The 288,358-nt window shown below is 43.2% G+C and overlaps 1 protein-coding gene across 1 annotated transcript; it reads right to left on the reverse strand.

The window, feature by feature from the left end:
* Nucleotides 1-89,146: 89,146 nt before the first annotated feature.
* On the reverse strand, nucleotides 89,147-216,472 carry FSHR (follicle stimulating hormone receptor). The gene is made up of 10 exons (XM_075925453.1): nucleotides 215,969-216,472; nucleotides 168,019-168,090; nucleotides 135,278-135,352; nucleotides 134,107-134,181; nucleotides 119,803-119,874; nucleotides 116,597-116,674; nucleotides 108,926-108,994; nucleotides 108,744-108,818; nucleotides 103,337-103,522; nucleotides 89,147-92,594 (listed from the first exon to the last, which is right to left on the reverse strand). The coding sequence occupies exons 1-10, from the start codon at nucleotides 216,151-216,153 to the stop codon at nucleotides 91,361-91,363; spliced, it is 2,121 nt and encodes a 706-aa protein (XP_075781568.1). The 5' UTR covers nucleotides 216,154-216,472; the 3' UTR covers nucleotides 89,147-91,360.
* Between the last annotated feature and the right edge of the window lie 71,886 nt (nucleotides 216,473-288,358).

Below are 288,358 nucleotides of genomic sequence, written 5' to 3' on the forward strand. Positions count from 1 at the left end.
TTCACTGAGGGGGAAAACGTTAATTTATGCGTAAGCAAATGAGCCCATGAGCAAATGAGCTAAAGATTAGAGATTAGCAAATGTGGTTATTTGGTGATACTATCTTATTACTACCAGGAATGATATTTGTAAATAGTGTGGTGTACCTGTAATTATTGATGCTTTGCTTAAGGAAATAAATTTAATAGTACTAGGTCATTCTGATCTTCTGTAATGAAAAAAGAAATTATATTTGGTATTTTTATAGCTCCTTATAAATTCTTTTCTCCTGGGGTGATAGAAGCACTCCTATAGTGAAGAGTCATGCTCTCCTTATTTTGTTACCACAAGAAAGATTTATAATATACTATAGCAAATCACACAATCAATCTTCAAGCTAATCATTCTCTGTTGGAAACTATTGACTACTAAAAGCTTTCACAGTTGCTGCAGAGAACAAAAGGCACAACCAAAAAAAGGGGTAATTTTTTTTAAGTTCTGAGTATTTCAGATGAAAAGTATAATGACAGGCAAAGGGTCAATAAGAGATTTCCTTTTTCACCACTGTGGCCCTAGTTTACTACTCAGTAAGCCAGAGCTCATGCTACTGAAGTCAATGGGTCAGATTCTTAGTTGGTGTAAATCAGCAGTGAAAATAACTTAAAATTTCTTATGGGTACTATCCTATTGCAACCTGGGCCCCTGCCAGCTCTTCAAAAAGCTCCCTGCTGCCTTTTGCCACAGCTCAACTAGCTCTTGCCAAAGCTGCGCACCAGCGTACACCCGCTTACTTTCACCTGTGATGCTAATTAAATTAAATTCCATTTAAATTGATGAAAGTGTGGTAATGTATATAGCTGAGGATCTGGATCAGTGACTCAGTTTTGATTTATATCTGGGGAAGAGGATAATCAGGCCCATATTCTACAGATGTAGAGTGAAATTCATCCTTGCACGGAGGGTCAGAACAAGGCCTTGTCTCCCAAAATAGTGCTTAAACAGCACACAAATCTGGGGCTTGCCATCTACACAGGGGTGAATTGTCCCATATTGTGTTATATAAATACTATGGCAAAGAGACAGATACACTGACACTTCTAAAGTCTTCTTTGCCCTAGAAACAAAAATGATACAACATATTTTAATGTTGTATGGGCTTTATATTAAATAATCATATTTTGATTTCTTACATAAAGCTAAATTGAAAAAAGCAGTGCTTGATTTGATAGTGGACATACAACTTACCACTGGGTTTTATTATACAATAGTCCTCCTGCAAATGATACCTGCATGAAAGGAAGACAACTTCCATTTAACTAATAATATGATTATTTTCATTTCTCATCCTTGTCTATCTGAGAATTCTGCAACACATATAATATGAATAAAAGTTCAAGAATCCTTTTTGATAACCATTGATAGGTAAACTGTGCTGCAGACATGCTTAGCCAACCAATATTAAGGTGAAACATAAGTCTTATAGCATAAAACCACTTATGACTTGGACACGTGTTCACATGTTCCCAAGTGTTATCATGAAGCAACCAAGGGAACGGAGTATTTCAGGGTATGTCTACACTACCCCGCTAGTTCGAACTAGCGGGGTAATGTAGGCATACCGCACTTGCAAATGAAGCCCGGGATTTGAATTTCCCGGGCTTCATTTGCATAAGCGGGGAGCCGCCATTTTTAAATCCCCGCTGGTTCGAACCCCGTGTAGCGCGGCTACACGGGGCTCGAACTAGGTAGTGCGGACTAGGATTCCTATTCTGAACTACCGGTACACCTCGTGGTGTACCGGTACACCTCGTGGTGTACCGGTACACCTCGTGGTGTACCGGTACACCACGAGGTGTACCGGTAGTTCGGAATAGGAATCCTAGTCCGAACTACCTAGTTCGAGCCCCGTGTAGCCGCGCTACACGGGGTTCGAACCAGCGGGGATTTAAAAATGGCGGCTCCCCGCTTATGCAAATGAAGCCCGGGAAATTCAAATCCCGGGCTTCATTTGCAAGTGCGGTATGCCTACATTACCCTCCTAGTTCGAACTAGGAGGGTAGTGTAGACATACCCTTACAGATTTACCCTTGTCCCCAAGATTTGTGGAAAGCACACTTTGGCTGCTAAAATTCTAAGGGCTTCATCCAGGACAAATTGTTTCCATGGAGATTCTGTATGCTCCCTTTGAACCCAAAGACTATGTCTACATTGCGCTCTCTTGTGCAAGAACATATGTAAATGAGGCACGGCAATGAATATCGCTGTTCTACACTGCTCCTTCTTGCGCAAAACCCCCCTCTTGCACAAGAGCCGTTCTGCCTGAAAATAAGCAAAAGCCTTGCGCAAAATGGTGGCTCATTAAGTGTGCAAATGAAGCATGGCGATATTAATTGACGTGCCTCATTTGCATATGTTCTTGTACAAGAGAGTGCAATGTAGACATAGCCTAATGTTGTGTATACTTGAATTTGGGAAAAATTTGGATCTGTAACTGTACTTTGCAGTGTACCATGCCATCTTGAATATGTTTATAGTTTACAAGGGCTTTTGTATTGAAAGTGCCATCATTTTTGCTCTGGCATGATAGTGCTCTTGTATTGTACATTAGAATTTGCAGTAGGCCATTTCAGCTGGGAGGACAACACAAGTAAAAAGGATTGGGTTGCATGGGTTGCTTTTGCTTTATGATAAGTGAGATCTCCGGCTTTCTCCATCCTATAAATTTCATTTGCCTACAAAAATGTATCAGCTTAAGGTTCTGCTTAACTCCCATTAAATTAAATTGACGATTCCAATCACTTCAATTGGAGGTGGATTGGGCCCTTACTTGGTAGAAAAATATTGCTTCCAGTTGAGATTGTTAACACAAAGTGAAAGTGTGGAACTAATCATGTAGTGAAAAGAGTTGTGAGAAATGGGAAATCATTGAAGCCCAATTTAGAGCGGACGAGTAGTGCTGATTAAAGAAAGATGACTGGAGAAAAGGAAAAGCAATGTCCTTAATAAGCAGTCTATTTAGGGACTCTTTTGTAATATTAAAATGATGCTATTTCTTTTGAGGGTATTTTGTAGTTTGTCTTGTACAATAATCAAAGAAAATTGCAAAAATAGGAGGTATTATAACCTATTTCTGCATTAACTTCAAAACAGTAATTACAAAAGAAGAGTGCAGTGTTTGGAGAAGCGTTGGTTTCAGAATATCTATCCACAAAGTGTGGTCTGTTCACCGAAAGAGATGATGATGAATTCTCAATAGTATTTTAAGAACACAAGAATGGCCATACTGGGTCAGACCAAAGGTCCATCTAGACCAGTATCCTGTCTTCCAAAACTGTGACCAATGCCCCAGAGGGAGTGAAGAGACCTGGTCATCGTCAAGTGATTCCTCTCCTGTCATCCTTTTCCAGCCTCTGAGAAACAAAGGCTAGGGACACCATTCCTACCCATCCTAGCTAGTCAATGCTTAGAAAATTGACCTAATGTGGATGGCTGTGTCTACACTGGGCCACTTATTCCAGAAAATCAGCCGCTTTTCCGGAATAAGCTGCGAGCTGTCTACACTGGCCCTTGAATTTCCGGAAAAGCAACGACGCTCTACTGTACAAAATCAGCTGCTATTCTGGAAAAGCTACGCTGCTCCCGCTTGGGCATAAGTCCTTATTCCGGAACACTGTTCCGGAAAAGGGCCAGTGTAGACAGTCCAGTAGTCTTTTCCGGAAAAAAGCCCCGATCGTGAAAATGGCGATCAGGGCTCTTTTCCGGAAAAGCGCGTCTACATTGGCCACAGACGCTTTTCCGGAAAAAGGGCTTTTCCGGAAAAGCAGCCTGCCAATGTAGACGCTCCTTTTCCGGAAAAACTGAAAACGGAGTAGTATTGCGTTTTAAGCATTTCCGGAAATTCATGCCAGTGTAGACACAGCCGATGTGTTTGACCTAAATGTATAGTGTAGACCAGGCCTCAGTTCAGCATCCAGCCAGTAGAAGGCTCCACAATACCAAGAGAACAGAATAAGAAGGGAACAGCAGGGATCAGGCTGAGGAAAGCCCCCCAGGCTGCATATGAGTAGACAGTCAGACTAAGAAGTGGTGTTTTGCTAGCAAGGAGCTGACAGGAGCATCAACAGCAGACAAAGTATATATATAGTCCAGGAGCTTGCAAATAGGGCCTGGGACGACCACACAGGAAGAAGATAGCATAGATAGGCTATAACAAGGCTAAATACTATGGAACTGAACACTGGCCAGGTTCCTGTACCAGACTGGTGCACCATTGACTTTTAGAGAGGCATTTTCTGGATAGCACAAAGGCTGTGAATCTCATGAATAAGTTACTTACTCTTGGGCTGGGTTAGGATCTGTTGTGTTTATCTTTTATGAAGTAATTGTCTATGTACTCCCTATTTACACTCTTTTAAAAATCCTCTGTTGTCCATGAAAAATATGTAAGTATTAATGCAGATGTGGGGAGTGCTAGAGCCTGTAGAATAGATTCTTGGGCTTATAGCACCTCGGCACTTGCCTGTAAACAGAGTGTACCATCAGACATCTAGATGAACCTGACATGCCAACATCTCTTTCAGTGTCATCCTGCAGTAGAGTGGATTACAATGGTATGGTAGTAGAATATAAGCATTTCCAGTGATGTGAAGAAGACATTAGCTGGCTGGTGGTAGTAGGGGTACAAGTGGCCCATGCGTGAGAGATTTGGTATAGATAAGGTGCCAGAAAGCTATGGAGTTACCCTGATGATCAAAGTGTTCCTTTGAGCCCTGAAGAGGAAGAAGTCTTTGGGAAGCGGTCACGGGATATGTGGAAGTTGCTGCTTTGCAGTGCTTATTAGGATCCACTGGAGGAGGGAGGGATAAAACATATGGAGTCTAGTAGCAGAGGCATCTTTAAAAGCTTATCCTTGATTTGTGTTACACTGTATAATTTCCAAGCAGTTTATTAGGAAAAAGGCTGGTGATCACAGCACTCCAGCAACAGCACAGGGGGTGAGAAAGACAGCTAGATAAATAGATAGAACATTTCTAACTAAGCAAACACAAAAATTCCCAAATCCTGTTTGTTTGTGACATGAAATATTTTTCAGATAAAAAAGTACGGTCACTACATCTCTATAGAAGCATAAACATGAGAGAGGAGATCCATTCATATTAATAAGAGGAAAAAATATGGTATTTTAATATTTTAAGTAGCCATTTTCTAATCTCAAAACACTTTAAACTACACAGTGGTGCTGATTGATGTACACCACAGGTGTGCTGGAGGCACCGGGTTATTACATCCACAATGTGCACATTAATCAGCAATGCTGCATGGCGAGTCGTGTCTTATTGCTTAATTATTGTGAGGTCCCCTGGGGTTTAGCATGTCATGGAGCCATAAATATTCCATCAGCCCATGCTGTTCCCATTGAAATCAATGGAAATTTTGCCATTGAATTGAATGGGAACAATGCTGTTGCAAAAGTAAAATGAGCTGATGTGAATGTGACAGATTAACTATAAACTGTAATATCCTAAATAAACTTTGTGGAATTACAGCAAACTTTTATTAAATTAAGCTAACCTTACTGCATTAGGGTTAATATCTTCAGGGTATGTTGTATTAAAATGAAGTTGCATACATGGTATAGTGGCTCTGTATGTAACTTTACTAAAAGGGACAGGGAATGCTAATCAACTTTCTCCATTATCAGTCTTTGAAGATACCATCTTGGGATGATGCCCGAGATGAACAGACAAAATACTTTTGGATAAAAGCCCAAGTTTCAAACTGACTCAGAACTTCTTCCTGATTCAGCAGAGGGACAGGACTCATGTTCACACGAGACCGCAATCTTCAGGTGAGGCTTAGAAAGACTTGGCCTACTGAGTGCTTGTACTGAGTTGAAGCTCTGCTGAACTTGTAACCATAAAGAAACTCCTATAGTGAGGTGATGTCTGACAAAGTCATTAGCATCTGTATGTAGGCACCAACTTTCAAAAGTGCCAAAGGGTGCCTTCCCCCGATGCCCCACCATGCCTTTTCCCCCCAGGAAGCCTGGGAAGGAAGGATGAGGTGCTGATCTGCAGGGCCTGTTGACAAGCAGGAAGCATTGGGGGTAGTGGTGAAGGGGATCTGATAGGGGGCTGCTGGTGGTTTCTCGGCACCTATCAATTTCCCCCCGTGGGTAGTCCAGCCCCGGAGTACTTGTGAAATTGGTGCCTAAGTATGTGGAGCTTCTTTTATTGTTTTCAGTATGCTTTTTACCATAAAAATAAAGTAGGCTTGCTTAGAAAGGACCGTGTGGAACCTGTAATCAGTCTTTGAAGAGAAAGAAAGCATGTGTATTTAGGTGGATTGCCTTTGTAGGCAAATAAAGAGTAAAGGCAAGGAACTACGCAGCCTGAGAATATTTTGGTCAGAAGGAGAGACACTTGGCTCTTTTCCCAGAATAGTAATAGCTGGGGCAGCTGAAGAGGAGAGTGGATACCTTTGTTGAACCACGGAGGCTGTGTGGGCAGCAACCATGCAGGGTACTAAGTTGCTCTAGTGCAGTCGAGGGAGGGTGGCAATGGTGGCACAGGGTGGTAAGTTGCTGTGTATTACAGTGGGATGGCGGAGGGTGAGTGGTGGTGCAGGAAGTTGCTTTTGCAGCCGGGAAAGAGGGGTGGACTGAGTCCATGTTTGCACCTTAATCTCCAGCAGGGATATGTCAGGCAGAGTAGTGGCAGCCTGTGTAGGATTATTACAAATTGTTTCCATGTACACCTATTGCGCAAGCGCAGACAGCACTTTCTTGGAGAACCATGCATACCTCTCCTTCCTCTACTTTCCCACCACCTTTAAAACTTACCATGATCAGTGTTTGGAGAGATCTATGTTTGCCTCTAGGGTAACAAGTGACCACTTTTGTTGAGAGATGTGCATGTTAGTGACACATTACAAACGTTATTAGGAAAAGTACAGTGACTCTGTTGTTAATGGTTATTTTTCCAAATTAGTCTAATTCTGCTTGTCTAAAATGTAAGGTTCAAGTACAGTAGAATAAAGAAGGATGCAGTAGATCCAAAATAGGAAAATTATATAATTCAAACAGTATGGAACCCTGAACTTACTCCATAAATTATTTTGTAGTAGACAATGAATAGTAAAAACAGTGCTCTTTTTAATGCTCTCTAATAAATACTGAGAAACCATGCGCACATTTGAGAGGTCTGTAAAGAATCTTTATTGGTTGTCCTGGGTACATAATAACCCCCAAACTTAAAAAATAATCTATATATGATAAAGACAGAACAAATTGTCCCAAAATGTATAGAATAATATGGAAAGTGTCAAATATTAAATTGAAAAACATATAAACTAATGCTAGTTTTAATTTGATCAAAACTGACAAATAACCTCTGTTCCACATAATCAAATGTAAACAAGTGAGCAGGCAACAATGATATGTTTAAAGCGAATAGTTAACAGTTGCTTGAAGGACAATGTAAAAAAATAAATAAAAGAAGGAAAAATTCAAACTGCACAGAATCGATTAGCTAGGGGGAAAAAAGAAATGTGGTACTGTAAACGGGAGTTTGTCCCTGCTCTTTACCTGCTTTAATGTCTTTCCAGCAAAATAGCTTAAAACAATATAATAATATCATCTCATTTTTACATGTGTTAAAGAATCATAGAAACCTAGGGCTGGAAGAGACTTCAGGAGGCCATCGAGTCCAGCACCCTGCCCAAAGCAGGACCAACCCCAACTCAATCATCCCAGCCAGGGCTTTGTCAACCCAGGACTTAAAAACCTCTAGGGATGGAGATTCCACCCCCTCCCTAAGTAACGCATTTCAGTACTTTACCACCCTCCTAGTGAAATAGTATTTCCTAATATCCAACCTAGACCTCCCCCACTGTAACTTGAGACCATTTCTCCTTGTTCCACCATCTGTCACCATCTGTCTGAGAACAGCCTCTCTCCATCCTCTTCGGAATCCCCCTTCAGGTAGTTAAAGGCTGCTATCAAATCCCCCCTCACTCTTCTATTCTACAGACTAAATAAGCCCAAATCCCTCAGCCTCTCCTCATGGGTTATATGCTGCAGCCCCCTAATCATTTGGCTACCGTCTGCTGGACCCTCTCCAATGCATCCACATCCTTTCTAAAGTGGGGGGCCCAGAACTGGATGCAATACTCCAAGGCTGTGTCTACACTGGGCCACTTATTCCGGAAAAGCAGCTGCTTTTCCGGAATAAGCTGCGAGCTGTCTACACTGGCCCCTTGAATTTCTGGAAAAGCACTGACGATCTACTGTGAGAAATCAGCTGCTTTTCCGGAAAAACTATGCTGCTCCCGCTCGGGCGAAAGTCCTTTTTCCGGAAAACTGTTCCGGAAAAGGGCCAGTGTAGACAGCACAGTAGTGTTTTCCGCAAAAAAGCCCCGATCGTGAAAATGACGATCGGGGCTTTTTTGTGGAAAAGCGCGTCTACATTGGCCACGGACGCTTTTCCGGGAAAAGGGCTTTTCCGGAAAAGCATCCTGCCAATGTATACGCTCTTTTTCCAGAAATACTTATAACGGAAAACTGTTCCGTTTTAAGCATTTCTGGAAATTCATGTCAGTGTAGACGTAGCCCAAATGTGGCAGGGGTCTCAAACTAAATTTACCTCAGGGCCAGTGCCAGTCCTCAAATCCTCCTAGTGGAAGGGGCAGAGGTCTCTGTGAGTTCTCCCAACCCCATCTGCTGGTTCACATACTCCCCCCCATGCATTCACTGGCCCCTTCTGCTACCCCATGGCAATTAAAAACCCTCTAGGGGTCCCTGCCACCACTCAGCAGGGCTAGAGTGGCTTCTGGCTGTTAGCTCCGTGCTGCTGCTGGTATGTCCCTATGGCCCAGGGAAGGAGTGTGCAGAGACATCCCATCCATAGGACACTATGGCACAGCTGACTGGATCCCTGCACTTCAGGGGCCTCTACGGTGGCCACTCTAACTGCCCCCATACTCAGGTTAGCCCATGCAACCAAAGGTAACCTGGGGCTGGCAGCAGGTGGCGTTCCCCTCCCCCGCCACTTCCACACTCACTGCAGCAACAGGAGCCACTGCCATCTCCACTGCTTCCTGCTGCTGCTGTGCAGCAGAGTGACTGGGCTGGCTGAGAGATGCTAACAAAGCAGGTCAGAGGCTTCTGTATTGCTCTGCTTCCCTGCAGCTCCCACCACTGCTGCCATCCTGCGTCAGGCCCCCCAGTAACCCCCAAGGCTGTGTCCCTTGGGGGAGGGGGCTTGAGGGAAAGTGTACAATGGGCTGGGGAGAGGGCAGAGCAGGGGCGGGAAGAGGCAGAGGATGGACTTAGTGGAAGGGTATGGGCACCCCCCCCTGCCCCAACAGGGCCATAAGCACTCACATGCCATCAGCCAAGTGTGGGCTGGATTGTGGATCTGCTCAGGTCGCAGATAGCCCATGGGCTGTAAGTTTAAGACCCCTGCATAAAAGTAATATTAAAAGTTTGTTACCATCCAACTCTATTTCAGACAAGCCATATCTGAAATATTATAGCCCAGTCCTGTAACATGCCATGTGTCTAATTTAAAGGGCCTGAGAACCTTCAGCTCCCATTCAGATCAGTGGACTGAAGTCTTAATGAAAAAGCTAATAAGCATCTTGCAAGATTGGCTCGTTAGTGTACTAAAACATGACAGGATCTGCTGTATGGTGAATTACAGAAAAGGCTTTATAAAGAGACAGTATACTGGTGTAACACCAGCATTAATTTTTAATGTCATTGGGAAGAGGCAGAGATAAGGATGAAAGGATGGTTCAGCTCACATTTGAAACAAGCTAGAGAAATTCTAAGTTAGTGATCTGGAAGGGTGTTCAGTGGGCTTTGTTTTCAGATGAGAAGAGAATTGGATCAAAAACATAGTGAAAGAACTATCCATGCCTAGAAGTACTTACAATCCGAGGAGACAAGACAGATGCAAGGACTACTCTCCCTATCTTACACATGGGCTACGTCTAGACTGGCATGATTTTCCGGAAATGCTTTTAACGGAAAAGTTTTCCATTAAAAGCATTTTCAGAACAGAGCGTCTAGATTGGCATGGACACTTTTCCGCAAAAGCAAAGCGTCTGTGGCCAATCTAGACGCGCTTTTCCGCAAAAAAGCCTCAATCGCGATCGGGGCTTTTTTGCGGAAAACAAATCTGAGCTGTCTACACTGGCCCTTTTGCACAAAAGTTTTGCGCAAAAGGGACTTTTGCCCGAACAGGAGAAGCATAGTATTTCCGCTGTAGCCAGACAGCCCGCCCCCATCACGTCCATCTTATTTGCCTCTCTGAGGTTCCTGAAGCATACAGGACAGAGAAGGAGCAATAATATCACCATAGTCTATGCTGGCTCATCTGATCCTGAGGAGCTGAAAAAACAGATATGTGGAGAGAGAGCAATTAAGTCAATAAGCTGGCCTCGAGGCTGCGAGAACGGCCCCGGCTGGCACCCATGTTGATTCGAACACACACACAGTCCCTGGAAGAGGAATTTCCCACTGAGAAAAGAATGCCCAGTAATTCCAATTTAGTTATCTCTCTTACAAGTGTAAATTAAGTTCACAACTCCCTTGTAAGAACTGGTCTCACAAAAGACAGACCAGCCCCATTTGGCATGACAGACAAGAAAGAGAAATACGTGACCCCATGAGTATAAAAATAGGTCCAGCAACACACTCACTTTGAGTGTCATTCTACCCTCTACCTGCTGGTTGGGTTAGGTGTTTGACCTCCCGAGGTTCTATGGGGACGCCCACCTCGTATTTTCGTCTTTCCTAGGAATTGAGGGACCGGCCCTGGCCTGACATGCTGGAGTCGAGAGGCACAGAAGGGGGTAAAAATTGTACCTGGATGTGGTCCTCTGTCTTAAGTGTACACATAGAAGGAGTAAGCTGTTCCTTGGTACCATTATTTCTATTTTTCTATCTTTATCTTCTTGGTAACCATTTTTAAGATCTATATTTTGCTAGCAGTTAAGAAATAGAACAATAGCCATTGCAACCATATGATTTATAAGCTTCCTCAATAAACCTGTAACTGTTTAAGCTTTAACCTGACTCCTTCAGTTGCTGTAACAGAACCAAGCACAATTTAAAAGAACTTCAGCCGGTCATTAGGGACAGGTATAGGGAGAGCTTGGGTGTTTGGATTTGTGTCACACCCAGGTGGCACAATCCACTGGGGCACCTTTCAGTCTTTCCCTAAGGCTGCCCGCTGCGAAGGAATTACGAATTCTAGCAGCTGAAATCTAAGGTGTAATAAGCTCTTCCTATATAACGGGGCATCTGTTGGCCTGCTGGCCACCCTCTGCGATGGGACCCCGGTCCTAGCAGTAAAGACACGGACGTTAAACCTTTTCTCGGAAACATACACACACACACTGCCCTGACCGTCGGCTGACATCCGCAAAAAGCACTGATTTCTTACAGTATGAAGTCAGTGCTTTTGCGAAAATTCAAGCGGCCAGTGTAGACAGCTGGCAAGTTTTTCCGGAAAAGTGGCTGATTTTCTGGAAAAACTGGCCAGTCTAGACACAGCCACGGGGAACTGAGGCACAGCTCAGAGTGGTTAAGTGAACTGATTAGGATCACAGACAACATACATGGCTGAGCTGTGAATTGAAATCAAGTGGTCTGGTTCTCAGTCCAATGCCTAAACCACAAGACTAACTGCTATTTGAATGGCCCTTTCACATAGCAACAAGGTGTGGAGGGGTTTCAAAATGATTCTAAATTTATAAAAAGTGACAGAGGGCTCAGGAGCAAGTGTAGTATTTAAAATTACTTTTACCAAAGTTTGAAATTGATGATCTTTTATGATCTTTTTAGAAGACTGTTCTCTTTTTAAAAAACGGATTGACTGCAGATTCTCTGGTGGGTTCATTTACAGTGTTTTAACAAATACAGGAATTACTACTGGTATTTATGGGTAACAATTCATATCAGAAAATAATTAAAGCTAGTTTGAATAGTACTAAATAAAGATGTAAGTCAGAGAAAAGGATAATATTCTACTTGCATTAAGAAGACAGTTTAATCTGAATTTTCATATATAAGTAGATGTGCTCTAAATATTATCAGCACATGTGTGTAAACATTTTTTCTTTTTTAGCTGTGCCATACATAATAGGCTACATTTTTACTCGTCAGTGTATTTCTTATGACCAAGTTCTAAACTCCTCAAAATAGTGCTTTTTACTGTAAAAACTGATTGACCTTTTTAAAATTACATTTTCTTTAATATTAATGTGTTTGTAGGCAAGCTATAGAATTCATATTGGTTCACATCCTAATACATTCTGTTGTAAAAGCCCAACACATATAAAGATACAAATGGGAGAAATGGTTAATATTCTCCTTGCATTAAAAAGACAGTTTAACTGAGATTGTTTAGGACAGTATATCATACTAGGAGATTACATCTAGTGGATACCTTGCATAGTGTCTAGTACTCATTAAATACCATTCTAATACAGCCTCCACAAACACACCAGGAAACAAAGTGCAAAGCACGAGTAGTAGAAGAATGGATGTTTGTGGTTTTCATTACCTTTTAGGGGCTTGTAGTATATAGGAATTGAGTAATATCCTTTTAATAGTTTGGGAGGCCTTTAGTGGGCCTGTCTTATTTTGAAGAAGCCATCAGAACAAAGCTAGAGAAGCAGATTACATGGATTGTTATTCCTTATATATCTGTACTTAGTTAATAAACATGGTTATTTGGAATCCAGCGATACAGTGTGGTTTCCCCACATCTCTGATATTTTTTGAAAGAGAACAAGGACACAATAGAGCAGATAAGGGCAAATTTAGGACTGGGAGTATAATTGTGAGGCTATGGAAGGCCTATCTACCTCAATCCTTCAATTCTATTTTAAAAAAATAAATAAATAAACACAGGATGAACAATTGCATTGTTGTACATGGAAAGACTGAAGTTACTCATGGATTATTTAAAGATATTAGAGAGGCTCTGCAGTTTGACACAGTGAATTAGAGTAGGAATGGTAGAAACTTCACAATCCTGTTTTTGTTTCAGGGCCGATTGGAAATTGCCCCAAAGAGGACATCTTTTTAACCCTGGATTATCTCACTGTCCCATTTTTTTCATCCTTAGTGGTGGTCTAAGTTAGAATCAAGAGACACTTGCAGGATAATGTGTGTGTATCTTGAGTGGGGGTATGTATAGCTTATATTGTTTTATCTGCATAGTACCTAACTTATGACTAACTAGAGCACTTCAGTTCCCAGGATTCTCAGTCCAACACCTTTCCCCAACACTACAGTTGACACACATATGTGCAATGAAAAAACTAAAGGACCATTCCTGAGAAAAAATCACATTCTTGAATTTGCAAATAATTTACATATTAGTACTTAAACAGAATGAGTTGCATGTGAGGTTGATCCTACAGGATCTACAAAATCTGTATCACTATGTTGTATGCCTGCACAGTGACATGACAGCTCAACTTGACAATGGCGTGTTGCTCACCATGCCTCAGAGCAATCTTGCCATGAGAGCCTCACAAAAAGATAATGATGTAGCACTGACCCCTAAAATCGTGTCTATCCTGGGAAATGTACCAACTGATCCCTGTTTAACCCTGGTTTTTGAAAAGGTGCTGAACTTGATTTAATCCTGCTTCTTCATGAAGCTAAACCATTTTTGGAACCCATTTCGGGCTTATGTTGACATCAATAGATAAATTTCCTAGTTTAGACACAGTTATAGTGAATGTACTCCTTTTGATATCCTGCAAGCTTACTTTATAGATTATGGGACAGATACATGAAAATCCAGGATGCCCTACAGCAGGGATGGGAAATAATTTTTTGTGGGGGACCACTCCAAGATTTTGGAAAGTGGTCAAGGGCTGCACTTTTCTGTGGAGGATGTGCAGGGTCTAGGATGGAGGTTGGGCACAGAAGGGTGCACAGAGTAAGGAACTGGGATGGTGTGAGGTCTGAGAGGAAGTTTGGGCAAAGGAGGGGGTTGTGACCTGGGTGGGATATAGGGGTGTAGGATCAGGGAGGGGATATGGGTGCAGGAGGAGATTCTGGCCTGAGAGAGGGGCACTAGCAGGGGGTTCAAAGTCTGGGAGGGAGCTGTGACCTGGGAAAAGGGGGTGCAGACTACAGAGGGTGTGGGTGGTGACTTGGGGTAGGGGAATTGGGTGCAGGGTCTGGGAGGGTGTTTGGGTGCAAGACAGAATTCTGGCCAGGGAGAAAGTGTAGGAGGGGCTACAGGGTCTGGGGGGGGGGGGGGAATTGTGACCCAGTGCAAGGGGTTGCAGAGGGTTTGGATGGTGACCTGGAAGGGAGTTGGGGTGTAGGAGGGGCTAGGGTGCCAGAAGCAGGCTCTGTCCAGGAGGCACTTACCTAAGCCAGCAGCCCTGCAGCACCCCCAAGGCAGGCTGGGCTCCGTGCCTGCTGCAGCCCCAAATCACATAAAACTGCAAGCTACAAACCCCATGGGACTCAGCTCTGGGAGGGGGAAGACTCTTGCACTGCTGCCTTCCTCCAGGCCAGTCTCTCAGCTCTAATTGGCTGGTTGTTTCCCAGAACACACGGCTGCAGCCCCCCCTACCCTCCTGAAATGGTGCCCTTGATTCAGGGCCAGATTGCAATATCCTGCATGTGTTGAGTAGAACCCTACTCTCTGAGTACTCCTGTTGACTACAGTGGAACAATTTGTGGAGCAAAGCACTGTTCAGTGTTTCTGAATCTGGCCAGAAATGTACACAGTCTTAGTGGTACAGCCTTAATGTATGTGAAGTTACATATTAGTTTGTAACTTTAAAAATAACAAGTCATCCTGTGGCATCTTAGGGCATGTCTACGCTACAGCGTTATTTCAAAATAAAAATAACAAGGTGAGTGTCTATACAGCAGCCCATTATTTCAAAATAATTTCAATATAAAGGACTTCTTATTCTGGAACAATAAACCTTCAGTTCACATGAAATAACGCCACAGGGGAAACAGTTTGTGGCATGATGCAAGTCCTGTTAGCACCATGCCACACAGCAGCGCCCAGCTCTGCCTTCCCTGCTACTAGGGAAGACCCCAGTGCTCCCACCGAGCCCACCATGGCTGTGAGTGAGCTGGCAGCCAGCTTTGAAGCCCCTGCCGGGGGTGGAATAGGAGGGCCCCATCCTGGTCTGGTGCGGAGATCCTGGACCCTGTGAGAGCCGCCACTACAGATGACCCCAGGAAGATTTGCAGCAAGAACACGTTGCCTACCTGAGGGTATGTCTACACTACAGCACTAATTTGAACTAACTTACACGGACACGGAGCTCCGCCGCACCCTCTGGCAGGAGCTGTCCCGGGAGACCCGGAGCATGTGTGCGGCATACACTGCCACAGCTGATTGCCTGGGGGCCACCATTGAATGGTCCAGCATTGAATGGCCACCATTGAATGGTCCAGCACTCCTTCTGCCACTTCTGCTTCTGCTCCTACATCTGCTCCCACTCAAGTGCCAGCCCCCACCCCTCTGGGTTCTCCTCCTAGCTTCACCATTGCCACAGAGGGCTTTGCACGTGGGGTGGTGGGACCACCTGAACAAGGCACCAGTCCCAGCCCCATCCCTGAGCCTCTCCTCCCACCATCCTCCTTCCCCCTCTCAAGTTCTTTACCTAGTCCCTCCCCTGTTATGTTTACCCCAAATAAAAAACACCAGTTTATTCTTTCAAAACAAAAAGTCTGGTTTATTATGTCTGCAGGGGGGTGGGGGAGAAAAGGCACAGAGGCACAATGCAGAGGCCCCTTGTGGGGAGACTCTGGAGAGCGTGTCTCATGTGTCCTTGTCTGAAACTCTCCCTTAGGGCCTCCCAGATGTGCACAGCCCACTGGATGGCAGTGGTATGTAGCTGTTCAAAGACCCTTGAGAGTTGCTCGACCTCGGCTCCCCCCACCCCGGCAGGAATGCTAGGCACAGTAGGCCAACACCACCTGGGGCACATTCCATTTGTCGAGGTCTAGGTGGGTGAGGAGACAGCAGAACCTCCTCTTCAGATGCCTAGAGGTGCCCTCCACGATGATGCGGGCTCTGCGGAGCCTGCCATTGAAACGTTCCTTGGTGGGGTCCAGGTGTCCCATGAAGGGCTTCATTAACCCATGTAGGGTAGGCTGTGTCCCCATGATGCACATTGGCATGTCCATGTCGCTGATCCTGATGGTGCGGTCAGGAAGAAAGGTGTGGGCATGCATCCTCTGGAACAGTTCCTGAAAGCGTGGGTGTCAAGCGCCTTCCCTGACCACCTGATGTAGATGTCAGTGAACCGGCCTCAGTAGTCCATGAGGGCCTGCAGTATGATTGAAAAGTACCCTTCTGGTTGATGTTATTGGAGGTCCAATGGATGGGGATGTGGGAGCCATCAATGCCCCCCCCCACACTTAGGGAACCCCATGGTGGCAAAGCTGGTGACAATGGGGTCTTCGTTGCCCAGTATGATGACCCTGCACAGCAGGATGGCATTGATGGTCCTCACCACCTGTGAGAGGATACAAACAGAGAATCACTGGGTTGCCAGAGCCCTCAGGAGTTCCCTAAGTCCAACTCCCTTCCCACAGCAGGAGCAACCCCAACATACCCCATCTCCGGCAGGGCTTTGTGAAGGTGGGACTGCAAAACCTCCAGGAAGGGAGAGTCCACCAATCCCTTCTCTAGGGAACTCCATTCCAGTGGTTCACCACCCCCCTGGGACAATAGCACAAGAACACCAAACCCGCATGAGTACGGCCCCGACATTCAATCTCTTCACACTGAGCTGGCTCCTGACAGAGTGGTAGCTGTCCGACATGGCGAGCTTCCAAAGTGCAATGGCAACCCACTTCTGAAGGGGGATGGCAGGTGGCATGTGGGTGCCTCATTGCCTCAGGGCAGGAGCAAGCCACTCGCAGAGCTCCAGAAAGGTGTTCTTCCACATGCAAAAGTTCTGGAGCCACTGGCAGTCGTCCCACCGCTCCATGATGATCCAGTCCCACCAGTCAGAACTGGTTTCCTGTCACTAGAAGCGGCAGTGCATGGTGTGCAGAGAAGGCTGGGAGGTATTGTTTGGCTGAGGCTATCTCTAGACTATGGAGTTTTTCTGGGATACCAGAGGTATCCTGGAAAACCTCCTCCGTATCCAGGGAACGCATCTGCTCTTCTGACATTTTTGCAGAAGAGCAGACGCGCTCTTTTGGAAGCCCTGACTTCCTTGTTTCATGAGGAAGAAGGGCTCTTCCGAAAGAGGAGGCCTCTTTCAAAATTTGGCCCAGTGTAGATAGGCCAAATTTCAGAAAAGCCTCTTCCAAAAAAACAATTGGAAAAAGGTACACAAATTGCAGAGCACAATTTGTGTACCTTTTTCCAAAACCCCTCCTACAGTCTAGACATAGCCTAAGTGTGGACAGAGCAGCCAGCAGGGTACCCTGGGAAGAGCTGGAGGCCCCTTATTTCGAAATAACAACTGCTGCCTTGTCTATACAGCCCTTATTCAAAAATAACTATAGTGGAATAGGCGTTATTCTTCATAGAATGAGGTTTACGGAAGTTGGAATAAGCTGTTAGTTATTTTGAAATGATTTCAAAATAACAGAATTGTTGTGTAGATGCTCACATAGTTATTTCGGAATAACGGCTGTTATTCCAAAATAACTTAGCTGTGTAAATGCACCCATAGAGACTTACAAAAATAGATATAGTATTATTAGCTTTCGTGGGCAAAACCCACTTCATCAGATGTGTTTGAAGTGTCATTTTAATTCTCCAATAATATATCTCTTCACCATGAAAGAGAATATATTAGATCACAGTAGATCATTTATCTTTTTTAAAAAAAAGCCATTTTGGCAAAGACCTGGTTACAGTTCCAAGAGTGCTTTTGTATTGCCGTTACATCTCTTTCATAAATAAAAGCACTGACATCACATCTTTGTTAGGGTAATTTACTCCCTGCAGTAATTTTGACTTACTTTGTTCTACATGGAATGATATTTTAATCATACTTCTGAAGCGTTTATTGATGAGGGCACTCTGCAAAATATGTGAAAATTACTTTAAAATTACCCCCCCCTTGGATTTAAAGCAATAATAGGAAAATGAATACATCCTAAAAGAAACCAAAAATGTAACAGATTTAATAAAAGAGCAGCTATGATTTTCTTGAATATACAAAATGACAGTAACACTAAAAGTGACAGGAATGTACATTCTGTCAGCAAACTACTATTCACTGGAAATTAAATGGGCCCAGGTCTTTTTTCCCTTGTGACATTCAAGGCATATGGATAACTTATTTGCATTTTACCTCATATTAAAGCATACTAAGCTGCTGCACGATCTCAGGCATGACAAATAAATAATACCTCACTCTGGGACCACCAGCTGAGATCAGCTTTGCACTTCCCCTACAAAATCCAATGCATGGTGCACATATGTTGATAACACTGTTTTTTAAAACAATCCTGGATCAGAGGTTCTTTGCCAAGCAAGAGGAAATATGGTAACTTTCCTTCTAGATTGATTATCCTTCATAACATTGGTGATACCCATTTCCAGAGTAAGGCGTTCTCACAAAAAAGTTCGAGGGTGTCCTGTAAAAAAAATTACTTTTGTGGGCACAGCCCATGTCTTCAGATAACCGCTAGCATTCACCTAAAGCTAAGTGGCAATCACCCATACCCATAACTTTACAGCTGAAAAGTGCTATGATAGCTAAGCTATCTCACTGACTGGTAGATTGCATGCTTTCAAGATGTCCCCACTCAATTAGAAGCCTGCCAGTGATGTGCTAAAATGACAGAGGCAAGTTTTGCTAGTCATTCCCAAACACTGAAGAAAATCAATTCTATAGAAAAATGCTCGGGATAAATGCTTTTCAGAGTGTTCATTTAATCAAAAATTTATTATCTAACAGATTTGTTTCCTTTACTTTAATCAAATTTTACTTCATCTCATATCTGAGTTAATTCTGCAACCTTGCCATGATATACCGGGCTCTTGTAAGGTCTTGTAAGAGAAGAATGGCAGGGCCTGCTGAGTATTTGGATGGAAGACTTCCAAGATAAGCCTGGGGTGAGCAGTAAGCGATATTGGTCATTCTTTCCTTTCAGTCAGAAGTGAACCAACGCTCCGACGTGTTCCTGAGAGGGCAGCAGTGGTTTTGCTGTCCTGTGGGGGTGAGGAATATAATAGAGGTTGTAAGTACCAGCTTCACAAGGTCACTGTGAAACTTAATTAATTAATGCTCGTAAAGTGCTTTGAGATTCTTGCCTGGAAAGTGCTATAGAAAAGCAAATATTAATCTTATAGTTGATACAAGTATCATCTCATGGAAGTGATAAGAACACTGGTCTGCAAATTGAAATAAAGTTTCAGTTGTTTTGATAAAAATTGGTGACTTTACATAATTTTGCTAAGCTGATTTAAAAAATGGCATCCATTTTGTTCTATCACATAAGGATTTTTCACAAATCAAAAAGAAAAAAATCAGCATTTTTCATGCTTTTTATTCCACCATATGCATTAAAAACTTTGTAAATAGTAAGTTATAGTTCTTTTAGAAAGTCTGTGGTAAGTCCTTGTTTAAAGAACAAAGTAGCAAAGTGTGAAATTTAACAACTGAGTAATTTTAAATGATTAGTGTGACTGAATTGATGCTTTTTTGACAACTTTTTATGCATTTCACAATCAGTCTCTCTTTTCAGGGACCAGCGGTAATCAGCCATCATGTTGATATCCCAGCATCCTTGATATCTCTTTTCCATCGTCTTGATATCCTGATGAAATCTTTCCCCTTGCTTCTCACGGATACTTCAAAGATTTTCAGGAAAATAATCCAGATGGAAGTACAAAAAATTAACTTTCGAGTTCATGTTGCATCCAAGTCTTTCAAATTTATTTAGCATGTTGCCTACAATGTTTTTATAATCGGGATCTTTGTTATTCCCTAAGAAGTTTTGTATGACATTTCTGAAGGCCACCGAAGCATCTTTCTCTATGTCATTCATGGTTTCTTCAAAGTTAGTGTCAAGAGTCAGTTTCCTGATCTGAGGACCCACACAGACACCCTCCTTAACTTTTTGGTAACTCAAAGCTGGGAACTTGTTGCAAATGTACTTGAAACAGTCACCGTTCTTATTTAATGCTTTCACAAATTGTTTAATCAAACCTAGCTTGATGTGGAGTGAAGGTAGCAGTACCTTGTGGGGCTCAATAAGTTTTTCATGAATTACATTCATGGAGCCAGGAGTCAGACTCTCCCTTGGTGGCCACTATTTCCTTACCCAATGAAGTGCTCTTGCTCTGCTATCCCATTCACATAAAAATGGCATTTTTGTGTAACCAGCCTGCTGACCAAGCAGCATACACAGCACCTTCAGATCTCCACATACAGTCCATTCATGCTCTGGATAACACACCTTTTCAAGAAGAAGCTCAAGATTTTCATAGGTTTCTCGTAAGTGGACAGAATGGGGAATAGGCACAGAGACATATTGATTGCCATTATGAAGTAGAACACCTTTTAGGCTTTCTTTGAAGAGTCAATAAACAGTCTCCAGTCACCTAAGCTTTCTATTTATCTGGCAATGTTATTGCAGTATACCAACAGAACATCCATAGAAAAATATGGAACAAACTCTTTCTTGCGGTTCCTATACCAAGCAAAACTTGTCCCAGGGGAAAGCAAATTCTTCTCTTGAAGTCTGGATCCCAAAACCTCAGCAGAATCTTTAGGCAGATCCAGGTTTCTCACCAAGTCATTCAATTCACTTTGGGTGAAAAGTTGTGGCTCATTACTGGCATATTCTGGTCGATACTCAGTATTGCCTCCAACATTATCAGCATCAGTGTACATTAAATTAAACTAGATGGCATTCATTTTGATGAATTCAATCAATCTGAGGTATTTTTTCATTCAAGTTCTTGAAAATAAGTCTCTGTGTACAGTTTTAAGTTCTTGAAAATAAGTCACAGCATATAATGTATAACACATTATAATAGCATTTTTTGAAAAAGTAAACTCCAGTTTTCAGAAATTCTGTTCATCATGGGCAAAAATGGATATAATTTTTTAACTCAGCACCCCAAAATTAGTTAAGAACAGTTATTTGTTCTCAAACAATGGAACCCATGCATAAGGGTGGAATAATCACTGAAGAATCAAAATCCATTTCAGTTAATTGATAGTAGGTAATCATGATGATTGTTGGATGACTGAGCAATGTTAAATACTAATGTGCCTGAGTGTTTGTCACTTTGGAGCCATCATCTAAATCTTTCACCTCTTTTCAAAACTCCAAACTTTTCCTTACATCAGGTCTCTTATAATCAACATATAAAAGGAAAACATTTACCAGATATTCACAAAATGTATTCTGAAGACTACTTGAATGTAATTATTTCTTCTCCAATGCTTTGAGCATAAAGGGTGTAAAGTATACTTCTAGAGAAATCATAAGCAGAAAGAATCCTGCTTCCTTATTTGCATAAATTATTGGGAGTGGATGTTGGTATACATATGTTGACTGCAATAAAAAAAATCATTATCCAGCGAATGCATATTATATAGATAGAAGAGGTATATCTGGTTCTGCTGCATTAATGCATGAATGGCCCCAGGGCTTAATCTTGGAACTTTCATTTCTTCACTCTATATTCAACTGCTGTTAACTTTAAAAAGCTTTTTTGGAAGGATTATATGTGGCACCGGTACCTTATTCCTCAATTCAGTTTCCTGATTGGATAAAACTCAGCAATTTTTACTAGTTTGTTAAAGCATTAACAATCATAGAATCATAGAATACTAGGACTGGAAGGGACCTCGAGAGGTCATCGAGTCCAGTCCCCTGCCCTCACGGCAGGACCAAATACTGTCTAGACCATCCCTGATAGACATTTATCTAACCTACTCTTAAATATCTCCACAGATGGAGATTCCACAACGATCCTAGGGAATTTATTCCAGGGTTTAACCACCCTGACAATTAGGAACTTTTTCCTAACGTCCAACCTAAACCTCCTTTGCTGCAGTTTAAGCCCATTGCTTCTTGTTCTATCCTCAGAGGCCATCAAGAACAAGTTTTCTCCCTCCTCCTTGTGACACCCTTTTAGATACCTGAAAACCTCTATCATGTCCCCTCTCAATCTTCTCTTTTCCAAACTAAACAAGCCCAATTCTTTCAGTCTTCTTTCATAGGTCATGTTCTCTAGACCTTTAATGCTCTTCTCTGGACCTTCTCCATTTTCTCCACATCTTTCTTGAAATGTGGCGCCCAGAACTGGACACAATACTCCGACTGAGTCCTAATCAGTGCAGAGTAGAGCGGAAGAATGACTTCTTGTGCCTTGCTCACAACACACCTGTTAATACATCCTAGAATCATGTTGGCTTTTTTTGCAACAGCGTCACACTGTTGACTCAGTGTGGAGTCAACACTTTAGCTTGTGGTCCACTATAACCCCTAGATCCCTTTCTGCCGTACTCCTTCCTAGACAGTCGCTTCCCATTCTGTATGTGTGAAACTGATTGTTCCTTCCTAAGTGGAGAACTTAGGAATTTGTCCTTATTAAGCATTTGTCCTTATTAAACTTCAATCAATGTCAGGGGATAAATGATCTGAAAGGAAAATCCAGCAGATGGTCTTTAAGTCAATCTCATTCTGAGGCTGTTGCAGAGAGAGAATAGTTTCAGCAACAGACCGGAGAGTTTTATTTATACCACCACATTATTTAACAGAGATTGGTGAACCAGGTTAGTTAAAATAGTAATCTTCCTAGAACTTTTTCTCCTCCCATGAAATGAGCATAAAGTGTTGGGAAGTTCAGTTATCTTACTGATCATTGGTTGTGTTGGTAGGCCCACTCCCACCACTGCTGCTCATGTTTCAGGTTTCCCCAGGAGTGATGATATCTTAAAAGGCACTACTTGTGGTAGCCTTAAATCTCTCACAGTCTCAGTCACTGTATAGACCCTAAGTGCAGCATGCAGGTGCCTAGAACCAGTACCTACACTTAGGTCTTTGTGTCTCCCATCTTAAAATGGATGTAATAGTTAATTACAATTTATTGATGGCTTTGATCACCAGAGAGTTAGAACATGGGTATATATTAGGCTCATTTGACTTAATGTCAACTGAACTATATGCTGAAGCCTAGATTTTGCTGCCCTTATATGTGAAAGTGGGGAGGGAGGGTTGAGGGCAGATGAGAGGATGCAGAGATATTCTTTCCCCCATGTACCTAAGCAGATCAGGTAGGATGGGGCTGGAGGCCATTGAACATAATAAGGATTTAGGTTTGGATAGCATGATCCTCAGCACCCCAAATAGGATCTGACCTATTAGGAGTGGATATTGAATATAAATGACCAACTGACCACATCAGTTTTCCAACAAGATGGAAAATTCTAACATATATTCACACAGATGTAAAACTTTGGCACAAGGATAAGAAGCAAAGGCAAGTTTCCTAGAACAGAATAGGAGGTAAGATCATGAGCGACTTATTCAAAGATGAGTATTCCAGCATTGTTTTCAATGGGCCTTTTTCATCTTTTCAGAAGTAGATGGAATGCAGCCCTAAGGGCTGATCTTATAAAGTACTGAACTACCTACATTTTTTTCCTAGTCTTCTTTGATAGTCTGAAAAGAAAAGTGGGTCTGTGACTGAAAGGAAGGTAATAAGGACTTCAAGGAACTAGAGAATTCAGTATCTCATTTGTAGTGCATCACGTTACAAAATGAATGATTTTTTCCTGCAATTGTATTATTAATTATTATTATTATTAATTACAGTAACAGCTAGAGGCCTTTGCTATGGGTGGGGCTCCATTGTGGAATGCTTTGTACAAACCTCTACTAAGAGACATTCCCTGACCCAAATTGACAGATTTTTAAAGGCACTGAGGTATTGCTGTGTTCAGGTTTGCAATACCTAACTGATGTAGGGGCTTATTTCTTATTTTCAAAATGAATTTAAGCATTAAGATCCCTTGGACTATCAATGGGATTTTAGCTCTTAAGCCTAAATGCCTTTTGAAAATGAGATCTAGGCTCCTAAATCAGTTAGTCAACGCTGAGCACTGCAACACTTAAATACCTTTAAAATCTGAGCTAAAGATCTTATATTCTAAATAGACAAGGCAACCAAAGGGTGGGAAGTGGGAGTGACTTGTCCATGGTAATACAGCAGATCAGAGGTAGAGCCAAGAAATGGAACACAAGTGTCCTGACTCCCAAGTGAGTGCCTTCTCTATGGGTATGTCTACACTACCACCCTAGTTCGAACTAGGGTGGTTAATGTAGTCAATCAAAGTTGCAAATGAAGCCCGGGATTTAAATATCCTGGGCTTCATTTGCATCTTGCCGGGCGCCGCCATTTTTAATCCCCGGTAGTTCAGACTCCGTGCCCACGGCTACACGCGGCACGGAGTAGGTAGTTCGAATTAGGCTTTCTAATTCGAACTACCCTTACTCCTCGTGGAACAAGGTGTAAAGGTAATTCGATTAGAAAGCCTAATTCGAACTACCTACTCCGTGCCGCGTGTAGCCACGGGCACGGAGTCCGAACTACCGGGGATTTAAAAATGGCAGCGCCCAGCAAGATGCAAATGAAGCCCAGGATACTTAAATCCCGGGCTTCATTTGCAACTTCGATTGACTACATTAATCACCCTAGTTTGAACTAGGGTGGTAGTGTAGACATACCCTATTAGACCACTCTATATCCCAAGTTGTTTCAAAACAAATACAAATAAATCTACACAAAAATATACAAGAAGAAACAAAAAAAACTTTAAAAAGAATTATACTACAAACAAGAGGCCAATCAAACTCTCTTTATTCATGTAAATCGTAGGGCATGTCTACACAGCGGGGCAAAAATCAAATTAAGATATGTAACTTCAGCTATGTCAATTGCATAACTGAAGTTGAAATAGCTTAATTGGAGTTTGGCGCTGTCTACACAGCAGGAAGTTGAAGGAAGAACACTTTTCCTTTGACTTCCCTTACTCCTCGTGAAATGAGGGTTACAGTATTCAGAGTAAGAAGTCCTCCATCTTGACATTATTTTGAAATAATGGCTTGCTGTGTAGACATTTACTATTTTATTTTGAAATAAAGTCAGTTATTTTGAAATAATGCTGCAATGTAGATGTGTCCTTAGTGCTAGAATGAGTAAAGATAGCAGAATTCAGTCTGAACCACTTGGGCAATATAACAGTATGAAAAAGTTGGGTTTATCTTGTTTCTGGGTATTTGAATATGGCCAACATGACCTCCTATGCCCACCCAGCATTCCGAGTAAACGATAAAAGATACAATTTTATTTGTTAAGGTCTTTTATAAGCAAAACTTCTCTCCCAAAAGACTTGAATGTAAAATGCAAGGCCCTAACTCATATCCATATGGATAGACCCTGTCACTTGCACGGAACCACATTGATTTTTTTAGGGCTCCATTGGGGAATAAAATTCCACTCATATGGGTCCAATTGCATGTTCAAAGTACTAGTTTGTAACTGAGGGAGAGGGAAAACGAATGCTTTAAATTCTTCTGATCTTTGTTTTAATGGTGTACTTGGTTCAATTATTGCTGGTCTTACTCATGTGATTGCCCCCGTGTATTTCAACTCTTCTGATGATGCATCAGGAATAAATGCACCAAAGATGGCAGATTATCCTTCCATATGGAGTCCTTCAAACATAAGCATTTAACTTTGTCATATGATTAAATTATATTGATATGAGCATTTAATTTTTTGTGTAGCAGATAAGTTTTGACCTAGACTTAAATAACCCTAGAACCTCTTATAATAATTTCTTTGTCTAAGTGACGAAAGCAAAAGATTTCTCCATTGTAATGAACTGGTTTTGCCACAGGTACTGTAGCACAGGTGAACTTTTGAAAAAGGCTCTTGTATTGGGAGATCCTTAAGTGCCATGGAATATTTTAAAATCCATCAGTCTTAGTTTTATTTTCCTTGCCATTGTGCTAGTGATGCCTAAAACATTTGACTTCTGATTGTGACATAAAATCTTCCTTTGATGGCCTGAAGTGCTGAGCACTTCTCAGCTCCTTCCGCTCAATTTCAAAAGGTTGTGAGGGTGCTCTGCCTCTGAAGAATGGGATCCTTAATTCAGCCTTCCAACCTGTCATGTGAGACTGATAAAATAACATGGGTGTGATCATTTCAATCACAAGAAATAAACTTTAGAGACTACATGGAATGTTGACTCTGCCATTTGCATGTACTTGGCAACTTGAGATGACTTTTGAAATATTAAACTGAGACAGCTTTGAACCAGTATAGACCTTTGGTCCTGTTCTTCTCCTCTCCTGTTTTGCAAATGCTCAAATGTGAGAATCACACTGGGTGGCATGCCCTGAAGAGAAACAAAATAGGATGAGGTCTGCTGTCAGGCACCTGTGCCCCCACACCTTGGCAGGTAGAGGATCTGGGGCTCCCCACAGCTGCCTGGGTTCCCTGGGTAGCTTTTACCTTAGGGCATGTCTACACTACAGAGTTTTGTCGGAAAAACAGCCATTTTTCTGACAAAACTTGAGGAACGTCCACACTGCAATTGCGTTCTTCCACAAGAAAATCAAAAGAACAGAGGGGGTTTTCCGGCATTCTATGAGGAAGAAGCCTTTTTGTGAAAGAGCTCTTTTGGAAAAAAGGCATGTGTGGACAGGGAAGAGGGAGTTCTTTCAGAAGAAGAGGAAAGAGAAAAAAGCACAGGTGCTCTGGTGGCCATTCCTCCATTATGATCACAGCTTACATGAGAGAGAGCATCCATTCAGATTGCTTTTCAATGCACTTTTGCAGTGTGGACGCTCTCTTTCAGAAGAAGGTTTTTCAGAAGATCTCTTTTGAAAAAAAGCTTCTTCGGAAAGAAGCCTGTAATCTAGATGTAGCCTTAGTCTGGCTCTGGCTTCCAGCCTGGCCAGGGGGTGTGGTCTGGGGGGAAGAGGAGGACCAGGGAATGGGGGGAAAGAGAAGGAGGAGCAGAGTAGGCCACAATTCAAGTACTGATGGCCCTCCCCACTTCTACACAGATTCTGCAACACCAAATTAGTTGAGGCCCATGGGCCTGTGAGTTAATCTGCCATTATATGGCAATGCTGAGAATTAAACCCAGATACCCATGCCGTTAACTGGAAGGCTACATTTTCTTTTCCTTGGGCTTCAACTATAGCTCAGCTAATTCCCTAGTACTTTAGAATGTATGTGTTATATATCTTTTTAAACTTTTTTAAAAATAGCATTGGTATGAATTACAGTATTAGTCATTTTGAAAATGATTGCTGAGAAATATGCAAAGAAGCCAAGAATCAATTATTCTATGTATAAGGATATGAATGTTTAGGTATGGAATAGTGTTAGTTTTCAAAAGAGTAATTGGAACCCTGCAACTTTGAGAGTGAATTCTGATTTTTCAAGAATGGGTTATCTGATCTTGCACCAGCTCCAAGCAGGAAGTTTTAAGTATTTTGTGCATGAGAAACATTGCAAAATTGTTTCCCTGTGTGGTTTTAAGAGAGTTTTAAACACGGTAAGCCATGTGGTGGTGCTAAATTACAAAAGATGAATGTTTTCACCAACATGCTTCCCAGATGTGCAAAATGTGGCCTGATGAGATGATAACTGGTACAAATTATAGCACTGACAAACTCATAAACATGGAAATCTGCGTAAATCAGACATTTCAAATTTATTTGCCAGACAATGTTTATCCTCTTGCAAAATTTCAGACTCTCCATAAGAAGCACTTCCCTTCAGTCTCAGCAGGACTCTTGTTGGTTAGAGTTACAGATCTAGGTTTTTGACAAGCAGCTTCTTTGCAGATAATATGGCTAATCTTTCAGCCTAAGAAAAATAAGCATGGAGTGGCATCAGAAGCTTTTTGATGAATACCTAGATCCCAATTTGAAATTGTAGGGTGAGAAAAAATGGAAGACAAGGAGCAAGCAGACTAATGTACCTCTAGTTTGACAATGAGAAGGGTAACCAGTGGGAGTTTTGTTTTTCTGCATAATTTTCTACAATCTATTCAGATATCTTCTTATTTTGTACTGTCCTGGAGAGATGCTGGGCCATATTTTTCTTTGAAACCACTCTGTCGCTAGACAGCTACAGATTTGAACCTGCACCCCAGACCATTGAGGATATTGTGTTACTCCAGTGCAACACCGCTGATTTCAGGAAATTTACTCTGGACGACAAGAGCAGAATTTGTCCCACAATACTTTCTATCGATACCCAGCCTTGTCCATCCATATTCCTTAAGTTGTAAAAGTGTTTTATGTGATATGGGCTGGATTAATTGCATGACAAATGGAGCAATATACATTTCTTACAGGAATCTGCATTTAAAATAGGCATATACTTTTAAAGTTTCGTATGTATTCTTTTTCAGTTGAGTTTTGGGCAATGACAGAGAGAATTTGTTTTGTGAGATGGTCACAGCCTTGCTCTGTAGAAGACTCATATGAGTCCAGTTAGCTTTATAAAGTATATTTCAGTGACTTGTGCTGAATAACTGAGTTCTAGCTTCATGTTTAACAGGTACAGTAGAGTCCCTATCATCCGACCTAAACGGGACTGACACATGGTCGGATTACCAAATATGTCGGATGATACGGACTCTACTGTAGAGAGCAACGGAAGAGCTGATGCCGCTCCTGCCAGGACGAAGCATCCCCAGCAGAGCAGCATCAGCTGTTCTGTTGCTCTCTAGGAGAAGCTGCTGCTGCTCCTGCTGGGGCCGCTTTATCCCTGGCCGCTCCTAGAAAGTGACGGGGCAGCAAGCAGGGCCATTCTCCTGGCCTGCGCTGTATCCAACCCTGCAGCTTCCGGGGACAAAGCTCCCCGGAAGCTGCAGGGTTGGATAAAGTGGAATGTCGGATTACCGGGTGTCGGTTAATCCGGACTCCACTGTATTGCATTTACATACCCACCTCTAGGCATTTGAATATGGCATCCCTTTACTGTTAGATTCTAACATGGAAGAACAATGCCGTTCTTCCTGAAAAGTAATAGGTGTAACGGCATTGCGCAAGAGGGTTTTTCTTGCGCAAGAAGGGGCAGTATAGATGCTCCTTCTTGCGCAAGAACCTCTTCTGAAAAAAATGGGGGCTCATTAGGTATGCAAATGAGGCTCGGCGATATTCCACGTTTAGCCTCATTTGCATATTACTCGCACAAGAAGCCACGAGAGTAGACATAGCCCAGTACTCCTGGTGCTCATGAAGAATAAAAGAAATTAAGAGCATTTGCTCCCATCAACCTCCCTTCAGCGGACCACTGATTGTATGTGTTGTACTTATGAGGAGCCCCAGTGGTCCACTGATTGTATGTGTTGTACCTATCAATGTTTCCAGTTTGTCAACCTCACGGAGCCCCTGGAGAGGTCTCACAGAGCCCTGGTGTAGACTCTATTCCTGTTTCTATTGAGAAACACTGATGTAGACTCTATACCTGTTTCTGCCACAGACTTCCTATGTAACTTTGGGTCAGTCACTTAATTGGAGAGAACTAAAAGGAAGAGAAAGAGATTTAGGCAGGTTGGGGTGTGTGGGAGGTGCAGAAGTGTTATGGCAGGGCACTGGGGATGTGGAGGTACAGGAGTCTGGGGATATGGGGTGCAGTAGTTTGGGGATGTAGGGCAGGGGTTTTAGGTGTATGATGGGCTCAAGGCACAGGGTAGAGTGTTATGACAAGAGACTGGGAATGGTGGGGTGCAGGAGTTTGGAGGTGTAAGGGCATCAGGGGCTCAGGTGTATGATGGGCTCAGGGTTGGGTGTGGGGGAGTGCAGGAGTGTTATGATGCTGTAGCCAGATGGGGGCTGGGCCCCAACTGGGGGCTATGTGGCCCCCAAGGTGGGGAGAGCAGCAGGGAAGACTGAGGTTCAAGGCCTCAGACCAAATTTACTCTTCTGGGGTTCCAGGGTTAGTATATTTGGGGGCCCCCTAGGCTCTGCAGTAGGACCAAAAATGGGGGGTTATGTGTGTGAGATAGGGCTGCCAATGAGAGGGACAGGGATGGGAGTGCAGGATCTGGGCAGGGGGTGGGATACAGGAGGGGGTGAAGTTACAAGGCCTGGGTGGGAGGTAGGGTGCAGGAGCAGGATAGGAGTAGGGTGTCTGGCTGAGGGGAGGGGGCAGGAGCAAGGGAGAAGGTGCAGGAGCAGGCTGGGGGTGCAGAATCTCAGCAGGGCAGTGAGTGAGGGGTGCTGGAGTTGTGGGGTCTCAGCGGGGAGGGAGGTGAGTGCACCATTCTTGCCAATTGGAGCAAAGGGGAAAGTCTCCAGGCAGCGTGTCCCTGCGAGGCTGTTCCCCCAGACAGGGAAAAGGAAGTGGCTGCACGCGCAGCTGTTTCTGGCTTCACTTCCCTGTGAGCCGGATCTGGCCTTAGGGCTTTCTCCCCCTTCCCGCCACAGGAAGCTGGTTCTCCAACCAGTGCAGGCTCCCTGCTGTGGGGGATGAAGGGGAGGCTGAGCTGGAGCTGCAAAAGGGCTGACAACCCATAGGCTGCTGATTCCTGGGAGTCACTTAGGTGCTTACCTGCCACCAAGGTACTTAAAATCCGACATTTAGACATCACTGACACTCACACAGTCTCTACTCACCTGTCAACTGTAGATACCTGAGACCTCTAGCAACTGAGGCCACCACATATAGCTGTCTCACTTCTGACGCAGCTCATCGGCTCCCAGCTAGGGACTGGCCTATACTACTGTGGGTCATCGACCTAAGTTATGCAACTTCAGCTACATGAATAACGCAGCTGAAGTTGACATACTCATCTCTGTTTACTGCAGCATCTTCCCAGATAGGTTGACAGCTGACACGCTCTTGTCGACTCTGCTTATTCTTCTCATTTCGGTGGAGCACCAGAGTCAAGGGGAGAGTGCTCAGAAATCAATTTCTCACCCCTCTAGTATACACGATAAATTGACTTCACGGGATCGATTGCTGCCCATTGATCCAACCTGCAGTGAAGATGTGCCCTCAGTCCAAGTGGGATTTACAAGCTAGGCATTCCCCAACTAGCTTGCTTTTCAGGCCCAGTCTGGTGCCATGAGTTCAGAATATTTGCAGAAAGTACTCCTTTAAGAAGCATACCAAAAATAATCAGCAACTTTACTCCTAGCTTCATAAAATAGTTTGGCCACATGGATAGGAGTCAGTCTTAAAGCTGTTATGCCAAACACCCGATAGAGAGGGCACCTAACTCCGTCCCCTTTTTTATATCAGTATTTCCATTAATATATATTGGCAGCAACATTGTCTATTCAGTTCCCTCTGGGCTTGTACAAGTGCCCCAGGTCAACACTGGGGTCTTTAAAAAAGACATTGCAGAAGTATATTAAATTCTATATAGTAACACACCGACCACAAGCTTGACAAGAAACATACGGCATTGCAAAGGAAAATATTGTAATTTTTAAAATATGCGGTTGTGTTGACTGTCTCAGTAACTGGCTAGGTGTGGGGTCATCTCTGGGCTCTTACCACAGAATCCAGGCCCTATAATGTAACAGGGAGACATAGTTTCCACTCCTGTGGTCAGAATGATACACAGCAGGAAATTCAGTTTTGCAGTGCCCCCTTGCTTTCCAGCGGGGAGGGAGGCCACTCTGCTACATTGTCTCAGAGGGTTTTGCTCTTGGCTGGGGGTCACAACTATGGGGCCACAATGCCTGTAGCCAATAGTGCTAAGCCCATCTAGCAGAGGCACTCACATGAATTGTTTGGAACCTGGATCCCCACCCCTGGGCGGGCAAGGCCCTGAGGATATTCTAGTTTGCAGCCTCACAATAGGGCTGACAAAAAATTGCAGGCTGCCAAGTAGCTCTCGTCCCATGGCCAGGGTCAAGCAGGGAGCAAGCTTTAGCCTGGGATTCTGGGCTCAGGCAGCCAGCTAACAAATACATTCTATAGGAGCAGATAAGGAGGAGAAGCACTCTTGCAGTCTAGGGACTCAAACAAGGATTTGTGCACTCAGCAAGCAGTCTAGGATGCTAGCTAGGGGGGCGGAGTACAGGCCTCCTAGCAAAGGGTGGGGAGTCAACCACCCCAGGGCAGCAATGGCAGGGGGCTGCGAGCCCACCCTATCCACCCTACCTCACCACATCTCAGTCCAGAGCCCTAACTGTGGCAGGGTGGCCTGCTACTGGGTGGGTGGGGATCCAGCTGCAAAACATCAACTGAGACACCAACAGCTCTTCAGCTGGCCAGTTATCTGCTCCTGGGCTCCTTCCTGCCTCCCCAGGGTTGTGTACCTCTGGTACCCACTGGTCCTCAGTAGGGATGCTTATCGGTGCATATGCTTATCGGCTAGTTGAGTAATGACTTGACTAGTTCCCCGCCCCACCCTTGCTGCTGCTATCAGAGTGTGGCAGCAACAGGGCCAGGGGGAGCAGTAGCCAGTGCTAGGGGGATCTGTCTTAAAAGCTGGTTCCCCCAGCACCATCTGGGGGTACAGGGGAAGTAGAGGCACAGTGGGGAAATGGTGGGAGTGGGTGCTGAAACAGTCTTTGCCTGTGACAGTCCAACTGCTGTGCCTCTCCCTTTGAAATGTAGCAAAAGCCCCTGGAGGCTCTTGCTCTATTTCAGAGAGGCAGAATCCCAGGAGAGCAGGGACTGCTTCTTGAATCCTTGCTGCTCTTCTGCCTTTTAAATGTAGTAAGAGCCGCCCACTACCTCTAAAAGGCAGAGGTGCAGTGGGGATAGGGAGCTACCCACCCCTTATTGACTAATCAAGTAGTTGATGGATCTTAATCTTTTTATGTTAGCAATCAAATTAAATGTTTCCTTTTACATTTACTATACAAGTAGGCAAGTATCAGAGGGGTAGCCGTGTTAGTAAGAATCTGCATGCATCTGACGAAGTGGGTCTTTGCCCATGAAAGCTTATGCTCCTACACTTCAGTTAGTCTATAAGGGTATGTCTACACTACAGCGCTAATTCGAACTAACTTAGTTCGAATTAGTTAATTCAAACTAAGCTAACTCGAACTAACGCATCTAGAACTAAAAACTAGTTCGAATTAGAGTTTTGCTAATTCGAATTAGTGCGTCCACATTAAGTGGACCCTGAACCGGGCTTAAGGATGGCCGGAAGCAGTGCCGGCAGGGCATCAGAGGAGGACTTAGAGCGTGCAGATGCTGTCTCAGGCTAACCGAGGGCTGCGCTTAAAGGGACCCGACCCCCACCCCGGACAGACAGTTCTAAGGGGTGCCCCGCTTGAAAACCAGTCCTGTCCTGGAGTGCCCGGAGTGCCCACACTGGGCACATCACAGCACTCGGCCATCAGCCCGGCTGCACTTGCCGCAGGCTGCCATCTGGGGAGAGGGGGCAATTGGGGGGCTGCAGGAGAGCTTCCACCCCCAGAAGCCCGCAGAGCCATCCCAGTGCTCCTCATCGGGTGCTCGTACCCCATTCCCCCCTCACCTCCTTCCACTTACGCTTCCCTAGCCCCTTTTCTTGATGTACAAAATAAAGGACAATTGTGGTCAAAAATGGAATCTGTCTTTATTGAACAAAACTGGGGGAGACTGGGAAAAGGAGGTGGGAGAGGGGAAGAGAAAGGCTGGGAGAGAGGAGGGCAACTAACATGATCAGGGGTTGGGAACAGGTCCCAGATGAAGAGAGGCTAAAGAGACTGGGACTTTTCAGCTTAGAAAAGAGGAGACGGAGGAGGGACAGGATAGAGGTCTCTAAAAGCAGGAGTGGGGTGGAGAGGGTGCATACAGAAAAGTTCTCCATTAGTTCCCATAAAGAAGGACTAGAGGACACCAAAGGAAAGGAATGGGTAGCAGGCTTCAAAGTAGTAACAGAAAGTTGTTCTTCACAAAGCAAAGAGTCAACCTGTGGAACTCCTTGCTGCAGGAGGCTGTGAAGGCTAGAACTGGAACAGAGTTTAAAGGGAAGTGAGATCAAGTCATGGAGGTTGGGTCCATGGAGTGGTATTAGCCAGGGGGTAGGAGTGGTGTCCCTGCCCAAGGTCTGTGGAAGGCTGGAGAGGGATGGCACGAGACAAATGGCTTGGTCACTGTCTTCGGTCCATCCTCTCCAGGGTCCCTAGGGTTAGCCGCTGTCGGCAGACAGGCTACTGGGCTAGATGGACCTTTGGTCTGACCCAGGATGGCCACTGTAAGCTCAGGGCTCAGGGTCGGGGGTCTCAGTGGACCCCCTTGATTCTCTTGCACACCTGCTCCTGGGTGGCCAGGCTGGCAGCTATCCTGCCCAAGCCGGCCACTTTCCTGTGCCTAGTGCGGAGATCGTGGACGAGGTCCACGATGTCCGCACTAGCCCAGGCGGGTGCCCGCCTCTTGCGGTCCCGGGCAAGCTCCCGGGAGCTGCCAGCCTGGTCCCGGGAAGAGGGGGAGGGCTGGGGGGCATCGGGTGGGTGGCTTGATCCGTGCCAGGTACAGGGTCTGCTGGCAGGCTTGCACCTGGCATGGGCACCGTAGCCAGCCCGTGCCCCTTTAAGGAGTCCGGGGCTGGGAGGGGGGCAGTAGAGTTTCCCTGGTGTTGGCCAGAGTGGCCACCAGGGAAATCTGGGGAGGGCTAGCCTCCCACTAATTTGAATTAAGGGGCTACACACCCCTTAATTCGAACTAGCTAGTTCGAACTAGGCTTAATCCTCGTGGAATGAGGATTACCTAGTTCGAACTAAGCGCTCCGTTAGTTCGAATTAAATTCGAACTAACGGAGCGCTAGTGTAGTGCCTATGAAAGTTAGTTCGAACTAACGTCCGTTAGTTCGAACTAACTTTGTAGTGTAGACATACCCTAAGGTGCCACAGGACTCCTCGCCGCTTATACAAGTAGGAATATCATTGATAACAATGAGAAGCCAGTATTATGTATTTGTATGTGTGTTTCAAGAAGTTGACTTTGAAAGGTGATGGTATGGACAAAAGAAATCAAGATTTTTGTTGCTTCAGATTGTAATGGTTTTTGCTGCCTTATGAGGCACTGTGATTGCCTGTCACAATTCTCCTAGTGGGTTGTGACCCACCAGTTGAACACTAGCTTAGTTCATCTCAAGAGAAGGTTTTGAAAGGGATTCTTGTAACAAGCAGAGAAAGCATGGTCACTACTTACTGTTTGCAGAAAAAGGGTTTTTATCAATTAGACAGGAAGTTCAATAAAACAAGATTTCCATGAGAATCAATTTGTGAAAGATCCAACATAACATTATAAAGTGTACCCAGTGTATCCTGGTGGAGTCATGTCACTTCTGGATTCCTGGGAACAGCCAGTTCACATATACACCATGGTTAAATTATGAGTGTTAATGGGTCTTGCAAGTGTGCATCCAAAGGGAAATATATTGTTATTCTGATAATTTATCTCATGATGGCAATGTCTTGTGTTTGACTAGCAAAAGTTTGTTTTTATCTGGGATGAGCAAAACCGTATTTGCAATGCACCGGTTTTTAATTACAGATGGCACAGTGATTTTTAAAAAGGGATGCTCCATAACTGTCTGACTCTCCTCTGATCAACAGGATTTCTACTGGTTATCTCAGGATTGCTCCCCTAAGAAAAGAAATGTATATAAATATTGAAGAAGAGATTTAATTACAGAAAATGCATCAGAGCTACCATATATCTCTGTGATGAAAGCCCTCCCTGGAGACAGAAGTATTTGACAGAAAAATAAGCCTCTAATTAGTAAAGAACTATATTTACGCATAATAGTCATTTCATACAGGCAGAAAAATATTGTTATTCATACAACAAAAACTATGCTCAGACCCTAAAGCAGGGGTGGGGAACCTAAGGCCTGGGGGCTGGATGTGGCCCCTGGCTTGCCTGGATCCAGTCCCTGAAGCTTGGGACTCCTCCCCCAGCTTGGGGAGCCCAGACTGGCATTCCAGACCCCCCATGCTGTCCCCCTGTGCAGCCCCTGACTGATTTTTCTGTGGGTTGATGGCCCCCGACCCAAAAAATGTTCCCCCCCCCTGCTCTATGACATGAGTGAAAGCTAGCTGGCTGGTAGCTAAGAACAGACTCATTATTCACTTTGTAAGTGGTTTCTGTGCCACTAGGTGGGATAGTGCACCATGCCCAGTAGGTGTGTGGGTTACTCAATCACCGATTTCCTTGTCAGGATTCCTTGTGGAGCCCACTGTTTCCATTCCATAGCCCAAGGAGCTGCTGTTGGGGAATGTGAGAAACTCCCACTCTTTGAACTGAAGAGGTTCCCTTTACAGCCCTACTCATCTGTGGGTCTTGATCATCCTCATAGTTACATCATGGTGGGAGGGAATTCACTGCTGAAGAAACTGTAAGTGCAAAGTAAGAGCAGTATCTGACCCTCTGCAACATAGCAGTACAGTCATTAGCACTATGACCAGCACTAACAGTTATTTTGTAAGATGTGCAGGGAACACAGTGTTAGGATAAAATTTTTAAAATTGCCTTAAGTTCAACTGATTTTTTTCAAGGACTATTTCCCCCCAAAGTTTAATTAGGCATTTTATAATGGCATTACATTTTGTAATTGCTAATTACATACTCTAATTACCTAATTACACATTGTAAATATGTCATTACATAGATTTTCACCAAATTCATAATTATATTTAATTATACTAATTGCATCAATCTAAACTAATCAACTATAAAAATACAACTATAAAATATGACAAGGAAATGTCATATGAATTAAAGCTACAGAGGAAAAAATTGCGAGGATGATTCAATATTGCTAATGGACCCAAATCTCTCAAAAAATCAAAAGGAATTCTGGGTGCACAAGACATGCTGGACTGGGCCTCAAGCTGGTGAGAAATACTCACAAAAGCAACATACCAGACTGGTTTTGTTGGCAGCTGCCAATGAATCATGCCTTAACAGAGGCTCATATTAAACTCCAGAGGGCCCAGGTTTGCTTCTGCCTGCCGGAGTTACACTTGCAGTCTGAAGGGCTCTCTATACACTAGTCTGATTCTGACCTCACTCATGCCACTGCAAATCAGGACTACATCCACTGATGCCAGTGATGTAAATGTGTTCAGAATTTTGAACCATGTCTGAAAACTAGGGGGAAGATTCTCAACTGATTTCAGTGGAACTACATCGAATTAGATCAATGCAGTTAGGCCAAATGAGGTTCTGGCTCTAAAGGGGAATGGTTTTAAATTCAATTACAGCTAAGCTGGCTTCCAGCATGATTAGGTTGACAAAGTAAATAAGAATCATAGAATATTAGAACTGGAAGGAGACTCAAGAAGTCATCAAGTCCAGTCCCCTGCACTCGTGGCAGGGCCAAGCACTATATCATCCCTGACAGGTATTTATTGTAGGGACATGTAAGGGTTAAATAACAACCTAGGCAACCATAACCATGGTACTGGGGAAGAAAGGAAGAGGAATGTAATGGATACCCTACCTGTGAAAGTAGTGTTCTCTCCCCTTTCCTTTCCTTTTTCCAGCTACACACATAAATACGCGCCAGGTCATGATTCCTCTTCCGCACCATCTCCTCCGGTAAATTGCTGATGAAAGGAATTTGTGACTACAATTGCTACAGACCACTTGCGTGGTAAGCTTAATGTTGTAAACAGTAAATGGGGCAGGTATAATTACATTCATTAAATGCCTATTAGAATCCATTATATGGGCGTTCATACTATTAAATAAGGGTTTGGGGGGAGTTGTAAAAGATGTGTATTTACACATTCACTAAATAAAAGAGTGTGATGTAGTTAACTCAAGATTCACTTGAATGTTGGGGTTGAGGGGAACGAATATGCAATTAAGAAGCCTATTTACTCAATCCACCTCTGGTCTCTCTGCTCATTTTTCTTTCCAACATTTACCTATAGAATCATAGAGGCAAAGCTGCTTTCTGATCGGTATCAAAGATTGTCTTTGTTGACACAGCCAGTTCAAACATGATTTTTCAAAACTATTTTAAAACAGTTTGAACCAAACAAACCACACTGGAAACTGTGGAAAGAGTGTTTAAACACATTTCAGAGTTTTCTGACATTGTTTTCTGACACAGGGCCATAGATGGATTGTGAGAACCAGTGAAGACTGGGTGGGGAGAGGAAGAGGGGGAGAAAATCAGACTTTACTGGGCGGTTCTTGTAATGCTGCAGAGAACTTCTTAGGAAAAGTGACTAAATCTCCCATTAATAAACCACCAACAATCCTGTGGGCAAATTCCATGAATGTTTGTGAGAGCTAAATGTAATTATTATGGATTGACGCCTTAGAGATTGATGCCTATTGTCACCTGTTGGTGAAATGGGAGAGGCGTGTCCAGAGATACTTGACTGCAGAGGGTCAGGGTGGTGACGTTACGTAGATGACAGTGCTATTTCCTGGTGAGCAAAAAGTGAGTTGATTGATTGGGTCATGCATAATTTTCATTTCCATTATGTGATGGTATGGGGGCATTCTGGTTAAAATTCAGTTAAATTTTGAGTTAAGAGCAATAAAATGCAGCTGACCTTGTTAGGAACTATAGGGATAAGACATTGACTGAAAGTGCCTGGAGTTGGCCTGACCAAGGCTGTTGTCAGTCATAGTTGAGTAAGGGAGCAGGAACAGATCTAGGGTAAGGACCTAGGGAATAGGAAAGAACAGAGGAAAAAATCCTGCTTCTGGGAATACCTGGAAGATGGATGAAGTTTCTATTGGCATGTCTACAATAGGAAACAATTTCAAAATAAGTAAAATGGAAATAATAACTCATGAAATAACAAAATTGAAATAGTGTGGCCCCACTATGGGGGGGGGGGAAGCATTGAAATTCGTCAGAATTATTTTGAAATAGTGTGTTCGCACTGATTGGAGCATGCTTCGGATTTAGAGCCCTCAGAAGCACTCTGGGGAGGGTCACTAGGAGGGCAGATACTTCCTGTGGCTGCTTGATCAGGCAAGCTGTGACATGTGCTTTTAGGGGCTCCTTTCTACGGCCGCATCTCACATGCCACTCCTCCACTGCCTCCTCCCTCGTGGGACACCAAATGGATACAGTGTGCTCTGGTTGCCCTTGCAGCTGTCACAGAACTGACGCTATGGAACCAGAGCTGCTGCAAAGCAATGCCAGGCTCATGGGCCTTGTGCTGTGCCTCATGGTACGGTTCATCCAGACTGCCCACATGCTGCTCTAGCAGGACAACAACCAGAGGCCCTCTTCACTCAGATTCTGTCGCTCCTGCGAATGCCCCTCAATCCCCTCAACACTGCTGATCGCTGCATTTGGTGGAGGGAGACCAGTTCCAAGTGGTGGGACTGCATCGTCCTGCAGCGATGGGATGACCAGCAGTGATTCCAGAACTTCCATGTGGAAGGCCACCTTGCTGGAGCTCTATGAGTGGCTTGCCCCTCCCTTCAGTGACAGGACACCCGACTGAGACCTGCCATCCCCCTGCAAAAGCGCGTCACTACCGCCCTGTGGAAGCTCACTAAGCTGGATAGCTATTGCTCCATTGGAAACCAGTTCGGTGTGGGGGAAATCCACAGTCAGGGCCGTGCTCCTGCAACTAGCCAAGACCATAAACCACATGCTGCCACGGCGGGTCGTCACTCTGGGCAAGGTCAAGAGCATCGTCGATGGCTTTGCTGCCATGGGCTTCCCCAACTGCAGAGGGGCCTTAGATGGCATGCATATCCCCATCCTGGCCCCCAACCCCTTTGCCTAGGACTACATAAACAGGAAGGTGTATTTCTCCATGGTGCTGCAGGTCCACGTGGACTACAAGGGATGCTTCACTGACAACAATGTTGGCTGATCAGGGAAGGTGCACGATGCCCACATCTTCCAGAACTCCTGCCTGTTCCAAAAGATGCCCAGTGGTGCATTTTCCCCCGACTGCACCATCAGAGTCAGAGACATGGATGTGCCCATCTGCATCCTGGGCAATGCAGCCAGCCCCTTGCATCCTTGGCCTATGAAGCCCTACACGGGCAGTCTGGACCCCACCAAGGACCACTTCAATGCCAGGCCGAGCAGGTGCCGCATGGTAGGGAGTGTACGTTTGGCCATTTAAAGGGGAGGTTCTGGAGTCTCCCCACTTGCCCAGAGCTCAGTGAGTGAAACATCCCCTTCATGGTGGCAGCCTGCTGTGTGCTCCACAACCTTGGTGAGAACAAGGGGAAGACTTTCCTGCTATGGTTGGGGGCAGAGGCTGAATGTCGGGGCAGGGCTTATGAGCAGCCAGACCAGTGCCATTTGACAAGCACATCAAGGGCTATGCTCATCAGAAAAGTCTTAAGGGAGAGTTTCAGTCAAGACCAGCTGTGAAGAAAAGTTATAAGGGCAGTCATCCCAGGAGGCACTGTGTGTGAAGCCTGATCTCTGAGCTGACCCTGAAGGTCTCTGTTCAAACAAAGGTGACGTGCTATGAGCAAGGCCATATGTTGCCTAGACAGCAGGCGCTGTCCAGCAGGGGCACAGACATCCCATGGGACCATCGCGACATCCACATCCCAGGAACAAGCAGGCATGGGAAGGTGCTAGCCAGGCCAGGACCCTGCAGGCAGTAGGGGGGAGGAGAGGGTGGCTCAGCTTCCTTTCATATCCCGCACACGCTGGGCCCAGCAATGACAGCATCCCACAGAGAGAGAAATTCTATCCCTGCCTGTTGGAGGAGGGGGTGGGGAAAATTATAGAACTCACCTGAGGTGCCTCCCCTAGGTTCATCCAATGCCTGGGAGACATCCTGAGAGGGGAGGACCGGCTCTAGGGTGAAGAGCAGGTCCTGGCTCGCGGGCATGGTCATCTTGCTGGCCTCCTCCTCCTCGTCCTCTGCAAACCCACCCTTGTGGAGTCTGACACTAGGCATGTCCTGGCTGGATTCAATGACGATGGGGATGTCATTGAGCTGTTCATAGCAGCAACAGCTGTGTGGTGCCATCCCACAGCATCCGCTTTGCTCTCTGGCCTTGTTGTAGGCCTCCAGAACTCTTTTATTTCATCTGGACCTGGTGGAGGGTCTGGGTGTGGCATTTGTCAGCCAGGCAGGTGGCCAATACACGTCAGCATTGAAGTTTCTGGTGTGGAGATCCTGGAGGTTGGTCTCCTTGCTCCAGACCAGGGGTCTCCAAACTACGGCCCGCGGGCCAGATGCGGCCCGCGAGGCCCTCTCATCCGGCCCGTGGAGACCTTTTTGTCTACGGAAAAAACTTTTGCATCAAGGTACCTTTCAATCTTTGGAACAACATACCTGTGTGAACAAACATTTTCAAGAATGAAATACGTGAAGAACAATTTGAGAACAAACTTGTCCGATGATAATCTCAGGTCACTGTTGATGTTAGGGACAACAAATCTAAAGCCAGAAATGTCTGCTATTTTGGCATCCAGGAAACAATTTCACCATTCACACTAATACAGGTGTTCATGTGTAGTGTATCAATGTGTTATTAAATAATAACTGAATAAAATAATATTAAATAAATAATTAAAAACAACATCCATGTTTTGATTGTTTTTTATTTGGACCTCAAGTGTGTAGTCAGCCCCCGAACTGCTGTTTGATAGTTAATGTGGCCCTCGGGCTGAAAAGTTTGGAGACCCCTGCTCCAGACCTTGATGAGGTCCAGGATCTCCACACCAGGCCAGGCTAGTGCTCTCCTACATCCCTGGTCAGTGGCAACCGAGGAGTGCTGGCAGCTGTGGGAGGCTCAGATTGGGTCTGCCATGGCTGCATTGGCTGCTGCTGTATGGCATGAGGCTTGCCAAGCTGGCCACATGCCACGAGGCCTTTTCCAGCAGCCTGCTGTTTTAAGCACCGCAGGAGAAGGGCAGCAGTCTAGCTGGAAAGTGTGACCAGAGCAGCCACATGTGCAGTTGTGAGAGGCCTTTGGAGGCCAATTATTTTGAATTAGCAGCACTGGGTCATCCACACTAACACTATTTCTAAGTCTTTCAAAATAAGCCTTATTCCCTGAGGGTATGTCTACACTACAATGTTAGTTCGAACTAACGGACGTTAGTTCGAACTAACATTCATAGGCGCTACACTAGCGCTCCGCTAGTTCGAATTTAAATCGAACTAGCGGAGCGCATAGTTCGAACTAGGAAAACCTCATTTTACGAGGATTAAGCCTAGTTCGAACTAGCTAGTTCGAATTAAGGGGTGTGTAGCCCCTTAATTCGAACTAGTGGGAGGCTAGCCCTCCCCAGGTTTCCCTGGTGGCCACTCTGGCCAACACCAGGGAAACTCTACTGCCCCCCTCCCGGCCCCGGCCCCCTTAAAGGGGCACGGGCTGGCTACGGTGCCCGTGCCAGGTGCAAGCCTGCCAGCACCCAGCCAGCAGACCCTGCACCTGGCACGGCACAGAGCCACCCACCCGATGTCCCCCAGCCCACCCCCTCTTCCCGGGACCAGGCTGGTGGCTCCCGGGAGCTTGCCCGGGACCGCAAGAGGCGGGCACCTTCCTGAGCTAGTGCGGACATCGTGGACCTCGTCCACGATCTCCGCACTAGGCACAGGAAAGTGGCCGTCTAGGGCAGGAGAGCTGCCAGCCTGGCCACCCAGGAACAGGTGTGCATGAAAATCAAGGGGGTCCACTGAGACCCCCGACCCTGAGCCCTGAGCTTACAATGGCCGTCCTGGGTCAGACCAAAGGTCCATCTAGCCCAGTAGCCTGTCTGCCAACAGTGGCTAACCCTAGGAACCCTGGAGGGGATGGACCGAAGACAGTGACCAAGCCATTTGTCTCGTGCCATCCCTCTCCAGCCTTCCACAATCCTTGGGCAGGGACACCACTCCTACCCCCTGGCTAATACCACTCATGGACCCAACCTCCATGACTTGATCTCACTTCCCTTTAAACTCTGTTCTAGTTGTAGCCTTCACAGCCTCCTGCAGCAAGGAGTTCCACAGGTTAACTATTTGCTTTGTGAAGAACAACTTTCTCTTTCCAGTGTGGGTACTCCGGGCACTCCAAGCCAGGACTGGTTTTCAAGCGGGGCACCCCTGAGAACTGTCTGTCCGGGGTGGGGGTCGGGTCCCTTTAAGCGCAGCCCTCGGTTAGCCTGAGACAGCATCTGCACGCTCTAAGTCCTCCTCTGATGCCCTGCCGGCACTGCTTCCGGCCATCCTTAAGCCCTGTTCAGGGTCCACTCAATGTGGACATGCTAGTTCGAATTAGCAAAATGCTAATTCGAACTAGTTTTTAGTTCTAGACGCGTTAGTTCGAATTAGCTTAGTTCGAATTAGCTAATTCGAACTAAGTTAGTTCGAATTAGCGCTGTAGTGTAAACGTACCCTGAGGAAAGCAATGTGCAGATTTCCGTATAACTAGCCCATTATTTTGAAATAACAGGCTGGGTAGTGTGGCTGCTCCACTTATTATTTCAAAATAAGGGGGGTTATTCTGAAATAACTCCCTAGTGTAGACCAGGGCTATCCAGAGACCTATATGTTACTTCTCCCTCCCTAAGGGTATGTCTACACTACCCTCCTATTTCAAAGTAGGAGGGTAATGTAGGCATACCGCACTTGCAAATGAAGCCCGGGATTTGAATTTCCCGGGCTTCATTTGCATAACTCGGGTGCCGCCATTTTTAAATCCTGGCTAGTTCGAACCCCGTGCCGCGCGACTACACGCAGCACGGAGTAGCTAGTTCGGATTAGGCTTCCTACTACTCATTCCACAAGGAGTACAGCTAGTTCGGATTAGGAAGCCTAATCCGAACTAGCTACTCCGTGCTGCGTGTAGTCGCACGGCACGGGGTTCGAACTAGCCAGGATTTAAAAATGGCGGCACCCGGGTTATGCAAATGAAGCCCGGGAAATTCAAATCCCGGGCTTCATTTGCAAGTGCGGTGTGCCTACATTACCCTCCTACTTTGAAATAGGAGGGTAGTGTAGACATACCCTAAGAGAGTGCTGAACAGTGAACAGTATAGAGTATTGACAGCTCAAGGCAGATTTAGCACAGAGGTCAGTTTCTAAGCCTGGGATAGAACTTGGGGTTTGACTTTTTGATAGTCATATTTTATACTAATATGTGTAAACAATGGACAAAGACACTGATGTTGCTGCTGCTGAGTCAGATGGGTTTGTTAATACAATGGGAACAGAAAAAGAGTTGAAGTGTTACTCAGGAGCACACTTTCCTATTATCTGAACCCCTATCTCAAGACAAAGTTGAGCAACACATTGGGAGGGGCACACAAGCGTGGTGGGGGCATAAAACACTGGAATGCCACAGATGTGTTCCTGATTGTAACACAACTTGACTTCTTACCCCACGCATTGGGTACAGAAGAGGTGGGATGAAGACCCTAGTCTGAAAATGGAACATGATCCTAAGCTGTAAGGCAGGGGAGGGGAATCTTTTTTGGGTCAGGGGGCCACTGACCCACAGAATAATCAGCTGGGAGCTGCACACAAAGGAGAAAAAATAAACAAAAAAACCCCTCTCACTGACGTGGCCCCTGACTGAGAAGGAGAAAGACATTCCCCACATTCCCCTCCCACACGAGAGCCTCGCGGGCCCAGGCAAGTAGATTTTCTGTGCTCCAGTGGAGCGGTGGGGGGTGCTGGAGCACCAGGGAGGGCTTCCCAATGATGGAGGGGCTGCATGCGGCCCCTGGGCCTGAGTTTCCCCCACCCCTGTTGTAAGGGATTGGACTGTGGCATGCTGTTCTGAGGCAAGGAGGCTGAGACACTAGGAAACAAGGCTCTGCAGTGTCAGAGCTATGGGATGCACATTTGCTGGAAACTAACCCCCATAAACATTCACATTATCTGCACTTCAGACTTCTGCTTCCTGTCTGCATGACAAGAACCAGGGGAGAGAATGAAGGGGAAGCCCTCTCGCAGACAGTAGTGGCAGTTTGGTGGCAACAGATGGCAGGAGCATCAAAGTGGTAGGCAGTGGCTGCAGCAACTCTTCTGAGGCCACTGATGGCTCAGAGTAGCGATGACACCTTGGAAGGGATGGGCAGCACAGCAGTTTTCACAAACTGGTGTGCAGAACTGCTCCTCTAAAAAGAAATCTGCTTTCTCTGGCTGTGAAGCAAGTCAAATCACAGTGTGGCAATCAAAAGGAGACAGCTAAAGCCAGAAAGGCTTGGGATGCCAGGGGAGGATTTATCAGAATAGAAACAAATACAAGTAATTGAAATGGGGGAGGAGGACCAGCAAACTTTCTGACAGAAGAAATACATGCTAAGTAAGGGTGATATGGGAACTACCAAAAATCAAATTTGCATTTACAAGAGAAATAAAAGTCCTTCAAAATTCTGAAGCAGAAATAAGGTTATCAAGATGTTTTGGTCATTATATAAAAAAAGGGAATTTTAAAAGGACTCACTTCAGTCTAAATAAAGAAGAAGAATTCAAGTAAACTGGCATAGAGTTTATCCATCGGTGAGTTTGCAGCAATAAAGGCAGTGAGGGAATAAACAGTGTGATTTACAGGCAGGAAGCTTCTGCAAAATTTACAAACTGTTGTTATAAAATGTCACCTTTTTATGATGCATTCTACCCAGGCTGCATATATAAATGGCACTGCAATGGAAAGAGTACCAAAGACACAGCACTATTCTGTTCTAAATGGCTACCTTTGGTTTTCACTTAGAATAGTAGCTGGGATTGATCATAAGATGATCCTGTTGCTAGATTGCTGCCATTATATTTTCTGTTTTGGTGTGTGCATTTGGTTTTTGGGATATTACCAGAAAAAATGTAAACTTTCTTAAGTTTCACATGTTCACTCCATGGCTATTTTGATTGAGCTTCTACACATGGTGGATAGTTGGGTTCATATTTTTGTTTAAAATTTGTTTATAACCATGACTAAAAATGAATTTGTCCAAGAGTAATATCTTACCAGTGAGCTATCCTTTCCTATTCTTGCTTGGCCTAAATCTATTCAAAGTTTGGAGGACTTGCAGGGCCAGGTCCAAATTATAAACCTTTATATGGGGATTTTAGCCCTCTGAGCTTATTTCTTGTAGGTTCCTCTGGACTTTTGTAGCACACCCCAGAAACTCACCTGGTGTCAATATTATTATAAATGTGGGCTGGTATGACATGGTGCAACTCACCACTGTGGCAATTCCTGCTGGTCACTCTGGGAATTAGCTCTGCTCAACGCTGGGGTGTCCTTTTCAAGCTGGTGTCTCCCTTGCTGTTACTTGTTAATGGCTCTGTCACCTGGGCTACGTCTACACTGGCCCCTATTCCGTAATAGGGATGCAAATGTAGCACTTGGGAATAGGCAAATCCGTGGGGGATTTAAATATCCCCCGCGGCATTTGCATTTTCATGGCTGCCGCTTTTTTCCGGCTTGTAGATAAGCCGGAGAAAAGCGCCAGACTGGACACGATCCTCCGGAAAATAAGCTCTTTTCCGGAGGATCTCTTATTCCTACTTGAAAGTACTTATCTACAAGCCGGAAAAAAGCGGCAGCCATGAAAATGCAAATATTTAAATCCCCCGCGGATTTGCCTATTCCCAAGTGCTACATTTGCATCCCTATTACGGAATAGGGGCCAGTGTAGACATAGCCCTGGTGTTAGGACCCACGTCCCTTCCAGACTGCAGTGCCCTTCCCTCTGGGTACTGCCCCACAGCAGCACCCCCACGCTTTGGAGTCCTCCCTCACAGGGAACGTCCACAATCACCTATATCCACTGCCAGTGATCTACTGCCAGTTGTCATCTAGCCCCTTACCTCAGGGGCAAACTGCAGTCTGACATGGTCACTCATCATAGGCAAGGGGGTGTGGACCTGCTGCCTTTGCCTATCCTGGCTGCCTCCCTGCAGCCCTAGTATCCCTCAAGCCCCTGCCGCTGGGCCTCAGGATGGGACTACTCAGGCTGGAGCTCTCCTGGCTCACCCTGTCAATCAGGTCAACAGCGTATTAGACTTGGTGCCTTAAACCCAGTTGACTTGGGCAATGGAAATAATTCTAGTTTCTTGACTCTTATGAGTCCGACTTGAATTATGAAGTAGTGATATTTCTATGTCCGAAAGTTCATTAGAATAGGGGGATGACCGGCATCCGTTATGCACCACTATCTAAAATCTGGGGAGATACTAGAGGTAGTTCAGCTTACATCTTCACAACTCACTGTCTCCTGAATGCTGCACCAAAACCAGATGTGAGTTTGAAGAAATCAGTGTTCAGCTAGCCATGCTCTCAGGCTACATCTAGATTACACAGTTTTTCCGGGATACCTCTGGTATCAGGGAACGCGGCAACGCATTTGCTCTTCCACTTTTTTTGCCGAAGAGCAAACCCGCTATTTTGGAAACCCCTGTATTCCTCATTCCATGAGGAATAAGGGGGCTTCTGAAAGACGGTTTTTTCCTGACATTTGGCTCAGTCTAGATGGGCCAAATGTCGGAAAAGCTTCTTCTGACAAAAGAATTGGAAAAAGCTATGCAAAACATGGAGCACATTTTGCATAGCTTTTTCTGAAAAAAAGCAGCAATGTAGACCAAGTCTCAGGCTACACCAATGGTTCTCCACCAGGATTACACATACTTTTGGGGGAGTGCAGAGGTCTTTCGGAGGCTACATTGACTCATCAACATATTTGCCTAGTTTTACAATCTGCTACATGAAAAAAGGACTAGAGAAGACAGTACAAACTAAAATTGCATACAGTGACTTATTTATTCTGCCATATGTATTATACTGTACTAAGTACAATATTTATATTCCAATTGATTTATTTTATAATTATATGGTAAAAATTGAAAGTAAGCAGTTTTCATAACAGTGCGCCATGATACTTTATGTCTGTTTTTGTAAGCAAGGAGCTTTTAGGTGAGGTGAAACTTGGGGTATGCAAGACAAGTCATACTCCTGGTCCAGACACATGTCAGTTAGTTTGCGAAGTCTGATAGAATCATAGCACAACATGGTATGGCCACAGGCTAATTTCTGCAACTGAATAAGCCTAGCATAGACTCCAAGGTCACCTTACGGGAAGCTTTGAAGGCCATGCACAGAAGATGTATTAAATGTGCCTCAGAGAAGGAAAGGCAAAAGACTGCATTATGCTAAGAGCAACAACAACAACAACAACAACAAAATCACAAACAAATATCTAGGCCTGACAATTCCAACCTGAGTGAGAGGGATGGGTTAATTTTAATGTAGATGATCAATTAAAAAACATCAATGTAAAGACACTCTTGCTTCTCAGACAAGGAGAATTTTTGCTGGTTAAAAAACAAAAATAACAAAAACCAAACCACCGATCTAAACAGCAATATTTTTTAAGAACAGGCATAACAAGCAAATTGCTTACTAAGGAGATTAAAAACTCCACAGTTTTTGTGACCTTCCTTTTTTTTTTACAGATCTTTAGAAAACTGATTATTGGCTTGGAAGATGTTTTGAAAAACTCAATTTCAGATATCTATTCAAGATTTATTCGTTTTTTTCAGAATTGGGCTTTTTGTAAGCTTTAGTATAACATATGGAAAGAATGGATACTCATTGTATTGACGGAGAAGTTAGTCAAATGATCAGGGAACTGTCTGCTGTTGTTTGTTGGGCTTATCTTGAAGAATCTGATGCCTGGGTACTTGTCTGGCTCTGTCAATCTGTTTTTTCACTTCTCCGGGTGGGTATTTAAGTTTTAAGAATGCCTGATAGAGATCCTGTAGGTGTTTGTCTCTGCTTGTGGTACTGGAGCAAATCCGGTTGTATCTCAGGGCCTGGCTGTAAACAGTTGATTGGATAATGTCTTCTGGATGGAAGCTAGAGGCATGTAAGTAAGTATGATGGTCAGTAGGTTTTCAGTATAAGGAAAAGTGGCTATCATTTAATTGTACTGTAGTGTCAAGGAATTGAATCTCTTGTGTGGACTGGTCCAGGCTAAGGTTGATGGTGGGGTGTAAATTGTTGAAATCCTTGTGGAATTCTTCAAGGGTCTCCTTTCTGTGGGTGCATATGATGAAGAGATTGTCAATGTAGCATAAGTAGAGCCAGGATACTAGGGGTTGAGAGCTGAGGAAACGTAGTTTGAAGTCAGCCATAAAGATGGTGGCATACTGTGGGGCCATGTGAGTGCCCATAGCTGTGCCGCTGACTTGAAGATATAAATTGTCCCCAAATTGGAAATAGTCGTGGGTAAAAATAAAATACAAAGCTCAGCCACCAAGTGTGCAGTAACATCATCAGGGACAGTGTTCCTGACAGCCAACAATCCATCATTGTGTGGGATCTTGGTGTAAAGAGCTTCTACATTCATGGCAACCAGCAGTATTCTTGCTAAGATTTTCCATCCATGAACGGAGTTAATTTTGCCTTGTGCACCAACAATGAGATCATGTTTTCTTGTTTGGATGTGTGCCACTGCGGCACCCCCCAGTGCTATGAAAATTGGTGTTTTTACCACAGAGTAACTAACATGCATTTGCTATCCCATTGTAAAAACATAGTGAGACAGGACACTGTACTTTCATAGATGAAGGAAATGTGGTGCTCCCCTCTCAAAAGTGCAAAGGAGTGATGGAATAATTCATTTTAAAAATGTCTTTGATTTTGTCAGCACAAAACAGTAAACTTATTGGGAAAAAGATCTCCACTGAAATGTACCATATAAATATGTACCATACAACAGAATATAAAATTAAAAGGAAAAAAGATGTATGCAACAAATGAAGTAAAAAAGTATGTGTTTCAGTGTTTGCGGGATGAGGAATTACTTGCACAAACAAGAATTCATAACAAATTTTCAATTGATGGGGGTGGAAGGCATGTTACTAGAAGTCCAAAACAGTATTAAATATTATAGAAATGTACTTGTATATGGATTCTCTGAGAGAGGAAACTGTACATCCATGTAGCTAGTGCACCCTAAAGACTCAGAAAAAAAGCAAGCATCACCCAAATCTTTTTTATTTATTGTATCTACATGACTTTAAGGTGCATAACACATTATCTTTTAATTCTTGTGGTTGTCTGTCTTGGCTGTGTATTTATGTTTAGTAAAAATTATAGTAGAAATTCGCCTTTGCAAAGGATTCCATTGAAGATAGAATATTATCCTTAGGCCAGATTTTTAAAGGTATTTAGGTAACTAGTGGGATTTTCAAAAGCATCTAGGTGCTTTCAACCTGGTCTTTAGTGAACAGTTATATACGCAAGTGGTGACATGTGAAAAAGCACTAAAGTGCTGTCCAGAGAATCAAAATAAATTCACAAAGGGCATCTTATTGTCAGATCAAAGAAAACGGAAGTAAATTTTGACACCAATCCAGAAAGTCCATCAGCCTTTAAATCAAATAATCCTAAGGAATACATTTCTGCTACAGAAAAACAAAAATGTAGACTCAAAAGTTATCGTCACAATAAAAACCAGAAGAGTTTATATTAGGAATTTATTTTAGATGATTATTTGCTTTTAAAATCTAAGTTAAATAGCAGTCCGTCCTCTATCTGCACCATGTTTACAAATGTAAATGATGAAGGGCAAAGACTAATAAGAGCATTCTTTGAAGAAGTAAATTAAGGAGACCCTAGTGGGACTTGTCATCAGAAAAACAGCAGACCCAAGTCTGTCAATTGCCATGAGGCTTTAGGCAGCCCTGTCCGTGGAGGATGGATTGTTTTTAACACTACAACAAATGAGGCTCACCAACTGCCGGGCTGGGGGATCAGTACAATATTTACCCAACCCAGTCCCCTTGCAGCTCAGTGCAGAACTGCAGCTGGAGCGGAGCTGCCCTAACCCAGCTGCCTAGAGCCTTCAGCCCGGCTGAGTAGTGCCCCAAGCCCCTCGGCTTCGCCTCGCCCTCTTCTCCTGCAACTGGCTTGCCTTCTGGCCTGGGCTGGGTTGCCACTGGGACCCTCCTTGAACCAGTCCCAGGGGTGGGCTATCTCTGCCCGGCTGGGATTCACTGGAGGACATCCCGTTCTGGTCCAGCCTGTAGCAGAACTCAATGAGTGGCAGAAAGTCAACCCCAGTGTGAGGGGAGAAGGCCATGCAGCCACTCAAGTGTCTGTGGCTGGCTCCTCATCCTACCTAGTAATGGGGCTCATCCCGTCCCTGCTCAGCTCGGGGCACCTGGCACCATGCTGCTACCCAGGCCAGCACCCTTCACCCTCAGCTGGGGCTGCCAGAGCAGTCACAAGCCACCTGCCACATGGCCATCAGAGCAGCTGCAGGCCGCCTGTCACACAGCCCTGGCTCTGGTCCCAGCTGGGGCCACCGGAACAGCCACAGGCCACCCTCCATGTGGCCCCAGCTCTGGCACTGGCTGGGGCCACCCGAGTAACCATGGACCGCTCATCATATGGCTGCTGGAGCCACTGTGGGCCACCTGCCATGTGGCTCCAGGTCTGGGGCCGCTGGAGCAGTTGTGGGCCACCTGCCATGTGGCTCCAACTCTGGCCCCAGCTAGGGCCACCAGAGAAGCTGCCCCTTGGTCCACAGCTGCAGCTCTGGGAAAGAGCCACGTGGCCCTGCCCTGGAACAGCTGAGCAGCCACCGTGCAGCTCTGCTGAGGAGGTGGGAGGGCCTCCAATTCTTGGTGCGTGCCCACGTAAGCGTGCACCTAAAAGGGAACACTTGTGGCCAGGATGGTGTTTTCAGGAAAATTACTGATGTTCTGGAGTTTCCTTAGGAAGTCAGTGGTGTCTCAAAGGTAGCTAGGAATGCTGGTAGCATCGGGTCTGAGGAGAGAGTCAACACAAGCAGATAATCCGGCTGTAAGTGTGCCAATGCTTGAGATGATGGGATGTCTGGGATTTCCAGTTCTGTGGATCTTGAGTAGCAGATAGAAAACTCCTGGTTGGGAATTTGGAGGTCTGTTAGTATAGATTTAGCCCCGAGTAGTAGTAGGGAGTTTCATGAGCAGATGATCTACTTATTTTTGGTATTCTTTAGTGGGATCAGAGGGAAGAAGCCTGAAAAATCTGGTGTCGGTGAGTTGTCTGGCAGCCTCCTGTTCATAATCTGTTTATTTATAATGACTATTGCGCCCCCTTGTCAGCCTGACAGACAACTCACCAACACCAGATTCTATTGGCTTCTTTCCTGTGAGCCCACTAAGGAATACCACCCCCACGCCACCAAAACAAAAACAAAAACAAAAACTAGAGTATCTGCTCATGAAACTCCTGCTACTACTTGGGACTAAAACACACTGAGCTGCTCAAGTAAGGCTATCATTCCTCATAAATCTCTCCTGATTCATTTCCTACCCAACTCTCTGTGCCTCTCTAGTTTTGGGCTCTCAGTCTCCCCCCCTTGGCTGTGTCCTAGACTGGCAAGTCTGCACTGATCTCCCCCAGATGGTGTTGACATCCTGGTGCTCAGGCAGTCCCTCTTCTGTCAGTGGTCAGCCCAGACTGAGCTGCTCTGCAGGTCTTTATACCAGATCACCAGCTGGAGCATGCCAGCAAAGTTGAGGGGGCTGGGCCTCCTTTGCTAAGTGATCAGGGTTAACTCTTGCAGTACCAGTGCAGGGTCAATATGCCCTGTCACAAGAAGAAAACCAGAAGGTTGATTAATGGGTGAGATAAAAAGTTGAAGGATTTCTAATGTTCCCTGATCTTAGAACTTCCATTAGCAGCCCTGATTGAATTGACTTCAACAAAGGCACCAAATAGAAGGCAGAAATAAATGACTTGAATCCAACCCACTCCACTGCAGTCTGCAACATAATATATTGTTAAAAAAAAAAATAGAAAGAGGAACTGAGGCATCCCTTCTTCCTTCGAAAAATGGTCACATAACAGGGATTTTAAATGCCTTGCTGATGTTACTTGTCTTCTTCTCCAACTTCTGACTCTTTTCACATATTGCTTTATTCCCTAATAGCATCTAAGAACATTAAAAATCAGGACCTTTAGACCGCCTGCTAGTATAATAAGATTTGTTTCCTGTTCGCACAAGTGTTTCTGTGCTTGTAGAGTGAGGGGTGGGGACAGGGTGAAGTATTCGTTCTAGCTAGGTGGCTGCTAAGAACGCAGAATATCATTTGATTCTAAAACCTTGAGATGTCTTTCAGATGTACTCTTCATTTCCTAAGGATTTCTTTTAGGGTCACAAGTAAGGACCATATTTAACATCATTTGGCAACTCTGGCTGGTTGACTTGTGAGGAAAATCTACATCAAAGAAAAAGAACTAATATACTTGTTACTCTCAGGAACCTCTGAAATTTTGGAGACTGAGATAAAATAGGGTATGGGGCAGAATCATTACTCAATGACTACATCAGATCTTACAAAAATACATGCTTATAGCCACTTATTACAGTAACTACAGTTTATTAAAAAAGGGAGAGTATTGGTTAAAAGAGTATAGGTTACACTTATAGATATGAATAATTCTTTTAGGCCAGTTTCATAATAGAGATTGTGAACCTCAGAGCTGCAAAAAGTTCTTTCAGAATTAGTTTCATAGGTAGAGTTAAGGGTTCAATTAATCATGGAGCTGCTCTCAGCTATTCAAAGAGGGCCGTGCAGCAGGCATTTTTCTCAGTGGCCTGTGGGGAGCAGGCAGACAACCTGCTTAAGACTCCCCGCTGCGTACATGGACTGGAGCCGGTGGCATGACTGGCCAGATCTGATCTCTGGGCCATATTCTGCCCAGGGCTGCTGTAAATGAACATTTCCTGATATGCTAACACTTGAGTTCAGGCAAGGGGTATTCCATGTTTTGGAAGGGCCCACATTGTAGTATCCTGAATTTGCCTTAAGGTTGTTTTATTAGTGAATTATAGTCAAATTATAGCTCAGTATCTCCAGAGCCTAATGGTGTTTCCATTCTAGCAATAAGACAAATACTGGATGAATGAAAAGTGGGCTTGGAAGGACCATAATGACAATCTCATTTTAGAATTCCCCAGTCATCAATTTATCTATCCCAACGGTGACAGACAGATAAAACATAAGTTGACAGTAGGGCTGTATTTTAGTTGTCTGAGAGGATTCACTTGCCATCTACAGAAATTCCCAATAAATCTATATTTAGTTTCCTTCAAATTCCATCACTTGGTGGAATTGCTTCTATACAGTAAAGTTAAACAGTGAGGTATGAAGAACATTAATCATTACATTATGAACAAAGGAAGAGCTACAGTAATAGGACATAATTTTCAGGACTATAATTGGAGAATAATCAAACACAAGATTTTTTATTCTCATTTCATTTATATCATTTTACAGTGCTGTATCTCCATTGATTTTAATAGAACCACTTCTTATTTTTACATAATTGAAAGGAGACTCAAACTCAAGAAATCTATGGGTGCAAATTTAAAGGCAGAAGCTATGTTAATATGCTAAGAAAAATGATCTTGTTGCCAGCATGCTGGAAAAGACATCATACTTCACTCACAAAAGCACTCCTTTTCATAGACTAACATTTCTCTATCTCATTTCCCAGTTCCCTTTTTGAATGATAAAAGTAACAACAGTGGCTCATTTTGGGGTAGGCGTTCCTACTATTATTCTGTTTCTGCTTCATTTTTTAAAAATATGCGGGGAAAAGTGTTCTGAGTTACTGATAGTTAAGTTTCTGTGACTTCTTGAGAGTTATCTAGTCCTATGATATGGTTGGGGTCCACTTTTTATTTATATTTTTTAGCAGGGGAACTAATATTTGCTTGAGGGTTTTAGTACAAAGCTACTGATTGGTATTTCAGGAATCTCTTTTTGATTGTATTTTATTCATGGTATCTTTGGAATTTGAGTTAGAAAGACCCCCGTACAAGCACTTTTAGCATCTTAGTTAAAAATACTGCTTTCTTATCAGTTGAATAAGACTAAAATCCAGTTGGAGCTCTCCTTTGTGCTACTTTTAATTTATGGTATCCTTACCATTTGTTTTAGAACAACAAACCCGTTACAAGTCTTTCAAGATACTAATCTAGTAAGCACTCTTAGTAGGCCAAGCTTGGAATCCAATCTGAGGTCTTAAATTCCAGCCTCATAGAAAGTATTCTAGCTATAACCAGAATTGTGTTGCAAGTTGTAAGGTCCTGTTTCCAGTCTGTGTTCAAGTGGGAGTCTTGGAATGGAATGAGAATTGGATCTGAATTAATTTTCTCTTTCAAAGGGGTTTGCTTCTCAAGGTATGCAGTATTATTACGTATGTTCAATGAGGGGAAAATTTGACTGGCCATCTTGAATTATTGGGGTATCTGATATAATCAAATGGTTCAGGAAATGTTGGCCAAATTTTTCTTGTAAAAACCAACACTTATTGGGCTTTTGAAATTAAAACTTCTAACGTGGTATTCCTGTTTCACAACAACATTTAAAAACATTTTATTGGAAAGCTCTAGAAAAAGAAAAATATATTACTGATTGTACTTCTATAAGAGCTGGCTTACATATACATTTACTGGAGTTGATGGAGCTATAACTATACCATCTGAGGATCTGTCTGGCTAATCCTGATATGCTTAAAATGGATGAGCGGTGAGGAGTCCTGTGGCACCTTATAGACTAACTGAAGTGTAGGAGCATAAGCTTTCGTGGGCAAAGACCCACTTCATCAGATGCATCTGACGAAGTGGGCCTTTGCCCACAAAAGCTTATGCTCCTACACTTCAGTTAGTCTATAAGGTGCCACAGGACTCCTCGCCGCTTTTGCAGATTCAGACTAACATGGCTACCCTTCTGATACTTAAAATGGATGAACATTCATATTCTAAATTCTCCCCCTTTGTAACAGGGCAGCTGCCCTGTTCTGGCCCCTTAAGAGCCAAACCCCAGCCTGGAGCAGGCCCGGGGAGTTCAGCCCAGCTGGGCGGCGTTGGCCAATTAAGGCCCAGCTGGGGGCTATAAAAGGAAAGGGCTGCTTCAGCCAAGGCAGTGTGAGCCTGGCTGCTGAGGGAGCAGGACGCTCTCTGGAGCTAGGGCAGGGCTAGAGAGTCAGGCTGGGCCAGGACGCTTGGACAGCCGACCGGCCAGCCTGCTAGGCCTGTGGCAAGAGTGTGAGCCTGGCTGCTGAGGGAGCAGGACGCTCTCTGGAGCTAGGGCAGGGCTAGAGAGTCAGGCTGGGCCAGGACGCTTGGACAGCCGACCGGCCAGCCTGCTAGGCCTGCGGCAAGAGTGTGAGCCTGGCTGCCGAGGGAGCAGGACGCTCTCTGGAGCTAGGGCAGGGCTAGAGAGTCAGGCTGGGCCAGGACGCTTGGACAGCCAACCGGCCAGCCTGCTAGGCCTGCGGACAGGCCTGCTGGAGAGACACCAAACCCCCGGAAGGGGGGCTCAGAGCGAGTGACTTGGGCACTGCCGGAGGGCAGTGTGGCGAAGAGAGCAACGCGACCAGAAGATTCCAGAGGGGAAACGCCACGTGAGCGGAGGCCTGTGCGGGCGGAATGGACTGATTCCGGGGACAGACGACGGACCCCCGCTACGGTGGTGAGTGACCCTCTCACACCCTTCTTGATCTACATATAAACCTAGTAAAGCTTATGGGCTTGATGAAATGTCATTGAAGTGCTGCTGACCTCTCCTTAAAATAGAATACAGAAAAACATTTCCTTCAAAGATTAAAATAGGGCACAATTGAAACATTCCTAACAGTGCTACATTTTAAATATTGTGAAAAATAAATTGATTGTATGCTTACTTATGACTTAATATACAAATATAAATTTCTAGAAGATTTACCTGGAATTGTTTGTGTCAGTAATATTGCCATACAAATGTCTGTGTGGGGAGATGTGAGTTTGAAGAAGGGTGCTTTGGGAAGTGTGAGGCCCATGTGGGACTGAGTATGAGGGATTAAGTATGCAGGCTGCCTTTAGGAGCAGAAAAATATCTGGGGATTACAGTGGATGAGGAGCTGGATATAAGTCAACAGTGTGTCCTTGTAGCTAAGAAGGCTAGTGACATATTAGGGAGCATTAGCAGGGGCATTGCCAGCAGACCTAGGAAAGTGATTATTCCCATTTGGCATTGGTGAGGCCACATCTGGAGTATTGCATCCAATTCTGGGCCCTCCATTACAGAAAAGATGTGGACTTGATAGTAGCCTGAACTACCTGAAGGGAGGTTACAAAGAGGATGGAGAGAGACTGTTCTCAGTGGTGACACATAACAGAATGAGGAGCAATGGGCTCAAGTTGCAATGGGGGAGGTCTAGGTTGGATATTAGGAAAAACAATTTCACTAGGAAGGTGGTGAAGCACTGAAATGGGTTATCGAGGGAGGTGGTGGAATCTCCTTTCCTAGAGGTTTTTAGGTCCAGGCATGATAAAGCCCTGGCTGGGATGATTTAGTTGCATTTTGTTTTGCATTTAGCAGGGGGTGGGACTCAATGACTTGAGGTCTCTTCTAACCCTATGATTCTATTATAATTAGTTCACCACTTTATCACTGGAAAGAGGAGATACACCAGGTTTTGTAAGGTTTGCTACACACTTCATACCAACTCACTGCTATAGATAAACAGTGAAAGAAGTGCATCCTGATCCATTCTACTGGGGCCAGAACTCCCCGCTGTGTCACCTGGTCTCCCCACAAATCCATTGGGTTGCCTGTCTCCCCAATATGCTCCTGCCCCATTGCCAGACCGCGCTGTTCCTGGACTCTGTGGTCAGACCATACCAGCTGCCATGCTGGACCATGGATGTTGCTGGACCAGGGACTCTCGGTTAAGGGATTGTTACTGACACCTGGTGGGAAATGTCACATGACTAGAATGCTCAAATCACTGAATACACCCTAGTTAGGAAAGACAGATTCCTCAGAAAGCAAGAGGGGTAATCTACATCTGAGATACCATTACGTGCTTTAGTGTTATTGACAATTCAGGACAGTAGCTGGGATGCTTATGAGTCAATGTACTAACTGATAAATGACAGGATGAGGTACCAGTGGGCAGGAGGGTCAATCATTGCCCACAAGGATGAGCAGCTCCTTGAACATCTTGCTATAATGTGTAGAAATAACATTGTGTTATCAACTGAGATTTCAGTCTTGGGAACACAGACAGAATGTTTCCTGCTGCCACTAAGAAAATGTCCTTAGAGTTTTTAAAAATTATAGATGATAATTTTCTAATTCAAAAATATTGCATCAAGTATGAGGACGAGACCATGAGTCATAAGCCTCTGTATCAGAGGCCTGCTATGAGGCAGGGCCTGCTCATAGAATCTGGCCAGAGCAGAGCTGATAGTACAGACATACACATTCCTAAAAAGCGCTAGTCACAGATTACTCATGCATACACAATCTGATATCAAATGGTACCAGCACATCCAAGTGTTAAGAGTGGTACAAAAAAATTTTCCCCGGGGATAACAGGAACACACAGTGACACCTCCTAAAAGATAAGAGCAAGATAATAGTAAGTTAAAGAGATGTTTTGATGGAACCAGCATGTACAAGGGCCAGTAACTATAGTACCTATGTTAGAGGGGCAGTACTTTAAATTAGTGTATAAAGATGTATCTCAGTGGAAGTGTCTTTGTCCATCCTCGCAAGGAACAGAAAGACCTGCCATTCACAGAGCTGGTCCACTATTACGGGGACACAAGTATTACTAGGCCAGTAGAATCTGTGGGATACTAGTACAGTGCTTCATTGACAATAAAGCTGGCTAGATGCCTTCATCCCTTAATGGACTTGTGGTCCTTCAACAGTTTTCTTGAGATCTGCCATGCTGCTGTCTGCCCAAAGCTAGGGTGGCACACAGAAAGAACCCACACAGCCCAAAATCTCATCATACTATGATCTACAACCACTGAGCTGCTAAGACAATGAGCTGTCTTCTGTCATGATCTAACATGACAGAAAACTATAGGCTAGGAAACTCCATTAACCCATCCCTGCAAATATCCACAGTTTTATAAGTGTAACCCCCTCTTTCCTTCCTCGGTTACTCAGGAGCAGGCCATGCTCATCTGTGTGCCTGAGTGCCTGATGGTTTTAACATTAAAGGAGATCCTTTACAAAGGTGGTGCCTCCACCTGGCTGGCTCCAGTACACACTTAATGGTGTGCCTCGGGAGTCTCCAGGAATAAACTCATTTCAGTAATTATTTGGATCTAACTCCAAAACAACAATTATAAATAATATACATCTAATTAATTAAATTAGAATTAACATACCTTTATTTAACAAAGTAAAGAAACAGGATTTAACAGACTAAAAGTGAATAAAATCAGCTACAAAAGTACACAGAAATAAGGGAAACTTATCTAACTGGCATTTGCCCTGCCACCATGTATCCCACCCCAGAGCGTGCACTCCTCTGGATCTCAGAGTCCCAGATGCTTGCGTGGGCGCGCTTGCAGCCAGAGTGGAGACATCACTGTGCAGATTGTGTGTGGTGTCTGTCCAGGAAGCAACAATTGCAAAATCCCTCTCCCACTGGAGCAGGCCCCACCAAATGCAGAAGTTCTGGTTTACTGGGCAGATCACTCTGCTTCTCTTTGGACCCAGAGTCAGATTGTCCTCTGTGCAAACAGAACTTTCCCAAACATCCACGGTTACTCACAGTACCTTCTATCCAGTCTCTTATCAGTCACAGGCACAGCCAGGAATCTCTCCCTTCAGGGACAATCACCAACAGCCCCAGAAGCAGCCTTCTAGATCAAAGCCCAAGCAGGCTCTCAGCAGGAAGCTCTAGCTTCCAGCAGCAGCTCTTGGACTGGAAAAGGCTCCGCACCAGTAATTGGGCTCCTCTCTCCAAACTGGCCCTCCAACTCTCTCCCTGTACTGCCTGGAAGACAGCAACATTTTCCTTCCTTTTTTCTCAGGGCCTCATGGGCGTTGTAGTCTCTAGGGCTAGACTGCAGCACCACGGATCTGCTTTTTTATTTCCCCCGGTGGGTAATTGAGATTTACAAATACTTGGTAGAGGTTTTGAAGTTTCTGGTCTCTGTCAGTGGGATTAGAGCACATGCGGTTGACTATAGGCGATGACTAAGGGCTTGACTATAGGCGATGATTCGTATGGTGTGACCTGGATGGAAGCTGGAGGCATATAGGTAAGTGTAGCAGGCAGTGGGTTTTCTGTAGAGAGCGGTATTTAATTTTCCATTAGTGATTTGTACTGTGGTGTCCAGGAAATGCTCTCTACAGAAAACCCACTGACTGCTACACTTTATAAGCTTTTGTAAATCTCAATTATCCACCGGGGGAAATTAAAGAACAAATTGAAAGAGCCAGACGAATATCCAAAAACCATCTACTTCAAGATAGGCCCAAGAAAACCAACAATAGAACACCACTTGTCATGACCAATAGCCCCCAACTTAAACCCCTCCAACGCATTATCAATAACCTACAACCTATACTGGAACAGGATACTACACTCTGAAAGGCTCTGGGGGACAGATTCATAGTCTCCTATAGGTAACCACCTAACCTCAGGAAGATTCTTACCAGCAACCACGGGACATACCACATTAATACCAACCCTGGAACTTCCCCTTACAACAAACCCTGTTACCAACTTTGTCTACATATTTACTCTGGTGATACCATCTCTGGACCTAACACATATTCCTGTTCATCCAGAAATATAAATTTATGCCATAATGTGCCAACAGTGTCCTTCTGCTATGTATATTGGACAGACTTCTCAGACACTTCGCCAAAGAATTAATGCCCACAAATCAGACATCAGACATCTTCACAAGAAAAAAACAGTTGCTTTTCATTTCAACCTACCTGAACATAGTCTTAATGCCCTTATTACGTGCATCTTACTTCAAAGAGACTATAACACCAGATTACAGAGGGAAACTTCAGAACTTTTATTCATGCTTATATTGAACACTTTATGAATGGGCCTTAACAAAGATGCTAATTACCTTACCCATTACAAAGATAGCTTCCCCACTTATCTCCCCTGATTAGCCATTCATTGACTCATAAATAGTTATTACCTCCCTCTCTTCTCTCCCTCATCCCATCTTCTGTAGTAAATCTGATTTGTCAGTTTAATAATGTGTTCACTTTTTTCACTGTACAGACAGTCCCCGAGTTACACGGATCCGACTTACGTCGGGTCCGCAGTTACGAACGGGGCCCTCCCTCTCCCTGGTCTCCAACAGACCAGGGAGAGGAAGCAAAGCGGCGGAACACGCGGGCAGCGGACAGGGCTGTCCGCTGCCCACGTGCTCCGCGGCTTTGCTCTGCTTTGCTCCCCGTCCCCCTGGTCTGCAGACCAGGAGGATGGGGGGCAAAGCAGAGCAAAGCCGCGGAGCACGCGGCCAGCAGACAGTCCAGATGCGTCTGGGCTGTCCGCTGCCCGCGTGTTCCGCCGCTTTGCTCCCCGTCCCCCTGGTCTGCAGACCAGGGGGACGGGGAGCAAAGCAGAGCAAAGCCACGGAGCCCGAGGGCAGCAGGATAGCCACGGCACGTCTGGGCTGTCCCGCTGCCCCCGTGCTCCACGGCTTTGCTCCGGACGCCTGTGGTACAGCAGCTGGGGCGCTGCCGGTTGGTCCCGTAGCGCCGCTCTGGGCGCTACTGGACCAACCCGGCAGCACCCCAGCTGCTCTGCCCTAGGCGTCCTGATTCAGCCACTGCTGGTCAGTTTCAGCAGCGGCTGAATCAGGACGCCTGGGGCAGAGCAGCTTGGGTGCTGCTGGGTTGGTCCAGTAGCGCCAAGGAGCGGCGGCGCTACTGGACCAACCCAGCAGCACCCCAGCTGCTCTGCCCCAGGCATCCCCAAGTCAGCCGCTGCTGAAACTGACCAGTGGCTGACTACAGAAAGCCCCTGCCCCGGGCTTCCTGGAATCAGCCGCTGATCAGTTTCAGCAGCAGCTGACTTGGGGATGCCTGGGGTTCTTAAGTTGAATCTGTATGTAAGTCAGAACTGGCGTCCAGATTCAGCTGCTGTTGAAACTGATCAGTTTCAGCAGCGGCTGAATCTGGACGCTAGTTCCGACCTACATACAGATTCAACTTAAGAACAAACCTACAGTCCCTATCTTGTACGTAACCCGGGGACTGCCTGTATTCCTTTGGTATATATGGTTATGGCAATTCTCTTTCAGAATATGATTTGAGGAAGTGGGTCTGGCCCACGAAAGCTCATCACCTGTTAAACCATCTTGTTAGTCATTAAAGTGCTACATAGTTTTTCCTTTTGTTTTAGCAAGATCAGACTAACACAGCTACCTCTCTATTACTATTCAACTTGGTAAACGAGATGAAGGAAAAAATGAAACGATTCACAAATCACTTTAGGAGACAGAACTGCCACTTGATTGCAGGAAAGTGAATAAAAAATAATTTCAAAGTAAAAATGCCCTGAAACTGATACATTAACACACAGAGTTGCACAAACACAGTTAACTACAGCCAAAAAGGCACTCCTGCAATCCATTTGGGATGCATACAAAAGCAAAAGACACTGGGGGAATAAATTCAGGTTTTACAAGACAGGAAACTATCCTCATTCTCTTCTCGGAGCCAGGATAAAAATTCAGTGTGTTGGCTCCCAACTGCTTTCACCCACAGAACTACACTGTTTGCTCATAGGATATAAAAGAAACTTAACTGGTATGTACAAATATTTGAGAAAGAAGGGTATATTTTTACCTTTCTCAGTGTGATAAACTCACTGCTGCTGCCTGTAGTTTAAACTAACTTGATAGAGGAAATTTCCATTGGCTAAAGTCTCACTAACTTTCTAGGTTGTTCTTCACTCCCCATTCCCCACTCCTCTCCAGCTCTCCTCATTTCAGCTCTCTGTTTTAAAAATTATAGATTTTTAGCAAAAAATATCTCCAAAAGATAAAGCAATTGCAACCTGAACAAAGAGGAAAACCTTTACATAAATCCAGTAAATTATTTATATTAATACTTCAGAAATATTGCAAAAATTACTATCTAGAATTACTACTAGATGTGGTTGCTAAAAAACAGAAATGCCAACTCACTTCTAATCCAAATCACTGGCTAATATTTAAAACATGTGCTTTCCTTATTTCCAGATAGCAGAGTTTTAAAATAAAGTTAATATAAAGTAAAGGAAAATGCCTTCAGTTACTGAATTAATACAACACATTTAGCAAATAATACATATATTTATTAACTTTTAATAAAAGTGTTAAATAAAAAGGTAACTTAATTATTTAAATATTTAAACCTTTTATTTTTGTTCGCCTTATCCTGTTTATTCTGTATGTTGTGTGTTGTGTGACCCACTTTTTATCATTTTATTTTGTTCAACAAAAGTCAATTTTATAGCTTTTAAAAAAGATATAAGTTGTGTCATACTATGTATGGACTATAACCATCATAATATTATTAATATCATTTTCCAAAGTTGAGAAGAATTTCAGTTTATATGTATTTCTGCTTTCATAATACAATCGCAAACAAAAATAACTCTTTTTTATTAATCAGGGTTTTGTTTAGTTATTAAAATGTAAGGGAAAACTCAACATTAAGGTAAAGGCAATATTAACAAACTATCAATTTCTTGTTTGGATTTTTATGAACCTGTTTGCACTTTTAAATATAGTATAAAAGGTCATAGCAAAAATGTTTAAAAATAACCATTTATTCGTAAAGGTAACCTACATTTAAAATTCATTTCATTTTAAGTTTTATTCTCATTTATGTTTGAATTCTAAAAAGCTTGGTAAAAATTATTACTGATTTAGAGCAGACACAAGTAATACACCCTCTTATAGAAGATTATGTACACCTATTTTAGCAATTAAGCATTATTACATTTAATATATAATACTAGTATTGCATCTATAATACTAATAATTCAAGTTAAAATAAATGTCTAAACAACAATTGCAAAAGTATAACTTGCATTATAAAAGACTTGGTCCCTATTACATTGTAAACACACTACATTTGAGTATTAAATTTGGGTTATTGAAAACAAGAGAAATATAAAACAAACAAATAACTTTATTAGACTAAAATACATATGCTGCTTAAGACTGCATCCTACAGGTCTAAGACATCTAGAAAATATCATATCACAAAGACACCAGAAGAAATCTCTGTATAGTAAAGGATGCCCCAAGCATCTAGAGAAAAAAAAACAAAGTGCTTTACAAATAAAAGACTACAACTACATCTCAGTTTGCCATATGTGGGCAATTAAGGTGCCAATCAACTAAAAAGCATTCTCAGTTAATTTAAACTTGGCTCTGTAAAAGCAACTGTATTATAGCTATATTATTGCTATATACCGTTTACAATGTGCATAACATTGCTGAATTGTTTAAGCAAAACAGGTAAAAATGATCAAACAAAAGGTAGCAAGCAGCACAGAGCAAGAAAGATAATTGGTAAACAAAAATTGGTATTGCTTATAAACACTACATAGTAATTAACATAGTCAATTTATTAGGATACATTTTAAAAAAGAAAAGAGAGCAATTGGTGACCATTGGCTACAGTGGTCCCCAACGTTTTGGGGCTGCCGGGCTCCTGGGGGCAGGGCTGCTCACGTGCCGGACACACGGGGGCGGGGCCGTGCATGCACTTCACTCCTGGGGGCGGGGCCGGTACCGCGCATGTGCCGCGCACCCGGGGCAGGAGCCGCCTCTGAGCCGTGTGCCCGGGGCCAGCATCGTGCAATTGCCATGCGCCCGGGGGTGGGGCTGGCCCAGATCATTCCGCAGGTGGACATAAATGCCCCGGCGGGCACCATAGCACCCGCGGGCACCATGTTGGGGATCACTAGGCTAACTAATAGCTGACCAGCAAGCAATTGGGGATAATATTTTTCAACAGTGGATACATGGTGTGCTGCACCAGACACAGTAAGTTTGCACTTTAAGCCCAATAATAATGGTGGTTCAAATGATTACCACCACCATGGGCTTGGTAATGTTCTGCTGGGTAATAAACTCGAAAAAGAGAGCACAAAAAGGACTATAACACAAATGAAACAAATGCTGACATAAAAAGAACATTAGAAGCAGGATATTGTAGGTAAATCTTGGTTCAAACATAAGCCATTAACACCTGGAGGGAGGTCTCATTTTTTTTGGAAGATAGGATTAGGAAGGAAATAAATTATTAGGTTGAAAACAGAATGTTTGTGCTAAATAAGATAAGTAAATAGGCCCTAGGCCTAGAAGACAGAATGTCTAAGCTAACTCAGATAAGAGGGAAAACAAAAGAACTAGTTACTGTGAAATATATAACAAGGGACAAAGAACATAGCGATGAGGTAAAGAGCAGTCAAATCATAGTGTGTGGATATATAGTAAAAGCAACAAGATGTATATTGTATATAAAGGGATTTAAAACTAAAGCCCTCAATGAAAGTCAGATGTAACATTCCCAATCTCACCATGAGGAATTAAAAACAAGTAAAAAATAAAATCTGTCTATCAGTTGTATGAAAGGATATGCAGAAAAGGGGTAGATGGGGAATGACTATGTGGATGGGAAAGTAAGATAGCCACATAACGGTGTTTATTCCACTGGGGGCTTCATTAGTCCATGTATTATGTTTTTCTGGGATGACGAGTAAACATCATCCCCATATAAAGAGACAAAAGTGGGGGAATGTAGTAGGAAGAGACCTAGTACGGAGCAGGGTCTGCTCACAGAATCTGGCAAGAATAGGGCTGATATTGCTTAGAAGAGCTATTCAGAGTAAGCATTCAAACACATCCCAATATCAAGTGGTACCAACACATCCTGATATCAAGGATGGTACAAAAAACATCCTACACAGATAACAGGAACACACTGACCCCCTCCTAAAAATATAAAGTCAGGATGACAGAATGTAACAGATATGTTTTGATCATACTGACATGTACAAGATGAGGAGTGATAACTAGACACACGAGGGGGGGGCAATAACTACTGCAACGATGTTAGAGGGGCAGTACTAATTAATGGTCTGGTAGAGTCTTCAGGATACTAATATAGTACTTCGACTATAAACCTGGCTGGGTGCCTTTGTTCCTTAACAGATCTTGTGGTCTTTGGGCAGTTCTCTCAAAGTTTGCCATGCTAGCTTTCAGCACAGGGCTGAGGTGGCACACAAGAGGGAACACACACATACACAGCCAAACATCTATCAACTTTTAACCACAGGAATAATATAACAGACCTCATTCTACTGGATAAAGATACATTGATCACTGAGAGAAACATTGATGGCAACGTAGGTTTCAGTGATCATGACCTAATTTAATTTGCTTTATGCATATATAATATATTTCTGTCCAGTAAAGTATATATTTATTGCATTAAAAAGGGCCAGTTTCCCAAAATTGAAAACAATGAGCAAAATTGGAATGGGAGGAAAAATAAAAGATAAATGTGTGAATGAGAACAGAGAATTGTCTGAGACTGCCAAACATTGGAGGCCAAGAAACCCATAATTATGCAACCATGAAAGAAGGCTTTTTGGTGTAGGTAAATACTTGATTTAAAGGGGAAATGAAAGTAGTGATTACAAATAAATCCAAAATATATAATAAATGGAAAAATGGAGAAGTTGTTAGTGATGAGTACAAAATGGAAGCCCAGATAATTGATAAAGAAAGGTAAAAGTTTAATTGAAAAATCTACGGCCAGTATTGTTAAGGACAATAAGAAGGAACAAACATAATCCTAGTAATGACAGAGTACGTCTACACAGCAGAGTTAATGTCAAATTAAGTTATGCAACTTCAGCTACATCAATTGCGTCGCTTAAATCAAAATAGCTTAATTTGGGCTTAGGCACTGTCTACACAGCAGGAAGTCGAAGGAAAAACATTTGTTCTTAATTCAACACTATTCAATATTTTTATCAATGATCTAGAAGAAAATATGAAGTCATTGCTGGTAAAGTTTGAAGATGATACCAAAGTTGAGAGAGGCAAACAGTCCTGGATTACTGGATAAGATGAGCTCATTTGAACCACAACTTTTTAACACAGCCACATGTAAGGTTACACCTCTAGAAATAAAGAATGTAGGTCACATTTATAAGACTGGGGAATGGTATCCTGTAAAGATGTGACCCTTAAAAGGACTGAATGACATAGTAGGTAACCAACTGAACATGAGATTCTAGTACAATGCTGTAGCTAAGTGGATGAACACAGTCCCTGGGTGTATATGCTGGGAATATCAAATAGGAGTGTACGTTTTATCTGTGTATGGCATTAGTGAGACCATTGCTGGAATGCTGTGCCCAATCAATGCTGGTGTCTTAACTTTAAGAAGGGTGTAGAAAAATTGGAAATAGCTGAGAAAAGAGCTACCGGAATGTTTAAAGGTCTGGAAACACACCTGAGAATGATTTTCATTAGTCTCCCACTGTACTTAGTTTATCAAATAATAGGTTGAGATGTGGCTTTACCATAGTCTACAAGTATTTACATGAACAAGAGATTTCTAACAGTAGACAGCTCTTCACTCTATCAGGAAAAAGCACAACAATGAGGAAGCCAGACAAATTCAGATGAAAAATAAGGCATCAATGTTTAGCAGTGAAGGTAAGTAAGAGTTAGAGCAACTTATCTAGGGATATGGTGGATTCTCCCTCAATTTCAGTCATTCCAGTTAGCTGTTTCTGAAAGATATATTTAACTCAAATGTAAGTGATAGGACTGCTGCAGAGATTATTGGATGAGGTTCTTAGGTCTACAGTATCCAGGAGGCCAGACTAGATGAGTACAATGGTTCCTTCCAGAGGAACTGACAGCCAGAATGAAAGTCAAGAGAGTTCTGCCAACTTAAATGGCTGAGGCTCTTACCCCATGATCTGAATCTGCAAGATAATGAGCAACTCCCATGAGGTCAAATTCCACCATCTTTAAGTGTGTTCAAAATCCCATAAATTGGGGCCCTTGGGAACTGGCAGTTCAGTTTTACTGCAGTTTTACTTTTGCTGAAATATCATTAGTTACTTTATCTTGCTTTAGAGCAGTGGTTCCCAAACTTTTTGGCATCAAGCCCCCGTTTTGATTTTTGAGAAACCCTCATACCTCCCCACCTCTTCTTTACCATCATCCAACCTCCCTTTTAACAAAAAATTCAATTTGTAATTTAAAATTAAAAATAAACACAAAAACTTGGTATAAAAATTTCATTTAACATTAAAAATAAGCACAAATAGTGAGGGTCTGGGCAGGGGGGACAGAGTACTCACGGGCATCTGGGCAGGGGGCAGGGAACTCATTGGGTTCTGGGTTGGGGAGGGGACAGGGACAGCTCAGCTGGTATCAGGGGGTCCCACAGCTGCACGCCAGGTCTGGGTCTCAGGAAGCATGTGTGCTGCTTTCCCTCTCCCCAAACAGCCAGTACGTTTCCTGAAAAGCCGGGTCTGTCGTGCCACCAGGGACATGCAGGGGAGGGAGGGGAGTAGGAGTCCTGGGATCGCACCAGCTCCAACCGCTCAGGCAACGTGTGCCCTGCTCCTGCATTCCCTACAGCATCCGCGTGCTGCCTGAGCAATTGGAGTTGGCACAGTCCCAGGACTCCTACTCCCCCTCTGCTCCCTTCCTGCACAGGGAGGAAGCAGGGGGAAGGAAATCCCAGGCCGCTTGATAGACCTGGCATTTCAGGAAACGTGCCAGCTATTTGGGGGAGGGGAAACAGTGTATGTGCTTCCTGAGACACCTGCTCTGGCATGCAGCTGCGGGACTTCTCTCCCGCCCCCCACGCTGCAGGAAGCCGGCGCTCCCTCCATGTTCTCAGGAGGTGGTGCCAGTGCAGGCTCTTTCTTGGGGTGGGAGGCAATGGCAGGGAGGGGACTGGGTCGCCTTGCATCCCCCTCAGAATTTCTGCGCCTCCCAGTTTGGGAACCGATGCTTTAGAGCTTTCATAATATAAGCTTTGCTATTGCAGGAAAGTACTTCTTTTCCCTTGTGCATGGAAGTGTTCAGCTTAAAGAAACCAAACCATCTTTAGACTCTTAAGCCTACAGACAATAAGACTCCTGATCTGGAAAAACTTTAGAGCATCCCTCCAGCTTATTTGAAAGAAAAGCTTTAGATAATCATTTTTGAGGGAATAATTGTACTTAAAAGTACCTTGTTTGTGGCGTATATTAAAAATGATTAGCTATAATATATTGCTATATATATATAATATATATTTCAAGCACAATCTAAAAATGATATGATACAAAGAGTGTGCTGACCTGCTAATTTGCTCTGACCTTATCATGTTTGTAAAAACCAAATTAAACAAGTATTTTTAATATTATATAAATAAATATGCATTTTAATAACATCTAATGTTGGTTTACAGCAGAAAGCACATTAGGAGCTGTCGTTATAATAAGAATAGTCTCAGTGCAATGGCCCTTGCTAGACAGGGCTCAAAAACAAAACAACAATATATATGTATATATAAACTTTTTTAAATGACAATCTTTCTAAAAGTGCACCAAAACAGTAAAAATAAAGTTTCAGCTACCAATGTAGGAGAAAGATTGGATGGCTATGTATGATTCAAAGTAGTTGCTGTTAGCCATCCAATCTTTCTCCTACATTGGTAGCTGAAAACTTTATTTTTACTGTTTTGGTGTGCTTTTAGAAAGATTGTCTTATAAAAAAGTTTATAATATATATATTTTTGTCTTTTTGGTCTTTCCCCTCCACACACACACTGTGGAATTGCTGCCCCCCCCCCCCCCCGCACACTTTGGGGATGCTCCCCTCTCCCTAACTCTGGGGCTGCTGCCCCCTCTTGGTGTTGGGCTGCTGGGGGGCTGTGAGCCACACGGTATGGTCTGGAAGCAGGTGGGCCATGTGCAGAAGCTGGTGAAGGTGGCTTGCTGGAAGGAGGGAGAGTTGGTCTGGGAGCTGGAGCTGGAGCTGGAGCTGGAGCTGGAGCTGGAGCTGGAGCTGGAGCTGGCGGGGGCGGCCTGCTGGGGTGGCTGAGAGCCATGCAGGGCGGCCTGCTGTATCGGCCCTGGGTGGGGGGGGGGCAGGCATGGGGAGCCAGGTGGCAGAGCACGCCTACAGAAGCTGCTGCAGGAGCTGGCAGGGCATGTATGTAGGAGGGGCAAGTTGAAAATCCTGTGACAGACAGACAAGAATGGTGATGGCTTAATAGAAAGATTGTCTAATAAACACAATATGCAAAATGTGGCATCCAGTGTAGAATAAAGTTCCCAGTTCCACTTTGTTCTTTCTCCCCTATTAAAGGTTGAAAGTGGAAAAGCATTATTAAAGTCTCAGTTGTATTTGGGTGATCTTTATTGTATGACATTAACTGGGATTAGGGTGATTTACTTGGGGGTGGCCTGTTTTGAGCAGCGGGTTGGACTAGATGGGCTCCCGAGGTCCCTTCCAACCCTCAAACTACATCTAGACTATAGAGTTTTTCCGGGATACCAGAGGTCTCTGGCTTGATGTGGTCTCTGGCTTGCCTGGATCTGACCCTTGGGGCTCAGAGCTCCTCCCCCAACAGCACTGGGGAGCCTGCACTGGTGCTCCAATCCCCACTGACTCCTGCCCGACTGAGTTTTCCATGGGTCAGCGGCCCCTGACCGGAAAAAGGTTCCCTATCTCCGCTCTAATAGTTTGTCAATGTGAGGCATTAGATATGCATTGAATTGGGAGATTATGTTAACTTAGGACCCTTTGATTTTGTAACAAATTTCACTATCAGGTTTCAGAACCAAAATGATGGGACTCCTCTATTTACTCCACAATTCCTCAACTACTCCCATGTTGAGCAACGTGTCAAGTTCCTGTTGACAGCCGCCTGCATCTTTTGGGGGCAGAGGTCAGTTGTTGTCCCTTACTTTCTGCCTTGGAGTTGTCTGTGGCTGGCTCTCAGCTCAAACTTGCCTGGAGGTCCTTCTTCTATGATATCCAGCCCAGACTGAGATGATCTGTTTCCTTTTATTCTGGCCCAGCAATTTGAGCATGCCCAATATGGCCAGGAGTGTGGGACGTCCTTCTCTCATAGGGTGATGGTAACCCTTTTGTCCTAGTGCTGGTATGCACATCCATTACAGTATGGCTGACCATTTAATAGACAATACTACTAAATAACCATCTTACCTGACTGGCCACTGCTATTCAAATAAATAACAGAAAATTGGGTGTTGCAATTGTTAAATGGCTCCCTAATTCAGAAAGTTCCTCAATTTTCAATGCTTGGGGCCCCTGTTCTACACTGCAAATGAGCAGGGAACTGCTGTAATTTCATCTTGCAGGCCAGAATTCCTTGACATACAGGGAACCTGGCAGTGGCCAAAGAAAGTAGCCCCCAAAACCTAAGAAATTCTCAATTCTTAGTGACCCTGTATGTGGCTGTCTATCGCATCAGTACATTTTTAAGTGGAAAATATTTTATTTTGTGGGCCAGAGGACCCTGCCTGCTGTTAGGTCACACATACATAACTATATAACAATACTGGCAAAACAAAAATAATAGTATTAGATAGTAAAGTAGCTGAGGTGGCCTTTCATGTTTTTTAAAAAAACCACACAAGTTAGAAAAGGGACATGCCATGAAGCAGAGTGGGGGACTGTGACGGAGCCCCGCAACCCCGCACTAAAGCCCCCACAGCAAGCGCCCTATTTGGGTGGCGGGGAGGCGCATACCGGCATTGTGCCGGGCCTCCACGGGCCAGCCATCAGGAGTGATGAGCGGCTGGCCCGTGGAGAGCTGGGTAAGCCAGCAGGAGGGGAGAGGAGCCGGAACGGAGAGGAAGTAGCCCAGGGCAGGGTCATATAAGAATCCCGCAGATTGGCAGGTTTCGATAGGACGCCCCTGTCAGCCGGACCCGGACCAAAACTGGTCTGTGTCCTTTAGGGCCCTGGGCTAGGGCCTGGGAGTGAGGGTGGGCCCGGGCCCCCCTCCCGTCTCTCTACCACTCTCCCTCTCTCTGGGTGTGTCTAAACTACATGCCTCCGTCAACGGAGGCATGTAGATTAGCCAGATCGGAAGAGGGAAATGAAGCTGCGATTAAAATAATCGCGGCTTCATTTAAATTTAAATGGCTGCCCCGCTCTGCCGATCAGCTGTTTGTCAGCAGATCGGGGCAGTCTGGACACGACGTGCCGACAAAGTAGCCTTTCTTGATCGGCACAGGTATGCCTCGTGAAACCAGGTTTACCTGTGCCGATCAAGAAAGGCTTCTTTGTCGGCGCGTCGCGTCCAGACTGCCCCGATCTGCCAACAAACAGCTGATCGGCAGAGCGGGGCAGCCATTTAAATTTAAATGAAGCCGCGATTATTTTAATCGCGGCTTCATTTCCCTCTGTCGATCTGGCTAATCTACATGCCTCCGTCGACGGAGACATGTAGTTTAGACGTACCCCTGGAGTGGCTGAGAAGGAAATGCCCAAGAGAGTGACTAAGGGGCGTTTCAGACATGTGTTGCCGGGGACACATATAACTCTACAGGGACTATGGAAAGAAACTTCATCATTATCTTCCTACCATTCATGCAGTTGTGCCTCTAAATATCAGAAAATACTGCATTAGTTGTAATTAGCCATGGTGGTAGCTAGTTAAGATCTCTAACTAGCCATTGAGGAAGTAAAAGTAAGATGCTGCTGAAGTGGCCAACAGAGGTGATCTGGGGATGTCTTTGTGTCACTAATTGAATGTGACATTGCCTCATGAAATGGGGAGGGTGTAACTTGGGGTGGTAATACTGTACGTCTACGTCTACACTGGCCCCTTTTCCGGAAGGGGCATGTAAATTTCATGAGTCGTAGTAGGGAAATGCGCGGGGGATTTAAATATCCCCCGCGGCATTTAAATAAAAATGTCCGCCGCTTTTTTCCGGCTTTTAAAAAAGCCGGAAAAGAGCGTCTACACTGGCCCCGATCCTCCAGAAAAAGTGCCCTTTTCCGGAGGATCTTATTCCTACTTTGAAGGAATAAGATCCTCCGGAAAAGGGCACTTTTTCCGGAGGATCGGGGCCAGTGTAGACGCTCTTTTCCGGCTTTTTTAAAAGCCGGAAAAAAGCGGCGGACATTTTTATTTAAATGCCGCGGGGGATATTTAAATCCCCCGCGCATTTCCCTACTACGACTCATGAAATTTACATGCCCCTTCCGGAAAAGGGGCCAGTGTAGACGAGCCCTACCAGTGAGGACCCGGAGTGCCCATGAGAGACTGAGGAAGGAGTACTAAATAGTACTGTACAGGCTGAAACCATGCTCCATAATGACTTTCACTACTATTGCCAAATGCAAGGGAAGTGATGGGCAGTCTTCTTTCCTGAAGACTGCCCCTGAGGATCTGAAGGGAGAAGGATGACCATGTAGGTCCCCCAAAGTTTGCATATGTAAGGGAAGGTTGTTCTTATGATTTATTTTTTTCTATGATGACTGGGGAAAGGGATGGTTTACCCAGAAGTCAACCAAATGTAAATGGGGGAACAGAAAAGACCTGGTGGTTGATAGTAATCATGCTTTGGGATTCAAACTAGGCCAAATTTAGCAGTTTCAGCTGAATTTAACTTTGAATTTAACAGGCTCTTCTGCATCTGAAGCTTTAGGTACAGATTGAACCTGTCTAGCCCAGCACTCCTTGGTCCAGCGACATCTGTGGTCTGGCATGATTTTAGTTAGTCGGATGTCTTCTTACCGGGAGTGTGGCCCAGTTTCCTGTGGTTCCATACAGTTTATTTACAGCCACCAGTCCTGGCTCTCAGTGTTCTGTGCTATTATTTAGCTCTAAATGTCTTCTAAGAGCCTAGTAAGCAGTGGAAGTGTGGGTAATGCTGCTAGACACTAATGACCTTCTGTGGTTCAGCAAATTTTTGGTTTGGCACGAGTCAGGTCCCGAGGGTGCCAGACTAGAGATTCAATCTGAATAACCAAAGGGAAACATGAGTACCTGCTGTGAAATAATACTAGCTCTGTCTGCCAGTGAGAGCTTTCCTGCTAACTATTCTTACAGGGAATGTCTTTTCCTTCTTGCTGTTGTATTTTACAGTTTGGTCCTTTGGTGGAAAGCCAGTGCTATTTTTGCCAGTAACCTTGCAGCTGGGAGCTGTCAGGCTTGTACATTTTACAGTGGAAGAAGCAGCATTTCACTGCGATTTGTCCTTTTAGTTATCACTAGATACAAATATTTTCCTGGGGCTCTAGCAATTACATTTAACAAGCAGCACATTTTATGCATCTCCCTTTTTGAATGTACTGTTACATTTTATCTAGGAATGTGGTAAATGTTTCTGGTCTGTGCTGAAGAGAGAACTTGCATACACTGTCTCCCTGGGTTTTCACATAAAATGATAACCTCTTCAGTAATAGCTCAAGGAACACTGTGGTTTTGTTGGTTTTGTTGCTGTCACTGACCATGATTATTAAAAAAATGCAACTTCACCACCACCACCACCACTGAGAGGAAGCATATAAATATCCCACTCTGACTCATAAAATAGGAAACATCAAAATGCTGGATAGATATATGACACTTAAGCATTGCATTAATGCTGTTCTACTGGAGAATAATAAAGCATTTAAAATGCTGTTCTTACGTCAGAATGATATACTTTAAGCATAAAATATGACTTTATTTTTAAGGAGGTTTCATTCTAGTTCTCTCAAGTCACTCCCATATGCAATTTAATATTACTGAATTAAGTGTGTGAGGATGAATCATATCTCTGATACATTCCTGAATCTTGTAAAATTCCACAAATATTTCCCTTCCTTTAAGCCATCTCTTATCAGCACTCACACTGCAGACCACCAACTTTTGACCATGGAGAATTGGGTACAGCTTATTTCAGAGCCCTCACAGTGCAAGTTTTAAAGTCTTGTCTGTTCTTAAGAAGTGCTTGTGCTTGATACAGGGGGGAGTTGAGGGCACTATATACCTTGTAGAAAATACAAAGCACCTCTTAGCACTGGACCCATGAGTAGTCTCAGTTGGGAATATAAGGCTTGAGGCAAAAATATTTAAATCAATGGGAGTCTTACTATATAATTAATTGGGCTAAGTGATGATACAGGGCTCATTGTTATATCTGATAAGAAGAATATTGCATACACGGATCTCTAAGGCTATGTCTACACTACAAAGAAAAGTCAGAAAAAGATACGCAAATTGCAAACCGCAATTTGCATATCTTTTCCCACTTTTCTTCCAAAAGAGGATTTTCTGACATTTAATCCATCTACATGGGGCCAAATGTTGGAAAAAAACCCTCTTTCAGCACATCCCTTCTTTCTCGTAGAACGAGGATAACAGAGATGCTGAAAAACGCGTCTACTTTTCAAAATTTTTTTTGGAAAAGCAGACATGTTCCTTGAACATGGCAGAGCTGTTCTGGGATACCTCTGGTATCCCAGAAAAGCTCTGCCGTGTAGACATAGCCCAAGATCCTGCAAGCTCCAGGAAGGAGATAGACAGTACAGAGATGGAATTTGGATATCTTTCACACAGCCCAAGAGAAACTACTACTCCTCCAGCCCCCTCTCACCTGCACTGTACTGTCTCAGCTTCATGATTTGCTTGTTTTTATTCATTTTTTTTATTCCTGTCGGATGATGTTAAAAGGTAGAAGGAAAAAAAAAGCAAAACAAAACATGCCCCCCCCCCTCAAACCCTGCCACAGAATGCCGCTTATCCAGCATTAATCCAGAATTAAATTACTATAATACAGAAAGAGGAATAGAATTATAAATACAGATTGTCCAAAGTGCTAGTTGTTTTGCTGAGGGATGTGTATGCCTTCTAATACATTTGTAATGATTTACACCTCAGAGTCCAGGCTCTTCTCAGTTATCTGAGTGCCCAAGTCAGAATGGGTGCAAAGAACCTCCCAAACTTACTCCTCTGAAAAAATCTCCAGGGCACTATGACCTTTCCCTATAACCTACCAGCTGGGATGGGACATGTGCTGCAACTTTGAACAAAGTGCTACAGTATTTTGCCTTTGCAATTCTCGGGCCTCTAGGAGACATTGCTCATCCTTTTATTTTTTCCAACTATCAGGCATATTTTCTCTCTGCTGGTCTGCTGAACTCCCGTAGGTAGAAGTGCTTGGAATTTCTGATGTATAATTTCTGGCTACTTTAGTGACTCCCCAGAGCATTGTTTTCAGTATAGAGTAGTTTATTCATTCTCATTGACCCAGGAGAGATTTCAGAGGAGATGAAGGCAGCATGTGTAACTTCCCCCTAAGAACAGGATGAGTAAGATCATTACAGTTGACTGACAAAACCCCTAAGAACCACCCAGGTATATATATTTTACTTTACATGTGGTGATAAGTTTTCTATTGTTCTTCTTAACAAAGAAAAAAAAAAGATTCTCTGTGTGGGCATGTAATTTTGCATTTTATATACAGAAGACAATAGAGATTACAATTTGCTTCAATAAAATATGTAGCTAAATTACTTGGCTTTGTCTGCAGCTGTGTGTGGGAGAGAGCAGTCTGGAATTTCATACTCTGAATGATTCATTTTCGGGTTTGCCAAGGAGCAACACTGGAAAAGAAACAACCCCTATTACTCCAGCAAAGGGACGCACAGGCCTGACACTGGACTGTGATGGATAGCAACCACCCACAATGCCTCTGATTAGCTGGGAGATAGTCTCATGCCAAAGATACTACCTATTAGATTGTGTCACCAGCAGAAGTTCTTACTAGAACCAGCTCCACTACTGCTGATGGCATAAGTGATGACTCTGTGGGTGCTCCAAGGCTGGAGCACCCATAAAAAAATAGTGGGTGTTCAGTACCCACTAGCAGGTCCATGGATCAATGCCTCCTCCCTTCGTGCCTCCCACCTGCTGATCAGCTCCTCCTACTCCCACCACAGTGCCTCCTGCGCACCATGGATCAACTGTTCAGTGGTGTGCAGGAGGCACTGTGGTGGGAAGGGAAGGAGCAGAGGCAGGACGAGGTGGGGGAGAGGGTGGGAAGAGGCAGGTCAGGGGCTTGGAGGAAGGGGTGGAGTTGGGACAGGGTGTGGGGGCTGATTTAAATGCAATGGCCAGACACAGACAACCCTGTACAGAGCAGGTATTGAATACAGGATCCACTGCACTGGGGCAATGCCACTGTTCCTTTAGCTTGTGTTCCCATGTTTTTCTCCTAAGGCTGGTGAAGTGGGACATCTCAAGAAAAGGGCTCAAGAGTTTTTTTTATCTTGCAATCTTGGCATGTCCTTTTCTCTTACAGTTTCCTAGGTGGGGGAACAGGCAGCACATAACCTCTTGTCTGCTGGCCTTACAACCCGCTTTCTGCAGCACATACACTCAAGCATGCCTGCATTCCCCTGTCCAATAGAAAGGTGCATTAGCCACTCTTCTCCTGGCTTCTGGGAAATGGCGGGACATACCCTGATCTCATTGAAGTCAATTGCATACCTTTCATGAATTTTAATGGGAGCTTGATCAGGTCCAATGTATCCTGCAGACTTCCCCTGACGTTTGGATGCACTTTTGGCTTGGTCTTCTAAGGTACTGAGCATCCACCTCTTCCACTGACTTCAGTGGCAGTTGGGGTATGTCTGACACCAAGTCATTTATGTACCTGTTGCACAATAGACCTTGTGCTGTCAGGGCACGATTGGCATTTTCACTCCAATTTTCCTTGCCATGACCTCTGAAGTATTTCCAAAGGTAAAACCTTTGACTTCCATAGTGAATAATTTTGCCCATAATTTTTAATGAAAAGTTCTGAAGCTTTAAATAAAACTCAAAATCTTGTCTCATATACTGGTATCACTACCTCGGCCTCCATGTTCTTCTTTGAACCTGAAGTTCCACTATGAAATAGTGTCGTTGCCACAAAGCAAACTTCTTCTTCTTATTATTATTATAATTATCATTATTAGTATTATTGTTAATGATTATTTCTTTATTTTATTTCTTTATTTAATCATAATACATTCCTCTGGGAGGTGATAGTCTGAATGTGATTAATGAAACTAGGAAAGCACACTTTCAATCCGCTCACAGATGGAATCAATTACCATATCCCCAAAGACCACATTACTGCATCTGTATGTTCCTTGGGATAGAACAATAGGCTTAAAGCAATGTACTGTCAGTAGACATCACAAGAGAGAAAGAATTAGTTGCTATGGAAAGGGTTGCAGTTTTATAAACATAGTACATAAATTGCAAGGTCAAAAATTCTTCAGCATAATGAATGTACACATTCCTGAAGCATGAAAATGCATTGCCTATATAGGAGCTATTAATTTAAAATAACTATTATTTTAATTGATTTTATAAATGGAAACCATCACCTGAGTATTTGGACATCTTCTATTTAAAGAACAAGAATGGGATTCAGAAAATGAAAGTTAAGAGATCTTTGTCCCTCTTACACTTGAAAGCAATTCCTGTAGGCCAAAACCTAACAGGTGCTGAGTAGTTTCAACTGGCTTTTCTTTACATGGACTGGAGTGAGGAGTTTACAATAGTTTTAGTCTCAAAGGTGAAAGAATAATTTAATATATGATTGCCTCACAAGATGGAATAATAAGAGTGTAGAGGAGGAAGAATACAATACTCCCCCTATTACTTTTAAGGGGAACAACTAGAAAACTGGGTGAAGGGTCACAAATCAAATACATTTGGTTTTCTTGTTCTACTAGATGTGAGTGGCCACTGGCTGACACCACAAAATCACTACATAATTTGTCACAATTCTTCATAAGTGGCAGCTGGTTCTAAAAAGGCCTAGCAGGAAAACAATAGGAATTTCCCATTAAATGGAACCAGGCATAATGCTCACTTTGCATATTGGACCATTCTCTAACTCTCGTTTTTACAGTTACCAAATTAACAACTAAAGAAATTGTATAGGAGATAATTTCTGGAGTGAAAATTGGATCTTAACCCACTTCATCCCACACATGGCATTGCAGAAATATTTCTCATTTCTAGACAAGCCTGTTGACACTACAGATTATAAATTTACTTCCAGGAATGCTCTGAGATACCCTATTTATCAATTTAGTAATAATGTTGTTGAGTGGTGCCTCATTTTGAACATGATAATAAAACTCAGAAAATTATGGCACAAATATATTTGTCTTTGTTAAAATGGGTAAAATCCCATAATGGGATTAACAGATTCATTAATAATTTATAATTGCAGTAGTGGATTGGATTTATTTTCATGAACCCATTAACTCTTCCTGAGGAACCTTTTCTTTGGTTAAAAAAGTGCCTTCCAAATCAGGAATCTAAACCTTGTAGGATTTGTCTGTGTAAGGCAGATAAGTTTGCAGTTTGGGTCTTCATTCTAACCTTCTGGATTGAGTTTCTCTTTGCTACTGAATGGAACTGTGAAGAGGCTGCTAGCATCGTTCACAACAAACCTTCCTGCACCATTATTATTGTACCTGTGACACTCTCACACCGTGAGAGATGGATTTATTTGGGGTTTTGATCTCATTTGGGGGATGGTTTCCTGAATTTTGTGTCTGGAACTGCATTCTCCTCAGAGCTGAAATGATTTGGTGTCTGCATTGCTCTTGGGGTTGGTGACAGCGGCGATAGTTTCAGCTCTGTTCTTTGTCTGGGGAATACCGGAAGATCTGGCCAAGTAGGTCAGGGCGGTGAGGAGCCCCAGAGAGCAAGAAGGCCAAAGATGTCAGCACTCTGGGAAGTGGCCCCCAGGAGTCTTTTGTGACCACATCCAATCACAGAAAGATTGGTGTGTTTATGATAGAATGAGGGGTACAGTGGTATGAGGGAAATTGGTTCTGAAAGTAGACTAGAATGATCTGCTATCTATTTAAAAATGCTACAGGATCTTTAATTGCCTGATGAATAACTAGAGCCATTTAGACCTGGCTAGAATTATCCTGAGACAAAAAAAAATAAAAATAAAAAAAATAAATTGCTATTCTGAAAGAAAGAGCACACTGAATAGTTCCTGAATAGTTCTCTCTCTGCTGAAAACGAGTAAACAATTTTGTTCAGGTTGAGGTATTGAGGGATCACTCCCTCTTCTACCAAAATGCAGCCACTCTTGGAGTGACATAGTGCAAAACTTTCTAAGGTCTTCATCAGACAGAAAAGGGTGCATTTTTTGGTAAGCTGAAGTAAAACACTCCAGTGTCTTTAGCTTAGAAACATATTTTAAATCACATTCTGCATCAATTCCCTTGGGAAAACAATGTTTTCCAACAAAAAAAAGTCTTCAACTGATTTTTTTAGAGTGTTCTGTAATTTCTTAAATCTTAAAATTTGTTCTGAGTACTTTCATCCCTAATTAAAGGTCACCTACTGGCTGGCAAACAACTGTTAATGAAATAGTTTAATTATGCAGATGACAGCAGTAAAAATCCTCTGCCTGACAAGTTTACTGTGACAAGGCCCAAAAATTCATATACAGGCAGTCCCCGAGTTACACGGATCCGACTTATGTCGGATCCACAGTTACGAACAGGGCTTTTCTCGCCCCGGAGGACACGGGCGGTGGGACCACCCAGACGCGCCGTGGTCCCACCGCCCGCATCCTCCGGGGCGAGAAAAGCTGCTCTGCGTCTCCCTGGTCTGCTGGGGGGGAGCCCCCAGCAGACCAGGAAGACGCGGAGCAAAGGAGGACGCGGGCAGCGGGACCGCGGCGTGTCTGGGCTGTCCCGCTGCTGGCGTCCTCCGAGGCTTTGCTCCTCGTCTCCCTGGTCTCCCAGGGAGACAAGGAGCAAAGCCGCGGAGGATGCAGGCGGGACCGCAGCACGTCTCGGCGGTCCCGCCGCCCGCGTCTCCCTGGTCTGCTGGGGGAGGGGGCACAGCTAGTGCGCCCCCTCCCCAGCAGATCAGGCTTTTCTTGCTGCCGACGCCTGGGGTAGAGCAGCTGGGGTGCTGCCGGGTTGGTCCCGCAGTGCGGCTCCTCGGCGCTACTGGACCAACCCGGCAGCACCCTAGCTGCTCTGCCCCTGGTGTCCTGATTCAGCCGCCGCTGGTCAGTTTCAGCAGCGGCTGACTTGGGGACACCTAGGGCAGAGCAGCTGGGGTGCTGCTGGGTTGGTCCCCGCAGCGCCGAGGTGCGGCGCTGCGGGAACCTACGTGGCAGTGCCCCAGCTGCTCTGTCCCAGGCGTCCAGATTCAGCCGCTGCTGAAACTGATCAGGGCTGATTCCAGGAAGCCCGGAGCAGAGCAACTCTGCCTCGGGCTTCTTGTAGTCAGCCGCTGGTCAGTTTCAGCAGTGGCTGAATCTGGACGCCAGTTCTGACTTACATACAAATTCAACTTAAGAACAAACCTACAGTCTTGTACGTAACCCAGGGACTGCCTGTATGTGCCTGGTCCCAAGCAGTATCCATTCTAAAATCCAGCTGTAGGTAGCTATAGGTGCAACCCAGCTTTTCATGCACAATGAAATAGTGTGTGAACTCATATTAAGATCTGTGACACTCTGTACCTCAGAATGTCGCCCTGTAACACCCATAGTTTTAAACATTTGGGCTTGAATCTATTTTTGTGTATGGTATATTCTCCTTTAAGGATAAATCACTTGTGAATATCATTACCATTTCTTGAAAACAAAGCTGCATAAATTACAAAGTAGGATTGCCTCATAGGTCTTCAGTAGAGTTATAAAGAGGGAACACACAGAAAGAAAGTATAGTAAGATGACTTGAGCTATGGCACCTGATTTGCATTCAGACTATCAGTTTCACTCCAGACCACATCTGCGACAAATATATATTTTGTCTGTGCACATCCCCCTCTCAAATGTTAAAGATAATGGATTTGTTAAAATTCATTTGCTAAAGAGCCACTGATATATCATAGAGAATTCTGGAAACCATTCTCTTGAGACACGTTAAAAGCAATTTGATGTGTATTACAGTGAATGTCAATGAAAATGAGGCAGGATTGCAGGCTACAATAGGGAAAGAACAAGTTAAAATTACACAGACGGGTTACATGTAGGCACTTGACCATGGGAGCTGAGCTTATTCGTCCATTTCATGTTGTCTACAAGAGTATGACAATGGTAATGAATGGTATTCTCTTACTACCAACTCAGGGCAGATAAAGTAAAAGGCCCTATACCTTTTTAACCAACACCCTATACATTCCACTCCTGAGGAAGTTATGTTGTCAAGCAGATTTACTGCCTCTTTAGCTCCGTGAAAAGAGTGGATATTGACCACATCTAACTAACTGGTGGTTCCAATGACATGGGCAAGTCCCCAGCAGGAATTGATCTGCTAGGCTTATATGCCCCTGCCAGGCTTCCTCCTCTCCCCCTCCCCGAGTGCGGGAAAATGCCAGGGAAGGTAGGAAATGTGACCAGAATATACTGCAACTCTAGCCATTTTCAGCTGGCAGATGGTCTTTTGGGACCCATTACCAGTTGGCACAGCTTACAGCAGCCTCTAAGCTAGAATACAGGAGCCAGAGCTGGGCAGAGAATCAATGCTTTCATGCCCCCCCTTTCTGTGAGCTTAAACTAAGCGAAGCAGAGATTTTAGTCCCTTGTTTTTTAAAAGGGTAGAGAAGATAAATATGTATAAAGATAAATATATATAAAGTCATATAAGCAGAACTGTTTCCAAGTAAATTTCTTTTTAAAGGATTTCCATGAGGAAAAGACTATTTTTATTCCATTGTATATATAAATGAAAGGATTAGATCAGCTAAAGCAAAGACATTTTGCTGCAACTAAGGCATCCATTTCATAACACTCCCAGGTATGTTTTTGTGTTTTCTCAGTGTTTCACAGCAACTATATAGACAGTTATCCTCAGAAACAGTCTTTAACAGAGTGAGTTCCCTCAGTAGGTCATAATGACCCTGCCTGTGGAGGATGTACTGGAGCTACAGATAAGTAATACATTTACTATATACTTCATCAACATATCTGTCTTGAGCTGTGCACTTTTTCTCATGATATTTTGGTTTTATATTTATAAAATAGATTTCAGAAATAAAAGTGTAAACTAATTTAAAGATAATCCACATAAGCAGATTAGTCAGTGCTTAGAAAGTCTGCTTCTAGTACCAATAAACTGTTCATATCATTCCCCACTAGCTTGACTGAAATGTATTATGTTATTTTATGTCAGTTATTTTTCTTAAATTGTTTAAAAAAATGTAGATGTGACATTATCTGACAGGAGAACCTCACAAGTTGTGGAATCTCTATTTGTCATTTTACGTATTCATGGATCGCCTTCCTGCCACTGCCCTGCTCTCTCCCTCACTCCATTGCACCCCATCTCCAGGCTGGGGGTGGGGTGGGTGTGTGTGTGGGGGGGGGGGGCCTGGGAGGGGCCCTGTTACAGGGTGGTCAGTCAGTCAATCAGCTATGTCAGACTCCTCCCCCTCACACTTGTCGCAGTCGTTGGGAGCTGTGGGGAATGCTCTGTGGCAGGATACCACCAGTATTTGTGTAGGTTTTGCCACTTATGGTGGTGTCTGAAAGGTATCCCCACAAAGGGTGAGAGTTTACTGTAGATCACTGTTCTATATTTGCAACAAATCTTGTACAAAGTGGGCTAAGTGAGATGTTTATGAAAAGCTAAGGATTCACTGGTTACGGTTATGTTATGTGTATGCATGTATCATTTTTGTATTTGAAGTTATGAGCTTTGGCCATGTACTTGTATTTCAATGCATTTGTTTCCGAGTAGAACCAGTGAGGCATTTGGCTAGCCTATTGTGAAAGTACTCTTCAGATACAAAGAAGTACTTGACTGACAGTGGGTGTTCGGAGGTGCAAATCCACACCAGGATGTCTCAAACCCAATTCAAACCCAGCCTCAGCCTAGATCTGCCAGGGCCAGGGGATGGGTGCTCCTCACCCACCTTAAACCCAGCTGCCCAGCTACTGCTGCAGAGAGAGAGAGAGAGAGCTGGGGAGGGGAGAGTCCTCTTTCCCTGAAGTAGCCCTGGGCCAGCCTTCATCCCAGAGCCCACACTGTGCCCTGGTCTACACTAAAGTTATTTTGAAATAACCCTCCTTATTTCAAAATAACAAGTGGAGCATCCATACTACCAAGCCCATTATTTCAAAACCACAAATTATTTTGAAATCTTTCCCTGGGGAATAATGCTTATTTCAATATAGTTATTTCGAAATAACGTTACTATGGACATTCTGGTGCTGCTAATTTGAAGTAATTGGCCTTCAGAGGCCTCTCACAGATGCACTTGTGGCTTCTCTGGCCACATCTGCCAGCTGCACTGTTCCCCTTCTGCTGAAGAGCTTAAAACAGCAGGTTGCAGGAGAAGAGGTTGTGGCATGTGGTCAGCTTGGCAAGCCCCGTGCCAGTAAGCAGGAGCCAGCGGAGCCATGACAGACCCACTGCTCCTTCGGAGCCCCCCTCTGGCTGCCAGCAGCACCACAGCACCCTCAACTGCCACTGGCCATGGAAGCAGGAGAGCACCGGCCTGGACTGGTGCAGTGATCCTGGTTCTCATCGAGGTCTGAGGCAAGGAGACCAGCCTCCAGGATCTCCGCATCAGAATGCTCAATGCTGATGTGTGTGGCCAGATGGCTGCCTGCTCCCTGACAAAGACCACACCCGGACTCTCCACCAAGTCCGGATGAAGATAAAAGAGCTCTGGCAGGCCTGCAACAAGGTCAGAGAGCAGAGTGGGCACTTTGGGCCAGCACCACACGTGCCACTCTGGGAGGGGGTCAGTCACCCTCTATACCGTCATCATCAAATCTGGCCTGGATATACCTGGTGTCAGCCTCCATGAGGGTGGGATTGTGGACAAGGAGGAGGAGGCCAGCCAAGTGAACATGCCTGCTAGCTAGGACCTGCTCCTCATCCTGAAACTAGTACCTCCTCCCCCAGGATGTCTCCCAGAGCATGGACAATCCTGTGGAAGGCACTTCAGGTGAGTTCCATCATTTTCCCTATAAACACAAGGGGGCAGGTGGCAGGCTGCGAGCTACTGTGTGCTCCTCTCTTGGCCTATTCAGCCTGGGGGTCACACAATAGCCTGTGCACATAGGACGCTGTCACACAGGAACCCCTCAGTCCTGCTCATAAAATGCCTGGAGAGGGCTGCTTTACTTCAGCCTCTGTGGTGGGACACCCTCCCATGACAAGCCACCACTAACAAGTCTGGGGTCATGGAAAAACACAGCAGTGCTGCATACGGCATAGTGTCATGCCTGCTCTCAGTCAAGTGCAGCGATGTGGAGAAGACTAATTCTGTGCATGAGTACCTGCCAGGGGGAGGAAGTGAAGGGGGCCCCAGTAGCACTCTCTCCAGCAAGTGGCATCTGCTACTTACACACACCTCTCCCAAATTCCAGTGGGCAGGGATAGAAGTTCTCTGCTTGTGGGGCACTGCCAGTGCTGGATCTGGCATGCGCAGGACACAGTAGGAAGCTGGGCCACCCTGTCTCCTCCTACTGCCCACAGGTTCCTGGCTTGGATTGCACATTCCCATGCTTGCGTGTTTCTGGGCTCTGGGTGTTGTGATTCTTTCCTGGAACATCTGTGCCACTGCAGGAAAGTACCTGCTGTCTAGACAGCATATGGCTTTGCTCTAAGCACATCGCCATCATCTAAACTGAGACCTTCAGTGTCAGCTCAGAGATTAGGTCTAAGCTTTATACACAATGTCTCCTGGAATGACTGCCCTTGTAACTTTTCTTCACAGCTGGGCCACCTGGAAGCTTGGCATGTCCCTCAATTCCCACGCCATCTGCATGACTCCGTGGGATCTGCAGGAGGAAGAGAACCCATGAGAACCTAATAAGGGAGCAGATGGCCTGTCTGTAGGCCCTTGTCAGGGAACTTGAGGAGTAGCACCGGAAGGAGGCAGCTGACTGGGAGCAGTGGAAGGATGCCTGGGACCAGCTGGTGTGCCAGTATGAGGCCATGTGCTTTTCCCCCACCTCGGTGATGGAGTGCGTAGCCTTGTGCATGGAGCAGGCCACCAGCCACCTCCCTCCCATGTCTTCTGCTCCTAGCCCTCCTTCCCCGAGGGGCTGCCAGGGCCCCAGAATATGTGGCACCTCTCAGGCAGCTGAAGCCTCCTGAGCTACCCAACGCAGGCACCCTGAGCCCTCCTTCCCCATTCCAGGTTCTTTCCCCAGAGGGAGAGGAGTGGGGAGGAAAGGCACACAGAAGGAATGAGGGGTCCCTTGTGGCATGGGGGAGAACGCAGGGGTCCCTTGAGGCATGGGAGAGAGTCTCACAGCTGGTCTTGGGTTAAACTCTACCTCAAGGCCTCCTTGATGAGTCCCTAGATTTGCTCACCAGTAGCACTGGTGTCACTGGCTGCTTGTATGTCCTGGACAGCTATTCAGCCTCTGTCCCACATGCTGACAGGAAAGACTCCTCCTTGTTCTTACAGAAGTTGTGGAGCACACAACAGACCACCACCATGAAGGGTAAGGAGCCAGGTTTCACTTGCTGAGGTCCAGGTGGGTGAGGAGACTCCAGAACCTCCCCTTTCAGCAGTCAAACGCACAATCCATGACCATGTGGCTCTTGCTCAGCCTGGCATTGAAGTGCTCCTTGGTGTGGTCCAGCCTGCCCGTATAGGAGCAGGAGTATGGCCCCGACTGTGGATTTCCCCATGCCAAACTGGTTTTCAACAAAGCAGTAGCTGTTGGGTGTCGCGAGCTTCCACAGGGTGATAGTGACGTACTTCCGCACAAGGATGGCGGGTCTCAGTTGGGTGTCCTGTCACCTGAGGGCAGGAATGAGCTTCCCAGAGCTCCAAGAAGGTGGCCTGCACGTGGAAGTTCTGGAGTCACTGCTGGTCATCCCACCAGTTGGAACTGGTCTCCCTTCGCCAGAAGTGGCATTCCACAGTGTCCAGGGGACTGAAGGGCATTTGCAGCAGCAGGAGCACCAGGACCTAGGAGATGAGGGCCTCCTTTTGGAGCTGGTCATCGTCCTGTTGGAGCAGCATGCAGGCAGTCTAGATGAACTGCACCATGAGGTACAGCACGAGGCCCAGCACGAGGCCTATGAGCCTGGCACTGGTTTGTAGCCGCTCCGGCTCCATGTTGTGTGTGGCATGGCATCCACAAAGGCAACCAGAACACACTGCATCTGTTTGGTGTCCCACAAGGGAAGAGGCAATGGAGGAGTGGCTTGTGAGACACAGCCATAGAGAGGAGCCCCTGAAAGCACACGTCACAGCTTGCCTGACCTAGCAGACACAGGAATGTCTGCCCTCCTGGTACCCTCCCCAGAGTGCTTCTGGGGTCTCTAAGTCTGAGTCAGTCTCCAATCAGTGTAGACACGCTAGTTCAAAATAATTCTGAGTAATTTTGATATTCCCTCGTAGTGGGGACAAGCTATTTCGATTTTGTTATTTTGGGACTTAGTACTTCGATTTTACTTATTTCAAAATTATTTCCCAGTGTAGACATGCCCTCCCTGCCAGAGCCCTCATCCTTAACCCAGCCCTGAGCCCCTCATCCTTGGCCCAACTCCACAGCTTGCACCCCCAGTCTACAGCCCTCATACGCTTGCTTCTCAACCCTCTGCTGCAATCCTGTGTCCCCTTCCCACACTATTACACATCATCTCCATATTGGTGCACAGAACAATATTCATTCTGCAAATGCGTGGGAAAAATTAGAGGGAACATTACCTTTTAGATCAGCCCCCAAAAGATTTTTGCAAAAGCTCACCCCAATCCTGCATAGTTAATGGGTTTGTTTCCTTCAAAGTCACTCCTTCAACATCCACTGAGTAAACCTGTTCCAGTTATTCCTGACAGGGTGTCCTAAGACCTTAACAAGGAACTCTAACACCTAGATGCAAAGGGAAGAGGTTTCACTAGAAATCTTTATAGGAACGTGCATGGGCCCTGCTACATAATTACATCCCCCAGTTATTTTATGACCTGTGGGAAACCCTCTAGGAGTCTCCTGTCATACTGGCATTTCCACAGGTGGGCTTGTAAGTTTGCCACTTGTTCACAAACTGATTCCTCTCTGATCTCCACACAGCTTTCACTCTTTTCCAAAAACATCTCATTAGGTTATACCATATGTATTTTCTATCTCTTGTTTTGCTCCTCCAGCCACGTCTTACCTTTCTAATTTGTGTACCTGGTCTGTCAAATTCTTTACCTGCTGATTTAAGGCCCCATTTCCCAATAGTAATCCTTGTAATAACAGCTTTTTGTTTTCCTCTTTGTACATTTTCTATCCAGAACTATCTGATGGAATTCTTTATAATGGAACCTTCCTTGCCCTCACACACTTCAGGAGATGGCTAAATTCAGCTTCCATTTTTTAGGACAACAGCGTAATCAGACTTGTAAATAATATTGCTGAAACTCAATGAAATCAAAACACTCTTTTTGCACCAAACATCAATTTTATCTGTGCTCATTACACAAACTACTGTAAAAGATGTTCATTTGGAAAGAAAAACACACAGTTTGAATAATTACTTCTGGTGCAATAATTTTAAATGCTATTTTAACACTCCTCTGGTTAAACATATTTTATCTCATGGATTAATTTCTGACAGTTTTTTCCCCCTGAAATGCTATGAGAAAAGAAATACACTGAAATAAGACTGACACTATGGACTAAGGTTTTTTGAACAGTCAAAACATATATTACATTATTGGAGGCCTCTATGGCTTAATAATCCTTACTGGGTACATAAGAAGGCAGATTGAGGACAGCAGCTTTCTGCATTTCAAACAAATTAAATGTTTTGTGCAATCAAATTAATAGGTTTTCTAAAAAGGTAAAACTTTGTCTCTGCTCTTCAACAGAATAATAAAGGAGAGCTGGAACACTGGACAGGGGTGGGCCAGGGCTCTGTGGTAGCACTGGGTGTTCAGGTATTTGTCTGGCTGGTTTTTCCTATATGCTCGGGGTCTTATCACCATGCGTGGGGTCAGGAAGGAATTTTCCACCAGGACTGATTGGTAGTGCAATGGATATTTTTCAATTTCCTCAGCTGCACAGAATACAAGTAGTTTGCCAGTATTATCTGGTATGGCTCATTTCATCATTTTGCTGCCATGGCAGGGGCCTTGAGCATTGATGCACATCAGATCCCCTCTTTCTGGTGAATAATAGCCTGGTGTCTTGTGGGCTGTAATATTTGGTCTAATTTTGGTTGTGAGATTTAATGTGTTGGTGCTGGCCATACACCTGTCTGTAACATACAAGAAGTCAGACTAGATAATCTGGGGTGGCCCCTTCTAGGCCTTAAACTCTATGGCTACGTCTACACTGGCATGATTTTCTGAAAATGCTTTTAATGGAAAACTTTTCCGTTAAAAGCATTTTCGGAAAAGCGCGTCTAGATTGGCAGGATGCTTTTCCGCAAAAGCACTTTTTGCAGAAAAGCGTCCGTGGCCAATCTAGACACGCTTTTCCGCAAAAAAGCCCCGATCGCCATTTTCGCAATCGGGGCTTTTTTGCGGAAAACAAATCTCTGCTGTCTACAGTGGCCCTTTTGCGCAAAAGTCTTTCAGAAAAAGACTTTTGCCCGAACAGGAGCAGCATAATATTTACGGAAAAACACTGACGATCTTACATGAGATCATCAGTGCTTTTCCAGAAATTCAAGCAGCCAGCGTAGACAGCTGGAAAGTTTTTCCGGAAAAGTGGCTGATTTTCTGGAAAAACTTGCCAGTCTAGACACAGCCTATGATTTCTGGGCAAGTTATAATCTCAATAAGATGAAGGTTTTAAACCTGTACTGCACAGGTACAAAGATTTGCAGTTATAAAGCAGGACTTGGTACATGAGGGGACTTGGTCTTCCATTAATGAGAAGACTGATGTGTGACTGCTAAATTACTCTTGCCAAGTAGCAGGGGTAAAGCCTAAGAAGAAATGTAGAATTAACAAATTCATTAGCAAGATGAAGGTTGCACCTAAGTGTAGGTCTCCTAATGCATTCAGTTTCCCTTACTGATATGTTCATACTTGTAAGGAACCAAGTGCACAGTGGACTTGAGACGAACTACAGCTCAGTGGGAATGATAATATACTTACTAGAGAACATTTTCTGAAGAGATCAGTGATTCTAGAGGGGCTTGATTTTTAGATGGAAAATACCCAACACTTTCTTAAGTTGGGCAGTCAAAAAGTAAGGCACCTAAAATTACAGTAAAACTCCAATAGTCCAGCATCCAATTGTACGGCACTCCCGATAGTCTGGCATCAAAATGGCAAGAGCCTAGTGAGTGAGTTTCGACAAAAAACGAGTCACAAGGCAGCAGCGGCAGCAGCTGAACTTAATAAAACCAGACGGGATCGAGTCAGTCTGCCACTGGCATTGTGTGACTCTGGACAGTGCTTGTGCTACAATAAAAAGGGTTAAAAACACTTTATATACAGTGTATATACAGTGTGTGTGTGTGTGTGTGTGTGTGTGTGTGTGTATATATATATATACACAACCATCTTATAGTACGTCCTGATAGTCCGGCATATCCGATAATCCGGCACCACCTAGGTCCCAAAGGTTCTGGATTATCGGAAGACTACTGTATTAATCACTTTTGAAAGTGTAGGTTCTAGTGTTTAAACTAGTTTGTACCCTTAACCTCTCCTTGAACTCGAGCTGGAGAACAAATATATTGCACTCACTCTTGAGCACTGTTTCCTGTACCAGGTGCTGAATAACAACAGGAGAGGATTCTATATTTCTAAAACTAAATTGACTCTTTATTAAGATAAGTATGTACAGTGATGCTGCAGCTGCAGCTTGCATTCCAATCGTGCACACAGATTGGCTGTTGCCCCCTCCAAACTCTGTCCCCCTGCAGCCTATGCGCTTCCCTCCAAATTCCATGATGCTTGCTACAGGCCTCACACAGAGATTTGCAGGGGCAAGGAGTTTGTCCATTCGCAGGTGAGAATCTGGTGATACAAAATCACAAATACTCTTAATCACCAGATTCAACCAATGTTGTTTTGAAATGAGAGTGATTGCTATAGCTACATTCAGCTCACTGAGGAAAAGTGTATTAACTATTCACTGGTGGACTTTTCTGTTCACACTGGGACACTTCCCACCACATGGATTTGGGCCAGGAATGGACCAGTACTGTCTTGAAGGTGCTTTTTAGCCTCCTGCTTTGGTGAGTGGAAATGAAAACAATGTGAGCTAAAATTTCTTCTTCCAATACCATTGTGCTGGGGTAAGTGAAATAATCTTGCACTTTAGCTCTTGTCAGCTGAATGCGTAATACATATTACTACTTTTTCAAGTTATTGTACCCTTAACAAGACCTCTAGTATGTTTGACAGCAAAACATTTTAATTCTGCATTTTTTCCTTTCAGCTATTGATAGTCAACACTGACTTCTCAAACTCAATGCAGTACACAGCCAAGCACAGCTTTAAAAAAATGTGGGACAAGAAGATATTCTCCAGATCTTACATAATTCTTCAGAAATTCTTTAAAGAAAACATTAACTGAACATGTGTTGGTTGTTCTTCAAGAACTTAAGATAATATTTCACTTTTTTCTGGCTGGTCATAAAAATTAAATGTACAGCAGAAAAAAGAAATATTTTTTTCACTGAAAACGTTACTTTACATATTATGTTAAAACCATTTTACAAATTCACAGTTAAAAACAATAATGCTGCCATATACATAAATCTATCAAGTATTTCAGTTCAAGTTATTCAGAGGAACCAATGAATAAATAGTTCCATCACTGGTTTTAGAAGCTGGGGTATAATGGCCATTTCTCATGTGAGAATTATGGACAGATGAGGAAGTTTCTGTTCTGTAAATCTGGGCTTGCATTTCGCAGCAACCAAACTTGCTCAATAAGATGAAGAAATCCCTGCGGAAGGTCTTTGTGAAAATTGCATACAAGAAAGGATTGGCACATGAATTGATTGGGTAGAACAAAACCAGAAGGATCTTGGATTTGGACACAGTGATGAGAGGAAGCTTGAGTGATGCTGATATGGCAAAAAAGGATATTGGTGCCATGCACAGGAAATCGGTGAAAATCAGTATAGCCATACGCTTGGCAATTTTGGTGTCACTGTTTGAAGAGATAACGTTAGGGTTTCTCACTGTGAAGTAGATGCAGATGTAACAGGCACAGATAATCATAAATGCAAGAACATTCAGCACTAAAAGGAATATGATGTAAGCCTGGGCAAGGGGTGTTTCTATATCCATGGGCAAGCAAATGCTGACTTTCATGTAGCTGCTGACTCCAAATACAGGAAGAAGAGCCACAGTGAAGGCAAATATCCAACCAAAAATCATAATAACCATGCCATGCCGAAATCGAACTTTGCGGTCCAGCTGCATGGCATAGGTGATTGTATGCCATCTTTCCAGAGTGATCACAGTCAGTGTGTAAACTGAAAGTTCGCTAGCAAACACTGTGAAAAACCCTGCAGCATTGCATCCTGAACCAGTTTGCCAGTCTATGGCATAGTTGTAATATTGGCTTTTGGTCTGTATATCTACAGACGCAATCAGCAACAGGTAGATGCCTATACATAGGTCTGCAAATGCAAGATTGCACATTAGAAATCGAGGGACAGTGAGTTTATATTGACTGCTTATTAAAATAACCAGTACAGTGATGTTCCCGGTGATAGCTAGAATGTTGATAAACCATATCAGAACTCGGAGAATATTGTATCCCATGATGTCTTCACAAGGATTAAAGGCATCAGGTTTAGGAGAGCAAGCCACATGAACAACTTCATTACATAAGCCGTAGTCAAAGTCAAATTCATTTCCTAGCAAGTCAAAACCTATGTAGTCATTGGAAATGTAATCCTCAGATGCAGATCTTTTATGCAACCTGTCTTCAAGCTGCTCATCAGGGTCTTGCACGACATTGGATTTATTACATATTGGATGCAATGAAGAACTAGAATGGAAAACAGAACATAGTTAGTGCCTAAAATACAGCAGAAGAAATACAATACATAAGAGTTATCATGCTATTTCCATTAATAGCCCTCTTGTTTATTGGTTATTCACCCCAAATCAAGATTTGAGGTCCCAGTCCTGCAAATCTTATGCACATGCTTAATTTTATAGGGATGAGTGATCTCATTGGTTTCAGTGGGATTACTGTCATGCATAAAGTTAAGCATGTGCATAAAGGTTTTTAGAGTCAGAGCCTGTAGATGCTACTTATCCCTAAAGTATAGTGAGAAACCACTCAAACAATGACAAAATATAATTGTATTGTAAGTATAGGACATTGTGGGTTGGCTTATGGCTGGGAGGCTGGTGGCAAGGGGGCCAGAAATGACCTCCTCTGGTCTGGTAATCCCTCATTCAGGACTGGTCAGGGAGGATCCAACCCGTAGTAGATGAAAGAAGATAAAATTAAAATGCCAGTCAGCCTGTAAGATTTGAATCACAGCATTTCGTGGTAAATACTGCAGGTAAAAAGTTTGAAGTGCCTTGGTAAGTAAGTATTTTCAAAAGTGATAGGTGTGTGTGTGTGTGTGTGCTCGCGCGCCACGTGCACTAAGGGTCCCCCAATGAGTGACTTAGGCATTTTTGGAAAAATACCCTGTATATGGAATTATTTTTTGTACATTTTAATCATTTTAGGTCATCTTTTATGGTAATTAAAATTTTATTTTTTTTAAAGAAAAGGAATTTGAATAATTCTCTAACGTTGCTCTTCTTAAAGTATTCAGGAGCATTTCCAGAGTGGAAATAGTTTATGAAGTCAACAATATCTTGAAAATTTAGCTATAATTACAAAACAGTAGTTTTACCTTTCACCTAAAAGATTGCACAGCACCATTCATAGCTACCTATTCTTATACAATGAAGAGCAAAAATACATTTCTCTTAGAAGATACTAGATCCCTTAAAGGAACTTAAATGTAGGCAGCCAAATTAAGTAATTACTTTATTACAAATTACTTTGCTCAAGGTCACAAAAGCCAAAGTCAGAGCTAGGAAAAGCTCCCCTTCCCAGTCTTGTACTCAGTCCACCAAACTATGCTGCCCATTTAAATGGGGGAAAATGGATTAGAAAATCCTTATCTAGAAACAGAGAAAATATATCTGTGTTTAGCAACCTTCTAATACACAGTATGAACTGTTCAAAATCAAAGAGCACAGATGAAGAAAGGAAAGCCAGATATATTGCAAGGCAAACAAAGGGGATAGTTGGGCCATGAGGTCAGAAATCGAATCAGCAGAATAAATAGGCCAAATCTAGATTACACACGGACACTATCTCTAAGTAATTAGGATTACTGGAAGGTGACAGAGTGAGGCCTGGTCTACACTATAGGGTTAGGTCATAGAATCCTAGGGCTAGAAGAGACCTCAGGAGGTCATCGAGTCCAGCCCCCTGCCCAAAACAGGACCAACACCAACTAAATCATCTCAGCCAGGGCTTTGTCAAATCGAGACTTAAAAACCTCTAGGGACTGAGATTCCACCACCTCCCTAGGTAACCCATTCCAGTACTTCACCACCCTCCTAGTGAAATAGATTTTCCTAATATCCAACTTAGATCTCCCGCACTGTAACTTGAGACCATTGCTCAACCATTGTTTTACCATCCTTCACTACTGAGAAGAGCCTCTCTCCATCCTCTTTGGAACCACCTTTCAGGAAGATGAAGGCTGCTATCAAATCCCCCCTCATTCTTCTCTTCTGCGGACTAAATAAGCCCAAATCCCTCAGCTTCTCCTCGTAGGTCCAGTTCTCCAGCCCCCTAATCATTTTAGTTGCCTTCCACTGGACCCTTTCTAATGCATCCACATCCTTTCTATAGTGGAGGGCCCAGAACTGGACGCAATATTCTAGATGTGGCCTCACTAGTGCCAAATAAAGGGGAATAATCACTTCTCTAAATCTGCTAACAATATTCCTCCTAATGCAACCTAATATGCCATTGGCCTTCTTGGCTACAATGGTACACTGTTGACTCATATCCAGCTTCTCATCCACTGTAATCCCCAGGTCCTTTTCTGCCAAACTGCTGTTAGCCTGTCAGTCCCCAGCCTGTAACAATGCTTGGGATTCTTAAGTCCCAAAGGCAGGACTCTGCCCTTGTCCTTGTTGAACTTCATCAGATTTTTTTTGGCCCAATCCTCTAATCTGTATAGGTCACTCTGGACTCTAGCCATGCCTTCCAATGTATCTACTTCTCCCCTTATGTTAGTGTCATCTGTGAACTTGCTGAGGGTGCAATCAATCCCCTCATCCAGATCATTAATGAAGGTGTTGAACCAGCCCTAGAATTGATCCTTGGGGCACTCCACTTGAAACCGACTGCTAACCAGACGTTGAGCCATTGTTCACTACCCATTGGGCCTGACAATCTAGCCAGCTCTCTATTCACCTTCCAGTCCATTTATCCAATCCATATTTCCTTAATCTGCTGACAAGAATATTGTGGGAGACTATATCAAAAGCTTTGCTAAAGTCAAGGTATATCACATCCACTGACTTCGCTATGTCCACAGAGCCAGTTACCTCATCATAGAAGCTAATTAGATTGGTCAGGCATAACTTGCCCTTGTTGAATCCATGTTAACTATTCCTGATCACATTCCCCTCTTCCAAGTGCTTCAAAATGGATTCCATGATTTTTCCAGGGACTGAGGTAAGGCTGACTGGTCTGTTGTTCCCTGTATTGTCCTTCTTCCCTTTTTAAAAGATGGGCACTACATTTGCCTTTTTCCAATCATCTGGGATCTCTCCCGATCTCCACGAGTTTTCAAAGATAATGGCCAAAAGCTCTGCAATAACCTTACCTCAGTCCCTGGAAAAATCATGGAATCCATTTTGAAGCACTTGGAAGAGGGGAATGTGATAAGAACGAGGTGTACCGGTAGTTCGGTGTACCGGAACGAGGTGTACATGGAACGAGGTGTACCGGTAGTTTGGAATAGGAAGCCTAGTCTGAACTACCTAGTTCGAGCCCCTTGTAGCTGCGCTGCACGGGGTTCGAACCAGCGGGGTTTTAAAAATGGCGGCTCCCCGGTTATGCAAATGAAGCCCGGGAAATTCAAATCCCAGGCTTCATTTGCAAGTGCGGTATGCCTACATTACCCCGCTAGTTCGAACTAGTGGGGTAGTGTAGACATACCCTTGGTTACCTCCCTCATCCAGTAAGGGCCCCACACCCTCTCTGATCACTCTGTTATTGCTAATATACCTGTAGAAACTTTTCTTGTTACCCTTCACATCCCTTGCTAGCTGCAATTCCAATTGTGCTTTCACCTTCCTGATTACTTCCCTGCATTCTCGAACAATATATTTATAAGCCTCTCTAATCATCTGTCAAAATTTCCGCTTCTTATAAGATTCCTTTTTGTATTTAAGCTCACCAAGGATTTCCCTGGTAAGCCAATCTGGTCGCCTACCATATTTGTTTTTCTTACTGCTGCCCTGCCTTATCCTAATGTGCAAGTGTCATCACTTCAATTTAGTTCCCACCAATGTAAGTGTTTCTCTGATGTCAACTGTTACTGGTCTTCAGGAGCCAACCCACAATGTCCTATACTTACAATACAATTGATACGAGTCTTTCTGGAGAGGGCACATACCATTAATACAACAAGCCAAATGTGCACACACACAAGTGATATAATAACTGCATTAGCTATATGTTGACATAAATTAGGTCGACATAATTTTGTTGTCTAGACACGTCCTCCAAAGGACAGTTTCAAATGTAAGAAGAGAATCATATCATCATGATTCTTTTAGACAGAAAATGATCTTTAAGTCAAAAGAAAGAAACCAACGGCTGGAGTTTCTGATGGGAATTGTCAGCTTCAGAGACATACACAGAGAAGAAAATTTATTTTTTTGAATCCCAGACAGAGGGACTTCAACACATCTGTAACACACTTTATAAAGGTTTGTATAAAATAGAGTGCATGTTTATTAGCTCAACATCAGACCTTTTAGTATTATGATTCTATTGCCCAATGCTACAGACATAAACTCTCACAAAATTAGGGCCAGATCATATGGGCTAAATCAGTCATGTGTTGTGCAAGAACAGGGAGCTTGGATTGAAGGAACAATACTGTTTTCTCTTTAATCCACCTTTAGAAGTCCTCTATCCTGAGGCTGGTCCATTTTTTACCAGATCCTGTACACCAGTTAGAACAGCCACAGGGTTCTTGTATCTTACATTGGTTGCCCATAGACTCAAAGGGGTTCTTCTGGGAGCCAGGGATCACTGACATATAGTGGTGCTTTGCTAGAAGAAAGGATAATGTAAGATCTGTGGCAGCTGTTAGTACCTAAAGATTCTCCAACAGAGCAGAGTCCTCCGAGTGATGCTTAACTGCTGTTAGGGTATCTTGAATCAGGGGAGCAGCCAGATGGGGCTGAGGATCTGATCCTTGACATCCTTTGAAAGTTCATGTGTGACAATTGTAAACCTAAAATTTTCTTAAAAATGGATAATCCAGATTATCAGGTAGATAATTTTTATCCTCCCTGACAAATCACATCCTAGAGCAACTCTTGAAAGAAGATATAATGGTTTTGAGATAATGTATGATAAAGTCAAGTGACACCGGTACTCATGATGATGAATCTTTCTTCCAATTATCAAGTGTAGTCCTTGATCAAGCAATCATCACAGTGGAGTTGAACATGTACTACCAGCTATTAAGGACTCTTCAAAACAATTGAACAGTCTTGAGTACACATAGTGCTTGTGCCAGACCCAGAAAATGCTTTGACATGGAAGCACATGTATCTGTTACATTCTATCCCCAATATCTAAGCTAATGTACATGCAAATGACTTTGAGATTCAGTTTCAAAACATCACAACTCTTCTGAATTAAAATGTTTTTGTTTTAAATCTCTATAGTACAGGGTAGTTCTTAAGTCATTGGGGGTATGTCTACACTACCCCGCTAGTTCGAACTAGGGGGGTAATGTAGGCATACCGCACTTGCAAATGAAGCCCGGGATTTGAATTTCCCGGGCTTCATTTGCATAAGTGGGGAGCCGCCATTTTTAAAACCCCGCTGGTTTGAACCCCGTGCAGCGCGGCTACACGGGGCTCGAACTAGGTAGTTCGGACTAGGCTTCCTATTCCGAACTACCGGTACACCTCGTTCCACGTTCCACGAGGTGTACCGGTAGTTCGGAATAGGAAGCCTAGTCCGAACTACCTAGTTCGAGCCCCGTGTAGCCGCGCTGCACGGGGTTCGAACCAGCGGGGTTTTAAAAATGGCGGCTCCCCGCTTATGCAAATGAAGCCCGGGAAATTCAAATCCCGGGCTTCATTTGCAAGTGTGGTATGCCTACATTACCCTCCTAGTTCGAACTAGGAGGGTAGTGTAGACATACCCCTAGTTATTTCACTACAAGGATGGGACTTCAATAGAATCCCTTCTCCATATTGTCTCTGCTTGAATGATTTACTCCAGATAAGATTTTCTCAGTAGCTTAATACAAAGTAAACAATTTGGAGAAAGTTTTGCAAATGAATGTTACATTTCACTTTTAAAAAACTCTGGACATCTTGCTCTTAAAAGAGGGATTAGTGGTTAAAAAGAAGCAAATTCCACTATCCATATACTTTAGATATAGGCTTGAAGTACTCTGAAGTGTTAGGTTGATGTAAGCTGCCTTGTGTCAATGTAACTGTGGAAGTGTCTTCATTTACTTTTGGCTCCTCTTGATGTAAATGCCTCTGGGTATGTCTACACAGCAAAGTTATTTCAAAATTACAGCCGTTATTTCGAAATAACTTTACTAGCATCTACACAGCCAAACCGCTATTTTGAAATTAATTCGAAATAGTGGAGTGCTTATTTTGAATTTGGTAAACCTCATCCCATGATGAATAATGCCAAATTTGAAATAGCTATTTTGAAATAAGTGCTGTGTAGACACTTATTTCGAAATAGGGGACTTCCAGCCTTCCCAGAGTGCCTTGGTGGCCACTCCAGCCTCAACCAAGAACACTCCTCTCTCTCTCCTGTCCCCAGAGCCCTTAAAAGGGTTGACTCTGGCCACAGTGCCTGTGCCATCTCCAAGCCTGCCAGCCCAGATCCAGCAGTCACTGCCCCTGACCCAGTGGCCCCAAAACATGAGCCAGTAAGCCACTGGCAGCCAGCCCTCCACTGCTCCCCAGGAGCAGTCTGCCAGCTCCCAGGAACCTGCCAGGGCCCAGAGAAGGTGGACACCTTCCTGGTTCAGGTTGGAGATCATGGACCTTATTCAGGTTTGGGGGAGATGCCCCCAATGTCCATTATCTCCACACTAGATGGAAGAATGTGGCTGTCTGTGGCAGGACAGCTGCCAGCCTGACCACCAGAGGCCACATGCAAATCCAGGAGCAGGTTTGCATGAAAATCAAGGTGGTCTGGCGAGACCCCCAACCCTGAGCCCGGAGTTCCCCCTCCCCCTTCTTCCTGTTGCTTCCCCCTTCTGGCTCCCTCCTCCCAGGTTTCCCCCTCCCCTCTCTCTTCCCCTCGCCTGCCTCCTTTCCCCAGTCTCACAAGAGTTTAATCTCCCTCCCCAGTTTTGTTAAATAAAGAGAGTTTACAAAGAGTTTACCCTGCACTTGTCCTTGGTGAACTTCATCAAATTTCTTTTGGTACAATCCTCCAATTTGTCTAGCTCACTCTGGACTCTATCCCTGCTCTTCAACGTATCTACCTCTCCCCTTAGGTTAGTGTCATCTGCGAAGTTGCTGAGGGTGCAATCTATCCCCTCATCCAGGTCATTAATAAAGACGTTGAACAAAACTGGCCATAGAACAGACTCTTGGGGCACTCAGCTTGATACCAACTGCCAACCAGGCATCAAGCCATTGATTAGTACCCATTGAGCTGGACCATCTAGCCAGCTTTCTATCCACCTTACAGTCCACTTATCCAATCCATACTTCCTTAATTTGCTTGCAAGAATACTGTGAGAGACTGTATCAAAACCTTTATTAAAGTCAAGGTACATCACATCCACCACCTTCCCCATGTCCACAGAGCGAGTTTCCTCATCATAGAAGGTAATCAGATTGGTCAGGGATGACTTCCTCTTGGTAAATCCATGTTGACTATTTCTGATCACTTTCCCCTCTTCCAAGTGCTTCAAAATGGATTCCTTGAGGATCCCCTCTATGATTTTTCTGGGGAATGAGGTCAGGCTGAATAGTCTGTCGTTCCTTAGATTGTCCTTTTTTAAAGATGGTTACTACATTTGCCTTTTTCCAATCATCCGGGACTTCTCCCGATCTCCATGAATTTTCAAATATAATGGCCAAAGACTGCAATGACATTTGCCAACTCCCTCAGTACTCTCAGATGCATTAAATCTGGACCCAGGGATTTGTGTATGTCTAGTTTTTCTAAATAGTTTCTAACCTGTTCTTTCTCCTCTCAAGGCTGCCCACCTCCTTCCCATACTGTATTGCCTAACAGCTAGATACCAGGGTTATTCGAGGGGCACACTGGGGTGCTGTTAGAATTAGGCAGGCTTTGAATTTTGCCAATGATTCTCAGTAATGTATCTTTATGTGATGCCTTTGGCCAGGCAATGTTTGCTTGTTTCCTTGAGTGCCTCATTTAGTGTTTGCTTCCAGAATGTTAATAGTACTGAAGAAATATTCCTGCCTCTAGCCACTATGTTTGAATGTCAGCATCAACTAACGTGTGTATGACACAAATAAAAACTCATTTTATTTAAAAAACTAAAGTTTAATAGCAGACCATACACAGACATTTTATCAAAAAGAGACATGGTAATGAAGAACAGTTGGTAATTGCTCTCGCAGTTGCTTTTAACTCCAGCATTTACTGTGAAACCAGTCTCTAATGGTGGAGTGCATAGGGTATTGTGAATGGCCAGGAATATGTGTGGAATGTGGTGAGGAAATTTGGGGAGAGCATAGAACAAAGTTCCATATTGGCTGCAGATGTTCTAAGTGTACAGATCACTTCTTTCTGGCCTTCTTCATCAGGCTATCCAGTCTGAGTGTTTCATTGATTGTTGCCCTCCATGTTTTTGTTTCACTATCTCCAGCATCTGTTCACTGCAGCATGTTGGGAAACATATCCTCCTTACTCCTTCTGTTCACAACTTATCTGTTGGAGGCACTCCACCATTATGAAGGAGGAGGTCTTCAAGTATATATCTGCAGAAGCCAAAGAAACAATGAACAGAGACAGTATTATGAGTTCACTCGCAGCTGTGAATCACAACAGTCACACACATCTTTTTCTCACTCCCCTTTGCTAGCACACAGCTCGGAGCAAGTATGAAATATGGTGAGTTTGGTTGGATGAAAGGAGTTGGGAAGTGGGAATGGGAAGAAGAAAAAAGGGAATGGGTTCTTTGCAAAGAGGGACACTCTACCTGACTAGGGAGAATATTCTGAATATTGGCACCTTTACCACACCCGGGTTGCTCAGGTACATCCCCTGCATGTGTGCTGTTTGTATGCTGCTCCCTTGTGTGAAATAATTCCCTGCAGAAATAATTGCTTGTTTTCATGGCAAAGTTTCCTACAGAAGTGAAACAAGGCAGCTCTGACAATGAATCTTTGGAAGAGGGTTGTAGAATATCTATAGATTACTATGGAGTATTCCTGAGACATCTAGGTGTACATTAACCCATTTTCCCACTAGGTCCCAACATAATTGCATAAGCTCATTTGTTATTTTCTGTTCCTTATCCCTCCTCTGCCCTATAACAAAGTACATGAGCGCTCAATCTCCTCTCACCATGAAGAATCAAAGCAAAACGTGTGCTTACCAGAGCTTGCATCTCCTGCTTCATGTACACCAGGGCTGTACTGCTGGGGCTGGCTAGATCTTTCTGGATACAAATAGCAGTCCTGAGACATACTGGACGACCTTATTGTTCATTCCACATCCTTTTCCAGCTCCACTTTGCCCTTGAGATTGACTGTACTGGCCGCTTCCTTCATTCCCCCCAAAGTATCCAAGGGCTTCTTGGCGGTTGAGGTGGGATCATCCCTGAAGATGGTGTGCAGCTTTTTGTAGAGTCCCCATGTCTTCTGCACTGCACTACAGCAATGATTGGCCTCTCTTGCCCTCTGGTTTGCCTGCATGGCTCCTTGATCTTGCCTCCTTTTTGGGGTGGAGGCTGCATATCCCTTATATGCCCCTTCTCCTGCATGCCACTAGCATGTAGGTACTGAAGTCCTTACAGGTTGAGTGAAACTGTAACTTCACAGCCTCTTCGACCCAGACACGCAGCAGGTCCAACAGCTCAGGTGTACCCCAGGCAGGATCACATTTACAGTGGAAAACTAGCTTGGTGAGTGGGGAAGATGCTGTGTGAACTGTCCATGCCATAAGTCGGGCTGGTGACAGACTTGCTGGAGTGCTGGGCAAGATGCAGGGGGGCTTAGCTCTTGCCCTCCTGAAAGACGTGGGTTCTTGAGCAGAAGGGGTGGGGTTAGGGTACCAGGACAACACCGAGTTAGTCTATCCTAGGGGAATTTTCCAAAGGAAATCCCTGGCAAGTTCACTAGGGCGGGACACCCCCTTTCACCTATCAAAACAGTCACATTGACAAGTGGGTTACTGATAAGCAGGCCATAATGGCAGAGGGAGCGCCGGCCCCGGGCATGCGGCTATGGGGGGGCCGCCCCCAGGGCGCAAGTGTCCCTGCCCCTGGCACCCAGCGGGCGAACGGCCACGCCCCCTGGTGCCCGACAACCTCGATAGGTTGGGGACCACTGATTTAGGCTGACATCATTTTGGAGTGTCCTGGAGCTATGCTGGGCAATGAATAATGATTTCAGCCAGACTTTGACCTTATTTTCATAGCCTCAACCATTAGACTCACATTCTTAAAACAGAAATCACTGTAGGCTCTGAAGTGATATTTATTATTAAGGAAAATTAAATGTTTTTCTCTGCCTAGTAAAATTAGTATCAAGATAAATTATAAAATTAAAAATTAGTTTAGTACTCCAAGGGCTTTGCATTTTTTGTTTTCTTTCTCTGAAGCACTAAATATAGGCCATTTCTGAACACGGGATGCTGGACAGCTAGAATAATCTGGATTTTTCTGACATGGTAATTCCTATGTTTTTAAGGATGTCCAACAAAACAAGAGTTTACAAAAATCTCAAATGTTTTCATGGAACACCATCTACTGCTTTATCAGTTATAGAAACTGAGGGGTTTATGGATTAAACCAATTAATGTGCAGAACTGTAATAATACTTGATGACATGAAAATACTTAAATGAGAACCCTTGAAGATCCAATGCTCCCTTCACCAACCAAGTGTGAGAGGCATGCATGGAATGCAAGTACCTTCCCCTCACTCCCTTAGCATCCGGGGAATGGGATGAAAAGCAAGCTGCATCCTGGAGCGCACGGCTGCTACCCCCCTGTCCTCACAAAATTCTGCCCTTGCCTACAAGGGCTTCAGTGTTGCTCCAGAAGGGTCCAGCTCAGCAAAGTCCATTGAATCTGACTGAATGGAATGGTAATGGAGGTATAGCCATTTAGACCAGAAGACGATAGCCCCTAATATGCATTTTGCTCTCAGTATACAGAAATGTATATATGCTATAAATCCTCCATATCCATCTTTATTCTATTTTCCCTGGATTAAGTTTAATTATTTGATTAACTGTCAGAAATGGAAAGAAAATTAAATTACTCACATTTGTCTTTTCCAATTGGCAAATGCACAGCAATGGCTAGGATAGGTGAGGTTTGCCTCAATCAGGGCAATAAATTTCTCTAAGGCAGGCAGCTTTTTTAAATTGTAGGTAGATCGTGCTCTTAGCTTCTTAATATTTTCTAATCCAGAGGTGGGCAGGAAACTGATTCTTGTCCTTGAAATATCCCTTTAAGAAGACATAAAATATTGTTTGCAAAAAGGTAAATTAATAACCCTCTTCTTCCACCTATTTAGAATCATTTTTTGGCTTCTTCACATTATAAGAGAAAGCACACAGAGAACAGGATCAGGGATGAAGTTGCACTTTTTCATTTCATACATCTGACATCTGCTTTGGAAAGATTCTAAAACTCATTAATGTAGAACAAAATAAGAGAAGAGTTGGACAGGTATAGCCATCAAAGACAATCATAGCAGGTCTTAGACAGGAGGAAAGCATACTCAACAAATAGGATTAATTTCCTTGAGATGTTGGCAATAAAAGTAAACACGTATGAAACGGAAAACCATATATCTGGGCTTCAAAAAGGCTTGAAACACAAAACTGCTTAAAAAAAGAAAGAAAAAAGCAGCTTATAACATTAGCAAGCAACCTATTAATGGTGAAATTTTAGACTGAGTAAAAAATTGCATTAGTAACCAAAGCATATAGATACAAATCACGTGGCAGGAAAATGCCCACGAGAAGATCAGCAATGGATGTTCAGCCCAATCTTTTAAAAACTATACATCAATTAAAGGAGGAGGAAACAAACACAAAATTATGGCTGTTTGTAGATGATGAAAAAATGGTTGAGTGGATCAGTACCAAAGAAAAAACGAGAGAATGTGTTTAAAGTGGGAGACCTGGGCAGATGTTAATTGAAGTCTACAGTTGAAAGTATTACAGATTTATTAAAAAAAAGACAAGTGATCTACATTCTGAGATAGCAATAAAAAAATCTGGTACATAACAACAACCATTAGCTCTTAGTGAGGCAGGGTTTAGGAAAACTGAAATGCACCAAATAGTGAGGAAGATTATTATGACACTATACAATGGGCTAGTGAAGTCACACCTGAATTTTTAATATGGCCTATCCTGGACATCTTATTATGGGAAGGAAAGCAAGGAACTGGAACAAAATGCAGAAAGCAGCAGATAGGATGATAGAAATTCACAGGGGGGGTAACAGCTGTGTGGAAAGATTGGGAAAATGAAGTTTGTGTTCATTAAAAAACAGATTAAAAAGGGATAAGCTTCAAATTGCTAGAAGTGAAAAACAACAAAACATTTCCAGAGTGTAACTGGCTCAAAAAGGAAACAGAGCAGAGACTGAATCTAAGAAGAGAGCGAGCATTACAGAAGGTACAGATAAATGTATTTGTGTGGAAGGCAATTACTTTGTGAAATGGAATATCAAAGTCAGCAATGGAGGCTGCAACTATGAAGTAATTAAAAAAAGAACAAGACAGGTAATGAGAGTTAAATATCCTGTGATGCAAACACAAAATCCTTCCTCCTGTGACTCATCGACCTGGTATCAAAAAAGGAAGCTTCGCTGTTAATGCAATGTGGATATGGGGGAGGCGGTAGACGAGATGTACCTTGACTTTAACAAAACTTTTGATACAGTCTCTCACAGTATTCTTGCCAGAAAATTGAGGAAGTACGGATTGGATAAATGGACTGTAAGGTGGATAGAAAGCTAGCTAGATTGTCCGGCTCAACTGATACTGATCAATGGCTCGATGCCTGGTAAACAGCTGGTATCTAGCTGAGTACCCCAAGGGTTTGTTCTATGGCCAGTTTTGTTTAACATCTTTATTAATGACCTGGATGAGGGGTTGGATTTCACCCTCAGCAACTTCGCAGATGACACTAACCTAAGGGGAGAGGTATATATGTTGGAGGGCAGGGTTAGGGTCCAGAGTGACCTAGACAAATTGGAGGATTGCGCCAAAAGAAATCTGATGAGGTTCACCAAGGACAAGTGTAGAGTCCTGCACTTGGGATGGAAGAATCCCAAGCATTGTTATGGGCTGGGAACTGACAGGCTAAACAGAAGTTTGGAAGAAAAGGACCTGGGGATTATAGTGGATGAGAAGATGCATATGAGTAAACACTGTGCCCATGTAGCCGAGAATGTTAATGGCATATTAGGGTGCAGTAGGAGGAGCATTGCCAGCAGATCTAGAGAAGTGATTATTTCTCTTTATTTGGCACTGTTGAGGCCACATCTGGAGTACTGCATCCAATTCTGGGCTCCTCATTACAGGAAGGATGTAGATGAATTGGAGAAATTCCAGTGGATGGCAAAAAAAATGATTAGGGGGCTGGAGCACATGATTTACAATGAGGGACTGAGGTATTTGGGCTTATTTAGTCTACAGAAGAGAAGAATGAGGGGGGATCTGATAACAGCCTTTAACTACCTGAAAGGGCGTTCCAAAGAGGATGGAGAGAGGCTGTTCTCAACAGTGAGAGATAACAGAACGAGGAGCAATGTTCTCAAGTTACAGTGGGGGAGGTCAAGGTTGGATATTAGAAAAAACTATTTTACTAGGAGGGCAGTGAAGGACTGGAATGTGTTACATAGGGAGGTGATAGAATCTCCATCCCTAGAGGTTTTTAAGTCTCAGTTTGACAATGCGCTGGCTGGGATGATTTAGTTGGGATTGGTCCTGCTTTGGGCAGGCGACTGGACTTGATGACCTCCTGAGGTCTCTTCAAACCCTATGATTCTATGATTCTAAATGACTGATCGTTAATGCTAGAAACATTCAAATTAAAAATAAAGTGCACATTTTTAACAGTAAGGATGTTTATCCACTGGATCTTACGTAAAGAGGTGGTGGATTCTCTATCACGTGAAATCTTTAAGTCTTTTTAAAAGATGTAACTCTAATGCAGTTTTTCTCAAAATGGTCCATGGATCCACTCAGAGGAAGCTTCTACCAGGATGCTCTGGTGTGTTTACTCAGCAGCTCTACACCCTGTGGCTCACATTGGCTGCAATTCAATGTTTGCAGCCAGTGTAAGCCTCGGAAAGCAGCAGGACCCAGGCCGCTGCTTCCTGCGGCTCCCGTTGGCTGCAAATGGTGAACCACTGTCACTGGGAGCCGTTATGCTCTATGGCTGTGGAGCTGGTAATAAACAAACTGGAGTGGTCTGGCAGCAGTTTTCTCAGAGTGGGTCTGCGGAGCACTTTGAGAAACACTCCTCTTATGCTACCACATTATGGGCTTATTGCTGGAATTACTGGATGAAATTCTATAATCTGTGTTACATGGGAGTTCAGATTAGAGGATCACAATGGATTAGAGGATCCCTTCTGATTTTAACATATATGACTCTATGAACCTGTTATATTAGTTCAATATTTTGAGATGCAGGATACAAGGAGATGTTTATTGCCAAATGGATGCTGGTTCAGGAAGAACAAGAGGTAAAATAATTAGATGTACCATCTAATAAAATATTGCAGTCTGCACCACAAATTTGATATAAGCAATTCTGTTTTTCCCAGCATAGATGTTATTAAAGGTCAATCATTTCCATAATTGAAAGCACTTTTCTGGTGTACACTACAATGACAGATGACAGGAAGAGCTTTCTTTTGTGATCTCAATTGGGATAAAAAGGCAATTTACCATATAACCGTGGATACAGTAGTAATAGTACAGAATAATTCTTATACAAATAATTCAGTGTTTGAATATGAACTATCAAATACATTTGAACTATAGTTAAATCAATTTGATAAATCATCAGAATACAATTGTATTGGCTCCAGCTTGCACAGGTAATACATTCAATTTTCACCACCGGAAACTATGCTTTTCCCGCAAAAGAAACAGCATTTGTGTTGGTGCTAAGAAATGCCTCAGTAAGCAGTTTATCCAAAGATAAAAGGCATATATAGGGACTTGTAGCTATCCAGTGTTGAAAAAATATGGAGGAAAAAATATGGAGGAACTCCTCAGGTCTGCATTGAGCATCCCAGAATGGGGGGAAGGCATGGGAAGCACAGATATAAGCCTCATAGAGGGGTTTCTATCAGATCCTGGAGTTAAACGTTCTATTTTCCTTTCTCATTTTTTATGTTGTCTAGCCAAAAATTTTTCTGCCACTTAAGTAGTAAAATTCCTCTCCACACCCTCCCAGTTCTACTAAGGGCAGCTGTTGCTAATATGACCTGAAGGAGGACACAAGGAACACTACCACTCACAATTGCAGCCGCTCCTCACTTTCACTCATTTGAGTAACTCATGTCTCTTTCCTGTCAACATGAGGCATGCTGAGTTGAGCACTGAGGGAAGAGAGATAGATGCATAGAGCGGCTAGTGCTGAAAATGAAATAATGCATCTTCTGTTGCTGCTCACATGAAATTATGAACAGAAGCATGAGCAACTGCTCACACTGTCAGGTAAGTCTCAGATCTATGCTAAAACTAGGCCTGAGACAACGTTACCAACTGCCATCTGTTTCCCAGTGTCCACAATTAATTTATAGATCAATTTATAGATCAATTTATAATATGAAGTGTTACAATGTGGAGTAAGAACAGGTGAACATAGGGCACGTCTACACTAAAGGGGAAGGTCGACTTAAAGTACGCAACTCCAGCTATGTTAATTACATAAGTGGAGTCGATGTATCTTCAATCACCATCGATGCAGCGGGAGGTTGATGGGAGTAAATTGATGGGAGATTGATGGAAAGCCCATTGGCTTTTCTTATTCCTCGTGAGGAGCAGTACTACAAACTCCGATTGGGCTCCCTCTCAGTTTGAATTAGCAAGTTTTCACTAGACCCGCTAAACTGAACCAGGAAGATCGACTAAGGCAGCGTCAATATTCAGCATAGTGTAGACATGCCCATAGTGTTTTTGGAGGATAGTGAAATTGTGCAAGGTGCAGGGTATGATTTGCAGCATTACAGCTAGGCTTCAAAGTTGCAAGGACCGATTCTCAGCTGGTTCAAGCTGTCCTAGCTCCATTGAAGTTAATGGAGTAGGACAATGTTCATTAGCTGAGGAGCTCCCCAGGATTGGATCAGGACAATAAAATAGGAAAATAAGCAGTGTTTCCTTTTGCATAAAATGCATTACAGCCACTTTCTAACAGACCTTAATGAAACGTGGAGATCAACATTAAACAAAACCCTGGATTCAATTCTCTTAAACTTTGTTGAGGAGTATGAAACCTGAACCTGACCCATATCTGCAAATCTGAATCTGGATTCAGACCCACAGTTGACATTTGGAAATAAACCTCCAAACCTGATCTCTCCTGATATGAATATTAGACATTCAGATCTGCAACCAGATTTGAATTTTGTGTCTAGAACCCATCTCTAATAGAAAGTTAATAATGAGGAAAAGAACATATGACTGTTACTTACAGTACAACTGGACCATTGGCTCCTTGAAAAACCTCATTAGGTAATTTTTCTAGATTGTGATTATCACTAAGATTTCTGTAAAACATAAACATAATCCTAAGACAATCAGGGATAATACCTCTGCTACAGTTACTAATTCCCAGTAATTGTTGTGCTGAGTACCAAATAATAAGTATAGTTACAGCTCATCCAAGAAGGTTCCATTAAATGCATAGTTCTGAATTTCCCGAATTCCATTTTTATTGAGCCATCTGAAACAAAGAAACACATTTTAAAATACTGATTACAAAAAATTATGCTTGTGCACATTAAGTAAGATGTGCACATTAAGTAAGCCGGCAGCGGAGCAGTCCAGGCGCGCCTGGGCTGCCTCGCTGCCCGAGCCCTTGCCCCCCGCGGCTTTGCTCTGTGAGCCCTTCCGCGGCTTTGCGCTGCGTCTTCCTGGTCTGCAGACCAGGGAGACGCAGAGAAAGCCCCAGATACACGGGCGGCAGGACCGTGAGGTCCCGCAGTCCGTGTACTCTGGGGCAGCCCCGTTCGTAACTGCGGATCCGACGTAAGTCGGATCCGCGTAAGTCAGGGACTGCCTGTATCACAAAATCCCAGCCACTGTTATTGGGGATAAATTGTATTAAATTTCTTGGTCCAGGTTCTGCTTTCACTTAAAACCAGAGTATCTGTATTGAAATTAAAGGTGGTCACCCAGATTTACATGAGAGCTAGTGAGATCACAATGTTTCTGACAGTTAGCATTAATGATATACAAACTGCATTTGCAAAGTGTTGTGCAAATTGTGGACTAACTGCAGAGATGAGTAAAATGCAACAGGAAAGACTCCAAAGAAATGGAAGGGGAAGAGCAGGAGCTTCACTGAAAGCACTTACTAGCCTCCATAAAGTGACCTAGTGCTGTAGGATTGGGTTTCAGAAGCTTAGGCTTTTGAGAAATAGCTGTGGATGAAAGAGGGGACTCCTAGGAGCCAGCAGACTCTCTAGCACCTCCTCTAACTTATCATGAAAAGTGCTGCTGGGACCAGCAATAACTTCCCATCTGTGCCCTCTCTCTCTCTCTCTTTCTCTCTGTGAGCTGAGAGCACTGGCAGAGCAGTGAGACTGGCTGTACATCAAGACAGTCTGAGGGTGCTGGGTGGAAAGAGTGCAGAATATGCCAAGATAGCTGCTGAGTTTCTATTGCATCTGCTGCCTTCACCAACTGCATTCCCTGTTTGCATCATAGTCCCCCTACTGTCTCGTGTTTTCCCCTCTGAGGGAAGAATCAGGGTTCCATAAATTCATGGAGTTCTCTGCTGAGTTTTAACTGTGGTGTTTAACAAATTAATGTTTAATGTCCTTATCCCACAATCCCGCTGTGATTCTAAAAATTGACATTGGTCAGTTATACTGATCATTTCTATAACAGAGTTTTTCATCTTCTTCATGGTTACTCTGTATCACTCACCCCCACAGGCACTGAATGACAGGCCTGAATGATGGAATGAAACAAACAATTTAATTCAACTGTCAGACAACCTACACATTTTACTTCTCATTCACAGTGAAAACATATAAGCTTCCCACTAATCGAAGGTTCAGGATGGTGGATTTAGGTCAACATGAAAATCAATAATGGGCCTGGCTGAAAGGATTACTCTTTTGATCAGGAATGACAGATGTACATGGTCCAATGTCCACAATGTATGTCAGATCAGTCTATGGAAACTCTCTCCCATCCCATCCACTTACTGGCACTATTAGAAATGAATGAGCCAACACATAAAAGCAAGACAATCCAATTCAGTTCATACCAGCTGGCACGTTTATTATATTACATCATTCATATTAGTTAGCATCTGCCACGCTGTTTTTTTAAAAATAATAATAATATTGGCACTCATTGTCTTCTATCATTGCTAACATGCTAAGTACCACCGGGCTGAGTGTGGAGCACATAGTGACAGCTACTGCTGCCATACCACCTGACTATGCATGGCAATGACCTGGCAGAAAAATACACCCACCACTTTCAAGGAAAAAGAAAGTTTGCCTTTGAGCTAAACGCTGGAGTCCTCAGTCACTTTTTACTCACATAGCCAACTTCCCTTTGGCCCAAATTCTTTTCTTAAACCAGCACATATCTTGATTGGCTTCAGATTAAATGGAAGTCTTGTTTAAGTAAGACGAGTAAAAATGACTTGAGAGCTATGGAATTTAGCCTCTTGTATTTATGTTTGATCACTGTATTGGTACATTTACAAAATAAGGATGAAATTCATTCCTGTCCAGAAGGTCAACACAAAACCTATAGCACCATTTAAGTTTCATTTATATTTAATTTTAAAGGTTAAGGTGGAACTTACACCTTGCATTGGGATGAATTTTAATCTTTTATATATTTTTAGGAATTAACTGAATCTATATAAAAATTCAGTTTGCCCTCCCCCAAAGCCTTGTGATACTATCTTCAGATGTGGTTTGTCTTTCTGGTCTAAAAACACTATTAACTTCTAAGAAGAAATTCTGGCACAATGAAATCAATAATGTTTAGTGGGTATTTAAAAGGATCTGACTGAGAAAGCTGTTGAAGCATAAAATTGACTGGAGAGAGAGTTGTGTGAGAGTGGAAGTGACTTACATTATACCTTGCCTTTTTAAAAACATCTCTTTAAGAATATAGTTTTTGGGAGGGGGGTTATTTGTGAAGCAGTCTAGCACTTTAATCTAAGTTGGCTAAAGTGTGCAGCAGCGATCAGCTATGCCTGCCAAGGTAGGAATATGGAAGCTAAATAACATCATGGTGCTGGGGCTTTACATGATGTGGGATCTATTATTTTACATAATAAACTTAGTTCCATGGGTTACTATTTCTGACAGTAAAATTTCACAATAGTGAAAAGAACATTAGAGTTATGTGGGAATGGAGGCAAATTTGGGTTTAAAATGAGATATTTCCTTTCTATGGAGAGATATGTAGTATTGAGAGAAATGCCCAAAACTGAATAAACTAGATACTGTACTTCATTCTTGGAAGAAATTAGTTCTACTTTGTGGATAAAAGTAGGGTAGCTGCAATGAAGTCAAATATGTGTAAAAACAGCTTTGTCCTATTTTTCTCAGGCCCATCCACTAAATTATCTGGGGATAAAATTCACCCATGTGGAAGACTACTACAGAACTATGCACAATTTTAGGGGATGTTGATATCAATATTTAGTTTGTGGCAAGCTGTAATGTAATCTATCTTGTTCTAGCCTGTCACTCAGGATCACTGTCTGTGTGGATTCTCCTGCCTTGCAATAATAATTTTATAGTGCACTTTTATCTATTCCCATTTCAAAGCAGAAAGATCAAATGCACTACGGCTCTTTTAGTGCCCTGTAGTAAAGTCCACATGGACAATCAGGCTACGTCTACACTGCACAGTTATTTTGGAATAAGCTATTCTGGAATAGTTATTTCGAAATAGCTTATTTTGAAACCCTCAAAATTACTTGGAGGCAGGCTTCCCTATTGCAGACATGCTATCTTGATGTAGGGCCCCAGGAGGAATAACTTAGAATGGCCCTGGTGAGGGGCTATTTTGAAATAGCAGAAGTGGATCATCTACACACACCTTATTTCGAAATAGTTATTTCGGAATAGGCATTATTCTTCATAGAATGAGGTTTATAGAAGTTGGAATAAGCCATCCAATATTAATAATTCTGAAATAATGGAATTGCTGTGTAGACACTCGCCTAGTTATTTTGGAATAACATTCATTATTCTCATATAACTTTGCTGTGTAAACACACCCTCAGTGTACAGAATGGTAGATTTACATCCCAGTTTTCTGCATCTAAGTATTTGTGTAGACAGTCTGAACTACATCAGCCTTTCATCCTCAAATCATCCCATCCAGCAGCATGAGACCACCTTCCCTATCACATCTTCATTCTATGGGTCACAGTCCAAAAAACCCCCCAAAAAAGTCTGAGATTCACTGGTCTAGTTAATTGAGATTAGTTACTCCACAATTCTAATCCTAGATGTGTCATTGGTTCACTGAGTAGTCTTGGATAAGTTACCTAACCTTTGTGTCTATTTTCTTTCTATAAAGATAATGGGCTGGATTCTCAGCTTCATCCATATATTTATATACATAATCATAAGCTTTCATGGGCAAAAGCAGATGAGCAGAGTACAGAAAAAAGGAGAAACCTCACATTTTAAAACAGAAAAAGAAGGCGGGAGGGGAACTACTTGTCAACTATAGTGCCAGTGCTAATGAGGCTAATCAAGTGGGTTGGAAGTGTCCCATACTTAGCTTTTGATGTCAATTGGGTGTTGAATATAATGGCCCATCCAGTTCATATCTTTTTTCAGGCCATGAGACATTGTGTCAAATTTGCATAGGAAGGCCAGTTTTGCAGTTTCTCTTCGTAGTTGGTTTTTGAAATTCCTTTGAAGAAGAATGGCTACTTTTCAATCCATTAATGAGGGCTCACACTACAATGTGTTTCTACAGGTTTTTGTGTATTATCATGTCTGATTTCGGATTTGTATCCATTTATCTTTTGCCGTAGGGCAGGGCGACTCAACTTTGGAAGCTTCGGGGGCCACAATGATACTCACAGCACATGTCAAGGGCTGCAACTTAAGTGTGGTTGCATATACATATAAATATATATGCAAATATATGCAAATAGCTTCTTTCACACTGACAGGCAAGAATATAAAGATTAAGGCAAGACTACACAACACATAGGCCCCATTTACATCAGTTCTGAGGATATTAATAAAATGCAATATTTACCCAATTTCCACCTATATAGCAGCACTTTTAATTAACAATGACACTGCAGGAATTTAACTATTAAAATGTTGATCAATAAAACACCATTATATTTACTACTTTTTTGTGTGGAAGGCCACTTGTTGAATAGCCCTACTGTAGAGATTGCCTAGTTTGGCCAATATACATGACAAAGGGGCATTGCTAGCACTTGATGGCACATATCACATAAGAGGATGTGCAGTTGTATGAGTCCTTGATGTTGTCATTTATGTGGTTAGGTCCTGTGATGGTGTCACTTGGATAGCTGTGTGGACAGAGTTGGCAATAGGGTTTATTGCAGGAATAGGTTCCTGAGTGAGTATGATAGAGGTGTGATGTGTGGTTGCTGGAAATAATTTGCTTCATGTTAGGGGGTTGTCTGTAGGTGAGGACTGGCCTGTCTCCCAAGGCTCATGAGAGTAAGGGATTATTTTCCAGGATATGTTGTAGATTGTTAATGATGTGCTAAAGGGGTTCAAGCTAGTGGCTTTGGGTGATGACTAGTGGTGGTCTCTTATTTTCTTTGTTGAGTCTGTCTAGAAGAAGCAGATTCCTGGGTACTCATCTAGCTCTGTCAATCTGTTTCTTCACTTCCTCAGGTGGGTTTTTAAGTTTTAAGAATGCCTGATAAAGATCCTGCAGGTGGGATTGTAGCAAATACGGTTGTATCTTAGGGTGTGGCTGTAAACAAATGATCGTGTGATGTATCCTGAATGGAAGCTAGAGGCATGTAGGTAAGTATAATGGTCGGTAGGTTTCCAGTATAGGATGGTGGCAATTTGGCCATAATTTAATTGTTCTGTAGTGTCAAGGAAATAGATCTCTTATGTCGAGTGGTCCAGGCTAAGGTTGATCGTGGGGTGTTTATTGAAATCCAGGTTTGTCATCATCTCTGTGGCTTCTGGTAATATAGAATGAATCAAAGCTATCCAACTTAGGAAGGGTCTTAGATGTCAGCAATTCACTACATAGTTCATTGCCTGACTGTCTTCTCCACATTTGCATACTGGACTGTCCTTCACTTTCTATGGATGTAGTTGGTGAGGGGGAATAGAGGACCTGGATGTGATTCTCTGATTCTGGGTCTAGTTCTATGGCAACCCCAACTCTCATGTAGTTCAGTGCAGCATGAGGTCTACTCTAAAGTTGGCTGGCTCTGACCCCATGGGCCCATTACACCAGCACAGAATAAATGCAGTGCAACAGCACTCAGGTCTCACTCCTCCCCGTAATGATCACTATACTATGGGATGAATGGTGCAAAAGCTTCAGGGTCATCATGGTACTACTACAGGTGTTGGGAATTATGTGCTAAGGAGATAAGGAGTTTTCTGATCCCTTTATGTTGCTAGGATGGCATAAAGAAATCAGATGAGAAGAAAGAATCTGGCTCCACAGTAATTAGTTATCTCATCTCTTAGGGGTTTGTAGAAACTCAGAGGATGTTGTTTGTATGTGGCGTCCAACCAGTTCTGAAGCAATAGCCATTATAGTGGCTACTGCTATAGCAATCTAGCCACACTTAACTGGCCAAATTGCCACATTGTTGAAGCCAACTGGCCACACTCAACCAGCCAAATAGCCACATGTGGCTAGCGTGTTGGACCCCACAGGCTTAGAAGATGCAAAGAGCTAAATATAGGTGGTATGAATTATTATTAAATAACACAGAAAAGGTAAACAACTAAGATTTAGGATCTCATTCCATGTGTATCTATTCCACATAACAGTGCCAATCTCTCTCATACTTTTAACTCTTCAGGGAATACTATCCACATCTGGTAGATTTTCAGGAGGATGGGATGGATAAATGGTGTAGCAGATAATAGAGGGATGATAGCAGTTAACCTTGCCTTAGCTCTATCGTCAAATATTCAGGATCTAATCCTGCTTCTATCCAAATCAATATGAACAGAATTGGTCCCTTGCTACATGACCCCAGGTTCCTGTATCAAGATGTAGTGAGTATGGTAAATTTTCCAAATTAGGCGCTGGCCGCGGTGGAATGAAAACAGCTTTGTAGCACAGCATGTATACATTCAATGTCCCTATAAAAAGGATCAAGAAACTCAGCTAGTTCATTAAAAACCATAATTGTTAAGTCAGATAAGAAGTCATCTAACTACACAGCATGAAATCACATTGTGAACTAGCCTATAAGGATATAGAAATGTTATGTACAAGTATACCGTATTTTACACATATCTACATGTAATTTGCTTGAATAATGAATGTTTTTGAATGATGTATCTGATGGTGAATATGTACATATTTATCCTTTGGAACAAAACTTGTATCTGGTGGAACCATCGTGGTCCTTAACTTTGGTAGCATTCATTATTAAATTTGCTTTATGCTCTGTGGTGAGGTTCTAAAATACGGAGCGGGGATGAAACGGCAGGAGGGAGAGATTAGTGCATATTGAAAGTATAAAAGAAGAAAAGAAATATGTCTTAGAAGCTTTTCCCATTTGCAAACTCATTTAAATGTGATGGGGCTTTTAAAGTGGTTTTGGGTTGGCTTTCTACTTAACAAAAAAGGAGCACAAAGGGGTCAGAGAGAAGAAATCCAGTGAAATCTGAGGAGGACAAACGATGAAGAGCATGGACAGCTGGAAGAATAAGCAAAGGCTGGATAAAAAGAGAAGTAGTATGGGGAGACACCATTCTGATGGAAAAAAGAGGACATCTAACAATGCTCTGCTGCCCGGAGTTTATACTCGGTACAGCAAAGAGGAGACAGCCCTCAGGGTTATTGGCTTCATGACCCTCTGCTGGCCCCATTTGCAGGCTTGCTAGCCTAACTTTTGGGGACCAGCTCTGTCCCTGATACATATCACATATATAGCTAGAATTTGTTTTAAACAAATTTGGTTTTCATGGGGTAAAAAATCCCACACAGGACTAAATTAAAGGGTGAAAAGGCTTCACACACTCAAATTAGTTTTGCAAACCCATAAAGTAGCACCCAGGAAGGTTCCTCAGGCCCTGTTCTGTAGAAAATGTGAACTGAGAGGTGATGTTTGCCAATTCTTACTTACATAATGACACTTTCAGAACTCAGGCCCATGAAGGAATTCTTTTCTATTGTACGTATATTTATGTTATCTTGAATATCTCTGAAAAAGAATGTACAGTAAAAATTAAAACATTTTTGTAGCTCTGCGATTCATTCATCTCTTTGACAGGAAATGATGCTTTAGCCACCAAAGTGATTGTTCTTTACATTAGATCTGAGAAAATACTTTACATGTAGGTTTCCTGAAAGACATAACTTTAAGTTTGTCCATGTACTGCTAGGGAATGACATGGGAGAAATCATTTCCATATCATTGCTTTTTGTTTTCTAGAGCATGCATCTTAAGCAAGGTAAAATCCAAAATATGCATTTAGGACTAGATCCTATTACCCTTAGACTCATCAATAATACTGACACAACTAATTAAAGGAGTTGCAGGATTGACCCCTAAATAATGCAGAGAAGAGTGGTTCTTTGGCCCTGAATCATCAAGCTACATAAGCATGTAATTCTAGCATTAACTGGAGCAACTGGGCCAGGGTGCCTGACCTACTTAGGCAACCCCAGTGCCAGCTGCTCTGCCTACTGAAGAAGTCATAGAGCCCATGGAAAGTCATGAAATCTGAGACACTTTCATGGCCATGACAAACTCACAGCCTTAACCATGGGCTTAAAACAGGCACTGGCTAAACTGGGGTCTCGGACAGTCTGTTGCATTGACCATATTCATTTCAGTCATTTCCACAGTAATACATTTTTCACTGATATATAAAAAAGATGCCCATATACATTACTGTTACTTGTTCAAAATACAGCTCCAAGAAGTTAAACAGTATTACTCATAATTTAGACTGTGAAAATTATTTTGATGCTGTTTTAAATGGAAAGCAGTGAACATAATGAATGTCTAGCAAACCCTGAAACCTAATGTAGCTCCAAACTTGTCTCATTCTAAGAGCTATATATGCCCATGATACTGAATCATCTGACAGATAAACAGGGGCCTCATTCTGCAAGTGTAATTCCCATTGAAATCAATAGGAGCATTGGTAAGTGAAATTCGCCAACACAAAGTCTTGTAACATTTACATTAGGGGCAGGTAAGATACAACTCATAGGCTGGATCTGGCCTGCCAAGCCTTTTAATCTGACCTGCCCACCCCTGCAGCATGGAACAGCATTGCTCAAAGTGGCTAGCTGCTCCCTTTGGCTATCTGCACTGCGGGGGGATGAGGAGGCTTCACGCGTTGTCCCCGCCCCATCAAAATCTCTCGGCTCCTATTGGCTGAGAACTGGTCAAAAAGCCAAGAGATTTGGCTGCGTGGTTGGGTGTGGGGAGGGGAAGGGAAGGAGTATAGCACAATTTCTCAGCTCTCATTAGTCACTTTCTGGCCAATAGGAGCTAAAAGATTTTGCTGGGGGAGGAGGCCGCATGCAAAGCCTCCCCGCCTCCGCAGTGCAGAGCCACATGGAACAGACAGCCAAGGGCTGCTGGCAAGAAGGGAAGCTTTCTTGAGTGTGCTGCTGGCCAGGAGTTGCTTAGGTAAGCACCTCTCAGCCAGGGCAAGCATCTGGCACCCCATCCCCTCTTACACTCAACTCCCTCCCAGACCCAGCACCCTCTCCCATAGGACAGAATCCACTCCTATACCCATACCCCTTCCTGCACCATGCCCCCTCCTGAACCCTGAACCCCATCACCTGCCTCAGGTCACAACCTCCTCCTTCCTCTAAATTCTCTTCTCAGACCCCCCCACCCTCTCCTGAACCCCAGTTCCCTATCCTGAACTCCGTTCTGCATCTAACCTCCATCCCAAACCCCGGCACCCTCACCTTAGAAAAGTGCAGTCCTTGAACACTTACCAAAATCTTGGAGTGGCCCCTTCATCAGACATTATTACTCACCCCTGATTTACACACACACACACACACACACACTCTCTCTCTCTCTCTCTCTCTCTCTCTCTTATGGAGTGAATCCTGCATCTCCATCTCTACGTCAACAGGAGTTTTGCAAGTGAATTTAATAGGGCCAGGATTTCAACCAAGATCTATTTTGGACCATGAATGGTATGTAGGCCTCATGCTGGCCTTCTGCAAAGGGAGGAATTTTACCTCAGGCAAATAACTTCAGATTTACTAGCACAAACTGATCCAGGGTAGCTAAGTATGAAGATGATTGCAAGGCTGTGTAAAAAAAAGTTGCATGGCTTTTTGCATGCTATATGTGACAGAGAGAGTCACAAAGAGCTACAGTACAATTCCAGAAACTCCAAACTCCACACTTGGTGAAACAGAGCACCTAGTTTGTTTTTGAATTCTATATGTATGTGTAAATAGCGGCACCCAAGACAGGTGGTAGATTAATATTCCTAAAGAATAATGTTTTATGAGATTTATTAAAGATAAGGAAAAGTCGTGGAAATATTTCCCAATAAACTCACTATTAATATAAGGGTGAAAAAAAGAGAACCTATCCATTCCCTGGCTACCTGGCTTGTTACTGACAACCAGGGCTGTTGAAAATTTTCTGTCAAAATTGTATTTTAGCTAGTGAATTCCTGGACCTATTAAAGTCAATTGTAAAATTCCCATTGATTTTGAGGGGTCAGGATTATTAATGCTGTATTTTTATGGAAAACCTGGGTTTTTGACTAAATTAACATTTTCAGAGAGAGAGTGCGAGTGAAACACTTTCATGGACAGTCTTGATTTTTTGTTGAAAACACAAACAACAGCTGAATAATGTCTGCATTTCTGTTTTTTCAACAAAAAGTCAAAATTTTCCATAGACAATTAAAAAAAAGATTTGTTCTTAATTTTTGTTGAAAAATTTTAAGGTAAAATTTACCCATTTTCCAGCCACCTCTATTGTTAACAGGGGCACTGCAGTGATTTTTCTGTAACCTGTCCACTGGAAACTGGAGTGAGGCCAACTTGTTTCACACTGACCATAGAAGAGTCATCAGATGACAACACATTTCTGACTCTACCAGCCTCGCTTGAATTTAAATTGGTGACTTAAAAATGAAAAGCTATTGTTGATCCCATGAACCAAATAAAAATTGTTTGTCAAGCACCATATATAAAATCTTGTATAGAGAAATCAAATAATGTCAAATAAATTTTCAGTACCTACAAGAATACAATCGATGATACAGTGACAAATTCACTAAACAAATGCAAATTGAGATAACAAAAAGTTAAAAGCTGCCAATATAAACTTACAATAAAACCTTCTGGAGAGATTGTAGCTTATGTACAGCAGGTAAAAACTTAATGCCAGTATTTGATATTAACCTAAAGAGGGAGAGAACAAATGAAGATTATTAGCAGTGGCTCATGAGCAAAATAATACTAAAAAAAAGCATCAAACAAACGAACGAACGAACGAAAGAATAGAATAGAATAAAATTGGGAATCATGTAAGTGAAACTGAGCAACATGCAGAGGGTCTGCAAACCAGTGAAGCCCTGTGTATGTTGCACAGTTTAGGCAGGATTTTCAAAAGTGGTAGCCTAAGTCAGGAGTAAAACTCTCAGGCTGTGTCTAGACTGGCAAGTTTTTCCGGAAAATCAGCAGCTTTTCCGGAAAAACTTGCCAGCTGTCTACACTGGCCACTTGACTTTCCGGAAAAGCACTGACGATCTCATGTAAGATTGTCAGTGCTTTTCTGGAAATACTATGCTGCTCCCGTTCGGGCAAAAGTCTTTTTCCGAAAGACTTTTGCGCAAAAAGGCCAGTGTAGACAGCACAGTACTGTTTTCCGCAAAAAAGCCCCGATCGTGAAAATGGCAATCGGGGTTTTTTTGCAGAAAAGTGCGTCTAGATTGGCCACGGACGCTTTTCTGCAAAAAGTGCTTTTGCAGAAAAGCATCCCGCTAATCTAGACGTGCTTTTCCGAAAATGCTTTTAATGGAAAACTTTTCCGTTAAAGGCATTTTCAGAAAATCATGCCAGTGTAGACGTAGCCTCAGAGTATGTCTACACAGAAGCATTATTTCAGAATAAATGACATTATACTGAAATAACAAAGAGCACATCTATACAACAAGCCATTATTTCAAAATAATGGCAAGCTAGAGGATTTCCTACTCCAACTCCTGTAATCCTCATTTCACGAGAAGTAAGGGAAGTAGAAGGAAGAGTTTTCTGGTTTTGATAGTACCAAAGAAGTCAAAGGAAGAGTGTTTTGGTGTAGATAGTACTAAAAGCTGAATTAAGCTATTTCAACTTCAGCTACGCAGTTGATGTAGCTGAAGTTGCGTAGCTTAATTTGACTTTAGCCTTGCTGTGTAGATGTACCCTCACTGACATCCATGGGAGAGGAGTAAGGGCAATGCTGAATGTTTTCTGAAATTCTGTCTTTGGCTTAAAATGGTGTTGCCTAGGGGCTTTGAACTGGTCCCCTATGGGGTGCTTTTTAGCCTCAATTTTTTAGGTTTCATAAATGTATTTTTCTTAGATGTGAGTTCATCAATAATGCTTTGGTTCCTCAACTGAAGGACGAAGGTTAGGGACTGATTTTATGGTTCCCAAAATAAAATGGCATAGCCTGGGGGGCCTCTGGATGAAGAGGAGAAAATATTCAATTTCTAATTTTACACCCTCTATTGATGTATTCAAATATGAACTAATAGACTGAGAATAAGCTGATTAACCACAGTGATACAGAATAACAGATTTTTATTATATGTATTTGTAGATATGAACCCATTTTAACCACAATTTTTAACCTCCACTTTAGAGGTTTCCACTGAAAAATGACAGCATTTCACAGAGTTGGAAAAAACGGGACTATTTGGAAATCTTAGAAACTAAATATATATATATATTACTATGAGTTTTCATGGGTAAGACCCACTTCATCAAAGGAGCTGGCTAGGACATGACATTTTTCACAGTCCTGAGCAATGTAGTTAGTCTAATTTAACATTATAGATTAAACCAGGCTAATTTTGTATTAGTACTTATACAGAACAGTTGTCTTCTGTTACTGAATGTAATTTTTTGCACACTTAGGGTACATCTACGTTTCCTCCCTATCTCGAGATAGAGATGCAAATGTAGTGTACCGAATTGCTAATGAAGTGTGGGACTCAAATATCCTACACTTAATTAGCATAATCGCGTCCGGGCGCCTCATAAAACAGAGGAGTAACAGTTATTTTGAGAGAAAGGTTTTCTCTCGAAATAATGCTGCTACACGGAGAATTTAATTTCGCAATAACGCAATTTCAAAATGGCTCCCAGACGTGATTATGCTAATTAAGCATGGGATATTTAAATCCCATGCTTCATTAGCAATTTCGGTACACTGCATTTGCATCCCTATCTCGAGATAGGGAACAAGTGTAAACGTACCCTTACATTCTTCAATAATTGGATGATGATGAAAAACCCTGGTTGAGACTCACTCCGGAAAACATAATGAGCATTCTTATAATGTTCAATGTGAACCTGAAGAGTTTTGGAACACTTTTAAAAAGCCCTTTTAGGTATTTATGACTGAATGTGGTAATCTAAACAGGACATCAACATTCTACATTTGAACATATAAATTGACACATAGGTCCATAAAATGGCCATTTAGATGTCTAAGTGCTGATTCAAGCTCTCAAATGTGGAATCTGGATATGTTATTTAGACAAGTTGGAAAATCTTTCACAGTCTGATTTTATAACCACAATTCTTCCCATTGCATGAAAGTGCATTAAAAGGAACGACAGTAAACATTCAAGGACACACTTTGGGGACAATTTATTAAATGTCACAATTACTTTGTCTTGCAAACAGGGATGCTCATACTGGATAAAAACAACTTGAACTTGTCACCAAGAAAGTGCAACGATAAAGTATGTACTTCGGAAAACTATCACATGAAAAGCATAATTAATGCAGTAGATGGATCATCACAGGATTTTTATTTTAATGTACATCTTGCAATGCTACATCTTGAATATAGTGAGCAAAGCAACCATTAAAAGAGATAGAAAGATAATGTCTGCATCCCCTTCCTTATGGCACTTAAAGTTCAATCCCCAAATTAGCTGAGAATTGTGTGCAGTTTGAACTACACAGCTGCCTTTGATTTTCAATGACTGTCAGGAGGTTACTATTTCATGCAATTGTTTATGGTGTTACATGTGAGAGTCACTTGCATTTACATACAAATTATACTATGCGTTTGTTTCACTAATATCTGACTCTGATGATAATCCACTGTCAGATTATGTAGGGATATAGTAGAATGGAGGCAAGGAATGAATAGTTTTCCTCCCCATATCACTCTGTGACAGGGTGTTTGCCATGCACTGGCCCTTTAAGTGCAAAACCCCAACCTTGAGTGGGAGTGAGAGCACAGCCCCCAGCTGAGGCAGTTCTGGCTAATGAGGGCCCAGCTGGGGGCTATATAAAGAAGAACTCCTGGAGGGAGAGAACTGACTGCTGCTCTGAATAGAAAGCAGTAGGGACCTGACTGTGGGGGAAGCAGGAGGCTTCCTGGAGGCAGAGCAGTGCTGAGGAAGGAAGGCAGGGCTGGGGAGGCTCTGACCAACCAGGCTCCCAGGCTGCAGGGCCTGAAGCTACTGGGGCTACAAGAGGCAGCCATGGTAGGCAGGGGCAGCGGGTCCATGCCCCTTTGGCAGTGATGAATGGCTGTTACAGACTGCAGTTTGCCCGAAGCAGGGGCTAGATGAAGACTTGCAGTGGGTCACTGAGGCAAGGTGGAGACAGGGGAACTGGGTGTTCCCTGGGTGGAGAACAGGGTGCCCTGGGGAAAGGAAGATGCTGGAGTGCAAGCAAGATAAACACCAACACCCAAAAGGGGGGCTCAGAGACTGGAGTGAGCACTGCCGGAGGGCAGTGTCCTGAAGAGTACACCGTGGTCAAAGAGAAACACAGGGAGACACCAGTGAGGGAGGCATCCAGTGAGTCATCAAGCTAATTCCCAGAGCAACCAGCTGGAGGTGCCATGGTGGTGAGTCTGCCTGGTGACACACTTCCAATAACTAAGCTTGTCTTTGTGTTCAGACAGTGCAAGGTCTAGAATACTCTTGTATCACCACCACTAGTTCCCCCAAGCAGGGCCAGTCCACAACATTTTGGCACCTGAGGTGGAGAGCTCAAATGATGCCTCCATGCCCCCTTGCTTGGGCCAAAACTTTGAAAGGTCTCAATTCTCTGGGTCCTAATGGTGCCCCCCCACAGTCTGGCACCTGGGGCAGCCACCTGAGTTTGCCTCATGATAAGGCCAGCCTTGCCCCCAAGGAATGTGTTATATTGGTTAGCATATCTTGCACCCCACAAGTGGGAAGGGGAACTGGTAATATCTGCATGATGCAGCAGTCACAAGCCTTCTGTTCTTCCAAAGGTTTTGGGCAGGATACTGATGTCCTCAGGTGGTTTTATGGCATGAGATTATGAAATGTACAATTTAGAAAATCTGAACACTTTTAGTAAATCAGCAGGTGGTACAGTATGTAGAGTGCATTGGTGGACAGAACAGTGATTAGAAACAGGAGAGACTCTTTTTTAGCAAGTCGTGTTGCAGAAAATCTAAAAATGCTGGTTAGATCATAGTTCTGTTGGGCCGGCCTCCCTCTCTCTCTCTCTCTCTGTTTTTATTCAACTACATATCTCTACTCTAGAGGCCTGTAAGTGGATAGTTAGAATGTAGATAATCCTTTTTACTGCAGAACAATTTTTATAATATATTTACCATGTAATATATTTTTTATGTATGCTCCCTTTAAACAAGTGTTGCCTTTAATCTACATTATAACCAAATCCCATCGATCATGCATATAAATAGCTCTGTAGCAGCAGGGGCAGATAACCATTTTGTGGGGCCCAGCGCAGCACAATTTCGCGGGGCCCCCCTTTGCCATGGCGCCTGCGCGGTGGCGCCACGCGCATGTGTGGGACTTCTTGAAGCGCAGGGCCCAGGGCAGCCGTCCCGCTCGCCCTGCCCTATATCTGCCCGTGTAGCAGTTCACTTCTCTTTAGATTGCAAATTGCTGCATTCCAAAATTATGACTGTGTTTTTTAAAAAAGGTTTCACAGGGCAGAGAAAGTTTTTAAAAAATCACCACCCTCACACCTCTGATGGATTTTCTGCCTGCTAATATGTAGATACTGAGCCAAAGTCCACTCTTATTTATACATCCACCATAAGAGCTGCCCTATAAAACTGAGAATATGGTTTAATTTATTAACTTATTGTACATATTTGTTAAATGAACCACATATGTAGATCAGAGCATAAAATGAGATTGCTAATTTGTCTCACTAGTTTATGAATGCTATATACCTATATATTACAAATCCTAATGAAAAAAGCAAAGTTCAGAAGTTAGTTTTAAATACAGAAGCCTTTTGAGATTTAAATACAGAAGCCTTTTGAGATGTAAGAAAAGCTTAGTAAACAATCCAGCAGTTAAGAACACACACAAATAACTTTTCCGAACAAAAAGCTATACACTGTTGGCTAGTTCCTCACCAGAAGTCAATTGACTTAGTTTCAGATCTGGTCCTGCATGTTACATGCAAATCTCAAAAGATGGTTATGTATAACATGGATGAAAACATTCTAAACAAAATGGGAAAATAATGTTCGAATGCCTACATTAGCCACCCTAGTTCAAACTAGTTTGAACTAAGGTGGCAGTGTAGACATACCCAGTGGTGCTAAGGGCTGACTTGCCCTCAGCCCTGACCCTTCTGTACGAGGCCCCGCCCCTTTGAGGGTGCAGAGCCACCCTCCCACGATTTGCCCTTCGGCCGCGGTAGCTGTGGGCCCTCTTGGGGCAGACTGAGCCACTTAGTCACAGTCCTGAGTTAAAAGAACTGCGGAGGAGAGCCGCTGGAGCGGATTGTACCTCAGGGAAACATGCCTAATTTCAGATAGTACAGCCTGCTCCTTTTCAGTGTGTCCAGCTCAGTCCATGGACTGGTATGGAAGGAGTTGTATAATCAAAGTGCTTTCCTAAGTGCAAGGGTTACAAATGACCCTGACCCGTAAGCAGAGTATGCATATAGGTGAGGTGGTGCATGCCTGCATTCCCCTCCTTTCCTGAGGGGGGACACAAGGATCAGGGGACACACTCAAGGATCAGGGACTATGTGGATTTCAGGATTAAACATCATTATGCTGTATGGTATCCCTACAGTACGTCCAATGATCTCTGTGTTCAGAAGATATGCTATTAATTTTTGTGTCAACTCTCCCAAAAAAGCCTGACAGTAACTTTTGCCATCTACGATGTAAACTACATTTTGCACATAACATGTACATTGTTTTGACATTTTCCTGAGACCTAGTTACAGCCATGCTAATGTTTTGAAAATGTTATCTTTAAATCTTCTTTTCCAGTTTAAATTGAAATTATTCAGTGTAGGAGCTAGACATACCCACTGCTACAGCATCATAGGTCCTATATTGCAACTATGAACTAATTTTGGAAAGAAGAGAGAGGCTTGAAAAAGGACAGCTACTTGCCTACATTCGATACCTTATTTTACTATTCTTTCCCTAATGAGATAGTTAAATGATCTTGTATTTGTGAAAAGGTCAACAAGTTATCATTTTGAAACACTCTCCGGTTGGCATATACCCAAGAAAGCCAATTAACAATTCTGTCTCTGCTATAGAAAAACCTGGTGAGGAAGTTTAAGGTGGTATTTTTTAATATGATGATTTTGTTATATTTTAGTACAGGATTTTTTCCTCAGACGTTTTTCCAATGATGATATAGGATGTTAATGGATTACAGTGGACTTAATTACTAAATCTGGGGATGCCAGTGCTGACAGAAATACATGCAATACCATCTTAATATTCAGTACTTAGAAAGTGTAAATTTGTTGATGGGAATACAGGCTAAACCTCCTATATATGAGACTTTTTAGACAGTTATGTCCATGGTCCAGATGTTGCCGGACCAGAGAGCCCTGGTGCTAAGGAGTGAGACTCAGCTGGAAGTCAAGTGTCGGGAACCCCCGCAACAGCTGTCGTGTAGCTATCTCACTTCGGGCATAATTCAGGACCTTTTGAAGTCAATGAAAAAACTCCCAATGGCTCCAATGAATTTCTGGGCTAGGGAAGCTTATCTCCTCCTTGAGCATCCTATTCTAAGCATCTCCATTTCGAAAATGAATGAGAGCAGTGTATTGATATCTGTGCAAAGACAGGTGATTTTTGTTTCCATATATCAATTAGTTGGGAAATATGCTCTAATTCATTCAAGCTATGTCTAGACTGCAGGATTCTTTCGGAAGAAGTTTTTCAAGAACAGATCTTCTGAGAACTTCTTCTGAAAGAATGTCCACACTGCCAAAGCGCATCGACAAAGCAATCTGCTTTTTCAAAAAATAGCGTCCATTCAGTGTGGGCGCTATCTCGCATTTCAGCTATGATTGCTATGGATGGAGTGGCTACCAGGGCACCTATGCATTTTCCTCTTTCCTCTTCTTTCAAAAGAACTCCCTCTTCCTCATCCACACACACCTTTTTATGAAAGAGCTCTTTCATGAAAAAGCTTCTTCCTCATAAAAAGAGGCTTACCAATGTCAGAAAACCCCCTGTTCTTTCAATCTTTTTTTTTGAAATAACACGATCGCAGTGTGGACATAAATGAAGTTTTTTCGGAAAAATGTCTGTTTTCCTGAAAACTCTGTAGTGTAGACATAACCTCAGTCAAACATAGAGATGTAGTAGTATAATTCAACCTAATAGGCAAAAGAAAAAGGCATGTAAATGCTACTCATGACAACTGGAGTTCCAGTCATTTTCCCCAATGCTAGCAAAATATACCTCTACTCAAAGGGATGATGCTTTTCTTTGATTCAGAATTTGCCTTATTTCCGTTTCAACACCCTAACATTCAGTTAGTCAACTAAAGTTAGTACAGCAGATACTCACCCGGACTCTAGCCAGGTGACAGCCCCATTGCTTCTCAGTAGAAACCAGCAGTAGAATCCATTAAGGATCCTTTATCACTTGTGCAATTCAGAGTTGCCTGGCTGCAACTAGAAGTGGCTTCAGGACAACCTCTGGCCCTGCCTATCAGGGAACTATAACTAATTTTCTTACAAGTGCCCCATCTATAGAGCTGAGTGAATCTAGCTCTAGCACACTATCTCCATTCACGAAAGGAATGCCACACAACAGTACATAAGGGTCATACTATGGGAATGGAAGACCCCAACACAACTCACAAGGTGCGTTTTTTTTTCAAATACCTTGGGTCAGGTCAGATCTATAAGACATCTAGTGAACTGAAATGCACAGAACAGACAAACTTCATCGGCAAGAGGATCTGTAGGTTCCAAGGATCTCCAAGATTTGAATTAGCAGACAATTGTCATGGTGTACCATAGCTCCATTTTTAAAAGAAGCCTGCAACAAAATACCCGTGTTATGGCTAACATTTAGCAGAGAGCATTCTGGAGCTCAAGTGGCAGAATGACTGCATATGACTGGATTCCTATGCAGTTACTTCTGATTTACACCACTTTGACAGGTAGCTTAGGGCCAGCTATCTTGTTAAATCAAAGGTGAATCCCAGCAGGTGAAGATTCCACACAGTCTGAAAAGGTGTTTACTTATCAGCTTAACAAGTATGATTTAACTGGGCTGCTAGGAACACAACTGTGCTCACAGAATGCTTTCTGGAAGCTTGCAGTTGTTCTGCAAAGGTATTTCCAAGCAGTTCAGTACGACAATCTTGTACCTGGACTGTCCAAAGAGATGGCCCCTAAAACACCAAACAAAGTCAACTTTCAGCTACCTTCACAACCGGAACAAGGATTTTTTACTGCTACTCATACAGCTACAATCTTTTGTATTTCCCTGTGAAGATTATTTCAGTTTAACATAATTGTGCAAATGTTACAGGTACTTATTCATCAGAATCAAATGTGGGGTTGAGGTGGGGATAAGTCTAGAATCTAATACTACAAGATATTGTGGGCCTGGGAACATCACTTCTTTCTCCTTGCCTTAGCTGAACAAGTTTGTTTTTTCTTTATAACAAAATCAAGTGCAATGGCAGAAGACTTCATATCACATTTTAATGCAATAAGTGAAAAGAATAAAATTCACCATATTTTGTTTTACTTGTGAAACTTCTCACAATCTTTATTGAAGGAAACACAGCTGCAATTCATGTGTGAAGACTATGATGTGACACGAAGAGACAAGGAAATTTTTACAAGTAATAGAGTTGATAAACCCTTCTATTTTTATGTTCCTGAACATTCTAGCACTTAAGATTATTTCCTCTTCTCAATTATATTGAGGTATACAAATTGATCTAATATAATGAAATGACTGGAGATAATTTATCATCTGTCCCAGGGGCGGCCCCAGACTAGCTGTCAGCAGCTGGTGCCCTAGGTGAAACATGCAATCGGCGCCCCCAACTCTAAACCCCTCAATGGTTTGGCCACCATTTGGTGCCCCATTTAACTTGGCGCCCTAGGCGACCGCCTAGTTCGCCTATATGAACGGGCCACCCCTGTCTGTCACAGTGCCACATATTATAATTGAAATAAGTGTCTATTCTATACTGAATTTGTATGCACTTATCCCTTTGTTTATTTTTTAAAATTTTGACTCTCTATTAACTTCTATTAGCAGTATATAATGCAGCTGATTTCATCTCAATGAAATCCACATTTAGGATTTTAGGAATATAGCTTTTCTGGACCAGACTAGTCCACTATCCTGTTTCCTAGAGCAGCAAGCACCCAAAACTTCAGAGGATGGTGCAAGAAACCCTGTCATATGCAGACATCTATCTTCATGAATGTCTATTCTCCTTAACTAAAATTGCTTTAGAGATGAAAGTGTGAGGTTTATATCCCTTCCAATATTTAGCAATAATTATGAACACTCTGGATATTTTTGTTATGTATATACATATTCTCCTCCTATTTGAATTGCCCTAAATTCTTGAACATACCCATATCATGTGGCAATGAGTTCTGCAGTCTAATAGGCACTGTATGACCAAAAAAGCATTTGCTTTTATCAGTTTTGGATTTGCTCCCTTTCAGTTTCCTGGCACGGAAGTTCCTCATTTACCTTCTACAAACCCTCTCAGTGTTTTATATACTTTTATCAGTACTGAAGGGTGCATAATTGGTTAAAAAAAATCTAACTATATGGAAGTGAGAGAGGGATGGAACATGGCTCCAACACAGTATGCTGAGTAACCCAGTTAACCCTTTAATCACCATTTTACTACAATCTGTGTGATCAAAACATAAACTTCTGCCCTCTAAAATGTAATCCTAAATATTTATATAAAAGCAGTTAAGAACTGATCAGTGGGGCTTTTAATTCTAAAGTGCTGGCCAGTCAATGTTTTCTGTCCTTTTTCCTGATCTCACTCATGTTTCTCTCCTTTCTCATAACCATTACCTGCATCTTACACATTTAATAGAAAGAGGTATTTCCAAAGCGCCTCTAGTTCACCAATGAAAGGTCCTTGTAGAGCAGAAAGTCTAAATTTGGAAGCAATACTAGAAACAACTTCTTCTATTAGGTAAAAGGGATTTGAAAATTGCAGAAAGATTGTCATCCGATGCTTTGCTTGTCATTTAGCTGTTTGTCCTTCCTAGCTCAGTCTGGACCATACAATCTGCTAAAGTGTATAATAAAGTATCCTGTAAGAAGAGACACAACTCCTTTGCTAAGCCCCACAGCTGGAGTTCGTTGAGACAGCACAAAATGAGATGAAAGACAGCAGACTGAGGTGGTTTTCTTTTCATACTTCATAATGTAGACTTATGGTTCCAGGTGGCTGCTGAGTTTCTACTAACCTCCTTAAATTCTACATACTGTAGCTGTCTCATGATCCCTTCCTATTGGCTGAAATGTCAGAAGCTCAAATCGAGAGAGGAAATTGAACAACTACTGAGGAGAGGAAAAAGGACAAAATTCCATCTGGATTACACTGAATACATGATAATAAATAAAAGGTGTCCTCAGTACCCTCCATTCATCTGCCCTTAGGATGGAAAAATCACAAGCACTGCTTCAGGCTGGGGACCAACTGGTTAAGCAGCAGTTCTGCAGTAAATGACCTGGGAATTACAGTGGATGAGAAGGTGAATGAGTCTACAGCATGTTCTTGTTTCTAAGAAGGCATATTGAAGCTGAATTAGTAAGAGCATTGCCAGCAGATCAAGGGAATTGATTATTCTCATCTATTTGGCACGGGTAAGGTTGCATCTGGAGTATTGCCTCCATTTTGGGGCCCCTGCTACAAGAAAAAAATGGACAAATTGAAGAGAGTCTAAGTGGAGGGCAACCAAAGAATTAGAGGGTTGGGACACAAGAGGAGAGGAGAGGCTGAGGGAAGTGAGCTCATTTAGTCTGCAGAAAAGGGGAGAACTGGATAGCAGCCTTCAACTACTGGAAGGGGGGGGAGGGGTTCCAAAGAGGATGGAGCTAGACTGTTCTCAGTCATGGCTGATGACAGAACAAGGAGAAATGGTTTCACGTTGCAGTGGGGAAGGTCTATACTGGATATTAAGAACAATTATTTTATAGGAGGGTGGTGAAGCTCTGGAATGGGTGGTGTAAGAAGTGGTGTAATCACCATCCTTAGAGGTTTTTAGGACTAGGCTTGACAAAGCCCTGGCTGAAATGATTTAGGGGTTGCTCTTGTTTTGAGTGGGAAGTTGGATTAAATGACCTCTTGAGGTCTCTTCCAACCCTAATCTTTATAATTCTATGATTTGCCTTCTTCCTTTCACCTTATATCTTTTTTGAGGCTGTGCCTTGGAAACATTCCCCTCTAGCTGGCTATGTAGGATGGGCATCCCTTCACTCAAGTGCTCTATGGCTTCCATAATGGCCCTCCAGGACAGCTGTGTTAAAGTCGGAGCAGCTTCCAAGGAATTGTCAACCCCAGGTTTGGGAGGAGGGAGGGAGAAAGACAGATCTTCAGCTGTACTTCCATTATTGTAGTATGACAAATACAGGCCTGGTTCTCTTTCCATTTGCACCAGTTATACCTAATTAACCCTACTGGGAAAGGAGAATCAGGCTCTTTGTCCACACATTGATCTAATTTATGCTGTCATCAGTTACAAGCAGTGTAATTAATTAGTCCTGTTAATTAATCAGCCCTGCCCAGTCAGAGGCTCAGGGCGGAGCTGACTGGCTTGAAGGAGCTGATTAATCACCTGTGAAGTTGTGCCACTGCTTAGCATAGAGGGAATACTGGTTACAAGGTGATGCTCTAGTAGTAGGCAATCATGGGACAGTCACAGCTATTGCACTAACTGCTAGGAGTGGGAGGTAATGCTAGAGATACTCGAAGGCTATGTCTACACTGGCGGGTTCTTGAGCAAGAATGGCTGTTCTTGCAGAAGAACCCGCGGAGCGTTCACACTGCCTGCCTGCTCTTGCGCAAGAAGAATTACAGCAGAGCATTGGAAGACAGGGCTTCTTGCACAAGAACTACTCTGTTTTCTAACAAGCATAAGCCTTCTTGCGCAAGAAGGCAGTGTGGATGCGCGACAGGGTTTCTTGCGCAAGAAAGCCCTATGGCTAAAATGGCCATCAGAGCTTTCTTGAGCAAGAGTGCATTCACACTGCCATGGATGCTCTTGCGCAAAAGCACATGGCCATGTGGACGTGTTCTCGTGCAAGATGTTCTTGCGCAAGAACCCACCAGTGTAGACATAGCCAAAGAGTCCTTGTGGTAGGGCGGATGCCTCACAGTGGCCAGAAGGGTTTAATCCAGTCTAGAGGGAGCCTGTGCAGAGTCCTGGCCAATCAAGGATAGGCTTTTAAGGAGCCTATCAAGATGTATCATACTTGGGCAGTCCTGTATATAAGGAGCTGTCCAGCAGATAGTCAGTTAGGTCCTGACCAGGGAAGGTGCAGGACCTTGATCCCAGAGAAGCACCATAGGGAGAATAGTGCTGGACAGGCTCATGGGGGCTCCAGCTGGATACCTGCCAGGCTGCTGGCCTTGCTACTAGGGCCAGGAAGGTGCAAAGGGTCACAGGGGAAGTGGCCCAGGGAACAAGAAGCTGTGAAAGGGAGTAGAACAGAACAAGGTTTCCGCCAGAGTGCCCTGGGTTGGGACCCAAAGTAGTGGGCAGGCCTGAGTTCTCCTCTTCTCCCCTGCACCACACCTTAATACCAAGTCACATGGCCTATATAAACTGTGGCTTGCTCCTGAGACAGAGGGACTGGGCTTGGAGGCTACAACTGGCCACAGTGATGGGTGAATCGGAGAACTGCTATACCCTCCTGCGGGGAGGGCGTGGCCCATACAGACTGTGGCTTGTCTCTGTGACAGAGGCGAGGCTTGGAGGCCACAGTTGGCCAGAGTGTCAGTAGAAACTTAAGGACTACTGATATAAAAGTGGCGGGAGCTTGCTCTCACAAATCTGAGCAGGTAAAGGTTCCTACTGGGACCTCTCAAGATTCACAGCACTTGGAGTCTGACCCAAATTCCACAGAAGTCAAAGAGAATCTTTCTATTGTTGTCAGGGACTTTATATCAGGCCCTTCATTGTCCAGGCAATTTTACTTGCTTGTCCATATTGCACAATATACATTCCTGGTTTTAAAAAAAGTGACCAAATCCATTCAGGAAAGGCAACCTGACAAGGAAAGGGAAACTTTTCACGTATATCTGTACAGATGCCTTTACGGATTTTTTTTCTGTTTAGTAACCAGTTGCAATACAAAACTCGGTAGTCTTGGATTTCTAAAATTAGCCAGCTAACTCCTATTCAGAATCATATCTAAAAGAGGTCTCATTTACAGATGTGTTTTGTACCCACAATATACACTGAAGGAAATGGGAAATGTGCCTGCTGAGTTTCTGAAAGTCAGTCCACTTTTACTTAGGAGTTTAAACAGTAATTTAGATGTCTAAACTTAGACACCCATGTTTGAAAACTGTGGCCAATGAGACTGCTTACATGAGTAAGGCAAGCAGGATATGGGCTTTTGTTTTTAAAAGTGTGGGTTAGAGCATGAGAATAAGCTATGTTATATCCTGGACTATACAGATATATATCAAAGATGTTCCAGGAACTTACTTAAATTTGCTACCACTAAACACAATTGCTGTTAAAGAGAATCCATTGGATTTCATTTGTTTTTTAAATATATAGTTGAGAGATTCAGTCAGGTAAAGGTTGCATTCTAGAAGCTACAGTAATATTTTTGTATAATAATAATTAAATTTGCCCTTAAAATAAAGTAACACTAAATTATGATAGTATTCTCATGCAGATATGGCAACTACATTAGTGCAAACAGCATTCACAATAATGAGCACTATTTAAATTAAAATAAAATGAAGCTGAATACCAAATGAACTCATATTAAAAGGATTTAATCATTCAATGCCAAGTGTAAAAGCCCTTGCTAAAGCACTTCCATTGTTGAAAGAAAGCAGAGCAAAAATGTTTATGGAATTTGCATGGAAGATAATAGAAATGGATTTATATTGTTTCAAACAATGATTATAATTGCAAGTACAAAATTCTTACAGATATCTGAGGCTAGGAAGATTCTGGAAGGCATCTTTGTCAATATACACAAGGTTATTTGCTTTCTCAATTCTTCTGCAAAAAAGAGAAAATAAAACATTTCAACATGTGGATCAGTGATTTATAAAAACAGATCTAGAGATTCTCTTACATATAGAACACATTAAATCTGGTGGCTTTTCTAACATGAGGATCTCTCTACATGACCTTACTACAGCAATCAGCCAGAAAGTGGGACACACAAAATCCCAGGCCTTTACCTATTTTAACATGTTGCTAACAGTGTTTTAGCTCAAAGAAAAAAACAACAAATGGTTTGGTAGCACTTTATAGACTAAAACATGTAGATGGTATCATGAGCTTTTTGTGGGCACAGCCCACTTCTTCAGGTGACCAGAGTTATGAGTAGGGGAAATGAAAACTTGAAATAAATAGAAGGGGATGGGGGAGAGAAAGATGCTCTGTCTCCCATCCCTCTTTTCCCCCTCCTTTCTTCTTAAAGTATATGGAAAAAGGATGCTAAACCCGAGCAGATAAAAATCAAAGTCAGTAGACAGATTGCTAAGGTAGGAAAGATACTATTCAGAAAGCTGTTAGCACCTTCAGTGATAAAGACTCCACCATCCTGTATCTCGATTGAGCCCATTAGCATGTGAATTTAATTTGTATATGTACTGTAATTCCAAGCTTTCCCTGTGGATTTGGTTTGAGGAGCTGGCCTGTGACAAGACCGCCACCTGCAGATCTATTAGATTATGGGTAGGTAAGCAGAAATGTTCTCCCACTGGCTTTGAGTATTCCCTTTACGTATATCCAATTTGTGTCCATGGATTCTTTCCCACAGAGAACATCCAGTTTGACCTATATATATATAAAATATATATAGGAGAGAGGCACTGTTGGCATTTGATGGAGTACATCAAATTACTAGATGAGCAGTCAAATGACCCTGTGCTCAAAGAGAGAGTGTTGATTATAAGAGAAAGGGAAGCATCTGGTTGAAAAAAGGTGTGGGGGAAGAGAAGGTGGGAGGTAGATGGCAAGAGGTCTCAAACATATACATATTCACTTAAATTCTTTAAGGTTCATCTGGAACCAACCAAGATTGTTTGATAGCTGACCATCACTAGTCTTTAGATTTCTATCTTACAAACTTACATTGCTCACTTACATTTCATGTAGTTTGGGAAGGTTGGAAAATACATTAGCTTCTATGACTTCCAAGGCATCATTCTGGGAGATCTCTCTGTGGAGAAAAGAAGTTGAGATCTCATGCAACGGTAGAATTGAAATAATGAAGTAAAGAAGTATCGGTATTTGAAGAAATGATACCTAGAATTTAAATGGCCCCTTTTGTCCACAGGTCTCAAAGTACTTCACAATTTATCGTTACAGTACTTTATCACTAGTCCCATTTTATAGATGAGGAAACGGGGGCTCAGAGGTGAAGCAGGCGTGTGACATACCTGGGAATAAAATGCAGGTCTGTTGAGTGGCATACCTTTTTCTCTATTCATGAGACCACACTGCTTCCCAAAGGTTTTATCAATTATCATAGGTGCCTGCACATGACATTACAGAGCACTATTTATGGACCACAGACTATTTACTGGATTACAAACATCACTGAATGTTAATATAGATTTAGTCAAGTCTTCGATAACCTCAAGTTGGGAGAAATTATAAGTTACCATCCATTGAGCCAGACAATGTAGCCAGCTTTCCATCTGCCTTCTAGTCTATTCATTCAAGGCATAGCTTGCTGACAAGAATATTGCAGGAGACTGTATCAAATGCTTTGCTAAAGTGAATGTGAAAGTGATATATTTTGACTTTAGCAAAGCTTTTGGTATGGTCTCCCATGGCACCCTTGCCAGCAAAAGAAGTATGGCTTGGAGGAATGGATTGTAAGATGGCTAGAAATCTGACTAGATCATTGGGCTCAATGATCTAGCTTGATGTCAAGTTGGCAGCCAGCATTAAGCAAGTACCCCAGGGGTTGATCCTCAGGTTTTGTTTAACATCTTTATTAATGACCTGGATGAGCAGATGGATTGCACCCTCAGCAAGTTTGCGAATGACAGTAAGCTGGGGGGAGAGGTAGATATGTTGGACGGCAGGGATAGGGTCCAGAGTGACCTAGACAAATTGAGAATTGGGCAAAAAGAAACGATGAGTTTCAACAAAGAAAAGTGAAGAGTCCTGAACTTGGGATGGAAAAATCCCAAGCACTGCTACAGGCTGGGGACTGACTGACCATGAGGAAATTCTTCAGAAAAGGACTGGAGGATTAGAGTGAATGAGAAGCTAGATATGAGAGTCAGTGTACCCTTTTGCCAAGAAGGCTAATGGCATATTGGGCTGCATTAGCAGGAGCATTGCCAGGAAATGGACGGAAAGGATTTATTTAGCACTGATGAGGCCACGTCTGGAGTCTGCATCCAGTGGCAAATTTATAGTTAGTGGGGCCTTGTGTGCAACTTCATGGGAATGAGAGGGGATAAGGGGCTCTGGGTTGGGGCAGAGGTTTGTGGTGTAGAAGAAGGTGAGTGTTTCCTTTGGGCGGTGTGACTCCCAAAGCAATTGGCACCCCTCTGGCAGTGATTCCTATGCATGGGAGGTGAGGAGGTCTCCTCTCACTACTGCCCACGAGCACTGCCCCTATAGCTCTCACTAGCTACAGTTCCTGGCCAATGGGAGCTGCAGAGTTGGCCCTCAGGGTAGAGGCAATGCCTGGAGACACTCCCCTCTCCTTCAGGGACTGCAAAGATGGTGTCAGCCACTTCTGGGAGCAATGCAGTACGGAGGCAGGGAGTCAGATTTTCCTGCAATCTAAAAATCAGTCATCTAGAAGAAGATATGTAACCAGTCTGTCAAGAGGGGCCTGCAGCAACCATGGCTGGGTTCAAGATCTGAGGGTTCCTTTCCATCAGTACAACACAGAAGGGGCTCAACCCCCCACGCAGAGACCTGAGAAAGTGACACACTCCCCTGGGGGCCTCTGAGAGGCAATACATCCCAACTTGCAAGGAAACGTTTAATGAAACGAAGGCAGTCACCTGACAATAATTAGGGGAAATGCCACAAGCAGGATTTATAATCATAGAACTACGAGCTGGACATCCAACCCAGAGGGTGTGGGGCTGTGCTTATGCCTCATGGACTTGCATTCTACCACTAAAAGCTCCTTTACTGTTCCCTTGTCTGCTTCCTCTCCAAACCCCACCCACAGTGGTTGTGTTTGGTCAGAAAGGACCCAGAGTTCAGAGGTGCATCTGTGCGAGTTCACCTGCCACCCAGGACTAAGACACCTTGCTTGTTACACCATCTGAGCACATGCCCCACCAGCCACTGCTTCTCACCTTCTCTCTGTCCACTCTCTGCTCCTCACTGCTTGGCCATCCTGGGAGCTGCAGTTCCTGGCTGCCTTGCCACCCATTTGTTCTGCTCAGTGCCTCACCAGCCACTCATTCATCAGCAGACTGTTAGTCACCTTCTGATGCCACCTGCCTCTTTACTGTGACCTCTGCACATAAGTCTCTTAGCAATTTTAAGCTCATTGCAGGCTGAGCAAAAACACTTCCCCATCTCAAGTGATTTTAGCTCTCAGTGATTATTAGCTTTTAGTAGGCTGGACAGAAATAGCCCCATTACAACTAATTTCAGCTCTGAGCATTTAAAATAACACAGTGGGGGTATGTCTACACTACCCCGCTAGTTCGAACTAGGGTGGTAATGTAGGCATACCGCACTTGCAAATGAAGCCCGGGATTTTAATTTCCCGGGCTTCATTTGCATATGCCGGCCGGCGCCATTTTTAAATGCCGGCTTGTTCGAACCCCGTGCCGTGCGGCTACACACAGCACGGGCTAGATAGTTCGAACTAGCAAGCCATTCCGCACTATCTGTACACCTCGTTGCTAGTTCTGTACACCATCTGTAGATGGCTTGCTAGTTCGGACTATCTAGCCCGTGCCGCGTGTAGCCGCGCGGCACGGGGTTCGAACAAGCCGGCATTTAAAAATGGCGCCGGCCGGCTTATGCAAATGAAGCCCGGGAAATTCAAATCCCGGGCTGCATTTGCAGTGCGGTATGCCTACATTACCACCCTAGTTCGAACTAGGGTGGTAGTGTAGACATACCCAGGCTTCTAATGATGCTATTTTTGAGTAGTGAGGAGGAACAGGTTAAACCAGTTCAGAAACCCCCTAGGAAGAGTCCACAGATCTCCTGGCTAAGAGACCTATCCTCACCCCTCTTACTTTCTCGGGGCTCTGGCATTTGAGCTCCTGTTTTACTAAGTTCCTATGAATTGAGGGGTTCTGGGACAGGCTAGGCACAATTCTTCTTTCCTGTATCCATATAACAATGAAAACATTGAAACAGCATTTCACTACTCCTGCATTGAGTACTAAAGTGATCTTCAGTAACCCAACATTTGAAGTTTATCACTTTATCGCTAGATCAGTGTTTCCCAATTTAATTTGGCCACAGAATTCTTTTAAACGCAAAATAATTGTGTGGAAACCCTAATAACAGTCTTATATATGGAGCTGAAAAAGTAGACCACAAATAAGTAAGGCTAATAATAAACAAATGCTAAACGAGTATGACATAAGTATTATTGTTATATATTGTAGATATGTAGATCAATCTATCACAGTCAATTTATATTTGTCACGGTTAAATTTTTAAATACAAGAAATCATGCGACTATACCGAAAAAGTATTCGCGAGAGCACTGCCTGTGCACTCCCATATAAGCAACTGGTTTGACAGTTAAAACTTCAACTTCATCCCATGTATTGCTAATATATTTATATTCAGTCACCCATGTGATCCACGCTCCCACGAGGAATAATGGGGCTGCCGACAAAGGGCTTTGATGTCGACAGGGGGAACGTCCAGACTAGTACGCGAGCCGACAAACAGCTGATCAGCTGTTTGTCGGCTCAGCGCGGCAGCCATGTAAATGTAAATGAAGCCGCGATCATTTAAATCGCGGCTTCATTTGCCTTTGCCTATGTGTCTAATCTACATGCCTCTGCCGACAGAGGCATGTAGTCTAGACACAGCCTTATAGTGACAAACACAAATAAATTGTTTTCAATAACATTCATAAATGCTTAAATATTAATGTTTTTTTAAAGAATAAAATGTTGTTATAATGGAATTTTTTTGCGGAACTCTTATTTTCACTTTGCGGAACCCTGGGGTTCTGCAGAACACCATTCGGGAAACCATTTGTACTAAATATCTAGTCAGAGTAGGTTTGTTCATGTAAATATAGTTTGCTCCTAAACCCTCTCCTTTCCACCAGCTAGCTCTCAGAAGAATTCATTCAGATGCTGCTTACAGGCAAAACCACAGAAAATGCAGAACATTTTACACCTGGAAATGAGACTCAGGAAAGAGTCTATGCTGCAAAACAGCATAGGAATAGAGGGCTACATATTTATTTGCCCTTTGTAACTGTAGGTTTTTTGCATGTCACAGTAAAGGCTCCCAAGATAGTGTCAACTATACTGTACGAGCTCCCCAACAGATGGTGCTGCTGAGGTTTCAAGAGCTGACCCAATATAATGTGAACCCAGTACTGTAATAGCACTGGAAAGATTTCTCTCTCATATAATTTGAGTATGTTTTTATAGGTTGCTTATGTATTAAAGGCCTCTGTGTCAGAGATATGTTTTTGACTTCGGGATATTAGGGCAGGTTGTATGTTGCTTTTAAGAAATCCATGTAAAGGTCAGACTAAATCTTAGGCTAAGCAGTCCACATTGTTTTTGAAAGGGAAGAGGAGACTAAAAGATTAAAAAAGGAAAGGAAGAAGATTGAAAGCTGTTTTTAATTTAAAAGATTTATAAAGTTCTAACCACACTATTCACAGAAAATGAGTATTGTTCAAACATTTTGGGGAATAAATATCCTCGTATACATTCAAATATGAATATTTGTGCACAAACTAAAGTTCAGTAAAACTCCGGTGGTCTGGCATCCAGTGGTCCAGTACGCCTGATGGTCCAGCACCAACTGCAACCCGGAAGTGCTCCGGCAGCTGCTTCAAGTTGTTAGAGTAATTGATTAACTGCGGCTGGATCCACAGCCGACACGCAGGGTGTGCCAAAGCAGCTGAATTCAGGACGTTCTGGTCAGTTACAGTCACACTCTCGCCCCCTCCTCCTCCCCCTCCCCCTCCCCCTCTCCCACCGACCCCTACCTTCCTCTGCCCCCCCTCCTCCCGGCAGTAGAGAGCAAAGTTACATTAACTGCGTCAGCTGTGGATCCAGCCAGAGTGACTGTAACTGACCAGAAGGTCCTTAATGCGGCTGCTTTGGCACACCCTCGCCCCCTCCTCCTCCCCCTCCCCCACTGACCCCTACCTTCCCCTGCCCCCCCTCCTCCCGGTAGTAGAGAGGAAAGTTACATTAACTGCGTGTCGGCTGTGGATCCAGCCGGAGTGACTGTAACTGACCAGAACGTCCTGAATGCAGATGCTTTGGCACACCCTCGCCCCCTCCTCCTCCCCCTCCCCCTATCCCACTGACCCCTACCTTCCCCTGCCCCCCCTCCTCCCGGTAGTAGAGAGGAAAGTTACATTAACTGCGTGTCGGCTGTGGATACAGCCGGAGTGACTGTAACTGACCAGAACGTCCTGAATGCGGCTGCCTGCCTGTCACCGCCTCTCCTCTTCCACCGCTCGCAGGCTCTGCCTCCCTGCAGCAGGAGGGAGGGTTTGGCACACCCCTGCCCCCTCCCCCGCTTCTCCTCCAACGAGACCCGCCCCTGCCAGAGTACCTCCTGATAGTCTGGCATTTCTGATAATCTGGCACCACCTGGGTCCCAAGGGTGCCGGATTGTCGGAAGTCTACTGTATTTGCTATTTGTTATTCTCTTGTTTAAAAGAAAATTTTAATCAGTTAAGGAGGAGAAACAAGAGCACATGATTTACATGACCAATCCCACCCAAAGAATAGCAAATTGAAGTGAACAGTTTGCAAACCAAGCACCTAATTATGTGTGTTTGCATTAGTTGTTTGAATAATTATGAAAAATTCAATTAGTCACTCTCTTGGTTTGTTGATGGAGAAAATACAAACACGTGACAATTGTTCTCTTGGCTGATATCAGGGATTGAACTATAGACTAGTTCGGTTAAAATAATCTGGACTTTTGGCATTTTTCCATATAGATTTGTAACTTTGATCCTTTTCTCTCCTGCTCCTGAGAAGCCCAGCACTCTACATTTTTTATCATGAAAAACTACAAATTGTACACATGATCTGTTCGATACACTGTACTTACAAAATTGGTTGCCACAAATCCTCCTAACATTTCAGTGGGGAACTCTTAAGTTAACTATTATTGTGTCTGTACTCAATTTAAACTCAGAGTATAAACTCTATTTAATCAAATGTGGTCTTGTATTGAGTTAATCAAATCAAGGCAAAAGCTGTATGCCAACAAATCCTAAATGGGTGTCATCCAGATCCTACAACATGGAATAACTGCAGTCCTACTTCAGTAGTATGAGATAAGAGCACAACACCAAAATACATTAATTGAGACATGGGGGGAAAGCATTGGAAGTTTCTGCATACCACACACAGCAGCCAGTGTCACCACTGGGGATTTATATTAGGGCCTGAGCAGCATACCAACAGTCCCCAAGAAAGTCCTTTGAACGTTTTGTGGCATCAAATTAATTAATGGACAATGCAGCAGTATTAAATTGATTTTTCAAAGTGCCTAATTGTTCGGTGGGATGTGAACTGAATACCATGGGATTCAAAAGCAGGGGTTGCATTGATACAAACACTGACTGTATAACTAGCACAGCACTGGTACATAGATGTGTTTCCATGATGTCCTACAGAAAGTATAGACTAAACTAATCTTAATGTTCCATGACTCTGGAAATGTGTTGGGCTTCCTGATCCAAATAAACACCAACACTGCTGCATATTCAGAGGAAATGGCAGTTTACCACAGAAGTCCAATTTCCACTTCCGACAGTTATGGAGCATCTTGGATGTGGAGATTGCACTTACTGTGCTCCACCATTCTTGAATTTTAACATTGGCTTTTTGCATGTAATATCTTTGATGATTAATTATATCTATATAGGTGATTCTTATTTTCATATTCAACTTCTGAATCTCCATCTAATTTTTGAATGGTAGCTCTTCAAATTTTCTGCAATCAACAGGTTTCAGCTTGTATCTCCAAATAAAGGTATGAGGTGGGAATGGTTATATTGAATAAAGGTGAAAGATGGTTATGCATGTACATTTAAGAAGAAAATTTCTACTGAATGATGACCTAATTTTACACATAACAAGGAAGTCTACAGTGTTTTTGCCTCCTCATTAGTTATATTGGTTTAGGAAAGATGATTATGAAGATGTGGTCTTTTGGGAAAGGCAAGTATAATTAATTTCCTAGAAAATACAAACATCTACTATAGAAGAGACAAATCTTTCTTGAAATATAATGGTCCATTGAGAATTTTGAGATTTTAATCTAACTAACTGATAGGGAGCCTTTGTATCACAAAGTTGCATGGAATAGTCCATAACTTGTAACACAATCTTTTAGTTCATTTAGTAAAATTTTTTCAGATTATTACTAGATGAATTTATTGCCACCTGTTTTTTATTTTGTAACTTCCCCTCTTGGTTTTGATGATTTGTAAATAATAATAGTTGTGTGCAATGAAATCAGAGCTAAACTTTCATTCCTTTGCATAGAAAATTTAGAAATTCTGATCAGAACAAATCTAAAATGTCATATGATTGAAATTCCTCAATGAAATGGAATCACCTTTCTTTGCTTAACTCTTGTATAGAGTCATATTTCTGCACATCAGGTTGGTAGAACATTTGGTTACACAGTGATGGGTTCTCTCTTTATAGTCAGATAATTACCCCTTGCATCCCATTTCCTTTTTCTCATCCTCTCCCAACATTTCCTCACCTAAAACTCAAATAATTGGATCTATATATTGCCAAACTTTCAAAAGGCACGATTCACCCTCCCTCACAAAAGAATAAGGAGGTTGACTTTTTAAAAAAGAGATACTTAGTTACAGATGGTTCTTTCCTTAGTTGCATTCTGGCAGTTGAGCTGGTAGGGTACACTCAGGTCACATTTTCCAGTTATTCTCTATAATCATGAAGCTGAGATTCTCAAAAAGGCTCCAGGAACTGTGGCGTTTATTCCAAGTATCCGGAGATTCATAATAGAATCACAAGAATAGGCAATGCTGAGGTTTACATCATGTGGAATCTTTGTACTTTAAGAACATAAGAATGGCCATAGTAAGTCAGACCAAAGGTCCATCTAGCCCAGTATCCTGTCTGCCAACAGTGGCCAATACTAGGTGCCCCAGAGGGAGGGAACACAACAGGTAATCTTCATGTGATCCCTCTCCTGTCACCCATTTACAGAAGCTAGGGACATCATTCCTACCCATCCTGGCTAATAGCCATTGATGGACCTAACCTCTATGAATCTATCTAGCTCTTTTTTTTGAACACTGTTAAAATCCTAATCTTCACTGCATTCTCTGGCAAGGAGTTCCACAGGTTGACTGTGTGCTGAGTGAAGACAAACTTCCTTTTGTTTGTTTTAATTCTGCTGTCTATTAATTTCATTTGGTGACCCCGAGTTCTTATATTGTGGGAATAAGTAAATAACTTTTCTTTATTCACTTTTTTCACACCAGTAATGATTTTGTAGACCTCTATCATATCCTCCCTTAGTCCCCTCTTTTTGAAGCTGAAAAGTCCAAGTATTTTTATTCTCTCTTCAAGTGGGACCTGCTCCAAAGCTCTAATAATTTTTGTTGCCCTTTTCTGAACCTTTTCAAATGCCAATATATCTTTTTTTGAGATGGGGTGACCACTTCTGTATACAGTATTCAAGAGGTGGGTGTACCATGGATTTATATAGAGGCAATAAGATATTCTCTGTCTTATTCTCTATCCCTTTTTTAATGATTCCTAACATTGTTTGCTTTTTTGACTGCCGCTGCACATTGAGTGGATGTTTTCAGAGAACTATCCACAATGACTCCAAGATCTCTCTCTCTTTCTCTTCTTCAAAACAAGATGAAATGTCCCACATGCATACATGCTTGAACCAAATTTATCATCATATAGGAAGAACAAAATGCAAGAATTGCCTGTAGTTTTCTATAGTAGTGCGTACACAAACACCATTAGGAGAAAAATCTGTTACTAATTCTAATACATTAAACAAAGTATTGAAGCTGAGAAGAGGAAATGTCTCCTATTGGAACAGTACTCTTTCAAAAGGACAATTAAAAACTATATTCCCAAGTTTATCAGTTGACTTTGAATAGTTAGCAAAACTGCACATCCAGGTTTGTCACCCCCATATCATGAAAATAAATCACAATAGGTAGAACAATGAGGGTTTCTATAACATTTTGTAACACAAATTAAGAAATATTTTTCATGAGAAATTAATACATTTGATTACAACAATTTTGAGAATTTGAATTAAACAAAGACATTTAAAATAAAAAATAGTTGTTAAAAACAATTGCAATTAGCTCTAATAAAAAACTGGGATTGTTTGTGTTGGAGAAAATAAAACCACCACTTAATTTGGGCCAGGGTAGATTTTATGTGGCAGTACACATAGTGCCCAAATGATTGCAGTGGATTAGAGTCTGTATTTACATTAATGTTCTTCACTTTAGAAAATTGCAGTCTCTTCTGGCCCATGCACCTTTAAAAAATATAAGTGAAGGCACTGCACCCTGTTTCTGGAGAATCCCTTGAGATTTAATTATAGCTATACTGATGCAGTTCCACCACTCTAAGATCTCTTCTGTAGCTGTTCTATGTCCCTTAAAATAATTAAGCCACCCTCAATGACAATGGGACAAGCTAAGACATGATCTTAGTAAAATTCAGCTACCCAAAGTGCTATACACACACATTCAGAAAAGCAAAATACAACTCAGATGATGAAATCTGATGAGAGCAGTTCAGTTTTCAGACCTTCTGGAATGTTTTATACATGCTGGTGTTTTAGAAAAACACTACGTGCCTAATTTCTACAACATCTATCTATATAGTTGAAAATACTGTCACTTCCCACAAATAAAGAGCAATAGATATACTTTGAGATGAGGTAACTTATTTTAAATTAAAGAAAACAAGGAATATATATAAGTCTCCACAAATGAAACGTAGTATATTTCTCATTCTGTAAGATTATTTTCAGTTAACTAACATCTCTGCAGGGAGGTAGTCCTGTTATATTTAAAGTGGACATACACAAAAGACAGGAACAGAGAGAATGTATACAGTACTCTTCTTTCTTTGATAGAATAAAGTTAGGGTTAAAGTCTTCATGCTGCCAATCAGTTTGCATTGGGACCATGAGATATTTTAAAAAATGTGATTCCTATTCAATAACAACATATGTCAGAGCTCCAAAATGGTACAAAACTAGGACTGTCAATTGATCTTAATTTTTTAATGTGTTAATTGCAGGCGTTAGTGCTGCGCTGCCCCTTTGAAGTATCGCTCTGGCGCTTCAAAGGGGCAGTGCAAGCAGAGCCAGGGATTAGCTGGAGTCCTAATGCACTAGAGGCTCCTAACACGCTGCCCCATGGAAATGCCGCTGTGGTGCTTCCAAGGGGAAGCACTGCATGGAGCCTGGGTTCAGCTGGGGACTCCAGCTGATCCTGGGTTCTATGAAGTGCTGCCCCGTTGAAACGCCCCCACGGTGTTTCAAAGGAGAGGCGCACACAATTAATCATGTGATTAAATTTTTTAATCGCTTGACAGCACTACACAAAACCTTAAATAGATGCTCTTCTTTTGAGGTCTGAGTGACTTGATCCTGATTTAGTTTAAACACAGTCCTAACTGATCGAAGCTAATTCAATATAGGACAGGTTTATATTGATTTAAAAGTATTCACACAATCTTGTGTAGTGATTTAATTAAATCAATTTTAAATCCCATCTTTAGTCAAATCAGTGAAATTTAGTGTGTTGGAAGCCCTGAGTCACAAAGGAGGAATCCGAAGGCATTTCATTTTGAAAGTACATTAAAGACATTATTATTTTGACAAAAGTGACTGCATTTTTCTCACCTACTGCTGTAAACTCTGCTACTCTACAAGTGCATTTAAGGACTTGAGTGGTACACAGGACTTCGTTAAAATTCTCCACCAGAGTATAGTAAATTCAAGTATTTCTGCTATTCCGTACAATACATCTAACATGCAGACATATGATACTAAATGTAATGTCAATTCTCTCATCTTCAAAGAGAGCAGCAAGATTATATATCATTTAAGACCATTATCTTGTTCCGTTTTTTTCTAAAATACATGTGCTCGCATACATATCAAGAATGGCATGCTTTTTGTATGTGTGTGTTTAAAATGGGTTTTGGCAAAGGAATAGAGAAGGAAGTGGCAATTCTGTGAATAGTTAGGACAGAAGTGACTTTTCGGTTTGTGGCTCATGTCTGAAAAACAATGTGAATTGAAGATGTTATTTATGACTGATACTGGACCAAAAGCCCTGGAGATTTATTTCTTTTTACCCCAGAAGTAGCAAGGTCAAGTCAGTGAAAGGGCTTACTTCCTATAATGCCTCACAAGTTTGACTGCTTCACCCAGTAGAAAGTGAGAGGATAGCCTTTTCAACCTTTGGCCAAGAAGGTTTCCCATTAATGCTAATGGTGGTGGTGGGTTAAAATATGGGAAACTACTACCTAGGAGTTGGATTGAGTTATCCATCATAAAATAAACATTCCAGTCCAGCAACGTGAGCTGTATTTCATCAGGTGACCTAGAAATACAAGGCACTGTATCCCATTCTCTTATCTGACCTATCTGTCATTTATAGCACTTTAACTTTTTTTTGTGTGAGTTTTTTAACAGTTTGTTTTATACTTTAGCTCTAAAATTATACATAACTTTAGAAAAGAAAAATAAAAGAGTAAACATGAGGATGAAGGGGAAAAATGTGGTAGCAAGGAAAAAACTTCCCAGTTACATATAACATCTTCATATGAATTATATTTTTAATCTGTACTTTCTAGCTGTATTACGAGTCACCACGCATAAGTGGTTTTCTAATAGTATTGTCTCTTTAAATATATGACTCAAGTATTACCATAGTAACTTGCTTTCTAATTAGCTTTCAATTGCTAACCATCAATATGGTTAGGCAAGGTCAACATGGGAATAAGCCCTATAGATTTTTAAAAAAAGACTATGGAGAGTCTGTAACAGCAAGAAAGAAGCACACTATTGAACAATCTCTCCCCAAGGTTGGATGCTCTTCCTTTATTATTTGACACCTGTGTAAACAAAAAGACCTGGCCAATGGCAATAAGCTTTTCATCTGTGAACTGCACAAGATATAGAGATGACAAGTGTATTCAAGATTTACAGTTTTTAAAGAAGACATCTCCCTTTCATATGCTGGGCTTTCTGATCTCAGTAGTACTCAGTAGTAACTACTAAAAATTAATGAAGTTACACTGTGCTCATCTAGTGCAATCAAATCTGTCTCTGGAGGATTTCACTTTAGGGAGTGTGACACTGGACAGCGTATGTCTTTACTGCATTGTGGCACGTACATATTTCTTGTCTTTAAAATGGACCATTTTGGGGGTGGGGAGAGGGCTATCTTTTTGTGACCAGAAGCAGTTGCTAGCACAGGCATAATTTTCTACTCACTTTACAGAGAGACTTCCTGTTGCTGATATACTATGTTTCATCCTGAAAGTATAGCACCTGATAACACAATGGACTGAAAACATAATATGGTTTTTAGGATATGTTTACACTGCAACTGAGACCATATTCAAAGATTCACTTTTTAAAAATGTGTGATTAGGTTGGTTTAAATGCTGTGAGAGTTCCACTGAGTACCTTTCAAGAAACACACCTTATAATATGAAAGACAGCAAATACTACATTGTGCTTCTAAAATCTTTTGTGAGCAACAGTTTGTCAGCAATTCAACAGGAACCATCATCAAATTTAAGACATTCTAGTTAGTTTTCCAGTAACTGAAAGATTTTTCACATCTGGCTGACTCTTTAAAGCCAGTTCTACAAACATAAGTGTTTAACTTTAAATATGTAAGTATTTGTAATGCATTCAGTGTGCTATTAGTGTACTTAAGCACATGCATAAATCTTAAAAGACTGAGGCCTAAATCTCTCACCTATATCAGTGGAAGAGAGGTCAAAATGAGGGAATTCACTGCCAAAAAGTGTTAAAGATTTAATTAAGCACATTTTATAACTAATTATAATCTAATATTCCTACCTTTATAGAAGTAGCTAGAAAAATGCTTGGAATTGTGGCCTGCTTAAATAGTCACTTCAGTTCCAGATAAATTGCTAAAAGTGATAATTAAAAATAAAAATAACACATCTAGATGAAGAAGATATGACAAGGTAAGCTAGCATGGCTCCTGTAAAGAAAAAAACCATGCCTCTCTAATCTACAATAAATTCTCTGAACAGGTCACCCAAATTCTGGAGAAAAGAGAAATTTTTTTATACGGACTTGCAGAAAACCTGAGAGAGAGTCCCTTAAAAGAGGCTAAAAGATATGAAACAGTAAAAATAAATAAAGAATTTTCAGTATGATCAGATATAAAATGATTTAAGTAAAGCAAGTCAAAATTCAGAAGGACCTAAGGTAGGTAAATCGGTACCATAAAAGTGAACAGAATTCAGTGTCAAATTCTACTTAATGGATATGGGAAAGAATTAGACTTATTTAATATTCATGCACATTGCTAAATTAACTGTATCTGCTGTGGAAAAATTTTGCCTTTCACAGTGGGCAGAAAACTGAAATGCTTTGTTACATATGCAGAAGCATGTCATATTCAACAGTATTAAGATGTATAAAGCATAGAAAATAATTCTCAAAATTCTTTAACATCACTATGTAAATTAATTGTATGCCACCATTTAGTTTTGGTCACTATCTCAGAATGGATTTAGCAGAAAGAGCAGAGGTTCAGCATAGTCTAACAAAAAATGACAAGGGTTCCGCAGAGACCTTTGTGTTAAAAAAAAATAAAAAAATAATGGGGACTAGCCAGGGTTAGGGACTAATCCTGGCTGGCCACAGCCACTATATTTACTTGTGCCTCTGCCGGTATTTGGGGAATTGCAGCTCTTGTTGGCCACAGATTGCTGTTTGCAGCCAATGGGAGTGGCAGAAAACAGGGCAAACTGGGACACCACTTCCTGCTGCTCCCATTGGCTGCGATTGGCCAACAAGAGCTGCAATCAGCTGATCCCCACGGAGATGCAGGTAAATACAGAGGTGGAGGCCTGCCATGGACTAACCCTGTGGAATGGATCTGGCCTATGGTCAGAATTTGCCCACCCCTGGTGAAAGATATGTCCCCCAAGTCTTAATAAGCTGCTGAATGTATTTTAAAATGCACAGTCACTAGTATTTGTCAGTATTTTACATTTTTCTCCTGTTAATTCTGAATTTCAAACTGATATGACTACCTTATTAAATATGTCAAACTGGCTTCATTCTAAACCATAATTTGTGTAAACCAGCTAATTAAATCTTAAACACATTCTATTCTTAAGAGTATTTTAAAATGTTGTTATATTTTATGATTATTTATTAGGTACAGATTCCCAGAAATGTGCCTGGAGTTTTACAGAAAAATAAAATATTATGTACCTTTGCCACACGCCCTCCCTCCCCCAACCCCAAGGGCAGATATCGACTGAGGGTTTTGGTTCTGTGCTGGGGAGGGAGGGCTGAAGATGGAGTTCTGTGGCTGGGGGCTGGGGATGGAGTTCTGTGGCTGGTGACCGAGGGGCTGGGGATGGAGTTGGAGTTCTGGGGCCCCCCGTGGCACAGGGGAAACCCCCTCGCGTTCTTCCTCCCCCGGATCCGACTCCCCCCTCCCGCGGCACAGGGGAACCCCCCCCACATTCCTCCTCCCCCGGAGCTGACCCCCCCTGCGTTCCTCCTCCTCCGGGGCCAACACCCCCCCCGCGGCACGGGAGAACCCCCCCCCCCCGTGCTCGCTGCCTCTCCCAGGACTTACCCCTCTCCTGGCCGCAGGGAAGCCGTGCTCTAGATAAGGCACCGGGAAGGGGAAAGGGAAGAGGCAGGGTTTGGAATTTGGTGCCCCATGCGACTTGGCACCCTAGGCGGCTGCCTAGTTTGCCTATAGGCACGGGCCGCCCCTGTGGACTACATATGCTAGGTACATAAGGAGACAGAACAGTTACTATCTGAGATGCTTACACAAGTGGGAAGACAAAATACCAACTGAAGTGCTGGAACACATAGGACTGACACAATTAGAAACAGCTATTAGGCATAGGAGGTTGCAATGGCTTGGTCATATCAAAACAATGGGAGGAGACTGTATTCCCAACAATACTTTATACAGTGAGATTTACGATGGCTCTAGATAGCCGGGTTATTCTTTATGGTGGTACCATGGTATGTGTAAAAATGTCATTCGGCATCAATGTAGAATCATAGAATACTAGAACTGGAAGGGACCTTGAGAGATCATCAAGTCCAGTCCCCTGCCTTCATGGAAGCTAGGAGGAGGATGGAAACAAAGTGTGAAAGAAGAAAGTAGCATTCCAACTCAAGACAATACACAATTTCAACTCAGATTCCGAGATTCTAACTTGGAGAATACGCAGATCTGTGAAACTTGTAATAATCTGTGATGCTCTCAAATTGGACTTGTCAGCCATAAGCAGATTCAGACACAAGACTACACTTCTTATGCATACACCATAATCCAGCAGATGAACAGTTGCCTAGACCTGTCCCAAAAATCTAAAATTATTTTGAGTAAGCTGTTCAGAGATTGGCTAATGCACATAACATGCTAAGTGCATGCTTGCTGTACACTCACTGAAGTCAGTAGATTTACATCTAGGATGAATTTGACTCAGTGAGGTTTTTTTAGTAGAACAACCAGAATATATCTCACTAATAAAGGTAGAGTAATAACCAGCCACTCCACTTAAATCAGAAGTAAGAACCTGCTAATATGACCATAAACAGTACAATCTGCATTGGTCAATGCTGAGTGCTAGGTGGCAGTTAATTAACCCTGAAACCTCAGGATGTGACAATGGGTTCAGGCAGGTGAGTACTGAAGAGGGTATCAGAGCAGTAGCCATGTGAGTTTGCACCTGCAAAAACAATGAGGAGTCCTGTGGCAACTTAAAGACTAACAGATTTATTTGGGCATAAGCTTTTGTGGGCAAAAGTACACTTCCTCAGATGCATGGAGTGGAAATTACAGAAGCAGCATAAATATACTAGCACATGAAAAGGGAGTTACTTTATCAAGTACTAAAGAGAGTTAAACGGGACCAGCTCAATCAGGCTGGATGTGGCCCACTCCCAGCAGTTCATAAACACTAGCTATTGCAGCCACATTGCACAGGGAGGGCACTCTCTCTTTGCTGTTAGCATAGACATAACACAGATGGCAATGGTTATGGGGTATGCTCTGACTTGATTCATGTAGGGGAGGTCTCCACACATCACCTTTGTTGGTGGGAGGAATCCTTGCATTCCATTGGCCATCCACAGCCACCCAAAAAGCCACACAGCCTCTGGACAGTTAGGTGCTGATCCTTTTTGGTCTGTCTGCATCATGAGGTATGTGGTACTAGACCAAAATTGAAGGGCAGACTGAAAGCTTGTACCTGGAACAATAAGAAATCAAGAACTTTCTGGCTTGGAAGCTGGAATGCCAGGAACAGGTGTCTGGGATTGATAGAGGATAATGATGACCTACAATACACAAGCAGCATATGGAAGTCAGCTTTGATAGATCTTAGCTGTACAAATTCAACATTGAGATTTCAGCAATCTAGGAAACAAGACTTTCAGATACTGATTCTGTCCAAAATACCAACCATAGCTTCTTTTAGCACAGTAAAAATAGCAAAGAAAACTGTGAAAGGACAAGTGGGTAAAGTTGCTAGAAATTCCCATTAGAAAGGCAGAGTGGATTATCTCACTTAAACTTCAGATGACCACCGGCTGTGTGATCATTAGTGCTTATGCACCAACACGCAATTCTAGCTCCAAGGAAGAGGAAACATTTTACAAATCTCTGGATCAAGTGATCAAAAGAATGCCATCAAGTGAGTAACTTTTCCTTCTTGATTATTTCAGTGCAAGAATTTGTTGCAGACTACTACTCATGCCAAGGCGGTTTACACATTTTGACATCCAAAAGATGAATGAGAAGGCCAATGACTTCTTGAATTCCACACTGAAAATAAATGGTGCATTTCCAGGTCATATTTTATAGGAAGCCAACTGAGAGCACCAATGTGAGACTTTGGCATGGAAAATTAAGCTAAGTGAGAAAGCAGACAATGTGCAAATCATGACTAGACCAAACTCATGAAGAAATACAGACAGCCTCAGGATAACTCAAAGTCATGTATAAGGGCCTGAAGAAAGGTCTAGGCCTTACTGTCAAAAAGGCTGTCCCTCTCAAATCACACTGTGGTGAAATGATTACAGATAAAAGCAAGCTGTTGTCTTGTTGAACGTTCTTTAAAGCAGAAAAAAAAAAGAGAGAGAAACATCACCAGCGAATCATTGGACCAAACACCAACTCATGCCACAAATAGTTGTGGAACCCATGGTGGAAGAGCTAAGCAAAACCAATGATTTGTTAACAAGTAGAAAGGCTCCTAGGAAGATGGCATTCCAGCAGAAATCCTCAAGTGCAGGAAAGAAAGCTTGCTATCGTATCTTCATCAGCTGCTACTTCAATGCTGGGAGAGGGTGAGGTACCACAAGAGATGCAAGACACAAACATCATCACTCTTTACCTTTAAAAAAAAAGGGTGACTGGAACATCTCACTATTAAGTGTAGTAAGAAAACCTTTTCAAAAAAGTGCAGGGATGGGCAAAAGGGCCTCCGTGGGCTGAATCTGGCCCACCAAACAGTTGGATCTGGTCTGCAGAGGCCCTGCAGCTCCCCTGTCCCCAGACCTTAATTGGCCTGGGGTTAGGGGACCACGGGAAGCCTCCTCCCACCCTGCCAGGAGCAAGTGACCCTTTGAAATGCCACGTGCTGCTCGCAGGGTGGGGGCAGAGCAGAGAAAGCTTCATGCACTCTCCCGCCCCCAAGCCCATCAGGGCCTCGGGGCAAGGGAGCTGCATGATGTTTCCTTCGCCCTGTCCCGGCCCTGCAAGGAACCCGCGGCACTTCAAAGTGCCACATGCTTCTTGCAGGGCAGGAGGAAGTTTCCTGTGCTCCCCTGTCCCCAGGCCCTGATGGGCCTGGGGGTGGGGGTGCATGCCGAGCCTCTTCCAGGGCTCTAACCGTAACCCTTCCTGTTTAGGCTCTGCCCCTCTGGGGTGGTCTGGGGCTACTTAAAAAATTGCTGAAGTGGCCCCTGGGGCAAAAATTATTGGCAACCCCTGTCTTAGTGTGACTACAACAGCTGGCAAGTTGTGTCCATCCAAAATCATAGTGTAGATTTAGGGCCTGAAGATCATTTAGGGACATATTTTCTTTGTGTCAACTCCAAGAAAAAAGTCAAGAGCAAAATCAACCATTGTACATGGACCTAACCAGAGCATCTACAGTCAACGGAGAAGGTCTATTTGCAATAGTAGGAAAGACAGGAGGCTCACCAAATCTGGTAAGTCTTATATGTTTATGCCACAATAACATAAGAACAACTGTCCTGTTCAATGGGTCCACTTTGGACAGCTTTGAAATGAAAAATGAAATGAACTGAAGCAAGGATGTGTTCTTGCCCTTACACTCTTTGGAATCTTCTCCTCCACAATCCCGAACTGCACATTTAAAGACATGAGAGCTGGAATGTATCTCCATACAAGATCAGATGGAACCTTTCATGATTAAGGTAAAGTCTAACATGAAAAAGGTGCTAATCAGGGAACTTCTTTTTGCTGCTGAGTGCCCACAATTAGGATCTACTCTAAAAAAATATGGACTTCCTTTTCAAGTGCTTGTCAGGCATTTGCTCTCACTGTCTGCATTAAGAAAACAACTGTAGGAAGTTCCTTCAATCACCTTAAATGCAAATCCAACAATAATCCAAAAGTTCAGCAATTTAGGTGCTACAGGGACTGCCAACATCTCTCTGGATGAAGAACTAAATATTCACATTGGAAAGGCTGCCACCACCATTAGCAGACCAACCAAAAATACACTGGAAAAACTTAAACAATGAATAGCCTAGCAGCACCTCAAAGACTAACAAAACATGCAGATGGAATCATAAGCTTTTTGTGGGTACAACCCACTTCTTCAAATGAATGGAGTATTAAAAGAACACTGAGCAACTCAAAGCTTATCATCAAGATCAAAGTGGTTTTACCAAGCTTTTGTCCTCAGCACACTCGTATGATGGGGAAACACAAACAACTTATGCTTATCAGAGAAAAAGTTAATAGATTCCATCTGTGCTGTTTACAGCACATACTTAACACCAAATAGCAAAATACAGTTATTAACTCAGAGATTCTTCTAAGGGAAAATTTACCAAGTGTGACAGTCCCGCTCAAGCTGGAATTGGAAAGACTGCCCTGTGGACTCTGGGGATGGTACCTTGCTTATGGGTTTTCTTTGTTTGTGTGTTCCTGTAGGTTGATGCTAGATTACTGTTATTAAACAGACTGTTTCCATCTCCAATTCAGTGCTTGTGAGAGGGGAAAAATTGCCTCAAAAGGCTCCCAGTGGATAAGTTGGAATTTTCCTAGTTTACTGGGTGGGGGCTCGAGTCAGTTTGGCTCCCTTGTTGAAAGAGTCTCCGTAGATTCTGAACTTGTCCCTTCTGGCTGCTGATGGCTACTAGTAGGAAGGTTACATAAATAACGATACTACTACAAAATGCTCATTCTTGCAAAATAAAATAAAGCAATAGCAAAACATAATTGTATTTCTTTCTAAATATATATTTATGCATGGAGCAAACAGTAGCAAAATATATAATCACAAGTAAGGTAACTATGAAATTAAAATAAAAAAATAGGATTATGTACTTTAATTTACATATGCAAATACAAACATAATATTGCAATCACGGCTTTCTTGTACATTTTTTAAAGTAAAGATATGAAAAAAAATAGTACTGACGTTTTGAATTAATTTTACAATTACGGAACTCTATTTTAAAGACAATTTTTAAAATTCTGTTCAGTCCGAAAGTTAGCAAAAACATTTCCACCTATCCTAATTTCTGTGCTATGCATTCAATGTATTATAATAATATTTTGACTGAAATTTATGCTTTTGAACACCAAATGTTAGTTACCGGCAAAGGTAGTTAAACAGAAATTCACTTTTCCATTTGTGTATGAAGAATAACAAGAGTAATACAAACTTCAAGGTCTCTCCTAAAGAAAGACCTTGGCAGAAAAAGGCAGGCTAGCAGGTGGTGGTGTAGCACAAGCATTCTACAGATTAAAAATTTAAATAGTCCATTATTGATTACATTTAGAATTCAACACATATCCTTTATTCCCAGACAATAATCTTAATTAAAATAGTAACATGCCACCTGTGTTTTCTTATATGCAGAAAACTTAAGATAACTATCCCAAAAGGGGTATTTGCAGCACTGTTGGTAGTGAGCCCACATCTTGAGAATTTACTGTTGATTGAAATTCAAATAAATAAAATCCGGCCACATTCAGAAGCAGCAGCAAAATGAATTCAGTTTAGGTTGGTATAGTGGAACCTGTAGAGAGACCATCATACCTAGCTATAGGAATAAACTATAGGAATAAACTTCAAAGGGTAATGTATGGTTCTGTTGGAGATGGGGAGGTGGCAATTCTACCATCATCTGCTTGTCTGTGGGTGTGCTCACTACAGGACACTTTATCTAACAGAGCATATATACAAACACCAAGGCACTGTATGTACATCACACTGGATGTACAGTGACAATGTAAGCTTCCTTACATTGTTTTGCTATTGAACTACAGTTCTGAGTCAGAGAAATCATCTCTAGGGATTAGCAGAGATGGTGTCACTTTAGGTTTCAGAAGAGAGTGTTCAATCTTTTTACCCAGTCAGTCCTTGACCTCCATACAAAACCTGCAACTAGGATGCTGTATTTTGGGATATAGAATTCCATCTTGAGGAATGGGACCAAGACCTCTGATTCTTCATGACATACAGATTATCAAATATTTATTAGATGGTAGCAATTGTCAGTCATGGCTACCCTATACTGCATTTGAGATGCTGAATCAGGAATAAAATCTTTTATATAACATCAGACTCATGAAATATTCAGTCACTGACATGTCAGTTTTAACTCTGTAGTTCCTCACTTTTGTTGGTTTATGTAAGAGCCCTCACTTGCTTTAAAAAGCGTAGTTCTCTATTGCCTGAGAGAAAATGCATATTTATACTCACATAAATCAGGGTTGTAGAGGGAAGTGGGCCCATCTACTCTCAACCCTTCCTCTGCTGCTGCCACCTACTCTCTGCTGCTGCTGCCAGAGAGTGGGGACTAGCCCCTCTACCTAGTGCTACAGGTGGGCCAGGATTTGGGGTCAAGGGCTTGCCCTGCTCCATTCAGCAGGTGCTCTTTACAGGGAGCAGAGTCAGGGACGTGCAAGCCTCTGTGCCCTGACCCAGCTCCCAAGCAGGAGCGCTGGACAGGCAGGCAGACCAACCAGGTAGGCTCCAGGAGTCCGCTCCCACTCTTATTCTGGAACACTGGGCAGGTGGAGCAGTCCTGTACCCCAATTCTCCTCCTCAGCAAGAGCTCACAGTTTTACAAGGCCCATGGCCAGAGCATTTATTCCTCCCACTTTTCCAAGGCCAGCTGGAAGAGGGTGGCAAGGTCACTGCATTGCTCCTACCCCTTCCAGTCATTGCCCACCCACACAAAGTTGGGACCCACCCACCTGTCCCATTCTGGGTATGCTACTAATGTAAATGCCGTAGCAGGCTTATTTGCATCCCTATCTACTTTCATGATAACCTCATAATCTGGTATACTAGGCTAAAACATTCATGGTGTTACACCCTTGACTATTTCTGGTGAAAACCATGATCTTTATTTATTTTGCTATGAATGCCATTTAGATATGTTCTCCCTTATGCTTGGTGGTGTTTAATACTTCTGTGGATGCACATTTACTTGACATATGTCAGTTCAAGCAAATCCATATTCTGTCTTTTTCCAAGACTGCAGCTTTGTCCAGAGGGACCATAATGGTCCAGAAGGTCGCTACTATCTGGAACCAGTTTCCGGTGGGGTCTCAAGTTCATGTTCTAAAAGTGCTCTCAGAATAATTCAAAATTACTGTTTTCTGTTTTCTGCTATCCCACTACTACCAAAAGATGCAATACACCCTGCATTCCAAAGGAAAAATCAAAGGAGTGGCAGCGTTGCCATTTCCAAAACAGAAGCATTCTTGGTAGAACCAGACCTATGCTGCCCATTCTTGCCTGATGATTTATATTCCTCAGGACATGCACTACTGAATTTAGTGCAAGATTGTGCCATTAAGTATAAGACGATGATGGGTCTGTATGAAGTTGCATCACCTAAGTTGCTGCAAAGGGTTATGCATGTGCCACAGAGCTCATCTGTCACAAGATCTCATCTGGAATAAGCTAGCTTCAATGGCAAATGGAGAAGGAGGCAGAGCTATTGGCCCACTTACTGCCCACCCTTTCGGGAGGGATTACAATGAATAGTCTTTGAAAAAAAATTCTAGATAGATAACAAAAAAAAGAGAACTTAGTACTAGCGATGCTATCCTGTGTGCCAAGTTCCAGCCACGGCAAGCATTTTACAGCTAAGATAGAAATGTTTTAAAGTAAAGAGGCTCAGATTCAACAGGTAGTTAAATATGTGCCCAGGCCCACTGATGCAGCTGCCCTGGGGCCTGCTGATTCAAAAAGGCTTGTGGCTCCTGGCCACCACTACTGCAGCATTGGTACCAGCTGGGGCTCTGGGCCCTTTAAATTTCTGCAGACGCTCTTGGTGGCTCTGAGGGCAGGTGGGGATGGAGGTGCATTCTAGGCAACACTGAAGGGCATGCCCCAGCCTCACCCCTTCCACCTGAGGCCCGGGGGCCCAGCAATTCTCTTGCCTGCCCTGTATGTACTTAACTCTCATAACATAAATGGGCACATTGTCTTCCTGAATCTCATCATTGAATGCCTTGATTCAGCAACCACTTGGTTTTAAATAAATCTTTTTTTGTTAAAAAAAATGCAGTTGGGTCCAATTCAAAACTCACTGAAATCAGTGGAAAGAGCTCAGTGAGTTTGGGATTAGCATCTTGGGTAATGATGAGACTGGATAGCTTGAATTTCAGAGGATGGAATTGACCAAGAGTTCTTTGGACTGTACAGCTGTTTGGTTGCCTTAATATAAAATTAGTTTGGTGATCTTACTCATATCTTGTTCCTAGTAGATCAATATAAATCAGTACCAGATATGGCACCAGTTGTTACTTCGTTGATAGTTTCAGTAGAGAAGTTAAAGTTGACCAAATTAGCAGGTCTGCATTAGATCTGGAAGCTCGGTTTAAGGTACACAACTCTAGCTATGAAGAATATGTAGCAGGAGTCAGCTTATGTTAAGTTGAGTTTGGCAGCATCCCCACAGTGGGAGGCCGATGGGAGCAAATGCTCCCATCAACTTCCCTTACTCTTTGCAAAAGGAGGAGGACTGAATTCTGGTGGGGGTAACCTCTCATTTCAATTTAGCGTGTCTTAACTAGACTCGTGAAATTGAACTCCAGAAGATTGATTGTGGCAGCATTTGTCTATGTAGTGAAGACAAGCTCTTCTCCACAGATAATTCCTCTAGACAACAGGTGAAGGACATTAAGGCCTTGTCTAAACTATACCCCTCCTCAAAAAATGAGGAGAACAGGATCTTTCAAAATGGGGCATTTCTGTCAAAAATGCCCCATCTAAACTGCTGTTTTTCGAAAAACTCCTTTTAAAAAAAAAAAACGGTGGCCGCCATTATGCAAATGAAGCATGGGATATTTAAATCCTTGCTTCATTTGCACTTTCGATACATCTAATTTACATCCCTCTGCCGACAGATGGGTGTCATTTAGACATAGCCTAAGGGGGAAATAAAGAGAAACGGGGGCTTGTATTACCACTGTCTGTTCTATAGACAGGAGGACTTCAATCTCCAGGGCTTTTGCTATGGCTGCTTCCTTAAGCTCTGAAGTTTTCATGATTTAGGAGTACAAGTTGCATTATGAACTGTGTTCCTAAGTCTCTTGGGAACGTCTGAAAACCTTTCCTTAACCATTTAAAAGCTCTGCCCTCACAACAACTGTGATGAAGCTTTTTTCTCCTTAGCAACATGTAACCACAGAACATAGTCACACACCAGGGAGACTGTTTCTTGGACTGAGCAAAGAAGAAGAGTGTTCCATTCCATCATAGGTCAGGGAATGGGTGGTGAAACAAAACATTATGCTTTAGCATTAGTCTTACAAAAGTAGAGCTATGAATTCTCAAAGGATCATGTCCTAGAGAATAATGAAGCTGTGGCCTGGAGGCTCAATGGCAAAGGGTTCATTGCTCCAGGTTAGTTTATCAGGATTGTTAGGAGCTGCTGTCTACACCTGGCCCACTGCTACAGTTATGCATAAAGAACAGTGTGTGGAGTCTTTAATGAATGATAAAGGCACACTGGTCATTAATATTTTGTGAAATGTATGCACAGATGATACTAAGTAGTTATGCATATATATATTGAAAATGCATTCCTAAAAGTCTGAACAAGGCAGGGTTGACAAGTTTCTTGTCACACAGAAAGGATGTATAGACACTTGTCTGCTGGGGATCACGTGTAAATGAATCATAGTAAGCCCTGTTTGCATCCATGATCAACATGAGGATGTGAAGTCAAAGTCACCAGACTAGTGAATAAACTGTGGTGAGTGAACTTCACTCTGGGAACAAACAATAGATTCTGGAGAATATAAAGAGAAGACAACAGGAAACCATTTTATCTTTCATTCAAGGAAATAAATGGACAAAATGTTTACATTCACTGAAACAGGATCCCAACCAGCTTTGGTCAGAAACACTGTAAATCTGATCCCAAATGTCTTTTGCATATTAACCACCCATCTAAAGAATTTAAGTTTAGTCTCTAGAAATCATTTTATGATTGTGTTTTATAGGGTTTCTGTTATCTTTACTCACTACCTCGTCAATCTTAACCTTTGATAATGAACTCATTTCAGTGCTGTAACTTTTTCTATAAGATCTGATGCTGCTCAGTTTCATCAAACAAGCTAATTTGCGCTCCCCCTCCTAGAACAGCAAATCTGGTATTTCTGTGAGTAGCCAGTGACAGGGGCTGAACTATACAAAGAAATGTTTCATAGGGCCTCAGGGACTGAGATGCAACTATTGTAGTCTTGAAAAAGAAATTTGCATTGCCCCGAGATTGTTTGGGCAGCTAACAGACTGATACCCAGGTAAACACCATCATGACTCTTTCCTCTTCCCCTCCCCCACAGTGGAGGCAGTTGAGCAAGAAGGTACCCAGAGAAAGCCTCACAGATGCTACTTTGGGCTTGCATGGGATAAGGAAATCATGACCTTTCGCCTTCAGTAGCACAGAAGAAAGATCTGATCACAGTGTCTCTTTCTCCCATCAAAGATGCACTTAAGTAGAATGATCCAGATTCGCAGAGTACCTTCCTTCTAGGTGTTCAGTGACACTTAAATATGCCCCCAAATAGGATCTCAATAAAAACCAGTGTTTCACTTTGGAATATCTGCTTCATTTAAATCCTGGCACCTTTGTCTTTATTAATGAAGTCACAGCCCCCATATGGTGTTTTTTTTCCCCTAAGAACTACTGAATATAAGCTTGTCATTTCATTTTGAGACATCTAAACGTCACTGACATGACAATGCTCTTGCTCATTTTTTAAAAAGGGTTATTTGCATATTTCCTTGAATTCAAAAGCATATCCAATCATCTCTCCTATAGTTTCTATTCTTCATTATCTCATTTCACTAAATATTAAACTCAGGGGCAGCCCGTGGATGTAGGCAACCTCAGCAGTTGCCAATGATGATGTCACGCCATTGAGGGCTATGCACGCATTCCGCCTAGGGCACCAGTTGCCGGCAGCTCTCCTCGAGCCACTCCTGATTAAACTACATCATCACCACAGACGGCTTGTATTAAATACTTTCAGGTTTTTTGCATACAGTATGGATTTCAGCATATCTCCAACTTGCAGATATATAAAGTAAGCATGAGTGTGCTACTCAAAAGCTTCCCATTACTGTTCTCCCCCTCTCCCAAATTCAGGTCAGCTATTTAGTGTCAGATCTACCTATAAGCTGCTAGGCTACGTCTACATTGCAGGCTTTTTGTGCAAGAACACCTGTTCTTGTGCAAAAACTTGCAGAACGTCTACACTGCATGCACATTCTTGCGCAAGTAAATTTATAGTACAGCATCGGAAAACAGGGCTTCTTCCGAAAGAGTTAGTCCTCTCCCCACGAGGAATAAGCCCTCTTGTGCAAGAGCTCTTCCACAAGAAGGCAGTGAAGACAGGCAACATGAATTTCTTGCGCAAGAAACCCCTATGGCTAAAATGGCCATCAGAGCTTTCTTGCGCAAGAAAGCATTCATGGGCAAAAGCACATGGCTGTGTGGACGCGCTCTTGTGGAAGACCTTTTGCAGAAGAACTCTTGCGCAAAACAGTTCTTGCGCAAGAAGCCTTCAGTGTAGACGTAGCCTTTGTACGGGGGTTAAACGAGTCATCTATGTCACATCTGCATTCAGAACCACTGTAGTATAAACATGAGGAAAGTTTATAGAGGAAATCTCCTTTTAAATGCTTCAGATTTTCTCTAATTAAGAACTTTCAAGCCAACACTTAGGCTACGTCTACACTATGAGCCTCTTCTGCAAGAGGAAATGCAAATGGAGCGCATTTCCTCTTCCTTTCCCTTTTGTGCAAGAGGTTTTTGTGCAAAAAAGCGCTGTGTAGATGGCGCCTTTTTGCGCAAAACCCCCTGTTTGTACAAGAGCCATTCTTCCTCATTTTTTGGAGTTGTGTACCTTAATCTGACCTTCTGGGTCTACTATAGACCTGGCCTTAAAGTGGGGCAGAGCAGAACAAAACTTGAGTCACTAGTTTAAGTTGGCAAGGTTGCTATTTAGAGCTTTCATTCTTTGAAACTTCCTTTGTGAGCAAATACATTCCCTCAAATACCTACTTCCTGCTAAATACAGATCAGATGGCCCTAATCACAATTTGATCTTGAATGAGAGTATAAGACTTAGGATTCTTATCCAGATTTTCTGGAGGACAACCTTCCCCCTCCCCCCCCCCCCCCCCCCAGTTCCCCAGAAAGCTTCCCCATACTGAAAGGTTCTCTCTCTGTGACAACCCCACTACTTGCAAATGGTAAGCTGGTGTCCAAGACAGGCTCAGTTATGGACCATAAGACCAACCCCATTCTTAAAAGCTCATTTACAAATGGTTCTAACTATCTTTGTAAATAAATTAAAACGGTCTTTTAGGCTTTGGGAAATCTGTTTTCCTTTTATGTCTCATTCACTAATATACTCAGCAAATGTAGTCCATCTCTTGATGTTTAATCTTTCAGTGTATATTACAGTATGGTCAAGTATATAATTTGTACACCAGACAAACCAATTTTGACCACATTGAGACATCACATTATTAATAGCTGGTTCCTTTAAATAGCCTTCAACTTGCTTTTAATTTTCTTTTGTACATAATCTTGAGAGAGAAAAGGTTTTCATTCAGTGCTTTATTTTATATTCAAATAAATCATTTGATTACACACTTTTTTGTTCCTGTGTTATCATGAATATTTGCAAAGAATGATTTGTGGGTTATATTTGTGATGTGTGAGCTATTTCATATTTTATCTGCTTGCCTTCTCATCTGCATATACAATATCTCCGTTGATGTTCATTTGTCTCATTTACATATTAATTGCTCTTATTTTCAAAGACATTTCGTTATAACTGATTTTCACCAGAGTATACATAAATGTATTTTCAAAGTGAACTCCTCTCCATATGTTAACAATAAATCACCACTTCACATATTCAATGTTGTCACACTTCATATAGCTCTGACATATGGGTTCTGAGTAATTAAAGACCATGCAAACTGTTTACAACCCACTTTTCAATCCACATCATAGTCCAATGACTTTAGTGATGTTCTACAAATACCAAACAAAAAAGGAAATCCTACAAGTACCAAATAAAAAAGGAGGGATAGCTCAGTGGTTTGAGCATTAGCCTACTAAATCCAGGGTTATGAGTTAAATCCTTGCAGAGGCCATTTGGGGCAAAAATTTGTCAGGGATGGTACTTGGTCCTGCTGTGAAGGCAGGGGACTGGACTTGATGACCTTTCAAGGTCCCTTCCAGCTCTAGGAGAGAAGCAATCTCCATTATAAAAAAAAATCATCATTACAAGCTATATTTTGTGAAAAGCAAGGGCCAACAAAAACTACCTGTATGATCAGATTTAGTTTTATTCCTAACCAGTGAACTTCATATCTATAAGACGTGTGACCTCCTTTCTTAGTTCTTCTGATGACTGTTTGCTGTATTTGAGTGATAAACAAAATTAAACAGTGCAGGAAATTCTTTGAAATAAAATTTAGTAGATTGGATTAGCTATAGTGTTAGTAGCTATAGTATATAGAGGATATAATGCTTGTTGAATTAAATGTATGGATGTAAAGCAGCTGGAATATAGCAGGGGAGAATCAGGCCCGCTACCTTGGGTTATCAGATGTCCCAAGTTTTCTTTTTATGGGTCCATTTGTGTCAATAACTCCTTTATAGATGCCCCTTGGCTGCAATACAGTTTTCTCCCAACATGGTTTAAACATTGTTGATTGTGCACTGTAGGTGAACCAAGCTGTGTTTTAACTATATTCCTGAACCATAAATACGAGCACTGATGAAGGTTTCATCTAAGATAGAAGATTGAACAATGTTGTAAACATGTAGGCTACGTCTAGACTGGCATGATATTCCGGAAATGCTTTTAATGGAAAAATTTTCCATTAAAAGCATTTTCGGAACAGAGCGTCTAGATTGGCACGGACGCTTGTCCGCAAAAGCACTTTTTGCGGAAAAGCGTCCGTGGCCAATCTAGACACGCTTTTGCACAAAAAAGCCCCGATCGCCATTTTCGTGATCGGGGATTTTTTGCGGAAAACAAATCTCAGCTGCCTACACTGGCCCTTTTGTGCAAAAGTTTTGCGCAAAACGGACTTTTGCCCGAACGGGAGCAGCATAGTATTTCCGCAAAAAGCACTGATTTCTTACAGTAGGAAGTCAGTACTTTTGAGGAAATTCAAGCGGCCAGTGTAGACAGCTGGCAAGTTTTTCCGGAAAAGCGGCTGGTTTTTCCAGAAAAGTTGGCCAGTCTAGACACAGCCGTAATGTATAACTACCACCATGTTGGGGTACCTGATTACAAGTTCGGCCCATTTTGTTCATGATTCAAATCTTTTACTATGTGACCACTGTTCAGCGATTTATGTTGAAATGCACAGATGTTCACTTCCATAAAAGCACTTCTGCCACTAATTGGCATGTACACTTGTAACCCACACACCTAGGTACGTCTACACCACCGGCTTTGCCGGCTGAGAAAATACAAATAAAGCGCTGATTAGCATTTTGTCGTGTTTCATTTGCTTAATCTTTTCAAGCCATTTTTGCGCCAAAACAAAAAGCAGTGTGGACATTTCCTTTTTGCGCAAAAACCCCTTTTTGTGCAAGATCCTTATCCCTCTCCAGGAGAGGCATAAGGATCTTGTGCAAAAAGGGGATTTTGTGCAAAAAGGACATCCACACTGCTTGTTTTTGCTCAAAAACCCCACGCGGAAAAATGGCTCAAATAGATTATGCAAATGAAGCGTGACAAAATGGTAATTAATGCTTCATTTGCATACTCTGATGGAAAAATCGGCAGTGTAGACATAGCCCTAGTGTGGTTCACCGCCCCACGTAGTGGCACTTAGACCACTTACAGTGAGAGATAAGAACAAGGGAGCTCTACAGCCTAAACTGAGTGCCAGCTGGCTTTATAGCTCAAGCTGTAGCGGCTCCTCCACTAAGCTCCAGAGGTCCAGGCTCAAATCTGCCTTGGGGTGGTTACACTGTAAAAAACAAGATGAATACAGAATGAACAGGCCATGGAGTCTGGGTTACACTATGACTCTTAGGCTACGTCTACACTGGCGTGATCTCGTGCAAAAACTCTTTAGTGCAAGAGTTCTTGCGTTAAAGTAGTTGCGCAAGAGAGCGTCTACAATGGCATGTGCTTTTGCGCAAGAGATGTGCTTTTGAGCAAGAGCATCCTTGCCAGTGTAGACGCTCTCTTGCACAAGAAAGCTCTGATGGCCATTTTAACCATAGGGCTTTCTTGCACAAGAAATACATGTTGCCTGTCTACACTGGCCTCTTGCACAAGAACAGTTGCACAAAAGGGCTTATTCCTGAGTGGAAGCATCAGAGTTCTGGTGCAAGAAGCCCTGATTTCATACATTAGAATGTCAGTTTACTTGCGCAAGAACACGCAGCCAGTGTAGACAGGCAGCAGGTTTTTGTGCAAGAGCGGCCGCTTTTGCGCAAGATCGCGCCAGTGTAGACACAGCCTTAAAGTTAGTTGCTTTACTACTTCATAGCTGATGCTGCACTGGTGGGTTGTTATAGAGATAAATGTTATTGTCACCTAGTCAAAAATTCATTGTTTCGTCTTCTCAAAAAAAAAATGCAATTTTGATGAAGAGATTAATATAATCACATGAGGCAAATGGAAGCTTTTACACTGACTTCATTTCAGAGCTGAATTGAGAATAAGAGGAGAAACATTTAATCAAAATCAAACACATTTTGTTAAGGGTCTGAAGTCACATTTTGGTGTGTAACAGAAAATTTAACACTACCAATGAGACAAACCTGCACTTAACATTAAGCATATTCTTTAAGAGTTTTGCTAAAATTTGGATGGTATAACCCACACATTTAGAGTTAAACAGATGCTTATGTGCCTTGAAGTACCAGGGAGTCTCCATTATAGGTCTTTGTCCAGGTCATGAAGCATCACAAAAAAACGAACAAATAAACAAACAAAAAAGCTATTGGGTAGAGGGATTTAGTCTCAAGACAAAAATCAAAGGTTGTATTTTAGAGTGAGCAGCAGGCTGGAGGTAACATTCTGGGAGCTGGAGCCAGGAGCCAAGCAGAGGAACAGAGTATAGGTTGAACCTCTCTAATCCGGCACCCTCTGAATTTGATTGGTTTTGCACCAGAGTATTTGCCAAACCATGGCAGGTTATTGTTGTCTAGCAGCATTACCAACACTATTTATTGAGCTCTGATAAGACATTTAGGAGTAAATTAAATTAGTAAATTAAACAATGGCACAGAACATTAAAAGACAGGAGTGATGGCTGTAAACAAACTTGATGGGACCACGGGAAACTTGACCATATCCACGATAAGAGAACATCCAGCTAACTAAAATCATGCTGAACTATGGATGTTGCTGGACCAGAAGTGTTGGACTAGAGAGGTTCCTCCTCTACATGATCACTGTAATCCTTTCTGACCTTTTAGACTGAGTCTATGACTTTCTATTGCTAAAGAAAATTGGACAGAGTGGTTGAGGAACACTTGGAACAAGGCTATGTCACAGACATATTATAGAAATGGGTGCATTACACATCTGTTTACCAGTGACACCCTTAACTATAGAGTCATAGACTCCTAGGGCTGGAAGAGACCTCAGGAAGTATTTGAGTCCAGTCCCCTCTCCAAAGGAGGATCAATCCCAACTCAATCCACCCAGCCAGGGCTTTGTCAAGCTGAGACTTAAAAACCTCTAGGGATGGAGATTCCACCACCTCCCTAGGAAACCCATTCCAGTACTTCACCACTCTCCTAGTGAAATAGTTTCCCCCAATATCCAACCTATACCTCCCCCATTGTAACTTGAGACCATTCTCCTTATTCTGCCATCTGTCACTACTGAGAACAACCCTTCAGGAAGTTAAAGGTTGCTATCAAATCCCCCATAGCTCTTCTCTTCTGCAGACTAAATAAGCCCAAATCCTTCTGCCTCTCCTCGTGGGTCATGTGCTCCAGCTCCCTAATCATTTTGGTTGCCCTCTGCTGGACCCTCTCCAATGCATCCACATCCTTTCTGTAGTGGGGGACCCAGAATTGGATGCAATACTCCAGATGTGTAACAAATTAATCACTGATTAATAATAGCTCAAGCCTCCTGTAATTATATCTGCTTATTCATCATGGTATGTGAGAACTACAATTAATAGGAAATGAATGTTTCAGTCCTGTGATTAGCTTTGTAAAAATCTCAGCACAAATTAGTTATTTCCCTTCCTCTCCATAAGAAATACAGAATACTAGTCCAAATTTCACTGGTGAAATGGAAATTGGCTGACCCATAGCTCTGAATGATGGTGTTCTTCTCACTGATCCTGAGCTGAAATACTGTAATGAAGCACAGAGTTCTCAGATTGTTCAGATTCCCATGCACTTTTGCTATGACATTTTATTTGTTAATTGTGCTGACATGTGCTGATCTCAGCCTTTGTCCAAACACTATTCCTTGTAGATGTATTTGTGACATTGTTTTGGAATGCTGGTTTACTTTTTTTTTATTATTGCATTTTTTTACAGATCTGTAGTTAGATAAAAACATATTCCTGCAGTGACTTGCTTGCAGAACAGGGCAGTAAAAGGATCAGTAACCCCAAATCACTGTTTAAAACAACACACTTAGTTCCCAGTAAATGTGATACATACATTTTCTCTAGGTCACCCAGTCCGGAGAAAGCTCCTCTTGCAATGACTCTCACCTTGGTGAGGACAAATCTCCTGAAATAATAATAAAAAAAATTATGATTATTGCATGTATATCACAGTACTGCCTAGTAGCCCTGGTCAGAATTACGGATCCACTATTCTATGGATGGCATACACACAGAGACAGATTTTTGCCCTGAAGATTTCTGCGATGGCAGCGTTCAGTGAGGCCAAATGTTACTCTGTGAGTCACAGTTTCCCTTTGGTCTCCTCACTGCGTTAGCAGGGACTAAACAGTTCTAGGTCCATAACTGTTGGTCAATGCAATGTGAGGCAGAGGATGGAGACATTCTCCATTCCTTTCTGCCCTCTCCCACCCACTGCATGTGGTGGTGGAAGAATGGGTCTGCTAGGCCTTATTCACCTTCTACACTGTAAGTGGTGGGAGGGGTTACTGGCAGAAGGTACAAAAGGGTTGCCTTATACTCCATTTACCATGCATAATCAGGCCACAGTCTGGCCCTAAATAACAAAAGTGCACAGACAATAAGGTCTCATCTAATATTGGATGTAACTTTAGAACTCTCTCTATAGAATACAGTGTTTCAGTTTGTGCTGATATTTACCTACAGTATTCTACTGAATGGTGGTGGAATTAATAAGATCTTCAGGAAGTATTACATGATTGATGGGAGAATCTCCCATATTGACCTGGATAAGGTTTTAATAGACTTCAATGGACCTCTGGGAAAAAAATTGAGGAGGAACATAATCATCAGTGCACTTCTTTAGGCTCTTTCTTCTATGTATGGCTCATTTCTTTTAGCACAGTAAATACAAGGAGGTACAGGTATGTGCTGTACTATTCAACAAAAAGTAAGGTTATCTATTGATCCTTGGATAAGTAACATTATACTAATTAATGGCTAATTAATTTAATTGTGAATAGAAATAAAAATATAAAGAATTATTTAAGCTAAAATGACCTGTTTATCAATACCACCTGATATACCAGCGTTTCCCAAACTATGGGCCACGGCCCGATACCGGGCCGTGGGAGAAAAATACCGGGCCTCAGCATGGCTGCCCGGGTGTGCCAGGCTCCCGGAATGCCCATGCAATGCCGGGTCCCCCAAGCCTTCAGCCAGGCTGGGCGGATGCAGCCATATGTTTCAGGCTCCCGGCAGAGGCATAGTGAGGGTTACCAGGTGAGCTCTTATTGCTGGCTGCAGGGGGGGAGGAAGAGGTTGGATATGGGTCGCAGGGAAGCAGGGTCGGGGCAGTGGAGCTGCCCAAGGGAGATAGAGAGGGGAACCTGCTGATGGAAGCAGGGCTTGCCGGAGGGGGCAGGAGCAGTGGGGCTGGCCGGGGGAGATTGCGGGGGAGGGGGAGAACCGGCTGGCAGGGGCAGTGAGGCTGGCTGGGGGAGATCGCAGGGCTGGCTGGGGAACCAGCCGGCGGAAGCAGGGCTGGCTGGGGGGGCAGGAGCAGTGGGGCTGGCCAGGAAAGATGGGTGTGGGTGGGGAGAACCAACCAGCAGAAGTAGGGCTGGCCGGGGCAGCAGGGCTTGCCAGGGGAGATCGAGAGAATTGGCTGGTGGGGACAACGGGGCTGGCTGGGGGGCGGAGGAGGGGGAGAGAATCGGCCAGCGGGACAGTGCAGGGCAAACACAGATCATGAATAAAAATGTAAAAGCAGTGCCTTTTAAATATCTCCACTGCTGACAGTGAGGTTTAAAGGCACTACAATGTGTCAGAATGGAGAGAACCTGGTGCATTCACCATCTGGAATGAGAATATGGATAAAAAATTCCAAAGATGGTGTCCGCTTAGTGAAAATAAATGAACCTCTTTTCAATACACGATGTGGTAGTGCAGGGTTTTATTGGATTACACTGGTTCTGCTGGCAGAAGCAGAGCTGGCTGGGGGAGGGGGGGCAATGTGGCTGGCCGAGAAAGATGGGGGCGGGTGGAGAGAACTGACCGGAGGAAGCAAGGCTGGCGTAGGCAGCACGGCTGGCCGGGGGAGATCAGGAGAAGCGGAGAAGAACCACCAGGCTGGCAGAGGGTCGGGGTGAGCGGGGATGGCTGGGGGAGGAATCGGCCAGCAGGGAGTGGGACTGATCCGGGTGCACACAGATCCTTGGGCGCTGCCCGGCCCGTGCATTGTCCGGGCGAAGCACGAAGGAGTCTGGCCTCCTAGATTCCATTTTGTCACCCCTGAGTAGTTGCGAACTGCCTGCCTGGTGGACACACTCACGCAGCACGTGTTGACCAGCCAGGAAGTTGGCAACTACAAACTGATACACCTAATAATAATAATAATAATAATAATAATAAAATGTACCTAATTAGAAAATACCAGACATTTTCTCTGGCCAGTATTTTCTTAATTTGTTTCCGGACAGAACCCTCAAATACCAGACTGTCTGGTACAAAACTAAACACCTGGCAACCCTACCTTTTCTTGCACCCTCACTCTTAGCCAGTTACCCTACCCCCAATCTGCTCCTGCTTCCGCCTCCTGGAGTGCCCGTGCGGCGCTGGGTCCCCCAAACCCTAGCCCAGGTTGGGTGGAGGATGCAGCGAGTGAAACTATGAAAATGTATTCATTTTTCTTTTTTTTAATGTGATTTTATATTTTTGGGCTGCAAAAAAAGTACGGGAAAAAACCCAGGTTCCAGCTAAAGTAAAAGTTTGGGAAACCCTGGTCTAGTCAGCTTTCTATCCATTTTACAGTCCATTTATCCAATCCATAGTCCCTTAACTTGCTGGTAAGAATATTGTGGGTGGCGGTATCAAAAGCTTTGCTAAAGCTGGCCCTGGGGGCTTTGGGAGGACCAAAACCAATGTATTTGCATATTCATCATTTGCTTAATGAATATGCAAATATGCTAATGAATGTTGCCAGTCCTCTGAAAGCTCGTGAATGGATTTACTGGTCCCCGTGTCAAAAAGTTTGGGAACCCCTGTGATATACCATTATGTATTAGTAACTGGGACAAGAAGCTGGAATATGGAGGGAATGGGCCACACATCATACAGTGTGTTGGTAAAGGAGTTTATCCTTATTTCAACAGCTACTGCTAGCAATGGAAGTCACATTCAAACCCTTTCAGGTGCAAAGACAGACACTGTCTATAAAAGGAAAAATTGGCTTTTTAATGTCAAATAGCCACACAGTTTTGTTAACTATCCCATTCTCTCTCCCAGAGCCCGAGCAGATTATGCATCCTTGGGCCAAGCACACCGGCTGCTGTGGGGGAAGTCTCAGCCCCCCACACTGCATCTCAACAACAGCAGGAGGAGTTTGTGTGGGGAGTGGACGAGTGTGAGCTCTTGGCAGTGCTGACCTTGGGGGTGCAAGAGTGGGAGGGAGACTCTCTGGAAGCAGCCACTTGTCCCTTACTTTTAGTTTCTAGCCTCATATATACTCCCACCACCTGCAGCCACCATAGCTCCCATTGGCCATGATTTCTGGCCAATGGGAGCTGAGAAGCTGGCTGCACACGGAGCTAAGGGAGGGAAATGTTTCTGCTTCCAAGAAGCTGGGTAGTAAGCTGTCCAGCCCCTCCAACATGAGTCCTGCTCCCATCTAAGATCTCATAGCACTGTCCCCTAAGGTGCTCTGCCTGCATCCACAAGCACTCTCTTCATTTAAGATTTAATCGGCATATAATACAAGTCATGGACGGGCCACAGGTCCATGAATTTTTGTTTACTGCCCATGATCGGTACTAAAAATACCCAGGACTAAAATGTAGCCTTAATTATTAATTAAAACTGTTCAGAAATAGCTTACATACAGTGTCACATAAGAATTACAGTACTGAGATTATGCAAATGTTGAGGGATTAAAGAGCTTCCAGAAAGGGCCTATACTGGATTAGGCAATTTGTAAAGCTTTCCTCAAAACATGGTGAATGTAATTCATGCAAAGTTATGTCTGGATTTCCTTAGTCTAGCTAAATACAATGGAAGCCTTCAAGATATCCCATAGGCTTATGTTACAAAGCTGAATTAATTAGGAAATTGTTTCAATTTGATCTACTTTGAAATAGAGATCTCAGTGAGTAGTCAACTAGTCACATTCCCCCCCCCCCTGTTGCCTCTGAATCGGGGGACACAATTCAATGTTGGGGGGAGCCAGTTTAAAAGCCTCCTTCCCCCAGCCCGGTCTCTGCAGTGCAACCTGCCTCCCCCACCACTGCTGCCTCTATCAGCACTGCAGTATGCTGTAGAAGCTTTTTTCATTGCTTAATTGCTTTTATGGTTAATGTTCTAATTAACTTTTTTCCTACCCCAGGCTAAATCCATTATCTAGTCTTGTAACTAATGAGAATTTATTTCTGCTTTATTTTTAATATCTGTGTGTGTCTTTACGTACAGACATGTCTCTCCTCTGACTTAGTTTCTCTGCATTGAATATGCACAGGTCTAAAAGGTTTGGGAAAACCTTTGATTATTTTAGTTGCTCTCTTATGAGCTAACAACTGAAGGTCTGTCATTTAGGACAAATGGATGCAACAGTGTTCTAATTAAGGCCTGATCAGTGCAGAGTGCAAAAGAAACTTCACTAGTCTAGTTGATTTATTCAGGATATAATACAGATAGATTCTTACCAGTAGTGTCTCAAGTGTTTTAAATAACTGCATCTAGATTTAACTACCAGACAATAATCAATGCACAACTTCATTGTTTGAAAGAACAAATAGCTCACCAGAACCAAAGTGTGACCTACAAGCAAAATGTCAGACTGATCCACAGGCACAACAGACAACTGAGAAGATTCATCTGATGATTAAAGCCAGAATCCAATTGGATAGTTAGAGCTGAGAATAGGAACCAGTAGTCAGAGTGAGAGCTAGGGGTGGGAACAGGACTAGAACACACAGGAACAAGGCTAGGAACAAATCAGGCCCATAAGAGATCACAGGCATTAGTACTGTCTAGCTGCTGATCTTAAATACAGACCTGTTGGCTCCTGGCAGCCAATCAGGGAATTCTGCTATGGCCCAGCTGGAGTCATTAACTGGCCTGAGAGCTGACCTGACTAGCTCCAAGCTCAGATGACAGAATTCAAGCCCACAGTTCCTGACAGAAAGGGAAGCAGAGAACAGAAAAGTGAAGTGAATGTCTTGACCTCCATCCGGTCCCAACTGAACTAATGACAGAAAGCAGACCCATTCCAGCATATAACAACTCTCAAGAAAGAATCACACAAAAACCTAGGATATAAATAAGTATTTAAAGAGCAGACAAATAAGAACACAACAAAAATGCATTTCAGGGCCAATTTGTTTTTAAGTACCAAAGTTGGATATGCAAACTATGCATGTGTAGACAAAGAAGTATTTGTGCATGTAAGACATGTAGTTTATGCATCAACAGGCATTTCCACAAGCAGATGTGTTTTGTGTACTGTGTTAACAGTTTATACCTGAATGCAAATATACCAGTATTTGGTTTGTCCACCTAATTTGAGGACTTTGTCCTAAAGTATCTTCTTAGCTGACACCTGGAAGGATGTTTTAGGCAAAGAGCTTTACCTAACCACGCACTAGATTCTTATCCTTACTTCTTAAAGGAGCTAAACTGAAATCAAACTACCAGCTTCTATAACAACTATTTCTCACAGCTGGCAATAACCTTGTACAACAAAGGACTTTCACTGATTATCATAAGTTATATTATCACAATCAAGAAAAGATTAATCTCTGCATCATAGAGCAAAAGCTGAATTTAGGTCTTTCAAAACACTCTTTTAAACTTCTTTAACTGATCTACTTAAAAGTTACACAGTGGGAATCAGAAAGCATATGTGTTATAAAATTTTCTTTGACTCATGTAAAATGCAAATTCATGATGTTAAAATGAACTACATCAAGTATATACCCATAAGCTTTATAATTCAAATAAAGTACCATAATAAAAGAAAATATAAATCCAAGACTCAGTGACCATAATGCCAAATCACCAGATTCAGTTCCAAAGAAATAAATATGCTAAGATTTTAAGAGCATTTTACTTTAATCTCTGAGGTAATTTACTGATGTTATCACCTTTTAACCCTATGCAGCGATGAGTGTTTTGTCAGAAGGAAAGATTTACTGAGAAATGTAATTTCCTTTCTTTGCACTTTTTTTCTCCGTTTTTGCTCTAGCACAAACAACAACAAATGAGTCTCTGTTTTACAATAACAAAAGCCATGAACCCTTTTGTGTACACTATTGCTTTCTCTTGCTAAGAAGAAAAAAAAAATCCTGGTCCAAGTTATTATATTTTCTTTTTATTGACCAATGGAAGAACACTGATTTTCATGTAACAACATTAGGAAAATAGACACGATGGGCAAGAGTCACAGGAAATGTAATTTAGTGTTGCTTCATTGATCTGGCTCTAAGCTTATGATCTTGTTACCATTTGAGTCAATGTAAAATTCCTTTGGGTCCAGTTCTGATCCTACTTAGACTTGAGAAAAATCCTGATTAGCTTTACTGAATTAAATTGAGTGAGATTGAGTGGTCCTATTGACATCAGTGGGATGAATATGGAAACAATTAACATAATTTTGCTAGAAAGGCCATACGCAGAAATATATTAACATAAGGATATTTTCCTCAACAGGAGCAGTACTTTCAGTAAGAAAAAAGACCTTATTAATAAATGTAATGTGACAAGTCCTGCCATATTTATGGGGAAGTAGGGTTTCAGGGCCTAGAAACCAGGGCTATGATTTTGTATTGGAAAGTCATATGATCAGTTTAGAGGTTTTATTTGAGAGAGTTTAATTGTTTTTGTCAATGCCCATTAATATTAAAAACATTCATACAGTACATGTTCAAAGTTTCCCTTTACACCAACCATACAAACTCAACAGGAGTCTCTGAACATCATCACATCATCAGTTTTTAAGCAGAACTCAGTGATTTGGCAAATCCTCTGTAGTGGCTTAGTGGTGGTCCCTCCCCTTTGGGGTCAGTGGCAGGTCACTCTGCCTCACATCCTGTATTCCCAGCTTTTCTTTTTGGTGTGAGGGGGAGTGCAGAGAGTTCTGTTGGTGGAGGGTCCATGACTCTGGGCTGTGACTCTCCCCACAACTGCACACATGGGCTCTTCCCAACCTGGCTCTGGTGAACCCCCAATTTTTGGGAGGGCTTTGGTACCTGTGGCAATGATGCAGAGCTGTGCCAAGCCTTTGACACTTGACTGTCCCCCATTTATCCAAAAAGTCTTCCTGCATCACCACCTATTCCACCCCCACTGTGCCTTATTCCCTGCTCCAGGTAGAAAGGATACAATCCTGGGCCTTCATGTGCACAGCCACATTCCCTGGGGATTGTGTGGGAGCTCAGACACCCCAATTAAGTTGCGGGGCTGTAATGCATGCTGACCTGGCCCAGGCAGAGAGTGGTGATAATGACTCCCCTTTCATAGAATAGGCTGCTGCCACCGGCTATTTTACATTACAAAACCACATCTCTTTCAAAATGGCACTTGGCTCAATCCCTTCTGGGAACTGTGGTCCAAACAAGCTGGGGACTACATCTTGCAGAATGCCAAATGGGCTGTGTGACCCAGAGAGCTGTCTGCAGCCTGCAGGCTAGGTGAGAGTTGCTCCATTCTGGTGCGTCTGTACTACAGAGCCCTGTGTGGACACAAAATTTGTATCTGCATCTTAGCTGCTAGCCACACAAATGATCCACGGATATGAAGTGCATACCTGCAGATTGTGAGGGCTCTATCCAGTAGAGGAAGGCCCCGAGATGAGAGTAGAGAAGGTTGCAGAGCTGATGGAAAGTGTCCCAGGCAAGTAGATAAAGGACCATGGCTGCTATCTACAGCAGGGTGGGCAATAAAATGGTGGTGGTTCACCAGGATTAGCCCCGGTGGGCCGCTGCCACTATATTTACCTGTGCCTCCACAGGTACTGGCAATTGCAGCTCCTATTGGCTGCAGATCACCTTTCCTAGCCAATGTGAGAGCGGCCGGGGATACCATTTCCTGCACCTACTACTGGTTGGAACTGTGATCCACAGCCAATGTGAGCTGCAATTGCCCGTATCTGTGGAGATGCAGGTAAATATAGTGGTGGCGGCCCACCAGGGGCTAATCCTGGCTGACCAGATCTGGCCTGCAGACCGATATTTGCCCACCCTTATCTACAAGGTCTCTTAAGTAGTGATGCCCTCCTTCCCTTAGTCACTGGGGCAAGTGATCTGGACTTTGAGGCATCCCAGAAGGACAGCTGAAGTATTTGGTGGCCTAACAAGAGAGCTAGAGCCCGAAAGGCCCAAAAAAGGATGAGGACAGGTACTCCAGGACTTCCCTCCTAGAGGATGGCTTGATGCCAGGGCTGAGTCCATTGATGGACTACAGAACTAACTAAAGACCTGAACCTAAGGAGGGCTACAGGGAGAGAAAGTATAGGCATGCACACACTCAGCTAGAGACACTTATGAGAGGTAAATACACCCCATCATGGCTTTTCTTTTATTTGCCTTCTGGTTTCAGAGCATTAGCATGCACTTATATCATGTTTACAAGCTGTTCTCCATGACCATGAAGGATGGGAACATACTTAAAAAAAAGAGAGAGCTAAGAGTCTCATGATATCTCTTGATTTCAGGAGCTAGAAGGGAAAAAATACCACATACCACACTGGCAACACCACTGACAGCTGGAAGCTCTGCATTCTAGGCTTGTTTAATCTCTAAGCCTGGGTCTATTTCTATTTAGAAATAACTCCCCTTATTCTGAAATAACAAGTGGAGCATCCACACTACTAAGCTTGTTATTTCAAAATAAGGGGCTGGTTATTTTGAAATAACAACTCCTGCCTTCCACAAGGAATACTGCTTATTTCAAAATAGTTATTTTGAAATAGCAGTAATGTGGATGTTCTCCTGCTGCTATTTTGAAATAGTCATTCAGAGTAATTACTTCCCAGTGCTTCCTGGGGCTCTGCGTCGAGGTAGCGTGTCTACATTAAAGGAGCCTGCCTCGGACTAATTTCAAGGTTTCCCTGTAGTGTGGAAATGCTATTTTGAAATAGTTATTTCGGGAGTTCTATCAAAATAAGTTATTTTGAAATAATTTCCTAATGTGGACATGCCCTAAGTGGTCTGAAGGTTAAGATCCATGTACAGCACATTAGAGTAGCCTGGCTTAAAAGTGACAGATTTGTGGATTAGAGCCAAAACATAAAAACAGCCAACCACCAGCAGCTTTATAAAGTATGATGAGAATCTACTGAGGTCACAACAGTGGGTGGAGGTGAGAATTTCAAGCAGAAAATATAAATTTTTATAGAAAAGATTGAAAAATATTTCTCAGTTGAAGTTTCCAAGATGGACTGACAGACCAAATACATTTGTTGTTCTTACATATTGTTTTTAAATAAGGAAGACAAGATAGATCAGGTAAGAGCTTTTATTGGACCAACTTTTGTGTATAAGATACAGTCTTCAGCTGTGTCTACACTGGCACCTTTTTCCGGAAATGCTTAAAATGGAACAGTTTTCCGTTATAAGTATTTCCGGAAAAAGAGCGTCTACAATGGCAGGATGCTTTTCCGGAAAAGCCCTTTTTCCGGAAAAGCGTCCGTGGCCAATGTAGATGCGCTTTTCCGCAAAAAAGCCCCGATCGTCATTTTCGCGATCGGGGCTTTTTTGCAGAAAAGACTACTGGGCTGTCTACACTGGCCCTTTTCCGGAACAGTTTTCCGGAAAAAGAACTTTTGCCCGAGCGGGAGCAGCATAGTTTTTCCGGAAAAGCAGCTGATTTCTTACAGTAAATTGTCACTGCTTTTCCGGAAATTCAAGGGCCAGTGTAGACAGCTCGCAGCTTATTCCGGAAAAGCAGCTGCTTTTCCAGAATAAGTGGCCCAGTGTAGACACAGCCTTCCAGGCTACATTTGGCACTTCTTTAAGTCTGGGGAAGGAAGTAGAGTATAAGCTAAATAGAAATTGCGAAAAAAATTTTGAGCAGAAGGGGTAATGTATGTTGGAGTCAGTCATTTGACTTTAAATGGATAATCAGAATAGATATACATAGATTATCTTAAGCAGAAAATTAAGGGTAGCAGGCAGAATGATGGTATACAAAGTCATATAACCATCATCTCTGCTAAATCCTTATTTTTGGTGTCTAGTAAAAATTATGAATTTTAGCTTCCAGGCTTGCATTTTGAAGGGATTGTGCAGGTTTCCCAGGAGGACAAAGATTAGCTGGAGCAAACACTTTGTGAAAAGGGTTCATTCATGAGTGATATGCTGTTTTTCCTCTTACCATTTTTCTTGAGAGGATTCATTTGAGAGCATACTAATACGGAGCATCGTGTGACGGTATTGGTCATTGTAGCAGTGGCCAACTTCTGTCAGCAACTTCTGCATCTATTCTGACAGGGTTTAATGTTGTATTGAATTGATGTGAAGAGTTTTCTTCTGATGAGCTTGGTGAAGATGTAACTTCTGCCGGGCAGGTTTGAACCTGGGATTTTAGAAGCTGAATATAGGAGCCTCTACCCTCTGAGCTAAAGTCAGCTGGCTCCCAGGCTCTGCTGTAGAGGTCTCTTGATCTTAACTGTTGCTGTGGTCTAGGTACCACTTGCATTGCTCAGTAACCACACCAGGGCTATGTCTACACTGGCTCGATCTTGCGCCAGAGGTATGCAAATGAGGCTAAGCGTGGAATATTGCCGAGCCTCATTTGCGTATCTAATGAGCCGCCATTTTTGCGGAAGAGGCTCTTGTGCCAGAAGGAGCTGTCTATACTGCTCATTCTTGCACAAGAAAAACCCTCTTGTGCAATGCCATTATGCTAATTATTTTCAGGAATAACGGCATTGCGCAAGAGGGTTTTTCTTGCGCAAGAAGGGGCAGTGTAGACAGCTCCTTCTGGCGCAAGAGCGTCTTCTGCAAAAATGGCAGCTCATTAGATATGCAAATGAGGCGCAGCGATATTCCATGCTTAGCCTCATTTGCATATCTCTGGAGCAAGATCGCACCAGTGTAGACATAGCCTAGGTGTGTGGGTTACAAAGACAAGGGGTTATTTGAAAGGCAGAAAAGAGGGTTCATAAAATATTTATTTCAGGATGTGGTCCCCATCAAAAATGGATTGTGTCTGATTGAGGATATGCCACATGGGTACCAATGTGGAATAGTAGGTGAGAAGTAGGGGGGTTCTCTTTCCTATATTAAAGCAGGTTCTTTGGGGGAGCAGGATATTTGGGTGGTCCCTTCCATGATTTAATCTACTTCTCTGAAGTGTGTTTTTTTAGTGAAGACAATTTTAAGTCTTCTCGGAAGGCTATCATCTGAAGGGCCGGCCAAAGGGCCGGCTGGCGGCTGCTGGAGGAGGAGGGGGATTGTGACAGGGTGCTGCAGCCCTGCACTTTAAATTCCTGGTGCCATCCCTGTCCGGGGCACGGTGGGGCTGAGGGAGCGTATGCTCAAACGCCGCGCATCAGTTGAGAGGGGAGACACCTGGGTGTGGTGTGACGTCACGGCCCAGGACTTTAAAACCGCCCAGCCCAGAGTTGCACTGTGCGACCCAGCTTCAGGCCCAGCAAGTGGTCTGGATCCCTGGAAGCAGCTGGGGCCAGGGCTGTGGGGATTTCTGGAGCCCGATCACAGATTCCAGCACCACAAACTGGAAGGCAGAAGGTGGGGGGCAGGGGAAATAGGGAGAAGGGGTGGGAGAGGAAGGGGCTTGTGTTGAGGGGATGGGGGCAGGTCAGGAGAAGAAAGGGGAAGGCACCAAGGGACAGAATGGAGGAGAGACAAATGCTAGGGGGCCAAGTGGAGACAATGAGGAAAAGGGCAGGAGGGGAGGTGTCCGTGGGAGGGGGACGGGGTGATGCTGGGAGAGGAGAGGGTAAGGGCGTTGGAGGGGGAGGTGTTGGGATAAGGCTTGAAAGAAGGGGTGGGCATGAGGAAAGCAGGGATGGAGCAAGTCATGTGTGAGGGCACAGGGGCATGAGAGGATCGGGGCAGAGGGTGGTGAGGGGGTGGGCATCAGGGAAAAAGAGGGCAAAGGGTGCAGGAGCAGTTAGGGAAGGAGGGAACCAGGAGGGTGCAGGGGTAAGGGAAGGTGCAGATGCCAGGGGATTCTGGGGGTGAAGCAGAAGGGCAGACACCTGCAGGGGAGAGACCAGAACCAGAGGACAGAGGCAAGGCAGGTGTGTAGAGGGAGGTGTTAGGTGACGGGATGAGGAGGGGTAGCTCACATGATCAGAGTGTGGCTACTGGAGGAGTGGGCACAGGGGAGAGAGAAGGTCTGGTGGAGGGGGGCAGGTTGCAGGAGGGCTGAGGGCAGTGAGAAGGGCAGGAGTCATGACAGCAGAGGAGGGTGAGGGCGGGGGGGGGGGGAGCAAGGGCAGCAGACACCAGGGGAGCTGATGGAGCAAGGGGAGGAGACAGGGCAGCAGAGGGAAAAAGTAGAGGTTTATACGATATTTGTTAATAACTTGGGTGACACAGTGGCACATCCAAACAAGCCACATGAACTCAGTACTGGTGCACAACACAAAATTCATTCTGCTCATGGGAGGAAACTCTTAGAGGGAACTCTTTCCCCAGCCTCTTCACCCATCAGCCCCCGAGTTAATGTCACACACATTGGGTTAATGCAATTGCAGGATAGTTGCATGAGGGGGGTTTGGTGGGAGCCAATTCATCCCTATTGGTAGGAAGATAGTGGGAAAAGTCCTTAGAGAGGGGTCACATGAAACCTTTTACTTATGGTTATGTGTCCATCTTGCCCTGAGAGTGTTACCTCCAGAGGCCTGGCTAATAGGAATTAGGGGGTGTGGCTAATGGGGGGTCAAAGAGTAAATTTAAAAAAAAAAATCTTTGATGTGAAAAAGTGGCCATTCTCAACCCATTTCCTGGGCCTATTTTGATTGCTAGTCCGTCCCTGGTAACTCCCCAAAAACAGAGCCATGATGACTTATACCTGATGAGACTCTGGCCTGAAGAATTTATCAATTATCGTTTGTCATTAAAGCATTAGAAAGTGAACCTGACATTCTCAACGCTGTCTACGTTGAGCAATTGAGAAACGTGTTATACAAACTGTAACAAACCTGAGATTTCCACAATAAAGTCGACACAAATGCTGAAAATTTACTGTAAAATTATTCCAGTAGAATCCAGTAATATTCCAAAAGCATCCAGTTCTGCCACAGAGAAAATATCTTACTTTTCAAATAATTCCACTGAATTCCACAATCCTACTCACTGAATACAGGCAGTCCCCGGGTTACGTACAAGATAGGGACTGTAGGTTTGTTCTTAAGTTGAATTTGTATGTAAGTCGGAACTGGTACATATTGTAGGGGAAACTCTAGCCAAACATTTCTCCAGAGCTCAGTTTTATTCTCCCACACCTCACTTCCCTCAGTCCTTTATTCTCAAGCTGAGGTGTCTGCTGAGAAAAGCTGCTCCGCGTCTCCCTGGTCTGCTGGGAAGGGGGGGGGGCACTAGCTTCGCGTCTCCCTGGTCTGCTGGGGAGGGGGAGGGGGGCACTAGCTTCGCGTCTCCCTAGTCTGCTGGGGGCGGGGAGGGGGGCACTAGCTTCGCGTCTCCCTAGTCTGCTGGGGGGAAGCAGCTAGTGCGGGGTTGCCTCACCCCGTTTGTCAGTAGGGATCTGATGTAAGTCGGATCCATGTAACCCGGGGACTGCCTGTATACTTAATGGGATCAATGGGGATAGAATGTGACCTTAAAGGTTAAAGATCCTTCACATGATCCCTCCTTCCCTCTCTCTCACCTTTTAAAATTCAATATATTATTTATAGGACTAAAAATAATATATTGCAGCTGAGATCAGGGACCTAATGCTACTGGTACCATACCACCATATAGTCAGTGATTGTATTTTTGGGCAGGAACAATCTAAATATAGAAGACTCTCAAAGAGTTGAAAAAATTATCCCCATATTGCATATGGGCAAGCAAGGAGAAAACCATTTAGTTAATGGTAAGGCTCCTTTTGATTTAAGAGAGACCTAAACTTCACCCACAAAGATTAAGTGTCTTTCCAAGGCCACAAAGGAAGTTTACAGCAGAGCCAGGTCTTGGACCCAGATCTCGCTGTGCTTTTCTATGGTACCTTCTTTCTTATATTTTTAATTCTATCAAAATGAAAACAATTTGTTTACCATTTTAGCAACCCAGAGAGGAAATACAAACTATTGAAAACATTAAAATATTACAAGATCTACTGTAGTATAATTCATAAAATTCAAGTCACAGCATTGATGTACTAACTTAAAGAGAGAACAGTTATGACATTCTACTATATGACTGAAGATTGCATTGTAAGTCTGAAATGATAAATATTACACATGCCCTTTTCCAAGTTATAATAAATAGGAACCTTTTCAGATCTGACAGTTAAAGAGACAGAAATCTTCTACATTAATTAAAATGATTCACCATATGTTCTATGAAGCGACAAAGACAAAGTGGATATTTTAGACATGGGATGAAGCCGTTCTTCTTTGGAGATCTGAATGTATTGAAGACAATTTGTGCAGTTCCTTTAAATTTAATGGGATTGTTATTTAGCTTGTGAAAACTGCCTCTGACCCTATGACAGTGGGTCGCCTCTTAAAGTTTCATTTTACCTCCTGTATCAGTAGATAAATTGTACCAGTGGTATTCCCAGTTTTAAGTGTGAGCAGACCAGTAAAAAGAAACTTTTAAGGTAATCTAGTATACTTGGCATATAACTGATGTATATCTTTAGAATCAGGCCTGAATTGGCTTTTCATTAGTACAGTGTGCCTTAGATATCAACATTACACAACAACATAAGAATGACCTTACTACATCAGACTAAAGGTCCATCTAGCCCAGTATCCCATTTTCCAATGGTGGCCAATGCCAGGTGCCCCAGAGGGAATGAATAATGCAGGTAATCATCAAGTGATCCATCCCCTATTGCCTATTCCCAGTTTTTGACAGAGGCAACGGACACTATTCCTGCTCATCCTGGCTAATAGCCATTGATGGACATATCCTTCATTAATTTATCTAGCTCTTTTTTTAACCCTGTTATAGACTTGGACTTCACAACATGCTCTAGCAAAGAGTTCACAGGTGGACTATACACTGTGGGTACGTCTAAACTACATGCCTCCATGGGAAGCAGTGATCATGAGATGGTAGATTTCAGGATCCTGACCAAAGGAAGAAAAGAGAGTAGTAAAATACACACCTTGGACTTCAAAAAAGCAGATTTTGACTCCCTCCGAGATCTGATGGGCAGAATCCCCTGGGATGTTAACATGAAGGGGAAAGGAGTCCAGGACAGCTGGCAGTATTTTAAAGAAGCCTTATTGAAGGCACAGAAAGAAACCATCCCGACGCGTAGCAAGAGAGGCAAACATGGTAGGAGACCGGACTGGCTTACAGGGGAAATCCTTGGTGAACTTAAGCACAAAAAGGAAGCTTACAAAGAGTGGAAACTTGGACAAATGACCAGGGAGGAGTTTAAAGGTATAGCTTGAGAATGCCGGGGGGTTATCAGGAAGGCGAAAGCGCAAATGGAATTGCGACTGGCTAAGGATGTGAAGGATAACAAGAAAGGTTTCTACAGGTATGTTAACAAGAAGAAGGTGATCAGAGAGGGTGTGCGGCCCCTAATGGATGAAGGAGGTAACCTAGTGACAGATGATGTGGGGAAAGCTGAAGTACTCAATGCTTTCTTTGCCTCTGTATTCATGGACAAGGTCGGCTCCTGGACTTCTGCGCCAAGTGACGCAAGATGGGATGAAGATGGACAGCCCGTGGTGGGTAAAGAACAGGTTAGGAACTATTTAGAAAAGCTCAACGTACATAAATCCATGGGTCCGGACTTAGTGCATCCGAGGGTACTGAGGGAGTTGGCAAATGTCATTGTGGAGCCTTTGGCTATTATCTTTGAAAAGTCGTGGAGATCGGGAGAAATCCCGGATGACTGGAAAAAGGCAAATGTAGTGCCCATCTTCAAAAAAGGGAAGAAGGATGATCCAGGGAACTATAGGCCGGTCAGTCTTACCTCGGTTCCTGGAAAAATCATGGAAGGGATCCTTAAGGAATCCATATTGAGGCACTTGGATGAGAGGAAAGTGACTAGGAATAGTCAGCATGGATTCACAAAGGGCAAGTCGTGCCTGACCAATCTGATTAGCTTCTATGATGAGGTAACTGGCTCAGTGGACATGGGGAAGTCAGTGGATGTTATATACCTTGACTTTAGCAAGGCTTTTGATACGGTGTCCCACAATATTCTTGCCAGCAAGTTAAGGGATTGTGGATTGGATAAATGGACGGTAAGATGGATAGAAAGATGGCTAGAAGGCTGGGCCCAGGCGGTAGTGATCAATGGCTCGATGTCAGGATGGCGGTCGGTTTCTAGCGGAGTGCCCCAAGGTTCAGTTCTAGGATTGGTTTTGTTCAATATCTTTATTAATGATCTGGATGAGGGGATGGATTGCACCCTCAGCAAGTTTGCGGATGACACTAAGCTGGGGGGAGAGGTAGATACGCTTAAGGGCAGAGATAGGGTACAGAATGACTTAGACCAATTGGAGGATTGGGCCACAAGAAACCTGATGAGGTTCAACAAGGACAAGTGTAAAGTCCTGCACTTGGGACGGAAGAATCCCAAGCATAGTTACAAGCTGGGGACCAACCGGTTAAGTAGTAGTTCTGCAGAAAAGGACCTGGGGGTTCCAGTGGATGAGAAGCTAGATATGAGTCAACAGTGTGCCCTTGTAGACAAGAAGGCTAATGGCATATTAGGTTGCATTAAGAGGAGCATTGCCAGCAGATCCAGAGATGTCATCATTCCCCTTTATTCGGCTTTGGTGAGGCCGCATCTGGAGTATTGTGTCCAGTTCTGGGCCCCCCACTACAAAAAGGATGTGGAGTGGGTCCAGCGGAGGGCAACCAAAATGATTAGGGGGCTGGAGCATATGACTTATGAGGAGAGGCTGAGGGACTTGGGTCTGTTTAGTCTGAGGAGAGGCTGAGGGACTTGGGTCTGTTTAGTCTGCAGAAGCGAAGAGTGAGGGGGGATTTGATAGCAGCCTTCAACTTCCTGAAGGGAGGTTCCAAAGAGGATGGAGAGAGGCTGTTCTCAGTAGTGACAGATGGCAGAACAAGGAGCAATGGTCTCAAGTTGTGGTGGGAGAGGTCCAGGTTGGATATTAGGAAAAACTATTTCACTAGGAGGGTGGTGAAGCATTGGAATGGGTTACCTAGCGAAGTAGCGGAGTCTCCATTCCTAGAGGTGTTTAAGTCTTGGCTTGACAAAGCCCTGGCCGGGTTGATTTAGTTGGAATTGGTCCTGCCTAGAGCAAGGGCCGGACTTGATGACCTTCTGAGGTCTCTTCCAGTTCTATGATTCTATGATTCTATGCTGAAATGACTTAAATCCAATCTGTCCTACATAGGTATCCATATTATTTTCTTTCAGAAAAGCCATTTTTTTCTATCCAAGAAACCTGCTTAAGTCAAAACAAAGAGTCTTATGGCACTTTAAAGACTAATAAAGCTCCAGCCATGAAAGCTTATTCCCAAACAGATTAACACAGTGGTCCCCAACGCTGTGCCCGTGGGTTCCATGGCACCCACCGGGGCACTTATGTGCACCCGTGGAATGATCTGGGCCGGCCCCGCCCCAAGGCTCATGGCACATGCGCGGTGTTGGCCCCGGGTGCGTGGCGCATAGGCGGCCCCTGCCCTAGGCACACGGCACATGGATGGTGCTGGCACCGGAAGCGTGGCACATGGGTGGCCCCTGCCCCGGGTGTGCAGCACATGCGCGGTGCCGCCCTTGGGCATGCGGCGTGTGAGCGGCCCCGCCCCGAGCGCCCAGCAGTCCTGAAAGGTTGGGGACCACTGGATTAACACTTGGCTACCCCTCTGAAATTGCCTAAGTCAGCTAAGTCGTTACCGAGGTTTGCCTGTCATGGGAGCTCTCAGGAGGGACTTTGAAGAGAGGCCAGGAAAAAGTCCAAAAGTGCTGTGAACAATGAGTGCCTTGGCATCTCTGGTAAAATGTTGTGATGCACAAGTCATCTATGAAGCAACATGCCTTCAAACTTATTCTTTGTTTGATTCCCCAAAACATGGCCTGTTCAGTCTTAACACTGATACACTTTTCATTTCTGGACAAAGCATCCACTGTCCTTAATAACATTACTCATCTACCACTCCAGATAGCCTCTGTTCAAGGCCACATGTGCAGGTAGTTAAAAAAATAAAGTCATAACAAGTTTTCAGATACTTAACTTGAATTTACCCATGTGAGGTTAGAGTATGTGTGTTTGTGTTAGGGACAGGGGTGATTTTTTTCTGATTTTTTTTTTTAAGGTAAAGAAAAAATGGTTGTACATTTTAGAGTTAGAAAAGGAATTATATGGTGCTGCTGCTTTAGCTTAATCTGGACCAGCTCAAACGAGTACATCCTCAGCAGATATAAACTGTCCGAGCTCTGAGGGTCTATTCTTCTGTACTTGTTTTGCATTGGCTGAAACTGAAGTAAAGCGGAAAAGAATTTTATTTCAATAGAGCTACAAATTGGGCCTCCCTGGTCTGGCACTCTCATGACCTGATTAGTCCTGGATGAGGGATTTCTGGCTCCCCTCCCCTGTCATTTTGGGCTCACCTGCCATTGTCTCCCTGCCCTGGGGCCCCACTGGGCTCCCCTCCCCCCGACAACCCAGCTGGACCATGCGCCAGGCTTCCCAGCCCCCTCCTAGTCCCCTTCCTCACAGCCCAGCTGTGGGCCAGGCTCCCGGCCCTCTCGATCCCACAGCCCAACTGTAGTGTGCCAGGCTCCTGGCCTTCACTCCCTTCAGCCCAGTGGACCAGGCTCCCAGTCTCCCTCACAACAGCCCAGCTGCTGCACTCCAGGTTTCTGGGCCAGACCACAGAGTCCTGATTCAGGGTATGTCTACACTACAAAGTTAATTCGAACTAACGGATGTTAGTTCGAATTAACTTTGATAGGCGCTACACTAGCACTCCGCTAGTTCGAACTTAATTCGAACTAGCGGAGCGCTTAGTTCGAACTAGGTAAACCCCATTCCACGAGGACTAAGCCTAGTTTGAACTTACTAGTTCGAATTAAGGGCTGTGTAGCCCCTTAATTCGAACTAGTGGGAGGCTAGCCCTCCCCAGCTTTCCCTGGTGGCCACTCTAGCCAACACCAGGGAAACTCTATGGCCCCCTCCCGGCCCCGGACCCCTTAAAGGGGCACGGGCTGGCTACGGTGCCCGTGCCAGGTGCAAGCCTGCCAGCACCCAGCCAGCAGACCCTGCACCTGGCACGGCTCGAGCCAGCCACCCGATGCCCCCCAGCCCTCCCCCTCTTCCCGGGACCAGGCTGGCGGCTCCCGGGAGCTTGCCCACGACTGCAAGAGGCGGGCACCCGCCTGGTCCAGTGCAGACATCGTGGACCTTGTCTAGGGCAGGAGAGCTGCCAGCCTGACCACCCAGGAGCAGAGGTTTGCATGAAAATCAAGGTGGTCCACTGAGACCCCCGACCCTGAGCCCTGAGCTTACAATGGCCGTCCTGGGTCAGACCAAAGGTCCATCTAGCCCAGTAGCCTGTCTGCCGACAGCGGCCAACCCTAGGGACCCTGGAGGGGATGGACCAGAGACAGTGACCAAGCCATTTGTCTTGTGCCATCCCTCTCCAGCCTTCCACAAACTTCGGGCAGGGACACCACTCCTACCCCCTGGCTAATATCACTCCATGGACCCAACTTCCATGAATTGATCTCACTTCTCTTTAAACTCTGTTCTAGTTCTAGCCTTCACAGCCTCCTGCAGCAAGGAGTTCCACAGGTTGACTATTTGCTTTGTGAAGAATAACTTTCTGTTACTAGTTTGAAACCTGCTACCCATTCCTTTCCTTTGGTGTCCTCTAGTCCTTCTATTATGGGAACTAATGAAGAACTTTTCTGTATGCACCCTCTCCACCCCACTTGTTCTTTTATAGACCTCTATCATATCCCCCCTCCGTCTCCTCTTTTCTAAGCTGAATAGTCCCAGTCTCTTTAGCCTCTCTTCATATGGGATCTGTTCCCAACCCCTGATCATTTTAGTTGCCCTCCCCTCTCTCTCTTCCCCCTCCCACCTCCTTTTCCCAGTCTCCCTCAGTTTTGTTCAATAAAGAGAGATTCTATTTTTGAACACAATTGTCCTTTATTTTGTACATCAGGAAGGGGGGTTAGGGAGGTGTAAGTGGAAGGAGGTGAGGGAGGAATGGGGTACGAGCCCCCGATGGGGAGGACTGGGCTGGCTCTGCGGGCTTCTGGGGGTGGAAGTTCTCCTGCAGCCCCCTGTTTACCCCCTTCCCCCGGATGGCAGCCTGTGGCAAGTGCAGCCGGGGTGATGGCCGAGTGCTGTGATGTTCCGTGTGTGGGCACTCAGGGCACTCCAAGCCAGGACTGCTTTGCAAGCAGGGAACCCTGAGAACTGTCTCTCCGGGGTGGGGGTCGGCTCCCTTTAAGCTAGCCTGAGACAGCAGCTCCATGCTCTAAGTCCTCATCTGATGCCCTGCCGACACTGCTTCCGGCCATCCTTAACCTCTGTTCAGGGTCCACTCTGTGTGGACATGCTAGTTCGAATTATCAAAACGCTAATTCGAACTAGTTTTTAAGTCTAGCTGCGCTAATTCGAATAAGCTTAGTTCGAATTAACTAAGTTAGTTCGAATTAGTGCTGTAGTGTACACATACCCTTAGAGAGGTGTTAACCTAAATGACAATTTACACCAGCTGAACCTCTACCCAAGTGAGTCAACTCATCTAACAAAGAAAACATCCAAGTGATTTTTGCATTAGATTTAGATACAGCAAGGCCTGAAATTGTATTCTACTACTGTATCTATCTATCTACTCGCACACATTGATATTTTTTAAATGTATGATGTAGATTACAACCTTGGGCCTTGCTGTATCTACAGCAAAAAATCACTTGCCAAAGGTTTTCTTTGTGAAATGAATTGAGTAAGTCCAGAGAAGCGGTGACATCTTCAGCAGACAGCAGTCATTGTAATCAACAGCCTTGCTCAAGGGAATTCTGCAGTTCTCAAGGCATCAGAATCCTCCCTTCTTGGCAGCTGGCTGGCAGCACAGTTGCTGTGTTCCTGTCCTCTAGAGCAGGGATGAGGAATCTCAGGCCTGGGGGATGGATGCACATATAAGGACTCCAGGACTTTCTATATTGACTCAACTTTCAACCAAAATGCTATTTGTATTGATTTCAGGAAAAGCTGTCAATTGCAAAATTATGAAATTCTGTGGTCTGTGCATCTTACTGTATGTAAAGATTCCTTTAAAGAGCAAAATCACAGGAATAAATTGTTGCTGACCTCTTCATTGATCGCTATTTGGCAATATACCAAGTATCTCCTTTCTATCGTTTATTTTGTTGGGCCAGATTTCTAAAGAATTAGTTCTATTATTTATATCCTTTTCCATCTATAGTCTCACAGCTTCTATATCAGAGCTGTTTAATGAGGGTAAAAAAGCCACTTTCTGCCAACTTAATGAATTAGTACACAAATGATAATCAGCACTCCACGAAATATTTAATTCCATTTGATAAGCACAGTTTGTTTTCTCCTTTAGCAGGATATCTAGTACTTTCCTGATTTGATTTTTGGGATGTCAGAAATCACACAAGGAAGGTTTCTGATATCTATTACTGACCAAACTCAGAAAATTCAGAAGCTAATGCTTAAAATTAAAGTCCCTTCTAGTTCTGCTGCAGGATAGGAATGGCTCTGGGACAGGGTCTCACCAGGGAAGGAGAAACAGTTCTGTGGCATGCACCACCCTTTTTCCAAACCTGTTCACACCAGATACATCAGAAGGCTGGGGTTCTGCAGGTTTGACATGGCAGATAGGAAGTGCTGGGGCTGGATATACTCTGAGACCATTCTCCCATGGGTGTTTTCAGAATATGTCCATACTAGCTTTGTATGCATTTCATGTTGTTTCTTCTTCTGCACCCTTCCCTTCCCCCAACTGAGGTGAGGGTTTTGGAGTCATCACCGAAAAGGAGATAACAAGAGGGTAGCACAGTAACAAGGAGCCATACTGCCAGGCTGTGTCTAGACTGCATTCCTTTTCTGTAAAAGGGATGCAAATTAGACACATCGCAATTGCAAATGAAGCAGAGATTTAAATCCCCCCGCTTCATTTGCATAAACATGGCTGCCGCTTTTTTCCGGCTCGGAGCTTTGCCGGAAAAAAGCGCCGGTCTAGATGCGGATCTTTTGGAGAATAAACCCTTTTCCGAAAGATCCTTTATTCCTTTACAGAAAAGGGATGCAGTCTAGACACAGCCCCATAGTTTAGGCCTTGAGAACTAGGCACTAGGCCTCCATCACATGACTCCCAGAGTTCCTTCACCACTCTGCTTGGGCCATCTGGAGATTTGAAGGGTCAATACTATTGCCTTTTCTGTAGGAGATAAAAGAGGATGCAATCATCCGTACGAAATTCCATAGGTTTCCTGACTTGCTCCCATGTATTCTTTCTTTCATTGTGGATGGTATGGCCCAAATACTTTTATCCAGACTTTTTTTTGAGAATCTCAGAAGTTCAATCCACATTCTGGGAAAAAATCTAGCATGGTTCTTTATTTAAGCAAACACATCCTTCAGTGTAGGTCACATTTTTTCTATCCCTAAATCTGAATAGCTGCTGGGGATTTTCTCCTTGTCGTTCAATGGATTAAAGATATTTGTCTATTCAGATAGGCTGAACCACATGAGAAAAGATTCAGATACTTGATTACTGTGCAGAAGCTGGCTGTGTGAGAAATCACTTTCCCATCTACCTTATACTAACTTCTTAGGATTTGGATAGCTGCACTCTCTTGCACATTATATAGTAGAAGATAAGTTGAGGAGAGAGCCTCTGAATATATTGGCAGTGATTTTCTTTTTGGGAGTGAGAGAATGCATGCTGCTGGGAGGAAAGATGGAGCAGTTGTGTATTTGGAATCAAGAACTTTAGCTATGTGCTCCATCATAGGTGGAGAAGAAGGGGAAATTCATATCAGATTCTTATAGCTCTAGAGCTTTTAAAAATGTTTTTAATGCTAATGTTTTGAAATTCCAATCTGAAAAAGATATTTTAAAAATCACAATATTTTGTCAAGTGAATTTTTAAAACGTTAATGATTCAAATCTCATCTAAACCTTACTTATTTTGACGGGCACAATCCGGCTCTATATGCAAAGCTCTGGATGCATTTTACAGCACTGATCCAACTAAAGCTATACAGTGTGCACTGACAAATTACTGTGTATGTGTATATCCATTTACAATTGTGCTGTCTTTTTATTCAAGTTTGGAAAAATGCCAAGATACAAAAATACAGTGAGCGAAGATGTTAGCAGATATTGAGATAAATTTACTGCTGATAGTGGGCCATCACATCATGTCCTATTTGGCTTTTATACAGTGGCCTCATCTTAATAGATAACTTTTGTTGGCCATCAAGAGTCACCTTTTTTTTTCCAGTGTTGAAAAATGTTTATTTCTAGCCCTTGCTGGTGATTGTGGAATAGCTTAATTTGGCTTTTCGCACTGTCTACACAGCAGGAAGCTGAAGGAAGAACACACCTCCTTAGACTTCCCTTACTCCTCATGAAATTAGGGTTACAGGAGTTGGAGTAAGAAGTCCTCCAGCTGAACATTATTTTGAAATAATGCTTCTGTGTAGATGTACTCTCAATTACATGTGAGAGTAGACGCGGAGGAATGCTGATTCTTGCTCACATACTTAGACTAAACTATTAATCACATACCAGTTTGGAAAGGAACACTAGAGAAGGCAGTTCGAGAGGATAAAAGAGGTGAGCAGGGATTATCCTTTGAAACAGGTAGGAAGACATTATATATTAACTCTCTGTAACTATGAGAGGCAGGGCTGTAAGCATCAGTCTTTCTTGTTTTCTGTGCTTCCATTGGACAGATTTCAAACTAGGGATGGGTCCCAGGCAAATCTGTATAGCTAGCTGAGTTTTCTTTTGTTGGAAGAAAAAGGACCTTTTTTCAAAAGTGAAACTTTGTGAAAATAAACTTTTAGAGTGAAATTTTCCCGGTTTTTGACCAGCTGTAAAAAATCTGGACTTACAAACATTTTGAAACTAGAAGTTATTATTTAGATCTGGAGGTTTAGTTTGGACCATTGTAGGAAAACTCTGAAATCTGTATCCTTTATTGTTTGTATTTGGGCCAATCATTTAGTATGAACACATCGATTCTTTGCTTTGGAACATGTGCATGGTACATGACAATTTTATTATGAAAATATTATATGAAACAAGAACCCAAACCACTTTTACAAATATTTATAGCTGCCTCCCCAAACAAAATATAAAGTGCCAACCCTGAATAAATGTCAGCAATCAAATATAGTATAAATGCAGACATTATTGGCTGGCCACATCCCATCCCAGAGGTGGGAGAACAATACAAGATATCAGTCACCACAGTTAACTTCTGTTCCGTCTCTGGTTAAATGGCTGGCATGAATTGTATGGGTTTTTGTGCCCACAAATAGACATAAGATACCTTATCATTGTTGTGGCTGTAGTATAGATAAACACTGAAGGAAGAATAATACCCTTATAATAACAGAACAAACACGTGACAGATGTTAGTTACATTGTTTAATGTACTAATAAAAGGGACTCAGATACTGTGATGATGAACACTATATAGCCGTGGTCACCAACCAGTAGATAGGGATTTACCAGTGGATCTTGAAGCCTCTGACAGGTGATCCTGATTGGTTTGGCCAGGAAGCTATCCAGTGCTAGCATTTCAGTTGCCCCTTCACCCTCTGTCATGCTGTTCCTGCCCTCTGTGTTGGAGTTGCTGCCCTGGGATCCTTCTGCTTGCTGTGCAGGGTGTGGGAGGGAGAAGAAAGGGGGCGCTGATGTCAGGGTGTCCCTTCTTCACCACTTCTGTACCCCATCTCCACACAAAGAAAAGGGGTTGGAGGGAGCTTGATAATGCAAATCTCTGTCACTCTCACCCACTGTGTGTGTCTCTGTCACTCACCAACACTGTTTGCAAAGTGTATGTTTTGGTTTTTGACTGGTGTGTGCATTTCATAATTTTCATTTCCCTCTTATGCTTAAATTTAATTCTTTGAGTAGTGAGTTCTAGAATGCCTAACCTGTTATGGATGAAGTAATTATCCCTCTGGAAATTGCTGCTCTTGGAAGTGGCTGGCATGTCCCTGAAGCCCCTGAGAAAGTCAGAGCAGGGGATCTCCACATGCTGTCCTTGCCTGCAGACACCATTCCTGCAGCTCCCATTGATCAGTAATGGGGAACCATGACCAGTAGAAACTATGGGCTCAGTGCCTGTAGATGAGGGGCAGCACATGATACCATGGAGCCATTGCTGTACATGCCAGCTGCTTTCAGGAGTGATGCAGGCTCAGGGCAAGAGTAAGCCTGTCTTAACCCCACTGCTCCACCACCCAGAAGCTGTGTCACGTAAATGGTGCCCAGCCAAAGCCTGCTTCCTGAATCCCTGTCCCAGCCCTGAACCTCCTCCTGCACCCAACCTCCTGCCCCAGACGTGAGTCCCCCTGCACCCAAACTCCTTCCCAGAGCTTGCACCCTGAAACCCCTCCTGGACTCCAATCCCCCACTCTGGACCCAGCCTGGAGTTCCTCCCACACTCCAAACCTTTTGGCTCAGACTAGAGCCTGCTCCCCACTCCCCTACCCCAGCCTGGTGAAATTGAGTCAGAATGGGGGAAGGAAGGAGATGGGAGTGAGCAGGGTGAGGCCTCAGAGAAGGGGTGGAGCAGGGGCAGGGCCTTAGAGAAGGGGCAGGAAGGAAGTGGGGCAAGGTATTTGGGTTTGAGGTAGATCTTACATTGAAAAAGCGATCTTGTGGTTAAAAAGGTTGGAGACCACTGCTGTATAGAAACCTATATACAACTGTAGAATAGCCTTCATTCTTCCCACTAATTCTCCAGAAGCCTTTCATATGTCAGACTTCCTTCTTTTATATCATCTTCAGCAACATAATATTGAATATGTGACAACAAATTAAGTTTAAATCCATAGGTGGTTTCTATTGTGATCCAATCTGAGGCAGAGTTCATAAAGTTGTATGGCAAGCAATGGCCTTGCCAGCAGATATACAACTCTCTCGGGCTGTGTCTATACTACATGCTTATTTCGAAATAAGCCATTTTGGAATAAAAACTCCACAATAGCTTATTTTGAAATATCACGTTCACACTACAAATGCCCATTGAAATAGTGCTGAACTATTTCAAAACAGAATGTCCATACTGACTGGCCCCTCAATGGCATGTAACACGGCCTGGAAGCACTTCAGGCAGGACATCAATCACTTCCTGGAGCTGCTGCCTGAGGCTATCTGAGGCTCGTGCTTACAGGGACGAGGGGGTGGATTAAGGGGTGGGCTAGCCGGGCAGCTGTCCAGGGTGCCAACCTATGGGGGGGCACCTGTTGGCAGCTGTAAGGGGCGTGCAGCGCCTCTTATAGCTGACATCAGGTGCCGCATGCCCGGCTCCTGGATCGTGGGCTGCAGCAGCTCCCAGTGGCCGCCCTGCAGCAGTCGCCAGGGCTGGGGCCGCGTTAGCCCTCGCAGCGCTGGCCAGCAGCGCCTTTCCCCCCGTGGCCGCAGGGCCCTGCACGGCCAGGCGTGGCCCACCCCGGGCGGCCCCGGGCTGTGCGCCAGCGGTGGTTGTCGGGCCGGGCAGCGCAGCACACGCGCGTCCTGCTGCTGCCAGCTCTGTGTGCTGCCCCTTACAGCTGCCATTGTGTGCTCGCTGCCGGGAGCACCAGAATTGCTCGAGCCGGCCCTGGGGACCTGCCCGTATAGTCGTGTTTCAAGCTCTTCATCTTTGCTTTCCTCCTCAAGGGACAGCAAAGCCTTCTCACTGCCTGCTCTGGTTGCCCTTGCAGACACCACAGCGCTTCAGCCATGGAGCCAGACCTGCTTCAGTGTAGTCGCCAGCTCTTAGACCTTATGTCACACCTCTTGGTGCAGTTACTGCAGACGGCCCTGCAGGAACAGGACCCGCAGCTCATTGTGAGGTGCATCCTTTTCCTCTCTCCAGGTGCTCCTCATGCAGCATGACCCCTCTCATCCTCTCCTGCACACTGTGTACCACTGCTTCTGGTGACGGGACACAAGTTCCAACTGGTGGGACCACATTGTCATGGGACCACATCATCATGGAGTGGTGGGATGACCAGCAGAATTTTCACATGCAGGAGGACACCTTTCTGGAGCTCTACGAGTGGCTTGCCCCTGCCCTCAGGTGACAGGACACCCATATGTGATCTGCCATCCTTCTCCAGAAGTGAGTTGCTATCACACTGTGGAAGCTCACCATGCTGGACAGAGACTGCTCTGAGGGGAACCAGTTCGGCATGGGGAGGTTGACCATCGGAGCCGTGGTCATGCAGGTATGGCTCTCTCGTGCTATTGCACCAGAGGGACGGCGAACGGTTGGAATCAGGTTCCCTAATGAAGCGGGGGAGGGGAAATGGTGGCACCTCCCTCCCTAGAAGGTTTTTCAGTTTTGCCTTTACAAAACTCTGCCACAGGATGGAATAAAGTTGCTCCTGGTGTGTAGGGAGAGGGGGTTGGGCTCGGGGAAACTCCCCTGGCAACCCTGTGATTCTCTGTTTGTATCCTCTACAGGTGGTGAGGGCCATCAACGCCATCCTGCTGTTCAGGGTCATCATCCTGGGTGACTGGACCTCATCGTTGCTGGCTTTGCCACTATGGGCTTCCTCAACCTTGCGGGGGAGGTCCATTGACGGCACCCACGTCCCCTTCCAGTCTCCTGACCACCAAGCATCAGATCAACCAGAAGGGAAACTTTTCATGGACCACTGAGGCTGGTTCACCAACCTTAACATCAGGTGGTTGGGGAAGGCACACGATGCCTGCTTCTTCAGGAACTCCAGCACTTTCTTCCTCTGACCGCTCCATCAGGTTTCGGGACATTGACATGCCCATGTGCATCGTGGGGGATGCTGCCTACAGTTTGCTCCTCTGGGTAATGAAGCCCTATGCTGGACACCTGGACCTCACCAAGGAACATTTTAACACTAGGCTCAGCAGGGCACAAATTGTGATGGAGGGTGCCTTCAGCCATTTGAAAGGAAGTTTCCACTGCTTGGCTGAGCACTTGGACAGGACATTTGAACAGCTGCGCATGGCTGCCATCCAGCAGGCTCATCAGGGGCCTTTGTGCATCTGTGAGGCCCTGAGGGAGAATTTCAGACAATGACACCGGTTAGACTGTCCCTGGAGCTTCCCCACAAGGGGTCTGTGCATTGCCCCCCTGTGCTTTTCCTTCCCACCTCTCCCTTGCCCTGTCCTTCCTTCTCCTATTCCTCTGTTGATAAAATAAATCAGACCTTTTGTTTTGAACCAATAAACTCTATTTTTTTTAATTGGGGTAAATGTAATTGGGGAGGGACTGAGGAAAGAACCTGGGAGGTGGAAAGGGGGAAGAGGGTGAAGGAGACGCTCAGGGGTGGAACTGGGACTGGAAGCTGCCTCAGGTGGTCCCACTGCCTCGTGTGTGAGGCCCCCGGTGGCCAAGGAGAGGTTGGGGAAGAAGCTGGAGGGATGGGCGCTGGGGTAGGAGCAGATGGGGCCACCTAGCAGTTGACGGTGGTGGTATAAGCCGCACACATAGTCTGGGCCTGCTGCAACAGCTCCTGTCCGGTGTTGCGGTGCAACTCCAGGTCAGCCTCCAGTCTGAGGTCCTGCCTAGCCAGAGACTGCTGCAGGGCATGCAGGCAGGCGATGTGCTCTTGTTACAGGCCTTCATGGGGTGTCCTTTGCCTGCGAATCTCACAGGGTTGGGAGGCTGGTGCGGGAGATGTGATTTGCACATCACTTTCAGCTGGTCCAGTTGTGAAGGAAAGTGAGAAGGGCAGTCATCCCAGGACACAGGGTGCATGATGTAGCCCTCATCTCTGAGCAGACACCGAAAGGTCTCAGGTCAGATGAAGGCAATGTGCTTCGAGCAAGGCCATATGTGGCCTAGACAGCGGGCTCTTTCCTGCAGGTGCACAGATGTCCCAGAGGGAGACTTGCTACCCCTTCACTCCAGGGACAAGCAGGCATGGGAAGGTGCCAGCCAGGCCAAGAGCCTCTGGGCAGGAGTGGGGTGATGTGGTGGCTCGACTTCTCTCCATGCCAAGCATAAGCCAGGTCCAGCAGTGGCGGTGTCCCTGCTCTTGTCCCTTGTATCCCTGTTCACTGGAGGAGAGTGGGGGAGGGTGTTGGAGGAAGGTGCCCTGGCAAGGGGACCGGTGTCCTCAGCCTCGCTGCGCTGGCCCATGAGAGCATGCTGCTCTGAGAGCATGGGCATGCCCGTGTGCCGTGTGCAACACTGCTGTGTGTGTGTGTGTCCATGATCCAATTCTCCCTAGTGGTGGTTTGTGGCGGGAAGGTGTTACACCATGGAGTTGGGAGTAAGGCGCAAGGTTCCTGAGCTTGTGGCTGCCTGCTCCAGACTGGCTCTCCGTGCACACCCACGTGCACAGGCTGCTGTGTGACCCCCAGGCCAAGGTGGCCAGGCAAGGAGCGTGTAGCTCTTCGCCACCCACTGCCTCTCCCTGCTTGTCCAGGATCTCTTCATTAGTTCACAAGGTCTCCCTCCTCTTTCGCCCCTGGGCAGGGGTTTGGGAGGTGGCTGCCTGCACCCATGCAGCCAAGGGGGGCTTAGAGGGAGCACAAGGGGGCTTGGAGGGAGCACAGGGCAGCAGCAAAAGCAGTCAGGGCTCTGCTGTGTGGAACAGTGCGAGCTGGGCCTGCTTTGTGCCACAACACTTTTCCCCTGTGGCTGCAGCTTTAAGGACTGCAAGGGAAGGGGAACTATAGAATTCTGATGAGTGTGGATAGAGTGGCCACTAGGGCACCTGTGGGAAGGCCTGGAGGCCAGTTATTTCAAAATAACTTCAGCTGCCCTGTCTACACACAATCTATTTCAAAATAACTATTCATCATAAAATAGGGGTTACAGATTTCAAAATAAGAAGCCTGTTATTTCAACATTATTTTGAAATAACAGGCTTGCTGTGTGGATGCTCAATTTGTTACTTCAAAATAACGCTGCTGTGTAGACATGCCTTCAGCTCCAATAGAAACAAGAGGTTGACTGTATTCTGGTAAAAACGCCAGCAAAATACCAATTATGATTCAAGTGCAATGTAATTTCCTATTCAGACAGGAAGAAATGATTTATCCAGCAGTGTCACTTACACTGTATTTATTATAAGACAACAAACATGATGAAAAAATTAGATGGGCTAGAGATGAGTGGCTTATCTGGACTGCTCACCTGGTAGGCAGTTAGTAAAACATAATACTCTCTACTGAGTATTAGGAGATTTGGAACTTTCCTTTTCCTCCTCAATATTTCTTATTAGAATTTCAAAATAAATTAAAAAACACAAAACCCCACACACATTACCAGCAGAAACCAATGTAGAATCTAAATCTTGCCATTCTGAGGCAGGATACTCAATTAAATTAGCAACAACGTGCCGAGACAGAATAATTAAAGGGGTCTAATTTATATAAGAATTTAATGTCATCTAGTTTTTTTTAGCCTATAGAAACAAATGTTGATTACTCAGGAGAACAATGCAGGCATCACTCAGCCACTAGTGGAGATTTCAGTGCTTATGACCAAACATTTAGACAATACAATAAAAGTGGTAACACTCTATTAGGGCCTGATCTAAATGGAATCTATAGGAGACCTTGCATTAAATGGAATATATTTTGGATAAACTCTCTGCACTGTATGCAAGCTTGAAAATAAACACAGCTTAGCCATTTAATGACATAATGAAAAACCTTTTTAACTAAACATCCTGAGATGGACTTTTAAAACTCACAATTATGCCAAAACTATTGACCTTACATTCTTATTGGACTGTATCCACAATCAGCAAATGTACTGTACATTAGGTACTGTACATCTTATCTGTTTGATAGTCATCGGTGCAAAAGGCTCATACTTAAATGGACCTGGTATACATTGGGAATTTTGTTTTTTTCATTAGCACCTGCAAAAAGGAAAGGGTATGTTATTACACATCCTGAAATTTCTTCGGGAAGTTTCCTGAATATTCACATTTAAACAAACTTTCTTTGGAAGTGTTATGAAGTTTCATGTTGTATCTGAGTTGCCTCCTCTAGTTATAATTTCATTATTTAGGGATATATTTTTTGTCTTGTTTTGTGAGGTTAGTAGTTTGCTTAAGGGTTAAATGATTAGCTTGATTTGCAGAAAAAAAAAGCATAGATTTTTGTAGTTGATCACTCACCAACCAAAATGTACCAGTTAGCTTAGTATCTAAAGTTTTTATGTACAATTAATTTACCATCTCTAAAACTAGTCTCAGCAATTCAGTACTTTTATCTATTTTTTTTAATAAACAAGACAACAACAACAACATGCAATTTGTTGCCGGAAATACCTTAGTTAAATGATAGTTACAGTAAGTATTACTGGAGAAGGTCATTCCCTCCGTGACTATCTCAAAAGAAAACAAGCTATACTTTGCTGTGCTAAGAAATTGAGCTTAGCACTGGGAGTCTGTCACTTGCTAAGGATGTTTGTTTCCTAGTGTCTTTCTTATCACTCTGCAGTTTTTAAAAGATTGTTACTATTGCAGCAATTCAGTAGTCTTATTGTGTGAGTGCTGTTATTACAGGTCACCAATCCAATACTTAGGTCACCAGTTATGAATTATTTAACACTCAGACAAACACAAGTAAAGAATAGAAAGAGAATAACTTAATTGTCTAAGTTGGTTTCGTGGGTGTTCTTTTGTTTTTGATATTTCTCCATTGCTTTCCTTCATTCAAGGTCAACACTTGTAAGTACACAGAGTGTATCTGCCCACACATTTCTGCTGGGAAAGCCAGCATGTGATGTAATGATTATTAAGATTCAGAATCTGGGATGCAGAGACAACAGTACTTGGTTGATTTGTCACCTTTTGGATAGTGCATGTTTCAGGTCACCATCATCTTAATTTAAAACTGAGGTATTAATGAGTGGCAAAGAGAGAAAAAAGAAACCACCCACAAATTCTAGAATTAATGCACCAGTCGAATGTAAGTTGGAAATGTGTGGAGTTAGTCTGATCATTACAAAAGTGCTTATGAATTTAGTACAAAGCTTCGTTATATAAAATGTCAGTGGCCTTAACCTTATCCTTTGAAAGCTGCTTCAGTGACACAATAAAACCCAATTCCTATTATGGGTCCATATTTAGGTCAGTGTGGAGTTTGGGTGTTCTGCCTTCATGTGCATAAACAAAAATAGCATATCCTGTACAAAAAATTAAAGCCTGATCCAATGTCCACTGAACTCAACTTTTAAGCAGAAGGGATTGAATATTCAACATGTTGCTCATATGTTTTATACCAGTATATTGTTGTTTAAGTTTCTAGAATGACCTAAAGAGTGAGGCACTGTCAGTAAAAAGAAGACTCTCATTTCTCCAATTTAAATGTAAACAAACATTCATGGACTACAGAAAGTCTTCAAGGAGACTTCATGGTGGAGCTTTGAAACACCCCTGCCTTATTCCCTATTTCTGCTGATAACCACCACTACATTCCTTCAGCTTGGAGGACATTAAACAGCTGAATCTATACCTAGAACCAAGGCCGCTCCTTGGCAGCCTGAAGGGGGTGGCGGGGGGAGAGGGGGGAAGATTCAAAACCTTGAACAAAAATGTGGCCTCCCTGATTTCCAGTGTGTGAAAGCATTTCTCCCAGACTGTGTTCATATCTCATGCAGATAAACCTAATGGCAAGCATAACAAATTGGGATCTCACAATCCTACAAGCCATAGTTCCAGAACATGCCAGCGGTATGAATGGATTCCTGTAATACTATTAATTGTTAGCCATCTCAATGAGTCTGAGAGCTGAAGTTGCACCGCATTTCTGAAAAGAGCCCAAGCCAAATCTCTGCATTCACAGACTCTCGAACTCTGAAGGTGAGGTAGTCAAAAAACAAAATCTAAATTTTGCAGATTGGTCCCATATATGTTATATGCACACACAAAAGCCAACAGTAGCTAGTGTAAGAGTGACTTGAGCCAGAGAAAAATTTGAGTGTGTTTATATATTTATTTTCACATGGCAGTTCATCTATTTATGAAGGGATATAAACAAAACAGGGAGAGACATGGAAAGAGAAAAGCTAAATTTATGCAAAGGCCTCTCCTATACAAGGGCTAAACCCCTCAATTTAGTAAGCTATCTGTAATTGAAATGTCTGCCAAAAATCTCTACCTCAGCTGTCCTTAAATTTACTAACTGTAACAGCACTCTGAAATGTTGCTCATCTAATCAAAATCACAGAATGATTATACAAATACAGGTCAGGCATCCTTGGGACCTGACTGGTCCGAAGGATGGAATTTGCTGGTTCAGGAGAGGTCCCCTGCTATCACCCTTCACAACCCCCACCTCCTGCCAGCTCCACTTCTGGCCCTGGTTGGTCTCCCTGCCTCCAGCTTGCTAACTATGCTTCCAGCCGTGGCTGGACCACTCCCTGCCATGGGGATCCTGGCCGTGCCGCTGGACTGCCTCCTGCCACAGGGCTCTCTGGTCCAGGGACACCCATGGTCCGGGAACCAGGGAGTCCCAGTTACAGGAGATGCAACTTGTACAGGAATTAAGAGGGTAGAAAAAAGTGAGGATGCAAAATCATAGGGTTGGAAGAGACCTCAGGAGGTCATTGAGCCCAATCCTCTGCTAAAAACAGAGAGTCAGTACCAACTACATCATCCTAGCAAGGGCTTTGTCAAGCTGGGACTTAAAAATCTCTAGGGATGGAGATTCCACCACCTCCCTGTATGAGTGTTTCTTAGCAAGCCCCAGGTGTAAGGAAGTCCTGGATAGGGGCCTCAGAGGGGCAATCATGCGACTCAGGAATAATGGTGGGATGGATGTGATCAGGGAGGCAGTGAATGCCTGGGGGATGGATGTGGGGCCAGGAGAGACAGCAGAGGCCAGGAATAACAGGGGCATAGGGAGTCAGAGGTAGGTGCCTAGGGCAAGTACCTGCTGCTGCATAGCCAGAGGCCAGCACCTGGGGCCAGCACCCACTGGAGCCTATGCCAGCTGGCCAGGGCTAAGGATTAGTGCCTGTGACCAACAACTCCTGTCACATGGCCAGCGCTGAGTGCCAGCACCCAGGCTCTGCATCTAGGGCTGGGGGTTGGAGCTTGCCTCTCTGGATCTCTGTCTGGGGCCAGCATCCACTGCTGAACAGCTGGGACAGAGCATCTGCAACAGGGCTGGTCCTTGCTAAAGCCCAGATTGGCACCATCGACCACCCAGCTGGGGCTAAGGGTCAGTATCCGGGTCCAGAACCCATGATTGGTGGTCACTGGCTGTCAGGGCTGGGGCTCAGCAGCTGGGGCTGTTGGCCTGGGCTTGTTCCTGGGTCAGCCACTAGGGTTGGGGGTCAGAGCAAAGAGGCTGTGAGTCAGCACCCAGTGCCAGTGGCTGACACCAGGGGCTGTGGCCAGAGCCAGGATAATAGCCTGCTGCTGTGTGTCTAGGAGTTGGACCCTGATGCCGCATGGCCAAAGGCCAGGGCCACATGTCCTTAACACCCTTAGTTTTGTGCACTGACCTAGTCAACTACCAATAAGCATTTGCTTATCAGATAGTTGAGTCAATTAATCGATCCCCCCCCCCTTTCTGCCTCTATCGGATAGAGGCAGTAAAGGGGGGGGGGGGGGAGAGGGGATGCGTCCAAGGGGTAGTGCTGTCCAGCTGAATCTGGGCTCAGCTGTGTGGCACTGCCCCTTTGAAATGCCACCTTGGCTACTTAACTAGTAAATTACTCGATACTTAACATCCTTTCCCAAAACTCTGCAGCTGGAATGTGGGTACCCAAAGCTCCCTGGTCCATGCAGCCAGGCTCCTTAAGTCCCACTGCCCAAGCCTGTTGACAGTCACTCCAGGGCTGAAGCCTGAGCCCATTACTCCTCCCCCCTTCATAGGTTAATAACTCTCCTTGATCTTTCTGTGTTGTGCTTCATCTACCTCCAGAGGTGGTGCAGGGCAGTGCATCTAGGAGCAACAGGGAGAGAGGGAAAAGAGTGATGCTTTGCTCCTCTACCCAGGAGGTCTGTGGCCACATGAAAAACCCCTGGTGGCTGCATTTGAGAAACAGTGTACTATACTGTTTGTGTACACAAAGCAGCAGGTATGCATTTGATGCTGCTAAGAGTAAATACAACCACCCTCAAGCACATTTGAACCTGGGACCTCTGGAATTTAGTATAGGAGCCTCTACTGCTTGAGCTAAAATCCAGCCAGCTCTCACAGTGGGCTGTAGAGCTCCCTTGTTCTTACCTCTCACTGTATGTGATCTAAGTGCCACCACATGGGACAGTGAACCACACTAGATGTGTGGGTTACATAAAACTCTTCTGTGATGAGAAAGCTATTAGAAAGGTATATGAAGGTACAAGAGGTCCTTTAAACAACCCCACAAATGTATCACAAAAGGGCTACATCTAGATTCCATCCCTTTTTCGTAAAACGGATGCAAATTAGACGTATCGCAATTGCTAATGAAGCGGGGATTTAAATCTCCCCCACTTCATTAGCATAAAAATGGCTGCCGCTTTTTTTCGGCACGGAGCTTTGCTGGAAAAAAGCGCCAGTCTAGACGTGGATCTTGCGGAAAATAAAGCTGGCGAGTTTTTCCAGAAAAGCGGCTGATTTTCCGGAAAAACTGGTCAGTCTAGACACAGCTCAGATGTGTTGCACATCCCACTGGTTTCACTCACATCAGCACAGCTAATAGCAGCAGTGCTGATGGTGGCAGCATAGACATGCACGGACTCCAGCCCAGACTAGCAATAAGAGCATTTTTCTAGTGTCCCTGTGGGGGGAGAGGCAGGGGAGCATGTACAGACTGTATTGAAGCAAAACTGCTGGTTTTAGAGTAGGTTTGTGTATCTGGGCTGCAATTACACCTCAGACAGCAGTGTAGCCATAGCTTATTTAGTTAATATTTGTGGACACCCTTAGATTCTTTAAAGAGAGATGCTACAAAAATGCTAAATAAAATGATATAATAGTAAAAACAGAATAGTCCAAGATTAAGGATGTTAAAATGTGTTTACTCAGGTAAATGTGTAACCACTGAAATGTTTAGTGATTACACGTTTACACATGGGGTGGGGGAGGCAAGTCAACTCCCTGCGAGCTGGTGCATGTGGACAGCTTAAGTCAGCTCCCCACATGCACCAGCTCCGGTGGAGTTGTCTGCCCCTCTTCCCTGCACTACTGCCTCAGTATCAGAGGCAGCAGTGCGGGGGGAGGGACAGCACAGCTTAAAAGATGGCTCCCCATGAGCACTGGCTCCTGTTTGCTCTCCCCCAGCACTGCTGCCTTTGATACAGTGGGGGGAGGTGGCTCCTTGGGAGCTGGTGCAAGTGGGGAACTGGCTTCAAAGCCGGCTCCCCACATGGGCTGGCTCTTGCCTCTCTCTCCTCAGTGCTGTGGGGCAGAGGGGAGCTGTGTGTAACCATGAAGGATAATCAACAAGCCCAGCCTCACTGGTTAACCATTTACACTTTCACATCCCTACCCCAGATCTCTCTCTCTCTCTCTTTTAGAAAAAGTTACTTATTACAACTAGTTCTGTGGGCTCTCCCCATGACATTTCTTTCTTTACTGAGGTGTTTTTCCTGCACCTTACAGCAATATGGTATGTTGAGAGTTAGGATACAAATGCTGTGTGGTTCCAAACACAGTAGCAGCAATGTGTAACTGACAGGAAAATGGAGAGTTCCCCAGTCTGTGGTACAATAATTATTGTCCAGAACCAGTTTTTTGGAGCACTATTCAAGTCAAAGGGAACTGTTTTGAGTCAGGGCAGTTTTTGCTTTGCTGCTATCACTGTCTGATGCAGTGTTTGTTGTATTATTCTCCATTAGTTGTTTTGTTTCTCACTAGAGCAGATACACCAGTCAGAACTGTCTTCAGGGACAGGGTGCTCTTCAGGGTCAACTCTTCCCCCCTAATCAGGAGGAGATCTTTACAGATCCTTTCCACTCCCATCTTACTTTCTCTGCTTTCTCCAAACCTCTAGGAATGTTCTTGACTGGAGATGTCAAGCCACCGTGAGTGCAGTTCAGGGTTACCCATGCCCCTGTGAGGAACATAAGCACAGAACATCATGGAAGGCCATAACTGTGACTCTCTGTTCAGCCTCTCTCTCAGCTGGGGAAAGAGACTGAGCAAGCAGAAAGGTAATTGCCTCCCAGCTGCAGCCAATTTCCTGATGCAGGTGCTCAGGGGCTAGGTCCCAGACAGATTGTATTGCTTGCTAATCAATGTAGTATCTTATAGCAAATGTAGAGTGCTGGTGCAGACATTGGATGTTATGACCCTGGACATGGATTCTTTTCCTGAGTGTACTTGCTGGAGCCCTAAATGCAGTCACATGATGAAATGGGAGGCAGGGAATCAGAGATTAATTTGAAGGTAAGATGGAGATCCTAACTACACCAAATTATATGGTGAGAGCTGGAGTATGTGGAAATGTTAAAGAGTGATAGGACCAGATCCATCTTCAAATTAATATCAGGAGTTATTACAGAGGGCAAGTATATAACATGGATTTGAAAGTGTTTTTTATATATATATATATATATATATATATATAAGAAAGCTGGTCATATTCTTAACCTGCCAGCTTGACAGTCTTCCTCTGTATTCATTTTAAAAAAAAATGTTTGTAACTAATTTTTCTTTGCTCCTCATGTTCTCGATGCTGAGAGAATATTTCAGTTAAACAAGAAAAAGACAGCACCTTTCCCCATAGTATCTTTATCAAATATGAACACCCCCCCACCCATACAATTGTTCTCTATCTTCCAGATCTGTCTCCTTGGTCACAGCTTAGAATAAAATTGGGTCTTTTTCTCCCTCCCTACCCCCTTCTCCTTTGAAAAGAAAGCCCTCTACTAAAAGAAACCAAATGAAGAAAAAGAAAAGTGTTTGCCTCATCTCCCATCTTGCTGGATTTTCACTTTCTTGCTATGTTTGGAATGTGCAGAGTACATCAGAAGCCCTTTTATCTAGTTCTGAACAATACTGTGGCCTCCTTTTTCTCCCCCATTCCTCTCAACATTTTCATTCTTTCCCAATGCTCTTGTTCCCAAACCCAAAGTTTCTTGAACTTCTTTTAAAAACATTTCAAAGCATTACAGCAACTTGTATTCCTTCCCCCATCCCTGCCTCCCTCCACCTCCAAAGAATTTGAGTAGGGAGTTTTGTTTCCAGAAACACTTTGTTATTTTTGTGTTTAATAACTGACTGTTCCATCCGTCTGAAGTTAAATAAAATATTCTGCATTCAGCCCTTTAGAAAATAGTGTACTTTCTAAGCCTGAACTTGTGAAACACTTTTCTAATTGGGCCTGGGATTCCTGAGGTGGCTTTGATATTCCAAATTATTTTCTGAAATTAGATTCTTCTTCTCATGATTCTTCTAACACTTCTGTTAGCGTTTGTGCAGAACAGGATGTGATGCTTTTTGGCCGCATATTGAACCTTACTGAAGACTGGGAACACAAATAGTGGAAGAGACTAAAAGGAAAAAAGTCAAATCTTGAATTCACACTCCTGCAACTCTTACTCATGCATGGATTTAGTGATGGGTTACATATAAGAACAAAGACCAACATGTTGCTGTGCTCTGTGTTAAAACACCTATCTGATTTAGGATTGATAGTGAGACATATGCTCCCAAGTGCCTAAATTCTTTTTGAAAATGAGATTTAGGCCTCTAAATCAGTTAGGGTTGCAATGTTGAGCACAGCAACAGGTAGACCTTTTTTTAAAAAAACTTGCCTTTAGTAAGGGTTGTGGGATTGGATTCATACTGACATGCTTGAGTAAAGATGTCTCAGTAGGACTCCTTGTTAAAGCTAATGTTGTCACAGGACAACTAGGAAGAATAATTGTCTATATTCTTAGAACCTGTGTGAAATCCTGGCTTTAATCTGGCCTGTGACTTGATATGATCTAAATTTTAATTACCTAAATTTTACTACTGCTGAGAGCCATCTAATCAAACAAGAGGTACGCAGTGTAAAATCATTTACATCTTTTTCCTAGAAAGGACAAGTTCTGAAAAAGAATGTGGCCATTTCAACTAAGGTGTTTATCCCTCATAAGCAAAACCAACATAAACCATTAAGAGAAATAGCACCTACTTTTATAAAGGTATTTTTTTTGGCACAAAGATTAACATTACCAACAGCTGCTATTAAGAGTTGGCATTCTTCCATGTTGCTGACAGGGGGCCTGATCCTCAGCTGGTGAAAATGTCAGTTGAAGTTAACTGTGACCTTGTCCCAGATAGGGATGTAAACTCTTGGTTAATCAGTTAACTGGTTAAATGTTAGGCTTAATCAATTAATCAGGATGTGGGTAGGGGACTGTTCCAGCCCATTGGAGTAGCCTGCAGGTGGAGAGCTGCTTCAGTCTCACCGTTAACCTTTCACATCCCTAGTTCCAAATAGTTTCAGACTTTCAAGGCTGTTACACAGTTTGCTATACAGTATTTCAAGTAAAACTAGATAAAGTAGAAACTGTTTTTCCTTTTCTTAGAAATAAAATAGATGAAAGATGGTAAATAACTTGATGATGATTTTCCCTTGCAATTCTCATAGCTCCTACTGTTCAGCCTCACAACTTAAACTAAAGAAATAACCCCATTAGTTTGCTGCAGTAGTACGTGGTTATCCTGTGTGGATTAGTCACACCTATGACATTTTTTTAAAGCATGTTTCACAATCTCCTTGAACTGCTTCAGTGGGTGCCTTTAAAAATTTGAACCATTTCAAAAGGTTCTACCCTTTCTATTGGGATTTCTCTGTGCACAGTTTAGAAACTTTGCTAGAAATAGTAAAGTTTTAAAATACCATGGATAACTTTAAAAAGCACCAAAGGCCCGGTGTTGCCAGGCTGAAAGTTCAGATCCCTACCTCCTATTTACCATGGCTGGTAAATCCCATGTTCAAAAAAGAATTAGACTCCTGTGTCTCAATGAAAGGGAAAGGGCTAAAGTTTTTATGTGCCTAACTCATGTTTGAAATTGGGACATTGATTTTAAAGATATTTAGGCCGATCCCTAAAGATCCATATAGGTGCCTAGCTGGATTTTCTGAACCATGTAGGCCTAACTCCTTATAGATATGTAGGTTCCAAACAGCCGTTTAAAACTTTAAATCCATGACTTAGGCACCACTGACATTTTCAAAACTGCTTCTCAGCTGTCTTTGCACCCTGGAGGTGCCTAAGTCTCCAAGGCACCTCGGTTTCTGTTGGTCTACATTTGCAAAGATGACTTCAATGTCAGATTTTTGGAGCCTAAAATAAGCAGTGAAGGACTTGGAGTCCCTAGAGTGCTTAGCTTGGGACCACTTTGTAGATCTGGGACTTGAATCCAATTAATAACAATGGAAGTTAGGTGTTGAGATGATTTTAAAAATCTTGCTAGTGTCACCTTCATGTTTGGGTGCTTAAACAAATATTTTTTTAAATCTTGCCATTAGGTCTTACAATGCTGAAAGTCAAGTCATTGTCCAAACCTGAAAGTTACTCTAGATTAGTAAGCAAATTTAAAGTGAAATAGCCATGCCAGAAAAGACTCCATGCATGGACACTTTTATTCCACATTAAGATCACATTTTTCTGGTTTAGAATAGCCCACTTCCTAAGCAGATCAAACTAATTCAGAACAAGGCACCCTTACTCCAGACAAGTGTCCTCAGAAGGAGTTGTTCCAGAATAGCTGTTCCTGACTAACTCTTCAAGCAGACAAATCCTCAGGCTCTGGAAACTATGTCTACACTTAGTCCTGGTCTACACTAAGAGGTTAGGTCAAAGTTAATTCCATTTATAATGAATGTGTTGACACCAAGGCCCTTCTGCTGACCCTCTTAAAATCTACTGCTGTACTCTACCTTGTCGAGAGTAGAGCTATATTCGACCTTCCAGAATCAAATGTGTGATAGTGTAGACACAATGTTGTTCAAGTCAACATTCTGGGACTCCAGGAGGTGTGTCTCAGTGCACCAATATGACAACTCTAGCCAACACTTTCGACTCTGCTGTACTTCTTGGTACACGGGAAAACTCCTGGGAACTCTTGAATTTCATTTCCTGGTTGGTCAGCATAGCAAGTCCAGCAGCATACCTGACCATCAATGCCTAGAGTTGCAAGCAAGCACTAGCATGGAGCTTTCAGGATATACTGGATCTGAATACTCTGTGGGAGAAGAATCTGTACAGGCAGAACTCTGAACCAGCAGAAGAAATGCCAAAATGACACGGGGAGGTGGGTGGGGGGGAGGATACAGCAGGGACACCCAGTAGTACTGTGTGAAAATAAAGGAACCCAGGCAAGTGTACCAGAAGACAAAGGAGGCAAACAGTCATTCTAGGTCAGAGCCACAGACCTGCAGCTTCTATGGTCAGAGCCACAGATATGCAGCTTCTATAGATTCTAGGAGGGGACCCCATTACTATCCCAAAACTGTCTGTAGTTATCTTCCCAATCGACTCTTCAGGCAGCCTCGAGCAACAATGAGGAGGACATTGTAGATGAGGAGGAGAATGCTCAACAGGCAAGTGGAGGATCTGCTCTTCCCACTGCTAGGACTTTCCAAACTCTGGAGGCAATCCCCTCCCAGGACCTATTATTGCTGAACCCTGATGGTAGGGATGGCACCTCTGGTGAGTGCACACTTGTAACCACACTATAGTGATGATATGTAATTGGGTTTAATCTTTGATCTGCCCTGGGCAACAGGGATAATGGACTGGACACCAGTAGATCTACACAGTAGGTGCTTCATGGAAAAGTTTACCCGTAATGTGCCTGGAGACGGTGCAGGGAAGATTCCTGCTTATCTCTACAAAGTCTCTAGGTGCACTGAAATCCTTCTCAGAAGGTTTCTGGGGAGGACTGCTTTATTCCATCCTCAATGGTAGTACTCCTCATTCCAAGCCAGCAGTAAGAGATCTAGCAACATTGCAGCAAAAGGCAGAGCAGCATAAGGTCTCTGATCACAATGATGTAGCTTCCGTTCCCTACCATCATTTTGGAGAAGACCAATATTACGCATGGTGAGCTGGATACAATGGAGGAAATTCTGTAATTGATAAAACTGCACTCCACCTCTGTTTGCTCACCCTCAACAAATTATTAGGCCATGTGTGCCATCCTGTTTGCAATGGGCTTGAAGGGATCATCTCTGGTTGTGCAGGAGGGGAGACCTCACTCTGTGCACATCAGAGCCCCTGCACCCCAAACCCACTGCCCCCCCTTTGTAAATGCACACAATGTGAACAAGGGCTATAGTTTGCAGGCACCCTTTCCCACATTTTCAAATGGAAGCAAAAAAACCCTCCTCATGTGCTGTTTACCATGCCTGTCTGCAAACAGAGCTCTTCTGTTAGATTTCCAAAAGTAGACAGAGATTAGAAGCATGGGGGTAAGAGTAACTCCTCCAAAAGCAATGTTGTGTGGAGGAGGGAGATGGAAAGAACCAGAAGGTAGTGGTTAGGACTCTGCTGTCAGAGAAGAAGGGCAGGGAACTGAGTGTTCTGAATCTGAACTACTATGAGATTCAGTATTTTTTATACACATCCTTGCTGCTGAGAAATAGGTTTCCAAACTGGACTCTGATTTCATGTGGGCAATGGAAAAATGCAAAAAACAAAAACAAACAAACAAAAAACAACCAAAACCACTCACTATAACATTAAATTAGACACAGACACACAATCTATTTTCACATTTTTGTACACATTTGTGTCTTTATCTTTCAAGGCTCCATCTAAACTTTCCATTCCCAATGCTCTCCCTTACTCAACTTGTTTTCCTATTCCTTCTCTAGTTCTGTGCTTTTTTTAAAAATATATAAACCTTTTGAATTTAATTTCTTTCTGTTCTTGTCTTATCCCTTCTCCTATTGGTTACTCAATGTTTCTACTTCTGGGCTACTGGCATGATTTTCTGGAAATGCTTTTAACAGAAAAGTTTTCCGTTAAAAGCATTTTCGGAACAAAGCGTCTAGATTGGCACGGACGCTTTTCTGCAAAAGCACTTTTTGCGGAAAAGCGTCCGTGCCAATCTAGACGTGCTTTTCCGCAAAAAAGCCCCGATCGCCATTTTCGCGATCGGGGTTTTTTTGTGGAAAACAAATCTCAGCTGTCTATACTGGCCCTTTTGTGCAAAAGCTTTGCGCAAAAGGGACTTTTGCCCGAACGGGAGCAGCATAGTATTTCCGTAAGAAGCACTGATTTCTTATAGTAGGAAGTCAGTGCTTTTGCAGAAATTCAAGCGGACAGTGTAGACAGCTGGCCAGTTTTTCCAGAAAAGCGGCTGATTTTTCCGGAAAAACTGGCCAGTTTAGACACAGCCCTGATGTTTCTGCTCCTGCACATACTTCTCTGTTCTTTGCCTCTTTCCATTTCCTGTGCTTGTTGGCCTTCCTTTTCCTATCATCTTCATCTTTCTTCTACCTATTTCAATATCTCCCCCTCCTATAGTACTACTTTCTTTTGATTTCTCCTTTAGTACTCTGTTTATTTCTCTCCTTTCCTCATTTTCTCCCTTTACAGTATCTAGTTCCTTTAGGGTCCCTCAGAAAGCCTTTGGAAGAGTCCAAGATGGCCAGCCTCAAATAATCTATTCTAGGTTATACGCGGAGTCTAGTGCATACTGGAATAAGACTCGGGTGGCCTGATTCTCCTCTCACACATTCTTTACAGCTGTATAATTTGATTGAGTCCTATTTATACCAGTGCAAGATAGAAGAGCATCAAACTGTAGGGGGCTAGTCATTGCTGTTTTAAGAGACTTATTGATATTTGCACACAATTACAATTCTTATTATCGAATCACAGCCTGTACCAAAGTAACTCATCAGTGACCTGGGGCAATACACCTTGTTTTTAATGTAGCAAACCAGCACTGTTGAAAATATGGGAACAGTTAATTCTTATGATAATTACCTGGTAACAGTACAAGCCTTTATTTTATTTTTTTCCCTAAAGATTTAAAGGAAATTATAGCAAATCCTGATGCAAATAGTTTGGTTTGTAGCTGTTGTTCCAAATTGTTAGATTATACATCTAGCTTGTTTGTGACGATTAATGTAGAATTTGCTATTCCAAGGTTGCTGATTATTCAAAGAACAGATACCTACCCAAGCTTAACACAATAGTATAAAAATAAATATATTTGACCACAAGTACAAAGACACATATGTGGAAGGCAAAGAAAATGCAATGTTTATGTATTGCAGAGGTTTAAGACAAAATGTTCATTATATTCCTTAACGGTGATGCACCCTCAACAACTTAGTGAAACTGGAATGCTGATTTTAAAAGGCATATAGAGAACATGTGGTGAAATCTTGAGATGGAGTGACCAGAACTACCCACAGTATTAAAGATGTGGGGCACATCATGGATCTATATACAAATTTTATTTTATATTCTATCCCTTTCCTAACACTTAGCTTTTTTGATTGCCACTGCTTATTGAGCAGATATTTTCAGGGGGCTATTCATAATGAATCCAAGATGTTTCTTGAATGGTAACAACTAATTTAGATCTCAATTTCAAGGTATAGTTGGAATTATGTTTTCGAATATGCATTACTTTGCATTTATCAGCATTGAATTCCATCTGTCATTTTGCTGCCCAATCACTCAGCTCCCCTCAGATGAAAAGCCTGATAGAAGAATAATGTATTATAGTATGAGTAACTTCTTTTGTGATGTTTCTATTTCTACTTCCAGCTGAAAACATTAAGAACAGCTGTTCACACTTCTTCTTGTTGTTAAGTGTATTTTGCCAAATCCCAAAATCTGAGAGTGAAGCAAATCTTAGTTTTTTTAACCCACATCTAATTTTAATGTTAAAGAGTAGAAAGACTAAAACTTTAATGACTTTTAAAAAAGTGTAAATCCTGTAGTATCCTACATTTAAGCTTTTCTTTGAGGCCACTGGTTTTTAGACAGCTCTCCCAACTGGCTTAATCAACCCTTTGATAGAAATTTTTGGGCTACTGTATTTGAAGTTTCAGCCAGAAATAAGAAACCACCCTGTTGGTCTCCTTGAATTTCTGGCCCCTGCCAAATTCCATCTAGTCAGGTCTCCTAAACCTGCAAAAAAAACAAATGGAAACAGAACATTCTCCTTCCAAAAGTTTGGCCTATGTTAGGGAGGCACAGAGACATCCTGAAATGGCTCAGAGCCTTCCTTTTGGACTAACCTCTCCCCTCCCCCCAGGTTTGCAATGAGCAAGTCTTCCTCCATTTCTAAAGCTTTCACATGTCAAGGCTGTTATTCAGTGTCTATATGAAGCTATTAGATTAGCCTGTGGAAAAAACAGGGTGAAATGCCAGAAGTATTCTGAAGACATGCAGATCCCCTATCTCAAGCTTGTAGACAGTAAGGTCATAAAGGAACTTGAGAGCATCTAGTCTGATCTCCTGAACATCGCAGTCCACAGAACCTCACCCACTCCTGAAATACACCCCTAATCTCTGGTTGAGTTACCTAAGTTCTCAAATCATGCTTTAAATGCTTCAAGTTGCAGAGAATTCAACATTCACAATAGTTTCAACCTACAAGTGACCATGCCTCATGCTGCAGAGGAAGGCAAAAAACATGAATATCACTGTATCCTTGCTCTCATGCACACAATCTGGACCTGAGTGAGAAGCAGCTGTCAGAAGCTGAATGCAAACAGAAAGAAATGATGCCTGCAGAAGGAGGAAAGCTTAGCCCTTTTTACAATACCACTCACTAGTCATTATTCACATTATTAAAATGGTCCACAGTCCCTGCATTATTTTGGGCTCCTACATGTTGTCAAAGAGACATAAGGCTGGAATAGAATCTAGCTACATTGAATCTGCAGTGCTAGCTGGAGTTCACAGTTAAATCAGTACATCTGACCCACAGCAAAGAATGCTTTGAGTAGGAAGATGCCATTTTTATAGACCGTTTTCTGACACAGCATGAACCTTTTTAAGGTTTGCCCATTACTAGTCTTGCCACAGTACAGTACATGGAAAGAGTCTAGTTCTAGTCTCATTTACACACATATCTGTATTAGGGACGGCTATGAGTAAAATCCTGAGCTAAGTGAAATCAATGAAAGTTTGTCATTGACTACAATGAGGCAAAGATTTCATCAAAAGGATCAAAACTGTTCTAAGTGAGAAGACAGTCTGGCCCAAAGCTTCTAACTCTCAAGGCTATATAATTTAGATAAATGCTTTCTTCTTGAAATATTACTTACTATTTTTAATCATACAAAGCCATTCTCCAAATAGCTTGTTTCAGTTATTACACCCCACCGGAGTAGTAGTCATTCTGAGAAGCTGACGAATTTGCAATCCCCAATAATCTAGTACATGGTTGCCCACACCTTACCAAGTCCCTCTTTAATAGGTGCCACTGTTTGGAGTTCCATTTCCTTATAAAACTAGGGATATACTGATTTGCTTAGTCCTTAGATGGCAGATCCTAAATGTGTAATCTAAAGAAATGAATCAAACAAAATTAGCCATATATGCTTGGAGAGTGGCTCACCCAGGATTTAGACCACTCTAATTGTAGATGGATGATTTCCCCTCTAGCTGATGTTTAATGATTTAAATCTCCATGCCTTCCTGTAGTTAAGTTAGACATTTTTCTAGAGTCTCACTGCAGTCTATTGCTTTTAATTTAAGCTGTGTGCCCAATGCATCTTTTGGCCATCCTTTCTGTTGATTAAAAATAGTGTTTACGCTAAGATAACTCCATAGCTTTTGAGATCAAAACAGATGTAAAATGATTTGTAAGATACAATTAGTAAACTATCATCTCTCTTATTCTATTTTAGTCCTTCAATCCAGACAGGCTTCTATAATTACCATTAAAGGATTTACACCAGGTATGCTCATTTTACATTAAGTTTATTATGTTAGTTCACTACAGGTGTAGTTGCTTCAAAGCAAAGAAAGAGAAAACACATTTTGGCTTATTTTAAAGTTCAATACTGGCTTGTATGTAAAGTTTTTCACTTGCTTTGTCTCCAAATTAGGAGATATTGGATGTCCAACACTGTACTTCTCCTATGGGGAACAACTAGAAATTCTAAGAATTAGAAAGTCATTAGCTAAGACAACACTAAATCTTACTTTAACATTAATGGAGTCAGTGTTTCAAGAATCACCTTTTTCCTCAGATTTTTTTTTGTGGGGGGGAAATGGGGGAGAACTGATAACCTTTTAAAGAGTTGTATGACTGCACATGAAAACCACAAGTTCCTTTTTAGAAAATCAACACTTCTCTAGAAAGTTGCTACTGTACAAACACATGTCCAAAGTTCCCTATGGCAGGCAAAACATGGTACATATTCCACTTATTTTCAGTTACGCTAAAGCAGTTTGTAAAGAAAATGTATGTCCCTAGATACTGGGATAATAAAAATGATAGATTCCTTTTGAAATACATGGAACCAAAGAGAAGCTGTTTTAAAATTTTCATATGCTTTTATTTAACTGATCTTTTCTCAACTAAGTTCTTAAAATAGAGAGTAGAGGAACAGCAACTCATTGTACAGACTAAGGTTTTGAAGAGGGGATATGGTGATTTAATGAGAATTCTCTGCTTTTAAAAAAGCTGTTATAAATCTCCTACACTAATTTCTGGACTCCTATGAAAATGAGCATAGTAAGTGAAGAAGCAGAAGTTTATTTTACAAGACAGCAGTAAAGCTGCTCCTTGAAAATTGCAACTGCTCCCTTTTCTTACTTACAGTTCAGTGGAGTTCCTGGGAATGTCCTGAGGAATCTGGGTCACTTGGCTCTCCTGGCAGATGAATATCCTGTCAGAGCACTGACAGAGCTGATGCTGACATCCCAAGCAATCACCCATGAAAACCACCAAGCAGATTAAAAAAAGAGACATGTTTTTCTTTACATCTGTGCTTTCCTCCCTCATTTAAAAGGAAGGCTCCATAACCTTCTACTGTATGACTAGGAGTAACTCCCCTAATTTAAGATCCGCCTTAAAAGCTGAATGAATCATGTGATTCTTAGGGGGCTGACTTCTTTTTAAGTTTCAGTTCATGGCCTGTCCTCCATAAGCATTTTAGGGAAGGTGTGGAGAGAGAAGCTGTATGCTATCAGGAATGTATCTGATAAAATGTTATATTTAAAATGGCATGGGTGAAGCCACAGAACCTTAATAATCTAATTGAAGTGTTTGAAATCTTTTCACATATCTATACTGCAAAAAGTTCTCTTTCTACTGCTGTGTTTGCATATACAATATTAAACAATAACTACTAAGGACCCAGAACTTTTACCTGTTATTGCTGGATTCCTCTCTCATTACAAATGCTGCAGTGTTTATACTTGTATGCTAGCTTTCACAGTCAAGAACTTGAATTCTTTGTTAGTACTTTGCAACTTCCCGTGATAAGGACACAAGAATTCTACAGTGGATTTTATTGGATAGGGTCTTGACTTAAAAAAAGACCCTAACCCAAACCAAAATATGCACTTTGAATTACAATTTCACACACCATTTGAGCACATGTTGGCTTATATCTTTGGAGAAACCGTGATAGGAGAGCATGAAGGGGCAATAAATGGTCCCTGTTGAGCAAGGATTTGATTTAATCTTCACTTCCCTGGGGGCAGATGTCTGGGAGACAGAGAAGGAAGTGTCTTCAGGAAGGCAAGACTTCATAAAGCTAAGTCACAGGCCTCTGTTTTGGGGAGTTAATTCATTTACTTTACACTTACATTAATTTTTTTTTCCTTACTGTTATAAAATTAGAATTCTTGAGGAACAGACCTTGCAAACTCTAGCTGTTTCCACTCACTGAATGGTTCTATGAACTTACACCTGCTCATGTCTACAAGAAATAGGAAAGTAGACTTCTCCCTCGTTTTCTAATTGAAATATTGGAATTAAAATTAAAAGGCTAAACCCTTGGGCTACGTCTACACTGCAGGCTTTTTGCGCAGTGTCTTGCAGAGTGTCTACACCGCACACGTGTTCTTTCACAAGTAAATTTACAGTAAAGCATCAGAAAAGAGTGCTGTTTGCGCGAGAGTTATTCCTCTCCCCACGGGGAATAAGCCCTCTTGCGCAAGAGCTCTTGCACAAGAAGGCAGTGCGGACAGGCAACCGGGGTTTCTTCTGCAAGAAACCCCTATGGCTAAAATGGCCATCAGAGCTTTCTTGCACAAGAGAGCATCCACACCACCATGGATGCTCTTGCACAAAAGCACATCTCTTGTGCAAAAGCACACGGCAGTGTGGACATGCTCTTGAGCAAGATCTTTTGTGCAAGAACTCTTGTGCAAAACAGTTCTTGCGCAAGAAACCTGCAGTGTAGATGTAGCCTTGGTCTCTTCTTCTGTCCTCATTCAAACTGCCAGTGATTTCAATGGCAAATTCTACATTACCTCATTGAACCTGGCTTGACTAAAGACTTTGGGATTTGAACAACATTTAAAAGGACTAACTAAGATGAATAGGGCATTTCTGTGTTGAATCTCTAGTTCTTGAAGTTTTTCAACTGAAATTGCTATTGAAAGTACCAGGATATGATGGAATTATGTGGGGCAGAAGAACATTTAGTCAAAGAGAAATGTCTTAATCTTTTATGTTGAAACTTACCCTGTGCTGTCTGGGTCCGGCATGGGGGAGGAGGGCTAGGAGCTTGGCAGAAGGGCATGGCCCTGGCATGGCCCAGGAGTGATGGCCTGGAGCTTGGAGAGGGAGGCCAGACTGGGAACAGGGGCTAGACCAGGACTGGAGGTTGGGACCGTGCAGGTCTCTCCCAGGCCAGTGCCCCCTGGGCCTGGAGGGGCATGGGGTAGGGTCTGTCTGTCTGTCTGTCTGTCCATGCAGGCCTCCCTTGTTGCTATTCCTCAGGGCACAGGGGTGAGGGGTCCATGCAGGCCTCCCCTACTGGCATTCCCTGGGCAAGGCCGTGCAGATGTTCTCCACTGATGCTCCCTAGGCCCCACCTGGGGGAACGGGAAAGGACTGCCAGGCCTCCCCTGCACCAGTGCTCCCTTGGTGGGGGGGAAGGCGGAGCCATGCAGGCCTCCCCCACATTGGCAGTCCCTGGGCCCGGGCTGAGGAAAAGGGGAGGGGGAGGGACTGCACTAGCTAGGCTGTAGCAGCCACGCTGGATGGCCTGGCAATGCAGGTGGCGGGGAGGGGTGCCAGTAGGCCCTGTGTAGGGTGGCGGGGCAAAGAGTGGGTTGGAGGGGTTTTAGCCAGGGAGTTTTAACCAGGAAAGCCACTTACCAAGTGACAGACAAGATGATGGAGTCCCATCCCAAGCTGGCCACTCTCTTAGTGGTGCCTCCATGGTCACTCAGCAGGATAGCTGTCTCCTGTGCTCACTGCCCCTGGTGGTGAGTATGAGGATCTCATCCTTCCTCTCTTTTTTTCCCCCCTCCTCCCTTTCCATGTTATGTAAAATGATCAGATTCCAGGCACATCCTGTTTTCCTGGCACAACCAAACCTTGACTTTGCTTTTAAGTTAGAATAAGAGGAAGCTGCATGCCTAATTTGGTAGTCCTAGATCTTATAGCTTAGGAGGAATTCTTGAACAAATGGGTTTGCAGACAGACACAAAGCTCTAAAAGCTCTCTCTCTAGATTTATCTGTATCAATATTCACTACATGAACATGTCTATTAAACAGTACCCAGGCAGCATAACAGTACAGATCTCAATTTGATACATTTTGGGTCCATAAATCCAGCTACCTCTATTGTTTGGTTATGGTAGAAGCCATATAAAAATTTAAACCATCATCATGGGACACAGAACCTTGTTTTACCAGTATTGACAACTCCAACAATTTAAAAATGAGTCATCATGCCCCCCCAAATAATTAGGTTTTTTTTAAAGGTGGATTCTTCAGGTTAACCTTCAAGGATTGATAGACTCAAGCTTTTCTTTGCAACAAATGAAAGGAGAAATAAAAGCTGAGATTCTCATGAAATAGTATGAGTCTAGGAGCCAGGGCTTTAAGCAAAAACACCAGCTCCTGGTTGAATTATGAATCAGTGACTGGCTCTAACAATCGTTTAAGAATGAAAGGAGTTTCTTAAGCCCATTGGAGTTGATGCAAGATATTCAATCTTTCCTCTTAAGGGACAGACTCTATTCTCCTATGCTGCTTTGAAGTGGGAGTTGCTCCGTTAACTTCAGCCAAGTTATTCTCTAATTACAACAGTGAAGGCCATTGACTACATTAGTTTACAACAGCTGAAGGTCTGGCTCTAAAATACTAGTACAACAACATGAAAAAATATAATCACTGACAGAATTCCAGCATCAATTAGATTCATTAGCCATTGCCTTAGAATAGTAATCTGTGGTCAAGCCACTGTGTCCAAGAAAAGAGTCCTGCTTTTTCTCAAACCTTAAACTAAATAAGGGTACGTCTGCACTTGCTCCCTAGTTCAAACTAGGGATGCAAATGTAGGCAACCAAAATTGCTAATGAAGTGGGGATTTAAATGATCCCACCGGTGCGTTACTCCTCTCAGCAGCTGTTTCGAAAGTGAAAGTGCGCGCCGGGATGCGTTAGTTCAAACCAAACCCCTTAATGCATCCCGGCGCGCACTTTCCCTTTCGAAACAGCTGTTGAGCAGAGTAACGCACTGGCGGGATCATGCTAATGAAGCGCGGGATATTTAAATCCCCGCTTCATTAGCAATTTTGGTCGCCTACATTTGCATCCCTAGTTCGAACTAGGGAGCAAGTGTAGACGTACCCTACGGCTGCGTCTAGACTGCAAGCCTCTTTCGAAAGAGGCTTTTTCAAAAGATACTTTGGAAAAAGCCTCTTTTGAAAAAAGAGCATCTAGATTGCAACCAGTACTTTCGAAAAAGCAAGCCACTTTTTCAAAAGAGAGCACCCAGGCAGTCTGGATGCTCTCTTTCTAAAAAGCACAGTTTGCATTCAAGAACGCCTTTTTTCAAAAGAGCACTTTTGAAAAAAGGCGTTCTTCCTCGTGAAATGAGGAGTACCACCGTCGAAAGAAAAGCCGCATTCTTTCGATTTAATTTCAAAATAACGCAGCTATAGTCTAGTCGCAGGTGACATTTTTTCGAAAAAAGGCTACTTTTTTTTAAAAAAACCTTGCAGTCTAGACACAGCCTAAGAGAATAAAGCTGTTTTCAGATCTTCTAAATATCTTAACTGATCATCATGGCTAGAGATAAAGCTATCCTCCACCGCAGAATCACCATGTTATTGTTTTCAATACTCTTCCAATGTTTTGGCTTGATGTAATGCAAATGCTCAGAAGCAAATTAGTTATTTAAGGCACTTAGAATTTTGAACATTTTGTTTCTTTTAAAAGATACACTAAAGTGTGTTTTCATAAATTGTAGGACTCCTTGAATAGAAGACTGATTCACCAGCCAGCACAAACCCTCATGTCAGTGTATGGTACAGCAGAATTCTCTTCCCTGCTGCTCCTGCTTCTCAGCCACTACAAACTTGTTACTTGGCCCAGCTACATCTATTGTTTGGTCACTTTCAGTTGCATCTTTTGTGGACGAACAGAATTCCATAAACAACAGTCCAGTGACTTTATGCCAGGTCTTCAGTATGATTCTCTGCTGAGTTGTCTTACACCTCTTACCTCAGGGGAGGTGTCTTGGCTCTAGTCGACACTAGAGAGTTATTTTGAAATAACCACCCTTATTTCAAAATAATAAGTGGAAGTCAGTGGGGATTAGGGACCCATCTGTCTTGTGTATCTTTGAAATAACAGGCTGGTTATTTTGAAATCTGTACTCCTGATTTCCTTGGGGATAAACACTTATTTCGAAACAGTGTTAATGTGGGTGCTCCATTGCTGCTATTTTGAAATAACTACTCCCCAGAGTAATTTGAAGTAATTACTCCGCAGTGCTTCCTGGGGCTTTAAGTTGAGGTAGAATGTCCACAATACTGGATCCTGCCTCGGATTAATTTCAAGGCACCTCCATAGTTTCCATTTTGTTATTTTGGGAATTATTATTTTGAATTTAGTTATTTCAAAATAATTTCATAGTTTAGATATGCCTTTGGTCCTCCTTCTACACTAGAGACCTTGTAGGAAGCTGAGCTGCTTAACAATGCAAGGCAGTAGCTATGTCAGCGGGAGAAACTTATCTGCTTTTTACATGGAGGATTGAGGTTGGTATAACTACATCACTGGGGGGGGGGGGGGGGTATGGATTTGTTTGTAATTTACCAAAGTAAGTTTACAGTGTAGACCTAGCCTATGTCTTTTTCTGAAGTATCAAATTATCTTTAAAGACATGTTCTAGCTTGGCCTTTTTCATGCATGTTGAAAATTCATATTTTTAAATACATTTAAGTGATCAGACATTATTCCCTTGCACCTCAGTATTGTAGATACAAATAAAACAACCCCTCCTCCCACAGATATTCGATTGATTAATAAAAGTACTGGTTTCACACCTAGTAAATGTAGTCACAGCTTTTGGTCAAACAGCAAAAATATTAAATTATACACTAGAGGGAGCCCTTTCACTCCCAGGAACAGAAACATTGAAACCAGGAAAGGAAAAATAACAGATTAAAAAACCAAACCAAACACACACACAGCACCCTGTATTGAGTTGCACAGACATGTCCAATATTAGAGATCAAATTTCCTTCGCTGTGATTGTCTAACTTTTGATTACATAATTGTCTATGACAAGCCTGTCTATTAAACAGAAGTTTTGCAGTTGATGGAATAATGAACAGAATCTATAGGAACACACCGACTAAGGCATTAAATGTATCTTGCCAAACCCTACATTTTTTGGCCTCTCCTCACTCTTCCCCTTCCAGATTCTTTAAGCTTAATCACCCACTGATAGCTCTGCTCTCACTATTTATATCGGCTAGGGAAAGATTATTTTAGGCTGTGTCTCTCTTCAAATATTTTTCCCTGACTGACTTTCACTCTGCCAGAGGAGAGCCTGCTCTTAAGTTAGGATTTCAGAGGATTTTCCAACTCTGCTTAGTGGATTTCCCTAATATTATTCTCAGAAGTGGGATTCAGGACTTATGTAGGTAAAATACACCAGGGCTGAGGGAGACTGAATGTATATGTTCAGTGCAGAACCAAAGGACAGGAATACTACCCTTCCGGTGTTAGCCCAACAATCCTATAGCTGACACCCAGGTTTTAAGGCTTTGTCTACACTACAGAATTTACTGCAAAAGCCTATGCAAATGAAGCGTGGATTAGCATTTTCCTGCTCTTCATTTGCATACTCTCTTTCGGTCCGTTAGGGGTTTTTGCACAAAAACAGGTAGTGTGGCTGTGGCCATTTTGCGCAAAAAAACCCTTTTCCCACAAGATCCTTATGCCTCTCCCAGACAGGCATAAGAATCTTGCAGAAAAAGATTTTTTTTTTAATGCAAAATGGCCACGGCCACACTGTCTGTTTTTGCGCAAAAACAGACCAAAAGAGTATGCAAATGAAGAGTGGGAAAATGCTAATCTGTGCTTCATTTGCATAGGCTCTTACAGCAAAAGTCATAATGTAGTTGTAGTCTTGGCTGGAAAAACAGCTACAACCCCTCTTTCCATGTCTACCAGATGTTTCCATGTAAACTCTTTTTCATTTACTTGCCCTCAACAATTTTTGGGGGGGACCCCACAGACTCACACTGAAGAGCGGAGGCATTTCCAGAACCTTATCAAAGGATTTAAGTTCCCTGGGTAGCCTTTCAAGGTTTTTTCCCAGGATGTGGTGATTTGGCCTGATGTGAGGACAACTGTAGGACTGGGCCATAAAGATGTAAAACAATAAGCAAAAGAGGAGATTTTTAGAGTCTTACAGCATCCAGTTCCCACTGGAAGTCAATGGGGATTAGGAACTTATCTGCCACATGTGCCTTCAGAAATTTCCCTTGCAACATTTAGAATGCCAACTAAGACCATACCTGTTCTTAAAAGTTTGCATTCTCAGATTTTTTTTTTTTTTTTTTTTTTTTAAGAATAGGTTTATAGTATTTGACTCTGCTAGTAACACTAGTCAGGAACAATCTTTTAGCACACACATTGATTTTCATCATAATAAGAATAACATTTCCCTGACAATCTCACACACTCTTTATACTCCTGAAGTTCACATGCCTAATAGTCAGGAACCTTTACAGCGTAATAACCACTTTAAAACTCTTATTTATTGAAATGTAAGAGATCTTAGATGCACTAAAGAATTTTTTATGAAATAAAATAAACAGTCTAATAAAATCTTCAAAATATGTTGCATCTTCTGCTACGCAGAGATACAAGACTGAAAAAGCACAAATACATTCTGTCAAGCACTGAACTACATCAGAGAAAACTTGACTTATACCACTGGCTATTAACAACATATAACTTGGCCAGTGAAACTGAAGTCCACTGAATTCCTCTCTATTTGGAAGAATGTCAAGCATTAGGTATATCAGATGCATCAATACAGATATTTTAACAGCAAGCCATGTGTCCCTTAAACTTTCTACTACTTACATCTTTACTTTGAAGATACCCTGCAAAGACTAAAACATTTCTCACCTCTTTTCTTGACCTCAAACGGCTTAGGAGAAAACAGCTCTGCATGAGAAAAGTAAGAGCTCTACACTGACTGATACATGAAAGACACTGAATAGCCTTCTGGGAAATGCATTTGATCCTGACACTTAATGAAATGGAGAGTTAAAAATGACAAATTAACATTTGTTAAACTCTCCAAAGAAGATGCAAATGAGTCACTAATTCCAGAAACAAATTAAAGGAAAGAGGCGGAGGGAATGAAAGCAACATGCAATTAGCTCAGGTAATATTGATAGAAGATGGTTAAAATGACCCAATTGCTTTGTAAAGTATTACAGAGTGTTGCACGCTTTTTACCATCATGATAGATGAGTTAAATAAACCACATAAATGCTAACCAGGGCTCTAACTGCCACTGCCTATTTTGCAACATAATGGAAAGAGAAACTGAAGGTCTACTCTTCCTTTTAATGCAGTGTTTCTCAACCAGGCTGTCTGAGTGAAGGTTTCAAGGGGTTTGCCAAGCAGGGCCAGCATTAGACTTGCTCGGTCTCAGGGCAGAAAGTCAACACTCCACTGCATGGGGCTGAAGCCCAGGATCTGAAGCCCTGCCACCCACAGCCAAAGCCCTGTAGCTTCATGTGGGCCCCTCTGGCGTGGGGCCCCAGGCAATTGCCCTGTTTGCTACCCCTAATGCTGACCCTGGCTTTTATATGTCAAAATCAGTTATTGTAGTACAGGTGGGCTGTGGAGTTTTTATACATGTTAAAGGGGCACAGAAAAGAGTGGCAGAGAACCCCTGTTTGAAGCATCCACAAAAAAGCAGCTGATGCTAATTTTGCTCTGGAGGTTTCTGCTGTGAAAAAGAATTTTAAGAAAAGAATATAATTAAGTTTCCAAGAAGTAGTAATAGGATCTAAATAGCTTATCTCTAAGGTATCCATCCCAAAAGGATATTACTGCTGTCCTACTATTTAGAGCCAGATTTGGGTTCCTGCTTCTCATGCTGGACAATGCTTTATTTCATGAGTAGTTCTACAGAAGTCAGTGGGATTACTTGTGAAACATGAGGCTATCAAACATGAATAAAAGTATCAGAATGTGGAACACGCTTCTAGACTACAATCGTGCAAGGACATGTTTAGCTTTGCTTTCACTGCTCACTTACTTGAAGTTAAACATTTTTAAGTCTTTTCAGGATTGGAGTTATAGGGAGATGACTTTTCCAAGTGGCTTTAATAAATTTGAATTCCTGTAATATTTCATGCACCTTTGAGAATTCAACTGTACTATTCTTCTCTGATGATGGATTGTCAGGAAAGGGAAGCTAATCTGGTGGTAACATGCTCCCTTTTGAGAATGAAGATATGGCTTCTCTGTCTTTCCCTTTGCCCAGCATTTCTGTGTCCCCCTCTAACAGTGGGGGTGAAGTGTGGTCCTTCCATCAGTTCCAGGACAAAGAGGGAAGTCCTAGTAAAACTCTGCAAATAGAGAAAAAGAAGCTTCACAGGCTGGGTTTGTCTAGATGACATATGTTTGTCAGAAAAAGCTACATAAAATGTGCTCTGCATTTTGCGTAGCTTTTTCCAATACTTTTGTCAGAAGAGGCTTTTCCGACATTCAGCCCATGTAGACTGGGCCAAATATAAAACAAAACAAAACAAAACCCTCTTTCGAAAGCCCCCTTCTTCCAAAAGAGCGTGATGGCTCTTCCATAAAAAAAGCGTGTTCACTGGACACGGAGTTTTTCAGGATACCTCTGGTATCCCAAACCGCCCCCTCCTCACAGTCTAGCCGTACCCTCTCAACACTTTCAATAGCCTTCACTACTGTAGCATTAATCATTTTTCATATTTTACTCTTTTTTCCTCATAACATCCTTGTTATGGTAGCAGAATTTTTTTTATCCCTTCCTCCCCAATGTTATAAATTCTGAGGGACTGAGTTAACCGAGGTCAACAAGGATGTCTGAGTCAGAAAAGGGATTGAAGCCAGTTCTTCTCAGACTCATGTGGACTGCTCTTCCTCTCCCTTTAAGATTTCATTAATCCTAAAATTTATACAGTACTTGTTATTCAAAAGGATCTCAATAAACTGTACAAACCAGACATAAAAGGGATCTTTTAATCTAGCAAAGAAATATAATTACTTTAATTGAAATTTGGTCAGGGCACCAAAATACCATGACTTCTACAAAATGGATCATAGGATTGAAAGAAACATCAGGTGATCAGGATTTAAGGTTTATATCTGCTCCCTTTAGCTTTTTCTGGGCCCTAGGTCAATGCTGGAGCCAGAGGACAATGCTGAAGCTATGTATTTGAAGTGACTGAAAGCTATTGAACATTTTGAATATAAAAGCAAACAAAATAAAAAAAAAGAACAATCCCAAAAACACTCCCCCAGCATATTTCATCTTTCTGTGCCCCTAATGGAATTTTCTTTATCCTTTGACTTACAGGCTATGGTTTGGTACGACACAATTTATCAAATAATGACATATCCTATTGTGTTATGTCTCGCTTTGAAGAAAAATAAAAATGCCTTTTGGATCAAGCTGACAATAACAATTCAAGCAGCAACAAGCCAAACCCAAAAGTGTATGTGGATGGATGCAAACTATTTTTACAAAGCTGGATCATTTTTTCTTGCCCTTTGTGACGCACACAGGACAAAGGAGAATAAGTGCTATGAAGAGATTTAAAAATCTCTAACAATATAGGAAGTGAAATTCCAACTTGAAAATATTTGGTGGTTCAGTTAAGGCTCAACAGACTGGAGAGATTCAGTGCTGTGCCTGTTGGAAAGAGAGCCTAGAGTACATAGGCTGGGGGAGGATTTAAATAATCTTTGCCCCCTTTCAAACCATGGCTGCTCTGTGGGTTGGAGAGGCCCCTTTCAAAGTTATAGCAGCTTCCACCTTGGGCTACTACAGTATACAACACAAAGCTAACTGGATTTTCTTTGTCCTTAGGATTGCTATTCAGCCTTGCCCTGACACACCCTTTTCACCCCCTTCTCCTGGGATCGTAATAAGGTTCTCAGGATAAGCCTGCAGTTCCTATGTCAGGTGATCTTTTTCCAGACAGATGTGGGATTTTTAGGTCCACTTAACACTACTCTAACTGTTACACAGTATAATGTGGTGTAAGGATGTTAAATAGTGAGTAATTTACTAGTCGAGTAGTTGATCAATTTTCCATTGACTACTCAACTAGTCGATAAGCACTTCAGCATTCCTCCTTTGAAATGTACAAGAGCCCCACTGGGTCTCTTGTACATTTCAAAGGGGGAATGTGGAAATCCAAGTGCAGCCCGGGGCCAGCAGGAAGTCCTGTTGACTCTGGGCTGCACGCAGCATGTCAGCGGGGGCTCTTGTGCATTTCAAAGCAGAAGCACCCTCATGGAGCCATGGACCAATGGGGGATTCACAGTTCCCCACTGACAAAGCTCCATGCAGCGTTGCTGATTTGAAATGCCACGCGGAGCCCAGGTCAGCTGGGGACTCCCCAGATGATCCCAGGTTCCATGGAAATGGAGCCTATGATCAGCCGGGAAGTCCCCAGCTGACCCTGGGCTCCACGTGGTGCTGCCACTTTGAAACACTGTGGCAGGATTTCAAAGTGGCAGCACTGCATAGCTGAGCCCAGGATCAGCTGTGTGGTGCTGCCCCTTTGAAATGCCATGGCAGAGTTTCAAAGGGGCAGCACTGCATGGAGCCCAGGGTGGTGCTCCTTTGAAACCCTGAGGCAGCGCTGCATAGCTGAACCCGGGATCAGCTGTGCGGTGCTGCTGCTTTGAAGTACTTCCCCTCCCCCCTTTTCTGCTTTTATCAGAGACAGCAAAGAGGAGGGGAATCGACTTGTTGACTGGACTATCCGATAAGCTTTTGCTTATCAGATAGTCGACTAGTCTTTAACATCCTTAATGTGGTGTAAATCCATTATTCTCTGAAATTTATCAAACTTTTCCAAGAATATGAAGAGAAATTACCTCCAATGCTCCCCATAACCCTCTTGATGTCTTAGCATATGTTCTTAAGCAGTCTTGAGCCTAATGGTCAAATCTACACAGGCCAGCTCCTCAACTGGTATTAACCATCATAGCACCATTTCAGGATCTAGACCAATTTATAGCAGTTGCAGATCTGGTCCTCTGAGTCTATATTCCATTACAAAAATAAGCAAACCTACCAGAAACTCAATTAAGGGAACCAAATACTCAGAGGGTACAAACTGAAATAAGTCTATTGGCTGAAGTAGTTTTGTCAGCTTTCCTGCACTTTCCTAGTGGGGGTATAGTGCTAGTGATATCTGGATCCAGGTACTAATGGTGAGTAATGTTTAAAGCGATCCAAAAGTCAAAGAGCCAATAAAAGAGTAAATGTAGTTGAGTTCATGTATCCTATATTGGGCCACCTTATATAAGTCATTTTTATAAGGAACTTTGCATTGCCTTCCCTTAAAGACTAATTGCATGGCATAGCCCATTATCTGGTCCAATGTCTTATCAAGACTATATTGGTACTCATTTTGTCTAGTAACACCTGGTATGGAGAAGAAGAGGAAAAGCAATTCTTACCTTGCTTCTAAGTAATAAGCAATGATGCAAGAAGTAGCTGTAGTTAAGTATCTATTCACTATAATTAAATTCAACAACCTTCTAGGAATGATTTTACTGAAATGATTTCACTGTGATGCAGAACTGGAAAAAAACAAAGTATTGTATTTTTTTAAATGAGGAAGCTGGTGAAAAAAAATCTATGGACAAAATGTTTAAAAAATTAGAATCTTCAGCATCAGCTTAGGGCCAGGGGAGCAGACAAACTCTCTGGGCCCCAAGGCAAAGTGTATGTTGGAGGAGGCGTAGCTGTGGGCTCCTGAAAGGGCAGATCTTGGGCAGGAGGGGCAGATCTGGGGGCAGCCAGCCTTCACGGCTATCTGGACCACACCTCTGAAGTCTCTAGAACACGCAGCACAGGGCACCGGTGGCAATTTGAAAGGCTCAGGGCTCTGGCCACTGCAGCTGCCACAGTAACCACATCAGTGGCTGGCAGCCTCCACCCCTTTTCAATTGCCAAGCCATGGGGCAGTTAACTTCTTATTTCCCCCATTTATCAGGCCTGCTTAGGGCAAGTATACACTTAAAATGCATGGGTGCAGGTGTGGCACTTAAGTGATGGTGCTGATGGGAGAGCTTCTCCCATGGGCGTTGTTAATCCACCTCCACGAGAGGGAGAAGCTCTCCCAGTGACATAGTCCCATCAAGATTGGGAGTTAGGTTGGTATACATGTCTCCTCAGGAGTGTGGATTTTTCACACCTCTGAGCAGTGTAGTTTTACTGATATAAGTCTGTAGTATAGGCTTTCCCTTTCGCATGTGATATTAGAATTGTAGCAGCTATGCCTGTCCCTAAAAAAAAAAAAAAAAAAATCCTCATGACAACACAGTCTGCAGCTCAATTATATAGGAAGCTATAAGCATTTTATTAGTCCAAAGAGATAGCCTTCAATAATTGGAAATCTAGCCCACATAAGCCAAATGGAATAGAATACTCAGTCAAATCCTGAACTGGCATAGTGCCTTTGATGTCAATCAGTTCTTGGCCAGAAAGGATCAGAGAAAGTTTTTAGGGCTGATCTTGGAAATTTATTAGACATTTATTTATCAGCCTTTGGATGGAGCATTCTTCAGTGCCTGGAGGAGGTAAGAGCTAAATTAATTCCCACTACTGTAAATAATTTCAGTTCCTTTCCCTCAGTTCTCTTTGTTTTCTGCATGAAGTTTTAATTGGAAATGGGCTGGCTTCTGACACCAGCACCAGACAGCTATATTCACTGTACTTAATGACTCAGATTCTAGAGTCCTATGATTAGATTAGAATCTCTGCTTTCATTTAATGTGTATGCGTGCGCGCATATATACACACACATGCATGCAAAGAACTCTGTGCTGAGGAATGTCAAAGCAGAAAACGGTTTCTCCAGCCCTTCCCCTGCAGCAGTAGTTTGCCTGCTGCTGTGGTCCTAATCCAAGGTAGAACAGAAGCACTAAAATGATTTGTTCTTTGTTGCCCAACAGATGAGCTCACTCAGCTGTCAGATACTTCCCAGAACTATGAAAGGGGAGGGACACACGCCTGTCTGATAGCAGAGATCACCAAACACTAAGCAGAGCCATCAGGGAAGGCATTGTGGGATACTGGCCAAACTCAGTACTTTTGACAAAACAAACAGCAGAATCTACACTGGCTCCTTGTTGACAATAAAGGGAGGGGGAAATGACAAAAGTCTCTTGCAGCGGTGAACTTTTTTGTTGCCAAAAATGTGTGGTTTTCCTGACAAAATCATATTTTAGTGTGCAGGACTATGTAGCACTTTAAAGACTAACAAGATGGTTTATTAGATGATGAGCTTTCGTGGGCCAGACCCACTTCCTCAGATCAAATAGTGGAAGAAAATAGTCAACCATATATACCAAAGGATACAATTAAAAAAATGAACACGTATGAAAAGGATAAATCACATTTCAGAACAGAAGGGGGATACGGGGGGGGGGGGGGAGAGGGAAGGTAAATGTCTGTGAGCTAATGGTATTAGAGGTGGGAAAAGGTAAATGTCTGTGAGCTAATGGTATTAGAGCTGATAATTGGGGAAGCTATCTTTGTAATGGGTAAGATAGTTAGCGTCTTTGTTGAGACCGACGCGTAGAGTGTTGAATTTTAGCATGAATGACAGTTCAGAGGATTCCCTTTCAAGTGCAGATTTAAAAGGCTTCTGCAGCAGGATGCAGGTGATTAAGTCGTTGAGACAGTGTCCTTTCTGGTTGAAATGGCAAGAAACTGTTTTTTTCTTTGTGATCCTGTCTAATATCTGTTTTGTGGGCATTGATCCTTTGGCGAAGTGTCTGAGACGTTTGTCCAATGTAGAAAGTAAACGGACACTTTCGGCACACGATAGCATAAATTATATTTCTGGATGCGCAGGAATATGTATTCTTGATCTTATAACTCACTTGGTTAGGTCCAATAATGGTATCAGCAGAGTGAATATGTGAACAAAGCTGGCAACGGGGTTTGTTGCAAGGGAAGGTACCAGGGTTGGTATTAGTGTGGTATGTCCTGTGGTTGTTGGTAAGAATCATCTTGAGGTTGCGTGGTTGTCTATAGGAGACTATGGGTCTGTCTCCCAGAGCCTGTTGGAGTTTAGTATCCTGTTCCAGTATAGGCTGTAGTTTATTGATAATGTGTTGGACAGGTTTAAGTTGGGGGCTGTAGGTGATGACAAGTGGTGTTCTATTGTTGGTTTTCTTGGGTCTGTCTTGAAGTACATGGTTTCTAGGTATTCGTCTGGCTCTTTCAATTTGCTTTTTTATTTCTCCGGGTGGGTAGTTGAGGTTTATAAATATTTGGTAGAGATCCTGAAGTTTCTGGTCTCTGTCAGTGGGATTAGAGCAGATGCGGTTGTATTGAAGGGCTTGGCTATAGATGATGGAGCGTATGGTGTGTGCTGGATGGGAGCTGGAAGCATGTAGGTAACTGTATGAGTCAGTGGGTTTTCTGTAGAGGATGGTGTCTAATTTTCCATTGTTGACTTGTACTGTGGTGTCCAGGAAATGGATCTCTCGTGTAGTCCAGGCTGAGGTTGATGGTGGAGTGTGGGTTGTTGAAATCTCTGTGGAATGTCTCCAGTGTTTCTTGGCCATGCGTCCAGATCATAAAGATGTCATCGATGTAGCGTAAGTAGAGAAGTGGTAAAAGGCGATGGGAATTTCTTTATGGCTGACCTAGAACAACGTTTCCTCAACTCCCGTCCCAAGGCCTAAGTAGTGATTGTAGGAAGCCTGAAACAATAGCTCTAGGAGTGTGAATTGTCCTATTCATTGGCACTCTGAAATCTGATGCCACCTCAAATAGAGCAGGGCAATGGCATAAAGTGGGCAATGTGGGATGTGCCTACAGCCCTGTTTTGTCTCAATTTATCCATTCTGACACTGATGGATAGAGAATGATAAAAAATATCGCTCACGTTAACACTCAGGGCAGAGTTTTGTATTCTGGTTCAGACTGGATTCTCCAGAGGCCAAAACAATAAAGAATGGACTTTCGATTAAATAACTATTGTTTCATCCGACAGGATTTTGTTGTGAATCTAATTCTAAAGACTAATGACTTATAACCACAGGAAAAACTTAGTTTTGGGTTCTGAAGGGCTAAAACCTACCAGAGGCCTGATTGGAGTTGGGAGTGACCTCAAATAAGATTGCTAGATTGCATTCTTGTATTGTTTTCATGTAATTTCCTCTGTAGTTCTTTTACCTTAAGGGTGAGTGTGCTTGCTTAGGAGTTTTGTGGTAGTTTATTATGCAATACACTGGTCACAGTCATCAAAGACTAAGCAAAATTCAGGCACTGGTCTTTTCAACAGTCTGGCTTGCTGGAAATATGACAATGTAAGGCACAGAGCTGTGAAGCATTAATATTTTTCATCAGGAGGGAATGGAATGCTTGTCTCTGCCCAAGAAAGGTGATAGCTGAGGAGCCAGAAACCTAAAAAGTGGGTGGCCCTGGTGGACCATAGTGGGGGAATAAAGGAGCTGTTACTCTAAAACTGTGACAGTTTAATTTGATCTCTACCTTCTCTTTTTCCTTTATTTTAAAAGAGTGTGTTCGGTCAATCCATCCCTCCTCATATTGTCTTTGGAAAGTGCATATATGTGAAGAAATGAATTTACCTATTTTTTAGATAAAGTGAGCTGTAAAGAGGTTCCTTCACAATTGTGGGCCACATCCTCTGCTGGCCATCATTAGCGTCAAGCAATTGAGGCTGTGACCCACAATTTCACTACATCAATAAAGCAGTTACTCAAATTATTAAGGTAATTAAGTCTTTTCCTTTTCCTGTTCCAAACCACTCTCTTGGATAGTACCAATAATAGTGGGATGTTCCAATATGGAAACTTCTACAAGGGAAAAAATAGTTACTAATCTTTCATAACTGATGCTCTTTGTTGTGTGTTGCTCATGTCCATTCTGTGCTTGGTGTGTACACTCTGTGTGCAAAGTTGCCAGAGATTTTTCCCTCAGTGGTATCCATAGGACTGTCTGTAGTGGCCCTAGAATCACATGTGTATGCACTGGTATAAGAGGTATCACAGGCTCTGACCCTTACAGTTCCTTCCTGCCAATAACTTTGACAAAGGAGTAGAGGGATGGGTCATGGAAAGGACATGAGCAGCACGTATTGATGAACAAGTTACAAAAGGTTAGTGACCATTTTTTCTTCTTTGAGTGCATGTTCATGTCTGTTACTGCTTGAGAGTCATCTAGCAAGGATGTCCACAGGTGGGCTCAGAGCTTATGGAGATGTTGGTGGCATCATCATGGGCTTGCTGGGTGATGGCACAGTGGGACACGTAGGTATGAACTGATGACCATGTTGTGGCCCTGCAAATATCTTGGATTGGTACTTGTTTGAGGAACACTACTGATGAAGCCTGAACTCTTGTGGAATGAGTGGTCAGGATGGATGGAGGTGGAACCTTTGTCTGCTTGTAGCAAGCCCAGATATAGGAGGTTTTGCAGGAAGCGATGACACTGAAGTTCTCTGTAAGCTGTGTGGCCATGCAGCGGCACAGCTGCTTAGTTAGCACTGTGCAGGTGTTCAAGGCAACTGCCCAAAACAGGGAGGAGGGCTGTTCCACCCCCAACCAAGTCCAGCCTCCAGCCTGCTGTAGTTGAGGGAGGGATGACCTGAGCCTGGAGCTTCTCCTCCAGCCTGAATGTAACTGAAGCCCAGGTGGCCCAGCCCCAAATCCCATCTGCCACAGGCCAGTTGGCCCAGAATTCCTCTGCTGTGGCCAGAGCAGCCTGGCCCCAGAGCTCCCATGCTGTGACCCAGATGGCCTGGCCCCAGAGTCCTGCAGCCACAGCATGCCCCCAGACCACCAAGCTGTGGCCAAGCCCCTCCTCCCACAGACCTCCTGCTGAAGCCAGAGTCTCCTGAGCAGTGCAGTCCCAGAGCAATGGAGCCCCCCTGCTGTGACTGGGCACCCTGCCCCCAGAACTCCCTTGCAGTAGCTACGACATCCTTGGCCTGACACACCTGCCATGAGCCAAGCAGCTTGCAGTCCCCCTGACACAGCTGGAATGACCTGGCCATATGGTCCCCCTGTCACAGCCAGAGCAGCCCAGCCTTGGAGTCCCCCTGTTGCAGTCTTGCCCAGCACCCCCTACCCCAGCTGGAGAGTCCTAGGTGACCTGGATCTGGAGTGCTCCTGCTGTGACCTAGTGCCCCGGCTACAGCAACCAGCAAGGTACCAACACTACATCACACCATCCCTGAGTCCCTCAGCCCTATCCCTACCCTAGAACCTGCACCACCAGTTGGAGCCCGCACACTCCTGCACCCCAATTCTCTACCCTGGGCCTGAGCCCCATCCCACACATGGAACCCATTGCCCCCCACCACATGAGTTTTGTTATGTACATCAACATGAGGGTGATGCATCACATATCCCCTCCATATTGTTGCACATGACAAAATTCTTTCCACTCAGGGGTCAGCAGTCTTAAGAGGTTTTGTAAAGAAAATAGGAAAAAATATGTTCTAATTGTTGTGGCATCACCTTTGGTTGGAAGGCCAGATGAGGGTGTTGCTGGACTTTGTCCTTAAAGAGCACCATATAAGAGTGTTCTGACATCAGGGCTTTGATCTCAGAGACTCTTCTGGCAGAGGTGATCACTGCCGGGAAGGCAATCTTCCAAAAAAGAAGCAGCAAGGGGCAAGATATCAGTGGGTTGAATGGAGGCTTTGTGAGCTCTGACAGGACTAGGTTCAAGTCCCATGGGGAAATCTGATGACAAACCTGAGGGTAAAATCTTTCCTGGCCCTTGAGAAACCTGACCATCATCTCATGGGAGAACACTGGTCTGCCCTGCACTGGAGGATAAAAGGCTGAGATGGCTGTCAAATGAAGCTTAAAGGTCTGGCTCTCTCAGGGTATGTCTACACTACCCTCCTAGTTCGAACTAGGAGGGTAATGTAGGCATACCGCACTTGCAAATGAAGCCCGGGATTTGAATTTCCCGGGCTTCGTTTGCATAAGCGGGGCGCCGCCATTTTTAAAACCCCGCTCGTTCGAACCCCGTGCAGCGCGGTTCCACGAGGAGTAACGGTAGTTCGAACTAGGAAGCCTAGTTCGAACTACCTAGTTCGTGCCCCGTGTAGCCGCGCTGCACGGGGTTCGAACGAGCGGGGTTTTAAAAATGGCGGCGCCCCGCTTATGCAAATGAAACCCGGGAAATTCAAATCCTGGGCTTCATTTGCAAGTGCGGTATGCCTACATTACCCTCCTAGTTCGAACTAGGAGGGTAGTGTAGACATACCCTCATCTATTAAATTTTAGATGGAACAGATAATCCAAGATAGACTGTAGAGAAGACCAGGATGGAGAAAGATTCTATTTGGAGACCCACCAAGTGAAACGTTTGCATTTATACCAGGGCTACTTACTTGGTCAAAGGCTTTGTGCTACCTAGTATGCCATGAAGCATAGCCTGATCATTTAAGCTGTCTTATGGTGTACCATGTGCTATGGATAAGCACTGCAGAAAGATGATGCACAATGTATTCCACAATAGCTGGAAAAAGAGAAGCCATTGACTGAAAACACTAAGGACACCATCCGCTTCTGACATCTTCAGTGTCCATACTGGGGACAAAGGATCTCTTTTTCAGGGCACATAGTAAGAGGTCAAATATTGATGCATAACATGAATATTTATTTAAATAGTTTTTTTACTAGATGAGGTCTTGATCGGTAGACATGAAATAAGTGGAGTCTACTGAAAATCTACTTCATAAGATGCAAAGACAAAAGGAAAATGAGAATTGGATACTTAGTGTTAGTCTTCTGACTTTCAAAATGAATTCATCACTATAACTTGTGGTTTCTAACTCACATTTTTCTGTTTTGCAGTGGAAAATGCTGTTCTGCTGACATTTCAATGCTTACATAATTTATACTCTATTATTTGATAATGTATTGAAGCAGATTGTTGTCCATGACACAATCAAAGCTGCCTGCTAATTCAGTGCTTAACCTTCTCTGCATGGGCATGAAATAGAACAGGAGAGATGCAGGGCATGCTGTTTGTAATTCCAGAAATGGATTGTGCTTTCAGACAATTTTAAAATATAACCTAAATGACTATTGGTTTTGAAAAAGTAACAAACAAAAATATGAAAGCAACACTTTCAGACAGGTGAAGACACTTCTTTTCTTACAGTTTCTTAGCTGAGAGGCACTTTAAAGCCTTCATTTTGAAAATCATGTTGGTGTTGAAGTCTTACTAAGTAATTGGACACATTGTCAAGTTGAAAAATTCACCCCTGGAACTTCAGTGTTGCCAGTGAAGAAGAGGAAAGGGAGTACTAGCTGACTGGAGGGTTTATGAGTCTCTGACTCACAATCATTCTCAGAGCAGCATGATCAGAAAAGCTGGATCCCTGTGCACACAGCTGTGCTACTCTAAAAAGGAGCAGTGTGTGCTCCCTCCTGTGGCATGTATTCAGGGAGTGCAGAAGGATTGACATACCTAAGAAGCCAGTTCAGTTCACTAACTGCTCCCTCTCACCATCATTCCCCCTCTCCCTCTGGCCATCTGCTTAGTCCACTCAAGAAATACCAAGTGTGAGTCCTGTTCATGTGCAGGACAGGGAGATGGCTAAGTCTTTCTAACTCACACCACTACCCAATGCTTGAGATGTGAAATCACCAAGGAAACACATGTCTAAAAATTTTAGGAAAAACTGAGAACCCTTCTTAAAAACAAAACCTTTCAAAGAACAGATGCTTCTTGAAGGTATCACCATTATATCCGAACTAAGATGTTTCTTCTGTAATTAGTAATTATGATCTGTATGTATAGCATAAGCAATAGCTGGCATGCATAGAATTGTCACACTATATGACCCCAATTCTGCAAACAAACATACTCTTAACTTTAAGCATGAAAAAAGCCCCACTAACTTAAGCAAGTGCACAAATGGATTAACTATCTGCAGGACTGGTGACTACATTTGCATCTAAAAACAGAACAGGAATAACAAACATCTACATTACCTTGCTATCACAAATCCAGGGAAGGGATCTTGCAAGATTACATTATCTGCCTTTCCCAAGCTTCACTTGCACATTGCACTCACTACCAATCAGTTCCCTGAAAAAAACCAAGCATAATATTTCTGCTTTTAATTTCGGTGCAGTGTTCAATCCGAAAAAAAAATGGAATATTTTGTGTAAAGCAAGAAACAAATTAAATAGCTTGTTCAAGCTAAAGGGGTAATTAATTAGAAGTGCTGATTTGGGGTATAGCTTGGAAATGGCTACTTTCTGGAAGTTTTCATGCTCCCTTATGCAGTTATGTTTTGTCCCCCAAGTATTGCTTTTATGTTGCACAGAACAAGTTGTGAGCAATGAGAATGTTAACCTGAACTGATCAAGCATAACCTGAATAATTTAATTTCTGAAGAATAGCCTACTTTATTACAGACTCATCTTTAGAAACAGTTTTTCCTGATGTTAAAAACATCTTTTTTTTTAATCTTGCATTTACTTAAATAAAGAATAAGAATTCATTGCTTCCAAACTGGCCAAGTCCTAGCGAATCCCTTGCCTCCTCTTTTTTTTTTTTTTTTTTGCCTCAGTTTCTGATTTTAAAGAACATGAATTATTGAGTCAATTCCACATATTTTCAAAACATTTGTTAAATAAAACTGCATATAAAAATGCTTTTCTTTTCTTTTTGATTAGTCACAAATGAGTGGAAGACAATGAATCCTAGTGATTTTATTTTTGACAGTTTTAGAAGCACTTGGTGTATACTGTTGGACTTAAGAACATTTCAGCCATTTTTATATATTACAGTATTTTTATACATTCAGTATTTTGTATATTACAATAAAACAATTATAGTTACAATCAAATACCATATTCTATAACATCACTAAACAGGTATCAAGAATAAAGTAAAAGATTGCATGTCACCTAAGAATTCTGCAGGCAATAAAAGAAGTTTTTTCTAACTTTACTGAGTGAAATGCAGAACATTTTTTTTTTAAAGCAGCACTGAGAACACACAGTCACAGAAAGTCAAAAAAGGTCCAACAACAACATTAACTCAGACATAATTTCCATTCTAGCTGTACTATGGTATAGCCTTTTGGACATAAATAGTAACATCATATTCAGCATTCAACAGGAGAACAGAAAACTACTTCATATCTGCAATATAATCAAACTAACATAGTCAGAACCTTAACATTTGCCATTTTTATTTCTGAGTAGCCTTAATACTATATTTTTTTCACTTCCCCCTATTAAATTGTTTTGGTTTCTTAAGAGAGGCAGTTTTTATTTCTGCCACAGACCCTGGATAGTTTATTTACCTCTGAGCCTCAGTTCCCCATCTTTGCAGTGGGTTGATAGCACTTCCCTACCTCCCATGTCTGGTGTCGGTAAGGATTTATCTACACTATACAGATTTTATTGATATAGCTGTGTCACTAAAGCTATGGCTAGATTACAAGCTTCTTGCACAAGAAGCTTTTTGCGGAAGAGATTTTCTGCAAAAATGTCTTGCACAAGAGAGCGTCCACACTGCAAAAGCGCATCGAAAAAGCAATGTGCTTTGGTGCAAGAGAGTGTCCAGATTGCCTGGATGCTCTCTCGCAAGTAAGCAGTGATTGCTATGGATAAAATGGCCACCAGGGCACTTGTGCTTTTCCCTCTTCCCTCATTTTGTGCAAAAAACCCCTCTGTTCTTTCATTTTACGTGTGCAAAAAGGTGCTTGAGGCGTGGATGCTCTGCTAGCTTTTACACAAAAACAGCTGTTTTTGTGCAAAAACTCTGTAGTGTAGACCTAACCTAAAAGTTAGGTGGTAGAACCTGCTGACTCACAGCACTAACAGTTGTCTGAGTTAGTGACACCTGACTGGAACACTCAGGGATGGGTCCAATACATAGTTATTTGCAAGTGATCTCGTTATATTAGTATAACATAGTTTCAACTGTTTAATTTTCTTAAATTCACTATAGACTTCTTCCTAAATTAAGTTGCCAGTAGTCTTATCCTTTTGTTGTTTGACTAGTGCAATAGCGATGATACTGAACTATTTCTTCTTTATCAAATTAGAAGGAATACAGATATATGTCTATATGGGTGCTGTTTTTGGGGGAGGGAGGAGGGATGAGTTGCAAAACTCCTAGATTTAGGTCCTATTTCAGCTTAGATAAAAACTATCTATTCAATTTTGTGATCAGTTTTGACCCACTTCATTTCTTTTTCTCCAGTTTCTGTCTTTTACCTTTCCTGGTTTGCCCCTCTCTCTTCCTTCCTTTTCATACCCTTGGCCAAGTTAGAAGAAACTCAGATGGACCATTTCTAGATATGGAGCTAGAAATCCAAAGGAATGACACTTTTCAGGAGTCTTATCAAGAGATATTGACTTAAACTTTCTGCATTTCTGCTCATATAAATTGTGTTTCCTGGAACATCACAAGAGTCAATCATCCGCTAATTCTTTTTCTGTTTATCACCCATTTGACAATGCCGAAAGCACATATCTTCCGCCAGGAAAGCCACCTTAATGATCTGAGAGCAGAAAAATGGGGGGGGGGGGGAGGAGGGGGGGAACAGGATGGAAGAAAAAGGAATGCTTAACAATTTCCCTTCTACAATTAAAGGGACTGTGTTATTTATATACTGTCCAGATGTGACACTGACAGCCAGAACAAAACCTGGGACCTCTGGAGCTTAGTGCATGAGCCTCTACCACTTGAACTAAAAGCCAGCTAAGGCTGTAGAGGAAACCAGTCTTTCTCTATGTAAGTGATCTAAGTGTCACAACATGGGACAGTACACCACACCCAGTAGGTGTGTGGGTTACATAGAGAAGCAGGGCATTGTACAACCAAACTAGCTGACTGGGACAAAATGGGAGATGATTTTTAATGTTGATAAATGCAAAGTAATGCATACTGGAAAACATAATCCTAACTATACGTACAAATGATGGGGACTAAATTAGCCATTACCACTTGAGAGAGAGCAAGCTTTAAGTCATTCTGGATAGTTCTCTGAAAACATCCACTCAATGTGCAGCAGCAGTCAAAAAAGCAAATAGAATGTTAAGAATCATTTAAAAAGGGATAGAGAATAAGACAGAGAATATCTTATTTCCTCAGCATAAAACCATGGTAAGTCCAGATTTGTGTACATATTTGGTTGCATCATCTCAAAAAAGATACCTTAGCATTGGAAAAAAATCAGGATTCATGTGGAGAAAGTGAATAAGGAAAAGCTATTTACTAGTTCCCATAACATAAGAACTAAGGGTCATGAAATGAAATGAATAGGTAGCAGGTTTAGCACAAAAGGAAGTGTTTCTTTATGAATCACATAGTCATCTTGTGGAACTCCTTGCAGAAGATGTTGTGAAGACCAGAACTTTAAGGGTATGTCTACACAGCAGCATTATTTCAGAATAAGTGTTGTTGTTATTCAAAAATAAAAAAGAGTGCATCTATACTGCCAGTCTTTATTTCAAAATAATTTCGAGCTGGAGGACTTCTTACTCTGACTCCTGTAACCCTCATTTCATGAGGAGTAAGGGAAGTCAAAGGAAGAGTGTTCTTCCTTCAACTTCCTGCTGGGTAGATAGAGCCAAAATAAGATATTTTGACTTAAACTACCAAATTGACATATCTGAAGTTGCATAGCTTATTCTGACTTTAGCTCTGCTGTGTAGATGTACCCTGGCAGAGTTCAAAAAAGAACTAGATACATTCATGGAGATTAGGTCCATCAATGCTTATTAGCCAGGATGGGTAGGAATGGTTTCCTTAGCTTCTGTTTGTCAGAGGCTGGGAATTTGTGACAGGGGGAGTGATCACCTGTTCTGTTCATTTCCTCTGGGGTATCTGGTATTGGCCACTATCAGAAGATAGGATATTGGGCTAGATGGACCTTTGGTCTGAGCCAGTATGGCCATTCTTTTGTTCTTATAAACATTTATAAATAAACAAGAACATTCTTACATTGTATCAATTTTGCTTCCAAATGGAAACAACCTCGTAAGGGCCTCTATACTATCTAGCTGCTCAGGTCAAAGAGGCATCATTTTAGTACAAAAGCTTTAGAGGGGTAGCCAAGTTAGTCTGTAACAGGAAAAACTTAAAAAACAACAAATAGTCTAGTAGCACCTTAAAGACTAACAAAGCATGTAGATGGTATCATGAGCTTTCGTGGGCACAACCCACTTCTTCAGATGATTGGACTGAAGATGTGGGTTGTGCTCATGAAAGCTCATGATACCATCTACATGTTTTGTCAGTCTTTAAGGTGCTACTAGACCATTCTAGTACAGTCATCTCAATTATTTTTTTTCATCCTTCTATAAACTCAGACCTGTCAGGGATCTGGAGAGACAGTCCTGCCTTTGACCTAAAGAGGCTCAGTAATAAAGAACAGGTGAGTTAATTTCATGTCACTAGCTTTTGTGATTTCATTAAGTCTCAAAATGGTTTCCCACCAAAAACCCCACCTTCTGGAATCTTGTTATTACAGGGCAATCCAAGCTGGGTTTTTTTACTTAAGTTTAACACAATTTGCATGCATGACTCAGTGTGTTCATAAAGCAAGACTATATTGTGTAAAAACATTGCAGAATCCAATGCAAAGCAATGCTAAGATTCAAGATAGGAAAGAATTTTCATTCCAGTACTACCAGCCTATGTGTTTTGACTCATATGTGATTGCTTATTTGAGAGTTTTCCAAAATGTTGTGAAAGTGAAATTGGTTCATAAGAATGTTTGTTTGTGTAAAGGGAAAGTGTTGGTCACATACCTATTCGCACAGCAAAGCTCACAAACATTATATATATTTACACAAATATTTCCAATGGAAATATTTACATATATTTTGAGGTAGTTATTTGTAGGCTTGGGAAGGAGAAGAAACAATATTGCATGTCTCAAAGTGACTGATTGTGCAGTGCAAATAGCACATGGCAAGTAGCACAACTGAAACAGAGAGTGGGGCTTAATGGTTTGTGTTCACGCCATATGCTGAACTATGCTCTCGTGAATGATTCCAACAGATATTATTGACACTTAACAATCTGGTTTCAGTTTAACTCACTTCAAGAAAATTGATTTAGGGCTAGCAAAAGGGCACAAACATAGGTGATGGTGGAGTAGCCACCCTTGTGCTTTGGTAACTCCTATGTCTTATAACAGCATGGGAAGATTTATGGGTGACCAGATTATCTTTAGCCAACTCCAAGATCTTGGCCCACAAAGATGATATGCTGCCAACTATGTCCCTTCTCCTCTGAGCTGTGCCAAGCGGTTCTCAGAATCTGGATCATGAATTGTTTGCAAATCAAGTCTGATTTTTTCTGAATATGTAAATATTAGTTGGCTTTAAAAAGGCACTCTGTGGGTCAATACAAACTGTTTACTTCAGTTATTTTTACTTTATTGCTTGAGTGGTACGGCTGGTTACCTAAGTTATGTGGTATTCTCTCTGCTTCTTGATTGGATTGGCAATTATTTGAAGAGAACAACAAATAATTAACGCATTCCCTGGATGAATAGTCATTTGGGCTAAAATTCCTAAAACAGATTTGTGGATATTTTCATAACCGTGGCTCTCCAAAGAATTATGAGTAATGAATACTATGACACCACAAATGCCATGACTCAATATTCCTATTCAGAAGAATATTGACAAATCAAGGGATTAATATCTCTCTCTCCAAATCTAAAATAAAAATAAGAAAATCCTGTTATTCAACTGGTTGAATATTTCCAACCAGCACAGGGATGATGGAAGTAGAGCTGTACTTCTTTGAACTGACTGCTGGTGTTTTACTAATCACAAAAGTTTCTCAGAGAAGAGGAACCAGCTCGCTTCCTGAGGGCAAAGATTTGAGAAAGGTAAGACTAAGGTTTTGTATCTCAGAAAGATAGAATCTTGTATTCCCTTTCATTTGGAGAAGCGTTTTTAACAATATATTCTATTTTAAGGTTCTTTGAGAGCTAGGATAAGTCAGTATCAAGAAGTCTATTCAGCAAGCTGTGGAAAGTAGCATTTTGTCTGATGACAGGGCACTATCCCCCTGCAGAGCTACTAAACGAAGTAACAGAAATGCTGAACTGTTGTATCACTGAATTTTGCTGTCTGGAATTTTTCATTTCTGTAACATAAAATGGGGGTGGTGGTAGTGGTTTTGCTTAAGATTTATTTAATTACTTCAAAATCCATTTTCTCACTGAATAATGGAGCTAGGGCTGTGTGGCAGAATCACCATCCTTACAATTGCATGTCAGATTTTTCTATAAAGTTTTTGCTTTACTGTTTCTGTAGTTCAGTTAGACATGAGCTGCCTCAGTCACGTATAGCCCTTCTGATGACAAAACCCCAAACTCCCTTCTCCTATTTATTGTTTGGAGTCACAACCTATAGATAAGGCTAAGATTTTTGTCACTGACTTACAATGGTGAGTCACTGTTTTAAAAATAAATAAATAAAAGAAATGGGGGGTGGGGGGTTGATTACATGATGTTTTTATTTTCACAAGAATTATCTATTTTCCACAGGGAAAATTTGATTTTTTTTTAATTGAAAGCCCAAAGTATCTTGGCTAAAACCTAAACTTCCATTTGGATGGTTGCTTCAGTACTATCTGGGGGTACGTCTACACTACAGCGCTAGTTCGAACTAACTTAGTTCGAATTAGTTAATTCGAACTAAGCTAGTTCGAACTAACGCATCTAGAACTAAAAACTAGTTCGAACTAGCGTTTTGCTAGTTCGAACTAGTAAGTCCACATTGAGTGGACTCTGAACAGGGCTTAATGATGGCCGGAAGCAGTGCCGGCAGGGCATAAAAGGAGGACTTAGAGCATGGAGATGCTGTCTCAGGCTAGCCGAGGGCTGCGCTTAAAGGGTCCCGACCCCCACCCCGGACACACAGTTCTAAGGGGTGCCCCGCTTGCAAAGAAGTTCTGGCTTGGAGTGCCCTGAGTGCCCACACTGGGCACATCACACCACTCGGCCATCAGCCCGGCTGCACTTGCCGCAGGCTGCCATCTGGGGAGAGGGAGTAATTGGGGGGCTGCAGGAGAGCTTCCACCCCCAGAAGCCCGCAGAGCCAGCCCAGTCCTCCCCATCGGGGGCTCGTACCCCATTCCTCCCTCACCTCCTTCCACTTGCCCTTCCCTAGCCCCCCTTCTTATTGATGTACAAAATAAAGATAACGTTTCTTCCAATATTGACTCTGTCTTTATTGAACAAAACTGGGGGAGACTGGGAAAAGGAGGTGGGAGAGGGGAAGAGAAAGGCTGGGAGAGGGGAGGGCAACTAACATGATCAGGGGTTGGGAACAGGTCCCAGATGAAGAGAGGCTACAGAGACTGGGACTGTTCAGCTTAGAAAAGAGGAGACGGAGGGGGGACAGGATAGAGGTCTCTAAAAGCAGGGGTTGGGTGGAGAGGGTGCATTCAGAAAAGTTCTTCCTGAGTTCCCATAAAGAAGGACTAGAGGACACCAAAGGAAAGGAATGGGTAGCAGGCTTGAAACTAGTAAGAGAAAGTTGTTGTTCTTGACAAAGCAAATAGTTAACCTGTGGAACTCCTTGCTGCAGGAGGCTGTGAAGACTAGAACTAGAACAGAGTTTAAAGGGAAGTGAGATCAAGTGATGGAGGTTGGGTCCATGGAGTCCTATTAGCCAGAGGGTAGGAGTGGTGTCCCTGCCCAAAGTTTGTGGAAGGCTGGAGAGGGATGGCACGAGACAAATGGCTTGGTCACTGTCTTTGGTCCATCCCCTCCAGGGTCCCTAGGGTTGGCCGCTGTCAGCAGACAGGCTACTGGGCTAGATGGACCTTTGGTCTGACCCAGGACGGCCATTGTAAGCTCAGGGCTCAGTGTCGGGGGTCTCAGTGGACCCCCTTGATTTTCATGCACACCTGCTCCTGGGTGGCCAGGCTGGCAGCTCTCCTGACCTAGCCGGCCACTTTCCTGTGCCTAGTGCGGAGATCGTGGACGAGGTCCACGATGTCCGCACTAGCCCAGGAAGGTGCACGCCTCTTGCGGTCCAGGGCAAGCTCCCGGGAGCCGCCAGCCTGGTCCCGGCAAGAGGGGGTGGGCTGGGGGGCATCGGGTGGGTGGCTCTGTGCCGTGCCAGGTGCAGGGTCTGCTAGCTGGGTGCTGGCAGGCTTGCACCTGGCACGGGCACCGTAGCCAGCCCGTGCCCCTTTAAGGGGTCCGGGGCCGGGAGGGGGGCATAGAGTTTCCCTGGTGTTGGCCAGAGTGGCCACCAGGGAAACCTGGGGAGGGCTAGCCTCCCACTAGTTCGAACTAAAGGGCTACACAGCCCTTAGTTCGAACTAGCTAGTTCGAACTAGGCGTTAGTCCTCGTAAAATGAGGTTTACCTAGTTCGAACTAAGCGCTCCGCTAGTTCGATTCAAATTCGAACTAGCGGAGCGCTAGTGTAGCGCATAGGAAAGTTAGTTCGAACTAACGTCCGTTAGTTCGAACTAACTTTCTAGTGTAGACATACCCTGAGAGTTATAATTCAGTCACCCCATTATCCTCTAAGAACTGAGCTCCTTGACTGGACGTTGTCTCCCAGCATATATCACATCCTCTGCTTCAAAAGGAAAGATGTTGCTGCAACATAGAATATGTAGTCCAGTCAGGGAGCCCGACCTATGTATGCAGCATGAGGCATATCAATGGCATTTCTGAATAGAAATATTTCTGTTTTCATCTGAAATATTTCAGTGTTCTGATTTTCACTGGCAATCTTAAGTTGTCTACAGAAAAAGCTACCCATTTTCCAACCAGCTTTACTTGTAGTATCTTTTGGGAGAAATTGTAGTTGCCTGCTACCTTCCTAGCCAGTATTTTGTGAGGAGTGAATGAAAGGTCTATATTTTTCCCCACACATCCAGACCCAACATTCTCCTACCCAGATAGGATGCATTCTCTCTCACTTAAACCAAGGCCTCCTACCTTGCCCCATTGAACACTTCAAAAAAATCTGTACCTGAAAGTCAGGCAGACTGCATGGTAGGGTCAGGGGCAAAAGAGGAAACTATCCCTCATCACAGGAAATGTAGGAATTATGGCAAGCAGCCACCTGGCTAAACCAGGAGATTATCAGAAATCTGAAATTCAAAGAATCCCACAAAAAGTGGAAACTAGGACAAATTACAATGGATGAATATTAAAAAGCAGCATGCATGAAGGGTCAAAACTAGAAAGGTCAAGGCAGAAAGATTACACTAGTTAGAGACAAAGGGTAACCAGAACACATTCTACAAATTATTACAAGCAAAAGGAAGACTAAGGACAGGGTAGACCCATTACTCATGAGGGAGAGGGAAACAATAATAGAAAATGTGGAAATGGCAGAAGTGCTAAGTTTTTGTTCTACCAATCTACTAGTAGTAATTTGATATCTAACATAGTGAATGCCAGTGAAAATGCATCAGATCTGAGGCTAAAAGAAGGAAAGAACAAGTTAAAAATTACTGAAGCAATTTAGGTGACTTCAAGTCAGCAGGGACTGATGAAATATACTCAGGAAGCTGATTGAGGTGATACAAGCCATTAGTGATTATCTTTGAAAACTCACAAAAGACACAAACGTAGTACCAATCTATAAAAAGGAGGTGAAATAATTCCATGGAATTACAAACCAGACAGTTTAATTTCAGTACCCATAAAGATAGCGGAACAAACAATCAAACAATCAATTTGCAAAAACTAAGAAAATAAGGTGATAACAGTGAAAATGTATTTGTCAAGAACAAATTATATCAAAGTAACCTAAGAGGTTTCTTTGACAAAGTAACAAGACTTGTGGATGGAGGAAAGTGTTAGATGTGGTATACCTTGACTTTAGTAAGGCTTTTGATATTGTCTCACTTGACATTCTAATAAACAAGCCGGGGGAGAGAGGAGGGAGCCTACATACAGCTGTTATAAAGTGAAAGCATAACTGCTTGAAAACCATTACTAGTGATTCACAGTCAAACTGTAAAGGCATATCAAGTGGGGGCCAGCAGGGATTGAACCTGGGTCTAGGTCTATTCAATATAATCATAAATAATTTAGATAATGCCACAGAGAGAATATACTTAAAGTCTGCATATGATACCAAGATAGGAAAGGCAGCAAGTGCTTTGGAGACTAGGATTAAAATACAAAATGATCTGGTCAAACTGGAAAAATGGTCTCCAGTAAATAGGATGAAATTTAATAAGGAAAATGCAAGGCAGACCACTTAGGAAGGAACAATCAGTTCCACACATATAAAAGTAGTAAATTACTGCTTATGAAGGAGTACTTGTAGAAAGGGGTCTTGGAGTTACAGTAGATAAGTCAACAGTGCAATTGTTGCAAACACCATTCTGGGATATAGTCGCAGGCATGTTGGAAGGAAGATATATGTTGGAATTCTTCCACTGTGATTAAGTCTCAACTGGAGTATTGTATTCAGTACTGGGCACCATATTTCAGGAAAGATGTGACTAGATTGGAGAAAGTTCAGAGGATATCAATAACAATGAGTAGTGGTGAAGAAAACATGACCTGAGGAAAAATTGAAAAATTGGGGTTGTTTAGTCTGGTGAAGAGAAGACTGAGGTGGGACATGATAACAGTTTCAAGTACATAAGTGGTTATAAGCAGGAGGATGAAACATTATTTTCCTTAACCTCTGAGGCTAGGGTAAGAAGCAACAGGCTTCAATTGCAGTAAGGGAAGTTTAAATAGGACATTATTGCAATTTACTGACTGCCAGTGTTGATACGTGCTGGAACAAATTGCCCAAGGAAACTGTGAAATCTCCAACATTGAAGGTTTTTAGATCCTCTTAGACAAATACTTTTCAGGAATTGTCTAGTTATTACACAGTCCCACCTTGAGTGCCAGTGTAACTGCCACTGTGCAGATTTGAACCTGAGTCCCTCTGGAGCTTAGTATGGGAGCCCCTACCCTTTGAGCTAAAAGCCAGTTGCTTTGCAGCCCATGTTGTAGAGGTCTCTTGTTCTTATCTGTTACTGTGGTCTAGGGGCCACTGCATGGGACAGTGAACCACACAAGGTGTATGGCTTACACCAGGGCCTGGAATACATGACCTACTGGGGTCCCTTGCAATCCTACATTTCTATGGTTCTGTAACTACCAAGTTAAACCTATTCAGTGGATTTATCAAACTGAAAGTCTTGTGAAGGCTCACCAGATAAGGAACACTTCAGATTTCTAACTGCAATGAAGCTTAATAAAAGCCAGAGAGGTTCAAATTATAAATCAGGTACAAATTCTTAACAGTGAGGGTGACTAGTTGATGGTTTATTCCAGTGGTTCTGGTAGATTCTTCATTATTTGAAGTCTTAAAATTAAGACTGGGTGTCTTTCTAGAACACAGACTTTGTCAAACAATACAGGAGTAGGTAGATGAAATACTACACCTATGTTATACAAGAGGTAAGACAAGATGATTGAGCATGTTTTAATCAAAAAATTCATCACCTGAAGAAGGTCTAGAAACCTTTACAAAGGTACTCTGTGAAGATCAGATAATCATGATTTTAGTTTCAGTGAAGAAGAAGAGAAGATTGTTTAGCAGTTGGGATTTTAAACAAAACTTTCAGAAAATCTACAATCTGATTTTATTTATATGTTTATTTGTACCTTCCTGATCCAGGACTCTCAGGACCTGACCAGTCCCAAGCCAGGAAATTTGCTAGATTAGGCGTCAGCATTGACAAAGTGGAGTGTGGGAGGTGGGCGATGAGGCAGGGTGGCTGTGGAGCTCCAAGGCTGATGGCCAAAAACACAGCCCCATAGGAGCACACCGAACCCAGTAGCTGCTGAGCTGTGCTTCCGGCCTGCAGCCTCTGCAGCCACCTTGCCTTTTCCCCTGAGCACCCCTCTTCCCCATTCCTCCTCCTTCCTCTCTGAGTTTGTGTGTCACACATGAGCTTTTTGCAGTGCTCCAGAAGCTCTGGGAGGGTGGAGGAAGAGTTGCTGAGCATGGGGCCTGGTTTTTCTCTGTGAGTACTCCAGCCCAAGAGCACTCACAGGAATGTTGGACCACAAATGTTGCGAGGTGGCAGAAGTCCAACCTGTACCAACTATAACATTGGGAGTGGAAATCAAATTATATTAATAAAGGTGCCTCTGTGTTTTCCGATCCTATTACAGGTCTGCAGAGGATACCCTGCTGATTAATATAGGGAAAGCTAGTAACCACCCCACCCTACATTAAAAAGGATCCTAATAACCTTCTCTTTCACAGAAGTTTACTCCTTCTTGATTGCCTTTTGTATTTAACCAGGCAAATGCTCTGGTGCTAAGAAACTATTTTTCATTTGCTCCATGAAATTCCAGTTGGCTTTTGCAGCTATATAAACCATTAAGAAAATCACCACATTGCTTCTCTCACTTATGTCCCTCCAAAAATGTTTGGCAGTCTGGAACAACAGTTACTAAACACAGTAACATTTCAAAGTGATAAGCTCACACTGCCACAGAAGCAGTAGGGAATGCCTACGAACTACCAGGGCAGATGTTGAGGGAAGGGCAGCAAGGAGAAAGAGCTGAGCTGTGTTCAGTTTCCGGGGGTATGTCTAGACTACATGCCTCTGCCAACAGAGGCAAGTAAAATAGGCTACCCTACATAGTCAATGAAGTGGGGATTTAAATATCCCCGGCTTCATTAAAATAAAAATGGCCACCGCGCTGTGCCGGCTCAGCTGATTGTTGGCTCAGAGTGGCAGACAAGACGTGGATCGGTCGACAAGGGAAGCCTTTGTCGACCGCTCCTGTAAACCTTGTTTCACGAGGCATAATGGAGCGGTCGTCAAAGGCTTCCCCTATCGATCAATCCATGTCTTGACTGCCACGCTGTGCCGACAATCAGCTGATCTGGCACAGCACGGTGGCCATTTTTATTTTAATGAAGCCAAGGATATTTAAATCCCCACTTCATTGACTATGTCGGGTAGCCTATTTTACATGCCTCTGTCAGCAGAGGCATGTAGTCTAGACATGCCCTGGGTGTAGGCAAACAGAAAGAGGGAGCCCAACCAAGCCTGTAAGCTCTTTGGGACAGTGACATTTGCTAGTTCTGTGTTTGTACAATCCTTAGTATCATTGGTCTTTGGCTCATGACAAAGAGAAGTAGGGATCACTGCAATAGTTATACTACTATGATACAATCTTTAATTACTTGGTCACATGTTGTTTTTCCACAAGATGCCTGCATTGGTCAGTGCGCAAGTGGATGCACAAGCATCCATAAGCCTGGCATTTTTAACTTTTGGGTGCTTGATGTTGTCACTGACTGAAATAACATTCTTTTCCTGTCTTTTTGTATGTCATTTAAGATTAAGATTGCAGTAATGGCTAGAGGGCACAGAACTCAAGGAGCCACTCTGCTAGGCTTTCACAAATACACAGAAGATAGCAATCTTTACTCCAGAAAGATCTTAGACTAAAGAAACAGACAAAGTATCGGAGTCAAACAAGCGGCTAGAGTGGAGGCAGAGGACGTGAAAAAAAACCAAAAAACAAACATAGGCTGCACACATTTTTTAGCTGTCAAGATCATAACTCCTCACCAGCCAAGCCACTCTCATGTTGCAGTTTACTTTTCAGAAGAGGTGAGTTTTGAGGGAGGATTCCTGTTTGGGTATCTCTGCCTCTTGGATAAAGACAGTCAATCAGAACTGGCCCACATGCTGAGGGGTTCTTCAGCACATGAAACAGGCAGAGATCTCATCCTTTTCCCTCTACAGGGTGAAAGTGATCCAAATTCATTCAGCTCTGCTGATCCACATCTAGCTTTGGAACTTCTATCCAGCTCCCAGTGCTGCTTTATGTGAAGAGGTAGGACAGAGAGAAGGAGATGGGTGCAATGAGATGAGAGAGGAAAAGATAGCCCCTTCTCTCCCACATCTGGCAAGGGTGAGACTCCTCCCCTCCCTAACCCTTACACTAGGGAGTAGAGAAGGGAGAAGAGAAGCAGAAGCCCAGTGCTAAGGAGAGCCAAAAGATGGGAGGCTTGTAGATCAGTTCATTGGGAGGTAGAAATTTGAATACTTGAGGGTATGTCTACACTACAAAGTTAGTTCGAACTAACGGACGTTAGTTCGAACTAACTTTCATAGGCGCTACACTAGCGCTCCGCTAGTTCGAATTTAAATCGAACTAGTGGAGCGCTTAGTTCGAACTAGGAAAACCTCATTTTACGAGGATTAAGCCTAGTTCGAACTTACTAGTTCGAATTAAGGGGTGTGTAGCCCCTTAATTCGAACTAGTGGGAGGCTAGCCCTCCCCAGGTTTCCCTGGTGGCCACTCTGGCCAACACCAGGGAAACTCTATTGCCCCCCTCCCGGCCCTGGACAACTTAAAGGGGCACGGACTGGCTACGGTGCCCGTGCCAGGTGCAAGCCTGCCAGCACCCAGCCAGCAGACCCTGCACCTGGCACGGCACAGAGCCACCCACCTAATGTCCCCCAGCCCACCCCCTCTTCCCGGGACCAGGCTGGCGGCTCCCGGGAGCTTGTCCGGGACCGCAAGAGGCGGGCACCTTCCTGGACTAGTGAAGACATCGTGGACCTTGTCCACGATCTCCGCACTAGGCACAGGAAAGTGGCCGTCTAGGGCAGGAGAGCTGCCAGCCTGGCCACCCAGGAGCAGGTTTGCATGAAAATCAAGGTGGTCCACTGAGACCCCCGACCCTGAGCCCTGAGCTTACAATGGCCGTCCTGGGTCAGACCAAAGGTCTGGGCTGGCTCTGCGTGCTTCTGGGGGTGGAACCTCTCCTGCAGCCCCCCGATTGCCCCTTCTCCCCAGATGTCAGCCTGCGGCAAGTGCAGCCGGGCTGATGGCCGAGTGCTGTGATGTGCCCAGTGTGGGCACTCTGGGCACTCCAAGCCAGGACTGGTTTTCAAGCGGGGCACCCCTGAGAACTGTCTGTCCGGGGTGGGGGTCGGGACCCTTTAAGCGCAGCCCTCGGCTAGCCTGAGACAGCATCTCCACGCTCTAAGTCCTCCTCTGATGCCCTGCCGGCACTGCTTCCGGCCATCCTTAAGCCCTGTTCAGGGTCCACTCAATGTGGACATGCTAGTTCGAATTAGCAAAACGCTAATTCGAACTAGTTTTTAGTTCTAGACGTGTTAGTTCGAATTAGCTTAGTTCGAATTAACTAATTCGAACTAAGTTAGTTCGAACTAACTCTGTAGTGTAGACATACCCTGACAGAGTATGGGTCTGTAGCTGCTCTCCCTTGATGTGGTTCCCAATAGTGGAGTGTATGACAGCTGCCCCCACACAGGGCCGATCAAAACCACACTAAGATTTCTCTAGACTAGAGATTTGGCCTGATTACATCCATTAGTAGCCTGTGATTTATGTAGCTGCACCAGTGCAGCCCTTCAGCCTTGTCTGCCTAAGCTCTACACACTAGTCGACTTCGAAAATCTGCAATAAATTCTGCCGATACAGATAGAGGCTTTGCCGGTCTATTGTAGAGTAGTAATTAGAGCAAATCCCCAATCTTAAAATTGCACTGTTTAGCAGAATGATGCACTCAGTCTGCACTAATTGCACTGCCAATATTCTGCTATGGGTTCAGATAAAACCTGTTTCCATAGGTCTACTTGAGATTGCTTTGTTTCAGCTTCAGGTCTGTTTGCAGGTTGCACTTCACTCTGAATTTCAGGTTTGTCCTTAGACATTCTTTTGAGGAACATGTGCTGAGCACCAAGGTTCCCTCTAAGTTTTTCAATCCTTGGGCAGAATAAATTTTGTTATGTGCACTGAGGAATGTCCCGTTCCAGTGCAAAAGTTTTGCAGAACTACAGTTACAACACATATACTGTACCTGATTTACTAGGGATGCCAACGTGTAGTCAGCTACACAATTAACTGATAAGACTACCTCTCTAGAGGCAGCAAGGGGGAGGGAACTGGTACCCATAAGGAGCTGACTTTAAGCAGGTTCCCCATGAGCACCAGATCTGCCTGCCTCCCATACCCATGCTGCTGCCTCTAGTAGCGAGGCAGCAGTGCAGAGGGTGAGGGGGCAGGCTGGAGCTGATACACACAGGAAGCTGGCTTTCAAGCCATCTGTCTGAGTGTATTGGTTCATGTGGAGCTGCTTCCCCCATACTCTGACTGCTTCCTAAGGAGGCGGGGGGAGGGAGGTGGCAGGAGCCAGTGCTGGGGGGAAGCAGTTTACAAACTGGTTCTCCTTAGCACCTGCTCTGTGGACCTGCCTTCCTTCCTTCCCCACCCCGTGCTACTGCCTCTAACAGAGACAGCAGCCTGGGTGGCAGGGAGGCTGCTACGAAGCAGCCACTGTCCACAGTAGCCCAGGCTCACTGTGGACACAGGCTGGTCTGTGGCAGCAGTCCCTGTCTGTGGGGTGTCTGAGCACCCTGTGGACAGGGGCCATTGTTGCAGACCACCCTTTGTCTGTGGTGATCTCAGACCCCCTGCCAACAGGAACTGCTGCTACAGTGCACTGCTGCTTCTGTATCAGAGATAGCAGCATGGGGACAGCAGGCAACCAGTCTGTGCAGGGAGCTGGTTTTTAAACTGGCTCCCCTCGTGGACCAGCTCCTGCCTGCCAGCCTGGGCTGCCGCCTCTGATATAGAGGCAGCAATGCAGAATGGCAAGGGGCTCCTCAGGAGTGGGGCAGGAGCACATTGGCTGCTGGCCCGCCCCCCTGGGGACTATTGAATAGTTGTGTAACAGCTAAGATTTCATACGGTTACACGACTATTCAATTACACAATATCTAATACCCCTATGATTTACCATTGTATTTTTCATGATTTCCATCAGTGAATTGGGCACCACGGGTATAATACCAAGTAACACTTATCCAGTTATTCCTGTCCAAATATAGAGTGCATTTGTTCAACTTTGCCTCATAAATTACTGTACAGTGTTAAAAATGTAAATTTTCTCTCTGGGGAAACGAAGGAAGGAGGAATTACATGTGTTGGATGTTAGCTACTTTTATTAGATTTAAAAGGTGCTCAAATACTACTAGGAACCTAAATATATCAGACTTTCACCTAGAACTGAAAGTACTTTACAAAAGGAAGTCTAATATTATTATCCCCCTGGGGATAACCACAGAGGTGCAGAAATTTGTTCAGTCACACAGGGGTTTATCATCAGAGCTAGGAATCCAGGTTTCCTGACTGGTAGGCCAGTGTTTTATTCATGGACCACATGCAGTGCATGTACATAAAAATCAAAGTAAATAAAACAGTAGAGAATTAACAGAAAACACTTCCTTCTCCCTCCCCCCCAGTTTTAAGATAAGGTTGTTATGTACCATCAATAAAATGTTACAATTGAAAACATTTAATTTATTGCTACTTCACAGCTCCCTGATGCATCTGTCCCTCTGCAAAATAGGATACATGGCTGTGTAATTTCAATTTAATAGCTAACATCTTGTCTTAATTCTTTTTACACTGTAACTGGGCTAAATGGAGACTTTTACAACTAAACAAACTTGAAAATAGAGAAGAGTGAACCTACTCAGTAAATAGCTGTGATGGGGATCCAAATGAGCCACATTATCATGTGAATTGAGGATGAGCTTTGGACATGTGACATGGTGATGTTTGCATCCAAACACAACACCATCATCCTGACTCCAAACCAAAAGAGTCCTCTATTCTACTACCCCATTTTCCTGAATACAGGAAGGACTTTGGGCCCCAAGTTTTTTTTAAAAAAAAGGAATAGCCAAAGTGGGAAGAAAGATGGGTTGTAACAGTGTTGCCAAGTCTCATAATTTTGTCACAAATCTCATGATAATTGTTTTCCTTAAATGGCTAGATCCTGGATTCAAGTGAATGTGTGATGATTTCAGTCCTCATTTTTAAAGAAAACATGTTTCTAGCCCTTCTGAAGCTTCAAAATATGACTCCAGTACACTCTTGAGGCTCAAAAAGCAGATGGTAAAAAGCTCCAAAATCTTTATTGTTTTATTGGTGAGCCGTACTCCATGATTTTTGAATATTTGGGGTTCACAGTACTGCTACAGCTAGGATAGGAGTTCATGTTTTGTGGCCCTTGAACAGAATTTGAAAATTTTATTCTTTGAATGTGCCGTCATTTTTTTCTTTCAAAATTGTTTTAATAGAGAAAGTTTTTGAGAGAGCTAAATCCCTCAATTTAGCATTGAAACAGAGGCGAGTTGAGAAGGTTACTCATTCTGTGTAATAACTGCAATTCTTCGAGAGGTGTATCCCTATGCTTGTACCTGAGATCAGACATCTATCATTCACATGCATGCCTTTCCACCTCATGCCATGAGCTTGATGTATACTTAGCACTCCCACCACCCTGTTCCTTCTCTGCTGTAGAGCTTACCTTTCAGTTCAGAAGTAGAGGGGAGGAGGACAAGTAGTGGAGTACCTCAGGGACACACAGCTCAAAGAACGTCAGTTACTGCACAAGGTGGAGGGGAGGGCTTACAGAGCTATTTTCTACCACTAACATGGAACATTTTCTGGTATATTTTATTTGGTGACTACTACATAAATTACATTGACTTCTTCCTTTCCTGTGTCCGTCTCTGAGGGAATGTTGATACTTAATGGAAGATTGACACTCTGGAAGTTGATCTTTTGGTGTTCGATTTAGTGGGTCTAGTATAGACCCATAAATCGAATGCTGACAGCAGCTCCTGCCGGTGTCCAGTACTCCTTCTTTTGCAAGGAGTAAAGGAAGCTCCTACACTATGAACACCGCCAGGCTCAGCTTAAGGTAAGCCAACTCCAGCTACACATTTTGGCTGTGTCTAGACTGGCAAGTTTTTCTGCAAAATCATCTGCTTTTGCGGAAAAACTTGCCAGCTGTCTACACTGGCCGCTTGAATTTCTGCAAAAGCACTGACGATCTCATGTAAGATTGTCAGTGCTTTTGCGGAAATACTATGCTGCTCCTATTCAGGAAAAAGTCTTTTTCTGAAAAACTTTTGTGCAAAAGGGCCAGTGTAGACAGCTCAGATTTGTTTTCTGCAAAAAAGCCCCAATCGCGAAAATGGCGATCGGGGCTTTTTTGCACAAAAGCGTGTCTAGATTGGCCATGGATACTTTTCCGCAAAAAGTGCTTTTGCGGAAAAGCATCCTGCCAATCTAGATGCGCTTTTCCGCAAATGCTTTTAAAGGAAAACTTTTCTGTTAAAAGCAATTTCCAGAAAATCATGCCAGTGTAGAAGTAGCCTTTCTGTAACTGGAATTGCATACCTTAAGCTGAGTTTCCTGGTCTAGTGTAGGCCATGCTTAACTGTCCTCCTCCCTGGACCATCAGATGCATAAAACAGAAGTTAAATGGCACCATTATTTTTGTCCTGGGCTCACTTATCTAGGTCTTTTATAGTCCGATATAATAATGACTTTTATTACATTATTGTGGTATGCAGTATGCCTGTAGATTGGTCACTTCTCTTTTCCCTGGGGGGTCACCAAAGAAATACTCATTTAGGTAGCTTATTACTGGACATGCTTAAAAGATGCCCCCCAAATATCCATCAGTTCTTGTGTAGATACAATGTCCTCTGTAGGACCTTTTGTTCCTTATTCTACCTGTCCATGTTACTTTTAATATTCTGGACATCTACATCAAAAGCTCACTATTTTGCATTGGATGGACTTACTTTTCCAGGACTCTGCTCCATATGAATATAGACATCAGAATAGCTTCTAGCCAACTTGTCATTTTTATTGTCACTTAGTGATGTTCAGCCTTTTAGTACAACTACCAATATGCCTAGTAAGAACCAGTCATTCTCTACTGACATCTCTAATTTTAAAAAGGAATAAGGAAGAAGTCTCACCTGTATGTGATAAGTCATAGGGAAAGTGTTTATTTTCCAAGACTACCTCTGACTGCAATAGGAAGAGTTTTTTTTAGCAAATATTCTGTACAAAAATGATACTTTATTTCAGAGTCAGAGACAATATTAGCATCTCCCTCTGAATGCTTGTACATGATATATTCCAGTGGTTCCATCCTGGGACCCTTTGTTGCCCCCTAAACTACCTGAATTACTTCATTTATCAGCCTGGGAAGGGCAGGCTGGCCATGATTCCCTGCCCCCATGGAGAATGTCTGTTTTAATGACGTAAGATTAAAGCCTACCTCTGCATCCCAATTAGAACTGGGATTCTACCTTTGGATACAGATTCTGTACTGTGGGCTTGGAGTTGATGATCAAGGTGATTTTTTCAAGGTACTTACGAATTTTAACCAACTTATAGGTAATACCTATGGGCTCTTTCTCTATTACAGAAATTCTGCTCAGTCTTTGATACTGTTCTGAAAGCAAATGCTACAGTTCTTAAATTTGCATCTTTACAAAGACACGAAATATCTGCTTCTTCAGATAATCTCCTAGGAATTTAAGAATACAGTTGTGTAACACAAGTCCTAACAATTGCATAACGTATGCACCAATATCACTGATGGTCCCCAGCTCAAACCCCTCCAGTACATCATTGATAATCTGCAACCTAACCTGGAAAACAATCTCTCACTCTCACAGGCTTTGGGATATAGGCCAATCCTCACCAACAGACAACCCCCTAACCTGAAACAAATTCTTTCCAGCAGCCACACATCACACCTCAGATACACTTACTCAGGAACCTACCCTTGCAATAAACCCCAGTGCCAACTCTGCCCACACATCTATATTAGCTATACCATCACCGGGTCTAACCACATAAGCCACCACATCAGAGGCTCATACAACTGCACATTCTCTGATGTGTGATCTATGCCATCAAGTGTCAGCAATGCCCCTCTGCCATGTATATTGGCCAAACTGGACAGTCTCTATGATAAAGGATTAAGGGACACAAATCAGATATTCAAAACGGTAACACACAGAAACCTGTAGGGGAACATTTTAATCTGCCTGGGCATTCATTAATGCAGTGGTTCCCAGCCTTTTTTATACCACAGACTGGCAAACCCCTTCACAATCTTTTGGTGGACCAGTAACATTTTATTTGCACATTTGCATATTCATTATGCAAATAACAAATACGCAAATACACAAATATAATGTTATCGGTCTGCCCAAAGCCCCCGTCCCCCAGAGCCACCATGAGCAGCCGGCTTCAGCTCTAGCAGTTACCATGTGGCGGGTGGCTGCTGCAGCTGAAGCCAACAATTCGCTGTAGCTCTGGCGGCTGGGGCTAGGATACACTCCGGCCTCCTAAACCCTCCAGTGCCAGCCCTAATTCCTGGAGCCTCCCACCCCTCAGTGCCAGACACTGACCACAGAGTCCCCTGCACCCAGGGCCAGGCCCCCATCCCAAAAACCTCAGTGCCAGACCCCTGCCTGCAGACCTCCACTGCACCCGAGCCTCCCCAGAGCCTCTCCCAGTGTTAGCTGTCTGTCCCCAATATTAGCTCTGTCCTCAGAGAACCCCGTTGTTAGCCCTGCCCCGCAATCTCCTCCCCACTACTAGCCCTGCCCCCAGATCAGCTTCCTGCCTCTTAGAGTCCCCCACCCTGTAGAGCTCCCCAGTACTAGCCCTGTCCCAAGAGCCCCCCAGGATTAGCTTTGCCCCCAGAGCTCCCCAGTGCCAGCTCCTGCCTTTTAGAGCTCCCACCCCCAGAACCCTCCAACACTAGCCTTGCCCTCAGATCCCCTAGTGTCTGCCCCGCTCCCCTCAGCCCTGCGCTGCCTCCCAGCTGTCAGCTGAGTGGTGCTGCCCTGGTTGCGGCTGCTCTAAGGCTGCTGTGCCAGGGTCTGTGCAGTCCTGCCACTGCACAGCGAACTGCTCTTCTCAGTCTGGGAGGAGACCTGCCTTTGCCTGGTGCTGGTTGGCTGAGAAGTGGGGCAGGACATGCTGTCCCAACAGCTTCAATGGGAGGGGAGGTACTGGGTGGTGTACCCTAGCCACTGACTCCAGAACTGTCATGGCCCGGCAGCCAGTGGTTTGCAATCTGGCACCCATCTGCAGCCCGGCAGTTGGAAACTGCTGCATTAATGGACTTAAAAGTAGCCATTCCTCTACAAAGGAATTTCACAAGCCAACTACAGAGAAAGAGTGCAAAATTTACTTTCATTTGCAAATTTGACCCCATCTCACTTGGTTTGAAGAAAGTCTTGAACTGTTGAACATATTATATCAGCAGCTTTTCTTACATTCAGCACCCTATTGACATCAAAAGCTAAGTATGGGACACTTCCAGCCCACTCAATTATCCTCATTAGCACCAGAACAACAATTGATGTCATTTTTTTTCTTTCCTCTCTCCCTTCTTATTCTGAGGGTTCCCCCTTCTTTTCCACTCAAGATCACCTCATCTGAAGAAGTAGGTTTTGCTCACAAAAGCTCATGATACTATACATTTATTTTTGTTAGTCCTGTGGCACCTTAGAGACTACTTGTTGTATGCACCAATGATTGGTGAACTCTGTGCAGTGGGTCCACAGGCACTGCAATATTTCAGCCTCTCCCCTTCTCATCAGTTTGTCTGTAAAAACTACACCATAGTTAAGAGTATGGTGTTCTCATTCTGTGTATGGTTTTCAACTGAAAAAGAGAAAGGGAGTCAGAGAAGGAGCAGTCCTTGCACTAGAAGCACTTCTTTAGGTAAAAAGAATGTGTTTAAAATTTGGCTATTGCCATTCTGAAATGACAAAGCACTTTACATAAACATACTCTTAAGATTGCAAGTCATTAAGGGGCTGGTTTGCCTTTCATCGTTATTGAGTGATGGGGTTTTTGTGCTTCAGTGGGATTGGTATTCAGCTCTAAAAGCATGTGTGTAGAGGCTGGGTAACTACACTTCAATATATATTTCTAAAGTAGGTATGCTTGTACTGTCCTCCTTTGCTTGTCTGTCAAGACTGGAATTCAGAGTTCTGCATTTCTCTTCAGGGTATCAAAACAGGGAAAGGACAGCTCCTTGCTAGTTTTCAGCATCAGCAATATCATCAACTGTTCATAAAGTACGCAGAAGTCTGAATGTTGGACTTAATTGAAAGGGGAACTGAAAAGTTTTTTATCTACCAACCTGTATGCCAAATTATACACTTTACCAACAAGAAGACGAACCAGGAATGCTACCAAATACCACTGAAGTTTTCAGATTAAGAAACAGCAGATACAGCTGAAAAAAACCATGATGGGCAGTGGAGGGAGGGGGGGAAAGAGAACCTCCCTCTTTCCCAAATGTTAGTTGCTGATGGATGCTGAATCCTGCCATATCAGTGTTAGTGTTTAAGAATAAGTCAGTTTTCACACTCTGTAATTGAATGTCAAGAAAAATGAAAATATATTGTTTTATTGCTACTGTTCATTGATTTATCGAAGTGATTTATTGTCATTGGACATGAGGTCCAACAAATCATTTTGCTGACACCATCAGCTGCCTTAACTAGGTTGTCAGTTCACGATGTTAAAGGTAATGGATGGTGATTATTTTACTGTAATGGGTTTAATCAGTACTTTGAATGACTTAGCAGTCCTGTCATAGTATAGCCAACCCATCATTCATCAAGGCAGCATTTGTTTGCCAACATCATCTATAATTCACTTGATTGTTGACAATCATCAGCAAATACCTCACCAACTAAGTTTTATCAGAGATGAAGATCTGTACAGCTGCCGCATACTAACTAATCCTTGCCATACTAGTAGGGCAAAAATGTTACTGTGATACTATACCCCAGCATAGGAAGCATCATGCAAAGTTTTACATTTACACTATTGCTTTGCCTGGTCCTTCATGCCAGAATTTACAAAATCCTAAAATACATAATTGCTCATTTTATTTTACATGCCTGCCCTCAGGAACTCTCAGCACTCAAAGTTATTCATGGCAGAATTCTGCTGTGACTTAGAGTAAAAAAGAACAACCTAGCACTATCAAGTAAAAACAATAAGCAAAATACGTTCATTTTCCAAAATGCATGTAAACCCGAGTGGTTTTAAAAATATGCCTGATTAATTAGGCTGGTCTCAAATGCTTACAAAAATATCCAGCCTATTGCCTATTCTGTGTACACACACTCAAGTATAATCACGATGTTGTTCTGATGATATAAGAGACAAGCCCCTTAAATCAATTTTCTTGTGCTATGCTCTTTGGATTCAAAAGGAACAAGAATAAAAAATGTTGAAGTTGTTTTCTGATATCTGTATAGCAGATCTTATTAATCTTATTATTTCTATTTTTCTCTTATAGGGTATGTCTACACAGCAACATTATTTCAAAGTAACTAGTGTTATTTCAAAATAACTGAATCCACATCTACACAGCAGGCAGTTATTACGAAATAATGTCGAAGTACTGTCAAGCTGGAGGACTTCTTACTCTAACTCCTGTAACTCTCAGGCTGTGTCTACATTGGCACCCTTTTCCGGAAAAGGGATGCTAATGAGACACTTAGGAATTGCAAATGCCGTGGAGGATTTAAATATCCCCCGCGGCATTTGCATTAACATGGCTACCGCTTTTTTCCGGCTCGGGGTTTTGCCGGAGAAAAGCGCCAGTCTAGATGGGATTTTGCGGAAAATAAACCCTTTTCTGGAAGATCCCTTATTCCTACTTTCAAGGGATCTTCCGGAAAAGGGTTTATTTTCCGCAAGATCCCGTCTAGACTGGCGCTTTTCTCCAGCAAAACCCCGAGCCGGAAAAAAGCGGTAGCCATGTTAATGCAAATGCCGCGGGGGATATTTAAATCCCCCGCGGCATTTGCAATTCCGAAGTGTCTCATTAGCATCCCTTTTCCAGAAAAGGATGCCAATTTAGACACAGCCTCATTGTATGAGGAGTAAGGGAAGTCGGAGGAAGAGTGCTCTGTTTAGAAATAAATGCTGTGTAGATGCTCTCAACTTCAGAATAAACTATTTTGAAATAAGCTACGCAATTGATGTAATTGAGCTGGAAGTATTTTAAAGAAGCCTTATTAAAGGCACAGGAAGAAACCATCCTGATGTGCAGTAAGAAAAGCAAATATGGTAGGCGACCAGATTGGCTTACCGGGGAAATCCTTGGTGAGGAGGTGGAATCTCCATCCCTAGAGGTTTTGAAGTCTCTGCTTGACAAAGCCCTGGCTGGGATGACTTGGTCCTTCTTTGGACAGGCAGCTGGACTTGATGACCTCCTGAGTCTCTTCAAGCCCTCGGATTCTATGATTTGCGTAGCTTATTTTGAGTTAAGTCCTGCTGTGTAGACTCACCCCTACTGATGAAGGGGCACTGAAATCACTATTTCTGTAGTGAGTGGAGAGGATCAAAATTCTACCTTTGCGATATGAAAGAAGAATTTGATTCTTTAAACTGCAAGTGATAGCTATTTTAGCTAATCTACCTTAAGAGGAGATTATTTCAAAGTTTTAAGAGTTTCAGTGCATTTGAAAAAGTGTATTTAAAGGTGAGAGGCTTGCAAAAAAAGGACTTAAAAGAAAGTGATTTAAAAACCAATATTTAATCAAAATGAAAGCTTATTCTAAACCCAAAATTTTGGTCTGCAAAATTCAGACTCAAATCTCAGGCGAAATTAGTGCATGTGGCCAATAGGTAGATCCAGTTCTGAAGGTGCAAAGAGATGAGGAAGAAAAATAATCTTCAGATAGAACAGTTCAAGGTCAACTAAGCATTAACTAGCATTCTAGTCATATACACAACCACACAGAGTAGTATGTATAAAAATGGTATCAAAACCGTAATACTAAACTTGGTTTCTTTGAATAAGAAGAAGTAACAGCAGGTACATAAAAATTTATTGTCACATTGTCATCAAGGACAGAATAAGAAATAATTTTCAGCCAGGAGCAATTTAGTTAGACACGAGGAAAAACTTAGCCATAAAAAGAACAAAGTAAAAGTAGCTCAGCTATTGGCAGTATTCTAGATCTGAAAGCCGTGGGCATTGGGTATGGTTTAGGAAAAAAGAAATTCCACTTACTGCTACATAAGAATATGTTAAATAATCCACTAGAGACTCCTTCCCACTTAATATTCTATCATGTGTGCAAGTAACTGGAAACAAAGCAAGAGAACAAGGGAAAATTAAAAATAAAATAAAATAAAAATAAAAAAGCCCAACATTCAAATAACGTGTTAGGCCTAGTAAAGTGAAGATGTAAGGAGACTTAAAAACAAGGAGACATAACGCACGGTGCAAGCACGGCCCAGTCCAGCCCGGCTGTCATGCGCGTCAGGCCGTGTAGGGCCCCACGGCCGTGGGGAGAAGGGCGTTGCTGGCCAGTGCCGCAGGGATGCGGGAGGGCCGACGCTGCAGGAGCTGGGCGTGCGGCGCCTGATGACAGCTGTAAGGGACGCCGCGTGCCCCTTACAGCTGCCGTCAGGCGCCCCCCCATCAGTTGGCGCCTTGGGCAGCTGCCCGGCTCACCCATGCCTCCGTCCGGCCCTGCCCAAATCTGGTCTCCACAAGAACTGGGTCAAAAAATCCTAGCTTCAGCCTTTCGTTCCTCAGCCTCTCAGGTTAGCTCAAGCTTGGCTGCTCATTCCACATCCATTTTTGCGAAAAAACCTTGTAGTGTAGACATAGCTTTAGAGAGTAGTTCAGTCACTTTGGTCCCCATTTACATTCAGCTCTTAGCTGTGACTCCAAATAGCCTGAGACAGTGGCCATATACTGGTAAACTGCTTTAACAAGCAGGCTAAAGCATGGGTAGCTGATGGATTTCTGAAAATAGGCACATGAAAATTCACTGACTTCATAGAATCCTATGGCTGGAAGAGAACTCAGGAGATCATCAAGTCCAGCCTCCTGCCCAGGCAGGATCAATCCTAACTAAATCAACTCAGACAGGGTTTTGTCAAGCAGAGACTTCAAAACCTCTATGGATGGAGATTCCACCGCCTCCCTAGGTAACCCATTCCAGTACTTCACCAGCCTCCTAATGAAATAGTTTTTCCTAATATCCAACCTAGACCTCCCCCCACTGTAACTTGAGACCGTTGCTCCTTGTTCTGCCATCTGTCACTACTGAGAACAGCCTCTCTCCATCCTCTTTGGAACCTCCCTTCAGGAAGTTGAAGGCTGCCCCTCCCTCTTCTCTTCTGCAGACTGAATAAGCCCAAATCCCTCAGCCTCTCATCATAGGTCATATGCTCCAGCCCCCGATCATTTTGGTTGCCCTCCACTGGACCCTCTCCAATGTGTCCACATCCTTTTTATAGTGGGGACCCCAGAACTGGATGCAATACTCCAGGTGTGGCCTCACCAGAAAAGAATAAATGGAAATAATCACTTCTCTAGATCTGCTGGCAATGCTCCTCCTAATGCACCCTAATATTCCATTAGCCTTCTTGGCTACAGGGGCACACTGTTGACTCATATCCAGCTTCTCCTCCACTGTAATTGCCAGGCCTTTTCTGCTGAACTGCTACTTAGCCATTTGGTCCCCAGCCTGTAACAATGCTTGGGATTCTTCTGTCCCAGGTGCAAGACTCTACACTTGTCCTTGTTGAACCTCATCAGATTTTTTTTGTCCTAATCCTCTAATCTGTCTAGGTCACTTTGGACCCTATCCCTGCCCTCCAACATATCTACCTCTCTCCCTAGCTTAGTGTCATCTGCAAACTTGCTGAGGGTGCAATCCATCCCCTCATCCAGGTCATTAATAAAAATGTTGAACAAAACTGATCCTTGGGGCACTCCACTAGAAACCGACCGCTAACCTGACATCAAGCCATTAATCACTACCCATTGCGCCCAACAATCTAGCCAGCTTTCTATCCATCTGTCACGTATTTCCCCCGCAGGGGCTCCCCTCGCAGGGTCCACTACCCTTTGCCTGCCATAAAGGCTGGTTCTGCGCCCTTGGTGCCGATCGTGAGCGGAGGGGGACCTGGGCCCTTCCTCTCTCCAGGTCCCAGCCCAGGACCCTAAGGACAGGCGTCTTGGATGCCCTGCCCGACCAGGGTGGCTATCGCCTCAACTCACCGGTCCCCGGGTCTCCATGATCCCATCCAGGGCTGCTTCCTCCTCTCCGGCTGGCCCCGAGCTATCGCCGCCAGGTCCGGCAGTTACTCTCACCCCGTCCTGGCGAGCCGATCCTCCGACGCCGGCCCCGGTGCTAGGCAAACTGAAATGAGCTGAGAAAGGCCCACCTGAAAGCTAAAGACAATATGAAGTCTGGAGCCTCCCTCAAAGCCTGTGAGGAATATAAATATAAACGAGAGGGAGAAAGTATGTGAATACTTCACATCATGTGTAGAGGAACGTCCGCAGAATGGTGAGTGAGAATTAAATGGTGCCAGGATCTGTAATAACCAGTTGGACACATGTACCCACTTTAAAAATAATAATTCCTGTGGCATCTTAGGGTATGTTTACACTACAGCACTAATTCAAACTAATTTGAATTAGTGCATCTAGACCTAAAAACTAATTTGAATTAGTGTTTTGCTAATTCAAACTAGCATGTCCACATTGAGTGGACCCTGAACTGAAGTTAAGGCTGGCCGGAAACAGGACTTAGGTTATGTCTACACTACCACCCTAGTTCGAACTAGAGTGGTAACGTAGGCAACCGGAGTTGCAAATGAAGCCCGGGATTTGAATTTCCCGGGCTTCATTTGCATAAAGCCGGGTGCCGCCATTTTTAAATGTCCGCTAGTGCAAAAAAAAAAAAAAATTAACGGCAATAGCAGCACCGTGCAATGTTAATAGAAAAACAAATGAGCCAATGTTAATAATAAATGCTTTCATGTAGTTGATTTCATGGCATAGTGATTTCAACACATATATAGGTATTTTTTAGACTAAATGATCTTACAGTGATAGTGTATACCTGAAATGAACCACAAAAATGAATCAAATTTCCGTAGAACATGACATTCCTCATACACATGAGTTAGCATAACATTGCACTATTTTGCAGGCAGTCCCAAAGAATCTGCAGAGAGCTTGGCACAATAGCTCTAGGAAGTATGAATATCCCCACACATCTCAATATGGAGTCAACTCAGATGCCCGGTGATGATCATTTAAATGCCAACACTGTTTACTGTGTCAGTCCTCACGTAAAAGAAGAGAGGGGGTTACTGTGCATGACCATTTCATTCTGATGCTACAAGACGTCCACTATCCCAGCCCTGGCTGTAGCTCCTGGCCCTGCCTTTGGCCCCCCAGTCTGGCCCCTGCTTGTGGCCTGTCTCCTGGCCCAGGCCTCCAGCTGCAACTCTGGCCTGCAGTCCCAGACCCCCACTGCAATTCCTGACTGCAGCCCTGGCTCCCAGCTTCCTATGATGGCTTGTGACTGCAGCCCCAGATCCCAGCTTCTGACCATGACAACTAACCTCAGCCCAGGCTCCCAGCTCCCAACTGCAGCTCTTAGCCCCAGCCCTGGCTCCCAGTTTCTGCCCACAGCTTCTAACTACAGCCCCAGCTTCCAACTTCAAGCTGGCTCCAGACAGTGTTCCCTGACTGTGGCTCCTAGAAGCCAGGGGGATAGATTCTGCTACTGGTAAGTGGATGGGACACGAGAGGAAAAAGTTTTGGGACCCACTATTCTAGAACATTGGGCTTCAAAGCCTGATTGGGGCCTCTAAGCACTCATGCTACTAAGAGCAAAAATAATGATTGTCTGGGTTTGTCAAGAAGTTACTCCCCTTGTGGAGTAATGATGGTTCTTTGCAATGTGTCCCCCTATGGGTTCTCCCCTGTGCTACTGATTGGAGAACTTCAGTAGCTGTGTTTATTGGGCCTGCACATATGCTGACACTCCTTGTGCTGTGCCATGAGGCTACTCAGTGTGTTCCTTCTTACCACAGCGTCATAGCAAGAACTATGAAGAAGAGAGAACTAAGAAGGCAGGTAATAGACCATCCAGAGGGGCACACCTCTTGAAGAACCATCATTAATATACAAGGTGAATAACTTCTTCTTTGAGTAGTGTCCCTGCAGGTGCTCCATTGTAGATGGTGTACCAAGAGTACCCACCCTGGAGGAGTTGTGACTTCAGAGTTCATAAATGATAGTACTACAGAGCCAAAGATGACATCCCCGGTGATTGCATAATGTTCTGCAAATGTGTAGACTGATGCTCATTTATCTCATTCTGCAGATCTGAGATAGGGACATTTTAAAATGGTGACAGATAGGGAGATAAATCTCATGTAATATGTTTGGATCGAGCCTGGAGGGCCATATTATGAATTTGGTAGAACTATCTCATCTAATTTGAGATCTGTTTGGACAGTATTTTGGGTTGATATTGCTGAGCCCTTAAACCTTTCTGCCATAGAAAGGGTCAGTCTAGGAGACTTCCTGAAGGCCTTTGTCCCACAGAAGTAGAATGCAAGGGATCTCCTGATGCCTAGGGTGAGCAGTAGGATCTCCCTATTGTCTCGGTGAGTCTTGAGGTTGAAGTTGGGAAGATGAATAGATCGAGTCATGTGAAACAAGGAGGTCTCTTTAGGGATGCCACAATGACGGCTGGGCTCTGGTGATCACAGAGAGGGTGGAGTCTTGGGAAGAAGGGGTGGGGCTGGAGCTTGCCTCCGAAAGCCACACCCACTTGCCTCACCCACCGCCCATGAGCATATGAGAGATTTGCTAACTTTTACAGCCCTTCAAGTGTTTCCGTAACTTCTACTAATAATCACCAGTCCTGTGTGTAGGATATGTGCCACATTGCTCTTCTGGTGCTCCTGAGAGGCCTGGAGAACAAAGGGAGGGCCAGGTACAAACTACCAAATTTGGATTTCAGCCATGCGGGTGAAATTGAAATTAGGTGAGTTCTGTGGAATTTGGGGTTTCCTTGTGAACATTTTGCATGAGCATGACTATGCTAATGTAGCTAAGAGCAGAATTTGGCCCGTGAATTGTCAATTGCGAGCTCTAAGGAAAGAGTGGTGTTGAGTGTATATGTCCGTCTCTCCCCTTCTAGGAGCATGCCTAACAGCAGGGCTATTGGGGTGAGGCTTTTTTTCTTCTGTTGAAACTGGTCTATATTGTCTTCACTGGGCCAGAGAAAGAGAGAAAAAGCAAGAGATTAACTCTGCAGCCTGGTGGTTAGGTCAGTCATGCAGAAGAATCAGGATTTAGTTTTTGGTCCAATTAATAATTAATTATTAATACAAAGTGGAAAAGATTGGGAGAGTCCCCACATTAAAATAGTGTGTAACATTGTGGTTGTGGAAGTTACCTGGGATCTAGGAGTCAAGTTCAGGTCCCTGCTGCAAGTCAGGAATTCCAACCTGGGGTTCCCCTATGCCAAGTGAGTATCCTAACAACTGAAGTATTGGGTATTCCAGGCCAAGCATGTTCTGCCCTGCCTCAAATATTTACAGTCTGCTTGCCCCAGCAGCTTTCTGTGATTTAGGCATGCTCTGAGCGTTTCTACTGAATTGGAAACATCCCAATGGTGCTTAGGCATGAGCTAGGGGTTACATTGCTTGATGACATCAGGATTTAGTTGGCTTTGCACATACCCCCTGACAGAAGCATGGGTGCCATGGGTACTTGTCCTGCAGAAATTTCGGTCGCTGAGGATTAGGTGGCAACAGAGCAGGGTCTCAGTGGTGTTAAAATGTTGCTTAAAGGTGTTCAAAGAGGCAGCTAGGTGTCTATGTTTTTGTGTGAATCTAGCCCTAAGTGCCTAAATCATTTTTGAAAATGGAACTTTGCTGTCTTCATGACTTAGACCACACATTGCTGAGCAGTGCAATACCTTTACTAATCTGGCCTTTAGCTTCTCTGTCTCAATTTCCCAGCTGTACGATGAGGATAAATGCACATCCCAGCTTTATGAGGGCATGCTGAGGATAAATACAATTTAAGACTATGAGATATACAGATTTGTGATTTCTAAAATAGATACATGCTAGTTCTAAATTTACAATATATTAATTTTAAATCAAAATGATAAGCAAAAGTATACTGAATGTCTGACTCAAATGTCTAAAAATTCCCTTTCAAATATATGATTGTAACATAATTTTGGGATGCAGCTATAATATTATACCTAAAATATTCTTCCTGTTTTTTTAATTTAAATATTTATTGTCCTTATGTTGATTTTATTAATCTCAAAGCTAAAATGTAGCAATAGATGAGATCACTTGAGAGCTTTGGTTACTATAGTGACACTATGCTATTGTTGTTATACTCACCATAGGTGAAGGGTGAAGATTGTTTTTTAGGCATGGGGGTGGGGGAGGGCTGGGGTCCTGCTCTATCCCAGACTGGTGTGGAGGGGAGGTCAGGTAGGAGGGTAAGGAAGGTAGGTTGGGGATTGAGTCTACCCTGCACTTATCCTATACAGTGACAGCTCTTGCCTCACAGCTCTATCTTGGCCCAGTGTAGAGGGAGGGTCTGAGGACAAGGGGATGGAGAGCAAGCTCATCCCACACTCAATCTGGGCAGCAGTGCGCTTGTCCCATGGTGGGTCCAGAATGAGCCAGCTGACTCCTGCTTTTATTCAAGCCCTATCCTGTCCATGTGGCTAGGCCCAGGGTGCTGGAGTGCGGGCCCAGGAGGTGGCACTACAGGTCTGATTCATGGTCCTCGCCTTCACCCAGGCTGTTCCAACATGCCTGCCATAGCATCATGTGATCCATGTCAGAGCTTCTCCTATGGAGCAGGGGACAGGCAGCCAGACAGTCATTGAGTTGGTAGATAGCTAGATGGGGGAAGGATAGGGAGTGGAGCGCTGAGACTTCTCTAGACCTAACCACCTGCATCATGTGTTCTTCACATTAGATTTGTTTTTGATGAGACTAGTTATATTTATTCCTGTCCATTACAGAATCTCAGTGGAAAAGCATTAGATACAAAAAGATTAGGATAAACTGCTATCAGAAGGCATACAGTCTGAACTGGTTAACATATGCAGTAGGTAAGTGTGCATTGGGTTAAATGCACAAATCTGGCCTCAGGAAGCATGATGGATTGTGGGTCAAGGATCAGGTGATCACTTGCAGGTCAGATGATGGGCCATCTTGCAAGAGTTATAAGAAGAGACCTACAGACAGGATCCCACAGAAGACTCAGGGCCAGGACAGCTGGACATCTTAAAAATGCCACATCATTTACTCATTTGTAAAATGGGCCAGATTGTCATATCAAGCTCCAAATTGCACCTGAATTTCAGTATCTATTTCAGGACAATGTATTTTCCAGCACAGATGCTGCCCCGTACAATCTAAACCAGAGAATCCAGTTCCTGTTGCCAGGCTTTTCCTAATATGTCTTCCTCATAAAGCTTTTGCCACCTCCCGCACTGCAGGAATCTTCACCAAATCTCCTACCAAGTTGGAGTACAGAGTCTCCTTACAGTGTCCTTCCCCTTGCCCTGATTTTCAGCATCTTAGTCACAGATGGAGCAGAGTATTTCCCTAAAAAAGAACAGTGTCACAGCATTGCTTTGTGGAAAGCCTATACCATAGGGTGTGTCTAGACTACATGCCTCCTTCGACGGAGGCATGTAGATTAGCCAGATCGGAAGAGGGAAATGAAGCCGCGATTAAAATAATCGCGGCTTCATTTAAATTTAAATGGCTGCCCCGATCTGCCGATCAGCTGTTTGTCGGCAGATCGGGGGAGTCTGGACGCGATGCCCCGACAAAGAAGCCTTTCTTCATCGACACAGGTAAACCTGGTTTCACGAGGCTTACCTGTGTCGATGAAGAAAGGCTTCTTTGTCGGGGCATCGCGTCCAGACTCCCCCGATCTGCCGACAAACAGCTGATCGGCAGATCTGGGCAGCCATTTAAATTTAAATGAAGCCGCGATTATTTTAATCGCGGCTTCATTTCCCTCTTCCGATCTGGCTAATCTACATGCCTCCGTCGAAGGAGGCATGTAGTCTAGACACACCCATACTGTATCTGGCTTTAGTGGGTATTGTTAGTGTCTCACTTTCATGAGCACTATCCACTCATAAAAATATATTATAGGCATGTCTGAAATTTGTCTCAGGGATGCCTCTTTGTATCTCTAGATATCCACCCACATTTAGCCCAGGTACAGGCCTTTGACAAAAATGTAATTTTGCTGAGAACAGACTGATTTTAGTAGCAGAAATCTCTAAGATTGCATCTTCATGGAGCATGCTCCATTCCCTTGCAACTTCTAGAACGGATTGGGCTGCACATGTTAACCCCTCAGTTCCTGCACTAGCCCCTCAGTGCATCTGAGCATATTCTAGTCCATCATGAAACTGGACTTTCCCCTGTAAAGGCTGCTTCCTCAGCTCCACTGGGCTGGGGTGGGACTGGGGACCAGAAGTTAAAGAAGAGAGTTTGCTGCTCCTATACTGTCAATGTCCTCTCTCTTCCACTACATCCAGACATCATGGAGGAAAAGCAATCTGATTTGAGTGCAGAGAGGATAAAAGCCAGACCAGAGGGAGGGAAAAGAGAGGTGTGAACAAGGAGTAAGGTGAGACTGGGACTGATTGGGCAAGGAGAGTAGGACTGAAATGTAAGAATTGGGAGCCAGTTGGCAGCTGGAGAAGGAAGAAAAGTGCTGAGATCAAACAAGGAGCTGGAGAAGGAGAACCTGAGACTGTCTGGAAAAGAAGACTGGGAGTAGGAACCAGTGAGAGCGAATGGTGATGGGTTGGTAAATCTGAAAAGTAACTGGGAGCTGCGAAAGAGACTGGGATAAGAAATGGGGGAGACTGAGGATGGAGGAAGAGCCCAGTGAGATAGACTGCGGCTGGAAGCCAATGATGGGGAGAGGCAAACAGTCAAGAAGCCAGGACTGGGGAAGTGGGACTGTTTCAGAAAGGAGACTGGGATGAGACCTGATGGGTGGAGACTGAGACAGGCATGGGCAGGTAAGCTGACTCCAGCTACACATTTTGCATAGCTGGAATTGTATACCTTAAACAGACCCGCTTGGTCTAGTATAAACCAGGCCTCTATAAGCAACTATTTAATATTTAATTTTATCCTCATTGTTCAATATAGGGCTCTTAGCAGAATTTACTGTACACTATTCAAACACTGCTCTGAATACAGAATTAGTAACTTCTTCAGAGGCTTTTCTGTGGCACTCATCATTATATTTTCTGAGTGCTGAAAAAACTTTAATTTATTTACCTTCATAAAATCTCTGTGAGGGGGTGATATTATCTGCATTTTATATTGTGGGAACTGAAGCATAAAGATATAATTAAGGTAAAAACTTTCCATTAAGTTTGAGTGCCCAGAGTAAGAAACATAGGACTTGATTTTTCACAGTATTTAGGATTATAAAACATTTATATTTTCAAGATACAGCTCTCATTGACTTCACTTGCAAATGTGAATGCTCAGCACTTCTGCAATTCAGACCTAGGATATCAAGCAAAGCCTCCAGAAATTATAGAATGCACTACCTGTGAAAAGTTTGGTTTAAGTGACTTGTGCAATTTCACGCAGACACTCTGTGACAGAATCAATTTTCAGAGCAGCATTATGTTATTTTAATCATGAGGTTATTCTTTCTCTTCCTGTGACCCCTTCCCTTATTTACTACACACTTTCCAACTTCTGGCATAAACAAAACAACAGCCTAGTTTACTACACATCCCTGATGCATACATTGTCTCTGTGCACTGAGGCAGGGTCTTATAAAAATAGTATGCAATCACATAATTAAATGTATGATAATGCATACTCACAACGGTGCTAAATTAAGGGTGCACAGGCAACTTTCATTCAAGCATTTTATAACTTTTCAATGCTCAATTTTACAATTTTAATAATGGAGTAGAGTGTATATGCAATCCATTTAATTTGCACTTTGTATATTTGATGCAATAATAATTATAAATCACCATTTTGTTAATTGGCATTATGAAATTTCATAATGAAGGGGGTTTTAAGTCTGACTAAAAATATTTTCATACTTGCACTATTTAGCTCAGAGTAGGGTTATTTGGGTATTATTCTCTTTTAGAAACTCAATAATTTTTGTGACAATTTATTTATATAAAAAGAATGGCACATGACAAACATTAACTATAAGCAATGAGAAAAAATTAATTAATTTTTAATTATGGAGAATTATGTTATATTAACCATAATTTCAGTAACCACAGGGTGGCATTCATGTTCTGTGCTATTGTATTAATGACTAATAGATTACAAGGTCATTTTGCATGTTAAATATTCTGTAGACCCTTTCAAAGAGAGTCTCTTTCTGATTTCTTCTATTACTGCTGATGAATTGCAGAACTTATCACATGCTACCTGCACCTGATTTTGCTTACTGTAAATCTGATTCTTTACCTGAGATGTCTTGGCTTATTCCATCAGCTGGCCTAGTTTCAATGTTGTTCTCAAAGAATCTAATGAAAGTTACCATATGAATGATGCCATCTTAGTATTCATTTCAATCATTTTAAGATTTTCAGGGTGCTTTTCATGTAGATATCTGATTGAATGGTAACTGGTAAACATTACATTGCATATCAAGTAGCATAAGTCACCCTAGTGGCTTGCTAAAGCTTCACTAGGCTTGTCCTTGAGGCTGTGAAAGTAACTATTTAATATTTAACCATTCCTTTGATCTTTTTTAAAAATTTATTTACTGAGGGAAGTTTACCTCAGATGCAGCATCTGCTAGTCAGAAACAGACTCCTTTTAAAATCCTTTCTTACAGTAAGTATGATCAAGATACAAGGAAATTGGATGTTTTATAACTCTCTTAAAAATATAGGGCTTGACTCTCCTTTTACTTACAGAGATGTGAGCCAGGTGTAATTCCGCTGAAGTGGGTGGAACTATAGAAGTATAAAAATGGTGCAACAGAACATCTAGCCCATAGTTTCTGTGTTGTAATATTTCATATGCTTTATTAAAATATGAGTATGTGATATGAATGTCATAACTCAGATATGCTTGATACAAGATGGCTCGTAATATATCATTAGAAAGGTTATAATTTACGCAATGTGATTATCCAATTTGTATGTATGTATCATTTTTGTAGATGAAGTTTAAGAATATTGACCTGTATCTATAAATTCATATTTGTTGATTTGGGTTGTGCTCACTATTGACACTTCAGGTAGTGCAATGAGAGAGGCTACTGTACTGGTAGTCCATCAGCAAGAGACAATGAACTGTAAAAGAGCTTAACCTTCCTGGGAATGTGTGGGTCAGCCCATGAAGAATGCCTAGAGAGACATGCAACCAGGTAACCCGATTCTGGAACCCATCTTGATTTCTGCAATTTTCCATGAGAAGCAGGGACAGGAGGGTCACACTATGAAACAAAGGACTCCTGCCTTATACAAATCCAAATTAAGGGTGGGGAGTGAGGTAATATTGGGCCTCAATTCTGCCTCGCTATCCCTCCCAACATGACTGCTGGAAACAACTAAGACTGAACTGGGAGGGTGGGAAGGGGAAGAAACAAGGCACAAGCTGGAAAGGTGTCTGGTATGTGAAGAATATTATTAGAACTACGTTTAGGGTGAGATCTTCTATGTATGTAGTTTCTTTAGTATATTAAGCTTAACTTGGATGTTTATTTTACTTAGTTATTTTGTATCTGCTACCTCTTATGGCCACTAAAATCCTATTTTTTATACTTAATAAAATCACTTTTGTTTAGTAATAAACCCAGTGTAAGTAATTTCTACTTGGGGTAGCTAATAGCCTGTGCATCTCTCTCCTTACGTTGAGAAAGATGGCGAATTTCATGAGTTTACACTCTATAGATCTCTATACAGGCAGATTTATCTAGGGTTCATATCCCAGAGAGGCTGTGTATTTGAGTGCTGAGAAAAGGTCTCCCAGGCCATGTCTGCATTACAAGATTATTTTGCAATAAATTATTTTGAAATAATAACTCTTGAAATAACTATTTCCAAAAATCGCATCCACACTACAAATCACCGTAGAAATAGAGCAGAGCTATATCGAAATAGCGCATCCACACTCATTGGAGCTTGAATCACATTTAAAGCCCCCCTGGAAGCACTCCAGCCAGGGTATCAGGCCAGCAGTCACTTCCTGTAGCTCCTGCCTGAGGCTTTCTGAGGCTTGTGCTTAAAGGGACTCCCCTCTATAACCATGTCTCAGTCTCTTCTCCTTTGTTTACTTCCTTAAGGGACAGCAAACACCACACTGCATGCTCCGGTTGACCTTGCAGATGCCACAGGACTTCCGCCATGGAGCCTGACCTGCTGCAAAGCAGTCACCGGCTCTTAGACCTGCTGCAACAACTCCTGGTGCAGGTTATGCAGCCTGACCTCATGGCACTGCTTGAGGATGATGAATAGCCTGGAATTGTGTGTCCCCTTCACCCAGGCCCGGGTGCTCCTCATGCACCACATTCCCTCCCAGCGGCAGATATAGGGCAGGGCGAGCGGGGCGGCTGCCCCGGGCCCTGCGCTTCAATAGGGCCTGAACACACACACCGCGCACGCTACTTCCGGTCGCTGCTGCCGAGACGCATGCACGAAACGCTACTTCTGGTTGGCTGCTGCCGAGGCGCATGCACAAAATTGTGCCTCCCCGGGCCCCGCGGCGCAGCCGTGGGCCCCGCAAAATTATCATCCACCCCTGTTTCCTCCCACCCCCACTGCACACCATGCACTGTTGCTTTTGGTGCCAGGATACCAGTACCGCCTCGTGTGATCACATTGTCATGGAGTGGTGGGACGACCACCAGTGGCTCCAGAACTTCTGCATGTGGAAGGATACCTTTCTAGAGCTCTGTGAGTGGCTCGCCCCTGCTCTGCTGCAACAGGATGCCTGCATGCGACCTGCAATCTCCCTCCAGAAGTGGGTCACCATTGCACTGTGGAAGCTCTCCACGCTGGCTACCACTCTATCAGGAACCAGTTGGACGTGGGGAGATCGACCATCGGGGCAATGCTCAGTGAGTATGAATCTCTTGCTATTGTTCCAGGAGGATGGTGAATTACTGGAAGGGATTCCTAGGGAAGGGGGTGGTAGAATCTCCCTCCCTGGAGGTTTTTCAGTCCCACCTTCACAAAGCCCTGCCAGGGATGGGGTAGTTGGGATTGGTCCTGCTGTGGGAAGGGGCTTGGTCTTTGGGAACTCTGGCAACCCTGTGATTCCATGATTTTATCACCCTACAGGTGGTGAGGGCTATCAAGATCATTCTGCTATGCAGGGTCATCATCCTGGACAACGTGGACCCCATCATCACTGGCTTTGCTGTCATGGGCTTCCTCAACTGCAGGGGTCCTTTAATGACACCTGTACAGCCTTGTGGATAAGGGAGAAGCGGTGGATGTCATATACCTAGACTTTAGTAAGGCATTTGATACGGTCTCGCATGATATTCTTATTGATAAACTAGGCAAATATAACTTAGATAGGGCCACGATAAGGTGGGTGCATAATTGGCTGGATAACCGTAGTCAGAGAGTTGTTGTTAACGGTGCTAAATCCTGCTGGAAAGGGATAACAAGTGGAGTTCCTCAAGGGTCTGTTTTGGGACCCGTACTGTTCGATATCTTCATCAATGATGTAGATATTGGGATAGAGAGTACACTTATTAAGTTTGCAGATGATACCAAACTGGGTGGGGTTGCAACTTCTTTGGAGGATAGGGACATAATTCAAAATGACCTTAGCAAGTTAGAGAAATGGTCAGAGGTAAACAGGATGAGGTTTAATAAAGAGAAATGCAAAGTGCTCCACTTAGGAAGGAACAATCAGTTCCATACATACAAGATGGGAAGTGACTGTCTAGGAAGGAGCATGGCGGAAAGGGATCTAGGGGTCATAGTGGACCACAAGTTGAATATGAGTCAACAGTGTGATGCTATTGCAAAAAAAGCAAATATGATTCTAGGTTGTATCAACAGGTGTGTTGTAAGCAAAACTCGTGAAGTCATTCTGCTGCTCTACTCTGCACTAGTTAGGCCTCAGCTGGAGTACTGTGTCCAGTTCTGGGCGCCACATTTCAAGAAAGATGTGGAGAAATTGGAAAGGGTACAAAGAAGAGCGACAAGAATGATTAAAGGTTTAGAGAACATGACCTATGAAGCCAGGCTTCATGAACTGGGCTTGTTTAGTTTGGAGAAAAGAAGATTAAGGGGGGACATGATAGCGGTTTTCAAATATCTAAAAGGGTGTCACAAGGAGGAAGGAGAACATTTGTTCCTCTTGGTTTCTGAGGACAGGACAAGGAGTAATGGGCTTAAAGTGCAGCAGGGGAGGTTTAGATTGGACATTAGGAAAAAATTCCTAACTGTCAGGGTGGTCAAATATTGGAATAAATTGCCAAGAGAGGTGGTGAATCTCCCTCTCTGGAGATATTTAAGAACAGGTTAGATAGACATTTGTCAGGGATGGTGTAGACGGAGCTTGGTCCTGCCTTGAGGGCAGGGGGCTGGACTCGATGACCTCTCGAGGTCCCTTCCAGTCCTATTATTCTATGATTCTATGTATCTTCATCCAGGCCCCTGACTGCCAGGTCTCTGAATACATCAGTCAGAAGGGGTACTTTGCAATGGTGCTGTAGGCCCTCGTCAACCACTGGGGCCGCTTCACGGACATTTATGTCAGGTGGTCAGGTAAGGCACACAGTGCCAGCATATTCCTCAACTCCAGTCTGTTCCAGAGAAAGCATGCTGGTGCTTTCCCCCCCGACCACACCATCAGGGTCAAGGACATGGACATACACATGTCTATGTGCATTGTGGGCAATGCAGTCTACCCCTTGGTATCCTGGGTAATGAAGCCCTACATGGGACACCTGGGACCCCACCAAGAAACAGTTCAACACCAGGCTCAGCAGATGCCACATTGTAATGGAGGACATCATTGGCTGCTTCAGGGGGAGGTTCCAGTGTCTCCTCACCTGTCTGTACCTCGGCGACCAGAACATCCCACATGTGGTGGTGGCCTGCTATGTCCTCCACAACATATGTGAGAACAATGGGGGACCTTCTTGCCAGGGTGGGGGGCAGAGGCCGAGTGGCTTACCAGGGATTTTGAGCAGCCATGCACTGCTGCCATTGAGTAAGCCCAAGAGGGGGCTGTGCACATTTGGGAGGCCTTGAGGAGGAATTTCAGCCAAGGCCAGCTGAGACACTCTCCCCCGGGCCTCCTCTCAAGGGGCCTCTGCATTGCTCCTGTATGCCTTTCCCCTCTCACCCCTCCCTTCCTCTGCCCTCCCTTCCCACCTTCCATCCTCCCCTGCAGGACAAATAAAAAAAGACTTTTCATTTGAAACAATAAACTCTGTTATATTTATTTGGGGAATATATAACTGGGGAGAGATTGGTGAAAGAACCTGGGAGGAGAGAGGAAAGGGGCGGGGGACAAAGGAGCAGCAGGGGCTTAGGGATGGGGCTGGGACTGGTGCTGGCTTTGGGTGTGCTGGGATACCTCAGCTGCCCGAGAGTTCCTACTGCTTTGTGTGCAAGGCCCTTGGCAGCCCTGACGAAGGAGGGTGGGTAGGCTAGGAGGAGAAGCCGGGGTGGTGAGGGCAGAGGCAGGTGCAGGTGCCAGGGGGACTTAGAGGGTAGTGGGTGCTGGAGGGAGGCTGCTGGATGGCTCAATAGTGGCAACCAGGTGCGTGATGGCATTGGTGTATGCCATGCACATCATCTCCTGGTGCTGGGACAGCTGCTGCCAGATTTTGCTCAAGGACAAGCAGATGTACAAAGGTGCTGGCCAGGCCAGGAGCCTGTGGGCAGGAGTGAGTGATGCGGTGGCTCAGCTTCCCTCTGTGTCATACACACAGTGGCTACATCTAGACTGGCATGATTTTCCGCAAATGCTTTTAATGGAAAAGTTTTTCCATTAAAAGCATTTGTGGAAAAGAGCATCTAGATTGGCATGGACGCTTTTCCGCAAATCTAGACGCGGTTTTGCACAAGAAAGCCCCGATCGCCATTTTCGACATTGGGGCTTTTTTGCGCAAAACAGTTTTCAGCTGTCTACACTGGCCCTTTTGCACAAAAGCATTTCCGGAAAAGGGCTTTTGCCCGAACGGGAACGTCAAAGCATTCGCGCAAGAAGCACTGATTTCGGACAGTAGAATGTCAGTGCTTTTGCGCAAAATCAAGCGGCCAGTGTAGACAACTGGCCAGTTTTTCCGGAAAAGCGGCTGATTTTCCGGAAAAACTGGCCAGTCTATAGACAGCCAGTGGGTCTGGCAGTGGTGGCATCCCACAGAGAGAGGACTTTTATCCCTACTCGCTGGAGGAGAGGTAGGGGAGGGTGTTGGAGGAGGTGTTTGTGAGTTTGACAGATGCCATTTGTTGGGGAGGGTGCTATTGGGATCCCCTCCACTTCTTCCCCCCAGCAGGCTCCCCTGCAGGGGATCAGTATCCTCTGCCTCGCTGCCCTTGCCCAGGTGTGGATGCTGCCCGAGAGTGCAGGCATGAGCCTGTGCCATGTGCATCACTGCTGTTTCCCTGACCCCAGCCTCCTTAGTGGTGGCTTGTGGTGGGAACGTGTCCTATCACAGAGTTCAGAGTAAGGCAGGTCTGTCTAAAATCCTTGTGAGAAGGAGCAACAGGTTCATGTGTCTTAGCCTTATTGCGGCTATGTACTCCAGACTGGCATTTCACGTGCATCCACGTGCCCAGGCTATTATGTGATTCCTAGGCTGAGAAGGCCAGGCAAGGAGCACGCAGTCCCTTGCAGCCCATTGCCTGCCCCCATGTGTAGATAGGGAAAGGTGGAGAACTCACCTGATGTGCCTTCCCTGGCCTCATCTGAGCTCTGGGAGACATTCTGGGAGGGGTGGGACTGGCTCTAGGCTGAGGATGATCTCCTGGCTGGTGGGCATGGTGTCATCAGTGACTTTCTCCTCCTCTTCCTCCTTGTTCTGGTCCACAGCCTGCACTCCTGGAGGCTGATGACAGGCATAGCCAGGTTAGAGTCCATGATGGGGGAGAGGGGGAAGGTACCAACTCCCTCCTCCCCCCGGATGCCATCCAGGTGGGCGTAGAAGTGGCAGGTCTGGAATGTCACTTCAGATAGGGAACTTTGTTCCCTGGCCTTGGCATAGGACTGCTGGAGTCCTTAATTTTCATTCATACCTGCTCCTGGGTGAGGGTGTGCCCCTTCTAGGCCAGGCTTGCAGCCATCCTGCCATAGACATCAGCATTCCTGCACCTGGTGCAGAGATCCTGGAGAATCGACTCCTCACCTCAGATCTTGATGAGATCCAGGTTCTCCACACCAGTCCAGGATAGGGCCCTTTTCTGCCCCTGGCAAGGGGCTTCCAAGGTGGCTGCAGGCTTGCTTGCAGCTGTGGGGGGCTTGGAGGGAGCACTGTGGTCACTCATAGCAGCAGGGAACACAGAGCAGGGTGCTGCTGTGTGGCATGGTGTGAACAGGGCCTGTGTCATTCCACAAGCCCTTTCTCTTCTGCCTGCACCTTTGAAGGCTGCAGGGGAAGGGAAGCTATAGTGTTCTGAGGGGTGTGGACAGAGCGGCCACCAGGCAGCTGTGAGAAGCTCTGGAGGCCACTTATTTCGAAATAAGCACCGCGGAGCCGTTCACACTCAGCCTATTTTGAAATAGGTATTATTCCTCGTGAAATGAGGGTTTATTATTTTGGAATAAGCAGCGCATTATTTCTAAATTATTTCAAAATAATGAACTTGCAGTGTGAACACTCACCTTGTTATTTTGAAATAATGTAAGTAATGTAATAATAATGTAATGTAGCATAGACATGTCCACATGGTGCCGCTTTCAGTGTGTGTCTGCAGGCTTGCAGATATGGCTGGTGTTCCCTCTAAGCCAGGGTTTCCTGGTTGGAACCCAAATATCGGTCACCAGGTGTCTCCCCAGGTGACTCTTAAGGAGCCATTCACACATTTTTTGAATTGCCCTGGGTCACCAAGTCTTCCTGAATTGTCAAAATAGATCCCCATCTGGAAAAGGTTGTGGGGCAGCACAGCTTCACAGGTGATTAATCAACAGGTTGCAGGGAGCTCTGAGCCTCTGACTGGGCGGGGCTGATTAATCACTTGTGAAGCTGTGCTGCTCCACAGCTTAGAGGGAACACTGGATGTGGCTCTATTCCTGTGTCTCCAAAGAAGCAAGCTGGAGAGCCGAGCTCAACAAGAAGGGCTAGATTATCAGAGGAAGCAGGCCCAGTGGTATCTCAGAAAATCAGGTAGCAGACCAAGGGAGTTGCAACCCATCACAGTTACATTTAATTATTAATTGTGAATGAATCTAAAACACAAAATTAATACATTTTTGGATTGATTTTGTTTTGTTGCACATCGGTTTGGGTAAAAGATACTATCAGTTTTGCCAGTTTGTTTCCAAGGATACCACTGAAAAGATATCAGTTGTTAACAATGTACTGAAGAGATAATGAGAGAGCATTAACAAAAAGAGTGATCCTCCACTGCCCGCATCCTTAGGTGTCATCTATGTTCAGTAAAGGTGCTTCAGGGTGCTACCAGTTCAGAATGGTATCAGTTATAGACACTTTGCACACATGTAAACAACCATATTAAATATGAAGCTATAGGGAATCAAACTCTACAAATTCATTCAGTCTAGATCTTTCCATCATGTTTTTCAATAATAATAAAAACCTAAACATCCAAAGAGAGAAATAAAATGCAAGTTTAATTGAAGTTACAGTATCAAGGTCAGCCTGTCTCAGAGTGTTACGCTTTTAAAAAGCGCACAGAATTTTTTTTCAGGGTGCAAGGCAATGCGTCACATTTATTTAAAATAAAATGTAGATATCAGAAATCAGCATATGCATACATTAATACTCCCCACATACTCCACCAAAGGTTCTGCAGCTGGGGTTGATAGTTACTACTTTGTATTGTTGCTCTTGTCAGGTCAGTGGCCAGCAAGACTGTGCACAAGTGGAGGAGCTGGGCCTCAGCGGGACATGTCTGAAGCTCCACTGTTGTTGCAGAATGACTCATAGCCCCTTGACTCTTGCCGGTTGTCTATAGCAACAAATCCTCATATAAGCATATGGACTTTGCTATGTTATATTGGACTCTTAATTACAGACTGATTGTTTTTGCAGTTCTTTTTCACTTGCACCATTTTGTTTTTACAGCTCTTATATTGTTTTTGATTTAGGGGGATGACTTTTGCATTTTGGTGTTGTTAATTTGCATTCTCTCTCTGACTATGAGGGCTAAAGGACAATGATTCTGGTGCCTTCATTTCTAGGGTTGCCAGATACTTTCACAAAAAATCCTGAACATGGGGGGAAAAAAAAGAGGTCATTGCACCTTTAAATATCCCTGCGCTCCTTGCTCCCCGCTGGCCCTCTGTCTGAGAGAAACAGAAAATACCAGACATCCTCCTTTTTACACTATAATGACAATACTGGATGGGTCACATTTTATGTATTTTTTTTAAAAAACAATGTATAAAGAAGCAATTATGGCTTCTGGTTTTAACAATACATAAAACACATTATAAAAAAACAGTATTCCAATTAATACAAAATAATTATATAATGAATTATGATGTCCATAATGGGCAGCAACCTTTAAAAATATTATATCAATGTTGTATTATTATTTGTATCGCCCGTGTGGATATTTTTAATATTTTTGACACCCGATGCAGAATGGCCAGGCTGCATGTCTGTGCCTGTGTTTGTGTGGCTCTAGTTAAATGGCTAATTTGTTTAACTTTTAGCAGTCATTTGTACAAAACAATCCAACTGACTCTAAGGGAAAAGTTAAAACGTACAGAATTATTTGTATTTAATAGGCTAATGCTTTTGCTTTAGAAAATAATATATTATTATTATTTTATTATTGTGCAGCCTGTAGAAAGAAGAAGAGGATGTCCAAAAAGGAAAAAACGGGTAAAGTATTTCAGATTATAATATTTTGGCATTAATTTTATGTTTTACTTGGCAGCAGCAGGCGTAGCAGCAGCACACAGACACTTCAAATTCCTTTTAATGCTTACTGGTGTAGTAGACCTCTGGAAGAAAATTCAAAATGCTGTAAAGCTTATGGGCTGGATTTAGCAATTACTGGGTGAAATTCTTTGGCCTGTATTATGCTGGAGATCAAAATAGATAATTGTAATGGTCCCTTCTGACTTTATAATCTATGGAAGCTCATCTGCTTGTGTGTGTTCTGTTATAAAATTAAAATTTGACTATGTTTAAGGTCTGGCTAAGATTCACAAACCTTTTGATAACATCTGGGTTGCTATATGGTTTTACAACAAAATCATGTGAAATTGATGCAAGTGGATGCTGAAACTTGGTTAAAATCTGAGATTTTAACCAAGTGTTGCTTTGAAACACTGAGCTAATTTGAAACCAGAGAAATTTATGTGGAGGCAGATCTGAATCCAGGTAATTTGCAATGTAAGAAAATGTTAACATACAACCCAGAATCTTAATCTTAACCTTTTATATTTCTCTATTTGATATATCATCTGAGATGCTGTATAATTGAAACATGACCATTTATATCATTAGCAATTAGATAGACAATTGCAACAAATCTTGTACAAAGTATATTATGTAAGATGTCAATGGAAAAAAATGTGACTTGTTGAACATAGTTATCCTGTTTATATGTATGGATCATTTTTGTGTCTGAAGTTATAGATATTATGTATTGGAATCCTACATTTACATTAGAACCTCATCATTATGAACACCAATCAACCTCATACCTCATTTGGAATCAGAGGTATGTAATCAGGCAGCAGTGAAGCAAAATAAAATAAAACACACTACTGTGTCATAAATTACTAAAATAAAGGGAAAGTTTAAAATAAAGATTTGACAAGGTAAGGAAACTGTTTCTGTGCTTATTACATTAAATTAAGACAGTTAAAAGCAGGATTTTTCTTCTCTATACTAAAGTTTCAAAGCTGTACGTAGTCAATGTTGAGTTGTAAATATTTGTAAGAACAACCATAATGCTTTGTTCAGGATTATGAACATCTTTGATTCCCTAAGTATTTTCTAACTCTGAGGTTTTATGTATATGCTGTATTCCTGAGTAGCACCCATAAGGTAAAATCTACACTAAAGGCAGACAGCACATTGTGAATGAGCCATTCTAGTCGATGGCAAATCAAAGACCACTTACCTCTCACAATGGGCCATCAAAGAATCTCTTTCTTGTGTGGTGAGCTTTCTTGTAGACACTTTAGCCAGAATACAAGTAATGGCTATTCCTTGTGGTCATCAAAGAATGCAAGGACATATGGACCAGGGACTCCGTGTACCATTATTTTCCCACAAACCAAAACAGAGAGCACTCTCTTCACATGGGAAAAGGTGTAAAAAAATCCCTGGAAGCAGCTTTATTTTGTCTCTTTCTTGCTCTGATCTCTGTATTATGGACTTACATAAAAGGAGCATTCCAAGTTTCCAACCAATGAAATGAGGATCTTTCAATTTTAGACACTTTACAAGAGAGCAATTTATTCCATCACTGCTTCAAACCCGATGTAAGAACTTTGCAATGACTGTGTGTGTCTGATTTCCTTAATCATTTTATTAACTGCCTCCTCTTATAGATAAAACTTTAGAGATGAGGTGCTAAAAGATTGACAACAGTGTGATTTCTGAAAAAAGATTTGAGTTATATATTGACCTATGTGGCTGATCTTTTGGGATTAGAAGGAACTTTTGTTTGATTATATTGGTTTTTAATAACAGCAGATCATAAAATGTATGTCTTGGTGGTGAAACAAGTGCTGGAATGCTTGCGGAGCTGCATTTTTTCACTTCTTGTTAACCAAAAGATATGCCAAAAGTATCTCACCAACCAAGTTTACTTTGGATATTGGCTTGGTATATCTGATGGTAGAATAACAAGCATTTTGGGGTGTATTTGCCTCATTTCTTAGCAGTTCAGCCTAAATTTGGAAACCTTAGCTGTGACCCACTGAGGAATGGTGACAGTACGATCTGAGGACAAATAAATCTTGTCAACTCAGAGGATTAAAGAAAAATGAAATTCCCACCATTTTAGAATTATCTTAAGTGGATGAACTTGTATAAATATTGCTTTAATGGCTTCCAGAGTTTACCAGCATGCTAATTAAGCTTAGTCTTCAGATGAATTATTGCTATTATTAGTCAGTTTTTCTCACCATAATCCCTTATTTACATGTAGCTGTATAAAAAGAACAATGCTAAGAAGCCAACACACACATCTTACTGAATTTCATTACTGACTATCAGCAAGTGCAGAGGAAGGAGGCTGGGTCGAACAAATGCCAGCCAAAGAAAACATTTTCACTCAGGAATATCATAGATAAAGTACTTGATCTTGAGGGTTGGTAGCAGAAAAAGCTGGAAAACAGAATGCTTGCGGGAGGTATTGGTCACACCAGACAACAAAATGGCTGGCTGGGATGTCACCCTAAGAATGCCAGCATTGGAAGGAGCTGAGGAAACAGCAGGGGAAGTGAATCAGCAAAAGCCAAGGAAACAACAATATAAGATCTTCAGAAAGCATCTTTTTCACATATTTTGCAGGAATACCAGTTAGTACACAGGCTATTGCAGGAAATATAAGGAAAGTATTCGACAAAGGGTCAGAAGAAAGAGGAAAAAATAGAAGGCTGAAATAGCATGGGATGTATGATCCATCTGGTCCTTCTGGTCTAATCCTTTCATCATCCAGAAATATTTAGCAGTGCTGGGCTCCCTAGCATTCCTATAGCCATTCTGTTACAAAGGTATCCTTAGTTGTTTACTAGACAGGAAATGATAAACTGGGAAGCAAACATTACCATGTGACAGGCAATTTACTTAGATCCAGTCAGAATGTCCCTGCTCCAGAGTTTCTAGATATCTCATTATGATGGCTACAGGGCTTGATTTGTTTGCTAGAAGGGCAGTCCTGGTTATGAAACCCTTATTCATAATAATGAACACTTACTCACATGAGCAGTCCTACCGAAGGAAATACTGAGCACATGCAAGTGCTCACCAACAGGAGTAAGAGTTCCAGAATCTAGCCTTTAGAAAGCGATGTGTCTCAAATTTAGCTTACAGCCACTGTCAAAACACATATAGCCCAGATCTAGAATTGTTGTAAAGTGATGGAGCCCCATTGAAGATAACGTATTTCACCAGCTAAAATTAACCAGCTAAAATGCAGAGGACAGGTCTCTGATGCAGAGTAATCTGAATACCTTGGTAAATTGGGCACAAGCAAACAGTGTTTAATAGAGACACTATTTAATAGAGACACTATATATAGCCTTTTGGTGGGCTAGAGTGCAATTCATTGCCTTTCCCCAGTGCTTAAAAATACCCCAACTCCCATTGAAAAGCAGCTGGAGACCCAGAATTCAGTCTCTAAGACAAGGGTGGGGAACAAGGAGCCTGTGGGTCCGATGCAGTTTGACAAGGTTAGCCTGGCCTGATCACCAGCACAGTATTTACCTGAGCAACCACAGGTACAGGTGCTTAGAGCTCCCATTGGTCGTGGTTCATTGTTTCAGCTAATGGGATCTGTGGGAAATGGTAACCTGGTCTGCAGCTGGGATCAGCGATCTGCAGCCAACAGGAACTGCAAGAGCAGTACTTTCAGATGTGTAGATAAATAAAGTGGTGGTGGAACGCCTGAGGCTAACCCTGGTGAACTGCCTCCGACTTATTGCCCACATCTGCTCTAAGGATTTTCAGCAAGGATTGCAGAGGATCTATCTCCTCATATTCAAGGGCTAAAAAGAACAAAGAGAATGAACTTAATTAAGTTAGTTGGAGTGATTTCTGTAAGTTCAAACTTAATTATTTATTATGTTTCTTATAATAAGATATATAATAAACTTAATTTTATAACATAACTTAGCGATTTTGTAATCCACCCACATCTTCACATATATAAACATAAAATCCAAATTAAAAACCCAAATTAAATCTAAACAGGTCACTTTCCACAGAAACACAGTGGCTACGTCTAGACTGGCATGATTTTCCGCAAATGCTTTTAACGGAAAAGTTTTCCGTTAAAAGCATTTTCGGAAAAGAGCATCTAGATTGTCACGGACGCTTTTCCGCAAAAGCACTATTTTCGCGATCGGGGCTTTTTTGCTCAAAACAAATCTCAGCTGTCTACACTGGCCCTTTTGCGCAAAAGCTTTGTGCAAAAGGACTTTTGCCCGAACGGGAGCGGCATAGTATTTCCGCAAGAAGCATTGATTTCAGACAGTAGGAAGTCAGTGTTCTTGCGGAAATTCAAGCGGCCAGTGTAGACACCTGGGAAGTTTTGCTTTTGTGGAAAAACTTGCCAGTCTAGACACAGCCAATGAGAAGAAACTCAAGCATTCCCAAAAGCTTAGGTTGAGTTCACCTCAGAGTCTTTGATCAACATATCTACAGTTTACTGAGTCAAAAGCAATGTTTTCCCTCCACTTGCTTGTAGGAATCTTTAGCTGGAATCCATGCAGACTCTTCCTCTGATGAAGTCATTGTTAGCCAATCAGCTAACTGCTTAACCTACCACTCAGTTAAGTATACTGATTTTAAAAAAACTGTTACAAGAAAATACATAACTGAGAATGGCAAAGTATAAATGACTCTACTTCGTAATCACGTTTAAAGAAAAGTTGGTGAATCATCTGATTTTTGGTTGATTTTAGTTGACACTGCCCAGATATTAAAAGTTAGTGTGTGAGTGCTGTTTGGCAGCACTTTTGCTAACAAAATACTTCCACTCCCTGAGAGCAGTAAGTGTAGACATAGCCAGAGACAAGAACAGTGTCATTCACATAAAGGAATTCTCTCAGGGTACGTCTACATTTGCTCCCTACTTTGAACTAGGGATGCAAATGTAGGCGACCAAAATTGCTAATGAAGCGGGGATTTCACTTTTGAAACAGCTGTTGAGTGGAGTAACGCGCCAGCGAGATCATGCTAATGGAGCGCAGGATATTTAAATCCCTGCTTCATTAGCAATTTCAGTCGCCTACATTTGCCATCCCTAGTTTGAACGAGGAAGCAAGTGTAGCCATACCCTCAGAGCATCTTTTCAGACCTGAGATTGAAGAGCTTGCAATCAGATTGTGTATGACAATAAACATTGTTTTCTACATTTTAAATACATGTCTCAAGAGTACTGAGAATATTCCAAGCAGTGTATATGCCAGGTCACATCCTTGTTTTAATCTGCATTTTATTTCAAACATTTCAGAGGCATTTCCTTCAAATTGCACTATGTTTTGCAAGTTGTCGTGGAAAGATTGTATTATCCAAGGGGCTTTGGGGGCCATCTAGTTTTACAGAGTGCTTTGTACAGACCAGCTTTACTAATTATGTCAAACACTTTGGTCAGATCAATGAAGGCAATAAAAAGTAGTTTCTCTCGTTCTCTACTTTTCTCCTATAGTAAGCAAAAGAGAATATCATATCCACTTTACATCTGCCTGATGAAAATCCACATTTTGTCTTTGGGAGACCCTTTCAGCAAGTACTTGCAGCTATGTAAGCATTCCTCCAGCAAACAATTTGCTGATGGTGCTGAGAAGTGAATTGTCTGTGTGGTTGTTACAATTTCCCTTGTTGTGTGAAGTAGTGAGGAACTTTTTCCTTCTTTCCAGCTTTAAAGGAGGAGACTAC

Source organism: Pelodiscus sinensis, chromosome 3 (assembly GCF_049634645.1).
Source record: "Pelodiscus sinensis isolate JC-2024 chromosome 3, ASM4963464v1, whole genome shotgun sequence".
NCBI lineage: Eukaryota > Metazoa > Chordata > Testudines > Trionychidae > Pelodiscus > Pelodiscus sinensis.

What these genes read in the sequence shown, in the direction of transcription:
- FSHR (XM_075925453.1), bottom strand. Translation starts at nt 216,153, where the DNA reads ATGAGGGAGGAAAGCACAGATGTAAAGAAAAACATGTCTCTTTTTTTA. An exon ending in AGTTCTGAAAGTGTCATTAT is followed by an intron (nt 108,995 to 116,596) that starts GTAAGTAAGAAT and finishes TCTTTGTTTCAG; the next exon opens with ATGGCTCAATAAAAATGGAA. An exon ending in GGAACCTTCTTGGATGAGCT is followed by an intron (nt 108,819 to 108,925) that starts GTAACTATACTT and finishes TATGTTTTACAG; the next exon opens with AAATCTTAGTGATAATCACA.